The sequence below is a fragment of the Electrophorus electricus genome, chromosome 11 (assembly GCF_013358815.1).
Source record: "Electrophorus electricus isolate fEleEle1 chromosome 11, fEleEle1.pri, whole genome shotgun sequence".
Classification (NCBI taxonomy): Eukaryota; Metazoa; Chordata; class Actinopteri; order Gymnotiformes; family Gymnotidae; genus Electrophorus; species Electrophorus electricus.
The window spans coordinates 7,913,071-8,164,779 of record NC_049545.1 but is presented as its reverse complement, the minus strand read 5'-3'; the positions used below and the strand labels follow the sequence as shown (position 1 = coordinate 8,164,779).

Genomic DNA, 251,709 nt, shown 5'->3' with positions numbered 1-251,709 from the left:
GCACTCACACATTGTGTGCACCTGGTTGCGTGGGTCTAGAGCAACACTGTCTGTTTTGCCCCAACCAGCAGCGAGAGCACATCCACCTGGCAGCTCATAGAGAACTGCTTCTGAAAGCCTTCATTCAGGAGACCATGTGCCAACAGAGCTGCACCCAACATGACTAATAGAGCTGCCAGGTAATGGTATCAACCAGCACCTCCTGTACTGTAAATGCTCTGGGACTTTCCTGGATCCTATCTGCACCACCAAGCACAATTTATCCCAGGTGCAAGATTCAGATTAACACTGCTATGTTCTGCAGAAAGGAGACTAGTTCTAGAAACAAAAGATATAACAAAAAGCATGGTAGCACACCATATTCTTGTCTATTTAGAGATTACGGAGAGGGACATATGGGGCTAAGGTGTTTGAGATGTGGGGGTACTTGGCACTCAACTTGGGGCACTGCCTGGAAGAAGTGCTGGCCCACACCATGTCTCTGCTGCCAAACAAGCCTGTGACATGGGAACTGTAGACTTGGGTGATTCATGGCTTTTCATTAAGTGCCAGCTCACTGCCATTATATCTCCCTCTCACTTTTTAATTTACATCAATGACCTACCCAAACACATCCACCTATTGAAGAGTGTCACCTGAAGGTTATCACCTGTCAAAGCATTGTGTGGAATGACTGCTGTGCTTCCTGAGGACTCTAAGGACCCCTATGGTGAAGTAGACACAGCAGGGACTCCTCCATCAGGGCCTGGGGAGCTGAACTTGGAAAATGTGGTCTTGGGCAATCAAACTCACACATCACTCTCCTTGCCTTTAGGAACCCAGAAATGAAAGGACTGCGTGTTGCAGGAATCTGAATGGAGTCCATCCATGGTCTCAGCCTGGCTTGGGCAGCTATGGACACTGTCTAATCCAATCGCATAGCATTACAGCAGTGTAAAGGGACTTGTTATTGAAGAAAAAAAAGGAGAAATATCGAACACTTGTGGCTATGGTGTAGAAGTGAGTCAGTTTCAAACACAGACTGAAATGATTTATGATCAACTGCCCTGCTCTTTTTTCCTACTCAGCTTACTAGAGATTGGAAAGACTCTGTCTCACACTCTTTTGATTGTCTCTATATATGTTCATACAGGGTATGAATTTGAGATCTCTGTTTATGTGTCCTTGATCTCTCTCCAAGGCAAGTGATCAAGCACTTCAAAGTAGTCTAGAGCGTGAAAGCCCTTATCACAGAATCCGAGGTCACTGAGCCCCCTCTGTTTATACCATAAGCTATAAATCATGTGACACAGTTTAAGTGCCATGGGAACTGAGGGAAACTGTAGGAGCCAAAGCTGGATAAACTGGAATCATGATGCCCTCAGTGACAGAGCTGCCCTGCTAACACACACGTGCGTGTGCAAAAACGCACACACAAACCTCTCACAGTACAAAGACAGTCAAGCTTTGGACTGTTCAAACTGAGTGTGCAAGCAATGGATGGTAGGGAAAAGGCATGTGATATGATGGAAAGTGGGTGGGAGGAGGAATGGAGTGGGGAGTGTCAGTCACGTGCACCCACAAAGCCACATTTTTTTTTCTTCCTGATCAGACCCAATATTCCCAGGCAATATAGTATAAACAGCAAACACAGGAAACCGACTCCAGCCTCTGCTCCCCACCACACTTCACTCAGATATCCTGATCTACCATACTAAAAATGTACATCTAGGACAATGATTCTTATCCAAGAACTGATCGACAGTCCTGCACTGAATACACACAAATTCATGCCTTACAGTATGTGTGCACTTCCACTGCACGCGGCATGACATTCTCCCTTCGTTTACTTCGCTAGCGACTCGCCGCTTGGGGGGTGTGTCTGTCTACAATGCAGGACGGGAATGAACATATCAATCATGAAATCGTCTATTTTAAATGAATTATCTTCTCAAGAAGACCATTCTCGTAAACCTACACATTAGCTCAGTATAATTCAGTTTATGTTTGCTAGCCTCATCGGAATTGAACTAATAAAAAAGATAGTCTGCTATATTTCTTGATTCAGTACAGTATTTTAACTCACCAGGAACACCGACAATATCAGAGACTTTCTATCATGCTGTGTTTCTTTTGCGTTTGTCTCTGTATTGTTGGAATTTCGGATCATAATGAATGCGAAATCACACACTACCCTTACCAGCTTTTCGTCCAAGTCGTGCAGACGAAACTATGCAGGCACAATGCTCGTGCATGGACAACGGAATGTTGCTTCTGCCTGATTGGTCAGCTCAGCGTAGCGCAGTTTGCATAAAGTTGAAGCTTCTTCAACTTTTCTCGCCACACCGAGAGTCAGGTTCTTGATGTCTGCTATCCCACAATCCCATGCGCATTTTTTTCGTTACTTGCCGTTTGAAATAAATGTGGGCGACATTTCAGATGGTGAATTGGCGTGTAATGGTCATGTGCCTTTACTGAATATTTATGAATACAAATTGTGTAAAGATCTATAGAGTTATATAAAGGTTATGAAAAGATCATCTGAAGAAAATGCACCAAAAAGTATTGAAATGATTAGGCTGGCCAGGGGCACACAAGTGTTATTGTCACATCTACTGACTGTCAGTCAACTACCCTTGTGAACTATTGACTGATTCTCACATATATACACTGTCCTGTAAATCATCATCAGATAAAGTACCATGATTTTAGAAAGTCAACCGTGTAGGCTCGCTGTGCACCACACCCAGCCTAGCAGTTGGTTTAGGACTTCTGATTGGACCTTTGGCACCACCACTTTGACTGGCTTATGGGGAATAGTGTGTCAAATTAAATCAGCCAGTTCTCATTGAGTAAGCTATGACTACTCAAAGTGTGCAGTCCTGAAATTCAATTTGTGTTCATGCTTGATGCTATTGTTTATCCTGTAATATTTCTCTAACAGAAACAATGCCTTCTTTTAACATGTAGTTGTGAATGCTGGATCTAGTATGACAAGTTGTATTCCAAACTGTATGTTTGATTCCTTCACATGTGAAGTAAACCAAACAAATCAATTATCAGAGAAATATATGTTTGTTATAGGTAAATAATTTTTACTAAGCTTCCGAGTCAAAGCTTTGCTTTGAAAAAAAAGAAAAGAAAGAAATCTTCAGGAAACGGTAGGACGCTTCCCTTACAGTAAAATTGCAGGACACTTCTCTTACAGTGAAACCAAAGAGCTCTTCCCTTGCAGTGAAATTGTAGGACACTTCCCTTACAGTAAAACAATAGGGAACTTCCCTTACAGTGAAACCATAGGCCATAACAGGAAAAATGTAGGACATTCTCCTTATGGTGAAACACTGAGATGGCCTACACCTGCCTCACAGACTTTAATTAGTCCTATTGTTCATTGCTCATGCCCCACACTGTTTTTTTTGTTTTGTTTTTTTTGGTATTCCAGTCATTTCCAGTACATCAGACACCAGATTACATGTGCACATGTGCACAGTCCAGATGTGCTTTGATTAGCCAGCAGCACTGGGAGCAGCAGTAGGCCTGGGGACTGTTCTAGTGAGGCACGATGCTGCTCCTGGGGATGAGGTATTTGTTTAGACACCAAGTGACTTCGGGCCACAGGGAGAGAGGCTCTTAGCTACATGGTGGTCATTGAGTCTACCTGAGGGGAGATGTTTTGTTACCCATAATGACACAAATGCTACCAGTATCATTTTCACTACTGTCCTTTTGTGAGCTGAGTTGTCCAAAATAATCAATATAATGCTTTTGACAATCCAGAAGTCTTGCTGCATTTTTATATTTGCTAATTTAAAGAACCTCAAATGTAGTGTATTCAAAAGACAACAATGTCCACTGGACTGCAGTATAATGTACATCCATAGATTGTGTAATGTTGTGTTTCTAGAACACATCATCAAGTCACACTAAAAATGTTTAGCATGAGAGAAAACAAATATGCAGAGTGTGACTCAATACCTTGACCTATGATCAGCCTGGCTCCTGTATAGTACAAATACCCATTATTAAGGCTGACCTGAACTCAGTGAAGCTCCACTACTGCTGCTCCTTACATGCAGGTGTTTACATAAAAATGTATACATATATAACCATGTACTATTGAGTATTGAGAAATGAGCCCATACTGACAGTTATGGATGTTCCAGGAAGCTTTGAGGGTATTGTTTTATAAAAGTACTGCATATTATTCTCACAGCCTGAAGTTACATTCAGCTTGATTCAGCAAACAGGATGCAGAGGCACAAATGAAGATACATGTCAAAATGGCAGTGCATGTCAAATTCAACACCATAAGGATTTACAGTGATACTTGATGGTGATTCATTTTAATGAACAATACCATGCAGCATACCAACATATCAGTTTTTGGATTGTGATAAAAAGCCACATTTATAGCTCTGGTACAGAGATACTGCAGAGTTTGCCTGTCAGGTATTTAACTACTGCCTGTGCACTTTGTCTCAGGCACTCAACACCTCCACATAAAGCAGGAACAGTCTCTTGCTGGCAGTCAGAAGCTGGTGTGCTGATGGCCTCTTTATTTTCTCAAAGCGCTGTGTCATTGGCCAGCCAAGACTGCTGTCAGCACTTAGACTTCACACAAAGGTAGAGTCAGCTGTTACTTCTTTGAGCCCATAATGAGAGGATCACAGATGTCAAACTTAAATATACATTTCCTATATATGACTTTACCAGCTGACGATATATAAAACAAGTTTTACAGGACTGAATATTTTTATAATGAGTTATTACAGGACACCATAATACTGTCCAAATATACAGTATACAGTACAGCCATCTCTACATGGCCAGGGCCTGGTACACACCTTGTGGCTGCCGGGTTAGGAATGGTGCTGTCACCTCCATGAACTGTGCAGTGGGAAAAGGCTGGAATGAATTCCAGCACAATGACCACATCACCACATACTTGGAGCACCATGAGTCAGAGCTCAGGGTTGTGTTAGCCTGGCTCCTCCGGACCTGGAGACAGTGTGTCCGGACTGGGCGGGGTGGCAGGGTCAGAAGCTCCACATGGCAGTGTTATCTGTGGTGAGGAATGAGCCCACATCCGGCAGTGCTCGGGAATGCATTTGCCCCAAGGGAATTAAAGAGGCTTCCCAGCTAAGATCAGGCTAGAGAAGAACTTTGAGGAGTGGAGGGTTGAATAAAGATGATTAGATCAAGGTAAATGTTACATAACCCACATGGACACAGAGTACGCAATATGCTGCTTGGTTAATGAGATATGTTGTGATCACCAGTGATGATTTGTACCAGTGACAAAGCCCTTAACAAACCACCTTCATTATAATAACAAGTGTTGTATTATCTATTCACTGACTATCTGTCAAAAAATTGTAATCAGGCCATTCAAAAATACATCATGCCTTTCTCCCCAATGTAGACATTAAAGTCATTAAATATATTTCAATTTAGATCCCACAATATGGAAAGGTCCCTGTGATACCTGCAACACTTCCCATGCTAGTAGGCACAATTATTCCAGACCTGTTTGAGGTCTGGTGCACACCAGTCAGCACCTGACCCTTCACCTACCATAAATCAGATGTCTAATCTGATTGGAACCACTGGCATGACAGTGCCGGATAAAAGCTTGCTCTTGTTTAACCTGGTCAGCTCCTGCTGCCATAAATTTTCTGGTTTGTGTCTCTATCACCTTGCCCACAATCCCCTTGATAAAACTGACAAGGTCCACAAAGTTGAAGACACTGCCTGCAGCAGAGACAAAGCAAGACAGATGAAAGAAGAAAAAAAAAAAGAAATGCCGGCCAATACCTATCAGAGAGAGAAGATGGATGAGATGTAACTCAGATAAGTGAAGGTAGGAAGGACATGCAGGATATGAAGAACCAGCTAGTATCTGAAACTGAAAACCTCAAAGGACAAGAACATTCATTTTCATGCTTATTTATATTCAGATTTATGTTGTCCACCACTGTTTGATGTAAAGCCAATAAGCATAAAAATCACTGTATAGAAGATATAGCCTTAAGTGTTTAACACATCTGACAAAGCAGCAGTTACAAGATTAACCTGGATTTACTCACATTTTCAGTATGTAAAGCAAAGTCTGTAAGAGAATTGGTGTGCGATATAGAGGCAGTGATGGGTACTAGTTAAAAAAAAAAACTTAGTTATTGTAAGTGAGAGGTGGAAACACTAACATGTTTGTATAGAATTAGACCCAAAAAAAAGGTAAGGGGCCATTATAAAAACATAGAAATTTTAATTGAATTTGGCAAGGTCCAGAAAGAGTAAGGTTGTGAACTTTGAGAAACAAGTAAAATTAATTTCATATAAATATATTTGTGAATTAGCCAGTCTCAGTTCTCAGTGTGTGTGTGTGTGTGTGTGTGTGTATGATTGCATGTACCACTACCAGCAGCAAAATATGGCTTTTTTTGTGCCTGCTCTTTCCTGATTTGAAATAGATATGCAAAGGACATTGATTTAGTACCGTGGCCAAGCTCATCTTTCATAGAGACCTCAAGCAGACCTGTTTTTGCAGGAGGGCATGTAAACAAACTTGCAGCTTCCTGTGAAAACAGGCTATGCCACCCAAATTCTGTGTGCTCGCATATATATTCATCTATCATTCACACACACAGACAGACGCACAAAAACACACACACAAAGCAGTTTCAGTCTACCTCTAGCTGTGTGTGCCATCTTGCACTGTTCATTTTGAGAAGCTAAAAATGTATTTTATATACAGCTTTAAGCCAAGGCAAATATAAAAACCTAAACATGAAAACAAGTGCTCTGAAAGACACATAGTGAATGGTGCCTGGTCACTGGTAGAGTCCTAGTGCAGCATGCTCTAAGAGCTTGCTCTAAGACCCACAGGATGAGAATAAGCTTTGTAGAGTTGGCTTCGAGTGACCTTGATGTGTAAAAATGTATGTGGAGTTATTTATGTAATTATTTTAGGTAGCAGAAACAGCATGAACAAGCTACAATTATGGATACAAACATCTTGTAAACTGTGAGCAAGGCAGAATGATCTTTTGCATGTTTGAAAATGAGTTTTACAGTAAAACCTTTTTGCGGTATCTGTCTATTAAAGTGGAACATATTCCACATCATGCACCATTTATAAATGTGCCCTTTCTTCTATGCCTGATACACTACCCAGTTACCATACAGGAGAAAAGTGGAATGAAAATGTTTCTAGAATTATTTGGGCTCAGTTCTGAGGACACTTCCATCAAGTTAATCGTTCCATTGACAATTTCCCACTATGTCAGTTGTGTCCTCTAGCTGTTCTTCTGGTTGGTTTTAAACTGGCAGGATGGTTTAATACACTTGGCCTCCATCCTCTCACAACTGTCCATCATTATTAATTAGCCTATATCTAATACATGATTTAGGAGCTTTAAGCAGATCTGGCATGTAACATTTGATGTATGTTTTGTTCAAATGACTCACATGTATTAAATTATGCCCTAATACCTAAGCCAATTGTTTGGAATGTACTATTTAAAACATTTTAGCCCTGCTACACATGTGTATGAGTTCAACATCAAATTACATAAGCACATTTTAAAAACATATTAGACATTTCAACTAGATGATTGATGGCTATTCATAGAGTATGCACCATGAAATATTAACTAATAGGTAAATATGTCTAAAGACTAAATGCATATTGAGCAAATTTACTTTGCCAAACTACCTTTTCAGACTAAAATCATTACTGAGGTGACTATTATGAAACCTCTGTTAGGTTTGTTGGCCAGAAGTCGCTGGCAAGCATATATTTTGCATTCATCGAGAAACACAGCGAAGCAAGCATAGGTTCAAGAGCAAAAACAGAAACCAGACAGAGATGAGCATGCATACCTTCACAGAGAGAACATCTCACTGCCTCTCTTCCACTGCTGCAGTGACCCTGGGGGGTGAGCCTGTGGTAAGGCTTCTCTGCTACACATTGTGCTCATCAGAGCTGGGGGTTCAAGGATTAGCTGGAGGCCTTGGCTGTTTACTCAGGGAGAGGACGGCGAGCCCTCGAGGGCAGTACACATGGGGGCTTATCGAAAGCAAACACTTCCGATAATGTACTAATTGCTTTACTGCTGGAGCCAAAGCAGTTAGCTGGCTCTATTGAGATGCAATTGAATAAGGGGCGTGTCCTCATGCACCACACCACCTCTGAAGAGGCCTGTTGATTCACCGGGTTAAGGGGCCTCAGAGGGTCGAGCAAGCAGCAATAATCGTCTTATTCACTAAAAAAGAGAGAGAGATGATTTTATTGGTTTCCTGTTGGCAGCCACATGCTTTAAGCAGGATTTATCTCTTCAAGAAGTTAGCGGGAGATAAGGAGTATCTCTCCGCAGCTGAATGCATTTGCAGTATGTACTCATTTAATTGTTTCTTTTTTTTTTTTTTTTTTTTTTTTTTTTGCTTCTGAGTGACATTCCATGTCTGCAATTGTGGTCTGGGTCTTGGGGATTTACTGTACTGAGGTTAATCAGTCTCTGGCATCGATCTGAAGGTGAGCTGAATAAATGCACCAGCGTTTTCTCACCTTGACTCAATCACCTCTAACTGTCAGAGAGAAGGTCTTGTGGGCCTCAGATCCAATGAAGATATAATTGAGCTCTATATGAACCTTCAAAAGCATAAGCCTACATAGTTTGAATTCTAAACCTGAAAGTAAAACTTGTAAGGTAAACCTTGTTATCAGTAATTAATTTATTTAAATTATTTTTAAGTGATAAAGCAATAGTTATTAAATTTAATCTGTGAGAAATGTTGTCCTTTATTCAGTATTATCCATATGTGCATGACAACTAGAAATAAATGATACCCATATAGACAGTTTTGCCCATTCCAGAGTGAATACAAAATACAAACAAAATGTGCCAAATGCCTATACATATGCAAAGATATTTTATTTATATAAGTATATTTAAAACAACAAATGTTTGGCCAAAGTGCATAAATGTCAGCTAAATGCCATAAACGACCAAAAAAAAGAAAAAGAAAAAAGAATGGAGCAGAAACTTTGATGATATGGCCTGCTTTGCTGTTTGTGCCTGTTAGACTTTTCTATAGTATCTCTTACCCATGTAATGCATCACCTCCAGGCTAATCCCTTGATAGAGTGGAAGTGTCAGGGTTTTATCTCTCAATAATGTAGCCCAGTAGCTCCTGTACTTTACCATGTGCTTAAGTATGATCAATCACACTAGGTAGAAGTAGTGGTGGTGTAGCAGCAACATCAATGTAGCATTGTGTAGCATAGCATGGTGTAGTATACCATGGTGTAGCATAGCATAACAGTGTAGCTATTAGCATCTCCAGGGCATCTGTACAATACACTTATAGAATGTCTATTCTCAGTGTACCCTGCTTCAGTGGATAGTGGTGTTCCAAGCAATTTATATGTAACACCCGCAAGAGGTATCACCTAACCACCAGTGGAAGAGAGTTGGTTCATGTCGAGGTTAGCTTTGCTAGCTATCATCTCTTCATGTCAAAGACCAAAGACTAACCTAAGATAAGGAGTAGGGGTTTTAAACATCCATTGAGTAGAGTTGTTGTTGTTTTTTTCCCCTCTTAAGGGGGGCCTACCTCTGCTCTCCCAAAAGAAATTGAATAGAGTAATAAAAGCAAGATATTTTAGCCTCTTGATTACATTTTTATAAGACAAGATGAGAGGAGAAAGGTCACATATCTGCCAGGTCTACAGAGTAAGAAGCTTAAGCCCCTGGAGAGAGGAGCCCCACCAGCTGCCAGGAAGGTGGTAGAGTGTGCAGAGCAAGCAGTGTGTTGGGCTGTTTCACTTATAGCATGCTGAAGTCAAACAAGGACTCAAAGTCACATGCAGCTAGTGAACATTTACAGGTCACAGGGAACTATGTAGTAGTGAAGCAGGGTCTTTGTGGATAGTGGACTATGGTGTAGCTAATGGACATTTACTTCATGTGACTGTGTAGTGGTGAGACAATGCTAATTAATGTTAAGAGGTTATGTCTTTTCTAAACATGGTCTTTCCTGGAATGCAGACACTCATGGTTTTTTGGAATTCCCAAGATTGCAATTGCCATCTCCCACTGCTTATGATGTGAGAGATTAAGCTCAGGCAACTACATAAACGAACACACACACACATCGGGTGAAATAAGTATTGAACGTCCCCAATTTTCTAAGTAAATATATTTCTAAAGGTGCTATTGACATGAAATTCTCACCAGATGTCGGTAACAACCCATCCAATCCACACGCAAAGAAATCAAACAGTGTGTGTGTGTGTGTGTGTGTATGTATATATATATATATATATATATATATATATATATATATATATATATATATATATATATATATATATATGTGTGTATATATATGTATATATATATATATATATATATATGTATATATATATATATATATATATATATATATATATATATATATATATATATATATATATATATATAATTACACACGTATACTATGTGCGTTTTGCTTTGCTTTGCTTTCCAGTCTTAAGAGACTATAGAGATATATAGTGATATAGAGACTCTTGAGACTGGAAAAGCATTTTCTGCATGGTCTGAAGGTGATGAATGGATTGAAATGAGTGAATGGGGCTTTTATCTGTTTAAATCTAAAATCTTTCCCTTTGCTCTGTCAGCAGATAAACAAGTCTGAATGCATTGTGATGAGTAATCTGATTCATAATTTCCCCCACGGGCCAGTCAAGTTGCGACGTGAATTAAGATCAAAAACAGTTGAGCACTGGGTGACACTTTCACACACTCTGCTTCAGTCTAAATCTGAATTCCTCCTCACTGGCTCCACATGGGGCCATCTGCATGCTCTTCAGTTGATTCCACCCCAGCAAAAGGGCAATGATCACTGCCATTCTGACACAGCGCAGAGGTTCTTTCCACCAGGCTGTGGCAGGGCCCTGCTTTGAAGTGAGGTTAGCCGCAGCTGCACCCAGCTCTCATGTCCAAGATCACTAAAGCCAAGCATGAAGGGAGAATGGAGTGACCCATCAGTGGGCCTGGAGATACAAGAGGCATTCGAACAGCTTGCTGACTGACCTGATCCAGCTGTGAAGGTGTCTGTCCTCCTAGCATGCATGTGGCAGATAAGAGAGAGGCACAGGCATAGATGTTCATGAGAGAAAGTGAGAAGAGAGGAAACGGTGAGGGCCATCAATGCTGAGCTGATGCCTAAGTTTGTATTTTACACTGTACAGCACTGCCCTCTACTGGCCACAGCCACAATAGGCAGGCATTATAAGCAAAGCCAAGGTAGAGTATCAAACTTTTACTGTATACGATATAGAGAAATAATATGTTAGACTTAATCTTATCAAAATATTTGTTTTCATTAGATTTGTCTGTGCCAGATGTTATGGAAAGCATATAAGCATTCTCTCAGAAGAGATTAGGATTTACTATTTGTAACAGAGGCATTGACTATAATGCAATTCTGTCTAGTGAGACTTGATTTATTTGAGAGTTAAGAAAAGAGAGCAGGATCTGATAATACCCCAGTGAATTGAACTGTGGAGAAACACAAGAGGTGTCTCTCTTTTTCTCTCTCTCTCTCTCTCTCTCTCTCTCTCTCTCTCTCTCTCTCTCTCTCTCGTTCTCTCTCTCTCCCCCTTCTCTCCCGTGCCCCTTTATTTTACAAAAAGCAAGAAGCCCCACAGGCCCATACTGTAAACCTTTGCAGGAGATTGGCTGTCGTTCAGAAACAGCCTGAGTTAGGCAGAGCCAGGATGGCAGAGACACGAAGGAAGGATCAGAGAAGAGAAACTAAAGAGGAAGACAAAGAAGCAGGCAGCCAAGGACAGCAGAGGAGAAGTCTTACATGGGAGAAAGAGATGGAGAATAGAAGAGCAACAGATGAACAAGGGGACACGAGAGCCTGAAACAACATCATAAAACCTGTGGACTAGACCCTTATAACACTCTTGAATTAACTTTTTTTTTACTGTGGCGAATAAGTTGGAATTGATAATGCTGTAACAAGCTGTCTCCATGGCCCAGATACTAAGGAGAAACTCTAGAATCAGACTGAGTTCATCTTGGCCACATTTACAGCTCACTTGTCCAAAAGTCACTTCACTGCACAGGCATGAGAGCACTTAGCCTGGAGTATTTATATGGCACAGAGGGAGTGAGTAAGCAGCCCTTGAACTGCAGACAAGTTACAGAAGGAGAGACCTGCCAGAGAGGCTCTATTGTTTCAGAATTCAGACGGAAGTACAATGTTTGTGAAAAGAGAACAATCACACCAGACTTGAGTAATGAGAATGAATGCATGTGAGGAGTTTCACAGCAACATTTCTGGAATTGAATTAATGGCTACAAAGGTTTATGCTCTCCTTTGACTCTGACAGAACTAACTACAGAGAAAAATGTAAAAACTTACATTTTGTAATATAGCTCCACTTTGGAGTGATCACCTCAGCAGACTCAAGGCTGGACATTCATAGCTTAATGCCTGTTGCCATGGCAACAAATCATAGTTGAGTCAACATCAGAGGTGATAACTCACAGTGCAGCAGGGTTGGGGGCTCAAGCTACTGTTTCCCCAGGGAGGTTGGGAAAACCATTACCTGATCACCACACAATCTCAGCACATGGACCTCTCACCTTCAGTAGTCATGGATTACATAGAACAGGAGCCATGTGGCAGTGAGCACAGACAGAGTGGTGTGTCAGCCCTCTGGCAGGGAGACAGTCACACAGAGGAGGTTGCAGTACTGAAGAGCTCATAAAGTGGCCTTTAAAGGGAGGGGACCTGATCAGGACATGCCAAATGTTGCATAAATGAGCCTTATGCCTTAAGATAAGAGAATAATGCAGTGTTCTTGATAGGTTGTGTGGCCCTGAGACGAGAATGTCACAAATCACTTTATTCTGTCTGATCTAAAGCTTTTCCAAAATGGCATAAGTATTTTTAGTCTTAAATCTTACAAATCAGGTTCAAGCCTGATTTTTTTTTTTTTTAAGTGAAGTTTGTCATTTTGTTCACCTTCAACAAAACGTAACTTGTGTAATATACTTCAAAGAAAATGCCATAATATTCCAAACTGGGTATCTTACATTCACACATTTGCAGGCATATCATTTTGTCTGCACAATATACAAAAAATCTACTTATTTGTTTACACAATACTCCCTCTTGCTATATGAATGTGGAAAGTGAACATATCACTTAGTGCAATCTTCCAGTAACACGCACATGCACACACACACACACACACACACACACACACACACACACACACACACACACACACACACACACACACACACACACACACACACATATATATATCTTCTGCTATAATTAATTATCAAAGGGTGGATGTGTTGCAGGAATTCTAGTAGACCTCCATGATTTCACTGAGGAGTGTGACCTGATGAAACATAGATTATCAGAGATACCCCATGCAGAAATTAACAGATCATAGAGAAGAGAAAGTCTTAACTAATTGTCTGTACTGCATTTTTTCAAGAGTGAGCTAACCAGGCTGTCTGAAGCATGTCTTTGTATAGTAATAGAGTAAAGGCCCTTGTTTAACCCCGAGCTCCAGCAAGAAGCTATTTGCAAATGTGTATGCATGTTTGCACTTGTGTGGGTCTAATAAGGGTGAAAAGCCATTTTCACTGTTTGCTTTGGCATGGTGTCCAGGCTAGATGGAAGGCTTCACTGGATGTGCTTCTCAGTTGGACATGAAATTCATGAGTCAGTTGAGCCAGTCTATCATTATTCTACCAGCCTAGGTTATTCCTCCACACCCTCCTGAGCCATCCACACATCCGCACACCCTCTCTGGTACACAAGTGCAGAAAGCACACACACAAAAACACCATGCACCATGTACCCTCCTTAGCATATGTGAAAAAACAGTTAAAGCAGTTTTGCTTATTCAGAAACAATGACTAGAGTCAAAAAGTGCATAGCATTATGCCTTATAAAGGTTTTGATAATGATGAGCTTCCACTGTGACCCAGGACACCCGCCACTGCTCACTGTAACCCCGAGGCTGCAAACACTGAGAGACTGTCATACTGCATGCTATAAAGCAACTTTCTGCCAAGGAGCATCATATGTCAGCAAGGTGCAGAGTGTGAGCAATAGCAAGCAACAGAAGTGCACTTAAGTGATAGTGCCCCGTCTCACTATAGCTTATTTTTAGCACAGCCAGGTCAACATCTGACAAGGCTTTGGTGTGCTTTGCACTGTCAGGTTTTGGCAGGGCTACATTAGATTATGCATTTACAGCATTTAGCTGACACTTTTATCCAAAGCAACTTAAAATCATGACTGAATACAAGTTAAGCAATTGAGTGTTAAGGGCCTTGCTCAGGGGCCCAACAGTGGCAACATAATAGTGGTAAGGCTTGAACTTGCAGCCTCCAGAGTACCGTTATACCATTGTATTAGTGCCATTAGTACTAATACAAGTGACTGCACCAACCTTCATTGTTTCCTGAGGCATCTGCTTCTGTGCTTTTTACAGGCAATGGTGGCTCAGTGGTTAGGGTACTTGACTTCTAATTGGAAAGTTGCTGGTTCAAGCCCCACTACTGCTAAGACATGGCATTTGGGCCCTTGAGCAATGCTGTTATAATTGTCAGTTGCTTTGGATAAAAGCATCATGTAAATGCAAAAATCACATTTACTTGCTTATGTTTTTTGCCTTTGCCAATCCTAGCCCTCTCATTAGCTAAAATAGGGCCCCCATATTCTCTAAGCACAATCAAGACCAGGTTAGAAATAAACTCATTAAAACCATAAGCATTCTTTCATTTGTGAGGCCTCCATTCCTATCTATTGGTTTGCTGGTCTGGAGTTAAGTGCCCACACTTAAAAGATGTTTTCTTCAGAATGAACAACTAAGCCATGAAAATGGGGAAAGCTTTCAGAGCACCAGTAAAAGTTTATGCAACAAGTAGAGAGAGCTGGGAGAGCTAGGAAATGCAGACATTTTTTCTTTCATTCACTTTATTGGATGCCATTAATCACAGGGTTACATATGAGCCTACAAAGCCAAGTTAAACATGGAAACCAGAGTAAGATTTACTGCAGCACTATTATATAGACATGGAACATGGGGAAAATATCTGATTGAAACATGATTTTAAAAAGCCTCCTTGGAGGACCTCTGTGTATCAAGGGAGAAAAGAGAATGTTGACAGCATGCTTGTGAACTATTGTATTCTATCACTGCATATCTACTTTGCTGCTTGTGCTTCCCAAAAAGCAAGACTGGTGATGACTTAAACAGAGTAACATGAGCTTCTGGATGGTGTCTGTATGGATCTGGTGCAGAAGGCTGAACACATAAACTGTTCCAATAGCACAACTTCCCTCTCAGTATAACAGAACACCAGTGTTGCTTCAGCAAGAGAGCAACTCGTGTACACTGCTCTAATGAGACTGCTGACAGTAGAGACTAGTATTCCAGTAGGGCCTAAAGCTCATTTAGCAGACAGAGCACAAAAGGCCTACAGCCCTTAAAACTGAATGGCTAGATTAGGAGCATCAAGCACTGTAATTTCTCTAAATCATGTCATCACCAGGAAGAAAAAAAACTGTGAGCTTCAGGACACATCTGCTTGCAAAGTCATTAGGCTACATGTTAAAGGAAGGAAATGCTGCTAATGTCCAAGCCTGATGAGCAAGGATACCATTGCAAATCACCCCCAAACCCCCCACCACACCACTGCCTTTGACTTTTTCAAGTTAAAGATTTTTAATAACACTAATGATAATTCTGAGTCTTTTAGAGTATGATAATAAAACATATTTAAAAAATAAACTTCAATAATTTCTTTCAGTGAATTCCCTTGGGACATAACTGCTTAACCATGCCATAGACACGTAATGTCCGTACCATAGTCTGTTCAGCTGGGACACACAACCCACACTTTACTGTATGTGCAGCTTACTGTACAAGGAGCAGACATAGAGAGGAGAAGAAAAATAATTTCTATGTTGTCAGTTATCCCTGTGCAATTAAATCCTTACAAAATGAAATTGTCAAAAGAAATCATGGATGTGGAATTAAGAGGGTAACATTCTTAGTTCTCACAGGTCATCAAGCTTGATTGCGTTACCAAACAAACTGTACAGCATCCTGCCGTAGTATTCAGAGCCAGTTACTCATACCCCCACGGGCTTCACAAGCAATTCCTGAATGTCCCAGCAGACACAGATCTCTCCCAAACCCACTAATGCAATTATACTCTGGCTAGAGGAAGAGGGTGTTGGGATTGGGTCAGAAGTGTCCATGGCAACATGAAGAGTACAGATAGCTAGAGACATGGCCCTCAAAGACTCCTCTTAAATATTTCTGCTTTTCTCCAACTGCACAATCATTGTATTATGTTTTTTATTTAAAAGTGTGTACTTTACACACTTGGGAAAACTAATTTGAGATGAAGAACTCCATGCATTTCCTTCTATTATAACTTTCGTATTGCTGCATAGTCTGGTTTTGCAGTCAGTCTACTCCTGGATGATTGGGAATGTCTAACATGCCTCCAAATATATTTTTTTTCTCTGGCAGAATTGCCATATTGTAAGTTTGTGTATTACATGTGTATGTGTGGGTGCCAAATCTGTCTGCTCATCATTTAGGTATTGCTGCAGAAAGCTTTGACTGTGACACTGGGCAGCTCAGAGCTGTGTTCCCCAAGCAATGAGTTTGATCTTTACTCAGGAACAGCAATCCTCTACATCGCCTCTTACAACTTTATGGGGTCACGGCAACCATTTAATAAAAACGCTTCATTAGTTCTTCAGTAGCCATAAGGTGAATCATTTAGATTTTGTTTTAGACTCATTTAAAAATGGTTAATCAGAAAATCAATAGATTAACAAACATTAACAAAAAAAAACAAAAAATTTTTTTTGCATAATGACTTGGACTCATTAACACGATAAATCATGCAAGTTAAACAAACCACTGCAATTTTATGTGGAAATCTGTAGATCTGCAAATGAATATAGAACTGTAATGACTTGTTTAACTTTTTATATATAAAATTGTAATGACAAATGCTAGATTGCAGTTGTGTGTGTGTGTGTCTATATATATATATATATATATATATATATATATATATATATATATATATATATATATATATATATATATATATATATATATATATATATATATATATATATATTTTCTTAAGGCCACACGACTTAGTATAAGAAAAGTCTAAAACTGAGAATAGTTTTTTGGAAAGCGCTCCAGTTCCATCTAGTGGCCATTAGCGTTACGGATTTACCGACCACGAAGTCCCTGAAAGTATGTATGAAATTACAGACCTTAGTATTATCTTAACTACATTTGCGTACCACACTAATATATTTGCTCACTACTTTCAAGTCCGGGATAAGACTCCTTGATATTTCGTCTTTTACGATGGTCACTATGTCAGATTACGTGAACATAGTGGCAGAAATTCTTGCCGTGTCTTGGTCAGTAGAGTGGCAACACTACATGTCTGACGCCGACAAATTATCGTTCACGTCCTTGTACGAGCTCAGGTTGTAGGGGAGGATGGTTAAGAAATTGTCAGTCTTGGCTAGGAACACTTCGAAGAATTTGACAAACTGTTCAAGAAAATAAAAATAATTCAGACATGTTAGACCTTTCGTCAGGGGGTCGTGGGGCGTCCCAGTTGACTGTGGCACACATGACCAGCTCCTCGTTCCCGCCGCTGGAGTTTATCGGCTACGACACATTTGTGTCAAAATCGGACTGAATTCGTATAGTCTGATCCCAGCATTTAACTGACTACATTATTTTAAGTGTACTTCCATTACATAACACTTTCATTCTGGTTCACTTCCACTGTATTACAGGCATAAGGGTCAAGTATAATACCTGTATATTTGTACGTTCTGCCCCTTATCTTAAATGATAGATTATTCCTGTCTTTTAAAACTAATATTTCAAAGAAAGTGTTAAAATAGAAAATGTCAACCATTGCAACACCGTATTTACTGAAACATAAAGAGGCCACTAGATGGCAGGACATGCCTATGTAGAATAGATTAAAATAAATACAACCTTAAATCATAACGAATGCATGCACTTTCCTGACTTACAGATGCATAGCTATTACGTTAAATACGTAATAGTCTTAAGTCTAAAGTCTTTCCATATAACAATGTCAACAAGTACGCAGTTCTCATTTTATAAATCTAATTACAAAATTCCCACAATAGCATTGCATATTTAATATACACAGAAAGACATTTGCAGACAATAGATTTACAACAACGTCACATTCAGTAACTAACATTGATAAGGCAATTGCAATTTACAGTGGCTCTGAGAATATTGACTTCATTTGGAACTGGATTATGTGTGTGCATAATAATTCAGCAAAGTCAGAATATTAAAATAAAAAAAAAGAGTTCATCAGTCAAGTTCATTGTTCCTCCATACAGCTTTGTTTAATTAAACAACCTGATAAAATGTACTTTATATTGATGGGTGTCCCAAATTACTACAGCAAAACCTAGTCTTCAAACATATCAACACATGGACAGGTGATTTACAAGCTTCATTGCATTAAAGGGTATCATGCTGAATGCTTGCCACCAATTATGTTATTGAGAGCTGTAAATTCGAACAGCCATCACAGCTAAATGCAACAGCCTTAGATCTGCAGTGAATTTTCAGCACAAATCAAGCACATTGTGAAATGTATCCATACTGTTTCAGCAACTTTTGATAAGTTTTTCTATTGCTTTTCCTGATTAATATGCCACTGGCAGAAGTCTATTTGAGTTTTCAGTCATTAAACAAAGATTTACATGAAAATAAGAATCTAGAAAACCTCAGCATAGGAATACCAAAACCTGAACCCTAGGAATAGATATGCATTTATTAAAGGCACTTAGCCATGACTTAAATTTCTGAACACATCAAGGACTTCTGAATTTTAGATCATTTTTGCAAGCATTTTACAATTGACATAGCCAAATCAAAATAAGAATGTAGAAACCTAAATGAGAAAAACCCAAGCATAGAGAGCAGTGTGTATCATCCATTCACCTCTAACTGACAGGCAGTGACAAGAAAATCTAAGTGCAAGAGCAAACGAGGGAGGAGCAGTTCCTTTACTTTTGAGAAAAAGAAAAACACAGAATACCTCTTTCCGAGGCCACTCCAGCTAAACCATATTAGACAGTTATGCCTCAGCATTTTAATATCTGTTCCACTGGCAAAATTGCTGCAACTGAAAATCGATCTGGCATTTGACAGCTAGTGCTGTGACTCAGCCCTGGGGCTAGAAAAGAGATGCCATTAAGCCCAGTTCCTCCTGGATAGTCTTTTGGAGGGCTGAATAGCAGCTTTTTCTCTGTCTATTTTCCTCTCTCTCTCTCTCTCTCTCTCTCTCTCTCTCTCTCTCTCTCTCTCTCTCTCTCTCTCTCTCTCTCTCCTCTTTCAGCATAATGAGTTGGGCATTCTCCTGGTGCATTTGGCTTTAGGAAGCTAGGAGGTCAGATCTGGGCAGATCTCAGAGAAGTACTGTTTGACCTCAGCGCAGCAGCAGGTCATTACTTGGCAGCACCTGTGCAGAGCAGCTGTCGTCAGATTTCTGCCACTGAACCAGGCATGGTGCCCTCCACCTGCAGTCCTCTCCCATGGCACAGTCACATGAGCGGGCCTCTGCCTCACTGCTGCACCGTCAATTTAGATGCACCTGCAAATGTATGCCAAGGACATCGGTACAAAGGAAAATATCCATATCCAACTGAGGACTGAGGGAGGAGTTTTGTAATACTCAGAAAAGGGATGTGCATATAGCCCTTATAAGAGTATACACCTACTTCTGTAGCTCTTTTATCAGCTTTTACACTTTGATGACCTTCAATCAGCCTACAGGGGTCTGCCAGTGGAAACTAGAACTACTAGGAGGAACAGCCTCCTAATCAAACACATACAGGAAACATCCTCTCTTCTGAATTTACACAGGATCACATGCCATGGTTAATGCAAATGTCATCACATGCAAATGATTGCTTGTGCTCATAACACCTCTTTCCAGCTGTACATTTGTTACACTGTTTATTGAGCAGATTCAACTACTCTGTAGATTTCATATAACCTGTACAACCCGGCAGGGATGGACCCGTCTTCCCATTTTAATATTGGTGTGATACATCAAGCCTATTATGTATTGTATGATAAATACTGTAGGCCTATGCCTTTTGAGTGTAAATATGCACTATTCAGGGAAATATATGGCACAACTGAAAAATGAGTACCTCAGCCAAGATGCACACTACATGCAAGTATAGTGTCAAATGCAAACTGGCAGCCCAGATTCACAGGCCTGCTCCTCTGACATTCTGATGAATTGGCTTCCTCTGGTTTCTTTGAGATCCTCTGGCATTCACACTGTGTTGAACTGGAAGTATTTGGATCCTCGACAATAGTGGCTGTCACATTTGCAGAAAGCATGTAATAGGCCATTTTTATTGTTGTTCAATGGGACGCTTTCTACATGAGAGAAAATGTGACAGTTTTATGAGCAATTGTAATTCATAACACAAGTTAATAGGTTCTGAATGCAGGAAAATAGATTTAGAGAAATGTCATTCATTCTGAGGTGATTATAATTCAGATTTTGTTCAAGACAAGAAATTGGGTTAATGTCATGTGCTACATCACATAAGCCATTTTATAATTAATAATCATTTGTGAGCAAATGTGCAATCTTATCTTGTTCTCATAAATATTGTTTCATTTCTAATTTATTTCTTACAAAGAATCAACAATAGTCTAGTAGTGTACAAAACATGAACAATAGTTGAACCATTTTGTATATAGTATGATTTTTATTTTAAGAAATTTAGGGTAAAAATGGTAATTTGCTTTCTAAATGCATGTGGTTGGTCTTGTAGTGAATTAATAACAAACATTATTAATGGAAGAAAGATATAATGAATGGTCTCTAAGACCACAGTAAAATCAATACGGTTAAATAAACTACTTCATGATGATTTTGATGATTTTCTGTACACTACAGATTTTAAATAGGACAATAGATGGCGGCAATTATATCTCTATAAGCTCATTATACCTGTAAACCACACGGTTTTGCTATCAAATGCGCATGGAGTATCATTAACATTCGTTTTTCTTATATATATATAAGATGACACCTGCGTGTGCGTGCCATGTAGGCAGCAGCGCTCGTTGAATCCCACTACACCCGTGGTGTCCCCTGACGTGAGTGTAACGCCCTCCTTATTTGACTTGCCCGCTCACTTTCGCTCAGCCGATGACATTGCTGCGAACGACTCAGGCTGTTACTCTGTTAAAGTGGATCAAATGGAATTTATGCTGTTGAGGTGAAAATTTCTGTGGCCCATTCACCATTTTCTTCCGCGTGCTCTCTAACAGCTACGCTATACTTGTAGCATCTTGAGCGCAAAGCAGGAGAATGAACGGTACCTTAGAATAGAGTTGCATCAGCAACGAACCGAAAGTTTGCCGGGTACACGTGCAATTTCACAAACTCCAGCGGATGACTACCTTTGGGGATTTGAGCCATCGCATTATAGCAGAGACAACATCGTAGCGGAAGGTGAGTAAAGACGTGCGCACGTTTCTCTCGAGAGTAGGACTTCTCTCACACTGCAGCAACTGGCTTTTGAAATAAATGCCTGGCTCATTCTCAATGGATTAACCGCTGATTATATCTCAACGATAAATACCACAGAACATGTTTCACAAAAATGTTCAGCAAGTATTAACAGCAACTACACTATCAACTGTTTTCGTCTGTGGTTAGTGCAGGAAATGACTAAACCAGAAGCGAGTTCATCAAGTTTACTTAAATGTAGCGTAAATGTAACGTAAATGTCAAATCTGAGCTTTATTTATAAAAAGGCAGCGCTTCGCGGCCATTGAGATGACTACTGTTGACAAAACAATGCTACCAGTGTAACATTGGTAATTCTATTGCGAAGTAAATGTTTTGAAGTGTTAATGTAAAGTGGTCTGGCAGTCACCATTAACAGTTAATAAAGAAAGGACTTTAGAAGACAACACAGAAAAGCTTGAGCATTGCACTATTAAAAGTGCTAAACCTCGTAATGTTTTTAAGAACTCCTAAAAATAAACGTTTAAAGAATTTTACATTCCACCTAATCAAAACATCAGTACAATTTCTCACCCAGCATCATAATGTATGTTCACATCACCAAATCTAACACATTATATGAGTAGTGGGAGCAGGAATTGTTGGGTGGGTGTGGGGGTGGGGGGGCAGTCGTCCCACACTATGCTGCATTTTAATAAATTATGAAAATCACAGTCTTAGTCATACATTTTTCTATCAGCAAGAAACTATGAATCAACTGCAGAAGTTTTTTTGCCAATCTTTACAGTGGATTAGAATAATTTATTCCACCAGCCAACTGTTGAAATATCTAACTGAGAAAAATAATGACTGCTACAGAGTTAATGATGTGATTGTAATTGTCATCATTGTTCTCATAAGTGGGGGACACACAGCCTAAGAACAACATACACAGATCATATAGCCAAGTATTTTTCCTCCATTATGTAATATCCATTTGCTTTGTACAAGAGAAAAGGTGTGTGATTTGGCCTTATGTCTTTGGTTGCATGGTTACCTTTGTCTGTCAGGTTGACCTTTGTTAGTTCACATTAAAAGTATTTATGCTTTCACCAAAGAATACAAGTTGATGTTTTCATCTACAGTCATGACTCACTGTGCTTCTCTTTTGGATTTGTTGTGTGTCTCATCTATAGTTCAGTTAAGGCTTGGCTATGTGTCTTATGCAGTACATCTGACTGGCAAGACTATTAGGTTTGGACAGGGGATTATATATTCATCTACATCCCTGGCTCCACTGAACACGGCTCTCTGTGCATGGCATCCTTCAGCCGTGAGGGATGCTCTTGGCTGGAAAGTTTATGGTACTTCGCGCTATGCATTACTGATTATGGATGCTGTGAGGGATGCTATATGCTGTCTCTTCTCCTGCACACAAGCACATGGTATCAAAAGATAATGCAGATTTTGTTACAGCCCATTTGCCAGATATAATCATTAGATTCTTTGGTTTTCCTTCATATGCAGACTTATAAAATGTTCCATACCTCTGATACTTGGTCTTTGTTTTTGGAGAAGTGTAAAGGGATTAGAATTGTGGTTCATTTGGAATTGCATCTGCCTCTCTGACCATAGTGTAGTTTCATCACTCCTTCAAGATTCCATGGCAACAGGCAGCAATAACCTAACTGAACATCCTTCGTAAATAGCATACTGTAACCTTTTGTGGAACTCATTAATTCCTTTTCTAACCTTGATAAGATCCTAGATACTGATGCAGATGGTGATTTATATCAGTGTAATGATATTTTGTCCCAAAAATGTTCAAATACACCAATTACACTGTTAACAGAACATATGTGATGATGCTTGAAGTTGTTAGAGTGCCTAACTGTATCAAGCACATTTGTAAATATTTCATATGGCATATATTTTCCCTATAACGTTTCAGTCATATAACTTTTGTTAATTTGTGTTTGAGAGTGTGTAGAATGATTAACTTTCCGATGCAGAAAATCATGTTTTATTGCATGATTATCACGTTTTATTGCATAATAACATATTGTGACAACAGTAATTTGAAAAGAGTGTGCTAACCTTTAGTTTAAAATAGCTATAGTTATGTTATAAAAAAGACATTATTCCTTCATAATAAAATACATAATATCCAACTAAGATCTATATTAAATGATGTTAATAATAAGGATAATATATATTAATAATACTGTTCAGTATAATGTTTCACTTTATTACAATATTCATACATTCAAACCAAAATCCTGCATAAATATTAGTATGCCAAATTCTATAAAGCTTTGAGTCAATTAAGGACAAGCAGACACGATTGAGTTTGACTGGTTTATTTTTTAGATGACTGTCTATTGATTACTCCAAGCTTTCAAAGAAGCCAAATTCTGTTTGTTTTGGGTGAAGGTGCAGGTGTGTGTGTGTGTGTGTGTGTGTGTGTGTGTGTGTGTGTGTGTGTGTGTGTGTGTGTGCATGCATGTATACAATTGTGTGCACTGTACATCAGAAGCTTATGACAGGAATAAGCTTAACTATGATCTTATGAGCTGTATCTGATAGATGGTTACCCTGTGGCAAAGTAACATTTTGTTTTTAATTCTGTTCCCTATTCTTCATTGGCATGTCAGAAGATGCCACATTCTGCTGTCCTCATCCTATATTTAGTTGTGGTCTAGCTATCACACATTCCAATACATATATGTCTAACACCATTTATGTCACATGTTTGACCTTATTAGACAGCTATTGAATTTCCCTTTCTGCCATGATTACTTGCTTTGTGTCAGTATCTGAACTGTATCAAAAAAACTGGAAACAACTGCTGCCTTCACTTCTACTATATGCAAAAATGTTTCATTGTCCACCTTATTCGCTGCCTTACTTATTCTCTACTGATTAAGTATAGACAACTGATTTTTTTTTACAGAACAGTAAAAAGACTGTAAGACTTGAGTTGCTTTTTGTTTATAGTTATAAACATCTCTCTCTTTCTCTCTCTGTCTTTCTTTTGCACTATATATCTCTTCTGTTCTTCAGCTTCAGTTAGTGCTTGGCTGTGTATCTTGTGCTATACATCTGACTGGCAAGACCATTGCACTTGGACAGGGGATTTTATATTCATCCCCAGCCCTGGCTCCACTGAGCATGGCTTCCTGTGCTAACCATGGCATCCTTCTACCATGAAGGATGCTCTTGGCTGGAAACGTTATGGTGCTTCACACTATGAATTACTTAATGATATGCTCTGCTGTGAAGAATGCCATATGTTCACTCTTTGCATGCACAGAAGCACAGGTTATCTCCATGGAAACTTCCCTCAAAGTCATATTCATCACTACCTGGAAACAATTCATTTGCTTGCAGAGCAGAAAATGTGCTCCTTTTTTTGTCCAGAAAGTTCTTATTGAAAGTTAATTTGATTCTTAGGGTGTTGCTCCTTCTGGTAAAGTGGAAGCTTTTGGAGGTGGGGGTGATGAGATTGTCAGATATATTATCTTTCCTTTATATTGTTAAAACTGGCACCTCATGGGCCAGTGCTGGTTCTGCCCTATGGGACTCCTCAGAATTATTTCTGAAAACAGGAAGAAAAAATGTTCTGGTGTCCTATAGTCACTGACACCCACCTATGCAACTGTGGTTTTGAAAGGAAGAAAAGCAAGAAATTAAATCACGAGAACCCAGTAATTGAAAGGTTAGGCAAACAATGTCATTTCATGGTATCCATGTTAAAATCAGAAATGTTAAGAAATTGCTCAGTGAAATTCTTCACTGAATCTCAGGCTACTTGTAGCCATGTTTGGCTGCATTTATGACATTTATGTGACATTTAAAGTTAAATAGTGTCTTGAAATAATAAATTGTATTTGATGAACATATTCACTAGAGGGGTCAATTTAAAGTATTATGCAGTCTTAATGAGCAGTATATTATAACAGATTAAAATATAAAAATGTTGAGGTCAAGTGGAGGGCATTTGGTTTGTGTGAAAACCAAAGTCTTTAACTGTCAAAATGCAAAAAATGTTTTCATTTTGTTCAAGGGTGTGTGTGTGTGTGTGTGTGTGTGTGTGTGTGTGTGTGTGTGTGTGTGTGTGTGCGTGTGTGTGTGTGTGTGCGTGCGTGCATGTGTGTGCGTCTGTGTGTGTGTGTGTGAGAGAGAGAGAGAGAGAGCGAGAGAGAGAGGGCGAGAGAGAGAGCGAGAGAGAGAGAGAGAGAGAGAGAGAACAAAGATAGAAAGAAAAAGCAAGAGAGAAATAAGAGAGCAGTGATTTATAGCTATAACAGACTATAACACTATGTCTTTACTAGTTATTGAGAAGTAGTAAAATCAATATTTGTATATTCTGCAAATTTATGTATTCTGCACCTACTGACTGGATACTTTCTGCATACTGGTTTTGTGTGAGAAAACCTTTGGTATTAATTAATTGAAACTTGCTATGTATAATACTTTGGCTGAAGTACAAATATTGTGCTAAAATTTAAAAACTAGCCTTAGGGAATAAACAGGAAAAGAAGAATGCACGAATCTAATATAGAAAAGATGCAGCTGTTCCAGGGTTAGCATGCAGAGATAGTCGTGTTGAAAGTGTGGTAAATTATCTGTCTTTCTAAGTCCTCGGAATTGTTGATATAAGTTGTATGCCACATTTAGCAAAAGCAAAAAAAAAAAAAAAAAAAAAAAAAAAAAGATGGTAGGAACTGTCTTTCCACTATGCCCAAAACTGAACACAAGTACAAGCAGTGAGTTAAGCCATAGTACATTACACTTCTGAGCTCCATGTCTCTGAGAAGACAAATGGCTGGAGAGGCACCTGGACCTCTACTGGTGAATGGGGTTGACACGTTGTTTTCTGTAAGCGTGAGTCATGTGATCAGCTCAGGTGCCTTTAGTTCCCTGTCATCCTCATCTTTCATCTTGGCTCAGAATTCATCAGGCTCAGCTGAGAGCCTTGCAAGGAATGCTGGCAGCACATGATGAAATCATAAGGTAAAGACACAAGAGCAGTGAGCAAAGTAAAACGCCCTGCATTACAATAACAGAGCTACTTTATAGGCACAAGCTTTACAGCAGCTCATGTTTTAGACTCATTTTTATCCAGACACTATAGTATGCTCTTTGAAGGGGCTGAATTTATGCTGTGTATAGGTCATGGGCATGAATAAGAATTTAATGTAAAATGGTCACTTAAAATAAATCAAAACAGATACACAGGGCCACAGAAATTGAAAACAAAAGTGAATGAGCATAGGTGTCTACATGATCACTTTTTTCTTAATTTCTTAATAGTTAGCAAACAGCAGACATATTGAGGTGAATCGTATTTTTCGGTACAGCTAAGTGAACAGCCCTCTTTAGTGTTCTGAGAAAGCCAGGCCCTTAGTGATTCAGTGCAACCAGTTTTATTAATCAGCCTTTACCAATTTACTTCATGCATGACTCAAATGCAGTTTTGGCCCATATTCTTAAGAGACAGGATATCCTTATAGGCCCTTCCACATGTCATGAAGGTGCAAATTATGACCCATTAGTCTGAAATGATAGCCATGGCTGCAGCACTCTCAAGGTCTTAATTAATGCAGCACTTTATCAGACAAGTAGTGAGAATATACAGATTGCATTAGCATAGTGACTGGATGGCATCACTGACAGGTTCAAATAAATAGACTGTGCAGGGAATCGTAAAGAAATGGCTGTGGCATTCCAGTGGAAACGGAAGTGATTTTTGTAGTGTTGGCTGATTCCAAGAAAAGGTAAAGCAACATAAATAAGACCCAGTGAAAATCAGCATGCCTCTTTAAAAACAGCCCCAGAGAGCTTTCAGTGTAAGTGCAACCCTTGGTATTACATTCTGATCATTGTTAAAATGTGTCCCATCTATCCTGAGTAACTCATTGCAGATGCTATGAACCAGAAATGAGCTTTGGATATGATTTGTGATCACTGTCCCACACCCCCTCACACCATGCATGACCAAAATGGGTATTTTTAACAATTCAGTACAAATAATTATCATAGCACAATGACATTTTAGAGCCTTGTACTATTGACTTTTCAAATTTGCATTACAAGGGGGAAATGTAAATGCTGTACATTTTTTGAGGGATATTTTTAATGCAATTATTAAACAAATGAACAGTTGATGAATCTGCTTTTTAGAGCCATTGTGTTTTTGTTAAGTACATGGATTTGTCATGCATTCCAGAGAGCAGTGGTATAGTTGAAATGTCTTCTATTCCTCAGAAACCATACACATTTACATCTCATAATGGCATACCTTTGTGGTAATGTTACTCTAGAGCAAAATTAAAGGCGTTTTTGTATTTTGCCTTCTCTTACTTTTTAGTAACTCACAGCCCTCTGAGTATACCTTAGACTTCATCGTAAAACAAGCGGTAGTTTTCATCTCTTAACAGTGTTCTGTTGGCAAAATAGTTAGTGTTTTATTCAATTTAAAAATGCAGCTGCTTCCTGTGGTTATCAAAGTATGGAATTTGTAACATTCTTAATTGTAGGTGCATTGTGTGGTAGTCAGGTAGCAGAATGATGCTAGCAAAATAGATCACATAAAAGGCTGGGCTGCAGCTATTCTGTTGTTGTCTTGGAGCAGATTATGACTGAACCATGTGCCAGGAGGGCATTTGAGGGCATATAGGGTCTCAGGCAGAATGACCTGCCCCTCATTCATGAAAAAGCTGACCCTGAGGCACCTGCTCTCTCTGGAAAGTTTCTCCTGAACTTAAGGCATTACATTGCCTCGAAGAACCATCAAAGCACTCAACACCTTCCCATGGCACTGTGCAGTATCCAGGTGTACTGAGAACACTCACCCCATCCAGAGTTGCTGCCCCAGTCACAGAACAACCCGTGGGCCGAATCCCAGAGGCAGCATTTACAGAGGCAGCCAGGTGAAAGACTGCGGAAGACATTCATAAAGCTGCTCTTTTCCACGGCATGGCAAGAGAAGAAAGGAGGGGTGAAAGGAGCATAGACGCGCAGATCTCATTCGCCTTCTAGCAGATGTATTTTTAATGCCTCCCTCACCCAGGCAGCCCGGCCAAATAAGTGCTCATCAACTTTTTAGGGCTGTGACGTTTTGATGGAATACAGTACTTGAAGGCTGTGCAAGCGGAGGGATCCTCAGAAGCTCTGGATTGCCAAGGCCAATGCTGCTTGCACACATGCTTTTTGTACTCAACTATCGCAATCAGTTTCACTGCAGAAGTGGATACACATGGCAGATATGCTGACATATTTTTTTCTCAGAAGCCCACTCCAATAGTGTTATTATAATTTGGGTCCTTAATAAAGGAGCATGGAACCTTGTAATTGCTGATGATCAGATTACATGGTACTGTTAAATGGGATAGATATTATAATAGCTCTCAGTAGTGATCTTAACCAACTGGCTTTAACCTAAGCTCCAACTCATATTTCATGCACTCATTATACTGTACAATAATACCTTGCTCAGTTCAGCATTTTATATTTAGGCCTGCTTCTGCTGTTTGGGCCAAATTGACAGATGATGGTCTTATCATATCCAGTGAAAGTTTGTAGCAGCAGGTGTTTCATGGACTCTGCAAGAGAAGGTTTCAGCTTTCAGTCAAGGGTCACTGCTGAGCTCAAGTGAAAAAGTAAAATAGAACTCTACTATGAACAGACCTCGGACTTGGGTACAATGAGAAGGGGCAGAAATGCTGCCATAATCCCAGAGGATTGAACCTTTTTACATTTAAGCACTGTATTGTCGGGTGAGGGGTTGGAGGTAGTGTAAAGAGCCCATCTGCAGAGCAAGCAGATGAATCAGAGCCATCTTACTCTCGTGTGTTTCTCTGTGAATGCTGACCCCTCTGAAGAGAGAATTCTCTGGGAAAACCTCATCTGTAATTAAAACTGCCAGCACCATGATGGTCAGGCTGCTCTCTTTATCCTTCACCTGCATCTACCTCAGACTTCCCTGCTCCTCTCTATCCCACACAGAGCCCTGATACTGTACAATACTGTTCTTTATTACACAGAAATTCTTTATTTTACAGCCTGACAGAGAGTGGAGAGCACTCCATGAGCAGGTCTAAGAAATAGTCATGTGGAGGGAGGGGAGACAGCAAAGGAACACGAGGGAAGGAATATACTCATGTTTTCGACATTCATTGCACATAGTGTGGGGACAGCCTGACTAGATTTGTGTCAGCCAGAAGAGCATTACAGTGAGCTGTCTTAGACGTGGTCTCTGTACAGTCACACTGAGTAGACAGGAGCACATGCAGACAGATGGCAGAGGGAGGGATGATGTCACATCACAGATGAAGATAAGGCCCACACATGAGCAACCTGTACTAGCATTGCAGTGCTACAATATGATCACACACTGAACAACTGCTTAATCTAAAACACACACATTTGTAGCTATAATAATCTTAATCTAAAATGTTGCCATAGTGAGACCAGTAAACATATTCCTTCATTGATTACTAGAGTGATATCAGTAGACCTGGAAAGAAGAAGAGGGAGAAAGAGAGAAAGAGAATGTACAAGAATATCCTACTGTTCAACTTAGTCCTTTTTTTCTGCTCTGTACTACATACACTCCACTCTACCCTACTCTATTATGCCAGCCTCTTTATTACTTGGAAATATATCCATTGGGGTTCAGATCTCACTCTTCATAGTGATGTCCATTTGATATCCAGAAGTATCTGTCCCTTTGACCCTTCGAAAGCCTACATTAAATTAACTGCTGACAGTACACCAACAGCTGTAGCAAAAGAGCATACCTTTGTCCATCTTGTCCTTATTAAACCCTTCAGGTTCAGAAGAGAGTGGAATGTAGCACATTTAAGGTACAAGTATATACTCTAAAGTACCACCCAGAAAGGAAGAAAACACTGGTCAGGTTTCAGTATTGGCTGAACATGTAATAGCAAGTTTATGCATAATCATTTAGCACTTCAAAAGCTTTCATCTTTGAACCATGATGGAAGTGCACTGCCCATTTAGATGCATGCAAATCAGCTAAGCATATATTAATCATACAAATCTTACTACAACATGGACATTTGGAGTTGCCAAACTTTCAAATAACTTAAAGTCTTAAGGTTCAGGATGGCTCTGGCAAAAACTTTGAAAGTACATGCAAAAGTTTAATAATAATAAATTGATGTTTTTTCAAAAGCAGACTTTACCACATGTGCATTTTTCCACACATGTGCCCAAGGCTGGATACTCTTTCATCACATCTATGGGGAAAAGACATGCTGTGAAAATTCATCTTAAAAAATAGATTTGAGCCTACTGAATACTGATGCAAGCAGTCAGTGTCACTCTATATAAAGCACATCAGCCAAGTGAACTAAAGTTGACCTTTTTCTGTTCTCTCAGTTCTGAGCCCCATGTGGTGATTCCTTGAGCAAAAATATAAGCAGTTTTCTTTCCATCTGATTGCATGAATCAGTCTTCTTGTCATCAGAATTATTGAAAGAGGTTATGCAATAAGGATGATAAATTAAATTACATTTAAAAAATGGGCGATGTTAAAAAGAAACCAGCCTATTATTAAAGTAGGGGATAAAAACAAAACCTTTTAATACTTTTAATGATGATGATGCAATACTGACTGTCCCAACTACATGATGATCTAATATTCTTCTCATCTCATTTCCATCAACCTCTAATGACTGCCTCTTCAACAGTAAACTCAAATATTGGTTTGGATATGGTGGTGCAGGTGGCAGAGTGCCACTGCCTAATTAATCTTACGTGGAAGTGTTTGCCTTGCCAGAGCTACCACATCAGCAAGCTGACAACAATGTTCCCCATTAGTTCCACATAAGGTCAATTAAATAATGGCTGTTCATCCCACAACCTACTGTTCTTGTGTGTCATGTTGAGGACATTCAGAAACAGACAGTAACTTCATGTTCTTGCTGAACATGAACAGGGTTTGATTCCTCTAACCTAACCATTGCTAATCATCTCTGGACCTGTCTGCCTGGTCCCCATGTAGCAAGCATTACTCATGCTTGTTTCTCCCATGGCCAGCAGATTATAGGACCATTACAGGTGAAATAGGCTAGTAGCTGGTAGTGTCAGACTTTTATCAGACTTTCCACCCTGTGGTTCAACACATAGTTTCCTCCAAGTTCAACATTGGTGAATTAGTGAGACATCAGCATAATTCTCAATCCTCAAGTGTACATAAGACCTTTAAGTCTCTGAACACTTTCCATTTTTATTAATTAAAGTGAATGTGTTTGATGAATGGAAATGAAGTAAGATTTTTTTTACCCTTACGCATATCCCTGAAAATAATTTATTTTGACTCCACACAGCACATACAGTAATTTAGACATTCCTGTATTTTTTCTGTATGTTTATGTCCAGAAGCCTTAATCTAGGCAGGAAAACAAAACTGCAGTTGGTACACTGAAATTTGAAGAGCATATTCAATTAGTGAATGGACAGAACTAAAGGAAGTGTAACTCTTCTCTTAAAATATATCACTATTATATAAATGAGTTAGAGCTGAAGAACTCCCTTTAAAACTGATGGTTGTTTTACCTTTGTCCTCATGAGGGACAAATCAGATAACATGCTGAACAATATTGACAAATATTTTATCAAAAGCCAATCTTAGCCTAGAATTACCAACTAGCCATACTATCTATCATACTATCATACTCACTTATATGACTATTAGGTAAAACTGAAAGTTTAAAACTGAAAGTGTTGCCTACATTCTACATTATGAGCTTTGACGATGCATGCTGGTGTGTTTGCTTTCAGATGAAGTCTGCAGGGGTTGGAGATGGTGGACCCTTCACTGAAAGCTACTGTAACATCTGCAATGCCCAGCTCATCTCTGAGTCACAGCGTGTTGCACACTATGAGGTGAGCTTTCACATACTGCACACACACATCAAACACACTCCATACTCTTACTCAATTTGTCCCCTTCTTCCAAACACACACACTTGTCACTATTCCAACTTGTACCGTTTTACTTTCATTTTTTTCATTGAGCCTTTAGCTCAGAAAGAGAAGTAAGGAAAATAGAATTTAATGAGGTCAAAGTTGTGATTTGTTTATGCTGTTGCATTTACTTATAGCTATACAAACATTTATATTTAGCATTTTAAAATGAGTGTTGCCAAGTTCTCGGTTTTACTCTGAAATTGTTTTTATTTTCTCTGAACATTAAAGCATCTCAATATATTCTGGGAAAGTATTGAGTCAATAAATGGCACATGACAGCATGGATTTAAGCATTAGTTTGAGGATGAGTGGCAACCCTGCTGAGTTTGCTTTTAATGAGATCAAAGAATTTAGAGAAAGTAAAATCACAGCATCTCTCTTATGTATTCATTAATGTCAGTTTACAACCTGATAGTACATAGTGATATCCACAACACATGCAAAAAACACATTTAGTCAGTGATGCACATTAACTTAAAAGCTGTGCTCATCAATTGATCATCAGTGGTCTCATAGTAATCAGTAGCTTGGACGACCTCTGATAATACATGGCAGAATTGCTAAATGCTCACCTCATGCATTTTTCACAGCCTGCTTTTAAAGCTGTAATGTAGTCCACCTCTCTCAAGACTCTCAACCTCAAAGTAATTTAATGAGTGACCATTAAAGAATCATACCCTGCATTATTTAACTCCCCCACTTAGCCCTCCCTGGACTACAAAGTATTCAATCAGTAGATTAACAGCAAAGCTAATGAGGACAAACCATTGTAAGAATCAGTGTAGCACACTGAGCATCTCAGGGTAGCAGTTTGGCTCTGCACAATTTATTTACAACGCAGTTCCTGTACCCAGTACTCTATATTTAGTGATGCCGTTTCTGGCTCTTCTGTCAGTTGCCTGTAATTCTTCATCTAGAGTAAACAATCTCAGATAGCATATTGTTCAAATGAGCATGGGTTACTGCAGACTGCACAGAGGCCAGTCTCATGCACACTGACCAGTGCATTGACCAGCAGCACTACCCAGAGTCAGCATTCACCAGGCTGCCTGTGCTGAACTTCCCCAGACTTCATGTCCTTGAAAAGCACAGAAGTGACAAAACATGTCCTGGCATCTGCTGCATAAGCTTGAGTCTACATTATTCAGCCAGTGTGTCTTTTGCCATACTGCAGCTCCCTGAGAAGATGGGCAAAGAGAAGCTGTGGAGAAAACTGAGACAGGAACAGTGACATACAAAAATGGGTAACACACTAAGGGGTGCGTTACTGTGGAAAAGATGGGGAGATCATGATATTTTGGTTTTGTACACATCGATTTATTTATGGACATGTTATAACATTTTGTAGAATGTCAGAAATAGTGAACCTCACACAGTCATGGATAAAAACAGCATTAAAACTCTGAACTAGAGGGAGAGAAAGGGTGTACAGAGCAGTAGTTAGAAGGGAGTTGGGAGTGTATTGTAGGGAGTTGGGCATGTATAGTAGCCATGTCCTGCTCTGGAGCACACATTAGATCTGTTCACCTGAGATTCTGAAGCTATCTTTGGTCTCTCCAATAACTCTTTACATTAGTCAGAGGAACTTTGAAGGACCTTTGGTTATTTGCTTCCTCAGTCGGTGGGGAAGAGGGGTGGTGATGCTACCTGACATACATGCTAGTACCTGGCTGTTTTATTCACTCTCCATGTTCTCTTTATTGTAACGGAGGTATTCTTCTGATGGTACATGTAGTGCATCCTTTATTTTATTAAACCATTCATTGTATACTTTTAATTTTTTTATTTCCTTCTCATTTTCTGCTTAGTACAGTGCACTCTATTCTGTCATGACATCAAAAGCCTTCCACAAATATTAATTAGCTTAATAATTAACATTATAGCACACACATGAAACCACAGATGCACACACGCACACACACACACACACACACACACACACACACACACACACACACACACACACACACACACACACACACACACACACACACACAAACACACACACACACACACACATGCACACCATGCTAAAAAATTATTGCAGCCTAAACATTGGCTCATGAAGCAGTCTTTTCCCTCTCATTTAAATATGTCGTCCAGAACCACAGACTAGGCCTTTCCCTCTATCTTTCTATGTCTTACAGATTTATTAAATAATAAATAGTAAAGACATGTGAAGAAATAGATTAGAAAGAGCATACATTCTCTCCTTCTATCCTTCCTGGCTGACATGCTGTTGGGCATGAGTTGCCTCTTTCATCCTTTCCCAGTGCGGTGGCTCCTCACTGGGCCAGTGTGATCCAGCTAGGCTGCCACCCCCTCGCTTCTCCTCAGAGCCAACCTGCACACAACATCTTTGGATTCTCATCCATCACCACCACACAGCACCCCAGACCCAGCTGGGCCCTCTCTCTACGCATACTTTGCCTGAGAGAGCAGAAATTTGTCAACTTGCAGAAATATTCAGACCGCATGTTCAAAATCTCTATGTACACATTTACTAAATCTCTTTGTTTAGAACAAGTAGATTTTACCCATAGACCATCTGTTTTGCCCTCCTGAGGCCAAGACTGTGTTGTTGTGTGCATTTATTATTTCTCCTTGCTATTTGTAACTAGTAGCATTTGATAACTGTAAATGAAGCAAGGTCTTTGATCAAGACATAGTTTGTGAAGAAAGTGATAACCCCTTAAGAACAGTTTAACATTTTACCATGTCAGACACAGAGTCTCAAGGGTTTAAAGTTTGCTGAATAAAATTGCTAATGTAGATACACTCACACATGCATCTAGTGTGTTTAATTCCAGATATGTCTTTCCCCTTATATATCACACACTTATTTTTTGAGTTTTACAATCTCTAGGTATTGTGTGTTCAAAACATACAAACAAACACACACACACACACACACACACACACACAAACAGCTGTTTATTTTTTGACCATTCCAACCGACATCCACAGAATGCTTTACGTTCCAGCAGAATTCAGGCAGTTTTAAGCCCACTCATCTATGAATGGACCAAAAAAAAAAAAAAAAAAAGATGAAACTTTTACCAATGCTTCAAGCTATACAATTTTCGCCCAGCAAAGGTTGTTTAAATTTTGAGTGTTCAAAGGAGTGTTACTGAGTTGTAATCCTGGGCCGTCCTTTCCAGCACAGATTTGAGTAATTAGCTTTAGCAAGGACATTACTACATTGTGCAAGGCAGGGTACACCAGTGTTAGAAACCACTACGTTTCTAAGAGCATTCAGAACAAGTTTTATAAAATATAAGGGAGAACACTTCAAACCACTCTGCCATTTTCAACCAGCTGCTGGACGTGTATTGATTTATTTATTTATTTCGTGTATGTTTTACAGGGGTATGCCATCAATAGCACCAGAAGGGAGTCTATGACTACATGTCTATGACTACCAAGAAAACATACAATTTTTACTCCTGAAGCACCGCTGTCACAATTCATCCATTCTTACAATTCAAGTGATGCAGTTAGCAGGAAAACTGAAGTGATGATTTGAGAAGTGATCTTGTGCAGTGCATGTGACAGGGTGAAAAAGACTTTTTCAAATTACACAGTGAGAAAGCACATCATTCCTGAGCACACACTTCATTCTTCATCATTCCTGATCACACTCACTTCATACTTCATCATTTCTGAGCACATTTATTTCATTGTTCACTTGCCTACAGTGCCACTAAAATAGTCTGTAAGTTTTGTACTGCTGGCTGTGCTGATCACACCACAGGTCTCAGCCAAAAAAATAAAAAAAATCCCAACAGCAATCTGTTCTCTCTTCAGCCTTTGAAGCTGACACTGATCATCCTTATTATCCCAGATACACACCTTCCAGTTTTAATATCAAGCATATTGCATATTAGCTACATTACAAATTCAAGTCAAATTCATTTTAATGCTGCAGCAGTACAGCACTGAAAACCCTGCCTGCGACTGAATCACTGTCTCTAGTGCTGATAGAGGATATCTCTGCTTACAGTGTCCTTTCCCGTTACTACCTGTATTTTTGATGGTGTATCGTGCTTCATATCACCTTTGTGCTTTGCTTTTTGGCATTAAAAGGGCAGATTTAAGCTGGGGGTTATATGGCAATTCTTTGATAACCACATTTTTCAGTTCTAATAGCAACAGCAGGAAAATGCATTTTGTCTGGAAATTGCACCTCTCTGCTGAAAGGGCCATGACAAACAAACATATTACAGCTCATCTTGTGGATGGAGGCCTATTCTGAGGCTCTCAAATTAAAATGTAAATAAATATGAAATGAAATGAAGCTGTCGCACACCAATCTACAATATGGTTTAATATATTTCACTCACATACATGCATGCACATGAACACACACACACACACACACACACACACACACACACACACACACACACACACACACACACACACACCAGTTTTCATTAAGTCCCACAGCATGTGTCTCCATTTCTCAGCTCTGCCATGCTGACTACTGAAGGTTGCTAGCCTAAAGGTTGCCTCTCTCAGAAGCTAAGGACAGTAATTTTACATAAGTGTAGGAGTAGTTTAACCTGAGATGTTTATGATAGAATAATGCCCCAAAGCAGATTATTTCCGTAATAAGGTGGTCTTGGAAGGTTCTTGGGCTTGGCACCCCTAGCCCACTTTGACTGTTTGAAACTGGAGGAGATTGTAAACATTCTGAAAGTGAAGTAATCACATGCATATTTCAAACTGCAAACACAACTTGCATCCTCAGATTCCTATGAAATAATCAAAGTGTTTGGGTGGGTAACATAAACCCTCGAGCAATGGTTAATAATCAATGTGGACAAGGTGAAGGGACAACTAAAAGGCATCCATGACAAAATTTGACTGAAAGCAGACCTGCTGCTAACATTTGATATGGACATGAATAGGCATGGACACGCTCTTCCATCAACCAAATTGAGATGTATGAAATATATAAGGTTTGAACAATATTGGTTGTTATTTATGCTGAGCACTCTAGTAAAATAAAAAATAAAAAGACAAAAAAATTAATTGCTTTGAGGATCCAGCTAAGTGTTCAGTTTTCATAAACTAAGCCATAGACATAATATAGTGGCTAGATTTTAATCAGTATAATGTAGACCAATGTTTAACCAACTGATATTAAGTGTACAGCAATATATATGTATATTAAATCAAAGTCTGACATTTATCTACAGTTCATGAAGCTAACAGCTAACTGCTAACTGCTAACTGCACCATTCAGTAGTAAGGAGATTCTAAGGCTTCTAGAACCATAAGGCAGTTAACAATGGTTTGGAATCATAAATAGTTGATTAAACATTAAGTACCTTCAGAGATTCCATTCCTTTAAACAGCATGATTCAAGTAAACATTATTCAGTTTTAATCAAAACTGGTAATTTTTGTGTTGTCAATGACTTCATGAAACACCACTCTGATAGTATGTACTATGCTTATAGAGCCTAAATTTGATTACTTGTCATGTACTACTATGTATACTGTACACTACTGAATTTTCAGTAAATATAGCTGCCTTTTTTTAACTGGTCATGTTATTTTTAGCTTGTATGACAAAGTAGTTGAATGATAGTCTATCTATATGCCAAAGAACATGAAGAAGGCTTCATTCTGGGTTACTTTTATCTGTTTATCCTCTAACAGAGCAAGAAACATGCCAACAAAGTACGTCTGTTCTACATGCTTCACCCAGAGGATGGCGGCCCACCCTCTAAAAGACTGAGGCCAGACAACCCGGTATGTAAAGCTTTACAGTAGGCTGCATATAACTCTGTTTTGTTCATGCACCTTCTACCAATGAGTGGTAACCTATCAGTGGAGAGCCACAGGAATTAGTGAATGTCTTTCCTGACATAGTTGTGATTGGCCTGATCTAATCTGATCTGATGTGGATTGGCTGAGCTGCTGGCTCCCCCTCCTCCCTAGAAATGTTTGCTTGAGTTGTAAGTGCTGATGAGTAAGTGATTCTTGCTTAGAGTGTGTAGATGTTTTCCATGAGTAACCAATCATTTCACTATCATTCTGTGGATCCACAGGAATGACACAACAAAAACCAGCAACATTTGGATTCCATTAAATTAAAGTAACATGGTGGAATATGGCTGTGCATTTGTGTAACTTCAAATGCAGTGATGCTGTCTGCCTTGCTCCTGAAGTGGACTTGTGATAATGGGACTTCTGTTTCCTGGCCTGCAGAGAAGCAGTCAAAATTGTTGGGTGTAGTGAGGGCCCTCATGCATACCAGCTGACAGCTTAATGCTGAGATGATATCTTTTGAATGTATTGGTTCATTTCTCTGGTCTGTGTGAACAGGCCTCAGATAGCTTGGACTGCTCTGATCCCTAGGTCCTCACCTCCAGTGAGGTTTGTGTGTGTGTGTGTGTGTGTGTGTGTGTATGTGGATGGAACATGTGGATGTACAATTGCCAAATAAAGCTATTATCTTACTGCTATAGGCCAGTGCTCTGGACCTTTGGGCTATAGATTGTGGTTGACAAGCATTTAAGTAGTGCCACAAACCCTTTCATTTCACAGAAGACTTAACCCCTATACCATGCTGCTCTGTTTCCTGTAGTTCAAGAGAGAAACATTAAATAAACCCATGTTATTATTTGTCAAAGTATATAGGGTGGTTGGTTTGTGGAGTCAGGCACTCTTGCTTTGAGACTGAAATATACTGCATAATAAGAGCAGTTCTGATGACACATTCTGAGGTCTGGCTAATTTGTCTTTCATTCTCGCTTCTCAATGCAAAAATGCATCTTCATCATCCCCTTTAAAAAAAGAGGATGCCTGAATTTTTGTGGACTCTGAATTAAATGGTGATTAATACCTGCTATTCAGAAAGTTTGGAAACAAATTTGAAACGCTAAAAGTGCCAGCATGAAGGAGTGCCTCTGTCTCACGGAAGGTATATCAACAGAATGTCCCAGGCAGTGCTTTCTAGAACTCTCAGCTCACTTCCAGGCTACAGCACAAATAACAAGATTGTTCTTTCTGTTCTACAATGACAATTTATGTGCATTATCCTCATTCTGAACTCTGTAGATTGTGAAAAATATTAAAACAATCACAATACTTCTAATATTAATACACAGATCTCCAAACACACAATGCAGTGCTATTACGTATACACCAGTGCAGTAATTGAACAGAGACATAATTTTGGTTTTTGAGCTTTGTACATCAGCTTTGAAATTAAGTTATGGCTATATTAATTTTATGAATATGTTTGTCAAATTACTTATGGTAACCATGAATGACTTCCACCATGTGATCTGTTGTTCATCTAAGTAAAGGGTTCTCAGTCGTAGTTCTTAGACCTACTGCCCTGCATAGTTCGAGTTTATCCTGCTGCAACACACCTGATACAACTCATCAGCTAATTATCAAACCCTGGATGAGTAGGGAAAACCTGAAACTGCAGGGCAGCGAGTCTCCAGGTCTGGATCTGAAAAAATCTTATTTTAACAAATAACATAATAGCATAATAGCATTTTACAAAGCCATTTGTTTTTAGCAAATGTCTCAAACAATCAGTTAAGCCATAATTATCTGAATATATTTTGGAAACTAAGCAGAAATCCAAATAAGCTTTCACAAAATCTGCAATATTTATAATAAGCAATATCTGCAATATCTATAAAAAGGGCTGTTCAGCGAATATACTGTAAACACTCTCACATTAAAGCTGACATTCTGATCTTTATCATCACAGTCATATCAAATCCAATGCGCAGGAGAAAAATCCACAACAGTAAAAATCTGTGTCACTGTCCAATTACCTATGGACTACACTGTAAGTCCCAAAGTTTGTATAATTACTCTCAGTCTATAAAGGCTGAGGTTGCAAGAGGGGCAGGGCACATGAAATGGACTGTGAAACAATTCAGCTAATAATAGGTAGTCCATGGAGGAATGTCCTCAGCTCCAGTCAGATTTACTGTGAGCCTATGTGCTCCTAAATAGCTCATTAGAGCACTGTTTATGAATAATTCTGCCAGGGACCAGACAGCGCTCAGTCAGACCTGTGTGCACTCCCATTACCAAACTCTCCATGCCACAGGATGCACCAGCACTGCTGAGATTCAGAGATACTAATCAGACTCCAGACCAGAGAGAGAAGAGCGCTTTCACTCTGAACACCTGCCAGCACCTCAAGAAGTGGAGAGAGACCAGCATCCTCCATTAAACAGAAATTTAAAGGTCATAATGTACAGCTCATTTGGGATTTATCACATGTCCCATGCCCAAAAATCAATCTGTGATGGCCTCCTGATTCTGGGCAAATTTACCTCCACAGCCGGCTGTGTGGAACAGGGAGAGAGGATGCGACACGTCATCAGCACCACCTCCGAACCTCGCGATGAATCCATCAGCAGCTTGTATTTCACAGCAATTCCACCCAAACAGACCCGGGATCAGAACAATATCGAAAGGGCTTTCCGCCCTTTTTGTCGTAGGGCATATGTTGGTTACCCTTTAATCACGATCAAATTGCTGTGACTGGCGTTGTAAATGACGATATTTCAGTAATCCGCACTAAATTAAGCTTTTTTAAGAAAGAAAAAAGAATCGCATAAATAAAAAAGAATAAATCACAGACAGGAAACAATCCATGGACAGACCGGTTACTGTCAATATCGCTCGGCGACTGTGAATGTTTAACCAAAGAATCTTCGTCATGGAAAACAGAATGTAGCGTTTATTTGCACAGAATATTCCGGACATGTACTGTACCACGACACCAAAAATGAGCGACGTGTGATATTGGGAAATGTAATATTGCTTAAATATCCATTTTGTGACGTTACAGGATAAAAGCAGTACATAACAATACAACAACATAATCGAGTCTCCGCCTACCTCCACCTATCAGTAGTTTGCTTGTTGAATGTAAACTTAGGATCAAATAAATTTAAGCTCAAATGAGTATTTTGCCTATGAAATAATTTAAATTAGAATAGATTTCATGTGCATTTTAACATTTACATGTTAGCAGCCTATTGTTATCCCCTTCCAAGCGGAGTGGGTCATCTCAGCCTTAGGCTGTCCAAGCCCGTCCACAGCATCCAAATAACCATTTTATGACACGGTTTGTTCCCAAAATCAGAGCTGCCTCGTGCTGTTGACAACGTTCAGATACTAGAATGGGGAGAGCTAACGTTCACAACCAGCAGTGAAAGCAGAGGCCCTCTTTGAAAAAGTCACACCAAGTCAGGATGGAACGGAAGGAAAGTAGGTCGTACAGGTTCTCGGAGATAAAAAATAATAAAAATAATAATAATAATGTTTGCGTGTGTGCGTGTGCGCGCGCGGCATCCTTTTCGCTTTTGCAGCTTTCCGTCATGCAGTGTGTTTGAGTGATCGCTTTTCTGCCGCCTATATGCTGAAATCAGCAGGCTGAAAAGCTAGAGGGATAGTTTTTGCTCTAGTCTTAATTTCCTTCTCTTTTTTTGTTTATTTTGCCTTAAATGGGGAGAATTAGCGCGAGCCTCTGTCTGCTTCCCTCTTCCGTGTGACGTTTATTTTTAGCCATGTTTTCACACCCCCTCCAACCAGTGGAGCTGCAGAGTGTGAGTGCTAGAGGGAGATAAACAGGCTTTTAATTAAATGCTCTTTGTTAAGAGCAGGGCAGGGCTATATGCCGTCACAGCCTTCATACCCTTTATACGGATACACCCTTTTTATTATTCACAAAATAGGTCACATGTAAATGAGAACGGCACAGGTGTATTTGGCGGGAAGAGAGACAGAGAGAGACATCAGCATACGAAAGAAGGAAGACTGAAATGAGAATGCAGTCAAAATTGTGAATAACGTCTTAGCAAGCTGCATAAGTAATAAGTTGTAACTTATTCAAATGTCACTCTTACTGCTGTTAGAAATATTTCTCATTAAGCTGAAGTTCAGTTTCATGGCAAAGCTCACACATACAAAATCTTTTTTCTTGCATTTCACACTCTACAAAAAGTATTATGTTTGTATTTTTAGGTGTTGATTGCCTCGGTACTTTAATAACTTTTTAAAGAAAAGCTGATGCATTCAGCTCCCCATTATATTAGAGATGTGTAGAAGAATGTTTCTGACCTCATTTCATGATTACAGTGATTACCCTATTCCACAAGCTGGGGTTCTGCAGGGCTGACTAAACACCACGGGAGGCCAGAACTGAAGTTTGCTAAAAAAGACAAGCAGCAGAGAGCCCAGAGGGAACAAGGCGAGCAGTGATGGAGAACTCAAGCCCAATCGGTGCTGTCTCATGGGGGATCACTGTTCCCGTAATATCCTTTCAACTAGAGTGCTTTAATAAATTCAACCTCTTATCTTTATATTCTTGCAGTCTGGAATGTATATGTACATGCAAACATATACACTCACATACTTAACTATTAGATATGCCTCATAGATGTGCAATTATAAACTCCTATAGACCCCTTTTGCCAAGCTTTAGCTGTTCATCACTGGTAAGTTTCTGACCAAATTTTGTGACCAAAAGATGTTTGGTAGTTAGACCACTCTTAACTCACTAAGCAGTGACACTGATACATATAAATACCCCAGCAGCACTGATGTGCCCGATGCGCTCATGCCAGTGTAATTTCTGCCACTGTGCCGCTACTATGTCAGGGTCACTGTTGTGTTGAGAGTGGTTGCTATCCAAATTATATCTAGTCAACAGTGGTCCTGTTGTCAGAAACTGATCTTTGACAAATAAAGTAGAGGTTGGCTGTCTATGGCAATGTTCAGGCTACAGTCTGTAATTATACAATTGGAAAATACATCTATAATAGAGGAGTACGTAGGAAAGTGGCCAGTGGGTGCAGATGAAAGGTAAGTATATCTAATAAAGTGGGTTATAAGTGGAGACTGTACATGGTACACAAAAGTATGCCAAGCATTTGGCTGGGCACAATTGTTCAGATGAAAGGCATTTCTTTCAACCTTTAAACAGAAACATAGCATCAGATATCTGAAACACTCTCTTCTCCATTCTGTCCATCCCCCCTACTATATACAAGCACACACGTACACAGCATCAAGCACAGTGTGACTTATAACAGAGGGAAATGCAGACGAATCGTCTCTCTTGAGTGAGCCAGGGCATCTGAGCAGACCAGCCACTTGCTCTGTCCTCAGGGAGATGGCCAGTGTTGTATGCTTTTCTCTGAAACTCTGCCTCTGGTCTATTCCCCTCCACTATAAACAAGCAATCAAAACATGCCCACCCCACTGCCCAGCTCACCACATTTAGGTCACAAACTCAGAGAATTAGGCCAGGACCTTTGGGCTTCAGTATCCTGATACTTGAGATGGTTGTGACATCTATCACTGTAGTTCCTTGTCTCAGGCATCAGTGCATCTATGGGGTGACAGCATAGGGCCACCTCCCAGCAAGGCCCCAGTGTTGCATTCATAAATTAAACTTGGTGTGTCACTCCAGCTCCTGTTAACATCAACCAGACCTGATATGTACTACAGTATCTTGAACATGCTTTGCATTTGTAGACTTAAGTGACTCTCTTTGCCAGTGCTCTTCATTTCAATGTGCTATATATGTCATAAAGTAAAATAAATAAATGAAAGGGTGCTCATGTCAAAAGAAAGTGATCAAGGAGCTCATGCTGAAGCAGACTTCAAGGGCAGAGCTGTTGTAGGATGTACTGTCTCATACAGTAAAAGCAGCTCCGTAGCAGTGGAGTGGCGCTGGATGCTAGCACCATGCGGGCAACAAGGCAAAGAAGAACTGTGGCATGTCAAAGACCTGCCAATACCAATAAATATTTCATAATAGGCAAGGGGGGATTATGAATGATACTGTTTCACATAAGGGGACAACAGAAGAAGAAAATGCAACTACACCATCTCTTCAACTGTTAGATGGGGAATTGAGGCACACAATGCAAGGAAGGGCCTTAGAGAAACAGAAAAGGTTTGTAAAAAAAACTTTCTGCAAACACCTTAATACCCTGCAATGCAAGTAAAGGCTCTGGGAAAGTGCTAGCTGACACCTTTCAATTTTGAGCTATATGTGTTGGTTGGATCTCTCCTAAGACCTGTTCTGACATCTCCATTTTAGGGATGAAGTGTAGAAACAGCAAAAAAAAGGTGGGTGTGAATATTCTGGCATATAAGAGCATGAAAACTCTTTGAGTACCAGATAAACTTAGAAGTTGGAAATATCTCTCACAACAAAGAAAGCTGCTTCCCTGTGGATTTCTGGACAGACTTTTTGCATAGAGGTCTTCATTTGGTTGGATTATGTGAGTGAAGCAAGGGAATTTCTTCTACCTTACAGCTTAGGTTTATGCATTTTAACTTTGAGCAAAGTCTCTTGCATCTGTCCCTGAAGTGGTATTGCCATAACTTCTTTGAGAAATATCCCACTACCAGCGTATGAGATAGTGCTCTATGTACCACTTCTGCTTATCACATTACAATGCCAGGTATTTACGGACATTAATGTATATCAGGACTTTGAAGTATATAATTTTCTGCATCAGACATTTCTCATATATTATTTAATCTCGGTGTCCTCAATGTGAACTCTCTCTTCTTCTCAACCTATTCAATCTGTCTCTTTTCACAGACTGTGGTTAGAATGCTATATATGCTTCACAGACTGTGGTTAGACTGTGACTGTAATTAGACTGGTTAGAATGGTATAGTACTCTATGTACCACCTCTGCTTGTCACATTGCCAGGTATTTCATATATCATGACTTTAACGTATATCATTTTCTGCATCAGGCTTTCTCATATATTATTTAATCCTGTGTCCTCAATGTGAACTCTCTCATCCTTTCAATCTATTCAGTCTCAGTCACACTTTAGAGACAATGGTTACAGTGTGGCAGTCTAAGACTTAACCAGGAAAAGAAAGCCAGGGCATATTACCCCCATCTTATTCAATTTACATTGAGTTCCTGTTATGTTTTGTACTGACTACAAAGTCTTACTTTGTAACTTATGACTACAATGTCAAAGCTTATGACTTTTTCATGTACTGCTATGAAACCTTTTTTATATAGCTTTTTAAATTTGCTATATGGGTAATTTTAATCCAGATCAAAAACTTACTTCTTTAGGCTGGTATATAAATAGCTTACTCTGTCATGTATTATGTTCTCATAATTTGTAGAGATGTCTTATTTCATCATTGTACTTTATTATCACTTTATGTACTTTGCTTTTCTTTACTATGTGAGGCACTTGTGATTTTGGCACCAAAATATCATAAATTACATAAATAAACATGATGATGATGATGATGATGATTATTACTACTGCCACTACTACTATTACTACTGTGACCTCATACAGCAGTGTGCTCTTAGTTCATGAACAGCACCTCTAAACTCACAAGGTTTAGAGCCTTTTTTTGTTAGCTCTAAAAATGTGAGATGCATATTTTTTCCTTCATATGTTATTTCAGAAAGATACAGATCTAAACATCTAAAGTATGCTACTGAGGACACAACCCTATTGTCCTATACTTTCAAGGAACTGGCTCTGCTGCCTTGGTAATGGATAATAAGCAGCTCTTCTGTCTTGAGAAATAGGCCAGTGATAGGAGCCAATTCTTGGCACTGCTTTGCTTCTGATTTACTTAAGGCTGATCTTCGTTTTCTCAGTGTGAGCAGTATGGGCCAGTTCTGAGCAAAGCAGAGGTTTGGGCAAGGTTCCAGCACCCAGACTGTTTTAGAACTGATAATGACCCAGTAATCCACTGTCCCTTCTCTGGAGGATGTGTTTTGAAAGACCTTAGCAAAAGCCCTACAAAGACAGGATTTACAATGTTTGCACCTGTTTGCGACCTTGAGTGATGAGCTTATGATCTTATTCTCATGGCTGGTCAGGATCCACATGAGCTTGATTGTGGTCATGGCACAAGGACTCTTAGTCTGGGCCTTGAACTTAGTCTGTCATCTGTGAATGCATGACAATCCTAGTGAGAATATTCTGTGGAATCTTAAAAAATAATAACTTCTTAGCATTAAAACTTCAGAGAGAGGTTTATTACAGGTTTATGACAGAGGGTTATGACCTGCCCTTATAAGTGATCCTCAAGGGCAAGTCTTGGTGGACATGGTGGTTTTCAGTCTACATCTACAAATGTGTCCTTACTACAGCTGATTTACATCTGGATGTGTTTGTTTACTGTGATGTGTATATGTTTGAGCCAATTGTCTGTTGAAGCAATGGTCTGGAGATGTATTCAGATTTTGTCAAAAATGCTTTATGGATGCAGTGCTGGAGACACTGAGGGCAACATGGGCTGACTGATTATTACATATGATCCTGTGTTTCTGGTGCCTATCTTAGGCTTTGTTCTTTTTATAGCGGCAGGAGAAGTCTGGAATCTCTGTTAAAGACTTTATTATTTGACTACATTAATATTACTAAACTTTTCTAGATCTTTCTAACTGGTTTAGTATTATTGTGTCCTTTATCAAGACACAAAATGTACTTTAAAGTATCTTTAAAAAAGTTTGTATTTTTCTGGAAAATTAAATAAATTAAGCACCTTAATCAATCTTTGAATCTCTGCCCACCCTTTGCCCTTAATTTAATGTAAGTTTGAGGCATTTCTCTTAGTGGCTTCATATTGTCTCCTCTAAAAGAAAGTTTTACAGCAAATAGTCAATCCAATAATTTTACAATAAAAAAAAAAGACTAAGCAAACTTTAATTCAAGCAGATTCATCTAAGCATATCTGCTTCTCACACTTCCTTATCAAGCTGACTTGATCTCGTTCTGTCTCTCCTCTTGCAGGACAGTGCTGAAAATGAGGTGGACAGGAACAAATGCTGCACACTCTGCAATATGTTCTTCACATCTGCCATTGTAGCGCAGTCGCACTACCAGGGCAAAACACATGCTAAGAGAGTGCGGCTGGTGCTGGGTGAGAAGCCAAGCGGCCCTGCCCCCACAGGTCAGACTTTCATCAGCAAGATTTATTTGCATTATTAATATATGAAAATTACTTTGCTTATCAGTTTGTTTACAGTAAATATAGTTATATTACAGTTATATAATGAGCTGTTCTTGTAGAGATTGAACCCAAATATTTTTTGTCTTATTGTATGCTTAGTGTATACTGTAAAGCTGGCCCCTTATATCTGAGCCTTGATGGCTTTGCTCAGCACAGTAATGTAATGGCCCTGAAGCTGTGAAGACAGCATACAGAAACATTGGACCAGTATGCTGTGAAATACTGTGCAAGATAGGATTAGTTGCCCCATGCTATCTCTTTCACCATGTAATGAATCAAGAGTTAGGGGCTGTAATAGAGAAATAAATGACTGGCCTATATTTAATGCCCCCATCTTGGTGCTGCACACAACATTAACACAGTTTAGCTGAGGCCAGTTCTGGGCTCCAGCCTCAGACTGCAGGTTGTCAATGGGGCAGACCACCAGGACATGAGAGCTACTCAACCAACTTCACCATTCCACTGAGGAGTATGTACAGCAGTACCTTTATAGCTGAAATTGCTACAAGCAAGCCGTGTTATTTTATTATACTTTTATTATTATATTTTATTTATTATATTATGCTGCCAATCGATGCTTGCATTAAGAGAGTAAAAACTTGACTAGAATGGACATTTGCATGGAATGCTAATGAGCCGAAAAATGAAATAAAGGCATGGCTTGCATGTATACTTAGATTATCATGGTATATGTGCTATGTGCAGTGCTCTACCAGCCAGGAGCTGGGCAGAGGTCTCTTGAGGGTGATGTGAGGGATGGCATGGGCCAGGTCATGGCCAGAGAAGCGAGTCCACATGGGGGTCAAAGCTTTCTGGCAGTCTCATTGATTTGAAGGGTGGGAAGGCTGTCAGTGTTAATTTCTTACTTCATTCAAGCTTCAATTTTCACGTGAGGGCTGCGGCCTATAGAAGCCAGCAGCACCTGGCCAGCCTGCCTTCCAAGACATGCAGGTGTGCAGCAGAAACCTTATTCTGTTCTTCCTTCATACCTGTGTGTAGACGTACCCTTGACAAACAGTATTTAATGACCAGAAGTGTGAAGAAAAAAAACAATTTGAGCTCTTTCAGCTATAGTTCTGTTTATTTTTATGGTATATTTCTGTATGGATTGAACACATCCTAAAATATATGCATATATACACATGCCTACACAATGGAATTAGCCTACACTAAAGGCATCTACAAAACTCACCAGTTACATATTGCTTGTCCAAGTCACTTATTCCTTAAACTTGAAGCTGCCAGGCCATGCTCAGTGTATTTGTGTTCTGTCTGTCCCATCCCAGACCCCAGCTGCCTCTAGGGCACTTCAACCGCAGCATGTATGCAGTCCCATATCAGAGAAGACATGCACTCACATTTACATTTACATTTACTGCATTTAGCTGATGCTTTTTATCCAAAGCAATTTACAATTATGACTGAGTACAACTTGAGCAATTGAGGGTTAAGGACCTTGCTCAGGGGCCCAACCCTCAGATTACATGTCAAGTACCTTAACCACTGAGCTACCATACATATGCATGCACTTTAGCACATATACTCATGCCAAACTTTATTAGGTACACCTATCTTATTTCATAGATGCACAGTTACAGACTGTAGCTCAACTGATACCAGCACAGCCAGTTAGCCTTTCTCTACCGTAGTCATCACTCATTATTTGCAAGGCAGACCATTCTAATCAGAATCAACACTTATATGGTGGAGGCATGGAATTGGGTGTTTCACTGGTATGAGTATATCTGGCATAGCAACAGTGGTGCTCTAATTTTTCCACATTTCAGTGTCACTGCTGCCCAATACATATCCAGCCAGCAATGATCAATGGTCAGAAACTGACTATCGAGAGAGAGAGTTGGATAACCAACACAAATGGTCCATTGCAACTGATGGGCTATGGTTGTTGGTGTTTCTAATAAAAAACTGATTCTGGTAAAGTCGAGGATGAGAATAAATGCTGGAGTTTTCTGTCTCTGTCCACAATGGCATCCTAGCAACAACTGCGGAATGCCTAGTAACCTGTGCTAATCTACACAGTATTCTTGATCCTTTGTCTGGTAATGAAGGTTGTCCACCCTTCTAGAGAATGTGTCCCACATGCCAGTGAATGATTTATCAACACTCATACTGTGTCAACATCTCCATGACAACAGCTCCATTGTCAACTGCTGTTTCTAATGGCCTACTCTATGTAAGAGTATGTGTTATACTCAAGGCAATTCAGCCATACATTAAGAACTAAATGCCTGAGGCAAGACATTGTAGGTTTATTCACCCTGTATAAGTGTTATCTGCAATTTGCTAAGCACTTATCTCAATTATCTTTGGCATTATTGGATAGCTAAAGACTATTAAAATCTGAAGCTGGCAAAGTGAGACAGAATTGATTCCAGATACTTTCAGTTACCTCATACATAGTGATTGGAATCAAGTCCATTTTTAGACAAAGCAATGAGCAATGATTGGGGCTATTATATTTGAATCTGGCATTGATTAGGAAATATTTGCTTCCATTTTCTTCCAGAGATGCACATTTGTTTTGACAGTTTTGTCCAGTGTCCTGGCTGTGCTCTATTTCAAAGAATGTCCTGCCATGTGATAGATGTTTAGCAGATGCTTTGGTAGACTAGCAGTAGGGGTGGGCTTCTATATTTAGGCTGTTGGTGCTATTAAGTTTCATTTCCTATCATCAGAGTGTGATTTGATGAAAACAAGATGCAAGCATTTCTCAGGACTAGACAGGCAGATCATAGTTCATCAGCATGTACATCTGTTACTCATTTTCTGTCCAATTTGCTATTTCAAGAGGTACTTTAGGGTGTGAAATTGTATTTCAAATGTAATTTGGATACAATTTATACATTGAACTTAGTGTTTTGTAACAAATGTGTCATTTATTATGATTTTTTAAAGAATGCAACAAAGAAAAGCTCTGATTTTCATGAGAAGTCTGGTACTATTGATGCAACTGTCTAATGAATGCATAAGTGAACACTTGCTAAGTTAAAACTTGTAATGAAAGTGGAGATATTTTAGGAGAGATTAAAGTCACAGTAACCTTCATGACAACTCAAGACCTTTGTGCTAAAGAGAGCTCCATTAGACAATTGCTGATGGGGACAGCAGGGGTGCTTTGTGTTGGAGATGTCCTTGAGAGCTGGTTACCTGGCCAGGTCAGCCACATGGGCTGTCTCTGCCTCACGCTGCTCTTCTGGGATCAGCCACATTGGCTGTCTCTGCCTTACACTTCTCCTCTAAGTTCAGCCACATGGGCTGTCTGCCTCACAGTGCTCTTCTGAGATCAGCCACATGGGCTGTCTCTGCCTCATACTCACTCCTGAGATCAGCCACATGCATCCCTCCTCTTTTATCAACCCCCTCCCTCATCCCCCCATTATAGATCATAAAACATATTGTAGTTTTTATTGTAGATTGTATTGTAGTTTTTAGACCATATTATTGTTTTTGTAGTTGTTTTCACAAGAGTCTACATGAGTGCCATGCTCATATCATTGTGAAAGAAATCTTGTGAAAGGCTGGTTTAAAGTGATGTCCACACAGTGGTTTGAATCATCTCACTCATAAGCGTGCAATGTGGGTGGTGAGAGGTGGAGAGAGAACCATAGTTACATAGTAACTATGTGTTCTTGGCTTTGTGTTGCTTTAATATGACTGACTAATCAACTAAATTCACTAAACACTTGCTAGGCAACCAGAAAGGTCAAGACTTGGGATCTCAAAGAAACTCTTTGAAAGCTCGCCTACTATATGGATCTTAAGAAATGAATCCCAATGTATTAGATATGCAATAATGCTATGTTTCAGTAACACAGAGCTTGAAGGTTATTTGAAGAATAGTTTTTGTGTTTTTCTATTTATGTGGTTCCTCACTCACCAATCTCAGTCCATCCTGAAAGATAACCACATATATGCATACCCACAGAAGTGTACTTAGCCTGTTCAAAAAGCCTCTGCAGAAGCCACCAGTTAAATATACAATGTTGTTTTAAGCATGAAGCTGCTAGGAATTACATGTGTTCTATGCATCCCATCTCCAGGCATTGCACCTGAGCAATTTACCTGTATCACATATGCAGTGTAATATGAGAGACAGTATGAACACTTGAGCTTTCCCTCACTGTCCACAGTAGTCCTAGCAACAGCTACTGCGTGCCTAGCAACCTGTGCTACTCTGAACTTCCTGCATTCTCGATCCTATTTATTTATTCATTTATTTTTGTAATGGAACATTAGACATCTCCCTATAGCCTTTAGAAGTAAGGTAAAATTAGAAATAGACTTAATTTATAATGAAACAGATGTGGATTCTATTCTACTTTGAAAGGCAGATAGACCGGCAATAGGCCTGTGGGCTATTTGGGGCTGGTAACTATGGTAACCTGTCTATAGTGATATGGAGAGTGGGCCGCCTGGATGATTTCCATTCCTGCTTTTTTTATCACTCTTCAGAGGAGGATTCCCCAACTTGCAGACATAGGGAGATGCATCCCTAGAGGGGTACTGGCCCTCTGCTGACCTGCCTCACACTTATTGCAGCTACTCTCTAGTGTAGATTAATCTGGCAGTGATACAGATTTACCTATTTAACAAACAGCATTAGTCTTTCAATGTATGCAGAATTTCAAACAGGGTGATGAAGCCTGTTAATATTGATTAATCATTATAAGCAGCAGAATGTGTATTGTGTTTACATGAGTAGGAGGTATTTTTACTGTGCTTTTTGTCTCAACACTTGCTGTGCAGACTCGACCCTGAGCACACCTCAGCCCACAGAGCCGGTGCCACCCCCTCTGCCCTCATGGCCCCCCGCGGGCAGCAACGGGGAAGCGGGCAAGTACTGCTGCCTGTGTGGCGCCTGGTTCAACAACCCTCTGATGGCACAGCAACACTACGAGGGCAAGAAGCACAAGCGCAATGCATCACGGGCACGCCTTCTGGAGCAGCTGGCGGGTAGCCTGGACGCTGCCGAGGGCACAGGTGAGACTGGAGCTGCAGGGAAGGGTGAGCAGACACGTACTGCTGAGCAGCCAGTAAAATCAAATGGTAAAATCTCACCTGAACCATTCACTCAGTATTTAAATAGACCAAAAAAACTATTTAACTGACCTCACTTAAAGTACTGACATCAGCTGAGGTACTGCAGTCTTTAATAACATGGTGTTTGTGTTGTTAGTCTATAATCAGGCTCAAAGAGCCTCTGTTCATGCTGACAGTGAGTGATGATGTGAATGATGAAGTAACTGGATTTGAACATTAAAATTTAGACTATTGGGCCTCCACTTGAAAATAGAAAGTAGTCCACTTGTCCAACAGAAAACAGTATACAATGACAAAAGACAGTAACATTGCACTTGCATTGCATGCTGAATTTCCATATTGTTGCCAGCATAATCAGATGTCATTTTATGATTTCCATGGTGATTGTATGTGAAACCCAAAATTCAGGGTTGTTTCACAGACTTATTGCTACTTAGAATTTCTCAGAAAATTCTGCTATATACACCCTCATAAAATCCAGTCCATTATGTTCTGTCTATCTCTGCAAGGACTACATACAGGGACCAAGGATAGATCAGGTTCAGAAAGTGAAAACCTTTGCACAATTTTATTACACCTCCTTTATACTGCAAATTAGCTTAAGCCAGCAGGTAGCTTTAGTTAGTGAACTTTACACCTCTGTAATGCATACTGTAAATAATATGTGCCTTGGAGTGGGGTTATTGTTAAACACAGTCATGCACTTGCATGTCCTACGTGTCATAACATATGTTGCCACTTTAACAACACTGTGACTGACCCTGCATTGTAGCTTAGGACTTCAATCACTACCATATCAAATAGCTTTCCTGCAGAAAAGTCAGCTCCATCAAATCCTACTTTCAAGATACATAACTCAAAGGGCTGGGTTTCAAATGCTTTTTCATGTATTTCAAAATAAAGAGGTGCAGCCATTGTGAGCCTTCTTTGTTTCATCAGATGCTCCAGGGATTCTTTGTCAACTTCTGCTCTCTAAGCTGGCAGCTGGTGTCAGAGGCAATTAAACACAATGCGAGGTACCATGACCAACCAAATGCTGTTTTTCATTCATTTTAAGACAGAGAAGACTTGTTTATGTGGGGTTAAGAGCTTAGATATTAAAATGAGACAGACATAAATATCAAATACATTACAAGGTGACACTTAGATATTCCCTCACGTGCAAGGGTTTTCTTAAATACACCTTGACAGATTGGAGGGACTCCAAGTTCACACATGTAATCAGTGCTTCCCCTTCATCCAGCATCAACAGACTGGGTGCTTGGCACCCATCAGGAGACAGAGGCATGCAGGACAGCTGTCAGCAAGGCAGTGTCCCAAGACAGCTTATCGAGGATCACCAGGTACTCATTTGCCAAGGACGGAAACCTGGCAAGCCACAGCATAAAAAGTGTGAGCCAATAAGTCATACTTCATTTGTCTATAGCTGTTTAGTACCTTTCTATGATCAAGCTTTTAAAATCCAAAATAGACAGGTGTATTTAAATGTTCTCATGGGATAAACTGATTGAGTTTTTAATTTGCAGAAGTAGCACAAAGCGTTTTATCCCAGGAGAAAGTACAGCAGCTGTTCTCCATGTCTTGCTGTTGTTGGACATGCTTATTAAATAGTTTGTCCTTTGTAAAATTAGAGGCAACATATCACTTATGCTAGAGGAACACAAGTGGTAAATATGGCGATGTCTCTATAATCCTGATGGACTAGCCAGCCTTCAGTCAGCCAACAAGCCAAAGCATGTCCTTGTTTAGATCATTTCACTGTGAATGTCAGCTTCTATTTAAATCACACCAGAAATATTTGTTGTTGATTATAACACCCTGGAAATGGATACACACAAGGCTCCAACTCTACACTGGTGCTGTTACTGCTTCTAAATTCAGTATTGGAAACACCACAGCTCTGCCATATTAATCAGAGTGAGAGCAATCTAGTGATAACACTCTCATGTTATCCTGGTGAACCCATGCTCTCCCAAACATGACTGTCCCAAACCCTTCTCACCTTCTTCTTATGCTTTGTATAAAGCTGGCTCTTTGGGATAGCTTGGGTGTGGCTGTCCTTTGAGCCCAATGGGGCAGTATTAGGCCTTGCTAGCATGCCATGCCTCATTCATCATCCTTATCAGAATCCCACAAGGTGAAGGTGAAGTCCTGGATACACACACAGACACACACATGCATGCACACTTACACACACAGAAAACAAACACACACACACATGCATACACACCTGTGCACAAATGCACACACATCCTACACTTAATTTTCTCCAGTGACTTGACTGGAAGACCTCCCACTTGTTCAGCCCATCAGCAAAGTGACTACTGGAAGATTACAGCCCACAGTCTTGCCTGTTTATGAGGAAACCACTTCAGTGTAATGGGCTCCCAGCGGAGGCTTTATTTTGATGTTGAGGACATGGGGACAAAGGATGGCCCTCATCTGCTTTTAGCCAGGTATATTCATTTTCTCTGGAAAAAAAAGGAGAAAGAGAACAGGCAAATGCTCTACTACTATGAATACTGCTGCTACTGCTTGGAATCTGTAAAAAAGGACAAGGACTCAGGGATGCACCTAGATTATTTAATACCGTCTGTTAAATACAGACAAAGAGAGGACTCTCTAGGGATATAGTGAACAAGGACAAACAAATAAAAAGTGATATTTTTCCTACTGCAGCATGTCTACTAAACCTAAAGGCCATTATTTAGTTACAGTCTTTGTATTTTAACATGTGGACATACTTTGGCATAAGCTCGATTTACTCCTGGGTGGACCACTGGTCATGGAGACTTCTATGAAAGAGCCCTGTCCTGCTTGTGTGAGTTGGCCTGCTTGCATCCCTCTATGTGATGGAACAATCCTTCCAGCTGCCCCTGAGAGACTTGGAAAACTCATTACTGCAAGGAAGAGGAAATGGAATGAGCAAGCATTGCCTCTTCCTGCTATACATTACCATGATGATGTGCTGTGTTCCAAATGAGAGTCACCTTGGACAGTTGTGCATAAGTGTGCACCAAAAGACACATGAAATTTTATTGTATTCTGCTGTATATTTTATCATCATTCTTCAGTGGCAACATTTTTGATCAAGGACACATTTTTAAAGAATGAAGGAATACATCGTTTTTTCATTAATGGTATCCTTATCTCTGTGTGTAATGGCGAAGCTAATTTTACAGTGTATGCAAGTTTTTTCTCTCTCTTTCAAAACTTGTGAAAAACAACTAGGCAAGCCTAGTTTGGTGGACTGCCATCCACTTTGCAGCATTTGTTTTTTTTTACATGGCAACAGTACGACATCTATGGTGCTTGGAAATCTATGATAGAAGCATAGCTGTTGAGTGGTCTTCTGTGTCATACAGCTGAGTGTAATGTGTCAGAAGCTGGCCAGATGCTCACAGATTATTTTTGTAAGGAAAAACAGTTCCGTCGTGACTATTAAATGCGAATCAGATGGTTGACCTGTCAGTACACACAGAAAAGTTATATAATTTACATAATTCATCATATCAGAATTATGTAAATATTTATTTTATTCTCATGACAGTGAACAAGAATAGTACTGCTTTGAGTGCCATATATTTTGGTGTGGCAATTCTGTAATTCCCTGACAAGTATGTCTGCTTCCTCATCCATGAATTTTTGTTTGTTCTGCCACTGCTGCACATTCACTGCCATGACAAAATGTCACTGCACTGTTTTGCCAGCACATCACACAGCTCACCTTTTAAAGAGAATAAGAGGAGTTCATCTGATTGGATATTGCAGAGGCACACCTAACCACACCTCCCAATCATGTATTCAGTGAATTCCAAGATCCTTTTGTAATTACATTGCTCTGTGCAGGATTAATGCCTCTGCCGTCATTCATGAAAATAGCCAACAACATTTCTGCCACACCCACACGTGCTTGCACCATGGTCTTAAGCCTTATTTCTGCACTTGCGCTGTGTCTATGAAAATATGGCCTCAGGAATACAGAAAAATCTGAAAACATAATTAAACAGGGCTTCAGGAGTTTGGAAAGCAGTAGGAAGACCGGGAAAAAGAATTAAGATGACTCCCCTGGAGAACCTATAATTGTGAGAGTAGTGTTGAAACAACTGAGAAGGGGGAAGATCAGTCAGGGAATGTACCACTAAATGAAAGCAAAGGTGAGATTGTATGGGAAGAGGCATGAGCCTCCCTGCAGGTACAGCTCTGGAGAGTTTGTATTGAGAGCAGGTAGTACAGGATGCAACAAACCTATGGATATCAGCTAACATATTTTCCCACCAATACATACTAGGCAAAAAGCAGCTGGATACAGGTTTCATCAAGACGGCGAGAAGAAAGGGACAAATTTGGTGGTTAGGTGGTTTCTGAATGTGACAGGGACATATCTTTTACCTAGAGGCTACTGGCCAGTATGTGGCAGAGAGTTCCTTCATGCTTTTGAATATGTCAATGGCTACTGTTGTTCACTTTGTTTCATTTATTCACAAGGGAAACAGGAGAAAACCAGCTTGGTATGTATACAGTATATATGGCAATACTTTGCATCAGGAAACTGAACAGAAATCAAAAGTGAATACAGGTACACAAAGTCAGCAGTCTGGTGATTGAATTTACATTGAATTTGGCTTTTCTATAAGTTCCTTATTGACTACTAACTCAATAACCTTTAAAGGTCTTAGTTCATTAACAGTGTAGAATTGTTCCTTGTCTAGACAGGTCTACACTGTTTTCTGGGTCTTTTATGTTATATTGTATAATTTGTAAGATAGTTATGATGTATTAATTTATTGTCATCATAAACTATAATGTTGAATCCATCTAATGTAAGGCTTTACATTAGATGGATTCAACATTATAGTTTATGATGACAATAAATTTATACATCATAACTATCTTACAAATTATACAATATAACATAAAAGACCCAGAAAACAGTGTAGACCTGTCTAGAAACTTTTAGATTTTGGAACCAGATTCCTGGAATGCTCCTTTTTCCTGATAGCAGTTACTAGAAAAAAATAATTAGATTTTTGGACTGCTGTCTGAAAAAATAAGAGCTACATCTTTGCCTACTGGCAATACTCAGTAGTAAACTTTCAACCCCTCCCTGATGAAACATTCATCAGCCTGGGCTTGCTTTCTTTCTCTCTTTTTCTCTCTCTCTCTCTCTCTCTCTCTCTCTCTCACTGTTTATATATATATATATATATATATATATATATATATATATATATATATATATATATATATATATATATATATATATATATATATATATATACATGGTTCTTTGTGGTATTCATGAATTGTTTAATTACCAGGGATTATAAACAGCTGTGGTTCCTTGATAGACAGGTTTATTATCATCCATATTAGGTCATCAGGGCTCCACCATGTAGGAAATATTGATCAAGAGTACTTATTAACAGAAATAAATGCTTGGAATTGTACATAAGTGCTTCTGGTAATACATCAGTATGTTTCACAGCCAGTTCCTATAGCCAATGACTCTTTTCACTGCACCTTATTTGCTATGCTTGTCAGTTCAGTGATATGTTCCCTCTGAATAAGAACAGCTATGCAGATGTGTTTGAGGCTTCAACACACAGTAGATAGCATCACCATCTGTTTGGTCTGTTGGTGGAATGAATGAAGGAATCATCCCAATGTCCAAGTTTCTTGCTACAACAGTGCCTCAGGAAACATAGGTAGCATATGATTCCTGAAAACAAACCTAAGTAAACTAAATATAAGAAGCAATCATAGTATAAAATATGTACACATATTTGCCTTATATGTGATATTGTTTTGTATATTTATAGAATTTAGGATTATTATAATACATTGTGAAACAGCATGGTTTACTGGTCATACACCAAGATTATGAAATTCACCATAGTCTAAAGAATGATAGCTTTCAAATGATACTCTCCCATGCCAATATAATCGTGATGCAATGATTTTGGGAAACTAAAGGGAAGTGAGTGAAAGTGAGTAAAGAATCATTCCAGAGTCAGCAATTCGCATCAAGCACAGTACCCCAAGAAACCAAGGTACCTTAAATATGGATTTATACTGAAACATTTTAAACTATTGCACCTCAATACGTGGGTGAATTATGTACTAATAATGACCTCCCTGATGCAGGGTGTCATCCCTGTTCATGACTCATGCCAAAACCTGTTAGTTTTATTAAACATTTGGTTTAAAAGCCAACAGAGTGTCCTTAATATCACTTAGAAGAAGATAGAAGCAGCTCTCTTGGTAGAAGTTAAGTGTTGTGCAGAATTTTCAACAGAAATAAATGTTGTCAGAAATAACTCTGCAGATGTCTAACTGAAATGAAGCCACTACATGGAGTCATGTGGTTCCTCTGTATGTGACAAAAAGTGTTGCACCTCTCCAGCCCCCCTCTATATCTATCTATCTATCTATCTATCTATCTATCTATCTATCTATCTATCTATCTATCTATCTATCTATCTATCTATCTATCTATCTATCTATCTATCTATCTATCTATCTATCTATCTGTCTATCTGTCTGTCTGTCTGTCTGTCTGTCTGTCTGTCTGTCTGTCTGTCTGTCTGTTTGTCTCTTGCTCTCTTTTTTATCTCATTCTTCTCATCCATCCATTTATTTTTTGGGCCACTGCTGTTCTGTACCACCTGCAAACCCCTTCATTAGCACACATCTGTTTTGCTCCCAGTGCAGGGCTGTGCACGTGGCTTCTCTCTATTCTGCTAAACCATCCAATCCATTTTCCCTCAAATCAAAAGGTCACTAGGACAAAAAAAAAAATCTTCAAATGCTAATACACACTTGAAATTTCAAGAGATTGAAAAGAGGTATTTTAATAGGAATTGATTACCAAGAGAACTGGCTTGATAATGTTTTCATTGATGTTATCAATTGGTATACTGACAATACATTAATTTTTCAAGCGAGTAATTGTTACACGGAATGGAGTACAAGAACAGTCTGCAGCCTAAATATAGATTTTCTCATCATAGATTGAAGCAGTGATATAAACCAATCACAAATGAACAAAAGCACACAAAATGTTGTTGCTATTGATGTAAAAGAATGAAGCAAATATAACTCATATTTTGCTCCCATTACCACAGCATTCATCTTTAACAATGATGGTGACATATTTCTATGGCTATGTGTTGCAGGCTTGCGCAGTAGTTACTCTTGCAGTGTGTGTAAGGTGGTTCTGAACTCCATTGAGCAGTACCATGCACACCTCCAGGGCTCCAAGCACCAAAACAAGTGAGTGAACTTTACTTCACTTATCCCTCCATTTAAACAAAAATCTTTTCTCTCAGAAATTTCAGAGGGTTTTTATTTGTTTGCTTGTTTTAAATATGTGCTTTTAACATTAAATACTGGACAAAAATTGCATCTGGTTGACTTCCACTATACACAGAACTACCTCACAACCCTTACAGGCCACTGTGGCATAAACTGGAGAACTGCCATTGACAAAAAAGTTTTGTCTGAACTACAACCAGTTAAACATGCTATTTTGTTTTCTATACTGTATTATGTGAATGGGACTGTGATGGATAAGGATTGCCACCTGTGAGTATGATTAACGCAGCTGCTTATTTTGCTTTGCCAGAGCCTCAAATGTGACATGCTGCGGTGTTCTGCTGAGCTAGAGTTTGCCTTCAAATTCCCTCTCGCTGCTAAAGTGGAAGGTATCATAGGCACTGTGATTTAGCAATGGGAAGAACAGACGTGTCTAGAAGAATATACTGAAAGACAAAGAAGGAGAGAATAATGACAAAAGTGTGAGAAAAGGAAGAGCAAGTAAGAGAGAGAGAGTGAGAGAAAGAGAGAGAGAGAGAGAGAGAGAGAGAGAGAGAGAGAGAGAGAGAGAGAAACAGAAAGAGAGGAAGAGAGGAACATCCCTGCTGTGCAGATCATGATGGCATGCTCAGCTGACAGAGATAGACTATGCTTCATAATTCAGGCACACAGTGAGCTTTTTTACTCTCCCTTCACAGCAATAGTATTTTTATGGTACACAGCTAGTCTAATTCTACACCCTACGTGAGGAGACTGTAACTACTAAATCAGTAACAGTGGCCCCCTAATTGCTCTTCACAATCAACCAGTTGATTAGCGTGCCAACACAGCCAGAGGTGTGGAGAAGGGAGAGGAGAACACAAGCTGAAAGCCAAATCACCACTGTCTTTTAGTTTGTCCCATCATTCATGGTAATTACAGCTACATCCTCTCTAATAAGAAATCTCTAAAGGCATAGAAGTATATTGGAGAAAGGGTACCGTTAACCACTAGTCCAGTGGGTCCATTGCTGTGCTTTCTGAACCATCTTGTTTACCTCGGGCATTTAGCTGTTTTGCTTTAGCATGTTTGTTGAACGAGGCTTTTTCCTTGAACACCTCCGCAGTAAATCAGAGCACAGCAGGAATGTGTTTCGTAGGAGGAAGAGTCCTCAGATCTTTGCCTAGATACAAGCAGCCATCTGCTACAGACTATATTAACCTGCTCTGATTATAGTTATGATCAACTATTTTTTTTCCTTAACTAGAATAGTTGAAATAGTTTATCATTAATTTTATGAAGCTATGTTGCCCTAAACTGTTACTGTCCAGAAATATGGTAAATATATATAAAATATGTATTACATGTTAATTGAAATATATATAATACAATTTAACCTATAAAATTATATATTTTGAGCTCCTAAGTGCTGTCTATTGGTACTGCAAGCATTTTCTGAAACCCTTTATACTTAATGTAATTTCTTATTTATGTCATTCTTTAGTAGGCCAGGCAAGCCAGTTGTTAATCAGAGATTACTTTCTAAATATGCTATGGTCATTTATGCCTCTGATGACAGACCAAAGCTGTTCAGACATTTGTCATTACTGTGCTCCCTCGAAGTGCTTGAAATTAGTTTCTCATCATTCTCAAATAAATTTGTGTTCTGACATTTTATATATACTATCGGCCTAGTCAGTAGGTAACTTAACATCAAATGAAAGGTTCCAATAATCCATTCTGGCATTCTTAATACAACTGCAAGAGGCCACTGGCTGTATTTCCTTTTATATAAAAAGATGTTGTTTTGGAACCTAGTTTTGGATTTGAAAGCCAATTATGTAACATATTAGAAAGATATGATGTTACTATTTCAATCCTAAATATTTTTTCTATTGAAAGTTTAATTACTTTAAATTAAATTATTCCTCATTACTGTGAAGAAATGTGATGGATTAAAATGTTTCTATAGTTAAGTTACAGTAGAAAGTTATTTTTCCAGCCATGGAACTGGGATGGAGCATTTCAAGTATAATCCTAAAGTCAGCAATTGTTTAGAAAACCTTCACAAAACTAGCAGGTATTTTTGCAGCCTCATCATAAAATAGACTGGCATTCCTCAAGATTCATGACAACAAGGAAACCAAGTGCTGCCTTGCGGGTGGTGGCAAGGAGATTAATTTTCACCAGGACATTTTAACAGACAAGTAACAGCCATATTAACATTTTAATAGACAAATGAAAATGAACAGCCCTTAACAACCATCTCTTCACCCTGCGCGTTTGGACACATATAGGGCCTAGTGCACACACAGACAATGATTACAAAACTAAGAAATTCCGATAAATCACCTTTTCTTGAGAACCTTACTGAGGCCTTATTTTACTGAGGCTTTATTTTCTATAAATGTTATTTCTAGGTTTGTCTTTAAGTTTTAATTGCCTTAAGTTTAAATTGATATACTTTACAAGTACCTTTACTATCAGGATTATAAAATAATAATTAATTTATTCGGTTTTACTCACTAACCATCTGTCCCTCATCTTTCCAAAAATCCTAAATAGATGTAAAGGCAATGGCAAAATAAATCTAATTAATAAATCTAAAATAAATTAAGTATTACATAAATTAATCTAGAAATTAATAAATTATGTACCATGTTTCAAAAATAAGCATTGTGTAGCAAGCACACTACTTGCCAAGAAACATGACTTCCTGTTACAGGTCTCTCTCAGGAAGACAGGTGTCATCACCAGTTGTGACAGTTGTGATCTAGGGCCACTGTGTGATTTAAGGCCTCTGTAGCTTTAAAATGCCCTCTGTAAGATCATGTACAGGTCATTATGGCAGTTACTGATATCATATGAACAATTAGCAATAATTTTTTCAGTGCAAAAATAAAGGTTGTTTCTGATGTTCCAGGACGATATTTCTGATATTGCTATTCTACATCATAAAGCTCAGTATATCAGTGATTAATATACTGTGCATCATAAAAGCTTTGTTTTGTTCCTTCTTCATGGCATTAAATAAAACAAGGGTAATATTCAGCCTAAAGGAACTGGTGCTAATGTGAATGAAATTGATTTTAGCATACACTTTCTGCAATCTAAATCACTCAAGAATATCTCCTTCAATATGAAGCAGCCATTTATGACACAAATTGGCACATATTGTTGATCTCCATTTTTGTCAGTTTAAACATTAAGATAAATACTTTCATAATAAATATGTTGAATTTACAGAGTCACAGACCGATTTTCTATCTTCTTCGTGCTCCATGCTAGTGTTACCTAATTGAAGTGTTCTGTGTTGAGCAACAGTGATGGTCCAATATGCATCAGCCATAATTCTCCAGCTGCAAAATGGGCAGAACATTTAAGAAAGTCTTCTTGTGGGTTAGCAGAAAGAGAGCAATTGCATACAGCTTGACACTCTCTGCTGCAGCTCATGGTCCACATCAGTCCCAAAATTACTACCCATCAGTAATACAGACCCTGGGATGCTTTAGTGCCATGTTAAAATAGAGACATAAAGGTCATGTTTTAAACTTAGAAGTCACTGCTAGTCAGTGTCACTACCACTCCACTCAACTCTGGGAACTGGTTTCTCAAAGTGGACAGCATCCCTTGGTTTCTCTGGTGATGAAGGGCAGGCAACCTGCAGGAACCAGGGTGAGGTTATTTATAACTGCAGGACCTCCCGTCCAGCCAGCCTCTCTGCTAACCATGCTCACTGACCTTTGCCTGGGCTCGTTGGGGCTGGTCTCTCTGTTCAAAGCAGAAGAGCTGGTGCAATGAGGTCAGCCATGACTGGGCTGCCACATCTAGTTATCTGTGCTTGACTGCCTCTGGGCAGCACTGCCCTCCACTGGGGGGCTCATGGGCTAACACCGAAGGAGAGTTACATGGTTCTGCTGTCCAGGCTCCCTCCCAGGGGAATGGCAGGGGGTCCTTCAATAGCTACAAGCCATTAGTACCACCAGGGTACTGGCCATCATTTACTTTAGTGTGATACTGTAGAAAGGTCCTTGATTCTTATTTTGTCACCCTGCTAATGCCCTGGATCTCGTGATACTAAAGCTCAACCAAACACACTCAGCACCCAGCCTCTATCATTACCAAATACACTGACCTCTTTAACCAACAGCCTCAGACATTGTATAAGGACTGAATTGTTTCTGTAAGCAAAGGACTCTTTTTTGTATGCCCTTAGCTTAGTCATTCATTCCTGTCCCAGCTCATTCTCATCCCTAAACACACACTCTGAGTTGGCCTTAAAAAATCCCTCTACCAACATTTATTATCTGAAACTTACCAGCAGCCCTAATCTCCCAAAAATGGCACTGTTTCCTCTTAATTTTGCATTCTTTTATCTGGACGTTTGGTGCTGCCCTAGTAGTACATTTCTTGTACTGTAGATGAAAACAAGCTAGAATTAAAGCTATGCATGTGGGTGCTGAAAGCACTTGCCATTCACTGATACGTCCCTCTGCCCACACTATACATGCACATACACACTCCTCTCTTTTTGCTGAGTATGGTCTCTTATCTCCTTTGCAGCTGAGAAGCACACAGGTCTGCTCTTCTATGATTACACACCTGTTATCTTAAAGGCAGCCCGGCTCGGCATCTGCTACATCACCCTGAGGCCAGGCGACTGCATCTGTCCCCTCTTTTATGGGAATTTTACTGCATGCCCTGAGGCTGTAGACTGGATAAGGCAGTGATTTAGTGTTGGCAGCAGTGCAGCCAAAAGCAGGAATACAGACAACAAAGCATTTTACTGCAAATAGCAGGGGGACAGCAGGGCACCAGGATGGGGATGAGGCAGTATCCATCTTCTGGCATGATGATAGCAACAGGGTGCAGGGATGTTGGGAGGCAGCTACCGTGAGGAGAAGGAATAGAGGCATCCCGATCCTCCTGCACCTCCTAGTTAAAGAGAACATGGACAAAGCAGTGGAAAGAAAACCGCTTAAAAGGAGAAATAAATAATATACACAATAGAGAAATGGGTTCTGTGCTCCTGGAGAGTGCAAGAGAATGTGTGATACAGAGAGTGCAAGGGAGGCTGCTTAAATAGACTTGTTGTTTGATTAGTTGGGAGCATTGTAATCTGAGCTTTCAGGACAAGTGTTTAGCTCTGCAGATTCTTCCATCGATCCCCCAGGCTGCCTGGAACACGCTAGGGGGTTCCAGCTCATTGGTCTCTCCCTACCTCTGTAATCACTCTCCCTGAGCAGCACACTCCCATTACACAGATGAAACCCCTAGAAGTACACCAGAGGAGGCAGCTCACAGAGTGGAACGATGCAGTTCCTGCTGCCGGAGTCCCGATCTGTGTTACCCATGGGTGAAAAAAAAGGCTTGGTGACCCATTTCCTGCTGTGAGAACAATTCTAATTTCCAGATAGAGGATGCATAGGGGTGGTAACACAAGTCAGCTTGTGAGCTTTCCTCCCCCCGCAGAAGTGACAGGTTATAGAGCTTGAAAAGAAATCCACATAAATCATAGCATGTCAGTGCTGTAAATGGATGCATTGGCTTTAAAAGCTAGGTCATTCCTGGACATTCCCATGGGACATTTAAAATGTCCTGACTTGCTTACAGGGATTAATTCTAATAGAAGATAGTTGTTTGAACTCAGGCATAAAGGCATTTTACTTTTGCCTTGTTTTATGTGTCTATGTGCTGTCCCTCATGCAGCCAAGCATAGGCTGGAAGCCTGGCTTTGGAGTTAATACCCTCATGTCCCCAGGGGCCTGTGGGCCATAGGCCTGAGGCTGAGGCTCCACCCTCTGCAGAGCACTGAGCAGACTGGAAGAGCCTCACTTTGTGTAAGGAGCTTTGGCGAGGGGACGTGAGCTCGGCTGCCAGTCGCTGGGGATTAGTTCTTTGCACTGCTGCACAGGCATAAAGAGACTGGCTGTAAAATCCCATTTCTCACCCTGTCCTTCAGAAGTGGCCTGTTAATCTCTCTTGCCCCTCTTTTGCAACATCCAAAAGTGTGGCAAAGAAAAACTTGCAGCCTACAGTGAAGAAGAAGCTACTCTCAGTCACTGCCTGTGAATTGTTTCATTACCGCAGGCCAATGAGCAAGTAAGACAATGATCCTTGAGTTGGTGGTAGCAAAAAACAATTCTATTTAAACTTTGAAGAGTGTGAGACTTCAAAAACCATTGGATTGTTAATTTTTAATTGTACCTGCCAATGTGTTTTAGTAATATATTAATTATTTCTCAATCATAGCTTATAGTGCAGTCAAGGTCACTTTTCTTGGTAAAACAAAACAAAACTATATGCACTGAAAAACAAATAACTTATTAACAAATAAAAACCATAATAAAATAAGCAGATATATTAAAGTAACATTACAATTACACCAAAAGCTTTTTTCTATTGCCAGTGATGACTTCTACATCAGAAACTTAACCTCAAGGATCTATGCCCCAAAGCTTACTTACTGAGATTCCGTTATTACTCAGCTCTGAATGATGTCTCGTTCATACCTCTACAGTACAAACAAAGGAACAATAAATGAAATAACTTTTAGACCTAATGAACAATCCCCTTTTGATGATTACTTACCCAGCAGGATCCTGCAGCAACTATTCCATATCACCAGTTTTCTACTGGAAAGACTTCCAGATAGTTTGCTGGCATATTCCAGAGAAGTGGAATCTTATCCTAGTTTTTGAGTTACCAATAAAAACATTGTTTGTGAATCTCCAACTGAGACCCTTGGAGATTTTTTATTACCTTCCTAAACATCATCCTCACTTCATAAGGGAAACAAATAAATGTACACTCTTCTTGAAACAAGCCTTACATCTTAATTTGTTTTACATTTCTTAATTACTTTGCTAAAAGCAGGCTTTCTGGTATAAGTTTCTAATAGTCAATTGATTAATTATTATGATCAAGTAGTTTTTGGTGCTAGTATGATGCCAATAATTCCAGAGGACATAGTATTCATAATAACTTGTATTAAAAACAGTGAATGTAACAGCACAGACTGCCGCAGGGGCACCCAAGGGCCACAGCTCCCAATGTGTCCATCCCTGGGACAGCGAGCCCCAGGCCACCATGTAAACATTGACACAAGCATACACAAGGCACGGCAAAGCTTGATGCCCACCCAAAACAAGGCAGGCTAGGAGCCGCCAAAAAAGGAGATCTCTCAGCACATGAGTGGGAAAGGCAAAGTCCGTGCCTCTCCCAGGGCACTGTGGGTGCACACAACGACAGGTAGATGCACCTACAGACAATCAAAAAAGGCACACAGAAGCAGCACCTGCTGGCTGCGTGCAGGGCACGCAGAGGGGCACGTTCTCACTGGGTCTTGATGTGCTGCTACGGCCTACGCCCCCACCTATTGCCAGCAGCCCAGGGAGAGCCCATTGTAGAGGTGACACCCTTGAGGCAGTCCTCCTCCTGGGCTTTGGGCAGACCTGTCCAGTGCTCATGGCCTGTACATGGAACACAGGGAACACAGACAATAGCAGCGCTACCCAGGGACCTAGCCGACTCCACTAGACCACCTATGTAATGGTCCAAGTGGAGCCACTGAGCTCCCCATTGTCCTGGCTCGGTAGTACTAGCTCCCCCCCCAAGAAATTCCTGAGGTGGTTCCCCTCCTTGGCTGCAACAGACTCTTGCCTCCTCCTCTGGAGTGGCCACAAGCTCTGGTCGTGGTCCTCTCCCCAACATCCAGGGATCCAGGCAGCAGGTTGGGATGTTGGCAGTAGGAGCCCTTGGGAAATGCCGTGGCTAAGGGAATATCTACGATAATTAGAGCAGCGCACTTCTTCCCTTGGAAGCGCCTGCTCAGAGTTCTCCCTATAGCTCACCCTTGAGCACATCCCTATAAGCAGTCCGTTTAAGGCCACGTTTAAGACCGTTTAAGAGTAGGTGTCCTGTGGCGGTCGATCTTTCTGTAACAGCCTGAGTGCCACAAGACAAGGAGCAGGATGCACAGACTCCCTCGACGTGGACAGACATTAATTGACGTTACACAAGTGGTGAACATAACAGCACTCGCATAGAACATGCAGGGTGAACATGAATAACATCTAACATTGACACAACAACCAGGATCACGACGTGCATGACAAACAGAACCATAACCATAACAAAGACTGACAAAGAGGCACACACCAACAGGGGTTTAAATACATACAAACATAACTATAATCCATGTGCAGGTGTGTGCTAACAGCAAGGGCATGGTTACAAATTATCTCCCACTGCACATGGCGGGCTGTACCACGTGAACAGAGGGAAGGGGAGTGTTCCGTGACAGTGAAATCTTCACATCACAGGAGATGTACATTACAGGAGTTCAATATTAAACTGTAAAGCTTCAATTTCCAGTCAGTTATGCACACTTAAGAACGGAATTATTTCAAATAAAAATGTAACTTCAGAACAGATAACTACATGACTTAATATATATGACAGTGAAACTGCATTGTCATAAAGGGTTATATGATTGGAAACAAAACTAAGGCTAAATGTCTGCTTAAGACTTCAGACAATTCTCTCACTGAGACTCTTTGGCACTTCACAAAGTTACTCTCAATGCTGCACTTCCTTCTGTCTAGACTAGTGGATAAACTAACTCTATGATACTCATTTCCTAAAGCAGGGAGATAATTAAAAACATATAGGCAAATAAACAAAACAGCACCCAGAAGCCCAGGAGAAGAAAGGAAGGTCATGGTGCCTTCTAAAACTAGGTCTATTAAAATTGACATTTCTGTCAGCTTGATGGAAGATGGGGCCTCATTTATTACTCATCAAATCAAAACAGGGCGCATAGGGGACTGTCTGTCCTGACATTACATTCACTCCTCTCTGCTCCATGAAATGAGCCAAGCAAACCTCTACCACCCCACCAGCCATTAAAACACTCTTTTTTAACATCCCTTTTTAAAAATGTGGTTGTCAGCCAGCGGAGCGTGGGCTACTCAGATATGGACATGGTGCTTTGAATGGCACAGGGTGTCATACTGATGCAGGGAAATATTATTGAGGCAAACTAGCAGGAGGCCTGATTTATTGTTTAGCCAGCCTCGGTCTGTTGTTTACATTGGTAAGGTGTGAGCAGCCTCCCTAGAGGCTGAGAACAGCTCTAAGCACTCTACTCTTTTAATGTCGGAGGCCAGGGAGCAGTACGCACTGAAGATGAGTAAGCAGTCCTTCAGGCCCTTCCGCAGCCTGCCTTCATCCACTACCTCACGCTTCAGTTAAAGACACTTTAACAAGTAAAACTATTCAGTGCACAACTGTTTCTTTTTAACATTGAAGTCTAGTCTGATATTTAAAAGTAAAGGTAAAATGATAATGTATAGTGAGTTTGACAACATTAATTCGATTAATTTGAGTAGGTGAACTGCCATTTTACTCTGTTTCATAGCTTGCTACTGGAGATTTATATCATTGTTAAAATAAGTATAATAAGTCCAGCGAGACAGATTTTCATGGTGCATTATATGGATGTTAAACTTCCTCTTCAGCAGAGATGACCTCATATAACCAAGCACCTCCTTCACCCTTACATGAAAGTCAGTACACATTACAGGGGAGTGGTAGCTTAGTGGTTAAGGTAATTGAATAGTAATCAGAAGGGTCCCACCAGAGTCAGATTGCTGCTGTTGGGCCCCTGAGCAAGGCCCTTAATCCTCAAGTTGTGTTCACTCAGAATTGTAAGTTGCTTTGGATAAAAGTGTCAGGTAAATGTAAAAAAAAAATTTGTCACAATGGATTGCATCCAATTGTACAAAAGTAAAATTTAAATCCAATTTGACACTGCCTTTAGTGTATATTTTCAGTATGTTGCCTTAACATTCTTCCAGCAAATTTTAACTTCAAACAGATTTTAATTTTTAATGTAGATTTTTTTCTGATTCTGATTTTTCAGTTTGAAACAACATCAGCAATGAGAATTCTTGTTGGAGGCAATGGTGGCATACCTGCTGGAGCCCTGAAGAAAACAGGAAGATTACAAAGCTGAACAGGCACTGAAAGGGACCAGGGGTGGGAAGATGATTTCTTGTCACTGAGCTTATTATTATCTTGCAGGTTCCCTTTTTTGTGCTATTTCTATTGAAGATCAACATTTAGAACAAGTCATAAGCTTGAAATTCACACTGATCTCCTCTATGGCTAAAGTATGAATTTTAGGTAAATTGATGTCAGTTGGTGTTAAAATTGTTAGAACAATTACAATGACAGTGGCATAGCATACTATAACAACACCAGCCTGAAAAGACAGGGTCATGTTACCTGAGTAATTCTTTACATCTTCAAAGTCTTGTGTGCAGTTATATGTGATATCTCTACACCACTCTGCTCCGAAAGCCCTGATGGATCACTCAGAAATGAAAAGCTGGAAAAGGCACAAAGAAGAGATTTTGAGCCATTTTAGTGATTTTTTTGTCAGGTACATGCCATGTGGACTACATTGATGTGAAACTGATCTTGGCCCCAGTGGCCAAAGCCAGGATTTTCCACTGTTCCCACACTGGCCACAGTACTTTCTCCCTAAACAATACGTCTTCAATCACACCCTAATTCACTATGAAGAAAACTAGAAAGCTTTACTGCTGAAGGGAGTTACTTGGCTAATTGCTGACTGCAGATTACTATGGGACTCAGTACAGATTCATCAGTAGCTCTCTCCCAGTCTTTTCCTTTCCACTGGTGTTGAAAGGGAGCACTGTAACACAAAATGAACAGGTCATTCACATTTACTCAGTTTCTGATTTAATGATGATGGCATTAGACTTTACATGCTTATATCTATGCCGAAAGGACAGTCTGTACAAAAGAAAAAAAACAATTCAATGCCTTCGTTTTATGTTGCATATCAATTATTTTTAATGTGTTTTCAGTAGCTAGCATTTTATTTGAAATAATTCTAAAAATCTGATTTATAATTGGATGACTTAATTCAGTTATGCAATCAAAATTATTATCAATCATGCTGAGTCTGTTTTTAAATGATAAGGGTGAAAAACTGATCATTTAAAATACATTTTTGAATCTCTCAGTGTTATAGGATTACAGTAATCCTTTGCCGTCTAAATTGTGTCGCTATTTAAAACATAACTCTTTTAACCTTTGAACTATTGAGTCTGTTTAAACAGCCATCAAAGCAGAGAGCACACTTTCATGGACATGTTCAAGTCAGAGCCCTGCAGTGTGTCAGAAATAAGCAGCATGTGTAAAACCACATAGCATTCCCTTAGTACTTCTCACTGGGAGACACTAGATTTGATATCTTGCCATACAAACTAAATGTCAAGCCTGGACAATTGCTGGCTAAATCAGGATACAGGATTGTGAGAAATCCCATTTAAGGGGTATGAATTAGCCATGTGACTTTCTCCTGCCCAACAGTACTTTGGAACATTGCCTTGAAACAGAGGGCAAGACACTGACAACATAAGGATGCAAGACAAAACTGCACATTAACCTACTAAACTGGTTTTGACTCAATTTCAGATAATCTCTGTGCTCGGAGCATTTTGCTGTTCTTATTGTTGTAATGCTTATCATGTGAAATGCCTTTTTGAAAGAACACACACCAAACAAAATGTGTAATTGGTAATAGTTACAATGTGGTGTGAGTCAAAAAAAGGGTTTATTTACAGATAACAGAATATATGCTGTATGTATATAAAATGCATATCAAACAGGCACAATATGGTTGCACTGGGGGGCTTCTTAAGTAGAATATATGAAAATCAACGCTGTATCTGTTCTATTTTTTTCTGAAACTGAAAACAGTGACAATGTTAGGATTTGTGCACATTTGTAAATACACTTGATATCTATTTTCTCTTTGAAACAAGAAATGTGTCTCTGGGCTGTTGTTTCTTAATTGGTTCTGTAGTGACAAAGTTTCTCTTTTTTACTCTCTCAATCTGTTTCTTCATCTCTTGCAGTCATCAATATCAGCCATTGGATTCATGCAGAAAATCACCAGCACATCACTTATGCCCTCCTTGAGGGAACTTTGTGTCTGCGTGCTCATGTCCATATTGGTGTTTTTGTGTGTGTGTGTGTGTGTGTGTGTGTGTGTGTGTGTGTGTGTGTTTCAGACATTAAACGTAATGGTGAGCATTAAAGGGGCAGACCCGTGTGCGGAGAAGAGCGAGATTTAATAGGGGCAAATCCAGAATCAGTCGTTATAACAGTCCAGGGTCATTGAGCCAACACAGAGAGCACGGGGATACATGACAAACGAGACAAGGGCTAAGGTACACGAGTAACTAAACACAAACAGCAACGAGAACACACGGAAGCACACAGGATAAGCAGGCCATAACAGACCAGGAAACACAGAGGCTAGGATAACACGAAGGCACAGAGTACAAAGAAACAACCATCAAACTCATTCAATGAACACCAAACACACAGGGCTCAAGACAGGGTTTAAATACATGAACTTAACAAGCCTAGAAATGAGGGACAGGTGTGGAAAATTAAACGAGGTCCGAAAAAACAAAACTACGAAATGTAACTAAAACAGGGAAAAGACGGAAAACGGAAGATGGGAGGGACTGATTGTGACATTAAGGGACAAATATGCCCTGGCTTTATAGGACAATAAAAGAAAAAGACACTATACTGAAGGAGGACAAAGGACAAAGTGATTTTTACAAACGTTAGTATCCTTTCTTATAACTGGAAGTAAAAAAAACATCTAATTTTATTATTGACATTTATTTTATGTACTAATGTTAATATGGTCAGCCTTAGAGTTGAGCTACAAATATTCTTATTACATATAGGTAGTTACATATATCTAATATATTTTTAACATATGTATGACCATTCATCCTGACTTAAAATAAACACAAACATGCATGCATGTGTCATGAGATAACCCTATTAACATGTGTATATCTTCATCCTATGCACCATGCGTGGTATGAAAATCTTGTTTGTACCAAGTGTCAGATCCAATATAAAACACAGAGGTTGTCAAATCTGAAGCTAGTTGTTTCTGTCTGCTGTAGTTTCTCAGCAAGTTGTTTCCTTCTTAACGCATTAAAGAGGCATGAGCAGTTCTCATGAAAAATAGGAACTGAAAAACATTATCAAGTAATTTAATTAAGGGGAAAAAAATGTTTTGGCACCTGTTTTGGCACCAACCTTTTAAAAAAGAAACATCCACTCCCCTTTACATCCCTCACTTTATACAAACACTTTACACACACAAATATTCTGATATTGAGTGCTTGATGTAATTGTTTTTTGGTAGTTTTTAGTTATTTGCAGTCTATTGAATGTCGATATAGTTTGGGGATGTTTTTATCTTATTTCCAAAAGTTTCTATATTTAAATGAAAGTAAACGATACACAGATATTAGACTATCAGAGTTCCACAGGTTCTAATACTTCTGCTTTTAATTAATGCCTCCAATATGTGATGCAATGTCCTAAGTCAGGACTAAAAACAAACACTTTTTCATGTTTCCTTTAATCATAAAAAATACACCAACAGAAACCTTTTCTAAAGGCAAATTTCTTTAAAAGCAGAACACATTTTAAAGGCTTTCACAAGGGCAATGAGGTCAAATCAATTGTCATTCTTTCTGTTATGGAGAAAGGCCATGTTACTGTGCCAAAGACAAAGACAATCTTTGCACACATGTGACTTTGAAACCATTACTTCCTTGAGCTATTACAGTACCTGACATTTGAAAAATGTTTTGTAAAGGATGCTGGTATTGGTAAAAAGTGCTGGTAAAACATAATAATCCACAGATCCACAGATCTCCCACATAGGCTCAAACACATTACAACACTGCAGGCTCTCATACAGGCATCACACTCAGCTTTCCACCACAGATTCAACTTTTCTTGCATAAGCTGAACATACCAGAATTCATGTTGTGGCAAAAGAAGGACAGTGAAAAGAAAGCTACTCTTGGTTTTAGAGTAAGCTGGACCCCTGACCCCCAAAACAAAGACTGCCCCAATGCCCCTGTCATGTGTGCCCATTATTAGGTAAATATCAACCAGAAAAAGAGATGAAAGGCAGAATCATAAGCCTGCATGCATACACTACTGCATTATCTGGCAGCTCTGCCATATGAAAGAAAGGTCTTTGCTATCAGGATTGCATTTCTTGCTTTTCTGCACTATAGAACTCAGTGCATTTCTGCTATGAATGAGCATTATTGTGTGTGGATTAAGCATTGCAGTCCTGTTGAAGTGAAAGGATATGCAATAACACTTAGCTCTTAGCAAAGTGATGGCAAGCAGCAGAAGGTGCCAAGATGACCCAGTTGCTAGCTAGGGCTGTATGTCTGCTTAAGACTGGAGAAGGCTGAAGACAGATACTGGTGCAATGATCAGGCACATCAATTATACCACAAACTATTCTCCAACTAGGACACAATATTCCACATCTGTCAGAGAAAGTTAGATTGCATATTAGTTATTTTGTTCCCAGTGCAGTGGGGACTTATCACTTCAGAACAAAATGTAATAATGCCTAAGTTCAAGAGCCAGCTATCAAACGTGGTGCAATGGCCTCACCATCTTCATTTGGAGAGGTCATATATATGGAGCTTATACAGAATCAGTAAATAATTTCTCATTTTCCTGTGCACTGTAGAAATCCAGTGCAAAACACAAATTCCCTTTTCTCACTGTGCGGAAAGTTTATATAATTTCTTAATATCATTTATATAAATTTATTCTTATGTTTCTTAAATTTCTTATATAATTTAAATAATTTCTTAACTATATATATATATATATATATATTACATTCAGTCAAATATATTCAGTCAAAAATTGTTGGAACAGTGTCTAAACTTCTGATTTTTTTCTGTCTCTTCTGTTTACTTTTAATTCTGCTAATCGTTTAACAGCCTTGTTTAATTTGTGTAGTGATTAGCTTGGTAGTTCTGCAATCCTTTTAGAGTTGTGGCATCTCTCAAGATTTGATACCCTCAAAACATGCACACTATGTGCACACCTACATTTACATCAGTAGCAGACCCCTTCCAGTCCAAGGTTTCATGCATTTGTCCCCATAGTGGACAAGTTTTTGCATCATGTTCTGTGGCTTCCATATATATGTGTGGTAATCACTGCCACACCACTGACAGCAGAACACTGAGGCAGCTCTGAAATTTTGGGTATAGGACTTCCTGCAGGCTATTGTCATTTCTTTCCAGATACCAGTTCCCCAAAAAGGAGGTCCATGACCCATCATCTGCGTCTTCTTCAAGCTGATGGTGAAACCAAACCCCTTGCAGTCTTCCGAGTTTCATAGAGTGGGCCTCAAACCAACGGGCAATGTTGCAGTGTTATATATAGTATCCTGCAGATGTTGCAATCTTTTGCTGATGTCAGTATCTTGTGGGCCAGGCAGGGCTTCCTTCAAGGCTTGCATGAAGTTGGATATCTTTGTGGGGTCTCAAGTCTTGCTGACACTTCGGCATGGTTTCCCTTCCTTGCTAGATTGGTGCAGTCATCTTGGCTGGCACTTCACCCAGCTGCATATAAGGGAGTGGTTGGTGTCACCATCTTCACTCTGGTAGTTGCATATTGTCTTGACATTATATAAGCTAATGCACCTTGTGATGAGTTTGAGTTGGCACCAGTGCTTGGATCTTGGATGTCTCCATGACACTTTGTGCTGGGCCTTGGAAGAAGGTTTTATTGGTGCAGAGGTTGTGCTGACAGCAGAACTCAAGGACACAGTCAGTTTTCATTCATTTTCCTGATTCTGAACTGCCCCATGCAGGAGGACCAGCATTGCTGGTCGCTGCCAATCCTAGCCTCACGGATGGCTGTGCTGAGTTCTTCATAGAACTTGTCCTTGGCTTCTTGGGTAGAGGTTAAAGTAGGTACATTTGCACTGAAGATGTTAACCAGAACCACTGGATTTGAGTCTTTTGGTTCCCTCAGTTGGTGGTATAATGGAGCTACCCGTACTCCCTGGTCATATCTGGTGACTTTCTGTGCCAGAGGAAAGAGAAGTCCCTCTCTAAAAGGCACGTTTCCTGAAGGGTGATGATATCCATCTAGTTCATTGTTAATGGCTGAAGCCTTGCATCACAGATGTTCTGCAGGTCTTCTGTAAGGCTAGGTTTCATGGTCCTTATGTTGCAGGGCCAGTTTTAATGACTTGATTCTTACAATGTTTGTTTTTGCCCTGTTATAAGGATTTTTGAACCATCTGTTGGGGAATTCCCTAAGATGCACACACACACAATACAGCAAATGGATAGTGGCAAGACAGCACCTAACTGGCTGGGGACTTGCCACCTTGAGGCAGGTATTAGCTGCCCATTTAAATCTGAGAATATCTCCCACAATTGGAAGCAGACCCTGGCACCTCACTCTATGCCAAATGAGTTTAAAGGCTCATTGCTGGTGTGTCTCCTCCAGGGCATAAGCCTGGGCAAGAGGGTATGGAGAACCAGCGATTGCCCATGTAGCAGGTTCATCTCTCCCTATCATTGGTGTTGTCCAAGGGACATGCAAAGGCAAGTACAGCTTTGCATCAGTGACATCGCAGGAGTTGCTAGAATTAAGTTGTAAACAACAACAAACTGCCTTGGGAACCCTAGTTCCTGATCCTTTGGTGAGATTTGCTCCCCTAGCCTTGGATATAGCCTAAATGGACTACCAGACAAGGCTAATGAACTAAATATACCCAAGACTTTTGTAGGGCAGGGTCATCTACCACCTTTACAAGTGCAACTGCTTGCACAATTGCACCTGTGCGCTGCCTCCTTATGTCAGTAGGTATCCTTATTATCTAGACTTGGTTAGTGTAACAAGGAGCAATTACGAAGTAATCCCCCTCCACACACACACACACACACACACACACACACGAGTCACATGGTACGGCCTGCCGCATGCAGGGGGGTTCACATGTGTATGTAGCCACGCCCTCCGTGATGGCACACACCTGCACGGGGTTCAGTGTTCTGTCTATTTAAACCCCCATCTGTGTGTGCCTCTTCGTTGGTCATTGTTGATGTCGTTTGCTTATGTCGCTGTTAGTGTAGGTGTTAGTGTTGATGTAAACTGTTTATGCATGTTCGTGTTGATGTTCTGTTTAAGTGTGTTCGTGCTTAATGTTGTTACTATGTGTGAGTGCCACCATTGTCTTTTATGTTATTCGTTAATACATTTTTATCATGTCAAGGGAGTCTGTGCGTCCTGCCCCACGCGCCCATTTGTACAGTGATACAAATGAGGGGCAGAGAAAATTAAACTAAGAAAGAACCAAAACACAGAAGCAAAGTAAATACATTAGACATGGAACCATGGAGACAGAGACTCTAGGAGGGGCTAATCATGACAGTTAGGGGCATGCACCTGTATGTGCCCTGTATGATAGAATTGTGCAGTATAGTAGTTTTTTTATCCTTTTGTTATGGGCTAGTTAGAATGTGCATCGCTGATACTTAAGCATAGGTCAATACACTTTGTTTTTATGCCATACATAATCTGGTGGATCAGGTGGGTGTTGGTAACTGTTAGGTTATTGCTGTAGTTCAATATTTTATTTTATTTTTTCTGATAGCCTGCAACGGAAGCTTTCTTTAAACACTTTATTATTGTTAATTCTCTAAGAAATAAAAAAAAAAAACTGAGAAGAAGAAAATAAAGAAAAAGGTTTTCAATATCGTGGGTTTCTAATAAATGTGACAGACTGCGATACTGTTATAAAGCATTAGACACTTGGTACTGTATCATTTAGTTCCAGTACAGATAACTGCGAGCAGTGTTTAACCATCCCCACCAAGAGAGGCTCTGCAGACAAGCGCTGTTACGCTTGAAGCAGGGATTGAGATCTGCAGCAGAATACACCATGGAGTTTTGGACTCTGGCCACGGGGACGCGGTGGAACGAACCCACGCAGATTGGCGCGTTTGTAAATGGCTTAAGGGCAGAACTGCAGGTGGAACTAGCCTGCAAGCAGGAGGCTAGCACGTTGAACGAGGTGGTTCACCTTGCCATAACGTTCAACCGCCTCCTACAGGAGAAACGTCGGTGTGTACACCAGAATTCACCACAACAAGACATAACCGGACCTGCCAGGCAGACCGACAGCCCTGAGGAGTTGGATGCAGCAGGAGTACAGCCCAAGAGGGGAGACCAACGGAGAGGCAACAATGCGATGAGTTGTTCCCAGTCTCGCTCTATGTTTAAAGTGCCGGTGGAGGTGTCATACAAGTGTTGGTTGCTTTCTGCCTCTGCCCTAGTTGACTCGCGGGCTGCAGGGAATGTCATGGACTGGGGTTTCGCAAAGAGGCTAGGGATCAAAGCCATCGCCCTACCCTCTTCGCTAAGCATGCAAGCCCTGGACAGGGGCCCGGTAGGCCCTGGATACATCACTCTTGTCACTCCCTGTGTCCTCCTCATCACCCAAGGTGGATACTCAGAGTGCATCGCCTTCTTTCTCCTTTCCTCCCTCTCTCACTCTATTACACTAGGACTGCCATGGATGAGGACTCACAGCCCACAGATGATGTGGGCTAAGAACCGAATCCTGGAGTGAATGCCCTCATGCAGCCGGCGGTGCCACTAACAGTGACCTCAATAGAGAGCCCCAGAGCTGATAAGCAGATCCCTATTCCCCAGGAGTATGAGAACTTGGCACAGGTCATTAGCCTCATGAAGGCCACGCAGGTCCCACCCCATCAGGGCTGGGACTGCACTATAACCCTCAAAGAGGGGATGGTACACCCCAGGTGTAGAACCTATCCCCTCTCCCAAGAGAAAGAATGGGCAATGGACCAATACATCAAGGAGGCACTGGAACAAGGGTACAGCCACCCCTCTACCTCTCCAGCCCCAGCCAGAGTCTTCTTTGTAAAGAAGAAGGATGGGGGCCTAAGACCTTGCGTGGACTACCAGGGGTTCAACAAACTGCTGTTGCAGTACCCGTATCCCCTCCCCCTGGTTCCAGCAGCACTGGAACAGCTGAGAGGAGCCAAGTTTTTCACAAAACTAGACCTGCATAGTGCCTATAATTTAATCCAGGTCAAGGAGGGGGACAAGTGGAAGATGGCCTTCAGCACGTCCACTGGCCATTATGAATATCTGGTCTTACCATATGGTCTGGCCATGGCTCCATCTATATTCCAGGCCTACATTAATGAGGTTCTCAGGGAGTTATTGGGAAGATCCATCGTCGCTTACATTGACGACTTTGATCTACTCCTCCTGGAACCAACATGTGCAAGACGTGCGGGCCGTACTCTGAACTCTGTTACAGAACCAGTTATACTGCAAAATAGAGAAATGTGAGTTCCACTGCAAGAAGGTGGACTTTCTGGGGTATGCCATCCAAGAAGGGAGTGTGCAACCAGGCAAGGTGGAGGCAGTGATGGCTTGGCCTAGACCACTCACACGTAAGGCACTACAGCATTTTCTTGGCTTCGCCAACTTCTACTGGAGGTTCATCTGATCCTTCAGCTAACTAGCGAGGCCCCTTAGAGTCCAGCTCTGGGGACCAGCCTGAAGGATCAAATGGACCCCCAAGGTAGAGAAAGCTTTCGAAGAGCTCAAGACCACTTTCTCAACCTTGCCAGTGTTACAACAGCCTGACCCAGAGAGACCTTTTGTGGTGGAGGTGGATGCCTCTGATATAGGAGTGGGCACTGTGCTATCTCAGCATACAAGAGAGAGAGGTGGTCTATGGCATATCGCATACTTCTCCCAAAAACAGAGTCCAGCAGAGCGGAACTATGGCATTGGGGATCGGGAGCTGCTGTCCATGAAGCTCGCCTTCGTGGAGTGGAGGCATTGGCTAGAGGGAGCACAGCACCCCTTTACCATGTATATGGACCACAAGAACCTGGAATACCTCCAGACCACCAAGAGACTGAATGCGAGACAGGCTAGGTGGTCAATCTTTTTCTCCAGGTTCCAGTTCCAGGTCACCCATAGGCCTGGGGAGCAGTGCGGAGACCCTGTTGACGAGCTCGGAGCCTGTTCGCGCTCCCTCCTGCTTTTTGGCATCTCTGGACTGGGAGGTGGACCGACGAATAAAGGCAGCCAACCCACATCCACAGTGCCCACTCTACTGGCCGCATTCCAGGACCCTGGCGGGGTCGTGGGGGGGGGGGAGGTTCTGTCATGGCAGGCTCCTACAGTCTCCTACAGGGAGGGACACACCCACTCCAGACAAGGACCGTACCACTAATTTGCGCCATTCACAATCACCTGCCTTTTGACAGGAGACACCTGCTCCTCATTACCACCTGTCACTATATATTCCTGCAGGTTTGGAGAAACAGCGTTGCACTTTAGTGATCGAGACCTCAAGTGCCCATCAGTGCAACACTGCTACCATGAAGAAGCTTCGACTTAGAGTTGTTTTGTGTTATTCAAATCCTAATAGATAATAAAGAACAAGTCTGTTCTACCTCGCCTCTCGCTCCCTATGTGTTGCCTACATCACAGTAACTAGGCTGCTGTAAAGCAATATAACATTGATATGACTTAATTTCCACTATTGCAACTCCACTAATCATTGTGCTGTTTTTACATAATACAGTGCAGCCACAATAAACTCCACACTTTTTCCCCCACAGTGTATGATGCCTTCATGGATGTAGGTCAACAGAAAGTAAATTAAATTTGACAAATCTCCTCCATTTCCTCACAGAACGCAGGCCTGTAGTGTATGCTACAATGCTCCATGTAACAAAATCTATTGCTTTGGTTCCATACTTCAGAACATTGGACTATAATGAATCCAATGTGAATCCCATCCCAAAATACAGCTGGCTGGAATAGTATCATGATTAGGAGTCTCAACATTATGAGGCAAAAATTTAGAAAGTGAATTTCAAAGTCAAGCTTATTGTTTTATTTGTTATCTTGATTTATAGTAGGTTGTAACTATAGGAGCGAACAAAGTTCCTAATTTCAGTGTAGACATTTGAATGTAGACATTCAAATTAACATAAATTTTAATTATTACTTAATTAATTGTTACTTATGGTCCTATGAAAAGTTTGTGATCTCTGTAAACTCGGTATAGATGCAGGGCCTATATTAATCGAAGCTGATATTCATCTTTTAAACCATGTGGTCACAGCCTCTTGCAAGAACATTTTCTTATTCTTTTCACTTTATATTTTACATCATATGGCAGACGACTTTGGAAAGCGATTTATATGGTCCTCTGAAAAGTTTGATATCTCTGTTAACACGGTATAGATGCAGGGCTCATATTCATCGAAGCTGGCATTCATCATTTTAACTGTGTAGTCACTGCGCCTCATGCAACATTTTATAATTTTTTTCACTTTATATTTTACATCATATGGCAGACGGTTATTCAAAGCAACTTATATGTGTGACCATATGATAGTGTACTTGCTGAGGATCAAAATTAGGATACAAAGAGAGATACAGGACCAGATTCTTATCTTAAATATCTGATACTTAGCATAAATTCTTCCTAATTTCATCAGTCATTTTGATTAAATGTGCCATAACAGTTTCAGCAAAAACTCATAACTTCACCTAACTGTTGTAAATGACCTTCGTAAACAGAGCTGTTTGTACAAAAAAACTCCTGTTCATAAGAATGGTGCATTATCATATTTGATGCCCCAAAAAAGTCATTTGAGCTTGGATGGTGTTATTCATAAAATTGCCATTATAATGTGCGGTGGCCCGAGTGCCGCAGGGCGAGGGGCAGGACGCACAGACTCCACTGACTGGGACGTACATTTATTAACATTTAACATGAAACACTAACGGCACTCGCAACATTCATACACAAGGAACATGAAACGGTTAACGTTAGACAGATACAAGAAACAAGAGAGCGTTTTACATTAACATGAAACATCCACACATTACGCCTACAATAACCAACACCCTGCACACATTGACACAGGTCTATATACATTTAGACGAACAAGGTGCAGGTGTGTGCAGGTGTGGTTACAAACAAAACCACCCTCCCACTACACGTGGCGAGCCAAGCCACGTGACTCGGAGAAGGCGAGCGTTCCGTGACAGCCATCTACAGGTAAAAAAGACAACGTTCCTGTTTTGATCAATAGCACTCTGAAATGAATTGTTAAAAGATGTTAATGGATTTTAATCAAAGGTTAATTTGGCACTGTATATAATGTCAAGGGGCAACATCATAGAGTGTCAGGCTTTAGCTGATCAGATGAATAGCTTAAAAGAAAAATAATGTGTAGGATATTGTTTCATAGATTTAATTATTCAGTTGTGTGAAATTTGATAATTGCTTAATTGAAAGTGAACTTAAAGGACACCATTAAATTCCTTTAAGATGTCATGTTATTTGTGAGATAAATGTGAGATACATGTGAGAAAATATGTAGTCCACTGTATTCACAATATATATAAAACAAGGAAAATTACTCTCATTGGGAATGGATAAGTGCTCACCTTTTGCACTTATAAATTAAATAGGTCTTTGATGTTCTTTGAGCCAGGCATCTTGTCACTCCATATAATCTCTGTCTGAAGACAGTAGAGAGCCAGTTATGATTTGTTGGTGTTCCCCCTGAGTAAACAACAACAAAAGACGTTGCTGTACCGTTATTTCATAGCTACAAAAATGTCTATCTCTGCTTCGCTGGTACAATATTTAACCGATAAGTCATAAAAGCACTTTTTATATGAAAAAGTATTGCATAAGCCTGCCTTCTTTTTGATCATGCACATCTTTGATCTCCACAGGTTGCAAAGAAATACTTTAAAATTATGTCTCTTATTACATAAGCTCATCAACTCAATTTTGGTTTCTACAGGTCTTGAAATACTGAGATATCAATGTCAAACAGCTTTATGGTGTTTGTTCAAAACTGTGGGTAAAAATATCTGACCTCTTAAGTTCCATTCAGTAAAGAAGTTATCCTGAGTTTTCCTCAAAGGCACATTTAAAATACAGCAGCCACTTTTTGATGTTTGCTATTTCAAAGAGAGAGAAAGAAAATCAATTACATCCCAATCTTTTGAACATGACTAGTTTATCTATCCATGTATCTTCAGAGCTATCACTAAAACATGGTAAATAGTAAATTTCAGTTTTAAAACATGTTAAAACAATCCTGATTAGAATATTTGCTTTCATAGGACAACAATTAAATTGGGCTTGATATCAATGCCCATGACTTCAAATGAAATACATTTTCTAAACCGTAGTAATAATAGCATGTTCTGTGACGTGAAAACACTGCAGGGATCACTATTCCTTTTAATAATGGAACATAGAAATAAAATCAATATAGGACCTGATAGCTATAGGCTTGGGTGCAAAATAGTTTTAGGCTACCTTGAGTAAGGTTAAGCTCACTGAGACTCTAGCATCAGAGCACTGTTACACATAGTTGTTGTAGGAAGTACTGGCACATCAGATGTTGGATTATTGGCATGCTTCACAAACAGAAGTGCTTCAAAACATTGGATCAAGGAAATGCATGAGATGTGTGCAGTGGGGTTACTCACATTCAGTACATAAAACTGGATAATATTCTTTAGAGGAACAGATCGTATTGGCTAATGGGTCATTTGCCTACAGTACATCTAAAATATATATCTAAATAATAGTAAAGACTGATTTTGAACCTTGCATAAACATGTACATTCTATGTGCATAATGTGAATAATGAAGTGCATTTAAGTATTTGCATTTCATTAAAGCATAGGTGCTGTTGTTTTTGAAATATCACATTTCCCTTTTGAATCATGCTTAGTCTTGCTTGTCAAATTATATTTTCATCACATCAATGTCCCTCAAAATAAGAACAATTTCCCCAAAAATAAGAACATAAGAACATTTTCTTGTGTCTACCATTATTTGGGCACTGACTCCAAACTCACTTTGCATGTTTAAATACAGTTTAAAGTGCATCAGCTAGCACTAAGCAAACATTCTGCAAATGCAATCACGATTACGTGTAATCTTTTTTCCACCCTGACATTGCACAAAGTATTTGAAAGTTATAACCATAGTAAAAAACACAAGAATACATTGTCATACAAAGCAAACACCCTTAACTCAGTATCCACACAATTATTTGCCATGTTATATCATACATTAGGCTCTTTAACGCACAGGTGAGGTTCATTGGCATTCACTTGTAATGTGGTGAAAAACAAATTTTTTTTCTTTAAAAGGAAGAAGCATAGCAAAGATATACACTATGAGGAGAATGAGTGGAGAAAACTGTGAAGCGACAGGAAATGTCAAATGTATGAGAAATTCTGGCGCTCGCTTGGATGCTAGCAACGCAGGCACTGATGGTGGTCCAATGCCGAGAGCAGCTCATTCAATTTCTCCACTAATGATATTGGTCAGCGCCAACACTATGTTCTATGGCAACCCTGACTGAGTAAATATTAATGTCAGACTAATGGTGTTCAAATGTGATCTTTCTTCCACATGTGGTCCGAGAAAAGGAGCTTGTGGAGTATAAAGTATCAGTAGATGCAGGTTTTTGTTTGTCTTTGGGGGTTTTAGTAATGCTTGGGTGGGGGCAGGGTGCATTTTCTGGAAGTGCCATTGAACATGTTGGTTTCCAAACATGGAAAAAGCCAAACATTTTCTTTCAATGATTTACTACATTTCCAGCTGACTAAATGAATATCATAGTGTTCTTGTTGCTGTAGTCCACTGCGTATCAAGTTAGATTATAAGTAACAATTTTGTAAATACTATTAATATACTAATACTGATAATACAATGTTATAAATACTATTGTCCCGTCAAGCCATCTCTCCAGATTATTAAGACAGGAGCTGGCAGTGGGGGACATTACTATTAGAACTATGCAAGTCTGGTCTAAATGAAAACTATTCAGCTACCGCTCCTGCCTTCTGCACCAACCGCCTACTCTGCACCCCCAGCCACCCCAGGAAAGAATTTTCTAAACTCCTAAATACTTAATATTGCTCTATTACACACATGACATGCTTGACTTTCTGCAGAGCACAGATAGTTTTGTCATAGTCCATGGTTTACCTGGAGCAGTATTATGTACTCTTACCCTCCCTATCCCTACCCAAGCCTCCCCTCAGAGTGAGAGGGAGCACTGACTACAGGGAAAACTGGGGCAGGTACTTTCATTAAGCCAAACTCAGTCTGGTTCCAACTCCCTTTTGGGAAAACTAGAGAATATGAGCTATATTTACCACACAGCCTCTGCATATATCAGCTTATGACATTCTGGGCTTTGCCACATGCTATTTAATGCTAGAATCTCTGTTCTGCCTTTTTATTCTTTCCATTACTATACCCTCAGAACACTTGTAGGAACTGCGTTAAGTTGATGTTTGTTGCTTTTTCAATCTGAATTCACAACCAAAGATAGTAGTACAAAATCCCAATGAGTAATTGTCAAAACAGGCCACAAGATCAGCTTTAAATAAATGAACATGATATAACTGTTATTTCTGTACCAGCCTCAGCAATTGCTGACTGGGGATTTAAATTCTAGTAAAAGCAGAATACTAAAATTACACAGCAGCAAATTACAGCATCCTGCTGTTTTCAATTTGTGTGTAAGTAAGTCAACACATATATTGCAATTAATTGACTACTGTAACATTGGGAGGTGAGGCAGGATGCAGAGACAAGCCGTGTTCACACAAACACAGACATTTATTTTTACACATAAACAAATGTAAAACACAAACAGCAACACCACTTTAAAACAAGACAAAAAGGTATTATGCAAGTAAAGGGGCTTTGACAATACGATGAGGCAGATAACAGCAAACACAGACAAAGACTGACTAATACACAAGGACTTAAATATACATGTTTTCGATGACTAACAGAGGACAGGTGTAACAGGTAACCGACTAATCAGGAAGGGGCATGGCCATGTAGACGCACACACACACACACACACACACAAAATGTCAGATGAAGATGGGGAGGGGTCTAGAAGGTGTGGGCTGTGCTGCGACAGAAGCCCCCACTGCATCCGCCTTTCCCAGTTTCAGCTGAAGTGCAGGCACAGAGCTTTAGGGTCTTGTACTCCAGTTAAGGGAGCATCCCTTAATGACTTCAGTGCCAGTGATGAAGCCTCTTCAAAGGAAACACAGGGACGCTTGCGGGCTCTAGAGTGACATGCTCTTGGTGAAGTCTTAGGTGCCAGTGGCTCATCCTTATCAGAGTCCCCTGACCCCATTTCCTTCTCTGCAGTGGGATCCTCATGGAGGGCCTCCTCCACCATTGAAAGGTCCACAGAGTGGTCAGACCCCGCATCTGACCTGAGACTACGGTCATCATAGTCCACATTGTGCTATAATGCTCATAACCATCCTGAAAGTCCATGGAGGGCAGGTAAGACCCTGCAGATTCATCCTCCCAGTAGTCCAGGGAAGGTAGATAGGATAGTCCAACCCTCGCCCACAAGGCCCCCCAAATATTCCCAGGAGAGCTCTCCCTCACTGCACTGGCAAGGAGATTGCTCACCAGGATGAAGGGTTCCTCCACTTGGGTTGAGTTAGGGTGGTTAAGCCACTTCTTTTCCTTCTACCTTTTTGCCTTGGATTGCAGCATCTCTCAGCCGTTGGTGTTTCTGTAATGCTGGGAGGTGAGGCAGGATGCAGTGTTGAGCTGTGTTCACACAAACAAACACTTAAGTTTTACACATAATAAACAAACATAAAACATGAACAGCAAGACCACTCTAAAACAAGATAAAAGGTATTATGCGAGTAAAAGGGCTTCGACAATATGATAAGGCAGTTAACAGTGGCATACACTAGGTCAAACATCAACAAAGAATGATTACACAAGGACTTAAATATACATGTTAATGATGACTTACAAAGTACAGGTGTAACAGGTACCGACAAACAAGGAAGGGGTGTGGCAATATAGACACACATACACACACACAAACCTACGATGTCAGACGAATATGGGGAGGAGTCTAGGAGGAGGGGGCCGTGCCATGACAACTACAACTTTCATTTGCTTGAGGTTGGAACAATACATCTTTAGGCTGTTGTTCACATAGTCATTTGTATGAACACATACTGTCACTAAATTGTTAACACATCCATAATAATCTCTTCTTTATAATGTCACTGCTGTCAGTCAGTATACTCAAATCTCAGATATTGCCCTGGGGCAATTATAAGCCATGCTAATAAGAGACACAATGGCATTTCAGAACAAATGCGCCTAACCATATATTTACAGTCTGGACCTCATCAGAACACTATAGATGAGTTCTTAAATATCCTGCTACTCACTGACACTGTGTTGAGATCACATGTTTCTAGTAGCTTCATTAAGTTGTGAAATGCATCTAAATATTTATTTTTGGTTATTAATTAGTTCAAATGATACCGAAAATCTGTCAGTCTGAAGTGTGAAATGCAGGTATTAATCTTTCAGTGAGTAAACTATTACTTAGCATTTAATAGTGGAACATCCCTCTTATATAATTCAATAAAGTTATATGAAATCTGGCAAAGTGAATGTCATGTCTAGGACTATATTTTATGGCACTACAGATTATTTTGAATATTGTATTGTCTTATTTATAGTCCTCTCTGTGTGTCAGAGCTGGGAGAAAGCCAGAAGTGTTGTGGCATGGCTAAAGCTGAGAGAAGAAGCCAGCTGCTTAGCAGCAGAGCACAAACAAGAAACAGCTCTGCAGAAATTCATGGATACTCTTCTGTCCATTTTCTGCTAAATAATGCTTGAGTAATCTGCTTCTCTCCCCCACCAACACTGCCCTTCGTCAAACAACCTTGCAAGATTTATGTGTACAAGCAGAAATCTATCTGCATTTTCACTTCATTTTTTACATTTTCCTCTTTTTTATCACACCCATAAACTCCATCCTGAAGCTGTTCGATTGCATATTTAATTTTTTCCCAGTGCTGACAAAGGCCCTCTTAGCCAGTGAAAGAGACAAGCAGATTTTATTGACTGAAGCAACCTAAGAGTCTTACTACAGCTATTATAGAGCCCAAGGAAGACAGCGTCCCAGTCGATAGGCCTATCTAGTGGTGGCTTATTTTAACAGCTCTGGCCCACTATCTGAGGGGAGTCAGCATGGGGAAGTGCAGTGTGTGTGAAGGTCAAGGAGTCAGAGAATTGCCATGAAAGTCCAAAGGGCCACATGATGCGCAGAAATCAATAGCAGCAATAAATAGGCATTGACACTGCTACAGAGTAACAAGAGTCACAAGGGACCAGCAACAGCTGTAGGCATAAAAGGACATGCTTTCCCTGCCCAGAAAGACATATAATGAAAAATGCAGAAAAAGTTGGCTATGTTTGCACTGCCAAGAGTGGAGTTTTTAATACCTAATGTAAAGTATAAGGAGAGAAATTAATAGCTGTATGAGGTGCTTAATTAGTATATGAAATATGAACATATTAATCTAAACACACTATTAGATTATGTGTGGTTACCAGTGCATGTTCTATGGGGTGAGTGATACATTAGACACAAGCACAAAATAAAGTTGAAAATATGAGTCCATTCTCACAAACGCCCACACCAACACTACAGCCAGTCCCTCTGAAGGGGGAAGCATGTCCATGTGCTCACAATAATAAGAAGAGAAGTGTTAAAAGCCTTGGATGTCCTGCAACAGTGTCTTAACAAACTGTATAACTGAGCTTAGCAACTGTTTAGTGAGGGCATGCACAGATAATAGCCTCACTTCTGAGAAAACTAGAAACTCTCCCCCAAGTGTTCTTCTGATGAGCAATATAAAGCTTATTCATTATGATTATAGTAAGAAAGATATGTAGCCCTTATGCCTACTGACCTCTTCAGCACTGAAAAGTGAGTAACATACTGTGGGTCTGTTTAAATTGAGATGCTGGTGTATGCTCATTTTCATATCCTCCAGCAGAAGGAATAATACTAATGCCAAAGATCCATCCTGCTTTTAATATGATCTTATAAAGAACAAACAAAACATTGAAAAAATACTGTTATTGCACTGAGGAAACTGGCAGGCTTCTACATTATTTTTGGTGGTGGTAATAGTAACTTGAACTTTTTATAATACAGAATTTAGCATATGAGACAAAGACATATCACTCTAAACAGTCTAAAACTAATGCATAGTAGAAAACATAAACAAACCAATGATATTTATTATCAGCATCATTCCACTTTTCCTTGCCAGGGTCGCAGTGGTAGCAGGCTGAGAGGATCAGCCCAGATTTTTCTATTCCCTGCAACAGATTCCAGCTCCTCTTGTGGGACACCCAGATTTTCCCAGGACAGCTGCAAGATATAATCCAGTGGGTCCTTGGTCTGCCTCTAGACCTCCTTCCAGTGGAATGTTCCTAGAACAGCTGACCGGGTGGCCATCTCAATTGGCTCCTCTGTCATTTATGAAACAGTGGCTGTACTTTGAGGCCAATCTGAGGCTTGGAGCGCTACACCAAGTCACATAGTAAGAGACAAAGAACCCCGCAGAGAAACCTAATTTCTGCTGCTTTTGTGCATGATCATAGTTTTTGTTCATAGTTCACCTGGTAGAACAGGTAGAGCATAATGCAATTAATATCCAGGTCATGGGTCCAGTTTGCAGGGACTGCATGTGTTATCAAATTGATAAATATGTAAGTTGCTCTGGATACGAGAATCTGACAAATGCAGTAAATGTATTTAAATCTTATTCTTTCATTCATTAAACATATCAGCACAGAGTGCTTCATCCTAGAACTAAGTTCCTGCTTCACCATCACAGACTGCAACTGTGCTGCAGCTGACCTGATCCATTTGTCAATCCCACACTCCCCTTTTCCATCAGTAGTGAACAAAGTCCTGAGACACTTAAACTCCTCCACAAAGAGCACATTTTCTCCTCTCATGTCAAGTTCTTATATGTCACAAGGGCAAGCGTTTGCTCCATGTGACTAAAATATTCAGAATACTCTGACTGGGCCCTTCTCCAAATATCAGCAACAGCCTTTTAAGAGTCTTTTATATATATATATATATATATTTCCAAACCAGTTATACTTGAACAGCGCCTACTTCTGTGGTCAACATATTAATATAATGGAAAATGAATGCATCAAAGGGGAATTTATATAAAAGAGTCTAAAGGTTTGGAAAGGAAACAACTATTACAAACCAAAGTAGCATCAAACATCATCTCAGCATAAAAGCATAACTAAAAACAACTTATACAATATCAGTGAGAGCTCCATAGCAAATATCACTATCAAATTATCCCTATTAATATCAAATTATCATTTATTTGTACAACAAAACAACAACAACAAAAAATTGTATGGCTTACACTAAATGCACCTATTCTGATCTCATTCTTATGTTACAGATCTACAGTTTATGTGGAGGTAATGCAAAAGAAAGTTGTGAAAAATAAGAAATGGTACCTGACTTGACTTCGTTCATGACTGTGGCATGCTAGCCTCGCAAGATTTATTGCAAATGTCATAGTGGCTGCAAACCCACCAAACCATGGCCTAACAATTAAGCAGCTAAAACTCCATCTCTGTACAACATTCTAATGTGGAGCATAAAGAGTGTTGCTTAGTATTAAAAAAAGAACATTTTGCATCCTAAAGCATTTCCAGTGCCTAACGGACCTCATACAAGAGGCTAAAACAATTGTAGAGTAATCTGCTGCTTTCAATGTGGTTTAGAATATGTAGGTTGCTCCAGCAGATAACACTGGCCAAAGGCAAAGAGAGAGAGAGGGGGGGAGAGAGAGCAAGACTATTTTGAATTTATTGCAAAGAGCATAAATTCCATAGAGAATATTGTTCTGTACTACCCACATCCAGCCCTCCGTGTGCATTTAATGTATTATCATAGAGTGCAATTCAATCAGAAATCCACATAGCAGATGGCATGCCTGTTAAGGCCAAAGGTGAAACCACCTCTTTCATTTCATGCTGGAAGATGTGTCTCCATGCCAGACCTCCTTGCATGAACTTCACATACAGAAGTCCATGACTTTTCACTTACATTCACCTACTGTAGATTTAATTTCTCTATTATCAGTTCAGTGAAGTATGGTTCTGGTACAATGGTAGAAAAAAGTCTGAGGAGCAATCATTTCTCAGTGAGTGTTTCAAGCTTATATCTATTGTTTGGTGAAACTCAAGTTTTTCATTTAGATTTTCATCACTCCATGTTCTGCATAACTTTAGGAAGGTAATTACCTTTAGGAAATTACTTTATGGGATATATATTGTATTTTAAATCTATATTTAATATAGATTAGATTTAATTAGTTAGTATATATTATGCTCTGTACACATTTATTATTGAATTGTGTATATTTGTTACTTGAATTGTGCTATACAAATAAACTTGCTTTGCCTTGCTGTGAGTCATAAATGCTGACCACAACTTACCACAATAGCAAATTATCTTGTGACAGAGAGAAAGAGAAAAAGAGAGAGAGACAGAGCATGTGAACATGTGATTTTCAACTTTAGCAAACATTCTAGAATTTTTAAAGCAATCTAGCTAAATCAAACAGTCAAAATAACTATTCCTTTCCTTATTTTGCAGCAATAAGACATCATTCTCAATACTAGCACATTTCTTCTTTGTATTTGTCAACATTCAGCCTCGTGTCTGGGTTTATTTTGGGCTGAAACTGAACGAGAGAAGTGGAGTCGCATGCGTTTACTTGGGTCTGGCTGTCTATGGAGCCAGCAAGCCCCCAGGGAGGCAAGAGAATTGCAAGTGAGAGGCAACAGGGAAGGTGTGGGTGCATAAGAGGATGGGCATGTGAAAACTCAGGTGGTGTATGATGAGAAGCAGCTGAGGCTGAGGAGAAAACAGAGCTTTAAAGGCCCTCAGAGAGCTTGTGATCGATAGCTTCCACAGACAATAATTTACAGAAACTACACTGCACAACAGGGAGATCACAGAATAGATAGTGACCATTATGTGGGTGTTTGTGTTGCTATCACTACTTGTGGTGGAACTTAACACCCACTACAGTGCTTTGCCCGATCTGGGAGGTTGTGCACCTGGTCCTTCACACTGACCCAGCACGCGCTCTCCAAATAAACATGACCCCAGAGATTACAACAACTGCAACGTACAAGAAGAAGTACAAAATGTACAAAAGCTCCTCTTCTTCTCCTATACACACACACACACACACACACACACACACACACACACACAAACACACACACCACAAGCGTAGGAAGGCCTGTAGGAAGCACTGAATGTTTACGGTATGCCATTAAGAGAGACAGCTGTGATGTAAATCAGAATAGAACAGGCAGTGACAATTTTAAATACTTTGATATTAGAACAAAAAGGATAACTAATGCATACATGGAACAGTTTCTGACAGTTTCCAAATTAAATTCTGTAAATCTTGTTCTGTCTCTTCTTAGCTAATATGTCAGCTACAAATTACACCACATGCACTAAATAAACAAATATTTTATATTTCATTATTTTTGAGGGTAGTAAATTTCCCCAAATAAAAGTCATTACACAGATTTCAAAACAACAGACTATACAAGAGAGCACCAGTTTGTTGAATGGTCACTCTATTGATTGTAAACTGATGCAAGCAATAAGTAACAAGGCATTCAGGAGGAAGGGTTCTTCAGCACTTGTTGCTTGAATGTCCCACTAAGTAGCCAAACCAAAAGTGAGGAGAATTGAGGAGCACAGGTAACTCTCTACAGACACCAATGTTAGTCTACTAGGCCTCAAAGTTTCATCTGTCTTGCTTTAAAATATGAAAGTAAATAGCTAATTCTGTGTTTTTTTTAAATAAAACAATGAAAAAAATCTAACAAATTAACAAAAATAAATGAACAAAAAAGGAGTTAAAAACTGTATTAAGAAAAAAAAGTATTTCATTCCAATTAATTACACAGAAGATTACAAGATTAACCTGACACAGTATTACAAATTAAATTGACAAACATGCTACCAGGCATATACACACAAGCTAGACCAGATTCCATAAATTGACATAAACCAAACAGTTTTGTACATATGAGCCATGTTTCTCCCTAACCCCTGTGCAGGACTAGTCAGCAGCTACACATAACATTTGATTGAGGTTTCTAGAAGGTTCAACTAGGGTAATTCCACACCAATTCAACTAAGAGGTGGATGGAGGTGGAGATCAAACCGAAATTAACTCGACATAAAACATTTTTGGGAAAAAAATGGCTGAATTATGCAGATCAGATAACAATATCCAGCTCCATAGCCCTTAAACCCAATCAGTCCAATTCTAAACACCCAAAATCTAAAATGTGGATAAGCATGCACAATCCTCACAGTTAATAACACACTCATTCGTGTCTATTCCACTTAATGTCTATTCCCATGCTATATTCCCGTGGACCTATCAAAACAGAATCACACACACACACACACACACACACGCACACACACACACACAAAGCATTTCAGATTCATGAGTCAACGTTAAGATGAGCTTTAATAAAATCATCCTGATTCTTACTATATTTTGTTGCAGCTAAATGCTTTGCTTTGCACATATAGTCGTTTAGGAATATAGTAGGCATAACCTGATTTTTCATTTTGGCATCCATTTAGTTACACAGTGTCCAAACTGGTGGATATTTGCTGTGCTGTTTATTGGAGGCTCAAATAAATAGCAGCATTCAATCAAATGCAGCATTCAAACTTCACTTGACATGAGTCACACACTGATCACTAGTCACATATACATGGTAAGCCTATATATAACCTTTTACTACTGTAGCAGTATGCATAACACAAGCATAGAGGAGAGTCACATAGTTCATACTGTGTTACTGAGCATTGCCTGTGATACAACCAAAACCCACTTCCACAGAAGATGTTCAAGTCAGAAGGGGCGAGGCAGTTTGTTGCAAAAGTGTCCAAAAAAGTGGCATCTGGTATGGCATACTATGGCCTCTTAGTGTAGCAGTGCTCCATAATGACAGAGTATCTCCAACACTTCTAACTTCTAAGTCCATCCTATTCCTTGCTTGTGATGGCATTCCCCATAAACATGAAATAATTACTAAGAAGATAAAGAGTAAACAAGTCCTCTGTGATAATTAGGAATAGAGCTTTGTTTCTTTGCTCTGTGGATGCTGCCTAGCATGGAATTCCTTCTGTTGCAGCTCATTACAAGATCACACACAATGGGAGTGTTTTTGCACCCTCTACTCACCAACACAATATTTTTGGAGAGCACTAAAAAGTGGCACCTCAGAAACATAATCAGCTACTGTGTTTCAGTAGATAGAAACATAATATCTACTGAATAACCCATAGAGAAAATAAAATCCTGAGTGCCTTGGAATGCTTCGTCAAGTATTATCAGGACTCTTTTTAGTAATGACAGAGAGAATGAACATTTTGTTGTATTTTAAATTGGTGTCAAAGATGAGAAATTGTAATATCTGTTGAAGCCATATTCAAATAAAGAGCAATAATGTTTGGAGAACATTTGGTAGAAATTTTAAACAGAAGGTTAACATCCTTTGGTGCATTTCATTAATTGGATGTGTGTGTCCATATCTAATCTCACAGAGAGCCCTGAGAAATGCTAAGCAGCAGATCTGGCACATTAGCAACAATTCTTTACAAGTAGTTGGAAAGAAAGCTCTGCACTGTAACAAACTTCGCTTTGATATTCATGACAGAAGTAGTCTTTGCCTCTTGAGATGTGTCTTTGCTTCCACATCCGGTGTAGGAGTGTTCTTTCAAATTAGTACTCCCATTTGCAAAACTTCTCTGTAGGGCAGACTGCTTTGCTTGATGCAAGACAGTGGGTGTCTGGGATTGCTATTTCTTCCCCTCTAACAAGCCATCATTTGTTCTACCTGATCTTATGAAGGAGCTCAAGCTTTTGTTGTAAAGCCAGAGACAGATTAGTGAAAGTCAAGAGCACAAAAACAATGTCTTGCAACTGTGACAGTTGATGACATTGTATTATTATGGACATTGCATTAACATGGACTTTGAATTTTTTTAGCAACAAACTACTTTTATCTGCTGACTTTGCAGCGCCTCTTGGCCTTGTCTCAAAATGTTCAGAATTTGGTAGTGCAGTCTTTCTTGATTTATGAATAAGGTTAGCCTGATGATATATGATTATGACCTTTTGGGGCCAGACTATACAGAACAAATAAGATGATACAGCATAATTGGCATAAAGTGCTTCAAGATTTTTTAAAAAACTGCTAGGAAAGGAACTACTACAAAATATGCTGAATGAGGTATACGTCACCTAGACATTTAGAGCTGTAATTCTTTTAAGTCTTTCTTTTTTAAGAGTGAAGTAAAAGTGAAAGTTTCATAACATCATTGTTAAGAAATTAAAGAGACCAGATGTGTAATTCAGTGGCTCAAAATAAATGCCCCATCTCTTTCTTTTGAAACCATTTTTAAACTACAAAATTATTGATTTTTGATTGGAACAGTACTGAAGGTCAAATATTAGACCATACAGGGTAACTAAGCAGATGTCAGACAAAATCAAGGAAAACTTGAATTTGTATTTGAGCAACAACTTTGAGAATCGATCATGACAGTCACTGTGGTGAAAAACTATCACACTCACTTGGACTCAGTTATATTTTTTTCAGGACTGGCAAAAAGTCAAGATACTTTGCGACTGATTAATAAAATTAAAGTTGAAAGAGTAACACTAGAATCAAAGAGCTTGTTTTTTAACTTTATTTCCAATTTAACCTTTTATACAAGATCCCTGCCATATTTTCAGTACTGGAAGTTGATTGGTTTATATTTAATACCTAATGGTAAAAAACACGAAGCAGAGTCAAGTAAAGAGGGAAAAGTGAACCATTGAAATAAATACCTTCTCAGAATGAATCATGTCTTGAGTGGTGAAACCTATACTGTTTCCTTTAATGAAGTGCTTTGGCCTTGTTAAATAACAAACCTGATCGGACTCATGTGGGCCTTGGCACAATAGACTATTATACAGCAATTCTTCACTTTCTTGAATTTTTGGATGAATTCTGATACAAAGTAAGAAGTAAGAAAACTTGCCAACAGTACATGTATTAGAGGCGATATTATCCTGTTACTGTGAATTATGAAATTTTACTGAAAGGCTAACAAATTGAGAAATAAGACTGATGCATTAATCCAATAATTCTAATTATAAATAAGAGAAAGAGAAAAAGTACTTTACCATTTTGGAACACTATTTACACCTGCCTCATCATATTTGGAATATGCTAAAATAATTCAGGTTTTGGAATGACCAGATGTCTCCACACCTAAGCCTTACCAGTCTGAGGTAATTTCACAACATTCAAAATTTCTGTAGAGCTAAACAAGTTGGAAGATCATGATGACTCCTTAAATGACAAGTTCACGTTTTGGATTCCATAAATTTATCAGTGATGTCAGCTACATAACTGTCACAAATGGCCACCCTCCTGGCGTCCATGCTTTCATGGTTTCCCTGTCATTTGTTTTCCTGCACTCCCTGTTTCCGCTCCCCTAGAACAGTGGAAGGTTTCTTCCGGCTGTTAACTGTTCAGTTTACTACAACCTCGCCAGACCTGCCTTCTGTAGCTACTTTCCTCTCAGCCACCCAGCCAGTCCCTGCTTCCTGTGGGGAGAACATAGCCCAACCAGTCACTATCTCCGGCGTGGTGGTCACCACCCAGCCAGAGCCAGCCCCCGATGCGAGAGAAGCCGCCTGGCCAAAAACCCATCCTCAGCGTGAGAGATGATGCCACCCCAGCCAGATCCGGTCCCCGGCGCAAGAGATGACGCCGCCCGGCCAGCTCCGGTCCCCGGCATGGGAGATGACGGCATCAGTTCTGTACCTGTTCCAGTCCCTGGTGCAGGAGATGCTGCCAGTCCCACTCCAGTCCCCGGCGCGAGAGATGCCACCGCCCGTCCGGCTCTGGTCCCCGGCGCGAGAAAAGATGCCACCGCCCGGCCAGCTCAGGTCCCCGGCGCGAGAGATGACTCTGTCAGTTCTGTTTCTGTTGCTGTGCCCAGCTTAGCGGATGCCGTCATCATGAATGTGCCGGTTCAGTTCCCAGCGGGAGAGACGCCATTCTTTCTGAGCCTTTTCCAGTTCCCAGCACGAAAGACGCCACTCGTCCTGATCCAGGTCCTGTTCCTGGCGCGAGAGACGCCATTCATACTGATCCTGTTCCAGTTCCCGGTGTGAGAGACGCCATTCCTGCTGAGCCTGTTCCAGTTCCCAGCTTGAGAGACGCCATTTGTACCTAGCCTGTTCCAGTTCCCGGTGCAAGAGATCTTGCCCATAATGAGCCAGTTCCCGGCACAAGAGACGGCACCCATCATGAGCCTGTTTCGGGCACAAAAGAAGCCACCCGGCCCAATCCAGTTCCTGTTCCCAGTGCGGAGGATGCCACCCAGCCCAACCAAGTCCTGGTCCCTGGTGCCGTTCATCCTTAGCCTGTTCCCAGCCTAGTGGTGGCCTCCTGGCCTATCCTTTCCACTCAAGAGGTCTCTCAATCTGTTCTTGTTCCCTGTGTCAGGTCTGTGCCTGTAAGTGCACCCCTGGATCTCCCTGCAGCACTGCTGACTGCCATAGCCATGCCGCCGGACCCTGCAGCGCCACTGAGCAGCGCAGCTGTGCCTCCGGTACCTCCTGGACCCGCTGCTGCTGAACGCCTTAGCTGCACCTCCGGACCTCCCTGCAACGCAGCTGACAGCCACAGCCATGTCTCCAGACCTCTTAGACTCGCCGCTGAACACTGCAGTCACGTACCAGGTCTGTCTTCGTGGTCGCTCCTCGAGACTCCCCTGTGGCCCCTGAAGCTGCTACAGGTGTGCCTCCAAAGACATTTGGGACTCCCTCAGCCATGCCTCATGGTGAGCCAGTGACCCTTGAGGGCCCTTGAGGGCCCTCCATCAACCTCCCGGACCCATACAAACTCTTTGTTTATACCAGTCCCCTGAGGCTGCTGCGCCAGCCCCCAATACTGCTCCCTTGTCTACCTCTGTATCATCTGTTCCTGTTTTGCCTGATTCTGTTGCTGGTTTTGTCTGTGTTCCTGTCTGTAGATCCATGCCTGTTTATGTCAACCTAGTGAGATCCGTTACCTTGCTGTGTGGCATTAGTGTTTCCTTGCCCGTCCCAGTACCTGTATCCGTGCCAATTGTGTACTTGTTCCTGTTCCTGTGTCGGTCATCTGTCTTACCTCTGTCTTTGCTTTTGCTTCTGTCCCTGTTTCCACATCTGTGTCCACTACCAGCATGTCCCCTCTCCTCTCCTCTCCTCTCCTGACTCTACACCCACCTCTTGTTCCAGCTGCATTACTAGTCAGCCGGCTTCTCCCCTTCCTACTTCTGTCCCTAGGTCTGCCCTGACTCCTGTGCTGGCCCAGGGTTTAGCATGGAATCCCGTATGTGCCCCAGGCCCTGCCACTAAGCCTGGCTATAGTCCTGCCCCTGGTCCTATCCCTTCTTTGGTTACTCCATGCATTTCCCCATATGCTTCCAGTACAGTCTTGTCATCCCTAGCTCCACCATTTGGTCCAGTCTCTGCCTCATGTGGCACGTTCACTCCTGCTCTCTGCCTTCCCTGAACTCCTGCCACTGTTCCAATGCCCGTTTTTGGTTCTGGTCCTGTTCCCTCGGTTTCCATCCATTCCATTTCCCCAGTTTCTGTATCCATCCCCGTGTCTGCTCCTGTAGGTCATCTGTTCGAGTGCCTGCTCTTCGTCATGTCCCATGTTTTATCCCTGATTCTGGCCTGTCTGTTCCTGTGTCTAGTCTGGTTCCTGTCCCGGCTCCTTGTCTTGTCCATTCTGTTTCTGTCGGTGGCTCATCCTAATCCTGTTTCATTTTGCGCGCTCCAGTGTTGCACACATTGGGGAGGGTTCTGTCATGAATGGCCACCCTCCTGGCATCCCTGTTGTCATGGTTTCCCTTCGTTTGTTTTCCTGCACTCCCTGGTTCCACTCCTTCGTTTTCACCGCTCCTGGTCTGTTTCTTCATTCCAGTCTGTGTTTTGGTTATCCTTGTTCCCATGTTCACCTGAATCTGTTCTGTGCCTGGTTGTCTTGATTATTTAAGCCCTGTGTTTTGTCCTCTAGGTTGTTGGTTATTTTGTTAAGTCACGTGCCTGCTGTCATGTCTATGTTATGCTCCCTATACTGTCATCACCATTGCTTAGTTTGTGTATCATTTTGCCTCAGTGTTTTCTCCTGGCCTCGGTTTGTTCTAACCTCAGTGTTTGTATTACCCATGTTAATAAACCACCCCCTGCACATGCATTTGGCCTCGCACTTGCTCCGATAGGAAACGTTACAATAACACACTCAAAAAATGTATCTTGCCCTTCTGGCAACAGTCAGAGCTAAGTTCAACACACTACCATTCCCCATTTTAACCTGTGCCAATAAGGTTAACAACCCTTGACTGCCTGGTAAGATAACAAAAAAAAAAAAGAAAAAAGAAAAATGGGAGAACAAGAGAAAAGAATAAAAAGAGAGAGTATATAAAGTCATGACCCTAGACAGCAACTCTCCCATCGGTGATCCAAAATAACATATCTTTCTGAATAACTTCTCTAAGATACCATGGAAGCCACTGGCTGCCTGCATGGAGCATATACTTCAATGTGAACATTCCTTTTTATTTTAGTTCATTTCTCACTGCCTGGTCTGCTTTTGGTACTGTGGTATCGTATGCAGCTGGATTATTAAACAGAACTAGAAGATTTATTAAACATTTCTGCTATAAATTTGCTACTGCTAGCCAGTGGTAAAAAACATCAAGAAAAGTGTGAGAAAGGTCACATCTATAAGTAGAACCATACCGTAGTGTAGGCCTCAGAGATACATCATTTTTATAGACTCTTTATTTAAATATGACTACCTGAAACTAAACAAAGACCTTGCACCTCTATAATCTTATTTCTTTGCCACTTATCTGTAATGATATATGTGCAGAAAATGATATATGTGCATGTGTATGTATTTTACATACAAACAATTAACACAATGTTACACCAGCTGCCAGTCACAAAGATATTATATACTGCACATGGACAATAAAATACTGAAATTGGACGTCATTTTAAAAATATACTAGTTTTGTTAGGTGAATACGTGAAGAAGGCTTTTTCCAAACATGAAATATCTGCTTAAAACTGAACTCAGAACTATGATGAAATATTATGCAATATCCTTCTCATCCCATGAGTCCACAGCATTGTCCATTAGGAAGCCTGACCATGAGAGGCCTGATGGGCTGTCCCTGTAATAGTCACATGAGGCAATGTGATGAATTTTAATGTAATATTCTAAGATGAAAAAACAAACACATCCTGAAAGTGCTGGTCAGAATGCACTAGTTAAGATTGAATGAAGGCTTGAGTGACATTACACCTCTCAGGCATCACAAGTTTTACTCTCCTTCATCCCCCACCCCCCTTCACATTTAGCAGGTTGTCAGTTTCACAAAATACATTGAAACATATGATCAGTAGGTTGCACCAAGAAGAGCACTTGTATGTTTTTAAAACGAAAACGGAGCAAGAGACAATATAAATAATGAATAAAACAATGTTAAACTTTAATTTAAAAATATACTATAGATTAATGTTTACTGTTGCCAGAATACACTATGAATAATCATTTAATCATTTAATCATACAGATTGCATCAATGAGACACTTTTCCCACTTAAAGAAATCTGAAATTTATTTACATTTTGATTTAATTCCAGTTCAATTGAATACCCCAATGCCAAGTAAATACCTAAATGAGCTTTACCTGCATGCAAAGCAAGAACACCTTATCCCTATTACAAAGATTTATTATCCATGCATAATGATCCACTGCATGAGAGAAAAGGCCTGTCAAAGCATCCCTCATCCTCATGTCTGACCATGCATGCAGAGATGCATCATTGTAGTTTTAAATGCATTGCGAGAAGGGGTGACTGATCACATGTGCCCTGACAGTTCTATGAATATTCAAGGATGCTCAGTCTCACACACCCACAGCTCTGCTCAGCACAAGCGATACATACAGCACGCTCACACTCCTAACACATCACAGGTATCACACTGATTTAGGTTTGTCATGTGAGAATTTGAGACTGCTAAGCACTACAGAAACGTAAGCAATACTAGCAGGCCTATTTTTGTCAAGCAATTTCAGCAACCTAATGCAGTTGCTGCAGTCACGAACATAGGCACATTCAAGCTAGTTAGCTACATAATATTGGGTGAAGAGGAATATATACTCAACATCCACGTTTTTAGAAACACCCTTGTTCCCACCCTTACTTTTGTTAGGTACACCTATAGTATCTTATATGTGTATATTTGTAGGTGTACAATATCCCTTCTGTTGGAATGCACAAGTTATCATCTACCCTCTTCCCATTCATCACATTTACATTTATGGCATAATTAGATGCTCTTATCAAGAGCAACCTACAAAAAAAGTGCTTTTGTTGTCTACTCAAAGCATCATTAGCTAGCTTTTCTAACCTTACAAATAGGATAGAGCCCCAAAACTCTCTTCAGTTGGCATTTGAAGACAGGGAGAACAGCCAGTGGAAGTTCATTCCTCAACTGTTCAAAGATGCATGGATTCAAATATTCAACAGAGTAGTGGAGTGATGTGAACATTTAGGAGTGTTGAAGACCAGCCATTGTTAGTTGCAAGAGCCTGATGGCACACATAGGATGATCCACCAAGAATGAGTTGCAGTAGTCAAGCCTGGAGATGACAAGACACTGAATAAACACCTAGGTGGCCTCCCTAATGTAAAAAGGCTGAATGTTCCATATGTTGAAGATAAGAAACCTGCATGACTGAGTCAAGCTTGTGACATGATCTGAGAATGACAGCTGGTCATCCACAATTACATCAAGGTTTCATGCATTTTTCAGATGGAGTGATCAATGAGTTCTCAAAAGAGATGGCAAGATTCCTGTGCGGCCCAGTTTCTCCAGGTATCAGTAGCATGTTGCTCTTGCTGGGATTCAGCTTTAGGTGAATGGGCTGCCAAACATAATGAGATGCTGGTCAAACATGCTGAGATGCAGATAGAAAGTTTCATGTCAGAATGTGGAAAGGACATGAATAGTTGGGTATTATTGGTATAGCAATGGTAAGAGAATACATGGGAGGAGATTGCATCAAAGTGTAAAGGTAGGATATGCTTTCCATGCTGAGGTAGTGCTTCCTAGGACTGACAGGGGAATTTTGAACACAGAAGAGAGGTCTATAAAAATCAGGACCAGTGACAGTCTCGCCACATCAAGCTTCTCCTTCACTGCAAGTAATGCAATTTTGGTAGTGTGTGCTGGTTTGAAGCCAGACTGAATAGGGTTCTGGAGCTGGTTATGAATGAGGAAGAGAGACAGAGACAAAGGAGAGGAGAGATACTGATCATAGGTTGATGTTGGTGCTGGCTAGTGGATTTCTTTAGTATAGATACCACCCTAGCAGTCTTGAAATGGCAATGGCCTGTTACCTGATGAGAGATGTTTATGATGAGAGCGATGGAGGAGCAGGTCCTGGGAGACTCGACAGAAGCAATGATTTGGTCCAGCAGGAAGGTATCTGAACTGCTGAATGTCAGGAGCTGTAGGATTTAATCTGTAGAGAGAGAAGAGAAACATGTTGGAAGTCTAAGGAGGATAAGGACTGGTAGAAGGAATGGAGATATGAGAAAAAGACTGATGGATCCTGTTATCTTTCTACTGAAAGGTGTCAAAATCCTCCGAGGTTAGAGAGGTGGATGGAAGGGGAGGGTGTGGGTTTCAGAAGGTAAAAAATGGCAAAAGGTTTGTATTGATTAGATGCAGGTTCTTCCAGTTTCTCTTTGCAGAATAAAGCCTTTGCAGCTGTAACTTCTGATGACTACTAGGAAATAAAGAAACTGGAAAGAGTGAAGATCAGAATCTAGTTGTGATTTTCTCCACCTTCTCTCTGTCTTAGTTCCCTCTGGTTACAGTGCAGATCAGCCATAAAGCAGGTGGGGAAGATCTGGATGGCCTGCAGTAGAGAGGAGACTGAAGGTTAGGTGAAGAAGAGATTAAAGAGAGGAAGTTATCTATACCAGTTTCCAAGGAGAGAGAGGAAAAGGAGTCCTGGTGTAGAAAGGAAGTTATGACAACTGAAGGAAGGGAGAAAGGAGAAATGGAGTGAATGTTCCAATGCGTTATGAGGAATGTGTTGGTATGATCTGGACAGGGAGAGAAGACAGCAGGAGAGTGATAGATAAAAAAAATATGAAAGGTGAAGGGGGGTCACCATGATATCCAGTGCTGAGGCAGGCCTGCTGAAGATCGAGACCCATTGTTGCCTGCTCTGTGCATCAGAGTAGATAGGTTGAGGTCAAAAGAAGAGATGAGTGGAAGAAGGCAAGATGACTACAGCTTGTCTGATGGGAGTTTGAAATCACCAAGGAGAACAATGGGTGATCCATCAAAAGGGAAGACAATCAGAAGAATGTCATGCTCATCTATGAAGATTCCTAGAGGAGACCAATATATGACAACGGTATGAAATTTACTGGGAAAGGATGCAGGAGCATTCCGTGACAAAGGACAAATCTATAATCAGTAATACTAATACAGTTCAAGGTCAAAGAGTCAGAGAAGTAAACAGAGGTGAGGTGAATGTGGGAGGAAAAGAACTTTGTGCCAGAGCTTTGTTCAGCCTCTATAGAGAGGATAACCTGGAACAGAAAGCTACAGGTTATATCTGTGACATCTGCTGGTGGGCTTTACTGTGGTATTGTTTATAACAGTGATAGGCATGGGTTACAGAAAACTAAGATGGCATGGTCTGGGATTCCTTGTCTGGACGTGGAGGATGCCATGTAGTATTGTGCAAAAATGGTTCTTGTTCTCACAGTGGTGGGTGATGGGATGAGCCTTTATGGTCCTGGTGGTAATGGAAATACTCTTGATAGTGAGGTTCCCAAGTCCTCTCTTTGTTATTGTAATGGTGAGCAAGTGGAGAGAGGATGCAAATGCTGAGTAGAGTGACTTAGGGGCAAATTCATAATCAGTAATACTACATTGCTTCAAGATCATATAGCCAGAGAAGTTAGACAGAGAAAGTTAGCATACATATTGAATACATATTAAACACAAGGAACATCATTTGAAAGCTATAACACAGAGTTAATTATCTAAACTGGGAATATACACCACACAAAGGCAAGGAAAACAAGTAATCAGAACAATGACAAACTAGAAAACACAAGGTTTAAATACACAAGGTAATTACAAGACAATGAAGAACACCTGTAGTCAATACAGGGCTCAAACAAGACCAAAACTGAAACCAAAACAAAGCACACATGCAAGGTGTTGCCATGGGGATGAAGACGCTAGAGCGGGAAAAGTGACAATTATGGTCTCTTGCAGGAGCAAAAGCACAATGGTATGTCCCTTTCAAACAAACTCTTTTACATAAAAAAGCAATCATTTCCCACCTGCAGCCTTGCTGCAAAACAAAGGCAAGGTTCAAAGTTTCATGAAACCAGACAGGAGGAAGTTCTTCTTAGGTGCATTCATCACTAATTAGAGCAGCACTACTGGCCTGATGATTTATGGCACCTACAGAGCAAACTCTCATTATAATGTTGCTGCCAGTCAGAGGCCTGCACACAGGATGGCAGTGCTGACTCTTGTCTCCACTGGTGTATTGTGGCCAGAGGCTGCCCTGCTCTATCCCACATTTATCAATATTTAGGGTTTCTAAATACAGCTTCAATCTTATTCAAGTCACAGCAGAAAATTTTATTACTGACTAAGAGCAGTTCCCTTTTCTACAGTTTTGCCTGGTTCTAACTGCATTCACTATAACAGATTTTAATTGCCTCTTTCTGTTTTAATTCTGTTTAAGTGAATAGCAGCATTAAGACTGTAATAGCACTCAAAAAGATTCAATAATTATTAAATATTATCAGAGCTATTAGTCTACAGATGCCCAATTTAATGATAATAATTTCCTTTATGATAATGCGTTGAAGATAAGGTATACGTTTGTCTTCCATGGTGATAGAGGAATATGCAAATAAGATTATAAAACTATTAAGACTACTTAAATGACACAATCACATCAAACAGTAAAATTGTGTGTAATTAAAATGACAAATCTCAAACTCCATGCATTTTGGGGGAGAGGGGCAAGAATCTATATAAATCAACAGAGTGGGTTGGGCAAGGACAATAAATGTTCTCTCCTTGCAAACATGCAGCTGAGAGCAGAGATATGGGAATAAATCAGCAGCAGTATATGTTTGGTCCTGCCTGCATGGTTCACATACTTACAGCTGTGGTCTTTTGTATTGTTTCACTGTATTGTATATCAAACAACATACTGAAGTCACTTTAAACATTCAGGCAATCTGAGCTCAGATGTGCAGTATATGGAAACATGGAATGTGAATTATAATGACAAAAGTCTCGTAGTGGTGGTATGGATGTCAGATCGCAGTAGGGTGAAGAGACTGAGAGGAGGATCATCCACAATGCTGGTGGCCATGCAAATGAAGCACTTGTGGCAGGAGGTATTGATGGTGGGTAGAGAGATTGATGATCTCAACTGTTTTTACAATCTGCCATAGGAGTTCGCTGTCTGAGACCATGTAGTTTCCATACCAGGCTGTGATATAACTGGTCAGGATGATCTTTATAGTTCCCTTACAAAACATTGTGTAGATAGGAGGAGGAAGTGAAAGCACAGCTAGGTTTTCTTTGCTAAGGTGGAGTTCAGTATCCAGGGAGCCTTTGCCAGCTTATTGTTCTTCACTTTAAATCATGAGTACAAAGTGTTTAGTGTGTCTGGGAGTGAGACATCTACACTACAGATATGACTTTACCTGAATATCCTTCCATTTACACCATGCATCTCTGGTGTCAAGTGAATGTGCATAGATTTTTGTATAGTCTTTGCATAGTTGCAGTTTTCCTCTATAAGGATGAGTTAGCTCTTGCTGTGGAAATGGCTGCCTCATTACGTGAAAGCTGTATCCTAGTTATATGATGTAAGCTCTCCTCTATATCATGAGTTACATTTAAAAAAATCAAGCTTGGAAAGCTGTGTCCATTTTATGGAGAAAAATGTTTTTGTTATAATGTGCACATAATTTATAAGGCGTAGTTTGCTTGTTGGTAAAGTGATATTCAAGGCATGATGTGCTATAGACTTGAATACAACCAGAACATATAATCTGAATTGCCAGATTGGTTAACCAATCATACTGATAAGTTTAATAATAAGGACTGATATATAATTAATAAGGGTGAGAGTAAATAAATAACAACTTCCTGCCTAAGCCCCACCCATAAAAATTGGTTTAGCTACTTCTCATCTTGACAAAGCTTATGACAGGATTTCTTGCAGAATCTGCTCTGCCATCTAAACAGAGCTTTAGTTTTTAGTTCTGGTGGTGCCTCTGACTAAGGCATTAATCATTGGTATTATCTTCTATTATTAATATTAGCTTGGTTCTGCTTTGTTCCTGGTCTCAGTTATTGACAGAGTTCCTCTCTATAGTAACTAATAATGAGTTTGATGTTTAAAAAAGAAGAAAAACAGGTAGTCACCCTGTTCCAGTTTCTTATTGTCTGTGTCCACTGTCTCCCTTTGAGTCTCTGGTAACTGATGGTTCCTGCTGGTAACTCACTAGTATTAGTTGTTTTTTTTGTTTTTTTTTTCTGGAGGCCTAGTCCTTCTGTCTAGGCCTCATTTCATTTACCATGTTACAACAAGCCTGCAGTTAGCTATGCCCAGTTTGTGGCATAGCTGGTAGTACGTTTATCTTTACTGCTTTTCCAGTCAGGTTTAAATCTGACTCCAGACCAGTCTCATGTTCCAGGATATATGAACAGGAGGGAAAACATCACAAATCATTAAGCCATGTTGTGCTTAGCGACAAAACCAAGTAGTCAACCGTTGCATGTAAATTGTTTAAATTTTGCTTTTTAAATTTTGAAAAGAGCTAATATTTTTCTTTAAACAACTATTTAATAGGACATTTCAATGCTGATAATTTCACATTTATTAAGATTAGATTGCAATTTGTTGTCGCAAAATGTAAATTTTCAAGATCCTAACAAATAAATAATATTTTTATTGTTAATAGTTAATTTTATTGAGCACTGAATTCCAGTGAGACAAATTATTGCTGGTCAATGTTGAGTCTTCGACAAAATTAGCATTTTTCAACTATTTAATGTTACTTTTAAATGACCATTTTTGCTTGCATTGAATTGTAAGGAGAACTTCACAGGAAGTAGGACACCAGCAACTTACTTATTGCTTGGAGCTATATTACAATTAGGGAGGCTTAAAATGGGAACAGCTGGTAATGTGCTGCTGTGTACATATATTCACCTGCAAAATATTTTTTGTTATTGCTGTTCAATGGATAAAAAGCATCCCTGCATCCACATAGCCTAAAGAAAAATTACAGCTCACATAATGTTAAATTGCAGTTCTGTTAGTAAAGTATAAAATGCTATTAAATCAATGGTATGGGATAATATATCTTTAAACAAGAAACATCTCAAAACAATAGTTATATTCTTTTTTTTCTGATTCACAATGCATTCTTTACTGTGTAGTACAAAGAGACTGGGTTTTCTGGAGTTCTGGGGACCACAGTGAAAAGTGATAAACACAAGTCTGAATGTGATGCATATTGTGTTAATGGACTGATCTGATACAGATTTTAGCAGAAAGGTGCCAGGATATATCTACACACAAAGTGATGATGGTTTTCAGGTTAATAAAGCCCTAAGGATTTTGTTACAGAGGTTTTCATGGTGAAGGCAGGACTTAAGGGATTTAATGTGAATTTATAGTGACAAAATAAGGTAAGCCATTCTTATCCAAGGCTCATGTGTAGCTGGTCCCCTGCCGGACTGGAAGGCTCCAGGATTCTTTCATGAGGATCCTTTTAGCATTCGGAAATTCTTCATGCCATTTATTCTGACAGCTTTTTCTAGCAACAAAAAAGTGGTTGCATTAAAGGGGTTAATGGGGTCCTTTTCCACAATACACATGCTGATGGAACATTTTTCCTCAGAATACCTCCTCTGCAAAACTGCCAACTGTTTATAATCAGGGACAGCCCTCTGTTCGGGTTCTTTTAAGTGGCTTTCAACTTCATTCTTTCTTTGCATTCTTACTAAAGGTCTCCTTAGAAATAGCCATGAGACTGTAGCAAGCATGTGCTAGATAATTTTCATGTTTCGCTACTTCTGCATCTACTTATAGCTAGCAGCACAAAAGTGTGTCCAAAAGCACAAGGCCTACATTCCAGAGGCCTGTCTATAGCACCAGGTTTATTTTTCTGCTGGATCAAGATTCCTGTTATGATAACTCTGTGTCTGGCAGCACATGCTTAGAAAGATCACACAACAGCAATAAACATTAACTAAAGATGCATCTATATGAAAGGGTTGTTTTTGCTACTTAGTGCAGATAACGTCAGAACATAGATGCATGCTACACCTCTGACTACACAGTTGCCTGTTTACACTTACTGCAGAGCTGTACCTATGTTACCAATGCTTTTTGGTAAGTGTTGTGTATTGTCTTGTTCTAAGTATATATTTCCAACTGTCTCATTCAAGAACTATCTACTATCAAAATATACAAGACTACCATCATTGTATTATCTTACTTTGCACTTAATATCCTTTGTTTCCATTTCCATTTATTATTATGCTTGTCTGAGCCTGGTCCTGTCAAGGTTTATTCTTTATGGCTTAACCATGTTTCCCCTGACACTGCCACCCTTGGCTTACTCATTACTGTCACGAGTGGCCCCTCCTAATGTCTGTCACCTTGGCATCCCTTTCTAATGTCCTTGTTTTCTTCCTGGTTTCTTTTCCATGTGCTTCCTTGCTTCCTCAGTTGTATGTGCTTCTTAGCCTGTTTGTGTAGTTTGTGTTCCTCATTGTACCCCATTTCCCTGTTCTGTTATTATGTGTTTTTGTATTGCCAGACTCTCTGTGTTGGCTCTCTGATTTTGACCATGATTCTGGATTTGCCCTTAATACATCTCACTCCTCTCAGCATTTGTGTCCGCCTCACAATTGCTCCACATTACAATTAGAAGGAAAGATCTGCTTGCTGTTAAGATGCATCAAGACTGTAGCCCTTATTCATTAAAGCTGCATAGAATCAAATCTCATCCTAGAATAAGTGCAAACAAATTTCATAGACAGTTTATTTATCAGGTTTGGCATATTTGAATGATAAACTTATGTCTGGTTGGAGTGTGTGTAAATTTGAGCATAATTGTCACGATTGGCTACCCTTCTAGTGTCCCTGTCTCATATTATTGTTACACTTTTTCCATTCTCATTCCAGTCCTAGTTTTTTTTTCCACTGTTTTCATGATTTGCACCTGTGTCTTGTATAGTGTTTATTAGTTCATGTATTTAAACCCAGTCTTGTGGTCTGTGGGTTTGCTGTTCACTGTAAGTAGGTTGTATGTAAGCCACTAAATATATGTCTAGCCTCCGTGCATGTGAATTGAACCTCGTTTGTTAGTCCTAGTTGTTCATGTTTCCTAGCTTCTTTGTTATAACCTGCAGCCCCTGTTTGTCTTTGTGTGTTTTTGTTTAGTTTATCATGTATTCTCAGTCTCACCATATTGGTAAATTGATCCTGTACTGTTACACCAATGCTGACTCTGAATTTGCCCATAATCTCGCTCTTCTCCACACTTATGTCCGTCTCCTAACTGCTCACCATTACAATAATAGTTTAACAGCCTTAGAATTGCTTGGTTAGTGGTTAGATAAATACAATTGTTATTCAAATATCATCACTGATATCAGTAATGTCGTTACAAAATAGGAAATAATAATACACAGGAATCCTTCCCCTAAAATGGCATACAATTCAGTTTGATTAGTCAGCATGTATAGTTAATTGCATGTATATGTAATTGTCAGCTGGATTTTGCAGACCTGGACCTTTATAGTCAATCCTTCCACTAAGCATAAATCGACAAGCACCTCTAATTCTGATTTGTAAATCTCTGGATTTATTTCCTTCTTTTCATTTTTCCTCCAATTTGAGTGAGTGTAATCTGCTTATTGCTTTACTTTTGTTGAATTACTAGCATTACACATGCATGAATTAGGAGGTGTTTAATGAAAATAGTATGAATATGACAGAATTTCAGAGTGTTACCTTTGCCAATGATGTGTAAATTAAACACCAGTGTGCCAGCACCCAGTGTGAAGCTGATTTGTTAATTATGCTCAAATCATGTTGTGTAACACTGTTGGCTGTTGTGTAACAGTTTCATAAATCAGACCTGAGGTAGTATGTCATTCAGGCAACCAAATTTGTGACTGATTTTACACAACTTTGATGAAGTTAAATATAATGCATTTTTAAAAGCACTATATAAATCAAATTAAATTAATTCAATATTATATATGAGACCTCTTTTGATTACATTTAGGTTAATTAGCAAAATAGGACATGAAACATAGATGTTGCTTCAGTATAGTTAAACTACTTTTATGTAGCCTACTTAGTGGTGTAGCCTGAAAACTTATTGCTTAGCTAACTACATTTTTTTAAGTAGCTTGAACAAAACTGCAAATAATGCATTAAATAAAAGCAGGATAATGCACTGTGAACCTAAATCAGACCCAATAGAAAATAAACTAAAATTTCTGTTTCACTCTGAATCAAGCTAGACAAAGACTAGAGCCCTATAGTAAATGCATCCAACTAACAACTGCTATCTAGTCAAAATCAGGACACTTATAAAAGAGGCCAATAAAAGCTGACACACATGTATAGGGGCAAAGCCTATTAAGAGCAATTATAAGTCACATTAACCCCTCAAGCCTTGAAAAAGGTTCATACGCCGACAACGGTGATCTGGGTTAAAGCCTTCACCCTGGTTGTAGAAAGAACACTGGACTATTTAAGAGCTTTGATAGTGTGGTGAATAGTCCAACCTTTTTATACCTTCAGATGCACAACCATTTTAAAGCTTCAGGTGCAATTTTGAATAAAATTACTCAAACTAAGCTTTAGTAGATGCTAGCACACCACACATTCCATCACAATACTGTCTCACTTTTTGATATTTGGTTCATGCTGCCTCAGGCTCCTCAACACCTCTGGTGTCTGGCCTGAGGCATGCCAGCTTCTTCATCCCTCTGCACTATAGTTGCTGCAGCCTCCAATGACTCTGTCCCTCTTACTCTTATTACATTTCCACCAATAGCATACTGTGGTGTCCAGGATAGTGTTGCTGCCCCTCCTCCAACCTCGCTCCCATTACATATTGTTTCAGAGAGTGCTAGAAAGAAAACTTGGTTGGGACCCCAGAGAGCATGTGGCAGCAGTGCTGTTATGTGTCTCAGAGACTGCTCCCACTGGGTGAGTGACACTGTCCACTGGGCTACCTACATTTTAGTAAGGGAGGCTCTATTAGGGATCCTGCACCTTGCAACAGTTTCCTAGAAGACTTCAGCATTTTCCCATTTTCTTTTAAGTCATAGTTGTAATCGTGAGAGGTTAGGAGGCAAATGCGGAAAAGAGGCAGACTTATTATGGGCAAATCCAGAATTGTAATCATTGGAACAGTCCAGGGTCATAGAATCAATACATAAAGCACGGGAATACATGAATAAACCAAACGAAACAAAGCACGATAAAAAAGGGGAAGCAGGCTATAACAAAAACACAAGCAATGATAAGAACAAATAACCAAGACTAGAGACAACAAACAGGTAGAGAAAACATGAGGCTTGTAAACAGACATAGGCTAGGATTAACACACAGAGGCTAGTATTTACCACAATGACCAGCAAACACACAGGCAGCAAGGCAGGGTTTACATACACATACTAATAAGCTTTAACAAGACACAGGTGCTACAAAAGTATATTATGTATAGTGTGGAAAAGTTGTACCAAAAAAGTAGATCCCATCTATGTTGCCAAACTACTGCTGGATACTGAAGTGTTTTGTTCCTGAGGCCAAGAATAGGCAAAATATGTACATTGTAAATTTTAAAAGTAGGTATGTTCATATTTTAAGCCTAACAAAAGCCTTATTTATGAATAAGTAATACATCATTAATGTAAATTTTAATTGCCCTGTAACTTAAAAAGCACATATGATAGAAAAATTCTAATTAAGCATAACATGTCTATAAAAAGGTCCACCTATTTTAGTTTGGTAAGCAAAAAAAAAAAACAATTGAATTTTGTTTTCCAATGTTTTTTGGCACATTGTATTAACCATGTTATTTCTCTTTTCCTGACTGTGATGAACAAAGAAAAAAAAAAACAACAACAATATACTAAATGGCATTTTGACCTACAATGTATTGCCTGGTATTTTACTCATGATGATGTCATTCTAAAATGCAGGTAAGTTAAGGTATTGCTTTGAAGTTGACATACAGAGTTTGCATTCTAAAGTTTTTAGAATTTATGATTTATTTACATTAAGTTTATCTATTGATGCCTTGTTGTTACTCAGATATTCAAATGAGTGACGTGTTGTCACACCTAACACTGGGAAACCACCAGAAATTAAATTAGTAAGAACTTATCAGGAATGTCCTGTTAAAGCTTACATACATAGCTTACCATTCTCTCTATAAAAACAATGAAATAAGAAATATGAAGATAAGAAAGATGTAAAAATACTTGTGCAGGCCCTTAAACATCTGTAACAGCTGCAACAGAGCAACAAACATGCCATCATATGCTGTAGGACTGCTGTGCACTGAAAGAACAAACCAAGGTCAGTTCTTTATATTAGGACCATGAAACATGGGCTTCACATGTATAGAATTCAACCTAGTACACCATGTTAAATAGATTTATATCCAATCATTTCTTTAAAACCCACATTTTCTTTACATTTTAGATTAATCAAGGACAACCTTATAAATGAATGCATACATTGCTGTGCACTGAAAAGTAAAAAGAAATCAAAACTTTAAACTAATTTGAAAAAAGACAGAAGAAAAAGTGTCTAGTGTCCTCTAGTGGCCAAATTTCAAAATTATATATGAATGTTCTTCCTTGAAGGCAATTTAAAAATCAATTGCTCTGAGACTATGCTAATATATAGACCAATTTCCTGTTTATGGACAAAGCATGGATTGTGGAAAATATTGTTTATAATCATACTACTAGGATCAGTTCAGGTTGTTATTTGTGGAATATGACCACACTGGTGTGATTAAAATGTCAGAATACTTTTATTTATTTATTTATACTTTTGATTTAGCTTGTCACATTAGTGGGGTGGAATATGTAGAAGGTAAACCAGAATTATATGGTTGATTTTGTAAATTATCAACCCCATCATAGTATCAGAGTCAAACCTCCCTACCATAATTAATAGCATCAGAGATTAATCTAGCTACCAAATGTTTAAACTATCAACATGCCATGGCCTATATTTATGGATGCCATTTGTCAGTCAGTCATGACATGCACATCTAATACAGACATATGATCAAACCACTGTAAAACAACATTTACATGCCTGTACAGGTTATTAATAGTTCGATGTGTTCACATATTTTAAACAGATAAACATCCATTGCACACCACTTTTCCTACATATATTAACACCATAATATCTAAAGCACTTAGATATTGAGTAGTCTTCTGTCTCTTACTGCTTGTCATGATTGGTCACTCCTTAGCATCTTCATTGTCATGTTTTCCCTGTCTCTTGTTTTTCTTTACTTCCTTGTTGTGGTTCCCTTCTTTAGTTTAGTTTTCTCTGCCCCTCATGAGTTGCACCAGTGTCTTGTTAAATTTCATTGTATGTGTATTTAAACCCTGCCTTGTTCCCTGTGTTTTGCTGGTCATTGTGTTAAGCCTAGCCTCTGTTTATAATTCAGCCTTGTGTTTTCTCTGCCTGTTTTGTGATCTTTAGTGTTTGTTCTTATCGTTACTTATATCATTGTTCTAGCCTGCTCCCTTTTTGTCATTGTGTGCTTGCTTTTGTTTGTTTAAGATGTATTCCCAGGCTCTACATGTTGGCTTTATGACCCTGGACCATGACTATGAATCTGATTATGGATTTACCCTTAATAAATCTTGCTTTTCTCAGCGTATAGTGTTTGCCTTGTGATTGCTCCATGTTACACTGCTGAGAAAATCTTTTCACTTGAGAAGCAGTAGAAATGGTTTAAAAGAAGCAAAATGTTTTAAATAATATAAAGTTGGCAACCCTTTAGTTAGTTTCAAAAGAAATATCACCACATACATATTGGGAACAAAAGCAGTGTTTTGTGACATTCAGCCATAGTTGTTGATCTCATTTATTTAACAGCTATTAATAAAAAAGCAACTACTGAGACAATGTTTATCAAGATAGTGTATCTTTGTTAAAAAAAAACAGTATTCAACCTTTCTCTTTACACAATGATGATACAAATATGTCAGATTAGATTTAATAAGGTCATTTTAAATAAGGTTTCACTGTTGGCACTATGCATTCTAGTAGGAAGAATTTTCCTGGAATCCACCAAACCCAGATTAATTTGCCAGACTACCAGACACTGATGCATTAGTCATCACTTTAGAGTACATATTTTTACTGCTCCAGAGTCAACTGGCAGCATCTTTACACCATTCCAACCAGTGCTTGGTATTGTGTATAGTGCTCTTATGTTTGCATGCAGTTGCTCATGGAAAACCTATTTCATGCTAAAGTTAATGCTAAATCTACACTACAGGGTCAAAAGTACACCAGGAATCTCCAGATGCACAATTATTGTATTAATGATTCTTACAGAGGTAGTTTGAAACTGTGTAGTAAGAGATGTTGATTTTTATGCAGTACACACATCAGCTCTTGGTTGTCCTACTGTGTCAGCTTGCACATTATATTGCATAATGACTGAGCTGTTGTGCTGCTATATGTTTCAGTTTCACTAAAACTGAACAATGCTCTGAGAAAAAAAAAGAGAAACTCTCTAGCATTTAAAGATTGTCTTTAAATGTTTGTTATGTTTTACAATGCTTTACAGTCCTGGGCTGGATTTCCCAAATCACTGTTCTACTAGTTCCTGTGTCTCCAATTCCTGATTGTTGTCCTGTGTGACCACATACAAAAATGACTAATTTCTGGCGGCCTCAGAATGTGGGATATCAGGGCCAACTGGGTGAACCACCAACTGATTTGAGGCCTGAAGTTGCCATGTTGGAGGGTGAAGGCAAGGTGATTTGCATAGTACTTGGAGCACTAGTGGCTATAATCCCAAAACTGGAAGAATGATTCCAACAGGAACAAAATCTGAGATCACAGTCCAGAAGAGTGAAGTCCTGGGAACAGCTAAGATACTACGCAGGATTCTTAAGCTCCCAGGCCTCTGGTAGAGAACCTGAGCTTTAAGGTCTTTTACATTGAAGGAAAAAGGCTGCCCAGAGAGCAAGTGGAGAATTTGGAATATTAATATTAATATATATATATATATATATATATATATATATATATATATATATATATATATATATATATATATATATAAAGATAGATAGATAGATAGATAGATAGATAGATAGATAGATAGATAGATAGATAGATAGATAGATAGATAGATAGATAGATAGATAGAGAGCGTGCACCAGTAAGATGGCATTTATGTATGTGCATGTGTGTTTTGTGTTTGTATGAGTGAATAACCTATATAAGAAAACAAGCCTTGCACTCATCTTTTTAAAGCACTAGATGGCCATCTGAGGCAATGCACTATAGGCAGTGTAGCACCTTTTACTAATTACCAGGGCTGAGTTTCCCAGCAGTCCACAAACATCCATTTAAAGCTAGATTTGTGCTGCTATAGATTTAAAATTATTTCAAAGTCTTCAGCAGGGCAGGACTGTCATTGTTTAGCACACATGCTGTTTATAGTGTATAATTCTATAGTGCTTTAAGGCATCAATGCTTATTTATACAAGGGTACAGAAAATAAGTGTATAAATAAACACATAAGTATTGCAACAGGGCAGCAGGGCTGTTAGGGTGAAACATACCAACAGACTGTGCTCTAGGTGGATACTCAAGGAGGGAAGGACCTCCTAGATGGACCCAAGTGCAGATGAGGTGGTGCAAGGAAATTGAGAGTGGTGAAAAGTGGTGTAAGCCAAACATAAGGTCAAATCACTAGAGGAAAGGTGATGGAACTGAAAGACTGGGGGCACTAGGCACACTGCTCTGTGCAGTACATTCCAGGAAAGTTGAAAGAAACTCAGTAAATATCAGAGGGAGAGGGGGGTGCTTCGTGCCTACTGGAGCAAGGCCCACTTTACGAGTCCGCACTACTCAAGGATCTCAATCATAACCACCAAGGTGTGCAAGACAGACAGACAAAAGAACTGGAAGACAGCAAACAACTGACAGAGCAGGGAACTCCCCACAGAAAAACAAGTGAAGACACACAGAGGGAAAACTGTACCTCAGAGAACTGGTCAAAAAGGCAACAGAGGACCGCTGTCCAAGACAATACCAAATACCAATTACCAATTACCAGTGAGCCTAGCACATGCACTAAGCCTTAGCTAAGAGTGGCCTTGCGAAGCTGTTATATAGAGTGAGGCCACCTGATGGAGCTCAGGCTACTGAGCCCTCATGGCTCATGGCCTCCCTCTAGTGGCTACCAACTAGGGGTGCAAGTCACCCATTACAAATATACCTTTAATTATTTATATTTTGTTTTGACAAAGTTTGACTTTGTCATTTATATCTAAATACCAAGAGTAGCATGTTCGTTCTACTGATTCAGTGATTCAGTCTCTCTGTGCTTCCTTAATTACACAGGTCTGTTTGATGTTCCCATGACAGTACTGTTCAGAGACCCAAGAGATGTGGAAAAAGAATGTGAAAACATTCTTTGATGTTAAACGTTGACTTTGCAATATGCTATAGGATAAGAGCTGGCATTGTTTCCTGGAGCCCTTAGATCTGTGTTTAACTCTGTTCCTCATAACCCCCACTCAGCACATAAACTACAATTGGCAAAAACTTCATGAAGTTAATAACACCTTCCTGCCATCTGCTATGGGCTGGCAGCAAACGGAAGCCTATAAATAGCCTATTCAACAAGTTGTAGTTCTGCACAGTTTTAGTGCACCACAGCAATGATTTGTGTGCCTCCCAGACATGTGAAGTAATTTCCTCCTTCTTAGAATATTTGGCAATTCACAACTGAATATTGCATTGTATTAAAGCTCTCGTATCGTTTTATATTGTTCTTACACCCTCATTAAAGAGAAATGGAACATTAGGCCTGTTACAGAAACATTGAAAATTGACACTTCAGTGTCATTTTTAGTTTAAAATTTCCTCAGCTATTTGAATTTACCTGCCATCGTTATTCACTCTTTTGTCTTCCAACATTTGGGGGTTTGTCTGTTGATTCTGCCTGCTCCCTGTGTCAGTGTGTTCCATCCTGTGCAGAGCAAGGGTGCGTCACTCTGAGGAATGTGTGCCTCAGCACTGTGTGGAGAGTGTGGTTAGCACTACTTTGGCAGGGTGCACATGTGCAGTTTTGCTTTCAGTAAAGCACTGCAGAATTTGCCAATAGTTAAGGGGGTGGGCAGCAAATATTAACAAGGGTTTATCTATTGCTCATATATTCACAGGAGCCAACAGCTGTCCTGCATCACAGACTACAGCTATGTCGACATGATACAGAGATTCACAAGAATGAGGAACTCAGACATTACTGTAGCTCTTAGTCAAATGAAACTGGTATTGTTGATATGTCAAAAACTTGAACCATAGTGTCTACTTTCCTGACATTTGTTTTTAGGCATAATGCTCTCTTCTTTTCTCATGTCTTATAGATTTGCATAGTTGTGCATATATAGAACATATTTACCATACTCTCTGACTTGACACTAGGTATTTGATCTGTTCATGTACGTCCATTCTTAACAGTAATTATTTTATTAATTGTATTTTGATGGATAAATGATTTATCAGCTTATCACTACATGAAATTTGTCCCTGGGAAATATGTCTGTGCTAAAACAATATATTGTACTTCTGGTTTAAGAGTTAAGAAACTATATTTGTGGTTTTGATCTAAATATTAATGGCTGTGCAATCAAATGTGTTCTTTGGTAAGTAAGCACGGAGAGAGAGACAGATATCGTGATTACCCTGGCCATATGAGTACATCCACATTTATTTTTGGTTGCGGTTAATATAAATTCCTCTGGATTTTTTGTATATGCTGACTATAATTTTTTTTTTTGATTCCCCATTGTTTATGTTAGCTCAGATGTTTGTTGCTACACTTTGGCTGTAGCACCTAACATGGTAATAAGAACTGTATAGGTGAAGGGGGTAGAAGAGATGAGGGGGTGAACCAAATGTGAATTGGTGTGTTTTAGAAAATATCCATGCAGAAAGTAGCTCTATAGCTCCAAAAGGAGCAAAGCCAGGAAGTTCTGCAGTAAGGCCTGTGATTGGCACACTGTGTGGAACAGACCCTGCATTGTACACCCATGCCAGTTCATAGGAATTTAAGTCAGAGACTTATTGCCACTCATAGACAACAGAGCTATAGCAGAGAGCAGAGATGGTCTGCAGAAGAATTCATTCTTTTGAATATTCTGCTCATACTGTATATTAATACACACATTGAAAATGTAAATGGGTCTATTCCTATATAGTTCTTTTGATACATATATAGTGACTCTTTGAAGTCATAAAGAAGTTTAGTGATATTCTGTTCTGTTACTCTTTGGGATTATGTCATTTCGCTCTTCATCTAGTATTTTATCCTCTATCATATATGAAAGCAAGGTAAGTTTACCCCCTTTCGAGTAACCATTATTCAAATTTAGTGTGCCCTCAATTACACAGTACAAATAATTCAGTAGACAAAAACAAATCAATGAGAAAAAAACAATGCAAAGTCTAAAACAGCTTTTCAGTCACAGTAATGATCCACTGGTTTGATCTTGTTGCTATTCAGCTGCTGATGTATAATGGCAGTCTGGGAAAGCTGATATGGTGGCTGTTTTTATCTTATCTCTGTTGGACTAGTATACCCAAGCCCCATTCACAAACCCTTCTCACTAATAACTACTGAGAAAGAGAGTGTTCTCAGCTTTTTTATTCATTGTTTGCTAAGACTGACACATCATGTTATATATTAAAACATGTAGATGTATTTTTTGAACACATTTCACACAACATTTTTGCTATGCTCTTTTTAAGCAAAGAATATGTTTGTACCTATATTCTGACAGCTATACATTTATAATGGGAAAGGTCAGTCATTTAAAAAGACTGCTTTGTTGTTATTGTGAAGACAGATAAGAAACAAGTGCTACAGACTTTGGCATATTTGCATGAGGCAACAAATTGCTCACCATGAAAGTATGGGGAAAGAAAACAAGAGAACTTCATTACATAATTTGTTAAGTAGTTTGATCTTGTACATAAAAACATATAGAAAACAACTATAAAATATAGATTTCTGCATGACTGCTGAAGGTATAACTGACTTTAAATTACTGTATTCAAATTCAACAAACCTTGAAGCCTGAGACAAGGGGGTTAAACCCTCTACTTTAAGAGAAAAAGACTTTTCTCCAGTCTCCAAAATCCAGCTGTGTGCAACCCGGGGCCCAGGCCTTTTCCCCACACAGGACTTTCCAGAAGAGGGGCAAATGCCCTCCCCCATCCCACCATCATCCTTAGCCTATGAAGAGCTGTTACACCACAGTCTGCTCGCCCCTGCACTTTCTACACAAGCCGTAAATGGCCGAGAGCAGATACATGCTGGAAGTGAGGGAGGCGAACACAGAACCAGTGAGGTAGACCTTGTATGGGCAGTAGTGCTTGTAGTGCTTTAAGTTGCAGAAGGAGTTCTTCTCCGTCTTGTAGATCATGATGCCGATTGCAGACAAGTAAAGCAAGGTGGCGGCAATGTCGTGTATTACGTTGGTTAACAACCAGCGCTCACCCCCTATGATAGGGACTAGGTCCTGTTTGTCCAGCAGTGTGAGAAAAAAGAGGGCTAGCGAGAGGAGCCAGAAGAGCACAGCAACAAACAGTACATAGTGAATAGAGCCCTCATACTTGTTTGCAGCGATGGTAACCCAAAGACCTGCTCCCAGAAGGATTTGAAGGAGCCTGACAATCCCAATAAAGCTCTTGAGGAACTCCAGGAAATTCCTCTTCACCTGTGGCTGCGGGGGCATCTCCTTGCTATGGAGTAGCTCTCTTCTCTTTCTCCTGTTTAGGGTGGAGGCTGTTTGCCACAACCAGATTTTTTTTTAATAAAAAAAAATTTAAAAAAACAACTTGAGATGAAAAAAAGGAGAATAAATTATGCTAAACTTTTCAGAAGATTGTAGATTAGAAAAAAGAGGAATACATACAGCAAATGTGAGTACAGCCTCGAGGTTTTGAAATGAGTTTTCTGTGTTTCGTCCCTTCCGTTTCCTCTGTAGCAGCTGTTGTGCTTTGTCTCCCTCCCCCTCTTTTCCTTAGAGCAGCTGGAGGAGGAAGCTCAGAAAGTAGTGGGCTGGCCTGAAATCCTAACAATCCCTCTCTATTAATCAGATACAAATGCAAAGACGTTCAAAGAGACACTGATTTTATCAGTACAGGTTTGTTTTTAATATTTTTAAATTCTAAACAAGTACTCAAGTGATGTTGAAATTTAACGTTTAGTAACTTTCTATGAAGGCCTCGTGTCCTAAGCAGGCTCTGTGAGTTTGGTTTTCAACCCTACCGAAAAACGCGAAGACCTTCGGTCATTGACGTCACTGGATTACACCTTTGAAACGTGGCTGTGCCAGGACCCCTCCCCATTAAAAACTGGGAACACATCGTTTGTGTTCAACCCATCCCTGTGGGTGGAGATAAACGTCTTTTGCGCTTTTAGAGGATTAATTGTTGCTGTTGAGCGCTTACCGTTAAAGATATGTGGATTGCAAGAGAGGGTGTTGGTGGCTAACGGAAGCTTAGGCAGGACCGTACGCAATGTACGCAAAATCAGACAAGACTGACTATTATTACGGTAAATGTTTAGTAAAATACTCTTTAAGTCATTAATTGTATGGAGACTGATTTTAGCTTAATGGGTGTCACGCAAACAGGCAATTTAGCTTTTTTCAGGTGTTTAGGTTTATTTGGCTAAAATACGTGATTGTATATTCTAAGAGCCTATTACAATTATGGTCACAATAACTTGGTTACGTTTTAAAATACATTGTGCGTTTTTGAACTGCAAAGAGACTGATATCGGCGAATTAGGCTATCTTCAGAGCACTTGTCTGCTTCATGTTTTCCCAGAAAGGACTAAAAAAAATCAGTCCCTTTATACAGAACATTTTCATACAATAATTTTCATTTCAATAAGGTCTATGCATTGGCAAGTAAAGCCACAACACCTATAGTTTGTGTGTTAACATGTATCCAAGTTTTTTGTAGTAGCCCATGTTATAGTAGACCCGTTGATTATATAAGTTAACACCTACAAGTATTTAAAGTTTATAATGGTGTTCAAAAAGAACCTAATTATTGTTTTTTGTTTGTTGTTTTTTTCATTTTGAGAACCAGCAAACAAGTTTTGAGAAGTTAATATGCCCCTAGATCTTCCATGAATGTTGTGTTAAGTGTATTTTTTTTTTCCCTCTGTCATTTATGACTCTCATGTTTACACTTAATGACATTAGGGCTCTCACTATGGCGTCTCAGCAAACACAAATAAACTGTGACAATGGTTTCATAACACTGTTTAGACAACTTAAACTGTGCCACCTTGTGACAAAGTTGTAATGATGTTAGAAAAGAGGTAACTCTCAATGTCATGGTGTTTTGTGTTTGCTGCACTCAGCTCTTAAAACAAATGGTATCAGTTTGTTCTCTTTGGACAGGTCTTATAAATAGACCTTTTTGGTACGATGCAAGACACTGCCCTCACCAATGTTCTCTGTCCCTGTGGTGTCTGACAGGACCACAAGGCTGGGTTGCCAGCATTCTCTACAAGATGAAGCTGGAACAACTACAGAAGCTGTCCTGGGCATCAGAGGGCTCCACTGGTCTTTTACCAGTACAATCAGGATGAAGCCTTCTCAAACAAAGTCTAATATGATCCAGAATAGTGCACTCATCTAAGAAAGACACAGACAATTTTTTCCACCACTAAAGCTCAAATTAAGACCCAGAACAGATTAAATGTAATCTGCTGTCAATGCTGATTCCTTTACTCTGAGATGTTTAACCTGTGCCCAGGAGACCACCCCACTATTTTTAAGGCATGTTTCTACCCTGCCACTACAGAAATATCATTTTTATATCATACAGACATCATTATTTGATCATTTCTTCAGGCATTGATTTACATGTTTCAGATATAGCTAATCATTCCCTTTCCTGTCCCGGATTTAATGGTCAGTCCTCTTCCTGACTGGCTGCTTCCCAACTTCTATTTATCTCCTCTAGTACATGATTGACTTCTTCCCGACTCTCCTCCTTATAAATTGTGACAAGTTCCTATACATAGTGACTGCTGTCTTTTGTTTCCTGTACTTAGCTGCTTATTTGAAACCTCTTTAATTATTCTGTGTTTGGACCCTATTGCCTGTCTTTGATTGTATGTTTTGCCTATGGGATTTGACCCTTTTCTAGTGATGGGCAGATGAAGCCTTGTGAAGCGTTTGGGACTTCTTCCTGATTGTGCTGCTAAAAGTCGAAGCATTAAAGCCAATACCAAAATAGTGACACCTGGTGGCTGTACAAAATTATAGTAGCAATAGGTTCAAACGTGTGCAGCACTGCAAACTATACCACACTACACCGTTTTCATTATATCGTTAAAAAAAATTGATGATCAGTAATGATGTTTAGGCATTACAGTTCTGCAATAATTAGTTTTATATAATTGCTTCACTTTTGATGTGAAAATGTAATACAGAAAATGTAAATGTTCTTTTGCTTCCATATTTTCCTCATTTCTAAATGTGTATTAAAAATATGCATGGGGATTTTACACCCTCTTTCAGCTTGCACAATATAGGATAGTGCCAAACAGTCCCACCCCCATCCAATGGTTCAGTGACATTTGAAGCTTCATACATCATGAGTCACATTATAGTGTGTCAAATCACTAAATCTGTGCTTTTCAATAGTGATACGATTACTTGCTACCTCAGTATCGAATATCCCATCACTACCCTTTTGATTTTAAATGCTTTGTAAATACCAGACAGTATGTGCAAATAGTGCCAGTGGGAGTAGGTACAGGAGTACAGTAGTAGGCAGTTAATGCCTTTTTGCTTATATTCATATTTTCTCTGGTTTATCAAAAGGGAGTTAGGGACATAGTTTGGGTAGATACAGTATTTTTCACCTTATAGCTGTTTATTTTGGCCTTATTGGCTCCTGATATTTGACCTGCTATCCAATTAACAAGAGAAACAATCGTTTTCCTCTATCTTTTGCTGTGGTCTGAGCCTCGGCTATCATGACCAAGCCTGGGCCATAACACAAGTGTCTTGTCTTTACTCCCTTTGATGTATTTACAACCCAAATAATATGTTAATGCAGTTGCTGTTAAGAACAGCTTAAATAAGTAAACTGAGAATAACAAATTCCTCTCCACTATAAATACCAACCATATGAGGAGAAAGGTGTAAAATAACTGTAAATTGTATGACCATCACATGACATCGAAAGCCCAAAACTATTTTATTTTGATCTGTGGTCCATCATACATTATGACAAGGCATGATATGTTTTTCAAAGATAAATTTAGTGGTCCCTGAATTTAGGCTAGGTTAATTAACATTTAGAACTACCTGCTAGTTGGATACAATGAAGTTGCAGTTTATGAACATGATGCAATGTTAACATGGGTACAGAAAACTCCCAAATGCAGACACAGAATCATGAGTGATCACTAGTGGTAGCTGGTCAGTGATGACCAATAACACCCATTGATGGTCTGGTAAAGGAATCTACTTCTTGGCCTTGCCCTTTCCTGCCATAGACTCCATGGCTTGGCGCACCATCTCCTTATCTTCCAGGATCTGCATTGGTTTAACGGACTTCAGGTTCTTGTCCAGCTCATAAAGAATAGGGATTCCTTTAGGGATGTTCAGTTCCACAAGTGCTTCTTCTGACAAGCCTGTGAGAAAAAATTGAGTACTATAGATTAACTTAGTAACATATGATCAGTGCATAAAGGCACACTGGAAAAAGTACCAAGCTGAGTCACTGATAGTATGCTCATTTATAAGTAAATCCATCTGAAAATAACATTTAAAAAGCGGGAGCATCTGAGGGACATCATAAGAAGTTAAATTTAATAAAGATGATATAGAATGCAATACCCACCTTCCATGTGCTTTATGATACCCCTCAGACTGTTGCCATTGGAAACAATCAACACTCTCTTGCCCTTCTTAATTAGAGGGGCAATCTCTTCATTCCACAATGGTAGTGTACGGGCAACAGTGTCCTTCAGGCTTTCACAAGAAGGTAGGTCCTCAGTCAGGTCAGAATAGCGCCGATCCTACAGAAGGACCAGAAGGCATTTAAAACATTTGGCCTGCATATGCTCTGTAGATCTGAAAGATGTAACTTGACAGTATGGCCTTGTGTTTATAAGTGGACAATTGAGCTTGAACCATCTCAGGTCATGACACTCAAGAGTGGCTCTTTAGTCCGTTCAAAAACATCCCAGTTAAACTTTGGCTTTTGAACTGTAGTATTTATTAACCAGCAACAAGATGTATTCCTGTTACACAGTGACTTAGGATAATTATCAAAAGCTAAACAGGTAAAAGTGGAATTTTATTCATTTCATTATTCTTGTATTGACCTCATTGATACACATGAACTCACCTTCCTAATGACATTGTAAAATTCATGGTCCGCCTCCATCGGAGGAGGGGGCACATCATAGGAGAATCTCCATATCTTGACCTGGGCCTCTCCATACTTTGCTGCAGCCTCAGCATGAGTTAGCCCAGTCAGACTACCATAATGACGATCATTTAGACGCCATGCCCTGCGAACAGGTACATACATCTGATTGGTATCATCCAAAATGGTCCATAAAGTACGGATGGCCCTCTTCATAACAGAAGTGAAGGTGTGGTCAATCTCAAATCCACCCTCTGCAGAGGAAAAAAACATACAGAATTTACTTACCAGACCAGTCACTATGGTAAATTATAAAACATTGTTGTAAATTGTATTAGCATAAAAAGAAAACTTGTGATTACAACAAGAGCATGAGGATTGCTACATGCAAAGGGTAGACTATTTGGCACATGAAAATGAAATGAAATCACATTCCATGCTGCACATTCCCATCAGATTAAATACATCTCTATGCGTAGTAGATTGACACTAACTATGGGGAGTTTCAACTGATTTAGTTGAACTTCTGATAAGAACACAATACTAGACTGCATTAGTCAGTCTATACTTTGGCAAAATAAAATGAAATGCACAGTACCAGGGTGCACGTCTGTCTTTTGGGATCAATAAAGTATCTGTCTGTGTGTCGTTCTAGTGAGATTCAGTAATATGATGGACAGGCCTTTCAGCCAAGCACTGTGCCCCTCTTAAAAAATTGTGAAAACTATCATAAATTAATTCACTGCATTTGGCACATGCTCGTATCCAGAGTATGTTGGTATTTGCACTCTGGGAATCAAACCCATCTTGGTAAGGTAATTAGCAACATGCAGTGGCTGCTCTACCTAGTAAGAGCTGTAGAGGAGTAAAATTGACTATACATTTTCAGAAATATTAGTAGGTCTGTTACCCTAATACTGAATACTTGCTTAATATGAGGTCACAGCTTTTAAACTCTTCTACTGCCAATGTTTTAAATAAAACAGAATTGCAACAAAAGTATCGGTGAGTGGCATTACCTTTCAAAACCTGTCCACATCTCTTCACCTGCTGAATCCCATTCTCGCACAGGTCAGAGTCATACCAACCACAAATGCGATTCTGCTGGTCCCAACAAGTCTCCCCATGGCAAATGAGAATTATTTTGTAGGTAGACATTTGTAGTTTGCTATGTTATAAAAGAACAGTAGCTAAAGTGTAGATCCAAAATAACTATGCACAATAACCGAGTACCAGTAGCACAGCTAGTTGACCACGGCCAGTGCTTTACAAAACGGACCCTTGCTTTTATTGTGTGTTCACCAGTACTATGCTGAATGATGTCAGCTGCATCTCATGATTTCACCAATGAAAATGAGCAACCTCAGGGAACTTTCCAACAGTACTCCACCTAGTTGTGTACTGATGTGCCTCTGGGCACATATGAGTAAATACAGGGCAAAAGCTATTAAAAGAGGAATCAGTTCAGATATTAGAATAAGGTTTTATGAGATACCTTCATGTGAGCTACAAATTACAAATAAAAGTTACCAAAGTTACAAACTGCATTTTTTCTGTTGATGAACTTTTTTTTCCCTTTAATGAACATGTGCTGATGATGTTGGGAACAATTAATCACAATATTTTAGTTGTTTGTTTGTCTTATTTGTTTTATATTTATTTGTTGCAGCTTATGTTTTATGTTATGTATCTTACTCTCATATATATTCCCCCAAATAATTTAAATGTCAATTATAACTATAAAATTAGTGACTGAAACTGGTCATTTTAGTCTACTGGTAAAATACAGGCCACATAGATTGTAGTCTAGTCTACTTGCCAGAATCTCACCTACACCAGAGTTGAACAAACTGATGACTAGCACCCCCACCTAGTTCCTGCACTTACAGCATTTCACTGAAGATTTACAGAATTTCACATTTATCCAAAGCAACTCAAAATTATGACTAAATACAACTTGAGAAATTGAGGGTTAAGGGTCTTGCTCAACCTGGCAGTGGTGGGGCTTGAACTGGCAATTTTCTGATTACCAGTCAAGTACCTTAACCACTGATGTACCACTGTCCACTGCATTGGGACGTTTATTTCAAAATTCTTTCAGGGATGTCAATCTTTAATCCATGATTACAAAAGCATTTTTAATTACTTTTATGGCAACACAAAGGTCATGAGTTTGATTCCCAGGGAACAGTATTGTCATTCTGGATTTCTCTCTCTATCCATTTGTCTCCCTGCTAGAACAACTTTAGTGGGCCTTGGCATGTCTGGTTACTATGAAGGCCATAATATGTGACTTACATAACTATCATACTCATCAAAGCATTTTGCAACCCTCTCTCTGTAAATGCCAGTGGTGTGCTCTTTCATATTTGATCTGATCACATTCTACACTGACATACTCTCACCACATTTAGTTTCTCTTCCTTTTACTCTTGAATCATGGTCATTGAGTATATGTATTCAACCACAAAATCTCTGTTTACTGATTCTTTCCCCTAGATTTAAGTTCAACTGTCACTTTAGTCAGTGTTTCTTTTGAAGTGCACTTTTGTACATAGATAGGTTTTTATAAAGTCTTCTGCAAAAGAAATTAGTCATTGAAATTGAGCCATGGCAGTGCTTCTACACAATGGGCTTGCTGCCAAAACAATATGACTGCTATAGAAGGTTATATTGATGCTGGTACCTTTCTAAGGTATTTTGCAAAGTTGCAAGAGAAGGTTGCCACTAACTGGCAATTACAGACCATATCACTATAAAACAGGTGTATATATACATATAACATATTTCACATATAAAACAGGTGAATCTAATGAATTGTCCAGTGAGTGTGACTAAAACATAGGTACATTAAATACTCAAAACAGATAAAGCTGTATATTGTAAGTCTTCACTTTTGTGGAGCATGTCAGTTGTTTCATTCACAGCTGAGCTGCTTTCTGTACAGTTCTTACAATATTTCTACTCTTCATTCCTTTTTTATGCTAGTGCTGAGATCAGGACACGTACCTGTAAAGTAAAGTACACCTTTGTAAATAGCCAGTTGATATTACTGGAATGACATAACATGGCTTTTTCATGGTTAATGTGTTGTTGAAAATGGATGCATGTAGTACTTTGCAATTAAATTATGTGTTCAAAATAGATTTAGGTAGCACTTTGTGCTCTCTGTCCATTAAGTGATGCATGCTGGTTGGTGTTAGAAAAGAACTGAGACTGATCCTGTCCTCCAAGCCACCCAGAAAGTATTTAAGGGTTATAGTGAAGCCACTGGAAGGGACTGTTGCATTCTGTAACATCTCTATTACATGTGACTTCTGTATTATGTCCCTTGGAGGTTTCCACTTTTTGTTTAAATGTTATTTTCAGATGGATTTATGTATAAATAAGCATACTATCAGTGACTTGGTTTTGTACTTTTCCCAGTGTGCCTTTATGCATTGATCATATGTTACTAAATGAATCTATAGTGCTATTTTTTTTTTCTCACAGATATGTCAGAAGAAGCAATTATGGAGCTGGACCTCCCTACTGTAATCTCTATTCTTTATGAGCTGGACAAGAACTTGAAGCCCATTAAGCTAATGCAGTTCCTGGGAGATGAGGAGATGGTCTGCAAAGCCATGTGGCAGCAAAGGGCAAGGCCAAGAAGTAGAGTATTTTATTTAGACCAACTTTTCAAAGGGTGTGACATCATTCAGTTGACCCAAAGATTCAGTGTATGCTTGCATTTGGGAGTGTTCTGTATCCATGTCAACATTGCAACATGTTTGTACACTGTAATTTCAATGTTTTACTCAATATTTATACCAAGCCTGTATTCAGGGACCACCAAATGTTTCTTGGAAATACATCATGCCATTTCATGATTTATGTTGGATCCCAAATTTAAAACTCTAGAGATGCCATGTATTGGTTAAACAATTTGCTCCATATTTGGTGGGTATTATAGTGGAGGAGTGTCACAATACACCAGGCAACCAGACAGAGGGACAAACACACACCCCACACCTGCTGATGCCTAATTATTTACAGCATTTAGCTGATGCTTTTATCCAAAGCAATTTATAATTCTGGCTGAAAACAATTTAAGCAATTGAGGGTTATGGGCTTTGCTCAGGGGCCCAAGAATGGCAATACGATGGTGGTAGGGCTCAAACTGGCAACCTTCTGATTAATAATTGAGTATCTTAACCACTAAGCTACCACTGCCCACAAGCACATGTGCTTTTTTTTGGTTTTGTCTCTTATTTAAAGCCCACAGGTACTTTCCTCCAGTCCTGTGCATTGTTCAACTACATCTTCCTTAGAAGATGCCTAAGAGAAAACTTCTCTTACTTCTCTTACTGCCAGCATGTTTATATTAGTGCCTTTTTTCTTTTTCTTTTTTGCCAGCTAGGCACTGTGCTTTTGTGCGTGGAGAATAGACTCTCCATACATGCACTCGCATATGTTCTTTTCAGTTTTCTTCTTAGAACACCTTCAATATTTGGAATGTCACTACAGCTCCTGTATTTACATATATGTTTTATTTGGGTTGTAAAGACACCAAAGGGAATAAAGACAAAACACTTATGTTTTGATAAAATTGTCTTCTTCCAAGATACTCAGTTCTCTAGTGCATTTACACAATATTTGTAATGACATAACAGTTAGCAAGGGAGTAAAGAAAAAAACACTAATATTTAGATGAAACTCTTCTTTAAAGTTGTATTTTACATATTAATGGATGTTATGCAGTGCTTTACTTAGGTATAAACATTTAAACTCAATCAAATCCAATGCAGCTAGAGTTTTGCATAACAGGTATCATGTATGCTTTTAAAAAATCTCTCTAAATAACTAATCCTCAGACTTCTCATAAAAACAAACTGTTGTAATCCTGTTTTGGTAGCTGACAGGCGGAATGTTTGTTTCAAAGGCACATTATTATTTTGTTAGACTGTCTATAAATGTGTCAATATAGATACATTTTAAGATGTCTAAAAATGCAGTCCCAAAGTAGGCTAAATTTGTATTTAGAAGCCAAGCCTGCAAGTTTCTGTATGTAAGAGCTCTGTATTCTGTATTATAGGTGGTCTCATATGTGAAGATTAACTTTGATCTGCATGAGTGAGAGTTAAGAAGTCTAAAAAACTGGAATTTTCATTGACCTACTTTAGTATAGCTATAGGAGCAGTTACTAAACAAGCATTAAAACAGTAAATATTTTTATGCGGTGTGTGTGTGTGTGTGTGTGTGTGTGTGTGTGTGTGTGTGTGTGTGTGTGTGTGAGAGAGAGAGAGAGAGAGAGAGAGAGAGAGAGAGAGAGAGAGTGAGAGAGAGAGAGAGAGAGAGAGAGAGAGAGAGAGATGGATTAAAGGTTTCCATGTCCATTGACTCAGTAAATCAGGAATTCATTATCACACAACACTTTACTTATGTGACTAAACTAAGAACAGTTCTTTAGAAATATTTTCACAAGTATATAAGACACCTGTTGTGCAAAACACATCCATTTTATTGAGTTTAAATGTTTATTCCTGAGTGTAACACTGTACAGCTGCCATTAATATATCAAATATACTGTGCAAAATGCAATAGATAACTAAATACGTTTCAGTCTTTACTTGGAAAACTTGGAAAAGGACAATTTCATCAAAATACAAATGTCTTAACTCCCTTACGCGTCTTTACATATACGTTTACAAATGCAAACATACAGAATCATGAGTGATCACTAGTGGTAGCTGTTCGGTGCTGACCAACAACAAACCTTTGAAAAGCTGGTCTAAATAAAAGACTCTACTTCTTGGCCTTGCCCTGTACTGCCACAGCCTCCATGGCTTTGTGTACCATCTCCTCATCTCCCAGGAACTGCATTGGCTTAGTGGGCTTCAGATCTTTTTCAGCGCATATGTATGTATGTATGTATGTATATATGTATATGTGTGTGTGTGTGTGTGTGTGTGTGTGTGTGTGTAATAGTTTAATATTAATAGTTTAATAGTAGAAATAATTTGGATGTTACTAATAAAGTTTTAGTAAAGTTGCTTGTAACTGTATATTTTAATCTGTCCACAAAATGTTGGTCTCTTACTTATTTGCTGATGCAGTCCAGAACAAAGTTTCTCAGACTACATCTGTAACTGCCAGTTAATGTTTATGTGGTATTTTTGTGTTTTACAAAATACCACAGGCAGGTACCAGCATCACTGTAAATTATACAAATACTTGGAGTGACCCCAGTAGTCATATTGTTTTGGCAGCAAGCCTATTGCGTATAAGCACTGTCATGGCTCAATTTCTATGACTAAATCTCTGACTTTTGTGGGAGACTTTTTAAAAACCTGACTATGTATAAAAAGTGAACTCTTTGCACATGGACACAAAAAGCTTAACTAGCTAGTATTTCAACAGAAACACTGACTATAGTGAGAAATGCATTGAAATCTATGGGAAAGAAATCAGAAAACAGGGATTTTGTGGTGGATCATACATTCAATGGCCATGATTCTCGTGTGTTAGTGCAATATAAGAGGGAAAAGGCAGACAAACTGTAAATGACAATGTGATCAGACCAATCTGGAAGAACACACCATTGGCATTTACATAATTAAGAATATTATAGTAGGGTTGCAGAATGGTTTGATGAATGAGAATTATGTAAATCATATGCTACTGCCCTCACAATCACGGTAGTGAACATGTTAAGATTCCCAAAATTTTCTCGGATGGATGGATGGATGGATGGATGGATGGATGGATGGATGGATGGATGGGTGGGTGGGTGGGTGGGTGGATGGATGGATGGATGGGTGGATGGATGGATGGATGGATGGATGGATGGATGGATGGATGGATGGATGGATGGATGGATGGATAGATAGATAGATAGATAGATAGATAGATAGATAGATAGATAGATAGATAGATAGATAGATAGATAGATAGATAGATAGATAGATAGATAGAGTGTCTGGAAAAGGTCCCTCCTCAGTGATGCATTCAGTTCTCAGAAATACCTAGGAGCCTAGCTAATCTCATTAGCAGTAGGGAATTAATTCCTGAGAAGTTCATGTGCTCTGATAGCTCTATCAAGAACTGGTTGTCTTTCTCTGCTGCATCTAGGACTCACTGTTTGGTTTATAATATTGCTTATTCCATTATATTCACTTTTTTACAATCTTCCCTATACAAAAGGAATTGGTTTTAGTATGAACAGGGTTTTTTTTACTACAATTTATTATAAAATTACTATTTATTATTTACTTTAACATTACTATATACTATACTATATACCCTGGATTTTGGACAGAAAAACAAGGGTAAATTTTCACTATAACATACATTACTTACAGTTATTAGATTTGCAGCATTTGGAAAATGGCAATTTTCATATTTATCAATATTACGGTGTCAGTGCTCCTTAGGAATCAACACCTTGGTGTTGCCAGCACCTAAATTACTTAAATTTGTTCAGCGCATACGAGGACTAAAGACTTTCCAACATAAATAATTTTATACTAAGAACCCCTTTGTGGGATAAAGAATTGCTTTATGTCAGCTTATTTCAAGTCCTTACTGGTTAGCATACTGCTTGCCAAAATGCAATGACCACATAAAAGCTTTCAAAGTTAAGGGCGGTTGGCCACCTGGTGGGAGAGCTATGTAACTGTAACTAAACCAAGTAAAAGAAGATAATATGGAAATATTTAGGATGAGATTCAGCTCCCTCTTCTCATTTCTGATTTTTCAGGACAGGACAGGTCTGCCCCTATTAATTAGCTTCCTCCATTCTCCTGGCATTTTCATCTCTTCTTTATATTCTTTATATATCATTGATCTGTAGCTATTCTGAAAAGGGGGACACGCAATGTGCAATTTTAAAAAACTTTTACTTAATCTACAAGCAGCTTGATGTAAGAAAAATAATTTTTTGTATAAGCAAATAATGATTGGGGTCTAATTAAGGAAAAGCACTTGGGAAAGGAAAGAGTACTGATAATAAGGACAAGTGGTAGGACAAACTGTGAGATAATGTCTTAAGAAAAGTGTATTTTTAAAAAGAGGACTCTTGATCGGGCACTTCTGTGCTTTAGCTAGCTGTCCAACAACTAATTTGTTCACCTTTGAAACTAGCATTGGCTGTCAAAACATCTTTCAACATTTTGGTCACATGTATTGTTAATGCAATATTTTTTATTATTAGAGATTACTTTGTGATACATTTTCCTAATGTGTGTAATGCATTAGAATACATATTACCTTGCTCTGTTAAAATTATTTTGTGTGTGGAATCCTCACTTGCACTGTATATTAAATGTAGACTGGTCTCGCTTTATGGAAAAGGAGCACATAGCTTTAAATGAATTCCTCAACTTGTACTGCTTTGAGCCTCAGAGGATAGACCACAACTTGAGAGCCACAGGATGCATTTATTCTAAAGAATCTACTTATTCTTTATTTTAGTGTTGGTATTTGTTCCACTGTAACCACTTGGGAGCAAATACACTCACTTATGACAAGAAACACCTTGCACCTATACCCACTGGGAAATTTGAGATATACATATTTATGTGTTTTGTAAGTATACATACTGTACATAATCTGTTGGTATGCACAATTTGTCAGCCACCCTCTTCCTGTTTATTACTGGGTACTGATAAAGTGCTAGAAAATGCCTCACTTATCTAGGTATGGCAACAGATGGGTTGTAGACTCTGAGAATTTAACTAAGGTGGCGTTATATGTGGGTATAATTTCAAATGTTATCATAACCATGCATTAATTTTCAAAAAACAAAGTGATCACTGCAGGTTCAATATGTAGTTTGTGTGATGAATTGGTTTTTCATGCAGACATTAGATTTGTACATAAACTATAGGTGTGATTTCTTTGCCAGTAACCCCCATATGTCAGAGTTTGTTAGTATGATCATGTGGCTTTACCTCCTCTGCACATACTCCCTGCACATACTCTGGCTGTTCTCACAGTGCACGGCACAAAATATACACTTCACCGTTAAATACACTAATAATATCAAATTAAACACACACACACAAAACAATAAATAAACCATTAGCATTAATTGATTAGGTAAATGAAAGTCAAAATACTGCAATTTCCTAGTATGCACGGTGCTCGTCAGAATTAATACATGTAGCCCACCACCATAGAAGAGAACCTTGGATGTATAACCTCATTTGCTCAAAGACCATTCCTGTTTTTTTAGGGGACTAGACTTCTTGTCTCTCATTCATGCAAGCCAAATATCCCATATTCAAATATGACACCATTTCCACATCTGAGACCATCTTTAATACAGACCAATACCAGCCTTCATAGCATTTTTCATAAGATGCTTGCTGAGGATGGAGTAGTCTATTTGGCAAATAAGTTTCATTATTTCGGGGGGGGGAGAGTGGGTGATGGACTTTTTTGTGGAAGAAAAAGATGTTTTCCAAATCAAATATTAATTAAGGTAAATTAAGCCTACATTGGGAATGAACTTTTGGACAGGTTAAAATGTATCTATATTGTAACAAACCTACTGCTAGGCAGCTAGTAAAAGATGATTAAAATGGTTTATTTTCATGAGAAGACTATCTGTGATATATTAAACAAGTTTCCACGTCGTTGCACATTGATTCATACTTTATTATGTGACTTTAGTTATATTTTCACAAGCATACATGATACCTGTTGTGCAAAACACTTCCATCACATGTACTGCATTTTAATTATATTAAATGTGTATACCGGGTGTAGCACTGCATAACTGCAGTCAAACCAGGGAACTGAGTACATTTCAGTTTTTAATGTGGAAGTCAATTCAATCTAAACATAAGTGTCTCACCTTCGTTCCCTGTATGTATAATCCAAATAGTATTTCCCCTGCCCACTTAATTATTTCCCTTTATTATGTCACGTGATTGGTGCCAGTGGGTACAGTTATCGCTGGTCGCGTGGGCGACGTGATTGGTTGGGATATGGTTGACTGTGCGTACTACCTTGGTTCCTAGGTACTGGATAGCGTTAGCGTGCCAATCCCAACGACGCGCAACTGGAGGAACAATCTCCAGGAATTCTTTCCTAACGTTCCGGTCCCCATCTGAATCTGAAATAGAAATGATTACGTAAACACCTGAGCTGTTACGACGTTAAAAATGTTGAGTGTGTTCTAAGAAGCACGCTGAAAATAATAATGGCCTGCAAGGAGATTTAGCTCCTTAACTGCTTCTTTGGATACAGGGCCGTCAATAGAAATATATTTATAGGAGGGCTAAGCTCCCCAGGAGAACTGTCTTAAATGTTGCATTGTTCAATGCAAAAATCGTATTTAGTTTCCTTTTTAAGCATTTGTTCATCAATCAATAGGGTTCCTCTGTCAAATTCATTTCGGACAATTGAAACATTCAGATGACGTATTTTCTTTAGGCCTACTTTTGTGTTGTAGTTACACAGTCTTCAGGAACAATCTCTGACAGAGATTCTGTTTTGCACAAGCTGGTTGACATTTTAGCAAAGCAGTGCAGAGCGATAATCACAGCTCACCAAACTATCTAAATCTAGCATACTCAAAACGTGCGTCAGGTTTTGGTAGTGCTGTAGGGCAGCAGCACCTCCCCCAGGTCCAAGAGCCCTTTCAAGTGTACAGTGAATGTAGAGACACGGTGGCACGGTAAAATAAGATGCAAACTAATAATGCATGCTTATTCGGGAGGACAAAAGAAAATTTAAACCGGACTATAGTCCGGTCTTCACTTCGATCTACAGTTTTGCTACTGTTCTAATATAACGAAGGAATCTACAAATGTCTGCCTGCAAAATAATTCTCATTCGCCATGGGGAGAGTTGTTGGAACCAGGAGAATCATTTCTGCGGTTGGTTCGACTCTGACCTTAGCAAGACTGGGATCCAGGAGGCAAGGAGAGGTGGGCAAGCTTTGAAAGGTTCGTGTAATGCCTTTCAACAGTACTTATGTGATACTGTATTTTACTTAACACGGGGTTTGCTTTGGGAGGCTTTATAGGTACATATCTAACGTTGCAGCATCATATTAAACTTTTAGTTATTAGGCTAGTAGACCTGTTAATGTTTCCAAAAATGTGTGGTGATTTTGTGGTAGTTTTCACGACTTATCGATGGGAACAGATTTAATTAAGTTACAGATGCTGTCCTACTAACACTTTCCAAATGAATTGCCATTAGTTTCCTGCCGGCGTGTTTCAGCTAAATCCCCACCTCTTGAAACGTTTTCGTTCTATTCGGGCCAATCGGGCTTCCCTCGACCTGCCTTCTGTCAACCTACCACATGTATGGGGTGTATCTAATCTGATGCAAACGTGCAGCGCGGAATGTGATTCCTTTCACGTGCCGACTAATCTGCACTTTGCATGCAACAATCTCGATGTAACCGCGAGCCTTCTTTTTATGCTAATAACATGTAAAAGTGTCTTATGATTTACGTTAAGTGATCAATCTGGTATGTAAATTAGTATGTTTTTGCCTCTGCAGATGCCGGATTTGAGCCTAAATGAGCGTCATTATGGTAGTCTGACTGGGCTAAATAAAGCAGAGACTGCAGCAAAGCACGGAGAGGCCCTGGTCAAGATATGGAGGCACTCCTATGATATTCCCCCTCCTCCCATGACTTTTATAATGTCATTAGCAAGGTGAGCACATATGCATCAATGAGGCCAATAAAAAAATATATAAAATAAAATTTCACTTTTACTTGTTAAGCTTTTGATAATTATCCTAAGTGACTGCCCTGTAACAGTCAGTTATTTTGAAACTGGTTGCTGATTAATAAATACTACAGTTCAAAAGCCAAAGTTTAACTGAGATGTTCTTTGAGCTGACTAAAGAGCCACTCTCAAGTGTCATGAACCAATAAGGCTCAAGCTTTATTGTCCACCTATAAACATAGGACTATTTCCTACATTTGCTGTCTATATAATATGTACAGGCCAAAAGTTTTATATGCCTTCCAGTCCTTCTGTAGGATCGGCACTATTCTGACCTGAGGACCAGCTACCTTGTGAAAGCCTGAAGGAAACTATTGCCCATACACTACCATTCTGGAATGAAGAGATTGCCCCTCAAATTAAGAAGGGCAAGAGGGTGCTGATTGCTGCCCATGGCAACAGTCTGAGGGGTATAGTGAAGCACCTGGAAGGTGGGATCTGAATGCTGTAACATCATAATGTAACTTAAGTCCCTCAGAAGTTCCCTCTTGTTCTTTTCAGATATTTATTTATCAATGTCTTGGTTTGGCACTGTTCAGCGTACCTTGGTGCATTGATACCATGCAACATGTAAGTTAATCCACAGTATTTAATTTTTTCTTACAGATATGTCAGAAGAAGCAATTATGGAGCTGAACCTCCCTAAAGAAATCCTTATTCTATATGAGCTGGACAAGAACTTGAAGCCCATTAAGCCAATGCGGTTTCTGGGAGATGGTGTGCAAAGCTATGGACTCTGTGGCAGCACAGGGCAAGGCCAAGAAATAGAGTCCTTTATTTAGACCAACTTTTCAAAGGGTGTTGTTGGTCAGCCCTGAAAGGCTATGGTTAGTGACATCGCTCTATCAAGATTCTGTTTGTGAGTGTATTTACGAGTGTTCTGTACATATGTCAATGTTGTATTCTGTTTGTAAACTATAATGTCAATGTATCTAACTAGAACGTGGTTCTAAATATTTATTGACCAAGCCTGTATTCAGGGACCACAACATTTTTCTTTGGAAAACATCATGCCCTGGACCACAGAGCTAAAATAAATTGGTTTAGGGTTGTCACGTGATGGTGTTTTAAACCTTTTTCTTCTAGTGCCCTAAGAAACATCTGGTACCTTTTTTATATGGTTGGTATTATAGTGGAGAGGCATATTTTATTTGAAATGTAAACACAATAGGGAGTAAAACAAGACACATAATTAGATGAGACTGTACTCTTTCAGTTGTAGAAACTTAAATGCACTTTTCCCATGAGCTATTTACACAGTACATTTGACATTTACATGGCAGTTATGCAGTGCTACAACCAAAACTAAACCTTTAAACTCAATAAAATGCAGTACAACTGATGAAAGTGATTTACACAACAGGTATCATGCACAGTTATAAAAATTTCTCTAAAGTGGTATTTGACAATGAGTCTAAATTTCAGAATCAATGTGTACCAACATGGAAACTTCTTTAATCCATCAGACATCTAATAAAAAAAATAAACCATTGTAATCGTATTGGTATGTGATGGGAATATCGTTTGCTTCAAAGGCACGTTATTTTGTTAGACCTGCTATGTCATACATACACTCTCATATAAAAAATTGAGTCCCAAAGTAGGCTTACTTTGCATTTAGCCAAGCCTGCTGTATGAAAGAGCTCATTCTATTTATCACTGCGATATTTATAAAATATCATGACCGTGCTTTCTTGAAGCTTAAAGAAACAACATGTCTTTTAAAGCCCTGATCCACCTCCTTTAAATATTTGATTTGGAAAACATTTTTTCCTTCCAAAAATTTTTTCAACAAATTAAGTCCACCACCAACCCCAAAATAATGAGACTTAGTTGCCAAATATACAACTCCATCCTCAGCAAGCAGTTTATGAAATATGTTATGAAGAGAAGGGTAGTATTCTGTATTGTAGATGGTCTCAGATGTGAGGATGATGTCATACTTGAATGTGGGATCTCTGGTTTGCATGAGTGAAAGATAGGAAGTCCAGTCCCCTGAAAAAAATCTGGAATGGTCTTTGAGCAAATGTGGTGAGGCATCCAAAGTTCTTCTCTTTGGTGGGGGGCTGCTATCATTTTCTTCATTATCATCTTCATCACTCTCTTCCTCATAATTGAGCACCACATTTAGCATGGTCAACTGCTCTATCACAGTGCTGTTATAGTCCTGGAAGTGGACCATGCTAGCTCCTCTCTTTAAAGCAAGAATGCCAAGTAGTCCCGCTCCACAACCTAGATCTAGGACTCTTTTTCCAGAGAACGTCTCCCCTTCATCATCAATGTACTCTAGCAGATCATAGGTACATTCCCAGATTTTAAGGCCACCTTCATACACTCCACTTATGAGGTCTGAATTTTGGGTTATAGCTTTAAACAATATCTTCTCTCTGTCAACTCGCTCAGGGGCAGTCTGTTCAAATACAGATTCATTGAGATAATGGAGAGGCGGTAGTGTGCCAATGGTGACCGTTTCAGTGACGGAATTTTCCGCTTGAGAGAGAGCGTCCGGCGTATACATGTGCTCCATGGCTTCTTTTATCTTACTGGGAACAGACTCTCTGGCCTCCTATGGGGTTACAATGAAGCTTTAGCTAATTAAGTAGTTAGATCTGATGTGCTGTATAACGTACAATCATATTACGATTTAGGCCTTCACGCTGGACGCTTGCTAGCTTACTGTTTAGCCTAGGCATAACATAAGTGTACTAGAATTAAGTAGACACGCTAATGTTTAAGAAAAAAAATACAATGAATATTGAATCTAGAATAAAGTGTTATTTTATTTTGGCAGCTGTCTTCTGATGTTAACCTTAACTAGCTAGTTAGCCTTATCTTTTCCTAAGGAAAGTTAGTTCGCTACTTACACCAAGCGTACTCGAGTTATTTGACTGATCCTCATCTTTTACTTTGTCATCTCGGATATCTTCGCCATATTTCTGTTTCGTCTGCAACGGAATTTCGAAATTAAATTTGAATGCCATGACTGAACGCGGTCGAGCGAGTGTTGCACATGCTGTATCGAGTGTACTGGACTACAACTTCCACAATGCACTAAATATTTTCCTGTTCCTGTAGTTTAACCATAGAAATCACTTTACTGAATCTGTGTAGAAATGCATGAATCTCTCTCAGAGAGAGATTTCCGTTCAAAGGTCCAGAGATTAAGAAAATTGGCCTATTACGTTAACTGCCCATCTATCTTTATTAGAATGTAAACAAGTGAATAGCTATTGTTTAAATGACGGTAATATTATTAATGTACGAATACATTAATATTATTGTCAGTTGAACATTCATATTATTCATATTATTTGGTTTGTGAATTTCCAAATAAAAATAATATTACTTCATGAATACATTAATAGTATTGTCATATGTGTCATTTGGATATTCATTATACTTTATGTCTTAAGATTGTAATGCAGGTAGGTTGGAAGTGTAGTAATCTCCTAAAGGTTCTCATATTCACACGATTTTAAAAAACGCTCATTGGTGGTAATGTCAAGGGACTACTTTCAATACCCACTCGACTACGAGGAAAGTCATTAACAGCGATAAAAGGAAAACGGAATCCTAAAGTTTTCTTCATAGAGGTATGCTTATGCCTTTGACACATTTATGAGCCTTGCGCTACCTTATTAAACCATGGAAATAAGCAATTATTCATAGCCTTCCTTTTCCAACACATTATCCAACGTTAGCTCATTAATTCCATGTATATGTAGCATACGTAGAATCAGTTATATTATTGTAGGCCTATGTGATCGCAACGTTATAGATCACATTTGCAACACATGCGCCTCACGTCAGTCAAAAATAATTTCATTGTGAGATGTAGGCCTAAATGTAGCCTACTTACACTAAGCAAGATGTTAATCCGTGAACGCTCGAGTTATTTAAAAGCAAAGCATCGTCCGATATTTTCTTTTGTTACTATTAATATGTTATTAAATAAAACATTTGTAAGAGTACCTGAAAATTTGAGAGCATATCAGTATAAACTTTAATATTTTTTATTTACCCAAGATGTCAAACATGTTTGGATGCTTGGAATCACTGTATCACTTGATAGACTAATGCATAGAAAACTATCATGCGAGCCGCCACCACCACCAACTGGACAACAGATGTTTTCATGCTGTTTGAGTTTGTCACCCTTTTCCTGCAACGTCGCATATTTAGTTGCTGCCCGGTTGAATAAAACAACAATTCCCACAATGCCCACAGTGATGATCCACAAATCTGTGCGTTGCCGGACAAGTGCTGGAAGGCAAAAGGATTGAAACAAATTTGAATAGTTTGTCTAATGTCCGCGATTAAATCCTTCTTCAGCAATATTATGTCCTGACTTTTGACTTACACTTTTTGGCAGAGGAGCACAGTCAGGTGAGACAATAGTTGTAATGAAAAACATGCTCGATCTATAAGGTACACTCATTGGTTTTAGGTGGCAATCTGGTTAGCTAGTGGGTAGCTAACCTAACTAACCTAGCTGAGTAACCCAATATAAGACTAGCATTCTACTCGTTTTAACTGAAGTATCGGGAGTTGTACATTTACATGTATTGTAGCTACTAAAGAAACCCGGCTAGCTGCTAGGTTAAATCATTCTAGTTACAGGCATCTTATAGACAAATTTAGTTGTGGCGAACTGATTTGGGATGGGTTGATTAGATCATATAACGTCAAATTAGCCAGTGTTTGAGTATTTCTGTCTATTACATGAGGAATATATCTCTCTCCCAACATATTTGCTTCCTAACTATTTTAAAGCTGAAAGTCAAACCCTGGACGGAATGCAGAATATCAGGATTTGGTTGTCGACTGGGGACGAACCCTATAGTGTTAGGTTAGCTTTGTCCAGTTAGCGCTATTTACGTACTTTCAGATAAAGTTATTTTTTTAACCTAAAGATCACATTTTCTTCTCAAATCATTACCCAAAACACATCAGATGTAGCTAGCTACAAAACAACTGAAAATGCAGTAATATGTTATTGGTTTCCTTATCAAAAAAGGCTGTGCATGTGTGTTCATGCTCGTTTGCTCGTGTTAATCTCTCATTCAGAAGAGATTTGGGAGTGCAAAGGCTTTTCGGGCGGCTTGAAGACTGCCTGGTGAAGATTAAACATCTGTTTAAACCCCAAAATATAGATATCCATATTAACTGTCTGCTTGGTGCTTAGTGCTTTATAAAGTACAAGAGGTTGTTGGAAAATTGTTTTATTTGGTCCTTCTTCCATAACAGAATATTTTCTGTTCCTGAGGGGTTTGATTTAATTAATAATAATTAATGTTTCAAGTTGGAGAAATTCAAGCATAAATGCATATTACCTTTTTGATTTCACATTGTAGTCCTGTCGGTCATGTTTATTGTGTCCGTTGTTGATTTAGGTTGTGCCATCTAATGGCCAAGTGACCTCAAACACTACATTTCACTCTTGAGCAATAACTAGAATAGAAATTGGTTAATGCATGTATACCATCAATGTGCTTTGATAATCCTTTTATACCGTAATTTTCAGTTATTTCACTTTAGCTGATCATCTTAGTTGTATCAGATACTTCACCTGGCTTAGTTCACAAGTTCAATAAAAAGGTTACTGATCCAAATTCTGCATGTGCTGAGGTGTCTATAAGAGGCATGACTCTCAAAAAAATCTCTGCTTAGTCCTTGGCAAGGACTTGGTCCTCAGGCCCAGGGCGCTGATGGTCTAAATGTTCACAGAAGTTTGTACCCAATATCTAAGAAAGCCTAAGGATAATTTTCAACATGTATTAATGTAAATATTTATTGTAGAATGTTTTGCACTAATAAAACGAATAAACATACTTAATTTAGGTTAAAATGGTTTATCATTAATTTTCAGAAATGTAATATCTTCAATAGTTTTTCTTGCATCCAAATATTGTTGTCTATGTAGTATTAATATAGTTTTATCAGGTATAAGTTATTTGATGCAGCATAAATTGAGTGCAACTGATGAATCTATACTTTGCCATATAAATTATAATAATCATTGCCACTTATATTTTGATGTTAGAATATTTGTGCCATCTGAATTAATGGGAAGAGATGGTTGAGGAATGTGTAACTCTTTGCCCTCTGTGATCAGAATGCGACTGTGCAGCAGTGTCATCCACCTGCTGATGAGATGCCTGAGGGGCTGCTCCAGGCAGACACGCGGCCACATGCTTGGCAGGCTGAGAGAGCCCCTAAGCTACATCAGCCTCATTATGCAGTCCCTCTGCTACAACTCACTCACCAACTCTGATGTGGTGACAGATTCTCTCTTCGAGCCAGTCTTCTGGATGGTGGATATTCTAACACGTTGGTTTGGGAAGGTAAGCCACTGAATTCTTGCAAAATGTTTGTGGGATTTTTTAATTTTATTTACTTTTTAGTTTGTTTGTTTGTTTGTTTGTTTTGTATCGGTTTTGGTTTATAAGCCACATTACATTTTTCACTAAACTTGTGAAGATTTGTGTAAAGTTGTGTTTTCTTTGTGTTGTCTTTGAGGTCTTTGTATTTCTAGTAGTGACTCTCACCAGTTCCGTACTCCTTATTGCATACGTCAGCATCCTCCCCTTGGCTCTTCGTACCTATTCTATCGGCTGGATAGCATGGCACGTGTGTTATGGACACTGGAACTTAGTCATGATAGTCTTCCATTACTACAAGGCTACCAGGACATCCCCTGGGTACCCTCCTAAGGTTCAGTATAAACATGCTTTAAAAATGGGTGAAAAGGTTATGCTCATGTTTGACATCAGTTCAGCCATCTACACTTTTCTTCTCTTTGCAGATGAAGAATGACATTTCGTTTGTATCTGTCTGCAAAAAGTGTGTAATACCCAAACCACCAAGAACTCATCACTGTGGGATTTGCAGAACGTAAGAACAGTAACCTGTGGTCAGAAGCCAGTTATTTCATCATTTGTTGTGCTTGTGTGAGGCATACTGCTGTCTTCACATTACTCTTTGTTTGCAGGTGTGTACTGAAAATGGACCATCACTGCCGTATCCTTTTTAGGAAGACAATCTACTTTTCAGGGGCTTCTGCAGTGCATAGTTTTGTGTTTCACTATTTCATCTTAATTACCCAGTTAAAGTGGTGTTGGTAAGTGATGTTGGAGGAGCGCAGCAGGAAACTGTGCAGTGAGGAAGCCCTCTCAGAATTTAGTGGAAGAATTCTGTCTAACAGCTTCTATGAGGGGAAAACTGCAGCCATCTATTATAGTGTATACAAGAGTGATGCAGTGAGACTTGTTAACATGCAAATTCAAGTTATAATTGGATTAAAGAAGTTTAGTCAGCATATGAACACCATAATCAGGTTATCTTAGTATAATTAAGGTTGAAATCAGCATGTACATAAGATGATAAACAGACATGGATTTCTCTTCACTGAATTTGTGCCCAGAGTAACATTAGATATGTATGGTTTATTCAGTTCCTCAGTATGTTACAACATTTTGTGTTTACAGCCAACATAAAATAAAATAAGGGCTTTCATTAACATGTTCTACTGACGTACCAACATGCAAATAAAATAAATAAACAAATCTCCCCTGTGCTGTCTTTCAGCAGAGGTGAGATTGCATGGTTTGTCATAGACTTTGTTTAAGCTTTCAGCTGCAGCATCTCATGCAGTAACATACAACAAACATGTAAGAGTGCTGGATTAACGGTGTAAAGATGACTTTAGAGGCAGAATATACATACATCTTCCTCATCCAACTTACTTTATTTTCTATAACGCAACTCTCAAGCAAGTTATGTAAACTCACATAGTCATGTAGATTTTTAGAAGGAGAACTACAAATACATGTAAAGGCCTAAATGAAACTCTTAATTAGATTATTCACAGTAATCAGATTAATAAATGCATGTAAGAAAGATGATAGTAATGCTATCCCCTATTCGCAAGCTTTGTATTCTCTGTCCATGTACAAGCAGACTTGACTACCTATATTCAGCTTGGCTTAACAACTGTGTTGGACATTTCAACCATCGATATTTCTTCTTCTTCTGTCTCTACATGACTCTCGGCTGCCTCTACTGCAGCATCAGTGGCCGTAACCTTTTCATAGATGCGTATAATGCCATAGATGTAAGGCTCTCCACATTTTCCATGTTTCATGTCTACAGCCTATACTTCACACATAAGACTCTACATCTGTTGGGGATGAAAGCAGCTCTGGTTTCAGTACATGGGAAACTATCTTATTAAATAACAAGTATTATTTGGTCTGTGTGAAAGGTTCTTTCATCTTCTCTTTCTGCTCACAAAACTGGGGATCCTGTGCATGCAATAACACTGTCTCTGCCATTACTTTAATAGCACTTCAAGCACATGGATGTGGAAAAACAAGGGGTTCCAGTGACAGGTGAAGGCCTGCTCATAGGAATCCTGCCACAAGAATCCATGACTGGGAAGGTAGTTTCAAGAGCTTTACACTCCACTATACAGTGGTGGCATTTGAAAACACATACTTGAAATCTGTGTACTTACATCCTGTCAGCCTTGCATACTCTCAAGAACCTCTGGATGTATCTACCAAAAAGTATGAATACTTGAGAATTAGTGTAACGCTTGATGTGGCAACTGTTAGACGTGTGTTCTTGTTTGAATGCAAGTATGCAATTTGGCCATTAACTCATCTTCCTGTTTCTGCTACCAGCTTAAGGGTCTTTCTAGCTAATAATGGATTCTTTGTTCATATGTCTTCATCTGACTGTTGGCAAAATAAGGATATTTTAGGAATTTATTCGTTTGTTGGACTTGCTGAAGCTCTGTGTTTTGTTAATTTATTGGGTCATTGGCAATCATATTTATTTGACCTTGTCTTTATTTGACCTTGTCTTTATTTGACCTTGTCTTTATTTGACATCACATATGATTAAATTTTATTCTGATCAGTTTTATTTATAAACAAGATCATATCAGCAATACTCTCCTGCACTATTAGCTCCAGCCATAATACTGCTACTTCTATATAAATAATACATTATCTATTATTTTATTTTAATACATTATTTTTACAATTGGTCCCCTCTTTCTCTATCAATTAGAGTTATCAAAGAGAAACATCATCTTACACTTTTAAGGACAGGATGTTTCATAAGAGCATTATCTACATGTGGGTCCTTACAAGGTATGCTGTTCCACCAGTCTCATTCTTCAGCATGTTAACCTGACACATGAACAGCAGCTGATCATTTCTGAATGTTTTGCGGCCCTTAGCACGGTAGCTGTTGCTTTAGGGGGCTTGACAGCATGGCATGCGATCCTCATCTCCCGTGGAGAGACCAGTATTGAGAGACATATCAACAGTAAAGAGGCCAAACGAATGAAAAAGCGAGGAAAGGTAGGAAGAGCAATATGCACATTGTAAAGCTTATTACATTTACTTTGTACTTAATATAAGTCCTATCATAAATGTTTAAAACAATGAACTTTAATCCCTAAACCAAATGCATGGTGATATGTATATAACAGTAATGTGTAATATGTGTAAATGATGTTAAGCATATAATCTTAAGACTATCTAGTTTTTTGGGATAATGCTTGAGTGAACATTTGACTACTTGCCCACTACTGATGCTGAAGTATCCTTCCAGCAGTAAATACTTGTTGAAATACACTAATACATATAGTTAGAGGAAAATATCACATGTAGAGCATTTTGTGATCCACTGCAAAAGATTAGCTATAAACCAATCAATTTAAAGTAGCTACAGCAGGCTTTTTTGATGTATTTGAAAACTGATCAAGAAAGATGTCTTAGTATTTCTTATGTAATAAATAAACTTAATTGTGTGCATGACAGGTCTATAAGAATCCCTTCAACTATGGAAAAGTGAACAATTGGAAGATGTTCTTTGGTGTAGAGAAGAGGAGGTAGGGATGAGTTAGTAATAGCTGTTAAGGCAAAATTGTCCACAGTAACATTTGACCTAGTGATTAGAGAACAATTCCAGATGATTGCATTCAGAAAGCATTTTTATCACATAATTGATCATTACATAAATGCTGTTGAGGTATACATTAATGATCCTTAATTTGTTAAATATTTGATTAAAATAGTACATCTTAGAGTCATCATTTTGGTCTTGGAATGTAACATTTAAAATTATTTTCTAACAGTCATTGGCTGACGAGGGTTTTGCTACCTTCTGGACATGTTCCTTATGGTGATGGTCTGACGTGGGACATCTATCCACTTAAAAAAGACATGATTCCAGTTTGAGCAGATTTTTGTGCCGGTGGAATGTAATGTCAGTGGAGGCCAGTTCACTCTGCAGGTCACTGTCTAACTGTGCCAGGACAGGAGACAGATCCAAAGCCGTGCACACATGGAATCAGTCAAGGCCGTTGATATGGGATGATGGTAATGAGGAGGACAAAAACTGTCAATTATGCATATTTGTTGTTTGTTTTACTTTTGTGACTCCTGATGATGGATCTTTTTCTAACATACATTTCTTATGCCTGAAGCTCATATGTGGTGTGAAGGTAGTGGCGGTATTGATTGTGAGAGACTGTGGAGCTGTGCTCCATCCAAATGCAAGACTATGTATGACTGTCTGCCTGAAAGAAAAGGGTTCAGGGTTCATTTGTTATTTATCCTCTGTTTGTCATGCTTATGCTCCCAGTCGAAAGTCAGAGACATTTTTGTTTATTTTCATTGGAAAAAAATGGTCAGGGGTGGTTTTTCATAGGATTTTTTGTACTCTCTACAATTTCAAAAGCTATTGGAGTAAGCTATTAATATTCTGTCATATTGTCATGAGTCTTATGTTTTTATTTATTTTAAATTCTCTGTACCAAATTATATGTATAATGATATCATTACTATGGTTAGTAAAATGAGTTGGAACATAATTCTTGTCTTTTGTGACCTGGAACATACAGTAATTCTTGATATTTTTAACCCCAAATAAAACCAAGAATTTGTTTTTCTGTTAGATTTCTTTCCAATGTGAACTGCTTTTGATCAGTAAATTAGCATATTTTAAGAACTGTTACATTTTGGAGAAATTGTTATTGCCGTTCAAATGTTATGAACTGATTATTTAATTACACTTTTATTAATATACAAGTAAAATTCTAAAATTCAAATTTGCCTGTTAAGCTTTGGATTCCAGCATACTGTTGATTTTACATAAACTATAGAAAGAACAAATTAATGAAAATCACTTAAACTACAACCATCATATGTTTGTAGAAATCAATTACATTATTTAAAATAATGACTAAAGGAATAAGACTGAAAATGTACTTGTGAGAATACTGTAAAAAAAAAAAAAAAAAAGTTAATTGTTACCTTAATATATGTTAATATTATTTTCAATGTTATATATTTAATATGTGTTTAAGTATTATAAAATATTACAGGTCAAATAGTATATGGAATTAATAAAAACCAGAATAAAGAATAAAATTAAAACAATGCATTCTTAGGCTGCCCAAAAACAATTGTTAGGATAGCCTATTCAACTGTTTGTAATATGGACTGTTTGGCTTATCTACTTGAACGTATTGATCAATCACAGCAACATAGCCAAATAAATGTCACAACTGAAATCAAACAGCCAGGATTTGTTTAAAGTCGTAATTTTGGCAAGTGACCTGAGTTGGATGTTAGGATGCCGAACTGGGAATTCAACGTCTGGCTGAATCTGAATTCGGCATAGATCCGTGATATAATTACATTCTGGTAGCCACTCATTCTATCATCTCCAACTACGTGTAAATGTATCCATTTGCCCCATATATGACTTCGATGAATATGACTTTAAGCACACACATGGCTGGCTGTTTTGGAACGGTGCATGGCTGGACTCACGTTCATGTAGGAATACCTTGACATGCAGCAAAAACTGAGGAGGTAATGCATGATTTTTTGGAAGCTTACAAATTCCTGTAACATGTAGTAATGATATGATCTAAATGTATCTGACCTGTAATTTGTCTATTATTTTAAATTGAGGGTGGATTGCTTAAAAAACGTGCATTTCCAAGAGACCAACCTTCTGAGATTACAATATCCCCATTTTGTAATTCCTGGAAATCCTGATGTGAGTGCTGTGATTGAATTATTTTTTCCCCCTCATCACAGGGAGTTTAGTGTTGATATGTTTTTAACTCAAGTGAGTTGATTGGATTAGTTTTAGGTTTGTTGTGAAAGGTTCCATTAAGACTTTAACCACCAGAGACTCAGGAATTTGTCATATATAACCTCTTGGGTAAAATTTTTTCTGAGTTTTTTCAATTTCCAAAAGGGTGGAGTAAGTTATTTGCATGTACATGAAGCAAGAAAAAGGAAAAACTGAAGTTAGTAGAACTGTCACATATATTTGCATCAGTTATGAATGGAAGTGTGTACATGGACTCCAGTAGGAGACTGATATCTGCCTAAACATTTACACAGGTCAGAGAACACATTTAAGTTTATCATCAGGAATGTAAAAAAATCATCTCAGCAGTGCAGTGCTTTCCCGATGCACGTTTACCTGGACCTTATACCCATGGAGGTTTCTCAAGAGACTTTCAATGTTTTGTTACTGTTATGTTGAAAAGTAAATGTAGACTCTTCACCTTGTTGTTTTGAACATTAAATAACTTTTTGAAAACCTAAATGTTATAACTAATAAAGTTGATTTGTTCTATGATTGCAATGTTTTTAGTAGCGTTGCCAAACATACATTCCTTGGACCTCTTAAACATTAAAGCCTACCATTAGCCTTGTATTCTGATAACACATTCCTGATGTAAAGCATTAGCTGCAGTGATTTTAATCCAGACCCAGTGTTCCCACATTGCAAATTTTAGGGATTTTAAATTGTATGTCTTTATTTTAAAAATCAAATGAGCAAACTGTATTCCACTAGTAATTGGAAGGGATTTGTTAGCATGACCTCAGACAAGCTGCATTAGCTTTGCAGTATGTAAACTGCTGATTTCACATTGCCACCTTATCTAAAAATGTCTGTGGCATATAGCAGTAGGATCTTACAATTTCTCATTATGTAGAGTTTGTAATGTACTGATCCTGAAATGTCCAGGAGTCAGTATTATTTTTTTTCTGCTGTGGTAAGAGTATTCACAGCTACAAGGATGACAGTGTTTTACTAGATTACTGATAAGAGGATGTAGTTTATTTTTGTAAAATGTAAAATAATTTTGGGATTTATGGATATATGTTTTGCAGCAACTGTGAACAACAAACATATGGGGATAACCATGTGGCCGATAAACAGTTTACCAGCATGTGTAACCGTAAGCATACAACAGTTATTTATAATGTTCTACTGCCTATGCTGAGAAGAGATGTGGTTTGGGACAGATGGCACTAAATCCTGTTGTGTCACCCAATTATGGGAGTAATCAAAAATATTAATAATTTGTTATAGGAGTTGCCTGGTTAGACCTATGTTTAATTATTATTATAATTATTTTTTTTGTATTCATACTTGACTTGGCCGAAGTCCAGGAATTTGGTGAGAGCCATCAATGAAACACATTAGAAAAACTTCACAATTATGTTAGTATAACCTACTTTCTATATAGTAGTAAAGCTGATCAGAGATAAAAATGTGTTAACCTGTTGTTCTTCAGTTAAGATGCAGTGAACCCCTTAAAAAAAGACAAGCCCAAGTGAAAGAGTGACACAGGGTCAGTTGCACAGCAAGAGAGATGAGTTTCAGTGGTAGTGAAAAGATTTGGGATGCCCTCGGAGCTGTTATTGTGGCCACTGAGTGCAATGACCAAGGAATCCCACTAACACATGGTAAGGGCAGTTCTATTTATTTGTGCATTTGGTTATTTGGCACGTTTTTATATAGTGTACTTTATTTTTAGTGGAACATTTTCATAAGAACCTCACAAAGCCTTACCTTCACCTGGTACTATCTTCTATACCTGAAATTATGCTACCCCAGGTTCTATAATGGAGTGCTATGATGTGGTGGGGAACCACAACTACATACTGCCTGGCTCCTTCAGTTAACCTGATCTTGGAGCATGATGACACAGGTGTATCCACACACAACGAGCTACAGAACCGGGGTGAGGATGAGGAGCAGTTCCATCTGAAGAGATGCCTCTCCAAAGGGAAGTACCTGTGTCTGACCACCAGCATGGCCCCCTCCATCTGCCAGCTCAAGATGCATGTGCAACTTCAGGAGCATATCGAAGTCACCTGCCAACACTGGTTGTTTCTCTCCGGCAAGCTGCTCACCAACAGAATGCTCCTCCGGGACACCAAAAATCCAGATGGACTTTGTAATCCAGGTCCTTCTTACACAACCTGTCATCCCCAACTGAGCATGCTGTGTGAACTTACAGGGACCATCATGGAAGGATGCACAGTATGTACCACCGGCAAATAGTGGAGGTGGCTTTGGTAGGATTTGGTTGAAAGACAGCACTGATCATGGCTGCACAGGAACAAGCTCTGAATACGAGATCAATAGAGGATGGGCTCTACAGTATAATACCAGTCAGGACCCCAGATGCAGGCTGTGTAAAGATGCCCCTGAGACAATCCAGAACATAACAGCGGGGTGCAAGATCCTATCAGGCAGGGCGTACATGGAACTCCATAACCAAATGGCTGGCATAGCATACAGCAATATCTGCTGAGTATGAGCAGGAAGTTCCAAGGTCTAAGTGGGACATACCCCGAAATATGGTGGAAAATGACCATGCTAAGATCCAATGGGATTTCTAGATACAGACAGACAAAATGGTAATGGATAAACAACCAGACATAGTAGTGGTGGATAAGCAGCAGAAGGAGGCTGTAGTGATAGATGTAGCAATCCCAAGTGATAGCAACATCAGGAACAAGGAACGCAAAAAGCTCGAGAAATACCAAGAACTTAAAGAAGATCGAGAAAAAAATGTGGAGGGTGAAGCTAACTCTCAAGCCCCCAGGCCTGTGATAGGGGACCCGAACTTGAAGGAAAAAAGGAAGGGAGTTCTGGAAGTAGCTGGATATAATGAATCACTACTCAGCTTGCAATTTCTCTAGTTTGACTTTACAACCCCCCCAGAAGTACGATTATGGGAAAAGCTGGCTCATGATGATGACGACATCTAAAGAGCGACGTGAATGCTGGACACAAGCGTGGCTGAAACTCCAGGTTAGTTTCTCCTGCCAAAATGGTGAAATCCGGAAGGCTGCGGTCTGGATCAGCTCAGAAATTAAAGAGATGGAAGAAAGGACATAGTAGTGATTCCAATCCACAGACAAGTCGATATCGGCAAGCTGCAAGAAGCCGATTTTTCAGCCGCCCCAAAGGTAAAGTTAAGCTAGCTAGCTAGCTATCATAGCCCACGAAACTGGCTAGCTAACCTAGCCTTAATGAACACGTGGATAAAGGAGATACAATTGACTGAAATTATTTACGTTAACGTTAATGCATTGTTTTGTTCTACCTGCATATGTCTAAACGATCAGTGAATGTGATACTTAAAAAAAAAGTTAGCTAAATGTCATGGCTCTTATGGTTAAGCTTTTTAGTGTAGACTTTTGTAAACGTGGTTGACGTTTTTGTTTGAAAATCCATTGAGTACACACCTGTATGGTATGCCATTGTTTTTGTTTGTTTGTTTGTTTGTTTTTGTTAGAGAAAAGCGATCTTACTATTGATGCCCTTAAACTTCATAATGAGCTGCAGACGGGTTCTCTGGAGAGAGGCGCTAAAAGGACAGAGGATGCCATGGACGAGGTAGCCCTCACCGAAAGGACATCTGGGACATTTCTTAGTGGGCTGTCTGATTGTTCCAACCTCACATTTAGAAAAGTTCAGCGTTACTGGGAGTCCAACTCTGCTGCACACAAAGAGGTATGTTTGTTTTGTTAATGTGACATGACTGTATGAAGCACTGCTGTCCAGATTATTTAGTGCTGGTGTGTCAGAACTTTTGTTGTTTATATTAGATGCAGGCCATTCTGTGTTTTGCAGATTTGTGCTGTACTGGCAGCTGTCACAGAGGTCATTCGCTCTCAAGGAGGGAAAGAGACAGAGACAGAATACTTTGCTGCTTTGGTGAGTGAGCCTCATTCACATTTTGTGGTGGTATCCACATTGTTTATGAGCTTTCTTGTAGAGCAAATTATAATTAAGACACAAACTGCACATGCTTAATTAGCTTTGTGATTAGTAAACAGTGACCTCAGGTTTGTTAGTTGACCCCAAGCTTTCTTTCTAAAACAGATGACGACCCTTGAGGCAGTGGACAGCAGTGAATCACTGGCTGCTGTTGCTTACCTACTAAACCTCGTAATGAAAAGGTGTGCTATGTTTACATTAAATTCATATAGATTGTATACTGGAATGAATCATTTATGTGTCACACAGAGCATAGTGTTGCTAGCCCAGTACAAATCTTTCTAAATCTTATAGGCTTTCACAGATATGGTTTGGTGAGACAATAGTGCATCATATATGGATGTAGCCTTAACATCACTGTTGCTCTCCAGCTGTTCTGGTTTCTTTTTCTGTGATTGCTCAGTTAGTTGTCACCAGATAAACCTCTCATTGGAACACACAGCTTGTTCTGACTGCAAGATAACTGGGGGAATGAATTCTGTTTGGATTAATATAAGACTGACTCTGTGGATCAAAACAAAGTGAAAGCCCATTTGATCCAAGTTGTAGTAGTGCTTGGCCATCACTGAATCTTTATGCAAGTTTGAGCTTTTGTTGGTAATTGGCTGTGTCTGTGCAGGGTTCCTGCTCCAGTACTGATGAAGAAGTTCTCAGACACAGCAAAGTCCTTCATGGATGTTATGTCAAAACAAGCCAGTGCTGACACTGTGTCCTCCCTGCGGTGGGTGGGTACAATATTGATTTCACACTTAAGTAGTTATTCCAACTGGTACCTTTTTACGCATACAGACAATCCCATAGAGTTCCTATTTTCAGTTTGCTACTTTATTTTGTTCCTTCTACCACCACCCTCCTCTTTTTACAACTAATTATGACATATATTACATGACAAGACAATATGTACGAGGATGCTACACATTAAGGGTTAATGCATTCATTTAAATGTATTTGTTATTATTAACTGAACAAAATAAAAAGCAAATCAGAGTTATAAATATTAGATTAAATTATTGCTACAGTTAACTCTTTAAATGAAAATGCAGAATATTACAGTATTTGACCACAATAAGTGACTCCTTTACAGATCTTGTCCTGCCTGGCCATCTTATTGAGGAAGCAGGAGCTCTCAGTGTGGAGTTATCCATCCACACTCCAGGTCTACCATGGTCTGCTTAGCTTCACTGTGCACGCCAAACCAAAGGTCAGCCTTCTGATCATCAGTTAGATTCTCCATGCACCTCTCCGCTACCTTACTATACATGGAACAAATGGAACTTGGAAGGTTCAAAACGTGTGAGGTATGTCATGTTTCAGCTGATGGCCTGTGTATTACAGGTGCGAAAAGCAGCCCAGCAGGGTGTTTGCTCCATCCTCCGTGGCAGTGACTGCATGTTCGCAGGAAATGCACCCAGCCACCACCCTGCTGCTGTCACCACAGCGAAGTACTGCATCAAAGAGATGGAGCAGGCGGGAGGTAGGCCTATGCTTGTGTTGGCAGCAGGCATGCACTCTCCATGAATGCCAGTGTGCACCTGTGCTCCATCTCACCCTCTGTCCTCATCAGGCAGCAAGGAGGACACGACCACTCTGCACGTTCTGGGGCTTGTCAGGGAGCTCATCACGGCCTTCCCACTCAGCTCAGTGAAGTCCTGCTGTGAGACCCTCCTTCGTGTAATGACCCTTAGTCATGTGGTGAGGTGCCTTCCCCCATGCACATGCAATACACAGGTTCGAGCTGTGGAATCAGGCATGCGTGACTGATCCCCTTCTCCCTGTTGTTCAAAGCTAGTGACAGCAGGTGCCATGCAGGCCTTCCACAAACTCTTCAGTGGCAAGCCCAACCCTTTGGCCATGTCTCCAGAGCTTAACGCCCAGATTATAATGGTAAACACAATACCCTAGGCACTACACACCTTCTGGGTTCTTGGGGTTCCTCAAAGCATCACCATGACTGCTTCCCCCTCTCTGCTAGGCGCTGTATGACTACGTCCCTAGTGAAAATGACCTTCAACCACTGCTAGCCTGGCTTGCAGTCATGGAGAAAGCTCATGTCCATCTGTACAGGTAGGCTTCACCAGCCCAGCTCTGTGATTGTTGCATTTCCAGTGAGCAAGCATGTCCAGTGAGAGAAGTGCAAACTGATGTGGGTGATGTTTAGCTTGCAGAGCTCTCTGAGTCTGGCCCACCTCCCTCGTCTTTTCTCCACGGCTATGTCCTGCCTCCTCTCTCCACACACGCAGGTCGTCTCTGCTGCTACCCACATGCTGAAGGTGTGTAAGCTAAATGGTGCGTGGATGAGTGAATGTTTTACTGCTTTCTACAAAGTTTGCATTCTTCATGTTGAAGCTGGCCTGGTCATTCTGATTTTGGTGCACATGGATGTTGCACCTAGTGGGGATTTTCCTACTGAGATTTTTCTCATCCCAGACCCTGATCAATGAGTGTGTGGCTGCTCACATGGCAGAGATTGGGCCTGTACTTCCCACCACAACCTCTGGTAATGGGCTTCACATCGTAAAGATGTTTCGGTGAGTTTCTCCTCACAGTGTCATTGGCTTTATCAGTCATGATTGTTAGCAGAACCCAAGGCAAACATTGGCACTTCTTATTTCTGTCTTGCTCTCTGTGTGTTGGGCTGACTGGGTGTCTCACTGTTTCTGGCAGGGTGGTGGAGGAGGGCTTGTCGTATCGTTTCCACGCCTCCTGGCCCTTCGTGCTGCAGATCCTTTGTTGCTTCTATAGAGCCGCGGGGAAACATGCACACCATGTAATGACCAAGGTGAGGACTTGACCTGCAGGTGTCCCAGATGAGTAATCTCGTGTGCAGTGATTGTAAGAAACGAAGTATTCTTCGCGTTAGAGATTGGAGAAATGGCTTCCATTGGAATGTAACCCATTTTCTGTTTGTTCAGCTGTAAGAAAATGGTCCGTCTCCAAGAAGGCCCTGTGTTTTAATGAGTTATTCAGAGCTGATCATCCATTCAGCAAATTCAAATGGTCTCTTGGCTCCTAAATGTATGCAGTGTTCTTGTTCCCCAGAGCCTGCAGTCGCTGAGTGACCTGCGGGCCACACCAAGGTTCCCATTCTGTGGGGAGCTGGACTTGGCTGTAGGGGGTGCTGTGGAGAGCATGGGCCCTCAGGTGGTTCTTGGCGCTGTCCCTCTGCTCATCACTGGCATAGAGTGAGTCATGGCACTGCCCAATTATTGCTGTCTTCTCAGCTTTGGTTCGAGGTTTGACTCGCAGCTCATCAGCTTGGCAAGGGAAAGCTTCTTGCATGCACATATCTCCATTTAGCATTTCGCTTTAGTGAGCCAGAAGCAAAAAATTTAAATGCGGTCCTTCTGCCAACCTGTGCGGGAGTAATTCTCCCATAGAACACCCTACTGGACAATCTTATACCAAAAAATAATAGTTTGAGGGACACTGTTTTATAAATACTTTTTATTTACGGTTGCTTCATTAAAGGAAAGTTTCAGCACAAATCTATTTTTCCCCAGTGTTGTCAAATGTAGTTACTAATGGTTTGAAAATACTATTTTAAATTACCCTGAGAGCTTTTTGTAAATTTTCCTTAAGGTTGCAGTAGCTTGTGTGTTGTGATGACTAAGAGGTTTGTGACCTTTCAGTGACGACCTGGAGTTCCCACGCAGCTGGCTCATCCCCGTCATCAGAGGGCATGTGAAGAACACTCAACTCGCCTACTTCATCTCCTACTTCCTTCCCTTGGCTTCTACACTGAAACAGAAAGGTAGGCCTTCCCCTGTACACTTACACACTCGTCCATCACAACAAAACATTAACTCTGTTGCACTCTGTATGTACCATTTTTGTCTATGTGGTGATTTTATGTCTAATGTGAAATGTTCTTGCTCAAGCAGAAACTTTTTCTTTTTCAGCTGATGTGTTAGACCAGTCGGGACAGAAACTGGTGTCTAAAGTATACCAGACGTTAGAGCTGCAGGTAATGTAAGATGCACATTTCATGCATATTCACTTCAAGACTTGGATGTCAGATGATTTTTAGACAAAGCTATCTGATGTTATGTAGCAATGCTACAAGTTGATCTTGTTTATTGTGGGCCCAGATTTGGACAATGCTTCCTGGGTTCTGCACTAATCCCACTGACCTGCGCAGCTCCTTCAAAGGCATAGCCCGCTCTCTGGGTATGGCTATCACTGAGCGCCCTGACCTCCGGCTCTGCATCTATCAAGCTCTGCGCACGATTATCTACAAGAGCTGTGAGACAGGTCAGCTGCCCGGTGTGGAGGCGTGAGGGAGAGAGCGAAAGTATGAGTTTGTGTTGGCTGAGTTTAAATTCTTGACCAAGTCTGTTCTTATGGCATGCAGAAGTGGTTGCTATACAGTGTCATTATAGACTTAGTTATTGTTCTTTTATTTGTGTGTGCAGAGGAGGAGAAGGCTGAGGTGGGCCACTTTGCTAAGAACTTTCTGCCCATTCTGTTTAATGTGCACACTGAGCAGCCTAAGCTTGGAGAGAATGACCCTTCCAGACTCGCTGTCCTCGACACTATTCGTGCCTATCTGGCCATCACTGATCAGAGGGTAACCAACAACCTGCTTCCTACCCTGTGACCTACCTGTTGGGTTCATACATTTGAAAGTTTGAAATGTATAATAAGAATGCACACACTTGACAAGAATTCTCTCAGATTTAATAGATCTGTTGGTGTATTGTAGTTTTTATTGGGCTTAGGTTTTTTGCCCTTTTTTGTTGTTTGTATAATGTTGTTTTTTTTTTTTTTTTCATTCATTCTTTCTTTTCATGCTTTCTCCCTATTTCTAGATGGTGAACTCTTTTCTGCAGAAAGCCTTGGACAAGCTTAGCAGCCCTGACAGCTCAGAGTTTACAAGGTAACTCCATCCTTGCTACATCCTTACATTCCACACATGAATTCTTCTCTCATACTGCATTACAGCTGTTGGCCAGGCCTTGGGGTCATGTTTTCCATTGATAGGTTACCTAAAAAAGTCTTTTAACACAAGTCTTAACTCCTACACATTTACCTGCTTCTGATCAGATAGCAGAGGTTTATAGCTCTTATTGAAGCATTCACACTGCATGTAACCCTGGTGTTTTTATTTAATTTAGGGTCTTTTTAGATTTTCTGCTGAGCAAAATCAAAGTCTAATATCTCCATACCTGCGAGGGATAAATCTAGTTATATCTAATCACATTTCAGGGGGATGCTGTTATCTGATTGCTAAAGTTAAAAAGAGAACTCCACACATCTGGATTGCAGTTCTCAAGGAATTATTTTCTATATTAACGTGCTTTTACAAATATTTTTGTTAATATGGAAAATATCTTATTGAATACTGCAGTCCAAAGGTGCAACTTTATTAAATTTTACATTTTTGAAATTTTGGATGAAACTGTTTTAGCGATGTTGTTGATCATACACTAAAAATATTTCCAAATCTATTATCCGATTGCTAACTTCATTGTCTTGATTCTGAATCTAAAGACTTGCTGTGATGGATTTGGTAGTAGTGATGGCTTCATTTGTGGACGAGGAGACTATGACACATACCTATGAACTTATCCATTCTCACTTGGAGGTAGGAATCTGAGCTTAGGGTGGCTTCCCCCCCCTCTTCTTTCTTTATTGCTTGTTTCTTATATTTTGTATTTGTATGCTTTTTGTGTACGTCCACCCCACCAGAGTAAGGACTCTGGTATACAGAAGAAGGCATACCGAGTGCTAGAGGAGATGTGTGGGGGAGGGGCGGCGCCGTGTAAGAGGTTTGTCCTGACCAATCTGGAGCAGCTCAAACTGGCCCTGCTTGGCAGCCTGAAGAGTGCTTCCTCACCTGCCAAGAGAGTAAGTGCCCTGTCTGGACATTTTACCCACACAAATGTTTAAGTATACAGAGCTCTTCCTTCAGCTTTAACTGAAATGTCCATTTTTGTACAGCCCAGACTTAAGTGCCTCATTCACATTGTGAAGCAACTGAATGAAGAACACAAGGACTTCCTCACTGCCCTCCTTCCTGAGGTACCTCAGCACGCACGCGTGCACACAGCAGGTCTCTATCCATCCAGCAAGTTACATTTGTGTAAAGATATTAACAATCCCTTTTATGTTTTGTGGTAGGTTATTGTTTGTACAAAGGAAATGTCTGTTGGAGCCCGCAAAAATGCCTATTCTCTCCTGGTGGAAATTGGCAATGCCTTTAATCGATTCAGTGGAAACCACAAAGGTAGGTTTGCTTCACTGAGGCACAACCTCTGAGTGACACAGTTTGGAGCAACCAGGAGTCATAGACCTTCATCAAACACTGCAAGCATGTGTGAATCATAATGTCACAACAAGCTGATGAGATACATTAGGTTATTGCACAAAGGAAATGTCTGTTGGAGCTCTCAGGAATGTCTGCATTCTTCTGATGGACACTGGCAATGCATTTAGTCAATGCCTCAATTTAATCTATAGGAATTCCATAGGAAGGTTTGCTCTATTAAATATAAGCATAATTGCACTCAATGTAGGATGGTTTACATGTCTATGAGGACACAATTGGCATTCATCAATTGAAAAAGCAGCAATACTATCCAGTTGCAGGCTTGAGTTATGTCACATGCAGAAGTCACTCATTCAGTTAGTGATTTCCTCCAAGGGACTTTAGCTGTCTTCTGGCCTTGTGTGAGTGGCAGGTCAAAAGAGTAATTGTCATGCAACAGAAAAAATCAACTGGGTGTGTGTGTGTAAAATATATATATACACACACACACTATCCTCACAAATCATACATCTGTGTTCTTTAGATGCTATGAATGAGTTCTTGGGCCACGTGTATGTTGGACTCACTGGATCAGTCACCATGATTACCTGCACCGTGCTGGCCCTCACCAGACTTGTGTTTCAGTTCAAAGGTAAAGCACATTTCATTCAGCAGTTTGTTCCTTCGGCCTCTGCCCTGTCAAAGCTGTGCATTACCACTAACTGCTTGGAGCACTGTTTGACAGTTTTGATGGGCTTGATATATTCCAGACTCTATAGATGTGTCAGCGCTGGAGCTGCTCCTGCATAACGTGTGTCTGCTGCTGGGCTGCAGGACACGGGAGATCGTCAAAGCCTCGCTGGCCTTCATCAAAGTCCTCCTCTTTGCCCTGGATGTGAAGGCTCTTGCCAGTCACGTGGCCGTCATCGTGAGTACAGAGCTCAGCTGAGTGAATGCTGTTTCTTTGTTAGTTTTACTCTTAAATGTATGTTGGACTTTTTAATGAAAGTTGATGAAATGCACATAAAGGTTTATGCATTTACATGTCTGTTCTCTCTCAGATGGAGGGCATTGGTAGCATGAAAGATGATATGCGAAGACACTGCAGGACTAAACTGAAGACCATGTTCACCAAGTTAATCCGGAAGTTCGGGTACGGTGGTGCTGCAGAGTCTCCGAACATGCTGGAATGTGCTTCGGTTTTGCTGTGTGTGTCAGGTTGAATGTGCTGGACTGTGCTTCGGTCTTGCTGCGTGTGTATCTGGTTGAACTGTTGCCTCTGTGTGTGCAGCTTTGAGCTGGTAAAGAGCATGCTCCCTGCGGAGCACCATAAGGTGCTGGCGAACATCCGCAAAGCAGAGGCCAGGACAAAGAGGCACAAACTTGTGAGCAAGGCTGAGGAGGAGAGCTTGGATAGTGAGGAGGACACCCCCAGAGTTGCAACTGACAGGTATGCTCCCCATAGCCATCATGGTGGGAGGGGGGAATCGGGATGCACATTGCAAATATGATCACAGTACAGTGGAAGTGTTCTCTGTCACCTCGCTGTGGAGGTTGGATAGGCGGTGGGTAATGTCTGTGTCTCCATTTACTCTTCCTGTTTAGTATTGAGTCTGTCCTGGCGGAGACTGACTCAGAGGACTCGGAGGATGAGAAGCCTAAGAAAGGGCAGAAAAAGGCAGCTAAAATGAAGGCTAAGGCGTGGCTGAAGGAGGGCACATCAGACGAACCACTCAACTTCCTTGACCCCAAGGCAGCCCAGAGAGTTCTCGGTCAGACACACCTTTGGCCCAGGAAAACTGGGGGGAATTTCAAGAAAATAGTCAGCCATGTTTATTTAAGAGATCTCCTAATTGATCACTTGAATGTAATGTAAAAATGTATCAAGCTTTGCAAAGTACCTCAAGTAGCATTTTTTTTTCTTTCTTTAAAATGTTTTTGTGTAGCCACCAACCCTGATGTGAAGAAGTCAGCAAATATTGAGCATGGGTTCAAGGTGACATCAGATGGGCGATTGATCATTAAGGAAGCTGAGGAGGGTGATGGAGCTGAAGGTATATGAAGGCTTTCAGAGAATACAGGAATACAGGGTCTGACCTCAACTTGAGCATTTGTTGTCTCTGCCCTCATCTAGATGCTGACAAAGAAATTGATGACATTCTAAAAGAGGCTGGAATCAAAACTGTGAGTAGCTATTCTGTACAGTGCTGTATACAGTTTGTCCAAAACAAACCCTGAACTGTGGTGCTATTTTTTGTTTGTCTGTTTTGAGCAGAAAAAGACCCAGAAGAGGACAATCGAAGATGATTTGGATGACGATATGGAAATCGAACCACAGATGAAATACAAAGGTGGACCAACATGTTGATCTATGAGCTTAACACTGAAACACAAAAATATGTTAACAGTCCATGATTGAACAGTATTGGCTGTGCTTACTAGAGTACTCACTCTTTTGTTCTTACCATAGCTGGTGGCATTGGGATCCATAGGCCACTGTCTGGAAGAGACGAATCTGGTGTTAATTATAAATCTAAGGTAAAAACTGATATTTAACTGTAATATGAGTCATCATAAGCTTGACAGTGTTTAGAGATCAGTCATGTTTGGGTTTTTTTCCACTAAAAGTAAACCACAATGTGATAAACACAAAATCCCACTGTCATTGCAGAAGGGGAAAGGTGACATTAAGAAAAAGGGAAAGTGTGACCCCTATGCCTACATCCCTCTCAAGAAAGCCCAGCTCAACCGCAGGTAAGAGCCATTTGAGACTCTCTTAACGTGGATTGGCACTGGTTTTTTTGTTGGCCCATAACCTTGTCTTTAACAGGAAAAAGGCCAAACTGCAGGGCCAGTTTAAAGGAATGGTCAGAGGAGCCAAGAAGGGGGTCCTGTCAGGAAAGAGAATACAGAAGCGCCAGAGAAAGACCTAAGGCACATGCGTGCGCACACACGTACATTTGTACGTACGTATGAACACACACAGTATTCCTCAGTGTAGATGGACAATTTACATGCTGAACATTTTCGCGAGGCAACAGTTTTCCTCTGGTCATTTGATCTTTCATGCTTTAAGGTTAAATAAAATGTTGTGTTTAAATTTCTCCTAATTCAGTTCATTTTGAAGACTGCAATATGTGGATTTTACACAAGGTGGTTTGTGTGATAAATGTATTTATGTGATGAAGTGGAATGGAAAATAAATTTAGCCAGAGATGAGCTAATGATGAATTATGATGTAGCCTCTGTTTTTTGTTGTGGTAGCTGTAAATTTTTGTTCCCCACTATTACATTTCCAATTCAGTAATCCCTCCCCCATTTGTTTGAAGTTGAGGGCTAACAGTATATTCTTTTAAAAGTGTACCATTTGTTTTATGGTCCAATGATTCATTGCCAGTCATGAAGAAATAATATGTATGTTTCAAGCTCATAATTTCACTTCTTTATATTGTAACTCACAAAACTCAACATAGTGCAGCATGATTGTTGTATGCTGAGTGTGTAAGAGAGAGGGAGTTGCTGTCGTGTCAGATGTCATTCGTGTTTCCTGTTTGCTGGTCTTGGCTGGAGTTCTCCCTGGCTGGCCTATAGTCGTGCTGGAGCTAACTGTGGCGTCTGCTGACTTACAGTGCAGCTGCTCTCCAACCAGCTTCCATTGAGAGCATGCAGGAGATGGTGAAGATTGGCTTCATGTTAATAATAATGGCCCAGCCTTCCTTTTGAAGGTGTTCGTGCTCACCAACAGTTTGGACCAACTAAATGCCATCTTTGAAATATCAAAAGAATATTGATAAGTCATCTTTTGTTATTGGAGAATTAGAATACAGAAGTAAACATGAAGAAATTCAAAGAGTGAATGTAGTGCTTCTCCTGTGTGAAATGTTCTGAACACACTGGAGCTGAAAGATGACTCAAAAGGCTTTACTGACTGATCTTGTATGACCTTTTAACTGTCTAATGTTTAACGATATATTTTTTTTTAATTGAATAATTATTACATAATTATTGAATAATAAAATATGGTTCTGAGTGGTTACTGCTGCTACTATAGTAGTGTTCTCCAACTTTCCTGCAGCCACGTGTTTGGGTAGTATTTCATTTGCTTTCATCTGAATCATTACAATGGCATCAGGAACCATTGAGTTGAGCAGTAAGTATTGGTGCATATTCAACACTAATTGTGATGCATTTTGCTTCCTGACAGTGCTGAAAGACATGTCTTCACAACATTAGAATTACAGCACACTGGTCTTTACCCCTATTCCAGTTTTGGTGATGTCTCTCTCATTGGAGCGTTGTTTCCTGTTCCATTGTTTTCCACTAGAACGGTCCATGCATTTTTGGCTCTTGAGGTTTGTTTCTAGTAACGATTATGTATTGTCACTGCCGTCATGATTATATATGCGACAGCTTTTATCCTGTGTTTATTTACGTTTACATTTACGGCATTTAGCAGACGCTCTTAGCCAGAGCGACTTACAAAAGTGCTTTGTCATTTACTCATAGAATATATCCCAAGTACAGTATAGTAGGTTATAATTAAACATACCAATGAACTAGAATACTGATGAATGCTGATACCTAGAAGTGCAAAATAAATAAGGTCTATCTTAAACAATGATAAGTGCTATAAACAATAAGAGCTAGAGTTTGTTAAACAACATAAACAGTACCTTACAATAAGTACTAAATTAGTCGGTCAATAAAGGAGTAGTGTCAGTTGTCCTTTAAATATTCTGGCTAATTTGCGTTTGAAGACTGCAAGAGACTACTGTCCGGAGAGCAAGTGGGAGTCCATTCCACCATCTTGGAGCTAGAACAGAAAAAATAGTCTCGATTCTTGTCGTCCACGAGACCTGAAGCAAGGTATTTCAAGCCGAGCCGTTTATGGTGCACTTAATTGTCCAGTAGGGGTCAGTGTTTTCTTTTAAAACCGGTTGTCCGTCTATGGTTTCAACTAATAAGAGGAGCTGTCAGTGCAATTATTGCTCAGGAAAGTGGACCCAGATCAGGTGCGCCATATCATGCCAATAGGTTACAGAGGGTATCTTCCTGCTATTTTCTCAACCGAAGTTATAGATTTCCCTTCAGAGAGGCAATGAATAGATTGTGTGTTAAAAATAGTAGGCAGGGATTTACAAAACAAAACATTGTACTGAATATCTTTAAAAATGCAACTTGGTACAAATATGAAATTCATATTTAAACTTTTAAAATGCAACTTGCTATTTAGTTATGAATCTTAATTCATAATATTCAGTAACTATTTGCTGAAACATTAAACCTAATATGTCTGATCATTCACTGTAGTATAGAAATCCAATCACACACTTATAAAGTTGCTAGTGCAATTTATTTATGAACTGACATGACAGGTTTGGTACCAAGAAGCATAGAGAGACAGAAGCTGAAGTAAATATAGGCCTGATGCAAACCAGGAAATCAGTGGTTACAGGGCAGTACTGACTGGGTAAATAATCCACATATATCTCCAGTCAAAATATGTGGCTTAATGCAAACACAACCTTTAAACCTGTGCCTAACCTGTTCATTATTCAACCTCATTGGGCTAGGTGAAGGGAAACTGGAGCGTATTTTTGCCGTTTTGGGCACTGTTTGGATGAAAGGGCTAGTCTATCAGTCATGCAGGAAGTGGGTGTGAAAGGGGAGGAAGATCAGAGCAGGGAGTAGGACTGTGGGGAAGAGGAGGGTGAGACCCAGCACAGGACACACTTCCCACATGACCCTGAGCTTGCAACAGAGAACACCCCTGCTGTGCAGGCCAAGAGCAGGGCATGACCCAGGTCATTTTGAAATATAAGGTGCAAAAGATATATATGACTTTATACATTAGGTTTACAAAAATGTTTTAAGAAATTCTATTTCATTAGTTTTTCATGTTAGTGAGTGTCAAATAAGAAGCACTTTAGTTTGGAGGTTATTATATGCCTTATTTTACATACTAACATTATTTTAATGACATGTTTTTAGTTCTAAATGGAAGCTATGGTTCTATAGAAGGGATATTAGGATAATATGTAAAAATTATCCCTAAATCCTTTGTGTATAATATGCCTATTAGACCTATTAGGCATAATGCCTAATACCATACTGTATACAAAAGGACATTAAAAGATTAAAAGTGACAGTACAAAGCAAAAACGTGCAGAAGAAGAAGTACCAGAAACCCAAATAGCACTCATTAAATGAAGAGGAAAGCTGAAATAGAATAACATACATAGTGTTCCAGAGCAGTAGTGAATAGCCTGCCATTCTCAAGTGCCTTCCAAGAAATCGAGGCTAAATAAATTAGAGGATAGAACTGGCCTGCAGTTGCAATTATTTTATCTGTCCAAGTAAAAAAAGGAGGTTCTAAGGATACTCCCTTTAAAGTGCAGGAAGTAAGCTGACAACCCTGCATTTCAGCTTGTTTGAATTCTCTACCTTTTAGTTTTTGGTAGAAAACATTAACACATTAAGTTCCATTTGATAAACAAAACCTCACTTAACTTTCATAAGCCTATAAAAGAAAGAAAAAAAAATCAATTTTCATTTAAATTTAAATTTTCAGTAGTTAATTGTACATCTTTATTTATGCCGTCCAGCAACAAATCTAAAATTCTAGAGTGGAAGCCAGTGGCTTGATGATAAATACCAGCATTTCTAGTATTTGGCAAAGACAGGGAATTTAGGATTCTGCATTGTTCTCAGTATCGGTTCCCAGGGCAGGGTGGAGGGCAAAAGAGCGGGCCTCTTGGGGGGCCTGGGGGTGCTCGGGCTGGTGGGGGTCTATGGGGTGATCGGCTGATGGAGGGTCCATGGGAGGGTGGTCTGTTGGGAGGGACTGAGGTGGTGGGTCGCATCAGGGGCCGCTGATCCACTGGTGGGGGTGGAGGTGGAGGCTGGCTGCGTGGTGGCGACCTGTTCGTCCCCTCTTTCACCCGTGTAAAGTTGATGCATCGCCCCTGCAGGGACATAGCAGATGGCAGCATAACTGACAGTTATGAGCTAAAACTAACCTCCCTGTTAACTCTCTTTAAAAAGACATGCTAGGTAGAACACATAAACAATCAAAACTTCTGTCTGGTACTGTTGACATTCTAATGGAAGAAGTGAGTAGGAAACTGAAACAGCATGCTCTGGAAGTGATCATCCTGGACTGATGACTTTAGCCAAGGATGCCCAGGAGATGACCCCCAAAAAGGCAAAACATTTCACACTCCCAGAGTCTTAGCTGTCAACTATAATTCTGTCCCTAAAATCCTGGTGGGGTGGGGTAAAGTGGTTCCAGCAGTTTACATTGGGAAGAAAGGATGAAAAAGCCCTTCCTCCACTGAGGGAAAGCTTTGAGAAAAACAGCATTCTTATTAACCAAGTGATTCATCATGGTCAGAATGGCTACACTTTCAGAAGCCATTGTCAGAATGTTTTCAGGGATTCTATCTTAAGAGGAAACTGAACAAAGGTTTTCAGAGCTCACTTCAGCACATCATTTATGGTAAAAAAGGGGGCATTCAGCAACGTTGGACTCGGTGTCCTGAAAGCTGAACAGTGTCCACTGTTGTGACAACACTGAACATTCATGTGTAAGAGCATCTAGAGACACAGACATAATCAAATATTTATATTTCCTTGTCAATAATTTCGCAGATTAACCAAAATATTACAAAATGTGATTGGGTATCATAATAGTTTAAACTAATTTGTTTCACACTCTCCATGATATGTAGTTTTTCTTTACTTAATAGTTATATAATGTGTGTAAAATAAATGACTTAATGTTCTTTGTATATGTAAATATAATTGAAAATGTATTTTAAAAATTTGTTAAGGTATAGATTCTGCTTCTATGTGCCCAATGAGGAGAAGTGCGGCAGCATTAGTTCGATAAATGCTGAAGGCCAAGCATGCAGTTCCAGTCAATCAGGCTCATTTAATATGATCAGGCCTGTGTTGATGAGGCCCCATTCAATATATAATCGCAAGAAAAAGCCCAATGCCAACCAGTGAATATCTAGCTGGCTTTGAGTCTACAATCAAAGAGAGCATCTCCTAAATTCATTTGAATTACTTTCACTTGAGTGGTAATGGGAGCAGCCATCAGGGGGGATGCCACTTTCTGACATGCCATTTAATTGCTCGTCAGACAAACAGATGGAGAGTTTAAAGGCCACGAGCCAGACTGACAGGAGAGATTCTCTTCTTTTGTTCCAGGTTTTTATAGCACTACATCAAGACTAGTGTAAGAGAAGAAGACCCCCTTTTTTTTTTTTTTTAAAGTAGGATGCTTTTGATCACTGAGTGGGGGGTGGTGGGGGGGGGTCTGTAGTAACCCATGTATATCTCCTACAAATTATCTCCACGGAGAGTGTGAGTGTATACATGGGTCTTTGTTGAGGCATCTCATTGTTTATGCAGTCTACAGTGCATATGGAAGGTTTTCAAACCATTTCAAGTTTTCCACATTTTGCCATGTTTCAGGCTCATCTTAAAATGCATTCAACTCTTTCTCATCAATCTACACACAATACTCTACATTGACAAAACAAAAACAGGTTTTTGGATTTTTTGTAAATTTATTAGAAATATTTAGACCCTTCACTTAGTACTTGATTAAAGTATGTTTGGCAGCAATGGCATCCTCAAGCTTGACACACCTTCTGTGGCCAATTCTTCTTGGCAGAATTGTTCAGCCTGGGTATGTGACAAACATTGGTGGTACACATCCATTTCTAGGTTTCTTCAGTAAATCTATATTGAGTTCAGGTCTAGACTCTGACTGAGCAACTCCACGACTTTTACAGTTTTCCCAAAGCCACTCCTATGTTTTCTTGATGCTATATTTTTCTGCATCCAGTTTTCTCTCTATCTTAGGGTAGACTACCAGTTCAGGTCTCAGTATAATGTCATGATGCATGTCATCACCATTTTGACTGTTAGGATGGTATTAGTGAGGTGATACTTGTTGGCTGATTTCCTCCAAACATGTCACTGGGAACTGTGATCAAAATAGTTCAATTCTCAATTCCCCAGATCTGTACTTTAACAAAAGCTTGTTTTATAAGTTTAAAAACCACATGGCTTGGTTATCACTCTGACATATTCCATATCTGAGATCCTATATAGACATTTCTTAATTATGTCAAATGAGTTCAGTTAACAACAAGTGGAACATGTAGAAGCATTTCAAGAGCAACTGATAGAAGTATAATGCACCAAAGCCCAATTGCGGGTGGGTCTGAATACTTATGTAAATGTAATGTCTTTCTATTTTTAATTCAAAAAACAAAATTTGCTTCATCATCAATTGAATTCAACAACCCTATACAATAATGCATATACAGTACAATGATATGCACATGTTGTTGTTTTTTTTTGTTTGTTTTTTGTTTGTTTTTGTTTTTGATAATCCAGTACTTGGAACAATTGCTCAGTTTCACTTGAGAAATACACTGCTTTTCTTCAGTCAACTCCCCCTTCAGGTGGAGGATGAAGTCAGTATAGACATCAGGTGCTATCCTGTGCACAGCAATGCACCAGGTGTTTGGCATTAAATATGCTGTGGCCTGACAAGTTTCACCTCAAAAACTGCTGTCTGACTGCTGCTTAATCATAAAGTCTGCTAGGGGCCATCCTCAGTGGTTCATCCTCAATATGGGCTCATTTCTCTCTGCATCCCGGAGCCCTCCCTTTTCCTCTCTTTTGTGCTTTTCCCTCCACCCACATGTGCACAATATTCATGAGGCTCCATTCTTATTCGGTCCATATGCTCTCCCCATGTGGGGCTGTTGCTGTGCTGCTTACCAAATTGTCCCATCCTCCTCACACGACCGCCAGAGTGATGCCCCAGGTTATACCCCCAGCCAATCCCCACCTCCCCCACCTTGGCCCAACAATGGTCCAGCACAATAAAACTCAAGTCCTACCCAACTCTCTGGCCCTATGTCACATTAGAGGGCTTTCTGTTTAATAGGGTGTTAAATCAGACCACCAAGTATCTGTTCCAGGATGGGCAGTACCTCAGCAAGATCCCAGTGAACAAAAGGACATGAAATGTCAGACAGAAATCAGTGAAAATCTTTGAGTTGCATCCTTTCCCTCCTCACTTATAAATCATGTTAAACAGGCAATTCCTTCTGCTAGCCAGGGTAGGTCATTTTGCTTTCACATTCCAGTGGGTCATTACCAAAAACAAAAACAAAAAAACTAAACAACACTGCCCCTTCCTTCCACACATTTTCTTTGTCTTCATGGTAAATGGGAAGAGCCTGGCCCAGTAAGGTTCTTCACTTTCAGCTGGAGTGGCCTTGTAAACAGGGCAGACAATAGATACAACAACTACTACTTTCACTAGCAGCAACTGCTTTATTCAGATGGTAATAAAACAAAACTGCCACTTGTGCATCACAATGTGTGCACTGAAGCTTTTAGATAAATAATTTAACCTGAATTGTATCTGTGTTGTATTTTAGCTAAAGGTTCTATATGTTATCATTGGACATGTCCAGTCAAAAGCCCCTAAATGATTTTATAGCACCCAAGAAATACAACTGATGAGTTTCAGTACTCTTGCTTTCTCAACAGATTTTTTAAACAAAAATTTGGAGGATTATAGTTTTGTTTTTTTTCTGCCTCCCAAATAACTCAACACAAAAGGCTCATAATTTTCCTGAAATGATTGCTGAAAATGATTCAGTTTGACCTATTAAATGAGTGGTAAATAATAAAGGAATAATAATTATCTTTGGCCCTCCAACCACAAAACCAGAACTTCACAATATGCATTTAAATGTTACAGTGGCTTAGGAAGTTAAGAAAAATATGCAAAGATATAAGAACTGGAATAAGGGTTACGAGGAACAGCTGTAGGAAGATGTATGCACATGAAGCAAATTAAAAAGGAAAATTGCATGAAAGTTTATGAGTGTATCCACTGTGATGTGTGCTATTTGTGCCAGGAGGCCTCGCCAGACATTGTCCTGCAGGTGGATGTGGAACACACAGCTCACTGTGAACATGCTCAAACCAGTCTGAATACCACAGCTGTTATCAGCCAAGCCCTCTTCTTTACTGAGTCTGCTGCCTTTCCCAGTGCCTCTCAAAGCTTCCTGCACAGTATATAGAGCAGCTGGGCACTGGCCCTCCCTCTCACAAGCCACCCATTCTACAGCGTGGTTCAATAAGAGCAGGCTAAATCAGATCAGAAGTCCATCCATAGTGGCAATGGAGCAATGGCCTGACCCGTTCAATGGAGTCACACTGTACTGCCCGATCTGCTCTGACCCACATGAAAGATGCCTTTCACGGCCATGCAGATGTGTTGCCATGACACTGTTCACCCTGGTGGAATAATGCGGCATGGAGCAGGAGCCGATCTCACACACTGCAAAAAGCCTGGTTAGAGAGGGGGATGCTAACAAAGCCAATGCAGAGACTGTTCCGGAACAGAGCTGCTCCGTGTGAAAGGGAACTAACAAACTGCGGGGAAGCTGCTTAGCGTTTCCTTTCCTCAGAGTGACAGAGCACATTAGCTGTGGAATCTGTCCCATTCCAGCAGTCCACAACACTGGACCGAAACACAGCATGCATCTGACATCAAAAGTTTTAAGACATACTGCAACAAATCAATATGAATTTTATTTTGACAGCCCAGACACAAGCAGTAACCCAAGTAATGGAGATGTAGCCTGGTATTTTACATTGCACTGTCAGCCTAAAAGTTTAAAAGAGCTAACCAGCTGCGCTCCACAGACGTTTAAAAATGTAATTAAGAAACACGCACAGTTTGTGAAAACCACCTTATAAGGCAAAGAGGCATACCTTTCCTTAGAACACTGACCAGAAACAAATGCATTTCAAGCACAAGCACAGATAAAAGAGATATATGATATATATCTGATATAGAAAAAGAGCCCAAAGCCTAGGACATGGTGCTTATTCACATGGATGGATGCAGTACTCATACCTGATCTCCAGGCTGGGGCCTCATGAGTGACACCTGGTTGTATCCACGGCAGAACAGAGCCCACAGTGTGTTCAGTTTTCTCTGAACAAAGCAAGCAAACCGCAAAAAAGAACCTCTCATACACCTCTCCAAGCATCATCACCCTCTGATTATTACCACAATTAACTTAAATGAGTATAAAGTTAAAACAATGAGTATTAGACATGTAAAAACATTGAGGGTGTATGCATAAATCAATTGAATCTGTTCTGACATGGTAGCACAAAATAAAACATTTTGTCATTGTGGTCTAATGGTCACATTTGCATGTTGAATGTGATGTCATGAAAGTAGAGCTCATTACCTGGATGGGAGTGTACCATCTCCTCTGCGGCACAGGCTGGCATCCAGCAGGCCTCCTGGGTTTGGCCTCACAGGGCTCAAACTCCTGCTCAGGCATCTTCACAACTGCATTCTTGGGCTTCTCCAGCTTAGCGCCTTCCTCGGTAGAGCCCTTGTCCCCCCAGTGTACCTACAGAACACCAGCATCACTTCACAACCCCACAAGCTAACTAAGGGTGCTTATCTTTGTGTCCATTTATAATGATTGGTAAATAAGAGGATTCTAAAAATCTTTGGTCACATTCTGATAGTTTGGTTGACATTTCCAAAAAGCATAGAGACAGAAATTCAGGTCATTTCATATATTACAATTGACATAGGACTCAAGACATTGGTTTTCACAAGTGGCCTTCACACCTCTAGAGCCTCTGTTACCTTAAGTTAAACTAAGTTAACCTTCCTGCATACTGGTAATGTGACTGGACAATAGACATATATCAGGGCTCAAAATTATTTTCTGTTTTCAGAGGGAAAAAAAGCCATTTCACCTCCATTCTTTTAATGCCTCCAACCCCTCTGCCACCATAGTATGAGGCATTCACTGTAGGCCATTTCTTCTTTGGCATCCCATTCTCATCATCAGAGTCCTGCACTTGCACACATGCATAATTTAGACAGATCCCACAGCTAATTCTTTTATCAAATATTAAATCAATTCAACACACTTACTGATACGTCCAACCCTAAAACATCCTCATTGTTGTCTGTTCTGCTTTAGGTTCACTATCCATGCCCCCCCCCCCCCCAAAAAAAAAAACAAAAAAACAAAAAAACAAAAAAAACAAAAAAAGAAACACCAAGACACAGGCAAATAATAAAGGGACAGAAATAGTACCCTGATTGTGATTGCAAGGGGAAGTGTCCACCCAGAAAAGCTGTGGAGACAGAGCTCCTTGTGTGGCTGCTTGGGCTTGAGCAGCACAGATGTGCACACTAAGGCCCCTTCCACAAAGCTCTTTTCTTTCACATCAGCCATGGCGCTTGTTTGCCTTTGACCTCGGCAAACAAGGAGAGGACAAGTGGGCTATTCTGCAGTGCAGTGCCTGCGTACTGTCTGCTTGTGGGCAATGCCTGAGCCGAACATCACACTCCCCTCGCACTCGCATACCCATGCTGTCAAAGTGGCACAGACACTAATGCAGTTGGCCAGGAGGATCTCATGCATCTCTACATGCATGATATGCACTTGTGGTGGAAGCGGTCTTTATGCATTCTTTCTCACAGTAGATGAACTCGCAGTACAAGGAAAGGATCTTATACCTGTAGACAATGTAATGAGGTACTGGGAAGTTGCTACAAGCATGTTTGCTCTTTCTCTTTTACTCTCTCTCATATATACACAAACAGATACATTCACAAATGATTAAAATGTGTAATGAGGGCTAGATATAATTAGCCGAGGCTTACATGTGCAGGTGGTGGGTGTGGGGGTGGCTCTTTGATGACCTGTTTGTAACATGACAGTAGGAAACAAAATTTTACATTAATACTATTTATAATATTAATAAAACATTGTGAACAATCTCATACAATTTGTTCATCCAGGAAAACAAATTATGTGCTAAGACCTAACACTACCAATGAAACATGCAGACTCACCACAGTGCAGCACAGAGGCCAGAACCACCACATGAACAGCAGGCCCACGAGCAGGAAGATCACAAGCAATGCAAGGAGGAGGATGGTACCATTAAACTGCAGATATATGTTAAAGTAGTGTTTACACCACTGCAGTCTCAGTGCAGCTCAACAACCTGTAGTACACAACCTGTATACATTGGGCAAATGGAGAGGAATGCATCTGATATTTCTTCAACTGACAGGGCCTGATATGGACAAAGAAATGGAACACAAATGAAGGCTCTTGGCTGGGAAAGAGAATATGAACTTACTTGGTAAAAAGAGACTGCGTGGTGAAAGAAAGCAGAGGAGACCTCATCAAAGGACAGGGAAAGGGAAAAGAAAGAAGAAGAAGAAGAAGAAGAAGAAGAAGAAGAAGAAGAAGAAGAAGAAGAAGAAGAAGGAAACAAGTAAGATTAGAAAGAAGGGAAAAGAAGCTAAACTGGAAGCAAAAGAAAGTCAAATCACAACCTCCAAACTATTTTCTTTTGAACTGCTCTTCTTTTTTTGGCAAGAGAAATGTTTTCTTCTCATGGAAAAGAAACATCAAAATGCAAAAAACTGCATGTACTTACACATTCTGTGGTGGTGATGTGCACTGTGCTAGTGATGTAGGACAAGCCCTCATTCATGCTGACCTGAAGATATATCACCCTGCACCAGAGTACAAACACACATGCCAATCATGCCTTGAGGTAAAACCGCTAAAAATCTCTTCAGCATTCCTGTGGTGCGTGTGAGGGCTTGTGGTCCTGTGAATACTGCCAGCTTCAGACATGCCCATTTATGCAGAGAATGATAATTTTCCAGAAGCTGCCTCTTGACTTCTACTGTGCATCAGCTCTGGCCATCAAACTGCTGATGGAGTGTAGGAAAGGGCATTTGACTGATAAGAATTGTTTAAAAGCTATCTGGGATTGTGTGAGGACAGGCCTGAGTACTGTTACAACACCGTAGAACTGGGAGCGCAGTTGGGGGCTAGAGGCACGGGAGCAGGGTGTAGCAAGCGATAGATAGGCACAAAGAGTCAAAGAATGAAGCCAGACCTCTACCTCTATGGATTTGTTCCTTACTAATATAATCCTTAAACATTCTAAATCCTAGGAGACATAAACACATTAATTGGTTCTGGGGCACATCAATAATCTATTTTCAGATAATCACACTCTGCTTGCTATTTTCTACTACATCAGCCACAGATCAGATGAACTTTCATAAAGACTAAGCTAAGAACACAAGGCAGTTGAAGACACTAAGTTTTCCAGTGTGGAAAAAGAGGAATGTTTATGTAATGATGGACATCAAAGCTGTCATTCTTTCAAAATAGCTCTTTCAAAAATGGAATCTCCCCAAGCACAAAGGGAGTTTCCATGTTTGGCTCCACCATGGGCACTAGAGGTTCAGCCTACTTGAGAGCTTATCTCCCGGGGATCATCCCCAGTCCACACATTATAGGAATAAGCGGTCAGAGCTATCAATAAGTTACTGTAGGGATCCCACCCCTGACCTCTTGTTCTCCTCCTCTTTCTCTTCCCTCACCCTGCTTGTACACACCCCTCCTGGAGCCCATTGGCTGGGGGTTTGGGGTGGGGGGTTAGTAGGAAGGGGCTCCAGTGACAGACCCATCTCATTCTCCATCAATCAGACTATGGCTGGCCCTTTTTAAACACATCTTCAGAGAGCCTCTCAGTCACCATGCATTTGGGTGACAGCACTGACATCTTCATCTCATCTTCATCAACATTAAAGAGAAGGGGGATGACAGGCAGTGTGTGCCATAAAATCATCTTCTCTCCCCCTGAAACATAACAAAACACACACATGCCACTCATATGGTGGACCACATAGCCAAGTTATTCTTTATTCACCAGATTCAAATTCACATATTTTTTTGCACAGTTGTGCCAATAGTTTTGGCCACACTTCACCAAACTGGCAATTATGAATGTTTTTGTTACTAGTATCTCCATCATAATGTTCTGACCTATTTGCTTGCTGCTGAACATTACAATTTGCCTTAGGATGTTTAGTTAACAAAATCTTCATGTGGCAAAACCTTACTGGCTTTAGAGCAGTGTGTACATCTGCTTTAATTCCTTAAATTGCTAAGAGTGATCACTGAGGTTTTATGCCTCAACTCATGAGGTGACTGCAGCTGACAGTGGGTTGCAATGAGCTGAATGAATAAAAACACAAAGGACATATTGCAGGAAATCACCTTGACAAGAACAAGACATGTATTGTCTGGAGAGAGCAGTTTTGGTCATTACACAGCAGGTGGCTGCCAGTAGCTTGTTTGCTGTGTGAACACAGCATGCAGGGTGCTAGAGACGCTCTTCTGGGCTTTGCTCCATCTCCCTCCAATATGGGGTCTCCACCTTTCACTGGCTCTGCTCGGCATACCAAGCCCCCGAGGCTTACACACATGTGTGCTCACAAGCACATGCACACCCACAGGCACAATCCTTCTCACATGAGAAGAGCCCATGGTGAGTAATTTCTCTGATGCTAATTAAACACTTGCCACATGCCTTTCTGCATGACACCACTGGTGTATCACTGTGTTTAAGAGGTATAAAGCTTGGCTTATAAAAGGAATTTCAAATGACATTGACCCTAATTTTTCAAGGGCACCATTTGGTGATTTGTTAGGGTAGAGGCCACCTTTAACACTTACTTTCCAACTTCCTTTATAACTGGTGCTGGGCAAAGTACTAATGTGTCTTCAATGTTTACAGGTTTCTCATCTGTAAATAAAGTGCAAAACAATAAACAAATGAAGTGGTAGTGTTTAAAATAGTACTTGTCTCATAAGTAATATCTGACATGCCCCAAGATAAAAGCTTTTCACACATAAACATATATATTCCCCCCCCAAAAAAAAGAAAAGATAAAGAAACTCTGTCACTGTTACTTACCCACAGTGAGTGTGTCATTGACTTTGAAGCTGCACAGCACTTGATTGATATTTCTGGCATGCAAAAATCCATTTCCCTTCACAACTACCTGGAATAACTCTGCAAGAAATACACACCAGAAATACACACTGGATCAGAATCACTTCCAATAAATACTGGAGATGTTCTTGTCACGGAACGTGTGTACGTTCATTTATGTGTATATATAAAACCCTATGGTTCTGTGGTTGGTGTTTGATGTTACACTTGATTAATTGCTTAATTTGTTCTCTGTGTGAATAAACCTATGTTTTTTTTCAACATAACTCGTACCCGCATCCTGCTTAGCCTCCTAACGTTATAGAAACACTGACTGATGAAGGATGCCTGGGAAAGGGGAAAAAAGGAAGGGTAAGAATGGACGTAAACACCCTCCCACAGCCCTCGCTGGGAAGCCCTCCTTATTCTTGGGCACACTCTTGCCTCCCACAGCACAGGAGAATGCCACTGAGGGAGTTGGGTAGTGTGGTCCAGGTCGGGACTTGGTGGAGTCGTACAGACCCACATCAGGCTACCGGGACTGGTACAATGATGTCCAGTACTCAGAGTCGGACTCTGTAGAGTCCTACTACCCTGCGGAGAGACCCTCCATCATCCTGGCCTCCCACAACAGGGGAGGAGGCCACTGGGCGATTTTGGGGGGCCCTGAATATGGTCCAGGGTCAGACTCTGTGAAGTCCTGCAGAGACCAGCCGAACTACAAGAATCGGCACTCGGAAGCGGACTCCGCTGGGTCCTACAACCCCTACATGGACTATTATGAGGGCTACGCTGAGTATGGAGAGAGAAGGGAATACAGCTATGTCAGTCTGCGGTTGGACTTGGAATCCGATTATTTGGAGGATCCACTGATGGAGGTGGAGGAGGACCTCCATGTGGATTCTCTCGCAGACAATGATGTTCACTCTGTTGTCTCTGGGAACTACGAGCCTCCAGCATGTATGATACCGCCCAAGGCTCCACCAGGAGATTTCTCCTAGAGGCGACCTCGTCCGAGGAGGAAACTCCCTCTACTAGGGCATACAGCCCCGGAACTCATGCGCCTATACCTAAGCCTCGTAGAGGCAAGGGGGAGGTGACACCAGTGCCCACCCCAGAGACAAGCAAAGTAACTGGTGCACCTCCTGAAATGGGTGTGTGGAAGTCACCACCCCCCAAATCGGCGAGGGATGATCCCCCACAGGTGGGTAGGACTCCAGCCCTGCCGACGACTGGGGGACAGGCCGGGGTTCCTGCTGGCTTACTCTAACAGTCCTTTATGTAGTTTTGTACTGGTCCCTGTCACTGTGTCCATCCCCATCACATTCTGTCCCAGTCGCTTTGTCCCCCTTTGTGTCTGTGCCTGTCAGTGTGTCCATTCCTGTGTCTGTTGTCGTCCTGGTCCCCCCCCTCTGTCCTGCTTGCACTGTTGCACTGGCCTGTGTCAGGTTGCTTGTTCCTGCGGCTTTGCCATTTGGCATTGGCTTTGGGGCCATAGCCCGATAGGCTGTTGCGCCATTGAGGAGGGGCTCTGTCACGGTACGGCCCCTCCTCCCAAATGTCTCTCTATGTGTTTGTTTGTCCATGTGGCCATGCCCCCCATGTCATACCTGTTTGTAATTGTTTTTTATGTAGTTTTGTACTGGTCCCTGTCACTGTGTCCATCCCCATCACATTCTGTCCCAGTCGCTTTGTCCCCCTTTGTGTCTGTGCCTGTCAGTGTGTCCATTCCTGTGTCTGTTGTCGTCCTGGTCCCCCCCCTCTGTCCTGCTTGCACTGTTGCACTGGCCTGTGTCAGGTTGCTTGTTCCTGCGGCTTTGCCATTTGGCATTGGCTTTGGGGCCATAGCCCGATAGGCTGTTGCGCCATTGAGGAGGGGCTCTGTCACGGTACGGCCCCTCCTCCCAAATGTCTCTCTATGTGTTTGTTTGTCCATGTGGCCATGCCCCCCATGTCATACCTGTTTGTAATTGTTTTTCATTTATGTGTATAAATAAAACCCTATGGTTCTGCGGTCGGTGTTTTATGTTATGCTAGCTTAATTTCTACATAGGCTTTGTTCTCTGTGTGAATAAACGTATGTTTTTGTTCAACTCATCCCCGTATCCTGCTTAGCCTCCTAACATTATAGAAACACTGACTGATGAAGGATGCCTGGGAAAGGGAAAAAAAGGAAGGGTCAGAAGGGACGTAAACGCCCTCCCACAGCCCTCGCTGGGAAGCTCTCCTTATTCTTGGGCACACTCCTGCCTCCCATAGCACAGGAGAGTGCCACTGAGGGAGTTGGGTAGTGTGGTTCTTCTATAGAACCACCTCCTTGCAATCAGTTCTGTTTTTTTTTTTTTTTTACTTTTATTCTGGGAGGGGAAGGCTAATGTAAATATTTATAAAAAGTATATTACTGTAATTACATATATCACATTTATATTAAGCAATATTTTTTCTATATAAGTGTGTTCTGAAACAAATTCCTACAAAATGCCATCCTAGTGCTTCTACAGACCCTTCTTGTCCGCAAACCATTTAGGAAAATGACGTACACTGTGAAATCATGCAGGGTATGAGGCCAGAGGGTTGTTTAGCATGTCCACTTATTTGTTCCATGTCTAACCTTTCAGGAACACTCAACTCAATTAGAGAGTGAGAAAGCAGCATATGCTCCAGTGGTGCTGTTAATAAAATCGGTTCAGTTCTCAAATCTCTGGGAGTCATCTGGCTGGGGGCCAGTGTCCTGGTGGCTGCCAAGGCTGGATGGCTGACCTCTGTGCTCCCCCAGACAGGGCTGAGCACCTACTATTGCCAGCTAAACAGAGGGACAAACATGCTCACTTAAAACCTGTTTCAGTGGCCATCAGAGAACAGAGTGACTGTGACCTTACCGATGGTCACTTTGTGTATACATGAGTGTTGATAGGAAGCCAGAAAATATAGAAAAATAGAATGGGTTGAGTGTATTATTTGCTGTATTCATTATTCTCTGACTGTATTAGTCTTTACATTGTATCTCATGACACTGAAATACAGAATGTTCACTGAATAAAAAACTAATGCATGCAGCATTCCATCAGGGAATGACTGGTTGAAATAAAGGTTAAGAAAATCATTGCTGTATGAAATAACCTTAATCAACATCTCTTTTTCACTATAGCCAATCACACTGCATCTCCTTATTAGTAGACCTGAAACATCTAGTTTTATACTGATTTTGGTCAAGTCATTCAAGTCAATAATTTGCTTACTAAAACACTGTAATATTATTAGTTACTACTGTAACTATCAACAGGAATTTCTACTATATAGGAACCTTTAAAATCTTACAAGTAGGACCAAGAGGTTACGTGTGTCACGTGTGTTATGGAGGAATAAAATACCTTGATGATTCATGCCTTTAGATTATTTATGTTGCTCCATATATAAATTCCACTCTCTCCCTTTCAGATTAATCTGTCACTACCTCTTTTATTAACCACAGCTGCCACGTAAATGCCTCTCCTCTGTCTGCCTCAGCCATGCCTTTCTTATGGGATCTCCTCATGGCTGAAGTGACTAATTCCTTTTCATTTCAGTGGTTATGGCATCCACATCCTTTTCTTGCCGTGGTACTGTATGATGTGGCTGACAGGGTGTGACAGGGAAGCAGGGGGGTGGGGTTCAATGCCTGGTAGGCCATTGGCAGTGGGCTGGGATAGTGGGCAGGGGCTGGTATGCCCTCTGCCCCAGGCTGAACAGCTGATGACTCCCATCCATACCTGAAAGCCAGGTCACTGAGAGCTGGGGTGCCAAGTGTGGACTCTTCAATCACACCTGGAGCATGTAGCGAGGCGGCTTGGGGCAGCGGCCACACCGGGACCATTAGAATTTATCAAGCCAACCATCACTGTCACATCCAGTCACAGGCTATGCTCTCAGTGCAGATAGAGATGGCCTGTTTACAGACTGTGTGGCCCAGTCACTTCACACCAGACTGATCCCTGAGATGGCTGGCCATCCCCCTGGCCAATTCTGCAGTGACCAGCACTGGAGCCACTGTGCAGCTCACCTTACAGAAACTTGCATCTGCAGAACAGTCATGGTAAGAATGCACAGCTGGAAAATTTATCCTTATCTGCATCACTACTTTACAGTGAACTATGATTTCAGTTTAGTGCTGAAAACCCATGGTAACTTGGGTGGATCTAAAATAATAATTAGCCCATGGAAAATTTCTGCTTTACAAAGAAGTCCACTGGAAACCGCATTAATTACTGGGCAATATGTTCCACTAATTAAGACCCTCATTATCATGCAATATTTCCATTATAATATTAGATTAGATTATTTAACTAGTCATGCAAATTTTCATGGTTTGAGGTCATTAACACAAAATCCAGATTAGTTAAGGTCCAATGGTTTTATAAAAAAAACCCAAAACAAAACAAAACAGAAATGATATCTATTAATCATAAGAATCATGTATGATTAAGATAATATCATTGGAATAATTGACTGTGATATGTTAAATCATGCACTGATGATTGCTATAATAATATTTATTATTATAATAGCAGTAAAAGTATTACTCTATCAGTCACCAATTTACAGCAGTCACATGACCTGCTGTTTTCACTGTGCAGCAAAGACAGTGGGCCACAACGTTACAGAGAACTTATTGTTGGGAATGATGAAGTGATAACTGGGATGTGTGTCATGTACTGAGCTAGATCTTTTTGCCCTATGTTGCCACATCAGATCTGTTATCTGGGCTCTCCCCTGCTGAATGGATACTCTGCACCTCCAATTCATCTTTAATGGTGGAATACCAATTTGTTTAATTGGCTGCTGTTCAGCGGACACACATACCAAAATAGGTTGTGGCGTGGAAGGGCAGAGGATGGATGAGGCTTGACATGACCTTATTAGCATTCACTTACAGCATGAAAGAACACTTACAGCACAGTCTCTGTGGCAATGTGGCCTAATGGAGTAACTCTACCCATGGTCATTTACATTTGGTGTTGAGCTACCCACTAGACACATTACACTTACACAGCAGTCAACCATTTAGCACAGATATGTGATGCTGCAAAATTTCATATCTGCATTTTAATCAATTTAGTTTCTAAATTGCTTTCAAGTTCTTGAGAGTTTATTATTTTTACTTTTTATGGGAAAAGCTTTTTATGGGAACTATGCTTTCCACATATATTCTGCTTTTTGAGTAAATGCAAAAATACCCCAAATACTGTAACATATCCACCTGTGCTGATACTCCTACCTCCAGCGCACACGCTTGATGGCTCAGCAGCTAAAATCTCAATGCAAGACTTTTTGATAATCTAGAAAGAAAGAAAGAAAATCATATAGCTAGCAATTCAGTGGGATGTAGAAATCTTAAGTGAGACAATAACAGTAGAAAACTTACTGAATCGATTATTCCCCCCAGGGCCTGGAAGCCTCCCACAACAGGGAACACATGATCAATGGTGTCTGCAATAGTGGCCAGCTATCAAACAATACAATATTATTTATTCAGGTTGTTATTTATGCAGAAAGTTTCAGAAATATGCTGTTAAATGATAAACTCATCAGTATCATCACTAGTAAGGAAGGTTACTATAAAGTTAAATGGCCTTGGGTGGCATATAATGCCATGTGTCCTGTACCTGTGTCTGATTGAAATCTTTCACCCCCACACAATACACTATGGCTCCCAGAGACCTGGCTCTTGCTGCCTGCACACAAATTGCCAATGAGCAGTCAGCCCTTATAGCATGCAAATGTAAGGATTCCTTAGGGAAATACCAGAGTGAAAGACTGCATGCATTGTGACACCACTAGTTTATATTATATACTTGCCTCTTGCTGGGCTGTGATGAACTGATTTTTATTTAACTCTCCATCCGTCAAAGCAATTATAACACTTGCTGTCCCTGCAAAACAAAATCAGGCAACACAGGCTCAAATTATTTTGAACTGTGCAAACAGGATAAACTGCAACCAGGAGTGACACTTACCATAATTTCCATGATATATTTGCTCATTTGCCTGTAATTGTGTCAGTAACATTGAATATTAGTAGTAACATAAGTTAGTGCATCAAGGCACAACTTGAGGACTGTAAATGTAAACAAGCATAGTAAAATACCTTCTGTAACCCAAGATTCAAAAATGTGTCACCTCCGGGTACGTCTTTCTTCAGCTTCTTTAGGCCTTTGGTAATGTCATCCCTATGCATTAGAAAAATAGCTGTTTCTGCTTTTTAAATTAGTTTTATTTTCTCCTTATTGTAAACTGGCCATCTTATTTAGTGGCTTGAATATCTAGACAAATGCTTGCAGTGCAGAGGTACATTCACAGAGAAGTGATGTATATAGGTATCATACCTATTCTCAGTTAGTCTCATGATGATATTTCCTTTTGTAGAGAAAACAATAAAGGACATCCTTAGCATTGGGCTGGAACAAACAGAATTGTAAACTAATAAAATGTTAAGGACATTACACTTGGATATGGCACAAAAAAAGATCAGCATGAAAATCAAACCAAAAGACAAATAAACTGTAATTACCTTATAAATTTCTCTGCTAGATGTTCCACAAATGAATAGATTTCAATCCAATGATTTTTGACACTTCCAGATCTGCAGTATAATAAAGCCACAGAACAATTCTCATTGTTTCCAGAGTTGAAAGAAAGAAAACATTTGAATATGTCCTGTTCCTCACAGCAGGTTTACGTCAGTGATGATCTGTTTCTTAAACACTTTTAGAGAAATAATTCCTGGACCACCCTGTGAAATGACAGCTTCCTAATTAATTACAGTTCCCAAAGTACTTCCCACATGGCCTAATTGCCTTTGTGCCAGATGATTCTGTCTCTTGCTAACAGGGATCAAGACCCCCTCCTCCTGTATTCATTCACTTGAATTGGAACAGATGGCAATATCCATGTGTAACAGGTTGGGATGTGAAATAGAGCTGGTGTCTACATCAGCACCTGAAAGGTTTAGGGCTTCTTCATTAAAAACAAAAAAACAAAACCATGTGTATAATCCAGATGGATGAAACTATGGTGAATATTGCATAATATTTATAGAACAACATTTTAAAATCCCAGTTCACTCCACTGCTGATTCCAAATTCAAGTGCTATCAAACAGATTTGTAATAATCTGATGAAATATGCATTTAACATGACATATTTCATGACATATTTGTGTCTGCCTGATATACTTAACTTGATGCCATAAGAGATTATCTGAAGAACACTGGTATGATCTGAGTACATGATAGTATAACTGAGAAATCTTAAGACACTGTACCTTAAAGTACTGACATAACTGTTTCTCGGAGTGAAGCCTGGAGCAGCTTACATTTTTTCATTTATCCAGAAAGAATAAAGAGAAGATGAGGACAACTGATATAATCATAGCAAACTGCATATATTGGCAGGCTTTTATATAAGGCTAAAAGGCTTTTTTCGGTAGAGGACTGAACCTGGGCTTACTGATCCCTACAATCTAAATAGTGTCATTTTTATATTATTTATTTTTGATTGCAACATGCACGAAACACTGAATACTTTTAGAATATGATTAGTACATATTAGTATATTAATACATTTTCATTTTCTAATACTGTATTCAATTTTACAGACCATGTATGGTGAGGTTTTACCTAATAATAAAGAGTTCATGTACAGGGACAAACTGACATACCTCAAAATGGATTTTCCTACAGTATCCATTGCCATGAGTCCTTGTTGCCCTCATAGCCTTATTTTAGTGTGCTATATTAAAGATAGCGATACATGTACCACTATCATATGTTTTGATGCTATTACAGTTGACGCATAATATGACTGACTTTTTCAATCTGGGTTTGCTGGATTTAGACTAATATATTAAAAGCATTGCTATGCTAATCAGTCTGTGCAGCAATTTGGGTTCTATAATTTGTTCGTTAAGATGAATTTGCAATTATAAAAAGGTTTTTTGTCTCTGGTTCAGTCTTCATGATTCACTTTTAATAATACAGAACTTGGAAGTTGTTGTACAGTTGGATGCACCTTATTCAGTAAAATAATCTAGCTAAACCACACACCAGCAATGAATGATCTGAATTGCTTAGCTGAAATGTGCATTGCAGTACATACCCGTGCATCATAAATAATTGCATAAAGAATGTAAAAATGAAAACCCTTCTTCATTAATACCAATTACAAGATTTAACATGATATATTAAACTGAAACTCACTGGACTATAGCCTTTTCATGCTCTAAACAGGTGGGGCAAAGTATAAAGTTATGTTCATTACAACTGTGGAAGGCACACAAAGTTGAGAGCAAGTTAGAGCATGTTAAGATATTCACATTCACATTTCCCAGGTTCTTATAATCTGTGATGATGAATGTACTCTCCACAACACTGATAAAGAGTAAAGAGTACTAAGTATATAAGACCTTCCAGTAAATTAGAGGGACAGAGTATATATGAAATACATACAATATTTTATATTATGATAACATCATAGTTTTGTTACATTGAGTATCACCAATGTGTATATCAAATGTAAATGAAATGATATTATGTAAAATACTTAGTCAAATTAGCAAATGTTTACTGTGAAAGAAATCAGACAGATGGTTTAATTGGACTGGATTAAATTCTTAGTAGTGAGGTTAATCAAAAATAAGTAGATTTGATTTCTTTCACAGTAACCATTTGGCAGCATCTCCGGAGAGAACATGCAAGCAGATAAATAAATTCTACGTATAATTTTCGAATCACAATCATGTGATCACTGTACTGATCTGCGCATTATGTTTTGTAGTCTAATCAAAACAAGGCAGTTAAAAAACTGCTTAGACCTTATCTAATACAGAAAATACCTGCCTCAAAACACTCTCATCTATTTGAATATATGACCTGTCTTAAAGACTGTAACTACCTTGGTAGAGACTTAAATCTTGCATATAATTTGCGTTCGCGATTGCATGCAGTGTTCGGCTTTACTTATACCAAGTTGAGCGTTTGTTGCCCTGGGGAATATCTCCAACTGTATAATTGTATTATTCTATATTCTATATATTAAACTGTATTATTCAACAGCCAATTATTTGACAATACTTTAGTGCAATTCAGCAGCAGTTCTTCCCTAACGTTGTTTATAGGATCAACCAACAAGCAATTATAATTGACACGATTACATTGTAATTTTAATAATATGACATTGGTAAATGTAACACAGTAAAAAAGAGGAAGACATAGTAGTCCTATGGAAATGTGCGGCGAGGATGTGAAGAGAGACCCGACATGCTCGTATGGCCTATACGAGGGCCACTTACTTGTCGAGGACAAAATACAAGTCGAACGCTCCTTGACAAGACCTCTCCTCCTCTTTAACTATAGCCTTGGCTTTTCCATTTGGAAGTGCAGAGAACAACATTCCTAAAAGTGACATAGCTAGACCAAAGTTATTCAGAGGACGCGCCATCTTTTCCAAACATTTATTCACTCTAAAAAAGATAAACTACGAATATGATACCTCTCATAATCCACCAAAGAAACGAAACTTTCCTGTCATACGTATTACCCAAACATGACATTGATTCGTTTTGTAACTGTATAAAATGCCGAAGTCACCCGAGCGTCTGCTTCCAAAACATCAAATGCCCCTCCTCTAGAAAACACTCAGATAGGCACCGGAGACCGAACGGTGCTCAGGGAAGCAAATGTGGAGACTTCCCTTTTCGGGAGAAAGTGCTATTACCCCAAGGATATTTTATAAATAAGCCATATGTTCCCAGAATGATAAATCTGAACCGATCAACAACTTGGCCACCTAACGTCACAGATTACGTGAAGCAGTTACCTTGCAAAAATAACTGAATTGACCAGCTCTAGGCTACGGCAAAGAATCTATACCGTTATATATCACATTATCTTGGCATTGCTCCTTAAAAGTCTAATTATGGATGCTATATGTCGATTTTGTTTCTGAAGAACATCCTTACAAACAAGCACAGGCACACGCAGACATTACTGACAACGCCCCCCATATACATGCAATTGTTAATTGTATTTAATTGTTTAATTTTCCAGATTCTAAATATTTTGTCTGCATCCCAGACCTTTGTTTATACAATGGAAGAAATAAACGAATGAATAGAAATATTCAGTGGTTTATAAAGAATGGAAAGATCTGAACAACAACAACAACAACAACAACAACAACAACAACAGCAATAATAATTATTATTATAACAAATTTTAGGCTACGATAACTACCTGGTAGAATTGTATGCGTCTTTGAAGTGAAATACCCATTTTTAATTGCTTTAGGGTAGTTGCTTATTTGCAGTCTGTGCACTCGCTGGACAGCCTTGACTACCCCCCTTTCTAATTAGTCCGTCGGCGAAGCTGCAGAGGCACAAATCAAAACGCCACCAGAGGATTTGAGCAGAACGGGAGCGCGCCTCAAAGGGCCATCACGTCTCAGAGATCATCCTCAGTGTGGATAAGATCGTGTAGAGCCTAGTCGAGAGAAGACGTCGCTCTGGTCGCACTCCGCCGCAAAGGCCGTCTGCTTGATCAATTTCTTTGGAGCATCTAATATCTGTAAGTTGCTCATTCGAATTCTTCGACATCAGAGGTCTTTTCATTTGTAAATAAACTGGGTGATAGCATTTACCGGGTGTAACTGCTCAATACACATAATTTAGTATTAAAAATTGAATTAACAGTAAAATGAAGTAATTTTTCAGTTATTTATTATACTTTAACAATCATCTTAGGGCAGCAAGCGTCATCTGGATTCAGAATGACGAGATGAAATTGAAAACTGAAATGCTAGGTGACACAATCCAACTGCTTGTGTGATATGTTTTACTGGTTTATATATATATATATATATATATATATATATATATATACTATGCCATATTAATTCATTCAAAAATGTTGTTCAATTATATTCATATACCTATATTAAATGTATATTAATGGAGTGCAGCAACCCGAAATAGTTGATGTAAGTTTTGGAATGCTGCTTTTAGGTCTTTATTCTGATTATTTTACTGATAGCTAACTATTGATATACACTTTTCAGGACTTAACGATGGAGCAGAGCTTTATGCCACGCTCTCTTTGGACTAACGACAGCAAATTTCTCCACCATCATGTCCCTGATTTCTTTACCAGTGTCCAAGTTACACAGGATATAGCGGCTGGAACATCTTTCGGACCCTGTGTTCTTCACAATACGTTTTATGACACAATTGCTTTCATTGCCTTGAAATCGTTTGACAAAAAAGAGAAATCCTATGTATTTCGGGTAAGTTATTCATACAGTTTTATTGGTAAGTTTCTTGGAAATTGTATTTAGAATTAATAATCTGTTTAGGTTTATGGTAGCCTTGGTTATTTTGCTTGAAGTGAAACCAAGCGCTATTATACCTGTTCTTTAATATGTGTATAATTTGTGCATATTATGTCATAAAATCGATCAACAGGTAGATCCTGAGGCTATGAAGAGCTCGCCTTTGGTAGTTCCCTGGTTAAGATTAGTACAGCCTGCAATGAACACAGAGGAGCAAAACACAGAAGCCTATCTGAAGAGTGGCCAACTGTTTTTTCGGACTATTCGAGATGTGAGGCAAGGAGAAGAACTGCTTGTTTGGTATGATGAAGAGCTGTCTCGTCTTCTTGGATTCAGTGACGTCAAAACAGGGGCCCTTTCAGAAGGTGAAAATAATTGACGTTGGTTTTGGTAATGAAGATGCTCATAATATCATGATAAGCTATTTAACTACATTTACTACTAGTTATAACGTTTGTATCGAGTTCTAATTATACTGATAGGTTTGTTATTCACGCATCAGTATATAATTTATCTTTCATACAGACTTCTTGTGTGGCAGATGCGGTCAAGTTTTCAAGAACGAAAATCCATTTCTTGCTCACTGTCGCTTTTTGTGTGCGCAAGTAAAAGCCGACATAATACGAACAGATAACGAACAGAAGCAAACTGAAGTGAAGCGACAGCGCAAAGTCACCGATTTTCACAACATTGCAAGAGACCTGGAACATAAAAAATCTTGCTCTGCTGAGGACAATTTGTCGACACGAAAAAGGAAACCCGAAGAAACTTTAAGTCCACGGAACAGAAAAACTGTTCTACTGGAGAAAACTAATATCACTAATTACACAAACATAACGGATATCAACAAAGGATACCCATATGGCCATGACTTTATGGAACCTACCATGAAATTAACCGAGGGCGGTTTATCAATTTACGAAAAGAGCGGCAAAAGCAGTTCCAATACTGGAAAACCAACAGAACACAGATATGAACAGACCCATCTCCTCAAAGGTGCAGTAAGGCAAAATCTTTCTGGGTCAAGCTACCAGCCAGACGGGAAAGCGCATATGGGTCTTCAGTCCGATTCCAGTGCATTTTCATTCATTCTACCGGGGAGTACCCACGAGGAACAAAAGAGTGCATTTTGTAAACCCAGCAAGCGTTTCATCGTCGAAGGACCACAGCGTCCAGCCCCTCCAATATGTAGCCCACAAAAACTCCCGGATATTTCAGATACGTACAACTCAAAGATTGTTGTTGGATATAGAAATATGTTGGCCTCTCACCTGTTTCAGTGTGATCCGCAAACGATGGTGTCCGCTCCAATGACAACAAAAGGCTCATTTAATTTCACACCGGAGCACTGGACCACGAACATAAACGGCCAGTTACAAGACAACCCTTCCTTGACCCTTCTTCCTCCTACTTTCAGCTCACTGGGTGTTTCAGTGCAGAACTGGTGTGCTAAATGCAATCTTTCATTTCGAATGACCTCTGACTTGGTGTTTCACATGCGGTCACATCATAAAAAGGAATTCTCCGCAGAGTCTCAGGTGCGGAGGAGAAGAGAAGAGAAACTCACCTGTCCAATCTGTAATGAGTACTTTCGTGAGCGACACCATCTCTCACGTCACATGACTTCTCACAACTGAAAAATGAACTCACAAAGACCTTTTTGGTACTTCACTATAAGGTTTAGTTCGTCCCTCTAGACGGTGATATCGTAGAAGCATAAATATAAGTTTTAGTCTTAGCTGTTGTTGAATGGGGATGCCCGGTAAGCTTATTTGTTGGCTCTATAGGATAGACTACAGTAAAATCTTCATATACGAAACGTGAAACTATGAATACAAATACAAAAATACAAATTGAATGGAATATAGGTATTCATTTTATAAGATAAATGATAGATTAGGCTACGTCATGTTTTTGCTTTGATTAAGCAAAGGATTTAATATAAGCTTGATCGGCATGACCCATCACTGGAAATGAAAATAATAATTTCAAAATTTGATGGAGTACTATTCTCCCTATCGTCAAAAGTCTGCATGTGCGGAGAGCTGTTTCAAATGTGTCCTCAGAGTCGGAGTCACAATTTGCATTGATTCTAAGTGACACTGATAATGCACGATAATTCAAAGTATCTCCACAAGATGGCCACAGAGATCCATAACGGCATCTCCATATAACGGTATACTACATCTAGTTAAATCGTGCCTTATAAATCTCAGGAACGGTAGATATGTAGATATTTAAAATAGGTGATATTTGATATTGTGTCCTAAGCACTGAAGTTAATTTACTTCTCTAACAGCCCGACTAAACCATTAGCTATAGTATTTATTTCAGACAAAAGCATTATCCCCTTAAATGAGTAGGCTACTGTATCTAACAAATATTAGTTTATGCACTATGGTGATAGTAATCATCTCTGACAAATCTATAAGGACTTGCTAAATTTTCATCATTGCATCATTACAACAACAAAAGACAAATAATATGTATTCATTTACAAAGGCTTTCTTTCAAGTTTTCTTTTTTGGAGGAGGGGGTATTATGAAGTTATGGTATTTGCTGTGACACATCGTATCATTAACAGGCCTTCACTCTCTGATTGTGTCATTCTGATCTCTTAAAAAGGATGGACTTCTTAATGGAATGAAATAAACACATTATGGAAATTGCCTACACATCAAGTAGTTATATTTGTTTATTTTATCTAGTACAAATGCAACAAAATATATTGCCTCAATCAAATAGGACAAAGTGTAGGTCTTTGTTATGATTTTTTATTTCCCTATAGAGTTATTGAAACAACATGGTTTATAACACCCATTTCCTCTAAATTCACATAATTACATTCTGAAGCAATATCCGCACTAGTGCTTTTCATGAATAGTTTCATGAAAGATTTTGAAGAATTTTTTGGAAACTGCCTTCAAGGATAACAAGGGCAAATTTTATATGTTCATCAATTGCATGGTTGGTTTTCTGGTGGCTGATTCTGGTTCCCCCTAGGTCATGCTTGTCTGAGTTCTGACTGAAGCACTGATACCTATCTACACAGGTTTCAGTACAAGATCTGGAACGATGGGTTTGCAGGAATCAAGTTAGTAACCACTGTAGCTATTTGGCCAAATGACAGGAAGCCAACCTTAAATACAGGCTAATATTAGTCTGCTGGTATTAGCTGTCTATTGGGAAGGGTTGATGGTGTTTTAAGAGAACATCTATAGTGGTTAGGTTTGCCACATTTCTTTTACTTTTTCCCTTTTTTTTTTGTTTTGTTTTGTAAACTCAATATTAGTGTAAGCAAAATACATTGCCAAATCATCATAAGATGATACAATACACAACATTTTAAGTAAATGAAGAAAGTGATTTGAAGGAAGGAAATTATTTCTTGTTCTATAATAATAAACCAGTAAAGCATAATTCAGAAATGTATTCCTCCTAATGTTGGACAGGATGCATTTTGCTCTTCATGCTGTTATGAAAGTCCAGGATAAAAATGCATGTGTGTGTGTAAATTATTAGGAAATAAAAATGGGCTAATAATTTTCCTAAATCTATGAGTATCAGTTTATTATCACATCATGTGAAAAGAACTATAGAGGGCATGCACATGCGTGTGTGCGTGCATGTTCACTCACACACACACACACACACACACACACACACACACACACACACACACACACACACACACACACACACACACACACACACATGTACACACACATACACACAAACTATCATAGTCCTGTAGAGTGCACTCTTAACTAAATTTTGAACAAGGATACCTGCAGCAAACTTACATATTATCTGAGGAGAGCACAAAATTCTTCAATATATTTATCAAATAATAAACTTAGAATAGGTCATATGTGTTTGTAACACATATTGTAACACATAACCTCTTTCTTGTAATGTACATTTCCAAATATTAGGTTTCTATGCATCTTTGAAAATGTAGTGAGGCTCTCACTCATTAAAGCCAACAAAACATCTCTGTGGCTGGTGAATGAGGCGAGTCCTAAGCAACTTAGAAGTCAGAGAGACTTCATAGGAAAGTCAGGATATTGATGGCTCGTAAAGATATATAAGCTGCCATGGTGCCTTTTACATTTGTGAGAAAATTAAACAATCAAATTGCATAATATTGCATTCATTAACACCTAACATCAATAGCCTTCTTACTTATTTATTTAAACTTACATTTATTACTTATTAGAGTAATCAGCAGAGGAAAAAGGCTTTCCAGTGTACATATAAAAAGGTCTGTCCACTAATAAAGGACTCCATCTGCTTAGGTATTAAGTGATTTTCTCTCATTTGCATACTGATGAAGCCTCTGGTGCCCAAGAGTTGATATGAATATTATGAAAGTACTTTGTAGGAGTATCATGTCTACAATTGCCACTGGTTATAAGTAGCTAATAGTGGTTCCCAGTGGGACTAAGATGCAACAGAAAATGAACACTCTCTGGAAAGAATAAAACAGTATACTTAGTAATGCATTGATCTTTGCCTCTTTCCTTTTATGAAATCACTGAAAGATTGGATGATTTTAATCTTGCTATATTAATTAAACATAGTAAGTGGGGAGTTTGCAGTAATTAAACCAGTTCAGATTGTTCAAAAGAAACAGATTCATGCTGTCATCATGTTATCACCAGCTTCTAAAAAAAGTCCACTCTCATCAGCAGAACAGTGTAAAATCATTTTAACTGTAACATACAACTTGAAATAAATCTACTGCAGTCATAAACAAGACACAAAACTTTAAAAAGTCTCATAACAATCAAATTTCCGTTTAAGTGTTTAACACATATTTTGGAAATATAATCAACTAATAGTAAAGGTTTAGAAAAATAAAACAGCAAGTCTTCTAGTGGAAGAAAAGACCTCAGTCCTTAACATGACATATTCAAGTGGCATCTCTTTTTATAGCTCAAACAAATTCCGACTATTCAAATTCAACAGTAACTTTTCTGTTTGCTGTCAGTAGCATATCTTTAGCCAAAGGGTGTTTGAAATGAGTGACATCATCTGTTAGGGAAAATGTTAACATCCTGTTCTTAGAGACCTGATGTTCTTGAAGTGGGTATGAAGTGAGGATGGGGGAAGGGAAGACCCACCTGTACCTTTCTTTGATGTTGAAGTGGAGAGTGATACTTTCATAGAGTAAATGCATGCCCTCTGCTTGTTACGCAGTGATCTTTAAAAGAAATGCTTGTGAATTAAACTTTTGTTTAGAACACAGCAGGACAGCATGCTAGTATACAAAAAGGGCTCTTAGTAATGCAATTTTGATATATGTATATATTTTTATTCTACATTTTACCATACATATGGCTAATTTAATTTCATAATTTAAAACGTACAAAAATACAGCATGATCTAAAATATATCATAGTGAATCAACATATTTTACTTAAAGACACATTCATCCAGAATTAAGTAACTTATTAAATACTATTTAGAAATGAATATAGAGATTATAGCAGACATTCACATCATTATTCATGATTGGGGTGGTTTTGTATTCTTGTATTATGTATCTAAGAGCAACACAAACTCTTAGAAGATTTAGAAACATCCATGACCTTAGTGAGTAGTCTGATTCTGATATACAACCACTTTGAAAAATATAAAATATAACTTTTCAGTACAAGTGGACTATAATTAGTTCAATGCTTAGCAAAGCCATTTTAGTAGTATTGAGACTGGATCACAAAGTAATAAGTTCTGCTTAAGATATTTTATACATTCTTGACATGAAAACTCAGTTCAGAAACTTGTATGTGTTTTGAATTTTATATGCTATATAAAGTAACTCAAATATCAAGCATTTATTAACTATTGTTGAACTTGCAGCATTAAGAGTATTATCATTTACTACTGACATAGAGTTTAATTCCAAACATTTCATTTAAACAAACTCTTCTTCCACCACTACATTTTTACACTGTAATTTCAATAATTAAACCTTTTACTGGTGTATGAATGATACAGAGTATAGCCCAAAACTCATAATCATGACCAAAGAAGTGCCTCAACATAATGACTTGATGTTGTATACATAAAGAAAGCAGCAATACAATAACTGATGAACATCCAAACCATTTTGTTAATACATTTAACACATATGATTTTTCTCATAGAAATGTGTCCACCAAAAAAACACAGGTCACAGATAAAAAAGAAACTACTGATTTATAAAACCGGAGGTCACAATAAACAGTGTACATGGAGGGTGCATGGCCCTCATCAATGTAACTTTGTAACTTTGTAATGTGCATTGTACAATAGATGTGAACTACTGGCAATATGCCTATTCACTTGTAGTTCTGGTCTTGTCTTTTCATATCTGTGACCATACTAATGACCATTGAATCTACCGACAGGCACACGTCTCCACAGACATGTTGGGGTAGATTTTTAATACAATGTTCTTGGACTCATCCAGGAACATTACCACAAGAGAGTTCATTTTCTCAGGTACACAGCAGGGCTCTGGGATGCCTGGAATGATACCAACCGTCTTCACTATACTCTGGATAGTTGCATGGTTGGAAGGGCGAACAACCTAAAAGAAAAAAACAAAACAAAATAAGAATGAAGAAATATTTAAAGTTTAGATAAAGATCCTACCTAAAATACCTAGAAATCTTACCTAAAATAAAACAAATTTTATTTTGGTTCTGTTTAGTGAGTAGGAAGAAACAGTTTTCATATATCACCCTCTATTCTGAACATTTCCACAGCTGGTTTATTTCAAGTAGGGGAAAGAAAGGAAATCAAGAAAATGTGTTCAAAAGCCCATCCCCTCCCCCATTAAGGTTAACATTATGTGAATGTAATTACACATAAAGCTTATGTGCTTCAGTTATGCTGGAACTGAATACCCTCTGAAGGGATTCTTTGTTCAGAGTTTCTGGCTACTAGAGGCTTTCTAAATCATTTTTAAATATTTCAATATGTCTGAACTATTCGTTCTAACATATGTGAATTCCTAATGTCCAGTGTATTGTCGATTGTTCTGACCTTAGGTATGGGGAATTCACATGTTCCAGCGCAGTAGTAAGCATCAAATGACTTAGGGGACAAGATCCACTCACTCCAGCCAATGTCTGCAAAGTCCACCTTGAGGTACCTCCTGGAACAGCTGCGAGGCTCTCTCCACTGTCTCCTCCGTGCTTTCTTCATGGTTTTCTCATCAAAGCTGAGAACCTGAGACTTGCCCAGTCCGTCAGCATGCTCCTGGCCTTTCTTTCGCCGCTCCTTGTTGGAGGACTTTGGCTTCAGTACCAGGTAAGTGCTTTCCCACATATCATGCTGCTTGAAATTGTCATATTCCACATCAGGGAGTTCATTGTTCTGAATGGGGTCGGCAAAATATAAGTCCCGCTTGACCCGTATATCAGGTGAGGAGTTTGGAGACTGAGTAGTCTGCTCATTTGCAGGAAAGGGATCATACCGCTGTAAGCTCAATGCTATACTGTTGGGTTCTGATATGGCTAGGTCATTGGCATATACAAGTATATATGGGAGGATAGATGCTGAAAGCTGTTCCTGATACCTCTGATAATTTTCTCCATAGTCAAACTCCAGTGTTATCATAAAATGATTCCTATGTCTTGCCTCTTTTATAATATGAGATATATCCCTGGTATGCCATATCCCCCTTCTGTGTGGATATAAAGTGATGTTCCAAAGAGATGATCCCACAGGAGTATTGGCAGAAGGACATCGGAAAAGGAGACGAAAAGAGGGAAAGTGGTGGAGGTTCTGGATGTGACAGGAGGGGTTTTTGAAGCGCTTGCAGAACCAGGACCTCTGGCGTGGACGTTTGTCAAAGAAGAAGTGAAGTGTGCTGGTAAGAATCACTTCCGAATCTTGGAGGGAAGTGAGATTCAGATGGTACAGAACTCTTTGCTCTATGTTTTCTGCAGGGAAATGGACAGCAATTGCTGAGTTACATATTCATCATGAAAATGGACTTGAATAACAAGCTTGTTGTTCAGTCTACAGGTTGCTAAGAAAGCACAAAAGAGTGTGATAATATATTACATTTGAGCAGCTAGTATTACAAGGATGTGATTATTTAAGATTCCTTATGAATCTACTTAGAAGATCATAATAATGTAATCTCTTAATCTCTCACATTTCTTAATTCCCATCAAGATCTGTCACAGACTTAATTTTTTGTACTAAACCCTATTTTTAAAGTATTGTCAATTAATGAATGTTCTTTAAGGAACTGCAACGAATGAATGAATGAATGAATGAATGAATGAATGAATGAATGAAAATAGACTGAAATTCGAATTTCTTTTGTGCTCCTGGTGTAACCATCATATTGTACGCATATGGCGTACATACTGAACGAGATTATGCATAGTTTTTTTGCAAAGTGTCTGTCTAGTTTAAATCATTATAGACAGTCTCTGAGACGACAGCTAATGGCAGGGGACGCGTTACCCCCTTATGAACAGTTACGTGGATAATGGCCTCTGAAAATTTTAAACCCAGCACGCATATGGGATGTTGACACAGCAATACATTCCAAATGCTATTCAGTTTTCCACAGTATGTGCCACTGAGAATATGCCATAATATGCAGAACACTGTACGTATGTATTACAACAGTAAAATTATAAAACTTGAGAATTCGCACTCTGTTAAAAAACAGGAACATAAACCAACTTACCAGGCTTAGCTTTAAAACTTCTCACTGTATTCTCATCTTTAGATCCATGGATATCTCTGCTGTATTTATCGTAGAGCTTGAACATATGTTGTGAAACAACGTCCGCTGTCGAACTGTGATCGAGAGCAGTTGGCATATCCAACACATCACTGTCGCGCGCAACTCTCAAACCTGATTCTGATGCTGCCCAGCTAAGTACAGAACTGATCCAAAAAGTTAGCAGATGCACCAAAAAGACTTGTTTAAACGCCATATTAAGCAAAAGAAAAACAATTCTAAGATTTAAGGGGTTTTGAGATAGCAAGCAGCGCGTAAACGATCTAAAGGATTTAAAAATCTTATCCTATGTAGATTGCTCATGCGTAGTCATCATCGCTGAAAAAACAGTGCCATATATATCATTTCCGTTTGAGGTTGTTTTTCCTTTTCATTCAGCTAAGAGCTAAAGTAATAAAAAGTCAAGTCTGACAACCAACGATTCTGCTATACCTTAGTTAACCTGTTGAATATCTACTTGTTTCTTCTGGCCACAAAGCATGGGACAAGCCATATGCTGAGTGATTTGCTGACGTACGCTCTTACCAACCAACAGGAGCTGTGAAGAGCTAACTACAGTAGGCTTTACCGGTCCGACAGAAACTTGTGAAACTTCAGTGATGACGGTGAGCTCTGTATTTGTCCCTCAAAGGTACCTTTCTTAGATATGTTGGGATTACACTCAGATGTAGAGTCACTGCTCTATTTAGAGTCAGTAAAAGCAATATCTTATTGTTTGCAACAAATTCTTTTTGTCCCCAACAAGTGTTAAAAATCTTTTCCGGCTTAATGCATTGAGGCCTACTATCTTCTACCTCATTTTGTCTGTAAGTAAAATATAATATAATATATTTATAATAATAATTTATAATATATATTGAAGTTTCATTGAATGAATGATATGCCAAATTTAATAGTGTTATATACAGAAAGCTAGAATATTCTTTTGTTTAGTGTAAAATATTTAAAACCTTAAAAAAAATGTTTAATTGCATGAGATGCTGATATAAAGCAAGTCATTCAATTCAAGTTTTATATATTTTTGTTTGCTTTCAGTAATGGCATTCAGTTCATGACACCCAGCAGGGAATGAGTCGATCACCTTGTTTGATCACCTGGTTTTATCTATCTATCCATCTATCTATCTATCTATCTATCTATCTATCTATCTATCTATCTATCTATCTATCTATCTATCTATCTATCTATCTATCTATCTATCTATCTATCTATCTATCTATCTATCTATCTATCTATCTATCTATCTATTTGCCATGTGTGCACCTCCATGCCTACAATGCATTTCTTTGAATGCACTGGGGTCCAGTGGAGAGGGCTTTAATAGCCTGGCTGTTTCAGTAGTGGCACACCATTAAACACCTCCTCTGGCCCTTGGGGACGCCACTGGAGACTCCCTTTCACTTCATACATGAATGTGCCTTAAATCTGCATTAAAGCCCAAGAGCCCACTAGGACGCTGTTACTGAGTGAATCAGAGAATAAATTGTGAAGGGAAGAGCTAACACTCCCTTGCTGTACTCCCAGTTTTTTATTGGCAAGCTGTGGCTAGGCTTCAGAAAGTTGCACCTCTTTTACACTTGAAGAAAAGAGACTACTGGGGTGAAGGAATCCAAATTAACTCTGGGTCACAGAAGACCTTCGATTCTTGGATGTAACCACTCACTGGCATCTTTGTTTGTACCTATGAAAGTGTTGGTCCATTTTGGCATACTGTTTTTTTCTCTCATATGAATGGCTGCTTAATTAAGTATCTTGCCAAGAAATAATGGTAATAAATAGGAGACGTTCCTGGCTAAGAAGACAAACTCTGTGGGGCTCATGCTTTTAATATGCTTGCCCCTTATTACCAAACAGCTAGTGGCCTCATGGGCTTGTAAACTGTGCTATTATTTCTATTTAAACACTGCCCTCCCATCCATTCATAGTGTATATATGTAAAAGAAACAAATCTGTTAGTGGTTGGGAAGCAGTGAAGATGTGGGAATTTAATGAATGAAGAATATGTATTATATACTTTGTATTTGAATTTTTTATGTGTTTATATTGAAATAACATTTCTTTGTGTATTTCTTCTGAGAAGTAAAACAACAGTTTGCACTGATAAAAGCTTTAGCAGTTTGATGCCCTTAATGAGGTGTTACTTTCATTTGAGTTACAATTTGTTGCTGCATGCATGTCATTGAAATTAATTTAAAACTTAAAGTGGTCACTGATTTTTGTACAACATCTTTATTAAAAATAAACATTTTATGCAGAAACCTTTTTTTAAACTATGCAGTTAATTAGCTCTAATGACTTATCCAATGAAAGCATTTTCAAGGCTGTTTTTGATCCTCTATTGTAAGCTTTTCACATGACCTAACCATCATAGTTTTTTTTTTAATTGTCACTGGGGTGTTAGCTTATCACAAATGATTTAAAACTATCTTCATCTTCTCTAATGTGGTAATTTGTGATACTGACATATTTCCAAGTCTCACTGTGAGCATGGCACTGATGCAAAATATATATGAAACATCCGTCTGTAACTGTCAGCAACTGCAAGTCATTTGTGAAAGGGAGCAAATAAATTACTGGCTGCCTTTTGTTTTGTCTTTGCCCTTCCCAGTTTGTGTTGGCTATATAGCAATGTGAGGGAAACACAATTGGCCCTGCAGTTCTTTACTCTAACTGGCTGTTCATCAATCACTTCAGGCATACTCCAAATGCTTGGGCTCTCACACCATCACACAAGCAATAGAACATTTCAAACATTTCAGATATTCTAATAAATGTATCCACTCTTTAGACACCACCACACAATCAATGGAACATTTCAAACATTTCATTCTAATAAATGTGTTCTTTTCTTCTTTATAGTTTCTTTCAGCTTGCAAGTGGAATCCCAGAGTTGTAGAGTAAAATTTGGTCTTGGAGTTACTGACATCTAGACTTATTGTCCTCTAAAAAGTTGTCCTGAAATACAATATAAGGAAATGCTATTTAAGCTTTTTTCAAAGCTTTTATGGCAGGTTATATTATACCTATGTAATATACACATGAGCCAAGGAGATAAAGCATTCACAGTAGACTGATGCCTAATGCAGATTTGGAATGTAGTTTCCAATACTGAACATAAACTATTTCTGCTTGGCCCTTCAATAAGAGCTCTAATAAAATCAGAAAATGAATGCCAAGAGAATTTAAGTATGTACAAAGAAATGCATAGATGAAAGTTGCAACTTGACAAGTGTTTTCTAATATCACACTTGCTTTATAACAGTGTTTTTCCCTCTTTGCCCTTCATGAAACAGAACAAAAACAGACCAGTTTCTGTAGAGAGCATACACATAGAAATTTGATCCAAAAAGTGACTGCATGTCAGTGATGTGCCCACGGTCCTGGGGAGAGTTCCGTTAACATCGCTGCTTCCCTCCTGTCTGTCCAGTTCAGGCCAGTGGCTCAGCAGAGGGGATGAGCTCATTTGGCTGTGTGGGGAGATGCAGTGCACCCCATTATGTTGGACCAGAGGTAATAAAACTCTCTGATGCTGTCCAGGCTGCACAGGCCCACTGCTGCTGCTTTGTGGCTAACATGATTTTAGCCCTCACTACTGGGATTGCTGAGCTTCCTGGCTTTGATCTTTGGCTTCCTGTCAATCAGAATTAGTTATCCTTCAATACTGACCCCTCCTTTCTTAGTGTAGAGTCCAGCCTAGGGACAAACCCTGCTTTGTGCATGCTAAATGCCTTCATGAAAGAAGACCATGAGGTTTATTTATTTCTTGAGTGCCATATGTTAGCTTTGCTCATCTGTAAGCTAAGACTTCAGTAAATCAGTAGTACATGATGCATATCTATAAATCTTTTGTGTATCATTGATTGTAGGTGTAGTTGATTGTAGGTTGTTAGTACATTAATTCATTTTTTCTTGGCAGAAGCAGTCAGTTGAGGTCTGGGATGATGATGACTCTGTGACAGGTTGACATGCTGAATAAGGTAAATGACAGCTAAGCCATCTTGCTACTGACCCCTAGCCTTCACTTGGCAGGGAGCTTCAGACAAAAGACCATATTTATGCATCCATCATATCATGTAATTCATGGCTTCTAATTCAGTGTTGAAGGTAAACCAATTACACTGATTTTCCTAGAGGAAATGTTTAAGGCATGGCTTAGCTGAATTCTCATATGCCTTTCAGTTGAATTCAGACTCAAACAGATCTCTTTCTGACATCTCTCAGTTTCATTTAGGCTTGTAATTCTCAACAAGAATATGCCTTGAGGAAATGACTTCACAAAAAATTTGTAGTTACTCCATTTTCCCCAACAAAATAAAAAGAAATGCTGTTTTTAAATTAATCATTTAGAGATTGAATATCATTCCTCTTCTAGACTCTTCCAAGTTCCAAAAATGATGTCATAGTTCCCATTTGATTGCTTACACCTGTCCCTCATTTCTACCTTGTTAAGTTCATGTATTGAAACCCTGCCGTGTTCCCTGTGTGTTGGCTGATCATTGTGGTTGTTAGGCTTCATTGCGTTTATGTGTTTGGTTGTTTTGATGTTTTTGTAAGCCCGTAAGTTTGTCCCCCCTGCCTTTGTGTTTATCCTAGCCTTTGTGTTTCTTAGCCTCCAAGTGTTTCCTAGCCTTTGTTATAGCCTGTTCCCCTGTTTGCTTTCGTGTGTTTTGTTTGTTTGAGCATGTATCCCCGTGCTCTCCATGTTGGTAATATGGCCCTGGACTATTAAACGACCCTGATTTTGGATTTGCCCATAGTAAATCTCGCTCTTCTCCGCACTTGTGTCCGCCTCCTTACCGCTCACCATTACAACTTCCATCTGTTATTTTGTTTACATTAAATGTTAGGTGCCTTTCATTAACTTTCAACAAATGAAATACTTGTACTATGGTCTGTACTTCTGAGAGATCATTGAGGAGTGGGTCTCACCCACTAAAGAAAAACATATTCCACTGATAGCCACACATGCCTATGTCACCTTTTTTGATACATGGGGAGGATGCTTTGGATTATGAGCAGTTCCTTTTTTCTGCAAATGTTCATTGCTTTTCTATTCTTGAGGTTTACCAGTAGTTTGCATCATGTAGTAAAGCCTATGAAGTTATATGGATGGTTTCCTGGATGATGGTATGATCTGTTCAGCAGTTTTTTCTTTCTGATTGAAAGCATTCTTGAGTTATCCATTACTGTGGTGATAGATTGTTTTGCTATTGCAAAGGTCACCGATAATTTCTTGCTTCCTTACATTATACAAAACAATTACACCAAATGTCTGTGTCTATGATTTTTTAGTCTCAGATCAGTCTGCTGTATACTCACACTGGTACTTCATTGGACCTCATGCTGAGAGACAACAACAGACTCCAGATGCAAATTCCACATCTAGAATCAACATTAGACCATTTGTTTGCCTGCAATGGATGGATGATGTAATGACACATAGCTGGCCAAGAAACAATGATTTGTCCAATTATTGTCCCATGAAATGGACCCCTGTTGACATACAGTATTCAAATGCTGAAAATCCCTACATTTAAGTTTATTTGGAACTTTATTTGTATAATGGTAAAAAAAAGTACAAGGTTTATTATCCATTTAATGGAAATGAAATTTGCATTTCATTACAAACTGTTCAATTTAAACAGACATTAGACATTTAAACAAAGTTATAGAAGTGCTACATTTTGTGTTAATTTTAAAAAGTGTTACAAAAAAAGTGAAATGATAACTACTGCTCCAATATAGCTTTCACAATCTTTCCATTAGTTTGAAATGTGCAGCAGATACAGTGGATATGAAGACTTTCTAAAATGTTATTTTCTGTTTTCAGGATTCTGAATGGTCTATTTAGCTGCACTTTTTGGTATAAAAATGATAAACAATTTAATAATCAATATTCATTATAATGGTTTCTTTGACTATGTCATTCTTACAGGTTAAACAGGTTTCACAATTCCTAAAATGCTATTGTTACCATTGTTTTTTTTGTTTTTTTTTTGTAAAAATCCTAAAAAAGCTTCATGAGACAAAACTTAAAAACTGTATCATATAATCCTCATTACCTTCATGCATGAAACATTGTAAATACACCACTTCCTCATAAAGACAGATTGATTTTCAGTGATTGCTGGAGAAAAATATCTACTTTTAACTTTTTTTTCCTCCTATAGCTGTTGTAAGTCTCTAGAGAGTAAGTTCTCTCTACTGTACAGTAGTACCAGCAGACCCATAGAAGGAAAGCCAGCACATATCACTTCTTCATGTCTGCAATTGCCAAGGTGTACCTTTTTTTTGGATGACAAAATGTGAGTTATTTTTAGAATCTGAAGCAGATATGAGGATAACAGTGCACACTATTTTTGCCACAATAACTGAGTCCAGTTTCTTTATTCTGTACTTTGCATACTTCTACCTGTGATGAGATCTGAAGTTTATTAAGCAACCAACTGCAATATATGACACTAATTCCTTCCCTGAAAGTGACATGACAACTTCCAAATTCCAGCTCATGTAATTTCCCAGTGACCTAACAAACAAACCACCAAAAACACATTTTGCTATCCCTCATTTTACCTCCCCACTCCAAAAAGACATTCTTAGGTGATATAATACAAAAGCCATCTAATCATACAGGGTGTAGACCAAGATGAGTTTACTGCCCAATCCAACTTAAAATGTCTAGATACAGGCAACACATTTCCTTGCCTGTCTGTTTTTAAGTAGGGGTGTTTGAAACACTAGCCAATAAAAATTTATAAACTGCTTAGGTGACAGAGAGGGGAATGAAGAGTAATGCTGCCTCTGGGTATTCAGATTCCCTGAGGCCATAGAATATAGGCTGCAGCAAAAAGAATCACAATAGTAGATACATTTGATAAATGCTTTCATGGGGATACAGGGGTAAGCAACAACACTGGCCAATCCCACTGTTGGTTTTTTATATTTGTAATAAATATTACAAATTCTATGACACCATACAGTTGAGTCTAACAGAAAATGAAGGTTATATACCCCTATAAGTTAGAGTTGTAGTGCTGTGTCAGCCCTTGTTGATATCAGTCAAGAACCCCCCAGTAAAATGAAAATAACAGACTGGAGAAGGAGGACTCATTTGTTTCAACAGAGGAAGTGAATAAAAGCCCTCGTGGTTACTAATGAATCTGCAGACATGTGATACTGGTCTTTTTTTCTGAGGAAGCTGGGGTGGAGAGCTGAGGTATATAAGGGAGCGGACTTCAATCTCAAAACACTCAGTTATTGTATTGCGTTTAAGGGGGATGTCACTGAGCATGAAGTCCAGGTGAAGTGTGGGCCACAGGGGCACTTGATGAGGCTTGATTTTTTAGAATAAGTACCTGCTAATGATGCCCATGATAGACATGGTATCTGCTTTTTCTGCATCTTTCAATCATCTATTAAACAGAAACAAAACTTTATAACATGTCACTAAAATATTTTGTTACATTTTTGTGAATGCATGAATTCACTTTGAGCTTGATCTTTTTGTCTTACTTTACTTCATAGAAGATCTGAAGATGAGCAGCAGTTACAAATCATTTCTCTCTAACTTACTGGAACAGTAGTTACAGTATCAACTGTTTGGCAAGTCATTAGATATTGAGCAAATACAATTTGTTTGGTGGTGAATTAAACCTGCTTGAAGTAATTCACACTAGATGCAAAACAATGCAGCCATTAGTCAGCTATCACCATCCTCTCTGTAGAATTTCATGATCCAGTAATACTTCAGCAAAATCGGAACAGTTAAAGGATTTAGCTTTTGGACTTGTGAGTGTGATTTCCAGCTTCTAACTGCTCCTAGTGAAGGTCAAGGTCATGGCCTCTGGGACATGTTCAGGAAACACCAGCTCACAGAATGGACTTTAATGGATATAATTGTCCTTGTGAATACAACATCAACACTGAATTTGGAGACTGCCTTGCTTAATTTTCCTGATGACAAATACATAATACATATTAGCAAGCCAAGACTCAAGGCTAACTTCCCTGGAATGCTACATTTTTACACAGAGAAGGTGGCGTATGGTGGGGTTCCATGAAGAAATTGTTGTTGAAGACCCAGAAACCAACTGCTTGAACCTCAGCCAAGAGTGGCTCCTATTCCAAAGGGATTATGTTACCCTTGAAATAAAGTCATATTTATTTCTGAGCTGTTGAGAAACACCTTCCTTTCTTATTGCTAGGAAATGTTAAGACTCATAGCCACTGAAAGACTTCTTTAGACAGAAACCACAAAAAATTATCAGCCATCACAGTTAATACAAAACAAAGCATTGATGCAAAGCCATCAATGCTTTGTTTTGTATTAACTGTGATGGCTGATAATTTTTTGTGGTTTCTGTCTAAAGAAGTCTTTACACAAAGTGTCTATTGCCTCTAGACAAAGTGTCTATTGAGAGGAAAAACACATGGGAAAAGCTTTGGTGTCAGAAATGTAAATAGACATCACTTCTGCAGGAATATGTCTGACCTCTGATGTTTATTTTTTGGGAAGAGCCCCTTGTGCCAAGTGGTTTAACTTAAACACACTTCAAAATGCCCTTTCAGTAAGAAGCTGTTGTCTAAGGCTATCACAAATCATTCTCGGGGATAATACACAGAGAGACTTTATTGTTTTAATGGTCTCTTTGGCCTTTGTCAACAGAGTTGGAACGTAATTAAAGTGAAACATTACAGTGTCACAAACCAATTAAAAACCAAATAATAACATAGTGTGTTAAAGGGAGGTTTTAAGGGCATATTTCTACGTATGCAGGCCAGGCAACTGGGACAAAGCAGGCAATCACAAGAGCAGTTGAATTCAACCTTTGCTCAGTCTTTCCCCCTCCATTAACATTAGAGGCCTCACAAAACCCTTGGCCATCTGCGTGAACTATGGTACAATACCCGATGGTATTTATTTTGATCTTTTGGTGGGGTGGGTGTAACGTTATAATACAAAAAATATATATATTTCTTGAGACAAATTTTATGAAGGAAGAAAAATATTTGATTAGCTTATTGGCAGGCAGTTGGTGTTGCAGGTCTAGCTCATGATGATCCGGAGGGGAACAGCAGGCCTTTGTTTGCAGACAGAATGACGCACTCTATGGGGTCTCCACAGGATTCCAAACATCACAGACAGGGGAAAACTATACACTGGAATTCCTCTCTCTCTATGAATGTTTTATTAGCCATGTGAACAGGTCAGAAAGTCACCCCATCACCCAATCATACGCTATGGCACAGGGCTGTTGTGCACGTCTGCACTCTGAGTCTGGTGTACAGGCTGGATCAGCTCAAATATGGATGGCAAGATGAAGACTGGATCAGTTTTATGGCTAAAAAAACAGCATGCCAGAGTTTTGCAAAAGGAGTTAATAATAAAATGCACATGTAAAGGCTGTAAAAGTTTTTAACATTAAAGCAGTGTTGCTTATTCATAATTGTAAGAGACTGCCTTAGCTGTAACAGGTTTCCTTTGGCTTGGTTTGGTAAAGTGTAAAATGCTATAAAAATGAAACTTTTAGCATTTAGCAAGAGAAGTACCTGTGTCTCAACTTTACAGTCAACTGGTTTTGATTGAAAATTTTATCAAAAGCTCAGTGTGATTAAAATCAAAATGAGTATTTCTAAATACCCAAGGATTTCCTTTTCGTCTTGAGGTGGGAATGATTTCAGCCTTGATAACCAATGCTCCTTTGGTCTTTAGGACCTGTATAGTATTAAAGCAGTTCATGTTGGCCTCATTCACTGATGAACATACCTGGAGTGCTGAACAGAGTAAGAGATTATGACTGTGGTATTTCAGCTTACAGCACAATGTAGGTCCATAGTTTAGACCACCTTGTTGGAGTCCTGAAGCCAGACGTAATGTGGGCTAGCAGCCCTAGTGAGGTGTTAAACCAGGTTTTCCAGAACCATCCCCCAACACCTTTGCTCAATAAATATACACTCAAACAGTACACAAAATCCCATTCCTCCACCTCCCAGAACCCTTCCGAAAAGGAAGAAGACTGCTTGTTATAATTTCCAAAAGGTAAACTAAAAAATAATGTAAAAATGCACATTTTAATTATAATGATAGTTGCATTACACTGTGAGTGAAAGTTGAGGTAAAGAAAGTTTATTTTAAGACTTATTTTAACTATTTTAAAAACTGCAATATTTTCATGTACAGTTTTGCTGTGGTTAGTGAGATGTCTGGAAGAGAGAGACAGGCCAGTTCTCCCCTGCTGTGGGGTTGTCAAGGCAAGATAAAGAATTTGTCCGGGGTTGTTTCATCAAGCTTTTGCTCAGACCTGGACAATGTCAATGCTGCCATTTTTAAACATGTTGTTCTGTCTTCCATCTCCACTTTGTTGGTATAATAGAAAACACAATGTGCGTTTAACTGAATTATGTAAAATTATATGACATACAATACACACATATTAATATATACATGTAGGTGATGCTGGTGCAGTCATTGATAGTAAGCTCTGTGTGAACTGAGAATAATCAAGGACAGCTGGGTATGTGCTCTCACAAGGATGATTGAGTGAGTATTGTTGTAAATAATGCCTCACATTAATCTAGTGCTTACTAAGGTGAAAGGGCAATGTAATTTAGTACTTGTGCTGAAAGTCGGATGAGGCCTTCTTGCTCCCTGTGTGCGTTTGCCTTGAACCGAATGGACCATTTTCTCCTGGCCCTTAGCCTCTCCCTGAGCTCTGAGTGTTGATGATGGTGTTAAACAATCTACAGTATCAAAATGCCTGCCCTTAATCAAATGAAATCAAAAATGAAACTTCTGGGGGTATGAAATAGGCTGACTTGTGCTCTTTGATCTGATAGTCTGTCTTGAGGTCTGTGCGTTTGCTAAGGTTTCAAAGGCATGCACATAAACACAGGGCTAAATGCTGCAGGAAGTGCATTAAAGGATGATGGTTGAAAGCACTGACATTTTGACTTGTGTCAATATTAAAGAGTATAATGAACACTCCAGGCCAAAATATAAAACAACAGAAGTGGCTTGAAAAGAGATTACCAATGTAAACTCAATTTTGGACTGATACTGATTAAATAATGCTAAAAATGACATCAAATATTTAACTAGTCTTGTCTAAAATCTCTTTTAAAAAATTCAGAATGCAAAAAAAAAAATCTCTCTTGTTTATTTTTTATTTAGTTGTAATATAAACAAGAGCATGGTAGCAAACTTTAGTCTCAGCAGTGGTAATGATTTTTATATTTAAATAAAGTGGGTCTAGAATAAATGGTTACTGGCAGTGAATGTTGCACTGAAATGTGCTGGCTCTGCTTCTTGGTGTTTTGTACTGCTGACTGTTTTAAGAGCCCTCTCTTTCTCATGAGTCTAAGACATAATACCCTTTTATAGTCCCTCAAATGGCCTATTTTCCCCCCCACATATCCTTGCTTCAAGTTTGCAAAGTGTCACGTGTGTTTCCACTGCAGGTCAGGCGACTGGAGCTGATAGAGCCATTATTTTTTAGCTCTCACACCAGCTGGTTGCCTCAGCCTGTGAATGAAGCTGCCATTGCGGAGTGCGAGGGACCTGCTGGGCACATTGAAAATATGTCCACAGGGTGAGGAGCTGGGAAGGCAAGGATCTCTGCAAGAAAAAAACAAACAAACAAACAAACAAACAAAAAAAAAACATGAGGATCCCGTGGCCTCTGCTAGTAGACTCAGCCATGCTCGAGTGCTGCCAAAGTCTCATCCCAGTGACAGGCCTCGATGCAGAGAGAGATGGTGGAATGAGGACGAAAAGCTTCCTGGCCAGGGCGTACTCCCCCTAATGAGAGGTAGAATCAACACGCCGCACAGGCGCGGTGGGTCGACAGGGCCTTAAAGCAAACAGAGCAAAACTAGCATGTCCCACAGCACGCTCAGGAGTGTGAAAGACTTCTGTAACTGTGAGCTCTTTGTCACTGACCAAAGCAAAGGGAAATGGAGAATGAAAATGCAGAAATCCTAAAAAGTGTTTCACATATTCATATTTCAAGATAAATTAATACATAACATGTCAAAGGAGAAAGGATAATAAATTCACCCTGGCTTTGCTTGTGAGTTAGAGGCTTGCCTGTCAGTGTTGGGCTTCTGAAGGCACTATAGCTCTTTGCCACAGTGCTGGAATATCTCAGAGCTCAGTGACAGAAGGAGATTGATGAGTCTGGTGATCCCTGGTGGTATTTGCGTGTCACTTTAATGGCATGGTGGTGTTAACTAGGGAGTAATTGATGTCAGCTGGGGCAGTATCCAGCCCAGCAGCAGGTGTGATGTGCTGTCTGATGTCTTTTACCTGCAGGCTGGGTGCCATTTGATCTCTTTCCTCTCAAACATGCTGTAGGTCTGTTTCTGTTCATGCTGTAGGTCTGAATCATCAACCCAGCATTGTAGCCATGTCCAGACATTTAGTAAGTACAACGAAATGATTCAACCTGAAATGAGAGATATAATCATCAGTTACTCCAACTAAATGTGCCAAAGAAATCAATCTGTAGGGGCTGGGATTTAGCTTCTGTTCATGTTTAGCTGAGTTTTGCAGTATTAGTGTTAACCACTACAAACTTTAGCTCCTAAGAAAACAGAGGACCCCAGAAAAAACTTGCCAACTGGCTTTCTATTAAGTGAAGAAATGCTTTGAGAAATTGACTTATGCAACACAAGCTAAGGAGGCTGAATGTAAAAAAGCTGCAAGGATCCTGCTCTTCTTTTACAGTATATTGTGACTTTCATTTGATTATCTGCATAAATTAACAGATTAGAAATGAACCAAATAATTTTAAAGTTTTTAATCTTTAACATATTTAACATTTTTAACATTTTTAGGCTCACATTTTCTCTCTAAGGTTTTTATTTTACCCTCAAGTTACATATAAAGATCTCACCATAGTGTATAAAGGGCAGCTGTGACCAATAAACTTACCCTGAGGATTTCCTCAAGTGGCAAAAAAACCAAAAAAACCAATGCATTTAAAAAAAACTCATTTGAAAACAGATTTCCCCTCTAATTTTCACATGAATAAACACACCCTCCCTAAGAGCTTTCACACATTCCTGTTCAAACAGGGATAGCCCTCAGCACACTATGTGCAGAGCTGGCCACTGCGGAAAAAGCCAGTGTCTCCCCCAACCCGTGCTCCTAGCACACTTCAAACAGGGACGGAAGCCTCGGCACCTTCCATCAAAAAGGCTTTCTCCCAGTAAAGTGCAAGCCCTCCGGCTAGGGCCAGGGTAAATGTCAAGGCTTTAGAGAGTGAGTTTATCTTGGAACAAACTGATATTTTTGCACCTCTCATAGAGGCCTCTGGCTTCCCATTTCACTGCCAGGAGTCTGCTCTCAGTAAGCCTGTGAAACCTTGCATCTCCCAAGTGTGTGTGGCTGTGTACACATCATGTATAAATCTAAGATCATAGAATATGGTAAGGACTAATTGTTGAACACATCATAGTAATGTTCTGTTGGTACTGTAGTATGCTCTGCAGCACCAAAGTCTGGCCTTTTCTCAGCAACTCTGCACTGCGTAGACTGTGGTACAGGGAGTTCATTGTTTGCTTAATGTAACAGCTAATTCAGGTGCTTTTTTTGTTTTGTTTGTTTCTTTTTCAGAAGGAGAAGTAATCAAGTCTATGTTATTTATGACTTTGGAAATGTTACCCCACCTTTTTAAAGAGTTGTTTAGTTTATGTACAAACTGTCTTGTATATTTTTTAATATATATCCATACTACATGTTTCTGTATAGAATGTATTAATCTGTGTGCTAAACTCTCATTTCTTTTTGAGATACTTTAGTTTGGGGATTTGGGGAAAATGAGTAGAATAGGGGCAGCTTTGCCATAATTGTAGCTGTTGTTTGTTTTTGCTAATCTGCTAAGATGTTTAAGGTCTCTAAAATGGTAGCTGTTGCTTTAGGGCTATGGAAGACGCAGGAGTCTGGTGGTGCTGGGTACAATGCCTACTATTTCTCCCCACTGTGCCACCCATGAGTTTAATCTGCCACAGGCCATACCATGTAGAAATGCCATTCTACAACTAATTAGTCACACTCACCCACGGATGGCAGTGGTTGTGACTCAAAGACCAAAGACTATTTTAAATGCTCCTGTACACGATGTGTGTCAGAAATCTTTATCATGATCATCCAGTGTAATGGTACTGCAGTTTTAACTGTAGTATATTTTAAGAGATTCTTTGCTGCTCCCTGGATGATAATTCCAGGTATTGTTTCTAAAGGAAACAATCTGGAACTATTTCGGATATAGAGAAAATGAAGGAATATATAACAAATGTGAACACTTTGCTCAGGTTTTTATCAGACTCAGACATATGCAATGCCTATGCTTAAAACAATTTGCAGTGATAGTAGTAGCAAGGTAGAAAATAACTGTGACATGAATAGTTATATGAAAATAGAATTTTGGCTTCTATGTCCTCAAACTAAATCTTTACACAAGGTTTGTGAATGGTCTTATAGTCTTTTTATTATTTCTGTGTATGTTAGAGGGTGATTGAATGTCTTTGCATAACATATTGTAACCATAATATTTTTCATGTCAATTGGTTTCATGTCAAAAGTGAAGATTATTAAAAAAATATCTGCATGAGGTGTTAGTTTGAAATGTGTTTGGTGTTGAAAATCAGATTATTTGATTGGCTTGTTTTTCTGCTTAATGTTCATCATTTGATAACCATCCCTACTTCTAATTGCTCAGACATTTTGAATATTGAATTGCATAACATGATTTTAGACATGGAAGAGGCCTAAAACCAGGGCTAATGGGCAAAGGTGTACCCAGCCACTTTTCTACTGCTTTACTCTTGCCAAGCTAGCAAGTGGTGTGGAGTCATGGAAAGTGAAAATATTCTCAGGATTTCACAGAGAGAATAGTAGCTGGCTGCACTTCGCTGCAGGCACATATGCCCTCACCTCCACCGCTGCCTTTTGGATGCTGTATGGCCGGAGGTAGGAAACCTAATATTTCAACACTGGCTAACAATTTGTGAACTTCACACTTCAAAACACAGACAAGTAAGAGTTCATTGTTGTGTGATATTAATGACTTTAAAGCCCAGTGGATCCACAAAGCAAGTGACCTTATATGGCTGCAATAAAAAGCAGGGGTGACTTCATTTACTCTAAAGTTAAAGTCTCTGCTCTCAGGGACTGCAGACATTCTATTTACCTGAAGCAGTATTTCATATCATTCCTATTGTTCTATATGACTCAGTTGTAAACTTTACAGTGATCCTGTTGAAAGCTTGATTTTAGGTATACATTATTCTATTTTACTTACAAATCACATTGTAGTACTAAGCATAGATAGCAATATCAAGATGAAGCTACTACAAAAAATGCCAATATAACCCTCTTTAAGGATGAGACCATTTCTTTAACATTAATATTTTTCTACCCTGCTGAAAAACACAGAAAACATCAAATAAATGGCTAAAGTAGAGCGAAGATCTTTCAGTTTTGCCTTCTTCCCCAGTACTTTGTAGTTAGAGGAAGAGGCATACATCAGGCGAGCATTGCTTTAGGAAGGTTCAGAAAAAGAACAACCTGGTCATTGGGAACTGATGGGGATTCCATATGTGAAAATACAGCACCTGAGTTTCCCTCATCACCATCTTCCTTTCCTTCAGTCTGCTACAATTTCTGTTGCTTTTGGACAAAGACAAAAAATTGTGAAATTTAACCAAGATTGTAGGAATCAAAGCTGTTACACAGTTAAATAGCTGGAGAAATGTACAACCATTATGACCTTCCTACCTTCTCCTTCTGTGTTTGGTGTTCATTTCCTTAGCTCCCTTTGCAAACAACCTTAGTGCCCTGTGAAATCATTATGGCTGATTCTCATGATTATCGACTAATATTTGGACGAAACTGGAGCTGCAAGACTTGGGGCGACAGTTCCTGCTTTTGATTTGTGCTATGATGAATTATGTGGAAATGCAGTAATCTGAGTGGATTTGGCTGCTGTATGAGAAAGGGCTGTGTGTGTGCTTGATGAAGCTCTCGTATTCCATTATCACTGTCTGTGAGCCCCTTCTAACTGTGGAGTTATATTTCAGCAAGATAAAACACTTGAGCAGTGTGATTGCAAATATATGTTACATGCTGTTGAGGAAGGCAATGTTATATACACACATACTCACACACATACTGTACACTCAGGCATGCATGTGCGGGTACACACACACACACACACACACACACACACACACACACACACACACACACACACACACACACACACACACACACACTTTATTTCTTGCATAAAATACATAAGTGTCATGTGAAATGCAGTCAAATTGGTCTTGTCATCGCCAGTAGTAACAAATAACCAGTGTAATTTAACATGATCTCACTACTCCCTGTGCTCAATATGCCAAGTACATTTCCACTTTAAGAAGAGGATTTATGAAAGAGTTTTTTTCCTCTTCACGTCCAGTTATAATTCTTTAGACAATTGCGAGTGTCTATGTTCTACATGCCTCTAATGCTTTCAGTCCATCAATTTAAAGCTTTAACATTTAAAAAGTTAATCTGTTTTTCTTATTTATAAAGAGTATATAAATGTGCATGCAATATATATTATATGATATTATATGATATTATATTATATTATATTATATTATATTATATTATATCTCATATGAAGCATCCCAAAGTCTTTGAATACCAGTGAAACCACTCCTGACATCTACTGGTAGACTGTTTTGGTACACTTTGTTTTTAGAGACTCATTATAGTAGATGTGTATTACATAGCAGTATTTAAGTCTGTGATGCAGTCTGAACAAATCATCACCTGGCATAGCCACTTTTTTTTACCTCAGCGATGATGGCAGCCTCTCTAGTTCCATCCTCTTTGCTGGTGATGTCATTGGCAACAGTGTTTTCTCTTGACCCAAACAAAGAGCCTTTCATTACAGACTCAGGAACCTACATATTATGGCAGTTGATAAGAGGCATGGCCACACAGCACACCAACCTCTCAGGACAGTATTAGGTGAAATAGAATCACATGAATAGCCTTCCATTTGTTTCAGCTGTGCTATAGCAGCCTGACTGAAGGATCCACCAAGGCTGGTGAAGCAAATAATGAAGTGAAGCAAGAGGAAACCATTTAGCATACCATAGCATAGATACTTAGCATAGAAGTATTCAGACAGTGTTATACTGAAACACAAATCCTTTTGTATGCCTTAGAGTTCAGAAGTTCAGAGCAATGTTCTTATTCATGAGTGTGTTTGTATGTGTGTGTGTGTGTGTTCTATTGCATATTGATTTTCATAGGGGTATAACTGTAAAGACAACATTTTGTACTTTCATTCACACATACATCATCAAGATATGTGAGTGCTGAATCCCAAACTCACTGCAATATCCAAAGGTACATGAATTTTGCTCAGGGTTAATACCCACTTATTCACTATATCTGTCTGATCACTGTGTACAATTGCATCTCCTAACACATGCTGAGGCAAATCCCATTAGGCTAAGCTTTTGTCCTTTCTGATGAAGACAGAAGAAGTGAATTTGTCAAGTCTGCCTGCTGATCAAATGATTTCTGTCAGCTCACATCTGATAAAGTTACTCACTTTCCACCATGTCAGCAAGGGTTAGCCATCATTCCCAAGGGTGAGCTACCACAGCATTCCACGTTGCTGCTCCTTCACCATTCCTAGATAGTTGAGTGATGAACCGAGCACTCAGCATTGGTTGATGTAATCTTTATGACAGTGACCTACTTCTCAGCTTTGTTCTGTCAAATGTTACTGAGATTCTGAATGAAGATTATATGTCTGGCCTCCTTGAATTCAGAGTGAAATTATTTCTCACAGCCTCTTTGTGTCTCCTATTAGCTATCTTATGACTTTGCCATCTTTGCTTGCTGGAGTGATGCATTCGGTGTGCCATGGCCATCAATTTGAATTTCTCAGAAGTAAATCAAGCACAAAATGAAGGTGATAAGGAAAAGAGCTTCTCTCACACTGCTGAGAACAAGTGACCCAAATTAGGGTCTCATCAGACCTGTCTGCTGGATTAAGGCCCCTCTGCCTGTCAAAGTCACATTTTAATCACAGACATAATTTGAATTTACATTAATGAAAACAAATGGCTCCCTCGGCTCCTGGTGTTCAGGGTAATGAATTAGTATCGCTCCCAACAATCACATTTCTCTGCATTTTTCAATTTCATGCCCCTGCTGAGTTTCTCAAGGATAGCTCTCTTTGATGAAGATAAACGATCTTCATGGATAGATTGAGTGCCTGGTACCTCACTATAACTGTTTTCTAATTTAGGCACATTTTCTTTGATGCAAGACATGATTTATAATTTTGTACCCCCAACTTGACACTGCAGTAATATAATTGAAAACAGGTGCTAATTCTACCTTTGATTGGACGAGAAAGTTAACAAATATCAGACAGTATCCTGATTACCTAGTCTATTTTCAACACAGCAATTAAATTCTAATTAACACCATGTCACGAAGTTTTGTTCATAAAAGTCAAAGCCCAGTGATTACTCCTTGTACATGGTCTTTGGATGAAACTAGTGCCTGGTATTTTAAAGCATGTGCTCAGTGTCCTCTCTGTTTGGCCTGTTTTATTGCGCATTATGGAGAAAGTGTTCAGTTGGCCAATGTCACCTGTCGCTGGCTTTCACTACTTACTACTCATGTCTATCAAGAACATGATTTAAGCTGCCTATGGTATCTCTTGTATATAATTGGGACAATGGTACTCTGTACAAAGAGTTTCAGATTTATTACTTCAAAAATCATAATTCTTATACTTTATTCACTAGGAAAATGATCAACTGCCTCAAAACAATAGAGTAAAGAAAGGAAGCACTGCTTGGAGTCTGTTGATTTCACATGTGAAATTGTTTAAACATGGCTGTATAAAACAATGAGTTATAATTTTGATTAATGATCCTAACGCACGCAAGCCAGTATTCGTCTGAGGCACAGCAGGGAATTACATCAGCCTAATCATCACTATACAGGGATTTGAAAGTTCACAGGTCTAGACTACAAGTGAGAGTGAGTGAGATGTTATTTTTAAATGGCTGATATTGTAGCACTGTAGAACTTGTAAGCCTTCTGAATAAAGGTGTTCATTTAAACAGACCTGCATTTGAGAACACGGTGCCAACCCACAGTCATGTTAATGATGGGTACTCATTCAATGTCTTTCCGTGCCTGGAAGAACTTATGATAATTACTGGAAAATTCAAGTTCTGAAGATGGGCTGAGACTTGACATCCAGCCTGAAAACAGATGATTCACTTTCTCCACTTGAGTTTTTGATTTATTTTTTAACTCAAAAAAGCTCCCATTTGTTTTATTTTATTCTAAACACTGGCTGGCAGGGGGTGGGGTGAAGACTGTTTTGAAGATGCTTCTATTCACTTTAACACCATGTCAGTTATTGTCAGAGAGGTCAAATTGTTGGCCATCTGTGGGATCATCCAGAACATTCAACAGAAACTGGAACTTACAGTACATTGTGTCGTGACAGTAGAATGGCATGTTTGCAGGGGTGCAAACCACAATCTGCAGAACTTTCTCAGAACCAATACTGGCTCCAACAGCTGCAAGACCATTCACTTTCACAAGCTCGGCCAAACCTCTTTTGGCAAGTTTAGTGGTGAAAAATAACATAAATGGCAAATGCTATGCCATTCAGCCTATAGACACCCAGTTTTGTCTTTAGAGCAGATTCTCAATGAGGTCTGATCACCAGAGAGGGCCTTTAGTAAGTGCTTTTCAGAATCATTTTATTCCATTGATTTTACAGGTCCTTGGAGAAGAACTTAACTCTTTAATAAGTTGTAGACAAGATTTGGCTTCCAGATAGATGCTTCCGTTTACCTCCCAAGTCACTAAATTAGTCATGTCTGCTCTCACTTATTGGCCTCTTGGCAAACCATAATACCTGGGAATCGAATTACTCAAATTACTGGGGTCCAGAGGCTCAGATGTGCTACATCTTTAATTAGATAAAGCTGAACAAGAATGCTTTGTTGCTTATTGCTGTCTGTGGATCTGTTTAGACCACCGCTGACAAGTATAGTAACTCTTGGTATAAGGTTTGGCAGAAAGAGCTGGGTATCCTCTGGTAAAGATTAGCATTTATTGATCCAGTATATGATGGTGTTTAATGGAACTCAACAAGCTGGTAAAAAGATACCAAGCACATTATTATCTTTTATCCTAACTGTTGTTTTCACACAGAAAAATATATATTGCTAATGCTTGCTCCCATACTCTCTTTCTCTGCACAGAGAAAAATGTATATGCATATTTCTATTCAAATACAGAATACCTTGATTAAAGGTATGAATCCACAGTGTGCTTCAAAGTACTCCATAAACCAGGTGCCCTTGGCTGAAATTCATAATCAACAGTGTAGCACAAGACAGAGAATAAAAGCCACCTGCAGCTCTCTTGCAAACATCACATAATTACAACCGAACATACAAGACTGGCTCATCATAATTGGCTTTTCTTGACTTTCTTATAGTGTCTTTTGTCCCTTTAGTGTTGTTGCTGTAATTTGGCAAAGTCCATGTGAAGTCCTTTTCAGGCGGCCCATGAATGGCTCTTCTGTGTGTCACTACTCTGTCACCAGAGAGACGCCATGGGGGAGTACTTGTACAAAGAGCAACGTGAAAAACAAACACACAAGCACTGCAGCCAGCTGCACCACACTGGCTCAGACAGACAGACCTTCCGCTGGGCCCCATTCACTGGGCCACCTTTCAGAGGTAACTGCCAGGAGCCCTTATTCACAAGCTTGTTACACAACAAGTACAGAGATCCTTTGATTAGCATATGATTCCCTGTCCCCACTACAGGGTTGGAGCTGATCTGTTAGTGTCAAAGTTCGGTCACTTTCCCTTCCCAAGGTGCTTCAGCTTATACTTTTTCTGCTGGAGTAGATACCATCCAGTTGTAACTTTTCTGAATTGCAGAAGTCTTCAAGCCCATCGATCTGCCTTCTTGGCAAGAAAGCAGCTGGAATGTTCCAGCTTTCAGTCCAAATCACAGCATGTTGAGTTGTATGAGTAATATTTCACAGCATACTCTTAAAGGTCCTTCTTTCTGTTAGCTACTATTATGAAATCTTGCCTTGATGACATGGTGGTATGCACTTGTGCGATCTCTGGGAACTGTTCGCAAACCACAGGCCCCACAGTAGACACAGTGCAGGTGGAGCCCCATCACTTAGCTGTTAGCCTCCCCATCAGCACCTGCCCCAGAGCCACAGCGGAGAGAGACCTGCTCACATATTCCTCTGCTTCCTCCATCAGCCCCTCTCCGGATTTTCTCAGGAGCTAGAGGGAATGCTGCGTAAGTGAATTTCCAGCTGCTTGTAACTGACACATCCTTGGTCAGCAAATTGGTCTCTAGATGCTCTCAGACATCCATTGTTAGGCCATTAAACTGAACTTTGGGCTTTCCACTGCTTTCTAAGTCTGTGCCTTCTGTGGCTAAAACGTTTGGTGATTCACAAATCCCTGACTGAAGAATTTGATTTAATTGGGTTTTTAATTGCAAACAACATTTTAATGGTATTTTATTAATAAACCAGTAAATGAAATGATATATAACTTCTGGCTTAGTGGATGGATTAGATAATAAAATTTACATGTGTAATGCTCTAAATAGTGGCACTAATAGTGTCTTAGTGGCAAATCCAATTGAATTGTAATGTTTAAAGTGGAGTTAGTATGTTGATTCTTTTTTTACATTTGTAACATTTGTAACAAAAAGTCATGCCTGCCTATGCTGTGAACCCAGCAGTCAGTGGATTTACAAGGAGGCTGAGATCATTTCTACACTTTCCATGGGCTTATAAATAACTGGCTTTTTCAAAATGCACCACTCCAAATCAGTCTACCTCATTAGTGCACCCACACCTCCATGCTTCACCCAGAAAGGAGAAACTGCATCATCCCTTTTGAATTATACTGCTCAGTACTAGTATATAAGATCACTGATGGAGATGATAGGATTTGCTGAATGCTTTCTGGTCTGAATGGAATTTGTTGAGATTGTTGCTTAATTTAAGTATTGTACTCTTAGGCTTGACCTTGTAATGAAACAATAAGTTATTAATATTTAGAAATATTCTATAATGTAATTAAGTTACCAAAAAATAACATACACACACACACTGGGCTCTTTGAATACAAACAATACGCATTGTGCTAATTCCACAGTGGCATTATTGAAATGAACTAAATGAGAACATGTGGACTGGGTTTTAATGGATACAGAGGCATTAATGAATTCCAGATGGCTCAGTGAGTTTCCAGCAGCATGTGTCTGAATGCGGGAAGGCCAGAGATGAGCTATGTTGAATACATAGAGATTGCGTCTACACTGAAGCAGGATTCTTTTTTTCCAGATAAAAATATGGCTGTGATGTAAAACCCATCCCACACCCAACCCCCACACCCTTAAAAATGTCACCACTGCCCTGACATTAACAAAAACAAAAACATAGCAAAACTGCAAGACCTGGAAGAGTAAATTAATGAGAGCTAGAGGTTTTGGTTTCGCCAGGGTATTGGTATTTCAAACTTCCCTACTCTTGAACATGGCATTCCCCTGCTTTCCATGTTGTCATGCAGGTCCCTGGGAAAGGCTGTATTTACTCAGCAGTAAAAGCTGAGTGGCAGTTCACTGCTCCACACACCAAGGCTTGGCTCACCAGCTCCTGTTTATGTTTTGCCCCTGAAATGCATCAGCGACAGTGTGGCTTTAGCAAGAACCGCAAGCATTTCCATCAAGCCGTGAAGTGAGACAGGTATCTGCCCAAACTGCATTTCCACCTTACAAGAAACAGCTTGCTTAAATCTGCTTTGGGGGTTAGTTTTTTACTCATCAGATTTCCAAATTAAAGAAGAACTAATTAAATATTTTACCTGAAAGAACCACAGGTTTGAGGAACTGAATTTTTTATTTGCCAAAATGACTATAACAGATTAATATGGTGATGCTAATACTCTTTGGAGATTTCAAATACACAGTTTGTAAGTACATATCAGTAGTGTATGTGAATACTAGCAACATATCTCTACACACTGGGGATAAAAAAGAAATCAATACATTATAGCGGTACAATTAGTGGATAAATATTAGCTGACGTGTTCATTTACCATAGCAGTAACAAATCACTTAATTTCAGCTTCATATTTAAATAAACCAAGATTTAAATAGAACAGATGATCACAATAAATCAGCAAAATATTTCCTATAATAAACTCACTCAAAAATCTATAGTCATAGAACAATTAATAAAATTAAAAGCTTTGCCATGGGATTATTCCCCCCCCCCCCTTTTTTTTTTTTTTTTTTAGAATTTGACAACATGTAACAAGTATATTTTGAGATACTGGCAGGATCCGTGTGCTCTAAGTGATCCTGAGACTTCCAATAGTCTTTTGGGCCCAGGCTGGTTATGATTTATGGATCTAATTCCTTGTGCTACAAATAGGACACTGCCTGCAGCTGAGGCTTGAGATGCTATAAACACTAACAGGAAGGCTCTGCTGGTTTAGTCACTCATGCAGTTTAGCCACCCATGTTTATTCACCCATGTTTCTTTGGGTTAACCATTTCTGTTTTGTCTATTGGTAGCTTGCCACCGAGTTATCTTACTTCAGTGAGAGCGAAGATTGCAAAAGCTGCCCCCCTGGACAAACTGAAAGGCACTTTACTCAAGTTTTCAGTTCCTAGAATGTCTGTCTTAAAGCTGGTTCTTTATGATGACAGCATGTCAAATTATGGTGGTTTCTACAACTTCTTGTGATAGGCAGACTCTGGATTAAAATACCACGATATACAATTTTGTGTATTTTACTGGGAGTCCTTTCTTGACCATACACATATATTTGTTGGTTTTTGTTAATATTTAAATAATACCAGCAAAATAGGACTTTAGGTTCTATATTCAAATCTAATTTCCAGAGATTCAATATCATAATGCATTGGAATTCTTAATGCCTGAAATTGTCAAAAATGCTTCCAAAATTATAAGCATTTTCATTAAATTAAGTATGAATAAATAATTTATATGAATAATGTTTCACTGACTACATATTCAAGGAAAAATTTCCACAAGCTCCTGAAAGCAGTGGCCATAATCGATACATGACACAAAATATAAATGGGATCACACAAGGAAGTAATCACAGTTGATGAAAATGTCTAGTATGCTTCCGGTGTCATATTTAATACCAAAAGGGTGCAGCAATTGATCAGAACAACCCTGAAACAGCCCTGGCTTGGTGTGTATGATTACCATCAGCTAACTCGCACAGCAGCAGTTCAGCACCACTCAAACAGACAAGCACAAGACTGCCGCTCAAAAATGGCGCTCATTCATGAGGGGGTGTTTGCCTGCTGTTTGTTACCATGGTGAAGCAAGATGCTCTGCAATACTTCCAGCCACACTTTGTAACAGAAGAGGTACTGTTCCTGAAAGCAGATGGAAATAGCAGTTCTATAAACATAAGGTCATTAATGAGACCCTGCCTAGGTGAATTTCATATCAGTGTTTGTACATCAATTTCACAAATGGCAAATGCATCCATTTTCTGAAAGAAGGAAAACATTTAGACGGCTAATTAAAGGTGCCTAAATCAGAAACATATTAAAAAGGATCAGGGATTAGTTTAAGACAGAGAGGTTCCCTGACTCTAGCCCAACATGCACACTTGTAAGGTTACTCCTGTTAGAGGAGTGGAGTCTAAAACAACAACAACAAAAATCGTGTTGTGATTCCCTACATTTTATTGTCCTCTGAGCAGCTCTTTCCCAGTGAGAATGTTCTGCATGCATGGGCTCATTAGCTCACCTTGGTCTGAACCATCCCGTGCCGCTGGTGCCGCATCTCCCTCACAATCTCACTAACATTAATCTGAGGAGGCAATTTGGGGCACATGTTAACAACAGATTAAAGTGGAAACTATATTAATGTTAGTTAATTAATTAACTAACTCAGTTAGAATTTTCATATGTTACCAAAATTAACAATTTTCATATGTTAATGTTTATAATAACATTATTATTTTTTCATTCGCTCACCTGTTTCTTTACAAAAAAAAACATGTCCAGGAAAGCGATTCCTGATTTTTCATGGCCATGTACACTCACAGTGAGGTCTTTCTCAACGAGGCTGAGGATGACATCGGTGCAGATGAGGACGCCGGCCCGGCCTACACCCGCACTGCAGTGGACTGTGATGGGCCCGGTGGAATGCACTGCCCGCATGTATCGGATGAAGCGCACTAGCTGCTCGGAGGAGCGCGGTGTGCCATGGTCTGGCCACGTGATGAACTTTAGATGTTTCACAAAGTGGGTGGCCCCGGTCTGAAACACGGAACCGGACACCAGGGAATGCGGGCTTACACTCTTGTTTTGGGATATTATTCACATGAAGTGGGTTTTGAACAATGCTTGGTACTTTTAGTCTTTTTAGCCTCATGATAATAGCTTCATGCATAACATACATACTTACAGTTGTACTGATATCTACAGTTAGAGTGTTATGAAAGTCTAAGCAAGTGTGAATTCTGACAAACCTTGCAAAGAGGTCAGGGACACATTCATCTAAGCATTTCGAATCAGCACTGAATACCTCTTACCTTTTTCTCCACCATCCTGATGACCTTGATGTGGAAGTAGTCCTGCATCTGGTAGTTATCCAGGATCAGCTGGTAGTGGCAGGTCTCGATGGGTGTGTCAAGCTTCTCAGGCCAGTACTTGTGGCATTTGACCCTGCCGCGCTCCACTTCCTTGGTCATCATGGCGATGACATCGGACTGGTTCTCCCACACCATCTGCCAGAAGCAGTCTTGGGTGCAGGGTAGAGGGCCCTGTGAGGAGATGTAGACCAGCTCCTCCATGCCTACTTTCATTCGGATGTAGCTGGCATTTATATAGTCCTGCTTCTCTCCTATGGGAACTCGTGTCTTATCATCTGGGCATTTGGGCAGAAGAGAGAACAAATCTGTTAGTGCACTGATTGGCATCAAGGGCATTACACTGATGGATTGGAACAATGATTGTTATGTGCTGAAACAGTAATTTTATAAGTTTGCATGTAGGTTAATTACTGCTCATATTTAATAATATATTACTAAGTTTACCTGAGGAAAACCACAGTTATGTTCACGTGCCAAAATACTAATCTTATAATATTGCATTCACGTGTCAAGTACTAATATTTCAGTGTATTCAGCAGTAATATGAGACTGTTTCAGAGCTCTCCCAGTGTACTACATCTTCCCTGAAGGGTCAACTCAAACAAATTACTGTTTGTAAATGTGTGTGAATGTATAAAAAAAAATTACATTTTCACTGCCAGGAATACACAAAACCAAAAAGGACATTGTTTGGATTTTAATCAGAAGGCCAGGGCAGCATTTGATGCCAATACAGTCCATCAACTGCTGGCTTTAGAAGCTAGCAAGGTTATTATTCTACAGAATATAACTGGAAAATGTGAGGAAAAAGAAACCGACAGTCCCATGCTGCAATAAATAAACCCAAATAAATAAAACAAGCTGGCCCCAGGGTCATGCAGGCAGGAAAACAGACCACGGGTGAGCACAGGGGAGAGGTGTGATATGAGCGTGCCAAGAGGAATGTTCTGCACTACTCCCTTGTTAGTCATGTTGGTTAATACAACCATGTTTAGTGGGAATGTAGGGGCTTTGCAGAGGTGTCTCAGGGGTAGGAGGTCGTGGTTTGGTAGTGAAGTTCTCACTACAGTTCTCTCTTGGCTTGTGGACTGCTCTGGGCCCTCATGTAACACTCTACAAGGGGCCTGCCTGTAAAAACATGTTCAACAGACACAGCAAGGAAGGGGGGAGGTCTGAGGGAGAAAAAGAAAGAGTGAAAAAGAAAAACAAAGGAAAGGGGGTAGAAAAGGAAAAGAGGCGTTCTACACGAGTAGGTAAATGCGTGCCGAGCCGTCCTCACAATGGGTGGCATCCAGCTTCCTCTAGAAGGCCACAGCCCTTGAACTGCTTCCATCACAAACAGCATCGAGGTCCTTTGGGCTTCACACTTTGTGATCCAAGGCACTTTATTCAGGGAACAGAAGCCCAGTGAGCAGCCATCATAATAAACAAACACTCTAGGCCAGGCAAAGGCCAATGTGCCAACCACCAGCACATGAAGCACGACATTGTGCCCGGCTGCCTGCCTTTCAGCATACAGGCCCCCTGCGTGTGCCTCTCATGGCGTGCACCTCTCTCACCACACCCAGCACAAGCCCCAGGGCTCAGAAGTCACACGCTGCAGCCTAACCCCTCCGCATGGCCTAACCCTTCACCTTCCCATGGAGCCGGAGAGCCTGGTTCCCATAATGATGAAAGTGGAGCCATGAGAGTTTGGGAAAGTTTTGTGTGGGAATTTTTTAGTTCATTTGTGTTAGGTCTTGAAGACACTGTTCCTCAATTCACAGTAAGTGAACTGTGTAAAAAAACTAAGTGCAAATATGCTAATGAAAGCCACAGTATGAGGACCACAGAGTCTGCGTGAGGAGGGCTGTAAAATCAAAGTAAGCCAGTGGATAGGGTGCAAAACAGACAGACACACACACAAACAGACACAGGCATAAATATATGTGCATACACACACACACACACACACACACACACACACACACACACACACACACACACACACACACACACACACATATACACACTGGTAGCATAAACTGACACTCTTAAGGGGACACCCAGCAGTAAACCACCACGAAGTGCCTACATTTCATTCAGGTACATTGTCATGTAGCGCAGTGCTGTATACTGTTAACTGGAAAAAATATACAAGGCCATATTTCTCCTCCCACACTCTCTCAGCACCCTCAAATCCCATATGTTTTCTCTCTGGCACAAGCACAGAGCAGCACATGCAAAGTTTACACATTCCCTTTATAAATATAAATCAATTTTGGTGATAGAAAGTTAGATAAAGGAATTCATTAAAACTGTATGATTGGAAGCACAGGAACAAGCTTGTTTAGTGATGGCCTTTTCCAGTTCAGATCATGTGGTTTACAGGCAGTCTTACATGGCAGGATATCTCTGTATCTGTTCTTCTCGCGGTTCTCTGGGGCTTTTCCAACCATGCAGTTGTCTGAGGGCTGCAGGTGTCCTAAGGCCTGCAGCAAAAAGAGAGATACATTTTCTCTTACTCACTGTATCTAATTTAAAAGTGAAATGGAAGTAGAGTACAGGATCTTTTGTGTGGCATGCTCATTTGTAAGCCTAATGTTACACAGTACTGGAAAGACAGCAGCGGCAGAAACAAAGCAAAGTGCACTTTAACTGAAAGGAAATATGGTTTTGGAGAACACAGAACATGGAAAAGGGCACACCATAAACTCTTTAAGCGGCTCCTTCTGGTCCAGCTGATTCTGTAGCGTCTGAATAAGTTCTTGAAGGCTGGACCCTAAGTACTGGCCATTCTTAGGTGGCCTGATCAGGGCAAGGCTGCTCAGTTCATTTTCTGATACAAGAGGTTGACCTAAAAAAACAAAAAAAAAATACTAGTACTAGTGTTTAGTTTCTTACTATATACATATACATAGTACTAGTGTTTAGTTTATTACTATATACAAAACAATGAAACTAAGCAACTAAACAAAGTCCCTGGCTGTAAAATGTAAGACTATGCATTTTACACACTACTGTAAGTGATTTTAATACTATCTCAGAAAGTCTCTGACACTCATGATCTCATGGTATGGCATTTTGGTATAGCCAGTACCATCCAAAACTTAAGTATAGTATTCATGCAGACTTTTCCCTCTCCTGGCACCCAGGTGGTAGATTGACCTTCCACTAGCAGTCCGTACAACTGAGTCACTTGCTGTCTTCAAGTGAAGACTGAAGACTTACCACTTCACTGAGTCACTAAACACTTAAATAAAACTTTTTGATGTCTTCTTCACCACTCTAGCCTGGGTTTTAACATTTGGACAAGGGTATGTGCCAAATGTTGTAAATGGAAATGTATTCAGCCTGTTTTACCTGTGTGAGGCATTGTTTGTTGAGGGGAAGTCTGTAAGGTGTAATCATCATCATCCTTATCATCATCATCATCATCATCGCTGCTCCAACCATCTGAGTGACTTTGCTCCATGTTTGTGGTAGAATTGTCTAAATGCTGCTTTGGGAGGTCTGTCCTGAGGGGGGTTAGGGAGCACGTATGAGCAGACACTTTGACCATATTGCTATGTACCAGGAGGACTGTTATCCTGCAAGGTCGATTTTCCTGTGACTTTTCCACCTAAAATGTAAAAAGGCTGCTAGTCGCAAATGCTATGTGCAACTGTGTTGGTTAACAGGTGCACTAGAACCATTACGCTGAATGTTCAAGTTAAGAACATTTATTTATAACTCTTTAGTGCCCCCTTGTGTTATCATAGGGCACAACACAGTGAACAACTACACAGTTCAGTACTACATTATTGTCAGAGAATATATATGACAAAATGATTCAGTATTTAAAAAATATTTATGAACGATCACAATTAATATGATGAGTCTTGCACAAACAATCTTGCATAAACAGTGAAAATATGGGCAAAACATCTCCAGATTTAGAGAAATGATGCATACCTGCCTGATACCATGTCAGTGACACCCAGAGATGGGCAATACCTCTGACAGTTAGCTGTACATGTTCTGTCCTGAGAGAGAGAGAGAAAGAGAGAGAGAGAGAGAGAGAGAGAGAGAGAGAGAGAGAGAGAGAGAGAGAGAAAGCAACAAGTAAGAGTAAAAACAAAATAAGCTACATGGTAAGCATAAGCATATGGTAGCACACAAAACCAAATTAAGAGCATAACTGCAAAACTAGTAACAATTTAGACCAAACTGTCACATAATACAACCACCACGTACGTAACATGCGCATGAGAACAAGAATGAGAATGAAAGAGGGAGAGAGAGGATGAGTAGTGAGGCCTTTAAAGCCACTGAGGGACCCATGTTGTCACCAGAGTTTTAGTCCCTTCAAAGAAATATGTCTCAGGGAAATATGGAGTGAATATGTAAGAGAAATGAACAGTGAATAAAATGAACTTTCTTTATTCTGTTTTTACCAGCTTGTTCTGAATTTGATATGATAAACATTTAAAAATGTTAAAAATGTGTGTGTGTGTGTGTGTGTGTGTGTGTGTGTTTTAGTATACCTGCTCAATTTCTGTCCTTATCCCAAGACACCCTGAAGACTGGAAAGACCAGTGATCCTCCTGCAACTGTGGCTCTGAGGTTACTCCTGCCACAGAAATAACACCACACATTTAACCTTAATCAAACATGCCAAATGAGGTGCCAAGGATGTCCCTGAGCATATAAACACTTATGGAATTTACTTGCTGCATATACAGCAGTACTGGTATAGTATTTTAATTGCCTATATTGGCACCAGATGACTGGAAAGTGAGAAGAGGGGTCAAACATAAGTGGGAAGATGGCTGACTCGAGGTGCAGGATGCAGTGTGCTCCTGAAGGGCCTCAGGGCTGGAGCTGGAGCAGGTTGTTATGGGAAGGAGGTCTCTGTAGACAGTGAGCAGCACTGTCCCCTCTGCTTTCCTCAGTATATCCACTACTTTACTGTGACTCAGCCCTGACACAATCTCTCCATTCACCTGCACACAGCCAGTAATTTGTTGGTACACTTCAGGGAGACTGGGTTTATTTATTTTGGTTCTGGGGTAATTTATTTGGCATTAGACCAAATTAAAAGTAAGGGCTGAGTGCATGACTGGATGCACCTCTAAGATGATATCTCCCACGCGCAGTCGGCCGTCCTGATCAGCCACACTCCCACAGCATATGTCCTTTACCCGCAGACTGCTGCCACTGGTCCCGCCCACCAGGGAAAAGCCCAAGCCACCTCTTTCTGGTTTAGAAAACTCCACCTGAAAAACGCCACTCTGAGTTGGACACCCACAGACAAAGATGGGGAGAGAAAGTGAAAAGAGATTGCTGCTTTAACTGGATGTGACCAAAAGGACAGTAAGCAGGTTTCTCAGAAGCCCCAAATGTCAAGAGCCCCTTAAGCTGCAGTTCAAGAGTACATTGGTAGGACTGAATGAGCACTTTATTCATTAATGCATGGATAAAGGGTAGAAAACTGTGACAAAGACAGCTAACAGTGCATGGAGAGAGAGATTGCAGGGTTGTACTTGGGTTACAGTGTCATTTAGATACACATTGCAATCACCTCCAGTTCAGATGTTACGGAGAGCCTGTGCCTGCATGGTACTTCATTTTCAGCCACAGATCGAACTGCAAAAACAGTAAAAGCAGAGCAGCAGAAGGAGAGAGATAGAAAGTCAGACATAGACAGTTACTTTCAAACACTTTCACATCAGCTATTTTTAACTAAGCTATAATTTTCCCAATCACCAAACGTATAGTTTACATAAGAATTGGTCATGGAGTCATAGCACGAAAGTAAAACAAACAAGTTCCTCACATTTCACACACAATCATGCTGAGCTAGTAACAAAAATGCCAAACATAAAAATGGATTGGATACATTTGGCTGAGATGAAAACTCTAAGAGTAAGAGAACATGAAATAGTCTCCCAACTCACGACAGCTTCGCTTTGGTGTGGCCATCCTAGGTAGAGATGTGCTGACCAGTACAATGCTTGAAAGCTGATCAACCCTGGCCTGTTTCTGTGCTGACAGACCCCCTGGCTAGCCATCACCTGGCAACCTGGGCACTCACGAGATCAGCTGGGATGCGGCCATCATGCCGCGTTACCAGCCGGCTAATAATTAATCTTGCAGCGCATGCCCTACCATCCAGACACACTTTGTCTGTTAGCATGGTAATAGGGCTCCAGTACCCCAACCCCAGGGACACAGGATACAAGAGTTCTTACCATCAGCAGGAGCAGCCTCTGCTTCTGACCAGCCTGCTGCCTCCAGGCAAGAGGGCGAATTCTCCGTCTTCCATTCTAACAGATCTGGAAATGAAGGAGGAGAGAATGAAACAAATACGTTTTAGTATGTTTCAGACTTGAATTGGGGTTATTGGCTAATTAAATATGGGTCAAATTGAAAACATAAAAAAATGATGAACATTGAAGAGCAATTTGCAGTTTCAATTTAACATAAATTTTAGGTAAAAAAAAAAAAATTGCATTACAATATTAAATTAATAGTAGCTCCTCCTAAAATGAATAAAGTTTATACACCTAAGTCTTTCTGTATACATATTACTACTGCCAAATCAGAATCTGCATCTTACTGCTCAGTAGGTAATACTACAGTTTTAGAAATGAAACCTGATGGCCCTAATTCAAGCAAAATTTAAACCCAATAGGCAAAACATAATTGACCAGAATTGAGAGGACCCATCATTTGTCATGACTAGGAGTAGAGAAGGTGTCCCCCTAGCCTGACACTGTATTCAATATGTCACCATGCTCACTGAGACTTTTGCTGAAGTCCAGACCATGCTCTGTCCCACATTCAAAGTTAGACATGTTGGCCATGACTAATGCATCCACCACAACAGACCACACACACACACATGCACACCTCTTCCAGCCAAGGTGGCTAATGAGCTCGGAGCACGGTTAAATATTGTACACTCTCTGAATGTTGAGACCAAACACACTCTCAACATATGGGCAGAAAACTCATCAAAATCAGGGTCCCTAGAGGCAGTTTATGAGGTTTATTTAAACACATTGGTGATATATCAGAAAGCAGGTTTAACAAACCTTAAACTTAACCGTGAACTTTGAGTTGACCTCACTCAGCCCAACATCCCCAGATTTAATGGTTCCAGATCAGCCAGTTAAAATTTGACTGAAGTTAAATTGATTCAAGTCAGTCAACTCTGTGTGGGTGAACTTAACTACAGTGCATTCATGCAACTTCAAAAAACTATCATCAACTGAACACTGATAATAGGATTCATCATGGATGCAAAAAACAAAAACTGTAACTAACACAGTAATGTTAGCAAGTTTACAAAAGCTAACGTTCATAAAAGATGACTGACTGAATAGACGAGTTCATAAAATTGTGCAATTGTATAGTCCAAAGCCGATTTAGTTATTCAGCATGTAACAGCTATTTTGTTGGTTTCTGCCATTTTAATTAACTACTTAATTTCTGTAGTGATTGTAGTAGTCTTATAGCTAAACTTCCCTCTATGTATTACAGGAAGAAGACTAATTTCCACAGGTATTGCATATGATGATTTTGTCAAGTTACATACATAAGATCTACATGTGTCCAAAGTTGAAATGCACTTTATGAAAAAAAGTTCATGTGTAAAGGAGACCTAATTATGTTTCATGATAACACAAAGTCAGGGTCATATATTATTTGCACAGACTTTTTGCTAATTGGCAGTTCCATTAAATATTCACATTCCATGAAACAAATTTGAAAACCTTTTTTTTCTTTTCAGTAAAGAAAAGTCTTTTTGAAAAATAGCAGAAGGGGAATGTGATGATTTTGAACACTTAGTGAGAAGTAATTCTTGCCTTATTTATGGCAATCACTTATTACAGTGTCCTCTGATATTAAGTGTTCTGGGACATATTGTTCCACACCATGCTTACTGTGTTCAAAAACTATGGGAAGTGTCATAACTCAAAATCAGTCATTGATGACTGTAATAAAGTCAAAAAGGCAACATTTAAAATGGAATCTCTCCAAAAGTAAACATTTATATCCTCAGATATTAAGTATGGTGTTAGTCTAAGACCTATTCTACCTCACCATACTTATTGTGTTCAGATTGTGTTATGGGAAATTTCCTAACCACAGTCAACTAAAGGTAGTTATTAACATGTAATAAATCCATGAAGGCATAATTTGAGATGGAATTTCTTCAAAAATAGCTTCTAATATCCTCTGTTATTAAGTATGGTGACAATCCTAAACATGCTCTACCACGTCATTCAAGTTTTGTTCAGAAACTATGGGAAATTTATTAACCACAGTTACCCAAAATCATTTATGTCTATCCATAATATAGTCACAGGGCCACATTTGCAGCAAAGCCCATATTTAAAGTGGAATTCAAAATGTGAATAGCAAAAACAGACAGTAAATTTCCTGTGCCATTAAGCGTGGGGACAGTAGAACACCTGTTCCACCACATCATGTTCACTATTAACTATAGGAAATTTCATTAATGAATCAGAATCATTTTTGAAGCCTGTAATATAGCTATGACAAAACTGTGTAACAAACACTACTTTATTCATTCTTCAAAAGATAATTCCACAAATTATTTTTATGTCATCATAATCACAGTCACGGCACAGCCCCCTAGTTTGTGAGTGTGTCTGTCCATTGTCACGCCCCTGCTGTTAATTGTCCATGTCACACCTATTTGTAGTTATGTTCCTTGTTATCACATGTACTTAAATCCCTATTGTTGTTCTGTCTGGTGTCAGTGTTTATCAAGTAGCGTATGTTAAAACAAGCATCACTTAATGTAGATGGTCCTTGCATTGTTATCGTTTCATGAGTCTTACTCTGTTCATCGTGTTGTTATTTTTGGTTTGTGTCTGTTGTGTTAATAAAGATTTTGGAGACTGGTCTCGATACCCCACTCCCTCGTCACGACCATAACAAACACACACAAAATATAAAGCACAAAGCTTACATTTCTGAAATTCATTAAGTACTTTAACAACACCTACAGTGATGATACTTTTGACACTGTGTATTTATAGCATATATATACGTTCTTTTGTTCAAAACAAAATCAGAGGACAAACAAACAAACAAAAAAAAAACATTGCACAGTACGACTAACTAAACTCTATGCATTGGATTTTATTATATTTTAGAGTTTCTATTAACTCTATAAATTAAAATTGTGATTAAATGCTTTTAGGAAGACCAAGACACAGTGAGTGGTGGATGTCGAGACCATAGTGAATCGCCTGTGTTTTGACAATTAATTCCAAATTAGGTCCATTAAACCTTCTAGATGGCAGGTTAGTTTATCATATGTTACTGTAGCAACTAACCTACGATCTCGGTTTCCAAAACTCCAAGTTAACAGATTTGTCTTAGTATATCCACTTCTGAAATATCCCCAAGTAAGTATACCTTTAAAACCAGTGTACATGCTGGGCCAGTCACCTACCTTTCCATATGCCCTTAGGTGTCACAGGTTGACCATCCCTGCAGCACATAAACAAACAGTTAAAAAAGAGCAGTAATGATCCCTGGAAATAGGGGCCATCTTATTAATTGCTGTTATTTATTTGATATCAGTACACACCGCCTTCCAAGAACAGTGTGATTTCTGATTTAGGAGAGGCTTGTTGCACTACCCTGAACCCTATGTTTCTATGTCCCTATAAAACTCCAGCATATGAAAAAGGACCCATTTGTAACCATAAACCTCACCTCATGGCTTTGAGTCTGACTTTGCTTGAGGCATTCTCACAGGCCTTCACAGCATCCTCCAGTGTCATTCCCAGTGTGCATATGCCACTGATATATACAATCCTGTCATTTGACTGAATGCTGCCCTCCTCACTGGCCGGGGAGTTTGGTACAACTTCTTGAACATAAATGCCCTGCCATTTACTGCCAATTCCTCCAGTCAGTTTGATACCTGCACAGCCCAAACCACACAAAGGAAACTATTTAACGGAACCCTGAGTGAAACAGTATATACTAAACAGTATGATATTTATTATGGATATTTAATTCTGTATATTCTCTACATGAGAATACACATAAATGGATTATTCTACAAAATGAAAGAATTAACTAATAGAACATATACATGTTTTGGACAGAGGTCCTTCATAAACTGTGCCTTCATAAACTCTGTCCCAACTGTCCTGATTCTCTGGAAGCCATCCATTTTTATATCTTGTATATATAATTTATGAATTATAGATTACATTATATTATATATCAACAGAATTTTGATTTCTTATGCCTGACTTACTCACCCATTTGTCCAGATGGGGTCTTATATATGATTATGTCTTCAAGAGTGTCTGGTGATGGTGGAGGCAATAGGTTTTGCACAGCTCTGCCAAGAACCATGTGCAGTCTTTTAGAGGAGGACCTCAGAATAGCCATAGCCACTTCATCTGTCACGTTGGTCACATAGAACCCATTCACCTAAAAAAAGGACCAATCAAGCCACTCAGACTTGTTAGATTCTTTCATATCATATTTGAATTTGAAAAAAAAGATAAAATCACTCCCAAAAGCAGAATATAATCTTATAGATCTTCTAAATCTACAAAAGAGATTTTAGTTAACACAAGGACAGCTATTTTAAACATAGATAAAGAGTCATATTAGACTACACTGGGGATTCTCCTTTGAAATCCTTTTATGTAGGTAAAGGAAGAGACCTAATCCATGGCTGAAAATATAGTCTAAACATGTTTAGTGATTGTTCTTAATTCAGTACCATAATAAGTCTGTCTCCTGGTCTGAGCCGGCCATCCGCTTTGGCTGGATTATCCAGGACATCCTGTATATAATAGCAGCTATCCAGTTTACTCCTGGTGATGGTGAACCCAAAACTGCCGCTCCGTGATTTAGAGAGTGTTACTGTCAGCTCAAACTCCTTCAAAACATACTATTTTCAATTAAAAAAAAACAAAAAACAAAAAACATTAGACACAGGAAACCCACATCTAAATGGAAACTTTTAAAAAAGCATGCCTGCTACCGTTACATTACATGTTGTGCCATGCTTACAGGAGCTACATTTAATTAAATGGTTGTGCTTTCAGATTGTACCTTTCTAGGGTCTTCATCCTCCTCTTCTTCCTCCTCCTCCTCATAGTCCCAGCCATTGCTTATGTTTGTTGTAACCTGGCCTGATGTGGTATCTGGGGCTGACTGTCCTGGGATTGGGGGAGGGTTAGGAGGGCTGGAAGGTACTGGAAGAGATGAAGGCAGTGGTGAAGGTGCAGGAACAGATGAAGGAAGAGGGACAGGTGAGGGAGTATATGGAGGAAGAGGGGAATGTAAGGGAGGGATCTGAGTGCAGGTAGAGGTAGGGCAGCCACTTGGAGGACTGTCTACAGTGGTGATGATGGCCAGGTACTCCTCATCAGCAAAGACAGTCAGGTCCTTAGCCATGAGGCTAGATCTACTCCCAGCAATGTCATCAGTGAGGTCACTGTAAGGGGGCATATCTTCTTTCTGCTCTGCCTGTGGAACTAGAAAAGTAGGAGTGGCTATGGCCAAGTTTGGAGCTGACTCAGGGCTGGAGGTTGTCATGGCAACTGCAGCAGTTTCCTCCTTGACAGAAGAACTCTCCTCTGACTGTCTTGTGGGAAATGGGGGGTAGGGCGGGGTTGATGAATCTGATAGGGTCTCGTAATGCTCGCTGACCTGGCTGTGCTGGGTCACTTGCTCAGCTATAGTTTTGTCTGGAACACACTCTTTCCTTTGGCTTAGTGCCAAGACCTTCTGTTGGAGGAGGCCGTTGAAGTCTGGAGAGATTGACAAGGCCTGTAAATCCAAAGACTGAGACCGCCGCTCTTTAGTCAGGAATGGGCAATCACTCTGCCAAAGAGGGATGTAGGATAACAAAATATTCCCTCTTATAAGATTCTGACACTTTTTTAAGGGATACAGCTTGAAAGGAGACACAATTAATTGGCACATCCTTACTCTTGGGTTGGTGTCCATCTCTGGCATTTGGCCTGGCGATAGACGGCAGATTAATAGCCTGACCTCAGAGAAACCTCCTCGCAGCAACTGTAGAATTTTCTGCAGGTGACAAAAAACCTCCTTAGCACTAAGCATTGACAAATCTTTGGCTGTGATTAATATTAATAACAAGAAGATACACAACAAAACAAGATAAAATCACATTAGAATCTCCGTTTGAAAATTAACATTACTAAAATTTGTACACCTACATAAAAACCTTGTAAGTAAATTATTTTGGTTTTCCCATTTAATCCAATATGATGTATTCTGCGGTATGTGGCATCAAAGAGCTCATTTCTGTGGATTAAACCTAAGACTAAAACACCTGACACAGGCCTTTTAAATTATGCTAATTCTGTTCCTCTACCACACACTACATGATAAAAGATGAAATACTAATACAAAGTAGAAGATTAAGAGTGTCCTAGACATCTTTATAAGATTCCTTGAAAAGAAGTAAACGTTTTAGTTTTCCAGTTTTGTGTTCTGCAGTATGTGGCGTCAAGAGCTCATTCTATGGATTAAACATTTAATCAAGGGTTAAATTACCTGACATAGGCCTTTCAAATTATTCTAACCCTACTCCTCTGCCAGACGCTACATGATAAAAAATTAAATACTAATCCTAGACCTCTCTATAAGATTCTTTGAAAAGGCCATAAGCAAATTACCTGATAGGAAAGGCCTCTCAACGGCTCTCCATTTACTGCCAGGATGATGTCTCCGTCTTGTAATAGGGCACACTCCTCAGCCATTTGGCTGGAGAGCAGTCTCTTAATGCGAACTATGCTCCCTTCCTCAGGGCTGGATTCACTGATGTGGAAGCTAAGGCCCAAACCACTCAGACTCTTCTTCAGAGTCACTTCCAGAGTGTTCTCTAGAACCCAAAAAGAGCAAGCGCACATATAACCAGAAAAGCTTATGCTTGATCATTATTAATGTTTTTTCCTTGATAAAGTTTTATTTTATATTTTATTTTTTATTCAGCATGTTTTTTAAAATGTTTTTAATATAAATGCATTTCACTTGTTCAGCTGCACCTTAAGGACAGATAAGGCAGTTTATCAGATTCATTTGAAATGTCTCACTCACTCCTTTCCTCCTCTCTCCATGTATCTTACCATCTGACACAAAACTGTATTCCTTGGCCCTGACAGACAAGGGTGTCTCCGTGGCAACATCTCTCCCAAGGCGCATGGTGGTGCTCTGTGCATTAAAGGAAGATTTCCATCTCTCCATGGTGGACGCAGACCTGGACATGTCCAATGCCACAGGGGGCTCTCTCTCTAGAAGCAGACTCACAACCTGAAACAAAGCAGTCTCACAGTTTTATTTGTTCTTACACTGGAATAGAGATTATGCTTTATTTTCTTCATTTATCTATTTGCTCATTTACTTGCTTGTTTTGGACTCATTCTGTTAGCACAATCATGTATTTGAATTTGTATGAATATAAAAACATGAAAAATATTTTCTGACAAAAGCTAAATGTTATGTACTGCACATATAGAGAATTATGTACAATTATGTAGCATTTCTTTGAATTTGGACTCCTTTGGTAAAAGGCACTGACAATGAAAGAATTCTCTGAAATTTGTTTATTTTGTGATTTTTTAAATTCTGTTCCTTATTATATTTGTACTTCTGTCATATTTTCTGAATATCTCTGAAACTGTATTCTGCACAGGCACCAAGCTCCTCCGTGAAAGCAGCAGCAGGCTAAGGTGTTAACAATCTCTGAGCTGAAGCCTCTAAGGCCTAATCCACTCTGCTCCCTCACTTTGACCCTCCCTTCACTCCTCCTCCTGTCTCGCTCCCTCTCTATGTCCCTCCCTATTCTCCTCCCCCTGTCTCTTTCCAGTTTTATAAGATGGATCACACCGTGTTGTTGGACTGCCTGATATTAGCATCCTTTTTGGCTAAGAAGCTGATCCGAAGTTTCTCCACACACATCAAGAATCTGACAATCAACATATCAACAATCGACTCTTCATTGCGGAATTTTTAACAATTCGGATCCAGGTGGCACAGTGATACCTCTGAGTAATGATATTGTCTTGTTCCAAGAGAACTGTCAGCTGTATTTACTTCAGTGCAGGATATGAAAGATGGGATTAGGGCAGTCTGATTTCATTCCTGGGATTAGAGAAGTATTGCTATAGCTGCTTGTTTATCCTGGTACCTCACCATGGCTGATGGTTATCTCCAGTGAATTTAAGGAAAGACTGATGGAAACCTCTTAACTATAAAAGCAACACTGGTTAAAGGAGGGGCAGAGGTGCCTGAATGGACTAACTTGCAGTTCAAAGGGGTAGTGGATGAGGTTGTGATTAAACACATCTGTGAGCAGCATTTTCCCACTGACAAAACATGGACTCTAGATGAGTGAAAAAGGCTTTGGGGTACACCATCAAGCATGACTCTTTTGAAGAATTCTTATTCATTAATAAGCTTTTTTGCTCACAATAGGAGGAGCAAAATTATGGACTGGCTGCGCAAACTGTATTTACTAATCATTATTTACATAATCCATAAACTGAATTTACATAATCATATGGTGTGTTTAATGCCTGTCAATGCCCGTGCTAAAATATGAATATGCAGTCAATATGAATATGCAAAGTTCAGCAGCTGTCTGCTTTAGCTTCAGACAAGCTGATGGACAGAGCATGGACAGAAATAATTATAAATGTAAACACAGGCTTTTCCCCTCATGCCTCATCATTCACTGTCCCAACATGTCTTTGCTTTCTGTGTGACATCTGGGAGGTTCACAGAAAAGATTTCTGACACCGTTATGGCAAGCTGAGGCAGAGTCCCTGCAGAGTAACACTGAGCTTTTGCTATTCTGCTGGAGCCAAGAATTAAGGCAGCCACTACTCAAGATGTCACCAGATGCTGCAATTAAAAAGTCTGCTCTTTAGTGATAGCAGCAACATCAGATTATTGTGTACAGGGCTCCCTGTGTGATGTGAGTTAAGTCTAAATCATTGGTAATCATTGGTAGACAATGTCTAGCCAGACAATGTCTACTAGGCCAACTCATTTACATTCAAAGTAGCCAAAAAAAGAAAAGAAAAGAAAAGTTAAAGTTGTTAATCATTACAAAATTCTCTAAATTCTCTCATTTTATTCCAGTAGACATTTTTGTATAGCAGGTCATAATATTTAAGATTTCATATGTGATAAATAAACATGACATTTCAGTACTTCTCCAGTTTTCTTCAGGACCTCCACAGCCTGCCTGTGTGTGACACCTCGAAGGTTACAGCCATCTACCTCCAGCAGCCTGTCACCTATCTCACACAAATGCACACACACACACACACACACACACACACACACACACACACACACACAAAAAACAAAACGCAATCATCATCATCATCATCATCAACAAATTGGTACTTTCATTTCACAGCCAATCCCTGTGCTTCTCATTACCGATTTAGCAAGGCAATGCAAAACAAACAACATGACATAACATAAACACTGATAAATATACTGTATACTGCAGTAGTGTATGCACAGGTGTATACTTTCTTAATATATGTACCAATCTGTATTTGGCCATCTTGATCAGCAGCTCCTCCTGGAATCAAGCTTTTAATATAGATCCCTTCATAATGTACACTGGTGTTGATGCCTCCCTGGAAAGGATTGATGGATTATTATTCAATTCTCAGCCAAGAAGATGAGAATGTCGTACAAAGGTGCTGACCTTTTCATTCTTTGCCCTTGTTAGAGAACATCAACGAAGACTTACAGCAACACAGATGCCCAGACTGCCATTGACCTTCCTGAGCTCCACAGTGAGGAGATCACCAGGCCAGAGGCTGGTGCTGGAGGTTGGCCTAGACAACGTGTGCTGAAGAGGGCATCATACATATGACAGTCTACTTCCCTTACAAACTTACTACAGAAATGAACACTGAAGAGAGAAATACCTGAGAGTCTAGAATCCGTACAACAGGGATGTGAAGCCTCTTTCTTGCTTTGGGCGTCAGGATGTTGGACAGGGCCTCCTCCATCTCCTCTGTGACTGGCCTGTATTCTGTGTTCAGGCTAGCCTGTGAGTCAAAGCCTCTCTCCAGCAACTGCCCCAGGTCCCCACTAGTCACACCTTTAATCTCCTCAACATCTTCTACTCATATGAAAAACAACACTTTTCTGCATTAAACAAAAAACCTTTCTGCATTATGTAGCGACAATACTGTACATGTACAGAGGTCATTGTACATTAAAAATATTCAAACTGTTTACAAAAATATGCTGTGTGCAAAGTGTACAGCATAACATACGTTTTGGTTGAGAGACTATAAGCTCCACTTCTTCTGGGCTGTTCTGCAAGATTGCAGCGGCTGTACTGAAAGGTATTCCTTCTAGACTGGTCTTATTGAGAGAGATGAGCCTGCCTCCTAAATGCATAAGTAAAACCTTATAAAGTACCTTGCCTGGGTGAAGAAAATGTAAAACAAACAAAAAAAAAGTCTAAACAAACAAACAAAAAAAGATATTTATTGTACCTGGCCTGATTCTTCCATCTTTTTCAGCTGGTCCGTCAGGTACAATGGAAGCAATGAAGATTCCCAGGTCTAACGTCCCTGTGTTGTCTTCTCCAACTATTATAAAACCTGTCAAGAAGGGGGGAGGGTAAATAATCTGTTCCTGCTGGAGACAGTTCTTTTTTGTTTATAACAGTTTTAGTTTAGTTTATAACCTTTTAGTTTATAACAGTTCCTTTTAGTTTATAAACCTTTTAGTTCAGCAGTTCATAGACTGCTGAACTTGTGAACTTCCAGCCATGGCTTACCAAAACCAAGCTTAGGATCCCTCTTCAGTGTTACACAGATGATTTCTCTTTCAGGGGGAGTTCGAACAGGAGTGTCAACTAAAAAAAATTAAAAATATTTTGTTTAAAAATTACAGCATAATTATTAGAGTCAGTTAAAAAATAATCCAGAGGTACTGAAGCAGTTTCTCTTAACCTCTCATGCATGAGATGGAGTAAGGCTCTGACTCCTGCTTTTGAAGAGAGGTGTTGGACATGATCCGATAAACTGGAGACCTGAAAGTGTCTGGTGGGCTGAAATAATGCAAGGTGAAATCACAGTGAGCATGAGACAAGCATTATGCTTTTGTATCACATGCGGTCATACAAACATAATGCTTTTGTATCACATGTGGTCATGTGAGTCCCGCACCTGGAGGCCTGACAGGACTTCCTCAGTTCGCTCAGGGCCCGTGGTGCAGGAATATGCAGGGTTTCACCCAGGTGTCTTTGCTGTCGCATCTTTTCTGAGATGTCATCGCATGACTTGCTCATGGAGTCTGTGGGTATTGTGCTCAGACCAATGCTATTGAGCATAACCTCTGAGCATGAGAACCTTTTCAAACATGCATGGCGTGCACACCATGGTGAAGAATATTTTACTACGTTGTCATCTAGAGCAAGGAAATAAACAGCAGATAGCACTGATAGGGTACTCACATAAGCACTATTAGTCTCTCCTTCATTTTTTTTTTCTCATAGTGGTTCATAGTAATATTACAGGGTTCTAATGAAAGTTGAACCTGAGGCTAAACTGTAGGTCATCTGTCGAGAAGTCATTTCACTGTGGAACTTGTGCTGGGCCGAGCAGAGATTCAGGAGGTATTGTGCAATCTTAGAGCTCTCGGTTAGGAAGGAGTGCTTTTTCCCACTGGGGCCACATTGTATTGTGAACTTACGCCGCTAGAGAAAAGAAAACAGGGCACATTACTATCATCACATAAATATAGCATGTTTTCAGTAATCAAGCACTTTAATAAAAATTTTATTTTTGTCACAGAGTCATCACATTTAGATAAAAAATGCTCTACTCACACTTGTTGAGATACTATCAGTTTCAGACCACAGGAATCTGCGGATTAATATCCGAGAGTTGTTTTTGACTTCATAAACCATTATTCCTTTTGCACACACCCCCAGAGTCAGTTCTCCAATAATCTTCTTCTCTCGAGCAACTCGGTGAAACAGCACCCCATATTCTGGAAGTTGTTGTGCAATCTATGGATGTAATGCATCAAAAATTTTTCAATAGAATGAAGGAATAGTATATGTGTGCTGACCCAAAAATGGTCTCATGACTCTTACTACTAACATATGTGTTTAATAGAGGCTCTGAGATCTGCTATGTCACTTTGGCCCTACACCAATTAATTACCTTTAAAAACTCCATCTCTGCTTCCTCTGCTGGCATATGGGCATTAACAGCATGCAGGCTTGGCAACTCCTCCCTCAAACAGGGCAGGGCAATTTTTTCCATCAGTCTTTTTGGTATATACAGCTCGATTTGAAAATAATTATTTCCATATACCTGGACAAAATCACTAAGATTACTAGAAGAAATGTTACCAATAGAGGAAATGCTAGGATATCCTGATAACCCTCAAATCCACTAAATGCTGCTGAAGTGTGTATTCTACCTGAGGAATGTAGTCTCCAAACTCAGCCTGCAGGGCAAGTGCAGCGAGGAACACAGCTGTTTCCTCACTGCAGTACACTCTGTCCTCTAGAATATCTCTCCTCAGCTGCAGATAATACTGGTGACGAGTTAGTTTGTGCCTTTAAATACACAATAGGTGATTAGTTGCCTTTATGTACCCATTAGAATCTAACAATGTTATTATAAGGCAATTCGGTTTTGTAGGTGGAGGTACAGGAAAAGTTGACATGGGACTTACAATATGAAGGAGATGTCATCAGCAAAAAACTTAACACGGAGAAAAAGGGTGAATGTGGCAGTTGCTACTTTCTTCCAAGAGTCTGGAGCGACTTTGGAAAGTTTTGTCTCATGGTCCAAAAAGAAAATTTCTTCATCTAGAGAGGATATGCAAGTAATGAAGCAAACAAACGCTAATGAATACAGACAAAAGCTCACATATAAGAGACTGCAACAGACAAGTAAGAGGATGAACACTTTTGTAAACATATTCTGCTACAAGTCTTTAAAGAAATCTGCATTACCATCGAGGAAAGCAAGGCCAAAATAAAAATGCTCCACGAGGTTAGCATGAGCCACGACCATGTCGAAAACATCTCTTCCTCTGGACTTGATGTCACACTTCACCACCAGACACTGCTGATTAGGCATCACCACATTAACTTCCCTCTGTGACAAGCAGGACCTTCCTTTCTTCGACTATATCAGTCAGCAGACAGTTAATGGGAATGAGAATGGGAGCAAAAATGAGACAGAGTCTCTCATGAAATGTTATAATGCTCTTCGACAAACGCTGAATAATGTTTAAGTTATTGAAATAAACTTTACCACTAAAGATCCAGGAAGCTCCAAAATGATTTGAGGCTCATCAACTATTCTTGCAAACTCTGGTCCTAGACTCTGAAATTAAAAAGCAGTTACTAAAGATCACAGTAATGATAATGAGCTCATTGTACGAACAAGAAAAACGTTCAGTTGCTCAAAATCAAACTCTGTGAATCTCAACTGTACAGCACATAAATAATTCTCACAAAAATAGTACCTTAGGCTTCCTTTGGGTAAGGCTGATGGTAGACTCGCTGACAGCAGTACAGGGGCTGGGAGGTTTGAGTTCGTCCTTGCAGGGGACACTAAGGTACGGGCTCCATGACTGCCAGCTGTTACGACTGCCACAGTGATGAGCTCGTTGTGGAATTCTGGGATAGCAAAACAAGGATCCTTCTAACAGAAGTCTTGGATGTCATTGGATGTCTGGGACTACTTAAGAGTGTCAGACAGAATCTCTTACTTGCTCTGAAGACCTTGGTAGGGCATCTGGACATGTTTGTTTTTAAGAGAACATGTTTTTTCTTGATGTAAAACTCCTGGAAAACCATACCACATTAACACATTATACAACCTCCACCACCCACCCCCCCCCCCCCCCCCCCCCCCCACAAAGTAACAGGCCTGAAAGAAACGAGTGGTCAGACAGAGTGGCAATACAGTTCCATAAAGAAATATTCAAAATGTTAACATTTTGAAGACTCAGTACCCAAAGCCATGTAGAAAATCATGTCACAAAATCAATGCCAAAGAAAGCATTGACTTGGCAGCTAGAAGTGCAGTGACACACACTGATAAACTTCTGCTCACCCTGACACAGCTCCGAGTCCAGCAAAAGTCTGTGCTTCTCTGCAGTAGCTCCACTGGCTTCAATATAGTCTGAGTATGGTGCTTGCCTTCCTGTCAGGCCAGGAGAGCAATGGGTTAATACTTAGAGAGCTACAACACAGGCATCCCAAACACTACATGCAAGGTAAGCTCAGGCAAGCTCATAGTGCACCCATGCAGAAGAGAACAGTCTTCCCCTAAGCATCTTCACTTCTAGGCTGATTATAAGTTTTCAGAGGACTGTAATCCCATGTTCAGTTTAGGTTAAACCTTTAATCCTACTGTGGGTGCTTTAATATTCTATCACCACACATGGTAACATTCCCTTGTGTATAGACTGGTCAAATTCATAGAATTTAATTTTACTGGAGTGTTTTTTATCAAGTGTAACCCAAGGGATGTGCGCATGGAATATAATGAATCATTCAATGAACAAAAAAAACAAACAATAGATTCAATAAAAATAGGCAGATGCCAACTGAGCCCTTTTAATTGATGTTCAACCATTCTTGTTTCTAGTAACACCTTTGACAACCCCCTTCCCCCAACTTTATTAGAAACATTTTTTATTAGAACAATATGTGTTAGCCATATTCTTTTTTGCCATACTCAACTTTTCCCATTTCTTACTACACGATATCTCTATCAGTTTTGCAAGTAATTGATGTTGGCTGCATATTATAAATACATGTCTAAAAATTATAACACAGAATTTCACAAATGTCTGAATATTTAAAAGTGTCTAATCCTTATTTGAATACACTAATCTTAACAGTGACCAGAGGATTCCAATATTTACGAAGATAATAAACTGGTACACTTAACAATATGAATGAAACACTTGTTCATCACATGATGAACAAGAAGGTTATTCAAACATGATCACAGTCATGTTTGCCATATATTCATATTTGGGAGAAGAAATAATTATAATGGTAACATAGACATTATGTCAATGGTAATGGTAACTTAGCTAATGGTAACATATACTTTAAAGCTACTTTAACATATATTTTAACATATACTGTTAAATGTCTTTTACTGGAATTGAATTCATTTGCTTGGTTTATACTCTTACTTTGATTTTTTTTTCTTTTTACTTTATTTAACATAAGTGTGGCTTTCCAAACATATCATAAGCACTCTTACCATGTAGCCTTTCTCTGATTATCTGACTTCTACCACTTAGCTGCACTTTGTTCTCTGTGACAACTGACCGGTCAACCTGGAAGCACACAAAAAGTTATTCCAGTAAACCACAAAACAGCATAATCAGAGCATTCACCCCAATGTGAATGTTTCTGTTTGGTTGTTTGTGTGTTTTTTGGACCGCACAGAGTCACAAAAAAGTTTTTCCACAAGATCCTTGATGACTCTGTTGGGTGGGGGCAGGAGTGCAGCTTTGTGATGCGATTCACAGGTCTCCAGTATGGTGCTGAGCTTTTCCCGCCGGTAGGCCATGTCCTCACACATGCTCAGGAGAAGGCCATTCAGAGAGTCACTCAGCTGAATGGGCTACACATCAGAACAGAACACATCAGACTTACAATTATGGATATATCAGGTCACTTATATTTCTATGGTTATATCAAGATATAGATTAAAAAGGTGGACTATTCAGTGGAATGGCTTCATTGTCATGCATGTTTCTGTAATTAAAAGAGGCCCTATATGATTGGTGAGACTCACTTGGTTTTGAGGAAGGTGATAGTCAACTGACCAATATAGAGTCATGCCAAGAGAGTATACAATCATCTGGAATGACAAAGAAATATCTTGAGTACGTAGTGAGACATAAGCACTTCGCCAATAGAATAAAACCAGACATATGGACATAAATTATATTTAGCAGATATATATTTAGCAAAAGATGTCATGCACTTACTATAGTCTACACAGTAATGAAAAAACTAAGTACAAAGAAAAATATATTCTCCCAGTTTTCTACTACTAGTATATCCTCATGTATCACCACTAGATGGCAGACTATGTTTCTTAGGTTCTTTCTAATGTCAAATTCCCCATATTTCTATCAGTTCTGAAAAGCGGTCTGCTCTTACCCCACTTATTTGTACTGAAAAAACCCCCCAAAAAAAACCAAAAACAAAAACCCTGAAAAACATTTTTTTTTTTTTTAGTGTTGACTGTATGCTTCCTCTCTCTTTTCCCTTCCCCTACCAAAGCTCTGCCCCCACACTACAACCAGCCTTTCTGCTGGCCTGAAGCTCAAAACATCCATAAAACATTTAGATAAAAATAAAACAACCACAGGGATACAGAAACAAGGGTAAATCAAGGTTAACAAACTAAAAAATGACTTAGGTGGTGAAAATAATCATCCTGCTACAGTCCTGCTCTAATAACATAAGCACATATTTTAGTACGACACATGACGGTGTTGTGCTAGGATTGATGTTTACCCTCTCCATGGCTGGTTTTGTGGTTAGACTGTGGCCTTCGAGCAGCTCCGGTGCAGTGAAAGCACGTGCCTCCTCCATCATTGCACAGTTCCTAAATGCTAGTGTGCCAGTTGCTGACAGGAGCAGTGACGCAGGACTGATGATATTGCAGATGTTACTGTGACCTAGAAAACCCCCCCACACAAAACCAAGAAAAAAACAGACCCCCATTAAACACCTAAACACAGACCATGCAGGCTGTTCTATGAATCTCATAGAATACTCTTAGGCTAGCTGCTTTACCTTTGTGGTAGAGATCTAGCAATGTTTCTGTGGATCCCAGCAGGAGGGACCAGACCTCATCTTCCTCCAGGGGACCTCCCCTAGCCTCTAGAACCTCGGCTAGGGTCACAAATGTGCTGCTCATTCTGCAGACTCCCGGGACAGACTCCTTTGGAAACAAGCACACAGAAAGTAGCACACTGAATGAAGACAGATGGAGAGAAGGTAGGTGGTGATAGGATGAAAGAGAATGTGCATCACTGGTATGGATGAAAGATTAAGATAATACATAGGCTTCCTCAGAATCATCAGCACCACTGACAATGCCACACTAATAAAAATGTAAATCTACAGTAAATTACAAAAGTACAAAATACTTTGCTTTTTGCTTTAAATTTAATACTTTTAATACATTTTATTTTAATATGTTTTGCTTTAAATTTAAGCTTAATAACTATCCTGCAATGACAGAATGTAGCTGGCCCAAAGTGGAGACCCAACACATTTGCAGGCCCATAAACAATTGATACAAATTAAATAAATAAATAAATAAACTTAAAAATTGATCCATTCAGTCTCCAGTGTGTGTCCAATAAAATATTACTGTATTATTGCATTCAGAAACTCTTAACTATGTGTTTTTGACTAAAAATAACAAATTATCCTAGATAACAGCATATGCTGATTGAGAAAATAATAAAGAAATAATACAAGGGCAACTTTTAGTCAGTCGGAGTAGTTTTTATCTTCACTGAGCACTAATCTGTCACCATAAACATTTACCTAGCTTTGTGGATGAAATTCTTAGTAGTGAGTGGACTAGTGAAAGTCAAGTAAAGAAAACATAGAGACCAATTTCATATCCAATATTTGAATTAATGTAGCTGCATCTTAAAAATGCTTCTAAAACAGTACTAAATCACTTTTTGAGATTACATTACCTATACATTCAAAGATGACTACCAACACTTCTGTGACAGTAGATAGTCAACCTGTACATAAAATAAAGTTCTGGGGAGAACTGTGCTGAACTGAACTGAAGCTGGTGTGGATTATATAGGTAGGCAGGCACAAGGTAACAAAATTAATCCATTAATATTAAAAGTGCATGGTGTAGTTAACTCCCTCAGGTGAGGCAGCATCTATTTATAGACAGTACATACACCTGTGTGTAGCCTGAGAAACAAACAACCATGCTCTTACATCTTTTGCCCTCCCAAACTGATGACAGTTGACAATATATTTATTTTCTGACCTAACCCTAAGCCTAATATCAGTTCTAGCCCTGCAACAATACTTTAAAAAACATTATTTAGAGCACTCAGCTTCAATATGATATTAAAATATATTTCATATAATTAAGTTATAGTCTCTAAAGCATCTAACTGTTACTAAATTTAATAAATCACATTTAATTTAAGAAAATATATTAGAAATCAGTAGACACCAACAAGGGATAATTAAATATTTACTTAACTAAAATGTTGCTTTAAGCCCCAGAAGAAGAAGAAAAAAAAAGAATAATGAAGGAATTGTGATGTTACAAGCTAATCAGCAGTGTCTCCTTTTGCAGCTATATTAATCATTAATGGTGCAAAACATTTGACCACTGTAATGTTCATGGTATAAACTCTGCTTCTAAATGATACATAATAATAAAGGAACTCGTGGGAAATTAGATAATACATAGTTTTAATAGTAGAGTAGAATTAAAGTAGAGTAGAATTAGTGAAGAGTGCGAGTGAACAACAAAAAAGATCAAAGAAAGCTTAGTCTACATTAGATTAGCAATTCACATAATTTTTTTTTACCTTGTTGCATTCGATAACTGTTAAAGTTTCGCCGCAGTTGTCAGTAGAATGTAGGCTACTCAACAAATTGATTAATCTGACAGATCTCAGCGTTTCGTTTATCTTCTGTTACCAAGCACAGGTAACCTTCAACCTATGGCTGTCATAACTCCTGTGGAGTAATGTAATTTTACAGATAATGATTTATGATTTATGATAAAAATATCCATGTGTATATCCTGTGGTATGATCTTCGCCTGTGGTTCTATTTTATTTCCCTCTGATTGGTACTATATTTATTCATGCGCTAAATACTCAATTGGATTAACACAGACAGTTTGACGGCTACAGGTTAGAGGAAGAACTGCAGTGTGAAAGAAGCCTCGCGAAATTCAGAACGATGAAAATGTTTTCACTGGTGTTTGTCAGAGTACGAGGTATTTGTGAATTTTTAACTCCATGATTTGAAATATCTTCACTTTATTCTTCCCAATAGCTCTTATATCTTATACAAGTGCCTACATGAGAGAGAGAGAGAGAGAGAGAGAGAGAGAGAGAGAGAGAGCTAGCCTGTAGGAGAAAACGCTAAACGTCATCAAAATATTTTTGTCAATACCCTAACGTACACTCCCTCCAATGTCCTAATGACAACATATTAACAACAACAACAATAATAATAATTATTATTATTATATAGTGAACACTGGAGCCTACGATCATAAATAGTTTAGTTATAGATGATTTCGGGTTGGATCCGAATCAGTGTATGATGCCACGGAAACGTGGAGATTGTGTGATGTGACGTAGAGCACATGTCCCTTGAGGTGTATGCAAGGCCTGTCAGTGGAAGGAAGCGTTGTGTATTCGGTGAGGTCATGGTTTTTTAGCTGAACAACAAAAAAGCCGTTATTAGTTTTCTCTGAATGCTTTGACCGCGAGTTTCTAAAGGATTTTGACACAGAGGGGCTTATTAAGATAGGAATAAGGAATTAATTCGAATTCAATTCACTGCAGGTAAGGCGTTGTAAGCCTCTTAAACATGGTATTGTTTAGCTGTGGGGGAGGGTGTTTGCATACTGTACAGCTGGTTTATTTTCGATGAACCAAATATGTAGCAGCATTTCAGTTTGAAATAATTCGCCTATAATTTGTTTCAACACAGTAGCCTACGCTGGTGAAAGACAGGATCTCCAGATCGTTTGGAACACACACAGTGTTTTGTTTTCAGGCTAGCTAAGCTAGTGGACGAGTTGCTAACGGTGCTATCCATCCAGATTCCAACCGAGAGTTTAAGATCGTATCATTGCATTTTTGGATGGGAATCAACGTTCAGTGTAATGCCATGGTAATGCGGTGTGGGGTAGCTAGATGAGATATAGTTTGCCTATGAAGGACGTTCGCAAAATAGGTTGTCTCTCTATTAACGTTTGGACAGTAAAGCTTGAACGGGACAGTATAGTCAAGGTTGTTGCTCTCCAGCACAGTACGTCTACATGCATCATCAGTAAAACAATAAAATATTGATTTATTGAACAGCTCATTAAAAAAAAGATTTCATTGCTCAGCTACTGCATTAACGAGGTAGAGGGTTTTTGCACCTGCTGAACTGCAAGTAAATCTGTATATGTGCCTTCTTTACTAAAATGTCGCTTATATCCTTACATTACAAATTATTACAAGGCATTTCTTGATTAGGCATCAGCTCTCTCATGGCTGTGTGTGCTTTGATGGTTCAGCTGAACTGTAGGTTTTGCAGGTTTTCACAAGTAGATCTGGGCAGTTTGTACATAGAACAGTTATTTTCGTTCATGACCTGTAACGCTACTGTCATCTTTTCAACTCTACAACTTGAAATGGTGTTTTAGGAAACAAACATGGTTAACATTGATTTTTGAATATTAACATATTTCATGCTTGCTTTCTGTGTTCAGCCTCTTGACAAATCTGTATGCTTTTTAATTGATAAACACATAAAAAAAGAATTGTTTATTTTTCAGTGATTTGAATTGCTTCACACTGAACAGATTTGCTTACACAGTTAGTTTAATGAGTTTCACTTTCAAATTTTGACAGAATATGTTGTAATCTGTCACTAAGGACCTAAAATGTTTTGTTCACATGTCACTGTCAGGCTTTTAAATAATAGGTGCAACTCAAACTCATTTTAGTTTTATTCAGGGTGCTATATTTAGAATACCATTTAATATCTGTGGTAATATACTGAGTGATTAGGGAAAATATTGTGCTATGTTATTTCTGCATTTGGTAAAGGTTCTCTGCTGAAGTAGGTATTGCTTCTTTCTTGCATGCAAACATTTTTGTTTTAATATCTGTGTTTTGGTCTTTCCTTTGAAGCAATTGTGTTAAATTCATTCAGAAGCAATCTTTTTTGGCAGTTCTTGACTGTTTTATAATGCAACCTATAAATTGACTTAATTTTATAAATGGCATATATTTTCTTTATAGTTCTGTTCTGCATGTTAAGTTAAATTTTCTTTTGTCATGGATATGCCGAAAGGACTAAAGCCATAGAGCAGTTCTAGACCATTCTGTGCTGTTCTCTTATTTTCTTCAGAATATTTGTCTCAACTACCAAACTGTACAATTATTCATCAGAGCTGCATTTATAACATCTGAAGTTTCACACTGCTGTTTATAAAAGGTCTGTTTTCTGCTGTTTCATTGTGTGTGGTCTAGGTCCATAGACTTCTGTACTGTATGAATGCCCAGACATCAGTTTGCGAGGACTTCATCATGAATAAAAACAAAAGGGAAAAGGAATTCTACAGTATAGATGTGGGGGATTCAACATTTACTGTTCTGAAGCGCTATCAGAATCTAAGACCGATTGGCTCTGGAGCACAGGGAATAGTCTGGTATGTACATAGAGACCCAATACTGCAGTACAGCACAAATCCCCAGATGTGTACAGTTGTTCACCTGTTTGTCCTTATTCCCTTGTATAGTTCAGCTTATGATCACAACCTTGAAAGAAATGTTGCTATTAAGAAACTCAGCAGGCCTTTTCAGAATCAGACACATGCCAAACGAGCATACAGAGAACTGGTGCTAATGAAGTGTGTCAACCATAAAAATGTAAGTCTTTCTGAAACATATAACATGGGATTCAGTTCTGTGGGGAATTAAATCAATGTTTATTCACACATGTATATAGGTATGTTAGTTTGATGCTAAAGCAAGATTATTTCTGTATTTACAATTCCAGATTATTGGCCTCTTAAATGTTTTTACACCACAAAAAACATTAGAGGAATTCCAAGATGTGTGAGTATGCTGCAAAATGCCAACATTCTTCACTGACTGGATATATATTCTGTAGGTTTGTTTAGTATAGTGAAGGTAAGAAACATATGGACCACAGGCTCAGTTATCCCCCCCACTCATCACTCTCTACATCTTTTTCCTTTCTCTCTCTTCCCCTCTCTTTCCTCTCACCCCCACCCCTCCCTCTCTCAAACACACCCACTTCCATTCCCCTCCCCCAACACCCTCTTTTTCCCCTCCCTGTGCCCCCCCCAACCCGGCGGCAGTTACCTAGTAATGGAGCTGATGGATGCCAACCTCTGCCAAGTCATTCAGATGGAGCTGGACCATGAGCGGCTGTCCTATCTCCTGTACCAGATGCTGTGTGGCATCAAGCACCTCCACGCGGCAGGGATCATCCACAGGGTCTGTGCTCGCTTACCTAAATAAGAACCAATGGCCATACAGAGCAGGCGCTGCACTGAGGGTGAAAAAGCTTAATAATCAGTTAAGGTGGGGGCAGGGGGAGGGGCTCTGTTCTCCAGAGCTGACTGCAAACAGCTCGAGTGCCTCGTCCTGCCTGCTGCTCACTGCATTGCGCTGGGGAGGCGGTGACGTGCTGAGGATTGAGGAGGCAGTCCCGAGTAACCAGTTGACATCCATCCCACCCGAGCAGTGTGCGCATATTGATTCTTTAGCATGATGAAGTATATTTCTGGTATCGGAGCTGAGTAAGGAGGCGTTACATGTCATAGCAAGGTCATCCTCTGATCTTTGTTAGTGACTGCCTTCATACATGAAAAGCTGACAATTTTAATTGATCAAATGGTTAGCAGGGACACTGACAGCTGTGGCTAATTATTTATTAGTAGGACTGATTCTCACATTTCTCATCTTGTAGTGAAGAAGTATAAGGACATAAAGTATTATGGTATAGTTGTGATGCAGGCAGCCCCAGAAGGACAAATGTACTGGATAGTCTGTTCTTAGCTATTTCAGTATAATGGTCATGAATCTCAAAAACAGACTTTAAGAGGTATAATATTATAATATAAAATATTATAATTATAGTATAATATAAAAGGTTTATTAAATTTTCCTGCATTTAAGTAGCACTTCAGGACGTAAAGAAACGTATATTATTTATTGCCAATATTTATGTAGTAATGTGAGTAAGAGGATACTAACGATTTATTAGCCCAGTTCCCTTTTCTATTAAGAAGAAAAATCAGCACGAAAGCCCAGGGACTAATCGGAATGAATTGAACTGTCCAGTTGATTTGAACTGGGGTATGAACAAGTTGATTAATTCTTTCTTTTACAAGGCCCTCTTGTCTATGTGCACACCTAGATGCTACCTAATTTGTGACTAATTAACAAAGCTGTCAATAATATTTTATAAGTATATTTACACTAATATTTTATGAGTTTACTTTGTGTGTTGTACCATGGATTATCTTGGCTCAGATATTTTTTTTAATACAAAAAAATGCAAGTGCTCCTTTACCCTTGCAGGATCTGAAACCCAGTAACATTGTAGTCAAGTCGGACTGTACCCTAAAGATCCTGGACTTTGGATTGGCCAGGACAGCAGCCACTGGTTTGCTAATGACGCCATATGTGGTGACCCGCTACTACAGAGCCCCTGAAGTTATCCTGGGAATGGGATATCAGGCCAATGGTCAGTGCTGCGGACAAGCCGCAGAATGCCTAGCGGGCATTTCTTGCGAATGCCTAACCGTAAACCTCATCCTCATCTTGCAAGTCTCATTTCATGCTTTGATTGGCCACTCCTTTGCTTTCATTAGTCTGACAGTTTTAAGGAAGAGCTGTGATGTATAAACTTTGTTGAAAATGTGGCCCTTTTCAGTAGTGTAGTTCAGCTTTGGTTCTTTATGCTTTGGTTTTTTTATGCTTTGGTTTTTTTATGCTTTAATGATTCCACAAAATCAGTGTTGTGTATGAATGACTATGAATCCACATAACTAACTAACAACTTCTACTTCTTGCTGATTTGCTGCTTAACCATCTCTTTTCCTTTCCTTCTACTACAAACAATTAGTGGACATTTGGTCTGTGGGCTGT

The 251,709-nt window shown here is 39.4% G+C and overlaps 13 protein-coding genes, 2 long non-coding RNA genes and 1 pseudogene across 26 annotated transcripts in view; 10 read left to right on the top strand and 6 right to left on the bottom strand.

Annotated features, from left to right (window-relative positions):
- The first annotated feature begins 21,291 nt into the window (after window positions 1-21,291).
- Window positions 21,292-71,866, top strand: zgc:171482 (zinc finger protein). Of its 5 annotated transcripts, none has more exons than XR_003411746.2 (8): window positions 21,292-21,626; window positions 32,436-32,540; window positions 38,294-38,386; window positions 47,426-47,585; window positions 52,413-52,646; window positions 53,646-53,722; window positions 53,950-54,049; window positions 59,885-59,962. XR_003411746.2 is itself a non-coding variant. In XM_027026072.2 (7 exons), the coding sequence occupies exons 2-7, from the start codon at window positions 32,436-32,438 to the stop codon at window positions 69,947-69,949; spliced, it is 711 nt and encodes a 236-aa protein (XP_026881873.1). In that variant the 5' UTR covers window positions 21,292-21,626; the 3' UTR covers window positions 69,950-71,866. The 5 variants fall into 5 exon arrangements, 2 of the variants coding, with proteins under 2 accessions (XP_026881873.1, XP_026882058.1); XR_003411743.2 differs by having other exon boundaries at window positions 53,950-54,098; window positions 59,885-59,961; XR_003411750.2 differs by lacking the exon at window positions 59,885-59,962 and adding an exon at window positions 54,980-55,265 and having other exon boundaries at window positions 53,950-54,098.
- Window positions 71,867-85,697: 13,831 nt separating this feature from the next.
- Window positions 85,698-120,507, bottom strand: marveld1 (MARVEL domain containing 1). Of its 2 annotated transcripts, XM_027025210.2 has the most exons (3): window positions 120,082-120,465; window positions 102,473-102,597; window positions 85,698-86,625 (listed from the first exon to the last, which is right to left on the bottom strand). In XM_027025210.2, exons 1-3 carry the CDS (start codon window positions 120,201-120,203, stop codon window positions 86,522-86,524), a joined length of 351 nt encoding a protein of 116 aa, XP_026881011.1. In that variant the 5' UTR covers window positions 120,204-120,465; the 3' UTR covers window positions 85,698-86,521. The 2 variants fall into 2 exon arrangements, with proteins under 2 accessions (XP_026881011.1, XP_026881090.1); XM_027025289.2 differs by lacking the exons at window positions 85,698-86,625; window positions 102,473-102,597 and having other exon boundaries at window positions 119,091-120,253; window positions 120,384-120,507.
- Window positions 120,494-122,940, top strand: LOC113586939. The gene is made up of 2 exons (XR_003411681.2): window positions 120,494-120,614; window positions 121,965-122,940. It is a non-coding gene; the product is annotated as an uncharacterized LOC113586939 (long non-coding RNA).
- A 740-nt stretch (window positions 122,941-123,680) lies between these two features.
- LOC113583765 (phosphoglycerate mutase 1-like) lies at window positions 123,681-126,113 on the bottom strand. Its single transcript, XM_027020324.2, has 4 exons — window positions 125,898-126,113; window positions 124,858-125,132; window positions 124,348-124,525; window positions 123,681-124,138 (listed from the first exon to the last, which is right to left on the bottom strand). The coding sequence occupies exons 1-4, from the start codon at window positions 126,034-126,036 to the stop codon at window positions 123,969-123,971; spliced, it is 762 nt and encodes a 253-aa protein (XP_026876125.2). The 5' UTR covers window positions 126,037-126,113; the 3' UTR covers window positions 123,681-123,968.
- A 9,359-nt stretch (window positions 126,114-135,472) lies between these two features.
- LOC118240068 (2,3-bisphosphoglycerate-dependent phosphoglycerate mutase-like) lies at window positions 135,473-136,942 on the top strand. Its single transcript, XM_035531886.1, has 3 exons — window positions 135,473-135,794; window positions 136,378-136,535; window positions 136,857-136,942. Exons 1-3 carry the CDS (start codon window positions 135,705-135,707, stop codon window positions 136,882-136,884), a joined length of 276 nt encoding a protein of 91 aa, XP_035387779.1. The 5' UTR covers window positions 135,473-135,704; the 3' UTR covers window positions 136,885-136,942.
- LOC113581277 lies at window positions 136,885-137,702 on the top strand (annotated as a pseudogene).
- A 99-nt stretch (window positions 137,703-137,801) lies between these two features.
- On the bottom strand, window positions 137,802-139,632 carry mettl18 (methyltransferase like 18). The gene is made up of 2 exons (XM_027027087.2): window positions 139,475-139,632; window positions 137,802-139,176 (listed from the first exon to the last, which is right to left on the bottom strand). Exons 1-2 carry the CDS (start codon window positions 139,589-139,591, stop codon window positions 138,289-138,291), a joined length of 1,005 nt encoding a protein of 334 aa, XP_026882888.1. The 5' UTR covers window positions 139,592-139,632; the 3' UTR covers window positions 137,802-138,288.
- Window positions 139,633-140,843: 1,211 nt separating this feature from the next.
- On the top strand, window positions 140,844-147,581 carry zdhhc16a (zinc finger DHHC-type palmitoyltransferase 16a). The gene is made up of 11 exons (XM_027008441.2): window positions 140,844-140,996; window positions 142,726-142,954; window positions 143,130-143,324; window positions 143,416-143,504; window positions 143,602-143,630; window positions 144,590-144,723; window positions 144,955-145,050; window positions 145,686-145,768; window positions 145,858-145,981; window positions 146,444-146,514; window positions 146,761-147,581. Exons 2-11 carry the CDS (start codon window positions 142,727-142,729, stop codon window positions 146,861-146,863), a joined length of 1,152 nt encoding a protein of 383 aa, XP_026864242.2. The 5' UTR covers window positions 140,844-140,996; window position 142,726; the 3' UTR covers window positions 146,864-147,581.
- Window positions 147,582-150,312: 2,731 nt separating this feature from the next.
- ubtd1a (ubiquitin domain containing 1a) lies at window positions 150,313-150,942 on the top strand. Its single transcript, XM_027016219.1, is given in 4 exon segments — window positions 150,313-150,406; window positions 150,558-150,594; window positions 150,596-150,881; window positions 150,883-150,942. Coding segments are annotated over 4 exon segments (477 nt in total).
- Window positions 150,943-151,733: 791 nt separating this feature from the next.
- On the top strand, window positions 151,734-162,216 carry rrp12 (ribosomal RNA processing 12 homolog). Its single transcript, XM_027023487.2, has 34 exons — window positions 151,734-151,921; window positions 152,251-152,468; window positions 152,589-152,672; window positions 152,841-152,917; window positions 153,355-153,460; window positions 153,820-153,936; window positions 154,071-154,209; window positions 154,300-154,427; window positions 154,521-154,619; window positions 154,708-154,799; window positions 154,894-155,005; window positions 155,163-155,263; window positions 155,400-155,514; window positions 155,775-155,917; window positions 156,365-156,486; window positions 156,635-156,699; window positions 156,824-156,986; window positions 157,148-157,302; window positions 157,544-157,611; window positions 158,226-158,319; window positions 158,424-158,582; window positions 158,676-158,756; window positions 158,856-158,961; window positions 159,527-159,634; window positions 159,753-159,910; window positions 160,044-160,135; window positions 160,274-160,432; window positions 160,588-160,754; window positions 160,929-161,036; window positions 161,117-161,166; window positions 161,258-161,333; window positions 161,453-161,520; window positions 161,654-161,736; window positions 161,813-162,216. Exons 1-34 carry the CDS (start codon window positions 151,783-151,785, stop codon window positions 161,913-161,915), a joined length of 3,855 nt encoding a protein of 1,284 aa, XP_026879288.2. The 5' UTR covers window positions 151,734-151,782; the 3' UTR covers window positions 161,916-162,216.
- Window positions 162,217-164,316: 2,100 nt separating this feature from the next.
- Window positions 164,317-186,271, bottom strand: antxr1d (ANTXR cell adhesion molecule 1d). 4 transcript variants are annotated; one of them, XM_027012271.2, is made up of 18 exons: window positions 186,152-186,271; window positions 182,432-182,503; window positions 182,247-182,277; window positions 182,009-182,090; window positions 181,878-181,908; window positions 181,720-181,793; window positions 181,527-181,595; window positions 181,286-181,366; window positions 181,121-181,199; window positions 175,867-175,965; window positions 175,626-175,695; window positions 173,524-173,602; window positions 172,928-173,023; window positions 172,736-172,774; window positions 171,817-171,915; window positions 171,291-171,458; window positions 170,948-171,028; window positions 164,317-165,947 (listed from the first exon to the last, which is right to left on the bottom strand). In XM_027012271.2, exons 3-18 carry the CDS (start codon window positions 182,264-182,266, stop codon window positions 165,690-165,692), a joined length of 1,425 nt encoding a protein of 474 aa, XP_026868072.2. In that variant the 5' UTR covers window positions 182,267-182,277; window positions 182,432-182,503; window positions 186,152-186,271; the 3' UTR covers window positions 164,317-165,689. The 4 variants fall into 4 exon arrangements, with proteins under 4 accessions (XP_026868072.2, XP_026867992.2, XP_026867829.2 ...); XM_027012191.2 differs by having other exon boundaries at window positions 182,247-182,318; window positions 186,152-186,270; XM_027012028.2 differs by lacking the exon at window positions 186,152-186,271 and adding an exon at window positions 185,209-185,537 and having other exon boundaries at window positions 182,247-182,318.
- A 67-nt stretch (window positions 186,272-186,338) lies between these two features.
- Window positions 186,339-190,789, top strand: prdm8 (PR domain containing 8). The gene is made up of 4 exons (XM_027012395.2): window positions 186,339-186,481; window positions 186,972-187,196; window positions 187,375-187,606; window positions 187,767-190,789. Exons 2-4 carry the CDS (start codon window positions 186,981-186,983, stop codon window positions 188,876-188,878), a joined length of 1,560 nt encoding a protein of 519 aa, XP_026868196.2. The 5' UTR covers window positions 186,339-186,481; window positions 186,972-186,980; the 3' UTR covers window positions 188,879-190,789.
- A 1,801-nt stretch (window positions 190,790-192,590) lies between these two features.
- gdf10a (growth differentiation factor 10a) lies at window positions 192,591-196,519 on the bottom strand. Its single transcript, XM_027009533.2, has 3 exons — window positions 195,943-196,519; window positions 194,277-195,178; window positions 192,591-193,818 (listed from the first exon to the last, which is right to left on the bottom strand). The coding sequence occupies exons 1-3, from the start codon at window positions 196,193-196,195 to the stop codon at window positions 193,627-193,629; spliced, it is 1,347 nt and encodes a 448-aa protein (XP_026865334.1). The 5' UTR covers window positions 196,196-196,519; the 3' UTR covers window positions 192,591-193,626.
- Window positions 195,038-197,161, top strand: LOC118242194. The gene is made up of 3 exons (XR_004776635.1): window positions 195,038-195,108; window positions 196,535-196,805; window positions 197,035-197,161. It is a non-coding gene; the product is annotated as an uncharacterized LOC118242194 (long non-coding RNA).
- Window positions 197,162-219,004: 21,843 nt separating this feature from the next.
- ptpn20 (protein tyrosine phosphatase non-receptor type 20) lies at window positions 219,005-244,736 on the bottom strand. Its single transcript, XM_027017248.2, has 45 exons — window positions 244,592-244,736; window positions 244,310-244,473; window positions 243,579-243,644; window positions 243,225-243,404; window positions 243,039-243,114; window positions 241,872-241,961; window positions 241,525-241,600; window positions 241,279-241,432; window positions 241,065-241,136; window positions 240,761-240,935; window positions 240,478-240,613; window positions 240,220-240,358; window positions 239,958-240,110; window positions 239,618-239,800; window positions 239,326-239,485; window positions 238,956-239,196; window positions 238,740-238,837; window positions 238,565-238,642; window positions 238,278-238,385; window positions 238,041-238,169; window positions 237,699-237,874; window positions 237,518-237,619; window positions 237,308-237,401; window positions 236,962-237,047; window positions 234,873-235,056; window positions 234,423-234,628; window positions 233,710-233,808; window positions 232,828-233,601; window positions 232,493-232,663; window positions 232,020-232,194; window positions 231,463-231,673; window positions 231,197-231,234; window positions 227,955-228,038; window positions 227,285-227,349; window positions 226,833-226,994; window positions 226,538-226,706; window positions 226,248-226,333; window positions 225,676-225,746; window positions 225,085-225,239; window positions 224,430-224,578; window positions 224,123-224,213; window positions 221,683-222,017; window positions 221,192-221,407; window positions 220,893-220,955; window positions 219,005-220,513 (listed from the first exon to the last, which is right to left on the bottom strand). The coding sequence occupies exons 1-45, from the start codon at window positions 244,713-244,715 to the stop codon at window positions 220,418-220,420; spliced, it is 6,660 nt and encodes a 2,219-aa protein (XP_026873049.2). The 5' UTR covers window positions 244,716-244,736; the 3' UTR covers window positions 219,005-220,417.
- A 2,457-nt stretch (window positions 244,737-247,193) lies between these two features.
- Window positions 247,194-251,709, top strand: part of mapk8a (mitogen-activated protein kinase 8a) — a 7,606-nt gene continuing 3,090 nt past the window's right edge. For 3 of the 4 annotated variants that reach the window (XM_027011221.2, XM_027011050.2, XM_027011305.2), the window contains exons 1-6: window positions 247,194-247,374; window positions 249,058-249,236; window positions 249,327-249,456; window positions 249,587-249,645; window positions 249,912-250,050; window positions 251,140-251,305. In XM_027011221.2, coding sequence (XP_026867022.1) covers window positions 249,079-249,236; window positions 249,327-249,456; window positions 249,587-249,645; window positions 249,912-250,050; window positions 251,140-251,305 — 652 coding nt within the window. In that variant the 5' untranslated portion in view covers window positions 247,194-247,374; window positions 249,058-249,078. Of the gene's footprint in view, window positions 247,375-249,057; window positions 249,237-249,326; window positions 249,457-249,586; window positions 249,646-249,911; window positions 250,051-251,139; window positions 251,306-251,686 lie in introns of all 4 variants that reach the window. The other variant, XM_027011130.2, reaches the window with a different exon arrangement.

Coding starts and splice junctions, on each gene's coding strand:
- zgc:171482 (XM_027026072.2), top strand. CDS start 32,436: ATGAAGTCTGCAGGGGTTGGAGATGGTGGACCCTTCACTGAAAGCTAC. Junction 38,387..47,425: donor GACTGAGGCCAGACAACCCG/GTATGTAAAGCT, acceptor CTCCTCTTGCAG/GACAGTGCTGAAAATGAGGT. Junction 59,982..69,927: donor GGCTCCAAGCACCAAAACAA/GTGAGTGAACTT, acceptor CTGATTTTTCAG/TTTGAAACAACATCAGCAAT.
- marveld1 (XM_027025289.2), bottom strand. CDS start 120,203: ATGCCCCCGCAGCCACAGGTGAAGAGGAATTTCCTGGAGTTCCTCAAG.
- LOC113583765 (XM_027020324.2), bottom strand. CDS start 126,036: ATGTCTACCTACAAAATAATTCTCATTTGCCATGGGGAGACTTGTTGG. Junction 125,133..125,897: donor ATGTGGACAGGTTTTGAAAG/GTAATGCCACTC, acceptor TTTCCTCTGCAG/AGGGTGGATTTGAGATTGAC. Junction 124,139..124,347: donor TATCATAAAGCACATGGAAG/GTGGGTATTGCA, acceptor TTTTTCTCACAG/GCTTGTCAGAAGAAGCACTT.
- LOC118240068 (XM_035531886.1), top strand. CDS start 135,705: ATGGGGAGAGTTGTTGGAACCAGGAGAATCATTTCTGCGGTTGGTTCG. Junction 135,795..136,377: donor GATCCAGGAGGCAAGGAGAG/GTGGGCAAGCTT, acceptor TTGCCTCTGCAG/ATGCCGGATTTGAGCCTAAA. Junction 136,536..136,856: donor TTTATAATGTCATTAGCAAG/GTGAGCACATAT, acceptor TATGCCTTCCAG/TCCTTCTGTAGGATCGGCAC.
- mettl18 (XM_027027087.2), bottom strand. CDS start 139,591: ATGGCATTCAAATTTAATTTCGAAATTCCGTTGCAGACGAAACAGAAA. Junction 139,177..139,474: donor ATAACTCGAGTACGCTTGGT/GTAAGTAGCGAA, acceptor GTAACCCCATAG/GAGGCCAGAGAGTCTGTTCC.
- zdhhc16a (XM_027008441.2), top strand. CDS start 142,727: ATGCGACTGTGCAGCAGTGTCATCCACCTGCTGATGAGATGCCTGAGG. Junction 143,325..143,415: donor CCCCTGGGTACCCTCCTAAG/GTTCAGTATAAA, acceptor TTCTCTTTGCAG/ATGAAGAATGACATTTCGTT. Junction 143,505..143,601: donor CACTGTGGGATTTGCAGAAC/GTAAGAACAGTA, acceptor CTTTGTTTGCAG/GTGTGTACTGAAAATGGACC.
- rrp12 (XM_027023487.2), top strand. CDS start 151,783: ATGGTGAAATCCGGAAGGCTGCGGTCTGGATCAGCTCAGAAATTAAAG. Junction 155,264..155,399: donor CACATCGTAAAGATGTTTCG/GTGAGTTTCTCC, acceptor TGTTTCTGGCAG/GGTGGTGGAGGAGGGCTTGT. Junction 158,320..158,423: donor TTATCCATTCTCACTTGGAG/GTAGGAATCTGA, acceptor CCACCCCACCAG/AGTAAGGACTCTGGTATACA.
- antxr1d (XM_027012028.2), bottom strand. CDS start 185,357: ATGGCGCGTCCTCTGAATAACTTTGGTCTAGCTATGTCACTTTTAGGA. Junction 182,319..182,431: donor CTAGCAGAGAAATTTATAAG/GTAATTACAGTT, acceptor TGTTTGTTCCAG/CCCAATGCTAAGGATGTCCT. Junction 182,091..182,246: donor ATGAGACTAACTGAGAATAG/GTATGATACCTA, acceptor TCTAATGCATAG/GGATGACATTACCAAAGGCC.
- prdm8 (XM_027012395.2), top strand. CDS start 186,981: ATGGAGCAGAGCTTTATGCCACGCTCTCTTTGGACTAACGACAGCAAA. Junction 187,197..187,374: donor AGAAATCCTATGTATTTCGG/GTAAGTTATTCA, acceptor ATCGATCAACAG/GTAGATCCTGAGGCTATGAA. Junction 187,607..187,766: donor AACAGGGGCCCTTTCAGAAG/GTGAAAATAATT, acceptor TCTTTCATACAG/ACTTCTTGTGTGGCAGATGC.
- gdf10a (XM_027009533.2), bottom strand. CDS start 196,195: ATGGCGTTTAAACAAGTCTTTTTGGTGCATCTGCTAACTTTTTGGATC. Junction 195,179..195,942: donor AAGTTTTAAAGCTAAGCCTG/GTAAGTTGGTTT, acceptor ATTTCCCTGCAG/AAAACATAGAGCAAAGAGTT. Junction 193,819..194,276: donor GTGAATTCCCCATACCTAAG/GTCAGAACAATC, acceptor TTTTTCTTTTAG/GTTGTTCGCCCTTCCAACCA.
- ptpn20 (XM_027017248.2), bottom strand. CDS start 244,715: ATGAGCAGCACATTTGTGACCCTAGCCGAGGTTCTAGAGGCTAGGGGA. Junction 238,170..238,277: donor AGATGGAAGAATCAGGCCAG/GTACAATAAATA, acceptor TTATGCATTTAG/GAGGCAGGCTCATCTCTCTC. Junction 226,334..226,537: donor CACTGCATCCTGCACCTCGA/GTCAGCCATCTT, acceptor TTTCTGTGGCAG/GAGTAACCTCAGAGCCACAG.